This window comes from Odocoileus virginianus, chromosome 1 (assembly GCF_023699985.2).
Source record: "Odocoileus virginianus isolate 20LAN1187 ecotype Illinois chromosome 1, Ovbor_1.2, whole genome shotgun sequence".
In the NCBI taxonomy this organism is placed as follows: Eukaryota; Metazoa; Chordata; class Mammalia; order Artiodactyla; family Cervidae; genus Odocoileus; species Odocoileus virginianus.
Genome location: NC_069674.1, coordinates 41,871,054 through 42,156,844, shown reverse-complemented (window position 1 = coordinate 42,156,844; position 285,791 = coordinate 41,871,054). Strand labels below are relative to the sequence as shown.

At 49.6% G+C, this 285,791-nt stretch overlaps 1 protein-coding gene and 1 non-coding gene across 11 annotated transcripts; one reads left to right on the top strand and one right to left on the bottom strand.

Moving 5' to 3' along the window:
• Positions 1–51,073: 51,073 nt before the first annotated feature.
• Positions 51,074–51,211, bottom strand: LOC139036650 (small Cajal body-specific RNA 20). Its single transcript, XR_011489476.1, has one exon. It is a non-coding gene; the product is annotated as a small Cajal body-specific RNA 20 (non-coding RNA).
• A 1,623-nt stretch (positions 51,212–52,834) lies between these two features.
• Positions 52,835–273,646, top strand: TNS3 (tensin 3). Of its 10 annotated transcripts, none has more exons than XM_070467284.1 (31): positions 52,835–52,933; positions 98,578–98,689; positions 110,260–110,297; positions 129,854–129,892; positions 154,344–154,396; positions 156,322–156,493; positions 158,931–158,981; positions 160,523–160,645; positions 164,097–164,161; positions 166,878–166,961; positions 175,608–175,720; positions 175,815–175,875; positions 176,700–176,775; positions 188,120–188,249; positions 188,591–188,656; positions 189,601–189,705; positions 207,568–208,824; positions 225,279–225,442; positions 226,359–226,491; positions 226,579–226,662; positions 250,655–250,826; positions 252,220–252,821; positions 253,907–253,993; positions 258,280–258,411; positions 261,495–261,590; positions 262,300–262,377; positions 263,136–263,213; positions 266,971–267,139; positions 269,237–269,305; positions 269,406–269,432; positions 270,829–273,646. In XM_070467284.1, exons 6-31 carry the CDS (start codon positions 156,344–156,346, stop codon positions 270,971–270,973), a joined length of 4,317 nt encoding a protein of 1,438 aa, XP_070323385.1. In that variant the 5' UTR covers positions 52,835–52,933; positions 98,578–98,689; positions 110,260–110,297; positions 129,854–129,892; positions 154,344–154,396; positions 156,322–156,343; the 3' UTR covers positions 270,974–273,646. The 10 variants fall into 10 exon arrangements, with proteins under 10 accessions (XP_070323385.1, XP_070323379.1, XP_070323373.1 ...); XM_070467278.1 differs by lacking the exon at positions 52,835–52,933 and adding an exon at positions 53,293–53,393; XM_070467272.1 differs by lacking the exon at positions 52,835–52,933 and adding an exon at positions 90,914–91,213.
• The last annotated feature ends 12,145 nt before the right edge of the window (positions 273,647–285,791 follow it).

The window sequence follows — 285,791 nt, the reverse complement described above, 5'->3', positions numbered from 1 at the left end:
CACAGGCTCAGTTGTTGTGGCACACAGGCTTAGCTACTCTGTGGCATGTGGGATCTTCCCAGATCAGGGTTTGAACCCATGTCCCTGCACTGGCAGGCAGATTCCTAACCACTGGACCACCAGGGAAGTCTGGATATTCTTTAAATGAGAGCCCTGGGATTTGTACTCAGTGAAGATGGATCTAAGACTATTTTGGAAGATCTTAGACTATCTGATAACCTCAACCATGGCGCTTATAACATCTTTTTTTCAGGCCGTGTATTCCCTCCTATGCAATAAAATCAATTCTATATTGAAAATACTCCTGTAAAAAGATCACATTATGCTAAAAATTTTATGTCATTTAAAAATTGCACTAGAAGTTTGTGTAGTCTGCTCCTTGCTGGGTGTCTTATTACACTTCAGAGTAGAAAGCGTAAAGCTTTGGCCCTCGCTCCCTCTTTGTAATCCTGTGCTTTGGGGGGGTTGCCGTGGACAGTGAGGGCTGTGGGCAAAGCACTCCGTCTACAGCTAGACTTCCAGCCTGAGGAGCTCTGCTTTGTTACCATGTGCATAGCCCCCACGCTGAGTGATCACCACTGCTGTGTGTGCACGTATGTGTGAATGTGTACATGTGTGAAAGTGTGTGTGTGTGTTCTATCCCATCAGTTTCTGACTGTTCTCGCTCCCACGCTTGTCCCTCCACAATCCTTTCTTTGCACTGCACACAGATGCTCCATTTTTGAGGCTGATCTTCTGCCACTTCCCCCTGCTACTGTAAAATCCTTGACCATCGCTCAGCTCCTGGCCGTGGGCCAAGAGACCTGACTGACAGGCGGCCCACTGTCAGTGGCCCAGTGGGGATCTCCACTGTCTGCCAACGCCTTTGCCCCATGACAGGCCTCATCCAGGCTGGAATGGTCCACTGCCTCGGTCACTGTGCGGAGGTTGTATTTCTTCTCTGCCTCAGCTCCCTGATCCCTCTCCTTCAGCAAATATACATGTCAGGAGGAGCCCACAGCTTCGAGAGTCTCAGCAAGGCCCCAGGCAGTCTGAATCCCTGCACCCTGGAATGTTTCCCTTCCAGCACTAACAGAGATTCTCATTTCTGCTCTTGACTAGGAGATGTCGCTCTGTGTGGACCTCTGTCTCCCCACTTCTGCAAGGCAGCTCCGGAGGCCACAGCCAGATAGGTCCTGATGTGGGTTGTGCCCCAACCCACCTAGACCAGGCCCCAGATGTGCTGACCACAGGCAGCGGGTCCCTCTTCCCCCAGAGTCTCTTTGCACCTCAGCGGCTCACTCCCCACCTACTCTTCCCCACCCCAGCCCCATCCTGTGGCCACTTCGGAGCCGAGTGACAGTCTCAGTCTTAATGAGAACAATGAAGGTTAATTATCTTCAGAGTCTGACAGGTGCTTCTCAACACTTTTGCATAAAACAGCAAGGCCACCCAATGGCTTATGGGTTGCAGCATTCAGGAATCCTGTGGTGTTGTGTAAACAAATAAGAAAGGGCATATCAAAGGGGCCTTTTACAAAGGCCAGGGGAAGCTGAGGGAGCAGTCTGTGGCCTGTCCCAGTGTGGAGAGACCACCAAAGAGGTGGGGACTGGGATGAGATGGGAAGGCTATTCCCTCTGCCTCCTGCCACTCTCAGAGGCCAAGTGGGGAGATCCTGTTTTCTTCTTTCACTTCCTCAAGTGAACTGTGACACTCTTTTCCACATGATGGGGAAAAAAAAAATGTTTTTGTATGTTTTCTCAGGGATGGAAAAACATTTTTTTTCATATATCTTTAGGGAATATAGAGCCCTAACATCAAATGATGTGATCTGGATGTTTCCAGATGAAACAAATAATTAGTTGATAAGAGGCATAAAATAATAATTGTGGGTTTTGGGATCCTCCTATAAAGAAAGCTGAGCACCGAAGAATTGATGCTTTTGAACTGTGGTGTTGGAGAAGACTCTTGAGAGTCCCTTGGACTGCAAGGAGATCCAACCAGTCGATCCTAAAGGAGATCAGTCCTGAACTGAACTGAACTGACAGTCAGAATGATTGGTACTGGCTTTGCTTTTTAACTTCTTATTTGGAGACAAAGGAACGCACAAAGACTGTAGCGAGGTCCTGTGTACCTACTCCCTGTGCCCCACCCATCTTCCAGAAATGTTCAGTTTAGTCTCTCAGTCGTGTCCGACTCTCTGAGACCCCATGAATCACAGCACACCAGACCTCCCTGTCCATCACCAACTCCCGGAGTTTACTCAAATTCATGTCCATCGAGTTGGTGATACCATCCAGCCATCTCATCCTCTGTCGCCCCATGCTCCTCCTGCCCCCAATCTGTCCCAGCATCAGGGTCTTTTCCAATGAGTCAACTCTTCACATGAGGTGGCCAAAGTATTGGAGTTTCAGCTTCAGCATCAGTCCTTCCAATGAACACCCAGGACTGATCTCCTTTAGGATGGACTGGTTGGATCTCCTTGCAGTCCAAGAGACTCTCAAGAGTCTTCTCCAACACTGCAGTTCAAAAGCATCAATTTTTTGGTGTTCAGCTTTCTTCACAGTCCAACTCTCACATCCATACATGACCACTGGAAAAACCATAGCCTTGACTAGTCGGACCTTTGTTGGCAAAGTCATGTCTGTGTTTTTTAGTATGCTATCTAGGTTGGTCATAACTTTCCTTCCAAGGAGTAAGCGTCTTTTAATTTCATGGCTGCAGTCACCATCTGCAGTGATTTTGGAGCCCCCAAAATAAAGTCTGACACTGTTTCCACTGTTTCCCCATCTATTTCCCATGAGATGATGGGACCAGATGCCATGATCTTAGTTTTCTGAATGTTGAACTTTTAAGCCAACTTTTTCACTCTCCTCTTTCACTTTCATCAAGAGGCTTTTTAGTTCCTCTTCACTTTCTGCATAAGTGTGGTGTTATCTGCGTATCTGAGATTATTGATATTTCTCCCGGCAATCTTGATTCCAGCTTGTGCTTCTTCCAGCCCAGCATTTCTCATGATGTACTCTGCATATAAGTTAAATAAACAAGGTGACAATATACAGCCTTGACGTACTCCTTTCCTATTTGGAACCCGTCTGTTGTTCCATGTCCAGTTCTAACTGTTGCTTCCTGACCTGCATACAGGTTTCTCAAGAGGCAGGTCAGGTGGTCTGGTATTCCCATCTCTTTCAGAATTTTCAACAGTTTATTGTGATCCACACAGTCAAAGGTTTTGGCATAGTCAATAAAACAGAAATAGGTGTTTTTCTGGAACTCTCTTGCTTTTTCAATCAGTGGATGTTGGCAATTTGATCTCTGGTTCCTCTGCCTTTTCTAAAACCAGCTTGAACATCTGCAAGTTCATGGTTCAAAACCAGGAAACTGACCTTGGTTCAATGGGTGTAGTGTTGTGTCATTTAATCACATGTGAGGATGTGTGTAACCACCACCGCAGGCCAGATACGGAATTGTCCCGTTACCACATCTCTAACCCTGGCAACCACGAATTTGTTCCCCAGCTATTCGTGTGAAAGGAAGAAATGGAAGCTCAGTGTGGGCAGAGGCTGCAGGGACCTCTCAGCAGAGAGAATGTACACGCAGAAAACACACACATGGAGAGACAGGCATGGTCGCTGGCCACGAGGGACGTGCAAACCACACGAGAGAGCTCTGAACACCTGTCAGAACAGCATGCACACAAACAACGACCTCAGATGCCGGGTAGGATACAGAGACACTGGATCCCTCTAAACTGCTGCTGGGAAATTGGCGCCACTGCTGTGGGACTGATTTGGTACCAAATTAAATTGTTTCTCTCGCTTTCATTCTATAACACAAATTGTTGTTGTTGTTTAGTTGCTCATTCACGTCCAACTCTTTTGCAACCTCGTGGACTGTAGCCTGCCAGGCTTCTCTGTCCAAGAGATTTCATAGCCGAGAATGCTGAAGTGGGTTGCCATTTCCTTCTCCAGAGGCTCTTCCCAACCCAGGGATCGAACCTGCTTCTCCTGCCTTGACAGGCAGATTCTTTACCACTGAGCCACCTGGGAAGCTTGTAACACAAATAAATCTCTTCAATCCATCCTTATTGAAAGTCTGAGGCAATTCAACCTTGCAGTAAACCAGTGGTCCTTTAGAGCCAGGCATCACCCATCCTTCCATATGTGGTAACAATCTCCCCGTGGACTCTGAGCCCAGCCCCAAGCACCATGGTCTCTGTCACCTTTTCATACCTTTCCTGCTGTTCGGATATGCAGGAGCCCTGAGACTCCTTGCTCATAGACTACAACCAACCCACCCCCGCCTAGAGCGCTGGGTCCCGTGGTCCCTGCAGCAGCGAGTCACCTCTCTTTACCTGCCCTCCTCACTTCACCATCCGCCATTCTCTGTGCCATTGTGAATTTTGGCTGCATATGGAAACCTTTCTCTTCTCTGCTAGATTCTCCCAGACCGGACCCACATACCACTCATCCACATTCCCTGACCTCTGTGTACAGAAGGGGCTCAGTAACTGACATTGGTGAGCGAATCCTTTAATAAGACCGGTGAGGAGAGTTTTCAGAGGAGGGAGCAATGGGTGGAAGCCTGGATTTCTTGCCAACACTGCAAAGGATTTTCCTCCTTACGAAACAATACCAGCTAGTGGAAAACTCAAAAAAATATAATTGAGAAAGTTAAAAAAAATTTAACCCCTATGCAGTCCCATCCTCAGTGCTGACATCGTGGGGCTGTAACTTTCCAGACATCTGTGGCAGCCTGAAATTTGCATGTGGCTAAGAGGAAGTGTCAAACTTAAGCTAAGAATAAAATGAATACCGAGAATGAAAGCAGGAAACTAGAAGCCAGGAGACCAGCTGGGCCCACTGCAGATGGACACCCCGGGGGCCACGGGTTGGGGGATGCAGCAAGGCCCAGCTGCAAACCCTGTCACTGTCACCTGCTCTATCGATCGGCCTCCTGTCAAGCGCACTGGGACCCTCACTCTGCTATTCTAAAAATGGACCCAATCTGTTTCAGGGCGGGGGAAAGATAAGAAAAGAAGCTTTGGGAAGTTTAGAGGCCAAAATATAATGTAAACTAAAGTGTTTACAGATAAGAAAGGAGAAATAGCATCCAAAACGGGGTCACACGATTTCTGGCTAAGGACCAGGTAGTAAATGTTTTTATGCTTCATGGATCATACAGACTAACACCGAACTCTACTGTTAAGGCTCACACACGTCTCTGGACAACACAAACACGAAAGAGTGTGTTCAGTAAAACCACACCTTCAACACAGGCTGTGGAGGCAGGTGTGATGCTGTCACACATCTATGGGAACGACAGACGAAATCATTACAGTAAATGGAGCCCTAAGTTTTCCAGAATATACAGAGATGCACCAACTTTACTGAATTATTTTCATGGCACCTGCTCTCTGTTTCTCCCAGACAAGTTGTTCTGGAAAGTTCCACTTGGGTGAGAGTGTATCACACAGGGCATGGCTCAGAGCTTTTCGGGGAGGGGAACACAACAGGTGCTTAGCACAGGTTGTAGGCCTGGACACATGGGCCCAGGAGAGCCTCAGGAATGGAATGTATTGTTATGAACATGACCTTGAAGGTGATGCAAAGTATGATAGCATTTCTTGTGAGCCCGCATAAGACAGGCTGAGCAACTCATTGTTTAGGGAGGCAGGCATGTTGCAGTTTATAGTCAGGGAACTGATGAATGCACATTTTAGGTGGGAGCAGAGAGGACAGCCCTGCAGTGGCCTCAGCTTCCAAGCTGGCATTAGTTGCACATGGAGTACTGGCCTCAGACCTGGGCTTTGCAGCTTGCACAAAGTTAATATATTCCTTCCCATGTAATTGAAGATGACAGAATAGAATGGGAGACCCATCCTTCCTGGAAGAGGAGAGTTTGGAATCTGTGCTCTTGGCTTTTCAGATACTTCTTTCTCTCTCAGTTTGATTTTTTATCATTTTTTGGATATGGTCAGTCTCCGATGCTGCACTAGGGCTTTCTCCAGTTGCAGCAAGCACAGGCTTCTCATTACGGTGGCTTCGCTTCTTCTCTAGCATAGGCTCTAAGCGCAAGGGTTTCAGTAGTTCCAGCACTCGGGGTCCATGGCATGTGGGGTCTTCCCAGACCAAGGATCATACCAATGTCCCTGGCATTGCAAGGCAAATTCTTAACCACTGGACCACCAGGGAAACTGGAGACTTCTTTCTTTAATCAAGGGCTGCCCCCTTCTCCCTTCTCCCCTACCTGGCTACACCTTGCTGCTCTGGGGACCTTCATAATACAGGGGTCCCACAGGAAGCCTGGAGGAGAAAGCTGAGTGTTCCACACCTGGCTCTAGAGAACTTGGCAATGTGCTGGTTTCAGAGGATAGCATGATGGCCATTCACATAGGAACAGTTTTTTGTTGCCTTGTACACTGTTCAGGACCATTCCTGCCACCTCCTCTGGGAAGAAAGGGCCAACCCGCCACAGCCACCTTCTCCGCCCTCCTCGTCCTTGCCCTGGTGATGTGAAAGGCAAGCGATCAGACTCCTCACTTTCTTCCTACACCATCTTCCCTGTGCTTCTGCCCTTTCAGTGCATCCTTTCCCATGACTGTAAAATCAGGAGGGATGTTAGGGAGACCAAGTGAGTTCAGGATGTGAAGGGACTTTGCTGGTGGTCTAGTGGTTAAGACACTGTGCTTACAGTGCAGAGGGTGTGGATTTGATCCCTGATCAAGGAACTAAGATCCCACATGCTATGTGGTGCAGCCAGGAAAAAAAAATGAAGTTTAGAACAATGCTTGACCCTATTCATTCAGTAAATATTTACTGAGCATCTACTGTGCCCTAGGGACAGAGACCAGACCCAGTCTTCTGCGTTTGGTGGTCAAATGGACCCCGCCAACATTTAGTGGTGGAACAGACCTGCCAGCCTCCCTGGGCTCTGGAAGCACCTAGAGGGGGCACTGGCTTTATCCACTGCTACACCCGCAGGGTCTGCACAGCTCCCGGCACGCGTCAGCTGCTTGGCACCGTGGAGTCAACGAAAGGCCGAAGGCTGTTGCCCTATGGTTTTGGGTCCTTTGGGCAAAGCTCTGGGACTGTAAATTCCCATGTGGGTTGCATGTGGGGAGGCTGTTGCCTGGGGCCAGGATCAGCAGGGAAGGGGAGGGTGCAGGGTGGGTCCCACTGGAGGGTGAGATGGGGCTGAATAGGCAGGGCCCACCCACCAACAGCCCTGAAGCTCATGGGGAGATGGGGCTTGGGGCGCACCCACGCAGAACCCCGTGGAGCTTGTGGTCAGGAGGCAGCAGCGTCTAGGATAGGACAGGCCACACCGAGAGGACCAGTGCTTCCAGTGAAGAGGGTGTGGGTTTGATCCCTGATCAAGGAACTGAGATTCCACTTGCCATGTGGTGCGACCAAAAAAAAGTGGTTTAGGACAATACCTGACCCAGGGACACATTCAATAATAATGTTGGCACTCGGGGATTTCCCTTGTTCTGGTTCTGATTGGATCTGAAGAAGGGAATGGCAGCACTCAGCCTGGATGGCTGTATAAACTCTGTTCAAGTTTGTAAGCTGCATGGGGGTAATAAAAATACCCTCTTTATAGGTTTTTGTTGTTGGTCAGTTATTCAGTCACGTCCGGCTCTTTGCAACTCCATAGCCCGCAGCATGCCAGGCTTCCTTGTCCTTCACTGTCTCCCGGAGTTTGCTCAAACTCATGTCTATTGAGTCAATGATGCCATCCAACTGTCTCATCCTCTGTCACCCTCTTCTCCTGCCCTCAATCTTTCCCAGCATCAGGGTCTTTTCCAATGAGTCAGGTCTTCACATCAGGTGGCCAAAGTATTGGAACTTCAGCTTCAGCATCAGTCCTTCTGGTGAATATTCAAGGTTGATTTCCTTTAGGATTGACTGGTTTGATCTCCTTGCTGTCGAAGGTTTCAGTTGTCTTTTTCTCCCCTGATTTGCCACATCCATGATATTTGGTAATAACACCAATATCATTGTTATTAATTCATTTGTCACCTCTCTCCTCCCTCTGTGGGGTATTTTCTGGGCAAACAGAGCCATCAAGCAGACAACCCTCAGTACACATGGACATTACCCAGTCCAAGCCTCTGTGTGCCCTCAGAGTGAATGGGAGTCAGCTCAGCCTGCCGGGGACAGCAGGAGGCCCTCCAGTGCCGCAAGTCATCTGCTTTCTGAACACCTATTAACCTCTGACATGGATAAATAACTCTTCTTTCCCTTGTGCAAGATATGCCTGATTTCTTCACTTCCTTTGAACAAACTAAATAACATCCCTGAGCCCTCCTCTTTTCATGATGGTGGGAATGTAGTCTTTCCATTCTTGGGGGTCCTACCACCCCTCTGGGCTTTACTAAGGACTCTGAGATTTTTTTTTCAAACTGTTATGAAGAAACAAACACAGAGAAAAGGGCACGAAAAATCCTACTGAATCATCACAAAGCAGACACACCCTTGTAACTACTTCCCAAGCCCAGAAAGGGAACATCAGCAGTGGTCCAGGAGTCCAGGACACCCCCCAGGGTCCACCCTTCCTGTCCCCACAAATAACACTGTCTTGACTTCCAGAGCTGCCTTCCAGGGCCTTCCTCTGTTGACTTAGTCAGCACCCTGCTGCCCTGGATCACCTCCTACCAAGGCAAGAGTGAGGCGGCTGAGGCTAGTGCCTCACAGCCTGCATGGCACCTGCACCCTGAGCCCCCAGGGGAGCACACAGCTTTGGGCTTTGCTTAGGGATCCTGGAGTGGCCCTCTCTGGGGTGTGGCATGTGGTGCCAGGCGACAGCAGCCTGCTGCAGATGTCAAGTGATCTGTATCCTTCTCCCCTCGGCCTTCAAGGGGGTGCATGACTGGGCAGTCCCCCTGCTTCTCCCATAAGCGAAGGTGCCTGGACTCCTCCTGCCCACACATTCCACGAGGGAGGGCTGGGCCTGTGGGAAGCTCGGCAATCCTAGAATTTCACTGATTTCCTATAATTTTCAGTCCCTGCGTCTATTTTAGGGGCCTGTTCTCAGAACATGGAGATGCAAATGTTTTACTGCGTTGCTATGTTAATCTTGAGTGTTGCAGTGACAGGCTTCTGGAGGGGAGGGCAGGGTGGAAAACAGGATTCAGGGCTCTTTGGACTTATTTCACAACCTGTAACTGCCTTAACAACAGTCTTGTGCCTTCATGTTTGTTTTATTTTTTCACCAAAAGAAAAACAAAAATGTACTTTGTAACAGTTTGTGTGTGAAATGAGACAAAAGGAGAAATCACTTCAATAGTCAACGTTAAAAGAACGTCAGCAATAATTTAAAGAATATTCAGCATATGTATCATCTATAGAAATGAACTGTCTCCCTGAATTAGGGAATTTTAACATTTTGATATTTATTTTAATATTTTGATATTTATTAATCCAAATCCAGTGATTTGGTTCCAAAATCTATGGCTATCATTCAGTGCTACTCTAACTCATCCTGTGAGACAAGATAATTTAAATGCAATTCATTTGGAATCACAGGTTTGTCTTAAGTACCGGCTACAAGATTACATGTCAAGCAGGATGGAGGGCTGATTCTCTGTTCCCTCACAAAGCTCCAGGCCTTGTGAATGAAACAGATCACACCCAGTGACCCTCATCTCACGTTCTTCAGGTGAAGTGGGCACCTTGAGGGTGAGTTCAGTAGCTGGAGGTGGTAGAGGAGACACGCCCTTATAAGGGGAAGATTCCCTGAGTCTTCGCACTTGGGGGTGGCTTGGAGTGGGGCATATGGAATGTTCTAGAGTCAGCAGAAGGGCTGCAACAAATAAGAACATTACCAGATAAGAAGCAGGTTGTTTCTGGATGGGGATGGTGGCCTGGAAGGATTCAAGTAATCACCTGTGTGGATGGGGACAGTTTCAGACTATAGGGTACACGCCATGGAGATAGGCCATGGAGCTTAAAGATGTGAAGCTGCAAGCAAGAAATAGGAAATTAGGTAATCAGAGGCAAGAATGAGGAGTTTTCCTCTGACTATGCCTGTTTACTCTTGTTCAATTTTCCCTGGCCTGGAACTGGGTTCGTTTTTAGGTAAACCACAAACCCAACCAGTCCCAAAGGACTTAGGACTCCCATAGCGACCTCTGGAAGCCTCTTAGAATTCATCAAAAATTGTATACAAAAAGGTGATCACATTTGTTGTTTCATTGATAAGTTTTGTCCGATTCTTTTGCAACCTCAAAGACTGTAGCCCACCAGGCTCCTCTGTCCGTAGGATTTCCCAGGCAAGAAGTTTGGAGTGGGTTGCCATTTCCCTTTCCAGGATATCTTCTCAGATCAGAGATTGAACTCTTATTCCAAATCTCATTTTCATCTTCCTTAAGTTTAGTGACAAGGCAAAGAACAGGAAAAACATGTGAAGCTGCCAATTTTAGAAAAAAATAAGACAATCAATATTCGTGTAGCGCTTTAAGTGTTGCTGTTTAGTAGCTAAGCTGTGTCCGACTCTGTGACCACACGGACTGTAGCCCACCGGGTTCCTCTGTTCTTGGGAATTTCCAGGCAAGAATACTGGAGTGGGTTGCCATGTCATCCTCCAGGGGATCTTCCCGGACCAGGGATTGAACCCATGTCTCCTACACTGACAGGCAAATTCTTTACCAATGAGCCACCAGGAAGTCCCAGAGTTTCAAGTAGTCTTTTAAAAATTGCAACCTCACAGTGTCATTTGAAAGTCTTACCTCTTGACTTTATAGTTGAGAGAATTGAGTCTCTGGGATTCTCAATGGATTCCTGAAGGCCACAGAGGTGTGTGGATAGAGCTTGGGAGGGAATCCTGGGGCTCTGGCATCAGATCTCACACTTGGCACCACGCTTTGACTTGTTTGGTCCTCAAACTTTTCCCCTAAGGGACCTCTAATTACTAAGGCGTCAGGGATTGCACTGGGCAAGCAACTGACGTTTGTCTGAAGTATTTTAGATGACTTTGATTTGTTTGACAAAATTCTTGTGAGTAGGGCATTCACTCCATAATTCTTAAGGGATTATTTTGAGGTTTTGAGTTGAAGGGATTATATTATGACCAGAGTCCTCCTGAGAAAACTGTAAACATCTAGACGTGACCTCCTGGAGCCTGCTGTCCTTTGGGATGTTTGGTGGCGGGAGGGAGGCGTCTGGAGATGTGGGAACTGGTAAGGGCTCACAGGCGTCACCCTAGGCCTAGGCACCCGTGGCGTTACAGTGACCTTGGCAGGAATTCCACCTGCTGGTGTGTCATTTGAGTGACCACCAGCAAGCGGCTCTCTCTTGCTCTGTTCCGTGGGGTTAATTCCCTGCCCGGCTCATGTCACAGGGCCTTTTGAGAGGGTTGTGGTGAGACTCACCACAGGGCTTTGTGCGGGTGCCTCTCAAAGGTGGTGTCTCAGTGAGGACTGTGATGGAAGACGGTGAGGCAGCTGGCAGAGGGGCTGGGTGGATATGAGGGTCCCACGCTCCCACCAAGCCTCAGGGAACAGGGCGGCAGTCTGGAAGTGTCACTCCAGGGTTGGCTGGGTCCTGGGCAAGTGGAGTCCTGCCCCCTCGTCACCCACATCACTGAGGAGGGGCCCCTCCCAGGAGTGGGACCCAGGGACAGTGGGCCACAGAAGGAGCTGGGGATGAGCCCAACTGAGCCCTTAGCTCCCGAGGACCCGGGTGGGTCAGGATGGCCTGCACAGAACAAATGCAGTATCCACTGGGTGCCAGCCCCCTCCAGATGTGGTCACCATCACCTTCTTCCCACTGCCACCATGTTCCTGAGAAGGCCACGTTATTGCCCCTCCAAGTTGAGGACACAGCCTGTACTTGCCCCAGGTTCCGAGTGGCGGTGACTGTTGTGGGCCTCAGCTCTGGTATTCTTCTCAGTGTGGACCCACTGATGGTACCTCGAGGCTCCCTCACGGTGTAGGGGGTACAGGGGGCTGGGAGGGGCCCAGGCTGAGCTCCCCACTCTCAGGGGCCTCCACTGACTGAAGGTGATGGGCCTGATCCCCAGTGCTCGGGTTTTCCGATGTCACTTTGCTCTCCACCCCTCCTCAGAGAGGGATTGGAGGCCAGGAGATGAACCTGGTCCCTGTCCACCTTCCCGAGGTCATTCTAGACTCAGACACAGCTCCCTCCTCAATAAAGTGTGACTGGGGACCCTCTCGGGACAAAACCAGTTTAACAAAACCATAGAGAGGGGGGCTGAGGCAGACCGCACAGGGTGGGATGGCTTTAAGTCTGAACGTTGCAGCATGTGGGTCATGCCTATCAATTTTAGGAAGTTGATAAAATCCTCAGTCACCCAAGATGGGAGATGAGTAACTCCAGCCTCAGGGCAATGGCATAGGCACCCCAGACAATCCCATGTTTCTATTTTTCATACTTTAAAAAAAATTTCATTTTATTTTTGGCTGTGCTGGGTCTTTGTTGCTCTGCGAGGGCTTTTCCTAGTTGCAGCTAGAGGGGGCTACTCTCTTGTTGCCCTGGCTTCTCCTGTGGAGCGAGGGCTCTAGAGCCTCGCAAGCTCAGTCGCTGTGGCTCATGGGCTTAGTTGTTCCGTGGCATGGAGGACCCTAGGACTCAGGCCAGGGATAAACCTGTGTTCCCTGACTGGCAGGTGGATCCTCAAGGCTCGAGGTGGCTGCAAACACAAGTAGAACATGATGCCTTCCAGATATCTTGTCACCCAGAGGGAAAGGCAGAATAAGTGCATGAATCCCACTTAAAAAGTGGGATTTTGGGAGTGGGAGAGAGGCTCTAGATGGAGGGGACATAAGTATACTTATGGCCGATTCATGTTGTTATATGGCAGAAATAAATACAACATTGTAAATGTGATTATCTTCCAATTAAAAGTAAATTTTAAAAAATGTTTTGATTGTCTAACATCCTTGATCGGTGAGTTTTCATTTCTCATTGTCATGATGAACCCAAGGATTTTAAAGTAACTGATGTGTCTGATCCATAGAAGTATTTTATTTTTGATACTCAAGTTGTTCCTTCTTTGACCACTGGAAGCCCCTTCAAGTTGGGTTTTTCACCCTTTTGACCTGCCCTTCACAGTCTCTAACAGCTTCCAGTTTTCAGGGAAGATCAGATGTTCCAGACCCAACTCAGGCCAAGAATAAGTTATTGTCTCAGGCATCTTAGTGCCAGTTGATGGGAAATAAGAATTCAAGAACACAGTCTGGGTGTATCCAAGTCACTATGCCAAATCTCCATGGCCACCATTTCCACCAGCAGTTCTAAAGCTTTTAGACCAGGACAGTCACCATGGAAGAACCTCTTGAAATGCACATTACTGGGCCCCCCTCTCAGAAGCTCTAATTCAGAAGATCAGGGTTCAATCTGTGCTCTGAACATGCTCCTCAGTAGTTCTCATGAATTGTTATTTAGAAGTTAGGTGCAGCAGGAAGGACCCGCAGGAACCTTTGCTGGTGAGGTAGTGTGTGGGAGGTTTTCTTTTTGACCTTTCAGAGAAGCAAAAATTCTACAAGATTACCAACAGTCACTGACTTCCCTGGTGGCTCAGAAGGCAAAAGAATCTGCCTGCAATGCGGGAGACCCGGGCTCAATCCTTGGGTTGGGAAGACCCCCTGGAGAAGGGAACAGCTACCCACTCCAGTATTCTTGCCTGGAGAATCCCCATGGCCAGAGGAGCCTAATGGGCTACAGTCCATGGGGTTGCAAAGAGCTGGACACGACTGAATGACAAGCACACCAACAGTCACTACATATAGTATTTTATGCCAATCCTTGAGACAGCATTTCAGAAAATGTTCTCTCTCCTGAGATATTTTCCTTTTTCCAGTTTTCCTGGGGCTGTGAGAGAGGTGAATAATTTATTGCTTTCTTTCAAAATCCACAGTTTGCTTATTATCTCAAGCCATCTGAATGTTTTTATGAATGAGGTGACAATCTTGAGATGTAGACACAGTTTTGAGACAGCTTTCTCAACAAAAACAAGGGGAAAATCTTAGAACGAAAATCCATCTATCTCCTGTGGTTTGGTTTGATGAAAGTCTCACTGAAAAATCAAACCCACACATCCGCCTTGCGTGGAAGGGGGAACACAGAACTGAGGGCCCCCCCAGCATGGCTGAGACTTTCCCATCACTCTGGTCTCCATGGGGCTGCCTGGGAAGTTATGGATTTGTAGTCATTTCTGTTTCCAGTGTTTTGGTTTTTTTTTTTTTTTTTTTGGCTGCTTCAAAATCCAAAAACATATAAGGTCTTCTCCCTTAGTGTGGGATTCTCCAGAAGATGAGAAGAGGGCCAGCCAGGACCCTCTAATTATGAAACCTCAGCAGACTGAAGGGCATTTTAGAGACTGAAATAGGCCAGCTGGTGGGAGACTGTGGTACACGATGTGCCCTCCCTCCCTGGCTAAGGCATGGGACTGCTGCCCACCAGGGAACCTTTCAAGAGCAGCTTCTTTCTCAACAGTGAGAAAAGGACATTTATTCCGGGTTTGGGGGCATGAGATGTGGAAGACAGAATTTTTAGAAACTCAAAAGTATACTCTGATATGAAGACTCTTTCTGGAAATGAAGATAGTTGGGGTCTGCGCTGTGAGCTCTTTCAGAGAAGAAATGGGAAAAGGGTTTTTCTTTTTTGTTACTTTTGCTTGATTTGGCAGGGGGAGGGTGCTGTAAGTGCCTTGCAGAGCTAACAATATAGCACCTGCTCAGTAACTGCTGAAGAAATTAACAAACAAATGCTCCTTCGCTTCATTCATAATTAAACCCTTAGGTGAAGCTGGCCAGGACCCTCTCAGTAACATGATGTGACCTACTCATGGACACTCGCATGACCTGAAGCCCCTTTCTCTAACACTGTGTTTGCTTTTAACAGTGTCTTAACAAAATTCCTTCAGATTGTTGTTGTTCAGTTGCTAAGTCATGTCTGACTCTTCGAGACCCCATGGACTGCAGCACACCAGGCCTCCCTGTCTTTCACTATCACCCGGAGTTTGGTCAAACTCACGTCCATTGAATTGGTGATGCCATCCAAGCATCTCATCCTCTGCCGCCCCCTTCTCCTCTTGCCCTCAATCTTTCCCAGCATGTTTTCCAATGAGTCAGCTCTTTACATCAGATGGCCAAAGTATTGGAGCTTCAGCTTCATCATCAGTCCTTCCAATGAATCTTTAGGACTGATTTCCTCTAGAGAATGAAGACTTTTATTTATTTGTTCGTTTTTGGTTGCAGCCAAAACAAAGGTTGCAGCCTTCATGGCTGTGGTCTTTCTGTAGTTGTGTGAGGGTAGCTGCAGCACGTGGGCTGAGTAGCTGTGGCTCCGGGGTCCCCGAGTGCACAGGCATCAGCAGCCGTGGCACACAGGCTTTGTTGCTCCCTGGCGTGTGGAATCTTCCTGGACCAGGGATGGAACCCGTGTCCCCTGCGTTGGCAGACAGATTCTTATCCACTGTACCAACAGGGCAGTCCTGAAGACTATTTAGATAAGGCACTCCCCATGAAGTGGCAACATCACAGGGTGAAGCCAGAGCTAAGAAAGTGAAGGCCCCGAGCAAGGCCACTGAGTGGGAAGCAGCTGCCGACTCCAGAGAGGTGGGGCCCTGGGCCAGGGAAAGGCGGCGGGAAAGACAACCGCTTTCCTGTTCTCCCTTGTACTGTTATCAACTCCTTTTGGATTTCCCACGAGCTTAGCTGGTCCAGAGGGAGAATCTATTTTAACATTTGCCCAAATCAAAGCCACCATTTGGCCAGCCCTTCCTCAGAGACAGACCGCAGTGCTTTGCTGGCAGCTCCATGCGCTGTGGGTGGTTCCCATCCTGAAGCTGAGTCCACAGGCCTCTGGCCATGCAGAGAAAAGGTGATGTTCGGCTCCATGGGCACTTCGGGACCCACTGTTCCCAGTCTCACCAGCTCGCTTCTCCCTACCAGGAGGTTCATACTCTACTCAGTGTCCAAACAGGCACGGTCCCTACTGGCTGACTCCTAAGGGGACACTACAATTATTGCCCTTTTTGGGAGCACAGGGCCCCCCAATGGGCTCCTTCTGATGCTGACTGGAGTGCCATCATATGACTGAGCCTCCTCAGTCTCCCACAATCCATGGACTTACGGAGGGGCTTCCCTGCCTCTGGGTGGCATTTTCTGCCTTCCTGAGGTTACTGCACAGGGACACGCGTCCTCAGTGGTCACCTCAGATTGGCTGCGTTCAGGGAGCTGAGGAGAACAGGTATAGAATAGGGACTCTGATGTCTGTTATTCAAGACACAGGCTCAGGATCCCTCCTAAGGAGGGGCGTACTCTGGGATTCCAAGGCAGGCCTAAGAGTGTGGAATACAAGGTATTTATTACATTGAGGTGGTCTCCTTTTATTCCTAGTTTATTGAGCACTTTTTTAATCATGAAAAAACTTTGCATGTGTACAATGCAGACGCCTCAGTCATGTCCGACTCTTTGCAACCCTATGGGCTGTAGCCTGCCAGGCTTCTCTGTCCATGGAATTTTCCAGGCAAGAATACTGGAGTGGGTTGCCATCTCCTCCTCCAGGGATCTTCCTGACCCAGGGACTGAAGCTGTGTATCCTTCATTGCAATTGGATTCGTTACCACTGAGTCATGGGGGAATCACCCGAAAAGACTGAGTTTTGGCAAATGCTTATCTAATCAGTTAAGACAGTCATGTTGTGTTTTTAATTCATCCTGTTAATGAGGTTATTACATTGAATGATTTTCATATCCTGAACCATTCTTATATTCCAGGACTAAATCTCAATCATGGTGTATGGTTCTTTTAATATGCTGATGAATTCAATTTGCTACTATTTGGTCGAGAATTTTTGAATCAGTATTCATAGTGGACATTGGTCGGTAGTTTTCATTTCTTGTAGTATGTTTGGCTTTGTTGTCAGGCTAATGTTGGCCTTATATAATGAGTTAGGAAATGTTCCTTCTTCTTCAATTTTTCGGAAGAGTTTGAGAAGAATTTGTGTTAGTTCTTTAAATATTTGGAAGAATTCACCTGTGAAGCCTTCTGGTGCTGAGTCTTTCTTTGTCGGAAGGTTTTTGTTAGTGCTTCAATCTCCTTACTAGTTATATGTCTATTCAGATTTTCTCTGTCTTCATCATTCAGTCTTGGTTGGTTGGTAGATCGTGTGATTCTAGGAATCTGTTTTGTCTAGGCTATCCCATTTGCTGGCAAAGAATTTTTCATAGTATTCTCTTATAATTCTCTTTATTCCTATAAAATTGGACATAATAGCCTCTCTTCTGTTTCTGCTTTTAGTTATTTGAGCTTTCTCTCTCTCACTCTCTTTGTCAATTTAACCAAAAGTTTGTCATTTTATCGATTTAACTAACCCTTGGTTTCACTGATTTTCCACGGGCTTCCCAGGTGGCTCAGTGATAAAGGATCCACCTGCCAAGCAGGAGATGTGGGTTAAATCCCTGGGTCAGGAAGTTGCCCTGGAGAAGGAGATGGCAACCCACTCCGGTATTCTAACCTGGAGAATCCCACGGAGAGAGGAGCCTGAAGGCCTACAGTCCACAAAGTTGCAAAGAGTCGGACATGACTAAAGCGACTTAGCCTGCAAGACTTGTTTAGTGGCAAGAAGGGTGATAGAAAGTTCAATCCAAGCGCTGGAGGTGCAAAAAAATATTAATGCAGTCGACTGTCATAGTATCTGTCACCTCAGCCAGTACAATGATGAATTTCTAAAGAAGTTACAAACAAGGATTTCCCTGGCAGTCCAGTGGTTAAGACTTCATGCTTCAAATTTAGGGCTGAGAGTTCAATCCCTCGCTGGGGAACTAAGATCCCACATTCCTCAGAGTGTGGCCAAAAGTGAGTAAATAATTTTTTTTTAAATAAAGAAGTTATATGCAAATTTTTTCCAACTTAGTTATACTTTAAGTGTCAGAGAATCTCTGTGCCAAAGCAGCTCTCCTGGTGGCGTCTGCCATGCACAGCTGTGGTGTTCAGTGGCCTTGGAGCTTCTCCCAGGCCACTGTGGCCCATCCATGACCACTGATGTCTGGCTCACTCCTACACCCCAGCACCAGATACAGGACATAACACCAGAGATGGGCTCAACAAACACTTAGCCACTGAATGAAACAACTACTCTTCAAGCCTGTGCACCCAGCTTCATGTGTCACACATTATTTTTTGGAGGGCTCTGTTGCTTTCCATCCTGCAGGATCCATAGGAAACTGTCTTTCCCTAACTCACGGCCCCCAGCAGCTTCATGCTGGGTGGCAACAGAGCATGGGGATTCTGGCTTTTCTCCACCCTACACTATTTTCTTTTCCAGTGAGAAGTTGCCAAAGTAAAAAAGGATTCATCTAGTCACAGGGTCCTGATACAGCATCCTGCCCCCCCCAGAGACTGTTCAGGCGACAGTTTGTTCCTGAGCAAACTGAGTGAGTGAGTCAGGGACCTGGAAGCCCAAGTGGTTGAGAGGGGGACCCTATATGAGGCCACCAACTAGGGATAGAAGTACACAGTCAGAACAGGGACACACACAGAGGAAGAAAGGGGCGTTAGCGGAATGTTTATTAGGTTCCTGCTCTGGACCAGACACCATAGGAGTTTTATATATATTGTGGTTTTATTTTTCTGCCAGTCCTTCCAGATACATGCTATAAACCCCTATTAGCCGGGTTCTGTTTTCCAAAGCTGTGCATGGCAGCGCTGGGGCTCAATCCAGCCCTCTCACCAAGACCTGCTCTCTCCTCTTGCTTCAGCAGCCTTGTGTTTTGCCATATCTTGGGGTTCTTCACCATTTGTGGAGATGTATGCTGCTCATTTTTTATTTATTTATGGCCGTGCTGGGTCTTTGCTGCTGCACAGGCTTTTCTCTAGTTGTGACCACTCCCTAGTTGCGGCGTGCAGCCTTCTCATTGCGGTGGCTCCTCTTGTTGCCAAACACATGCTCTAGGACGCGTGGGCTCAGTAGTTGCAAATCCTTGGCTCTAGAGCACAGGCTCAATAGTTGTGGTGCAAGGACTTAGCTGTTCTGTGGCATGTGGGATCTTCCTGGACCAGTGATTCCTGGTCCATGTGGGATCTTCCTGGACATGTGGGATCTTCCTGGACCAGTGATTGAACCCACGTCTCTTGCATTGGCAGGCGGATTCTTTACCACTGGGCCACCAGGGAAGCCCCTATGCTTCCCCTATTTTTATGGAGCCACTGTCTGACAGAGAAAACATTGGTGCCAGCTCACCCCTGGGCTAAAGTGGTGGCAATATAAAAACAATTGGCTTTTTCCAGATATGTGATTCCTCCATGGAGCAAAGACCAGAATGGAGGGATCCATCACCTCCAGCTAGGGTGCCTAGTCCTCCGCTGGGACAAACAGCAAATCACACCAAGGCCCTGGCTCTGATGGCTGAGCTTCCGTCTATCCACACACCCAGGCTCTCTGAGGCCCACCTCAGCTGTTACCTCCACTGCTGTTCCTACTTCTCTCCCAGACCTGTCTCTAGGGTCCAGCCAAATGGAAGTATTTCTTGTTTTCCATGGGAATTTCCCATGGCCTTTGCTTCTCCTGTTTCATCTGCATAAAGTGGCAACAGAGAAAGAGAGACAAAGAGAGCCGTCTTTCCATACCTGCCCACTCTCTCATGGGCAGTCCCTCAGTAGGTGTTCCCTGACGCCAGTGAGAATGACCTCTCCCTCTGGCCACCCACTCTATGACCTCTACCACGTGACCTCTCACCCGTACTGACTTATAAACTGTGCGACAGAATCGCTCCCATAAGTTGAAAGTACATTAAGTCAATTCAAATCACAGCCTTCTACTAAGAGACAGGTTTGCACCTCCTAGACCTGAGTGCTGAACCTTTGTCATCACACACTCCTGGGCCTCCACCATCACACATCCACAAACCTCTGCTATCATGCACTCCCTGGATTGCCAACGTTAACACATTTGCTGAGAAAATGTATACTGAGCTGCAGCAATACTGCAGGTGCTTGGGTGATGAACCAGGAGGAAAAGATAAAATACACCTGGTATTTTGAAGAAGACAAACACCCCAACAACTACAAAAAGGAATAGGAGGTTAGATTCTCAGTACAGAGGGACTGAGTAACCTTGAAAATATAAGCTGCCTGGCCTCCCTGAAAATCAGGGAATGTGAACCAGAAATGACAATGGATGCCATTTCACACTTATCCATTTGACTAGTCCTAAAGGAAATAAACCCTGGATATTCATTGGAAGGACTGATGCTGAAGTTGAAGTTCCAATATTTTGGCTACCTGATGCAAAGAGCTGACTCATTAGAAAAGACCCTGATGTTGGGAAAGATTGAACAGGGGATGACAGAGGATGAGATGGTTGGATGGCATCACTGATTCAATGGATAGGAGTTTGAGCAAACTCAGTGAGATAGTGAAGGACAGGGAAGCCTGGTGTGCTACAGTCCATGGGGTCACAAAGAGTTGGACATGCCTGAGCTACAGAACAACAAAAACAACAATTTGACCAATATTAAAAGGTGTGATGGTCCCGAAAACTGGCCACAAAGTGGAGAAAGGGGCATCCTCACACTGTGGGGGGGTGGCCCACAGTGCAACCCCCAGCAGGAGCTGCCTGCATTATGCTGGAAGTCCCGCTCCTGTGTTTGAGCCACACTCCTGTGCATGGAACCAAGGAGATGCATCCAAGAGTGTTCACTTCCTCTCTGTGAACACCTGGACACCTGGGCCCTGCCTCCACAGGAGGCTGGAGAGACAGAGAACAGTTGATGATGGGGTGAGAATGGGCGGAGGGCACTTTAAGAGGAAAAGGAAAGAAGGGCATGGCCAACATATGGTGGAAGAAAGAGCACGTGCACATAGATGTTCCAAGAGATTGAATTACTAGGATCGGTGGGGGTTTCAGGGTCAGATAAAGAGGATTACTTCAGGAGCACATAGAACCTTGAGCCCCTGCTGAGGCGTTCCAGCCTTCCCTGTAGCCTCCATGTAAAGCCATCGAGGTTTTTAAGGTGAAATACCCAGACCATGGTTTACAGGAAATAGTGCTGGGGTAGTATGGATGGAGGGGGCCCAGAGGGTGGAGATGGGCACCAGTCTCAGATGGAGACAGGGACCCTGAGGCCGGCCATGCAGGTGAGAATGGAGAGCAGAAAGAGACAGGGTTTTGAAAGTACAGTTGGTGCACCTGGACCTCTTCTTGGGGTAAGTGAAGTATTTGCAATGACTGCCTTGGAATCTTTAGAGAAAATCACAAAAGGCGGGGGGAGGGGGGGGGGGGGGGGGGGGGTTATGCCCAGAAAGACAAAATATCAATGCATGAATGTTGATTAGATGCTATTTTAGGGGAAAAAATAAGCAAACTGTAATAGACATTTTAGAGCTATTGGGGAAATGGGAGTATGGCAGAATAGTAGATAATATTAGGGAATTATTTTGGATTTTTTATGTATGATAATGTCATTTTGGCTACTTAAAAGAATGCCTCTATCCTCAGGAGATGTTTGTTGAAATATTTAAGTTATGAGCTGGGTCGTTTAAAGTTTCAAGTGGTTCAGAAAAAAGAAAATGAGAGAGAAAAAAAGAAATATTCACTTACAGAATTTTCTGGATTGAGTACAGGATTTGAAAATATACCAGATTACTTTATTACTTGATTTAAGGCTGTAAACTTTTAAGTTCTGTACTCTTTTAATCAAAATTAGAGAGAAATGTATTAGTTTCAAAGAGAGAAATACGAAAAGAAATGTGGCAAAACATTCTTTTAAGGATTCCTGTGGTTTTTTAGTCCCTAAGTCATGTCCAACTCTTTGCAAGCCCATGGACTGTAGCCTACCAGGGATCAAACCCACACCTCCTGCGTTATAGGTGGATTCTTAACACTGAGCCTCCAGGGAAGCGCATTAAGGACTTTAAGTGCGGGGTATGTGGTGCACGTTTTACTATTTTTTCAAGTTTTCTCTATGTTGGCAGTTTCTCCTTACAAAAACATGGAAGGAAAATGACTGAATATAGTATTCTGTGTATAAGAATATGAAATTAAATAGATTTGGTCATTTATGCTTCTGCACTGGACCTGGGTCTCTAAAATTTGTTTGTTACTAGTTTCCTCCATGAGGAATTTCCAAAGGTCATCTGGAATTTGAGAACTGTAGCAAATGGGACGAAAGTGAGGGAAGAAGGCGGCTGAGTTGGCCGTGTGGGAGCCAGTACGGATCGGAGCCTGTCACCACCTGCTCAGATGCTGGCACAGAACCTGTAGCGTCGACATTTCAATGGCATTCCCACCGCTCCACTTGGCTCTAGTCTTGAAACTTTGGAACCTGAAAGAGTTCATTTTTATATGGGATTTTCTGAGTCTGCCCAGACTGCCTGGGCCCCCAGTCTTCTCCCATAAACAGGCCTGGCCTGGAGGCAATCAGAACTCAGACACAAGCTTTCCTCTTTCTCTAAGTGAAGGGCACGGCCAATGCCAGAGTGACAGGAGAGCTGCATTCCAGGCCGCTGGCTGCCAGCGACTTGAGAAAACACTCCTGCCTGACATTGTCCCGAAAAAAATAATTAAATAAAAATGTCCTGATGTTTAAAGAGCTGAGAGGGATGGTAGCAGGGGGCTGGTTTTTGCTTCAAAATGATTCAGTGTTGCTTTTTTTGGATGTTGTTTTTCAGTGGCTCAGTTGTGTCTGACTCTGCGACCCGGTGAACTGTAGAAAGTCAGACTTCCCTGTCCTTCACTATCTAGCTGAATTTGCTCAAATTCATGTCCATCGAGCCAGTGATGTCATCCAACCATCTCATCCTTTGTTACCCCTCTCTCCTCCTGCCCTCAATCTTTCCCAGTATCAGGGTCTTTTCCAGTGAGTTGGCTCTTTGCATCAGGTGGCCAAAGTATCAGAGCTTCAGCATCAGTCCTTCTGATGAATATTCAAGGTTGATTTCCTTTAGGATTAACTGGTTTGATTCTCGTTGCAGTCCAAGGGACTCTCAAGAGTCTTTTTGGATGAGTGGCTTTCTTAAAATCGAGATTCAGGCCTTTGACACAGAACCCAGGGGATTCTGGCCACATGGGGCTCACTGCCGCCAGCCTGAGATCTGAGCCTCCAGTCCCAAATGGACAGAGCAATGGTCAAAGCATTAGGACCTGGCACAGAGGAAGACCCAGGGAACCTTTGGTGCTGGGTAAAGCCCACAAGGGGACGAATCAATGGCTGTGTGACCTGGCTTGGAGCTCACAAGCTTAGGTCTCCTGAGGCAGTCTGACCCCGAAGACCCGGTCTCCCCTTCAAGTTCTCAATGTGGGCTCCACCCAGCAGGAACTTTTCCATTGCAAAGAAGCCAAGACCCCTGGTTTTTGTGTAAAGCCACCTGAGTTTTAAAGGTTGGCAACAAAATCAGCTAAAAGCAGTGTAACACCACGTGCTTGGGACAAGCAAATCGTGTGCAAGACTGGATGCAGCCAGGGGCACCCATCAGCTCCCTCTTCAGCTGGTGACTGCAGCCCAAATCCCATTTCTGCCACTTGCAGCGTGAGAGAACAGCTCTAATGCTGTCTCCTCAAGTGGCGGCTGCGAGGACAGAGGGGACTCCGGAGAGTGTGGGGCCAGTCCTGATTGCCCCTGCCTCTCCTTCTCTCTCTGTGCCCTGCCATCTTGGCCTTGAGCCTCCACACTCTACTGAGTCTCCCCAAGCCCGAGGCCAAATCTCATCAGATATAATCCAGCCAGGTTCCTGAAAACCACCTTTCACCTTCCACAGAGGTTTTCAGCTCCCTGGTCAAAGGGTTGCCAATGTTTCCCACTGGGTTCTCAAATAGTGGTGTCCTTGAGTTCCACTGGGCCAAAAACACCTCCACCAGCACGCTCCTAAACCTCGCCCTTCCCCTCCATCCACTTTTCACAGACAGGAGAGGCCTAAGGCTTGTCGTCTCCTGTATCCATCAGGTGAGTGGAGAACCCAAGCCTGGGTTTCAGAAGCTCAGAGACAGCACCTTCCTCAGGGGCCACCTGGGGGCTGTGGATGGGCCATGCCCAGTGCACTTGAAGTTCAAGTTCAGAAGTACACACAAGCTGGCCGCCAAAATAGAGCAGGTTCACTGCGGGGATCAAGCAGAGCCCTGGCCTCACTTCTGACCCTGCCACTGGCCAGCTGGTCATCCCTCTCCACCTCCCTCTGGACCGCTCTCGCCTCAAGGCACACACAAACAAGAGGATTGTAAGAGCATTGCTACCCAGGAGTGTGTGGGGACCAAATACTCATTCACAGGAGACAGCTCCATGGAGAGGACCTGAGGTCCACGACTCCAGCATGGACAGTCCCCGAAGGCTGTCAAGGGGTCAGAGAGGGTCTCAGATGGAAAGTCATTCTACTTGCACATGAACTCTCCATAGATGATTAGTTCTTGGAAAACAGGATACCTGTTATGGAATGAATGTTTGGGTCCCTCCAAAATATCCCTGTGTTGCAGCTGTCACTGAAATGTGATGATATTTGGAGGTGGGTAGGTGATTAGGGTTAGATGAGATCATGAGGGTGGGACTCCCATGATGGGATTAGTGTCCTTATAGGAAGAGGAAGAAACCGCAGAGCTCTCTCTCTGCCATTTGTGGACACAGCAAGAAGGTGGCAGTCTGCAAGCCAAGAAGAGAGTGCTCACCAGACCTGATGGGCCTGGCACCCTGATCTCAGACTTCCCACCTCCAGAAGTGTGAGAAATCAACATCTGTTGTTTAAGCTGCCGGGCTGTGGCATCTTGTAACAGAGCCTGAACTGACTAAAACAATACTTAACCCTAAACACCCAAACCCACACGTATTCTGGGCTTGCATGTCTGATTCACCAGGATGAGCTGATGGCACACTTAGCCCAAAGAGAACAATCAGACTTCAGTTTCCTTAAAGAGGCTTCCTGGTCCTCCTGTCATCTAGAAAGCCACCCCTACTAGTCATCCAGGAGACCAGAAGTCTACATGTTGCAAGAGAAACAAAGACAGAACCCTACAGTGGAGACTCTGGCCCCCACCACCAGGGCCTGTGAAAGGGAGGCCTGTGAAAGGGAGGCAGGAAGGACCAGGTCCAGGGGGAGGTGGAGAGGGATGACCAGCTGGCCAGTGGCAGGGTCAGAAGTGAGGCCAGAGCTCTGCTTGATCCCTGCAGTGAACCTGCTCTATTTTGGCAGCCAGCCTGTGTGGACTTCTGAACTTGAACTTCAAGTGCACTGGGCATGGACCATCCACAGCCCCCAGGAAGGTGCTGTCTCTGAACTTCTGAAACCCACAGTCACAACCATCTCAAGCACTGGCAACATTGTCCAAGACCAATTTCTGCACAAGTAGCATCATCTAACCACAGGTAAGAACAATTTCAGGATAAGAAGGCCAGCTCAGCCTCCTGCTACATGGCTGACCCTATGGGGGTGTGTCAGTTAACCTGCTAAGAATCTAGCAAGCAGTCGCTCAGCTGGTGATTGTTCTCTGGTGTCCATATCCTGAGGGCAGTAGTGGATTCCACACAAAGGGGACAAGTTGAAGAATTGCATCCACCTGTCCCACCACTTGTTAAGTGTGAGATTTTGGGGTGGGCCTCTGGATGCAATGTAGAGGGGTGTTATATGTCTCTTTGGCATTGGGGCAGATAATTTCTGGCTTCCTGTTGTTCCTGAGGTGGGTATGTCACCTGGGGAAGGCGGGGGACCAGTGGGCAGGGGCTGGCTATGTCATAGACCTAACTTTGGCGGTCACTGTATTTCCTCTTGTCACTTCAGAGAAACAGTCTATCATTTCTAAGTACTGGTTGATGCTGTTGTCCAGGGGCGTGGGACCCACCCATTGCTTCTCCTATGTATCATATGCTTTGAGGTTTCACTGGCAGCTCAGCTAGTGAGGAATCTGCCTGTGATGCTGGAGACCCCGGTTCGATTCTTGGGTCAGGAAGATCCGCTGGAGAAGGGATCGGCTACCCACTCCAGTATTCTTGGGCTTCCCTGGTGGCTCAGATGGTAAAGAATCCGCCTGCAATGGGGGAGACCTAGCTTTGATCCGTGGGTTGGGAAGATTCCCTTGGAGGAGGGCATGGCAACCCACTCCAGAATTCTTGCCTGGAGAATCCCAATGGACAGAGGAGCCTGGTGGGCTGCAGTCCATGAGATCACAAAGAATCAGACACGACTGAGTGAGTAAGCACGGCACCAGCTTTAGTCTCGGTATCCAGCTTGTCTTGTGCTGACTTTAATGTTTGCTCAAGATGCAGCCTCCTGGTTCATGTGCTCTGTAAATGGCAGAGATGATGGGAAGGGTATGGCTGAAGGTTCAGTTTAAAAACAACTGAGATAAAAAATAACAAAGGATTTCTTTGTAATTGATTCATCAAAACACATGAGCTGTGCATCAGTTGCACATGAGGCGATGGACACACAAACAAATACACAGCACCCCAAGGTGTGGAGGACCCTTGGCCCCACCAACACACTCAGTGATGCCCAGACGTCTAGGAGCATGGACGTGCAGGCTGGCTGGGGGAGGGTTCTGGGAAGAATACAAACAGAGAGCCAGGCTGTGCTGAAGCATGTGCTTTGGAAAAGTCACCTCAGCACAGTGGTAACAGGTCCAAGAAACAGACCGGGAGACCACCCAGGGGTTGTTGTCACTGTGGGAGGTATGTGCCAGTGCCGGGTGGGAGGGGATGAGATGTTCCACTATGTCAGTTAGTGGTACCGCAATACAGATCATGTGCACGCCTACGCCAGCCGTGCTACATGCATCACCTCATTTAATCCTGTGAGTTGGCAAATTGTGCCCCTATTTCACAGATGAGAAAACTGAGGCCCTGAGTTGAAAGTCACAGGTCACAGACCTGGTTAGGAGAAGGAAGGGCTGGTTATATCAGACTGGGACCCAGGCCTATTAAAATGCACAAGCACTGCCTGCCTAAGACAGACCTGGCTCCAGTGAGCCAAAATGCCGAGGGAGACAAGGGAATCAGAAACACTGCCAAGGTCTCTTACCTGCGAGAACCTCCTGTCTGCTTGCCTACTGCCACACTGTAGTTCTAGATATATATATTTATTTCTGAATGCCAATGGATATGTGTGCAAGTACATCCACATATGCATGTAATTTATACATATATAGTAAACATGCCAAGCACACACACTCACACTTGCCCATGCTCAGAGAGTCTGGGATAATGTGCCTGGTACCCTTATGAAATGTGTAAACCGGGGATTTGGGTGCAAGAGAGGGGGCTCCTAATACTCACATTATAGCCTTTCTGTAACATTTGAGGGTTTTTTTTTAGATTTTTAATTGGAGGACAATTGCTTTACAATATTCTATGGGTTTCTGCCATACACCACCATCAATCAGCCATTAGGATACATATATCCCCTCCCTCTGAGCCTCTCTCCCACCCACCCCCATCCCACCTCTCTAGGCCATCACAGAGCACCAGGCTGAGCTCCCTGCATGTAACATTTGAAGTTTTTATTGATCACATGCTCTACTTTTACAACATAATAACAAATACAATTTTAAAAATAAGTCTTCCCACGTGCTCTGGAGCCTGCATGCCACAACCTGAGAGTCTGGTGCAACAAAAGATCCCCCATAATGCAACTAAGACCTAATGAAGCCAAATAAGTAACTAAATAGATATTAAAAAGAAAAAAAATATCTTGGCTCTGAACCACCGTGTGAGCGAGAAGCATTCCTGCAGGACTGTCACGAGCGCCCTGCTCAGCTCGGTCAGGACTAGTTGGGGGGACATGCTGCACCTCTGAGGATCCGATGCTCACTCAGTGAAGTCATGTGTTCTTAGAAAGCTCAGAGTAACTGCTTTGTCTCTGCCCCCAAAGGACTCATAGGTGCTCAGCAAACAAATGTAAGCAGTTGCCATCAAGGAACTTGCTTCACTCTACACTGGATCAGCCTGCTCTAAGCGGGGGACTCTCAAGGGTTTATGATTCCTGCCATGAGTCTGTGTAACTCAGCCTAATGGTTAAAAAAGATGAAACAGCTGCTTTTGATTTTGGAAAATTCCCCACGCCCGACTGTGACCACACGGAGCAGAGCTGTTTTTGAAGTTGAAGTAGTACTGGATCTTTTCAAACAGCCAAGAGTATATTCATGGCAGCTTCGTATTCTTACACAACCGTTCACTTCCTGTCTGTATAGAATGGAGTGCTGAATATTAATCTGCGTGGATCTGTTCAGCACTTCCTGACCTCATTTGTTAAAAAACCAAGACTTAAAAAAAAATGCTTAGAGTTGGAGAGAAAAATCTAAAAGGGTCTGAGTCTAATGAATTCCCAGCACTGAAAAGAGTTAGCATAGCATTCCTTCTGTGTCAATATTTGGCACTCCATACAGTGTTTGGACTGAAAGATTTTTTTAAAAAGAAGAAAGAGAAAGAAAGAGAGACAGAGGGAAAGAGAAGGAAAGGGACAAAGGAAGACAGCGATGAGCTCAGTTTGATGATTAAGATGAACAGTATTTGAGGAGAGCACCTTTCTATCGTGCCCTCACACCCCAATAATTTCTCTGTTCAGCTCTGCATCCTCTTGACTTCCCCTAACTTGTGCAGCCAGTAGGAATAAATTTATCCTTCTCTGGGGCTCCCCTTCAAGTCCTGCTCCCCACCTGGGCTGAGCTATCCAGGACTTAGGCCAGGGCTCTCTCTGCAGTGCCCGTCTGTCCCCCACCACCCAGGTCTTGTGGCTCCACTGTCCCCAGGGTCCCAGCTGTGGGTCTGGTGAAGTCAGTCCTGGATCTGCTGGCCTGGGCAGTAGTGGCTTCAGGAGGGGCATGTGCAGGACTCTGGAGAGTGAAATATGAGTTCAGTCTGCTCGGAGGCGTCTAGGAACATTTCCTCCCTCCTCATGTGTGACCAAGCATGGGGCTGTCTCCTTCCCTCTAGCCTCTGGCCATTGTTGGGTGAGGGGTGAAGGCCAGGGAAACTCTGTGACCAGAAGGGGCCATCCCAGGATGGGCTGGGGACAAAGTGATGTAGGGACCCCAAGTGCACCTGGGGTCCTGTAGAAATCTCCACGCCCTCTACCATCTCTCTTGCCCATGATTCTGGTTGTGAAATTAACAGGTAAACCTGCTGCTCAGTGTAGGTCAGTGGGAGCCTCTAGGGCCAGGCTCCACATCACCCCTGGTGGAACAAGGAAAGTCAGAGGTTATTGGAAGGGAAACTGCAGTTTCGGTATCAAAGTAGACTGGAGTGAGTGCTCCAGGCAAGGGACACATGTGCAGCAGGAAGGCACCAACATGTTGGTCCATTATCAGTGACCAGTGTTGAGGCATGTGTGAGTCTTTAAAGACACTTAGTCTAATTCTTATCATTTGCTTCACTAAGCCCCCTGCAGACTTTGCTGAGATGCTGCATACACGAGGGACACACTACCCCCAAAGGTAACACTGGGGACTTCAGCATCAGAGCACCAACCTGAGTACAGCATGTCCAGCTTTGCAAAGACTTGTACTGACTGCTGCTGACAAGCTCCCTGATGGCAGGAGATGTCTCATCTGCTCACAAAAATTGAGTACACACACTGTGTGCTAGGCTTCAGGGAGGCAAGGTGAACAGCCCTTCCTTCCTTCAGATAGTTTACCACTTGGCAGTGGGAGGGAGCTCATGGAAAACTCCTCCTGAAGGGAGCACAGAGCTCAGCACAATGCTGAGCACAGAGACAGGAGCATCACCGTAACAGGGCCATTTACTGAGGAATCCACGTCCCAGGTACTCAGAGAAACACTAGGCATAAACTATGTCCTTCCGTTATCCCCGGGTAGATCATTGTCCCAAAGACAGCTGCCCACCTGTATTTGTCTCATCACGCATGGTCTTGTCCACGTGACCAGTGCCACCCTCCCTGGAATCTGGGAAGGGATTACAATTGCTCTGACCAAGGAGGGAATACCAACAGGAATTGGAGGGCAGTAAATGCTCAACAACGGGCTCTCTGGAAAAAAAGGTAAAACTCTGATGTGTACCACTTGCCAATTTCTGTGGTGTAAATATTTCCACCATGAATGGAGTCACATGACATTGCTGAACACAGAGTTGGGAAAAAGTGCCCGAGCTTACGCTACATGCTTCCACCATGCAGACAAAACAGGTGAGAGTCACCCCAGAGCATCCATAATAGTGATACATAGTAAAATAATTTGGAAGTGATAGGTTTTGAGAATTTAGCACTTCTATTCTTAATGATTCACTTATAAGTTAATATAACTTGGTTTTTAATGATATGTCCATTTATCAACTTGAAATTTTAACAACTGGCAAAATTCCTGAAAGCTTAACAATCAGCTCTTGTGAACTTGTACTGTCTGGCACGGAGTACACACAGACAGAGAGAATTACAAGAAAATGCTTGTTTTATGCTTCATATTTGTACAGCTAAGTGTCACAGACCAGGCAACTTAAACAAGACATGTTCCCTCACACTTCTGGAGGGGGACAGAAGTCCAAGATCAAATCTGGTTTCTCCCATGGCTTCTCTTTTTGATGTATCGATGGTCATCTTCTTCCTGGGTCCTCACATCATCATCCCTCCTGTGTGTGTCTGGGTCCTGATCTCCTCTTCTTACAAGGACCCCAGTCAGATTGGATTAGGGCCCATTCTACAATCTCATTTTACCTTAGTCACCTCTTTGAAGACCCCTATCTCCAAATACAGCCACATTCGGAGGTCCTGGGTGTTGGGAATCCAACATACAGATTTGCAGGGAACATAACTCAGCCCATAACACTGTCCCAGTCATCTTTCCTTAAAATATTTAATTTATAATTGTAAAAAGTTGACAAGCACATGGCAGCAATAGGAACCAGGAGGAAATCCTAGCACATCTGTCCCCAACTCACTCAGAGATGTGATCACCTATGGACATTGCATGTGTGCTAAGTCACTTCAGTTGTATCTGACTCTCTAAGACCCCATGGACTGTGGCCCACCAGACTCCATCTGTCCATGGAATCCTCCAGGCGAGAATACTGGAGTGGGTTGCTGTCACCCATATGGACACTGCCAGTGGCTCAGGCGTGCCCATATTCAACAAGAAGATGAAAGTCTAGTGGAAAACAAAGCCCTCCAGTTCACTCCTGAGCGTCTCTGTGTGTCTCCTGCTGGCCTCTGGGTTTTCCCGCCACATCCCGCTCCAGACCTGTTTTCACGTTGGTCACTTTGAAAGCTGTAACCCTCTTTTAGATCCCCTGGTCTCCTCAGTGCATCGCCAGTGCCCCTGACCCAGCAAACCTGACCAGCAAAGGTGCCACACCATGCGGTCATCTGGTCTACCCACTCTCTGGCTCCAATGCCATATTACATAGAACATTGAAAAGAACAGACTTGTTCTTCAATATTTGAACCACTAGCTGAACTCTCAAATTTTCCATTCACCACAACATGCAAAAAGGATGATGGCCATGCTCCATCGGTGCACAAAGCATTATGTGAAAGTTGACCTTAACTGCTGCTGCTACCCACACACATATATCAATATGAACGAGAAAGAGGATGACGTTCCTGCAGAAATGACCTTGATTCTTCTGTTTCATTACTTTCTTAGTAAATCACTCTCATCTTCAGCAGTTTATTATTGTGATAAGTAGCACTTCTCAAACTCATAGTGACCATGCTAGAATGTCTGGACCCTGAGCTCCTAATGACACAGATGGAAGCCCTCAGCTGACTGCAAGATCTTACAGGGCCTGACACTGTGCAGAAGTTAGAGACTGAATAACATGAACAAGTTGGAAGGTTCACTCCAGAAAGGAATGTTGGCAAGTAAAATTATTTACTTAGAGGTTGACATCTAGATTGGTCATTGGGACTTTCCACGCTATTTGGAAGAATTTTGGCATCCCAACTATGTGGCAAGAGGCGACCAGGGTAAAAAAGCTGTTTCTTGTCACTTTTGTTTGGAGAAATGAAATCTGCTTTTCTTAAAAACAGTCTTTACATTTAATCAAGCAGGAACTGGAGGAAGTTACACAGGGATAGCAAATATAGAGAAACCCTTCTCTAATCTTTACACCGAGGTCTCAGAAGCTACCAGGGCCCAGTCCTACAAAGATACATCATTTAACAATATTGGAAAAATGTTGTAGTGTTCTTCACGTTATGGGACTTCTCTTGTGGCTTAGCTGGTAAAGAACCCATCTGCAATGAGGGAGACCTGAGTTTGATCCCTGGGTTGGGAAGATCCCCTGGAGAAGGGAAAGGCTACCCACTCCAGTATTCTGGCCTGGAGAATTCCACGGACTGTATAGTCCAAGGGGTCGCAAAGAGTGGGACACGGCTAAGTGACTTTCACTTTCTTCACATTATGAAAGTAATACAAATCCATGGTGGAATATAGAAAAACTAAAAAAAAAAAGTGTAACTTGAGGCTATCAATTTTCAGTGATCCTACCAATCAGAGATAATCCTGGTTATCACTCAACATTTTCTTCTAAGATTTCTTCTAAGCATATTTTCATGTATGTAAGTTTGTCTTTTCCAAGTAAGTTTAAATAGTTTGAGCAAAATCTTCTGCTAAGAAAATTCTTTGAAGTCATTTTTTAACTAGATGTATCTAATTTGAGTAACACTGTACCTACTGGTGCTCCCTGGAGAGTCAGGCTGGCTTGATGCCAGTGCCAGCCAAGTTCAAACCCTTTCTCTCTGTATTTCAGTTTTCCCTCTTTTGAAACAAAGACAGCAATAGCACCTATTCATGGGGCTGTTGAGAGAATAAGACCAGTTAATGCTCCTAAAGCACAGATGGCCCCCTGCCCTAGGTGTGTCCTCAGGTAGCACTTACCTGTTGTTTTATATCTTCTTAATATAAACAATGCTGCTAGGAACATCTTTGCACATAAATCTCAGGTTATGTAGATGACAACCTCCTTGGGTAGAATCTTAGCAGCAGTTTCATCACTGTCCCATAGAGTGTTCGAAGTGGGAAATGGCCTCCTTCCTTTGGAGTCTGCTGCTGCTGCTGCTGCTGCTGCTGCTAAGTCGCTTCAGTCGTGTCCGACTCTGTGCGACCCCATAGACGGCAGCCCACCAGGCTCCCCCGTCCCTGGGAATTTCAAGGCAGGAACACTGGAGTGGGTTGCCATTTCCTTCTCCAATATGTGAAAGTGAAAAGTTAAAGTGAAGTCGCTCAGTCATGTCTGACTCGTAGTGACCCGATGGACTGCAGCCTACCAGGCTCCACCATCCATGGGATTTTCCAGGCAAGAGTGCTGGAGTGGGGTGCCATTGCCTTCTCCGCCTTTGGAGTCTAGTGGTTGTCAAAGGAAGTAGCTTAATTCAGGAGAGCAGGTGCCAGAAGCTAGGTCCCTGTGTGGGTCACTGGGTTCCTCAGTGGGGCCATGGGACCTAGAGTTAGGCAACATGGGGGCAGCACTGAAATTAGTGCTCAATAAACTATTTGTTAAACTAATGAAATTGCAGAGACATCTTCACTTCTTCACTTACCTTCACCTTGAGGGTAAAAGTGGAAATCAAGACCCATTCCAGGGAAAGGCTTTTTATTACAATCACTTTCACTTTTTTCTTTCTTTGAACATTTTGGGTTGCAACTAAGGGGACACAAAATATGTTCCCCCTTTGCTGAAGGTCCCTGGGGTTGTCAGAACAGCCCTCAGAGTTGGACACTCAGAAATTTGGCTCTGAGATTTCAAACAACGTATAACCACTGCCTAGGTGACAAGTGACGTGGCCTCCACCTGGGCCCCAGGGAAGGGGTGGAACTGAGTGGGAAGAGTCCGATGCAGGAGGAGTGGGGCCCAGCTGGCCTGGAGAAGGAAATCAGAGCCATGGATAGCAACTTGCCCCATCCCGTGGCCCAGTTTTCTCACCTACAAGTCACATGCTTGAACCTCAGATGCATGGTTTGCAAACTTTTAAAAAATATTTATTTATTTATTGGCTGTTCTGAGTCCTCCTTGTTGCGTCCAGGCTTTCTGTACTTGTGGCAAGTGGGAACTACTCTCTAGTGTGTGCAGGCTTTTCATCGCAGTGGCTTCTCTTGTTGTAGAGCACAGGCTCTAGAGCACAGGCTCTGTAGCTGTGATGGGTGGGCTTTGTTGCCATATGGCATGTGGAATCTTCCTGGGCCAGGGATTGAACCCGTGTCCCCTGCATTAGCAGGTGAATTGTTAACCACTGGGCAACCAGGGAAGTCCACAAACTTTTTAAAATAAAACCTTTCATTCAGTCAAGCTGATACACACAAGAGCTCCAATGTTGAAAAATCAAATCAGTCACTCCTGTATATAAAACTACATGTTCCAGTTCAAAACACTTACACAAAACTGGTGAAGAGTGGCAGGGCCTGGCTGGACACACACAATGTGGCTAGAAGCCTGAAGCCTCAGGCAGCCCCGCGGCTGACCTCCCCTCCTCTTAGTGACAGAACCCCGGAAGTCCTGGCTCCCAGGTGGCCCGGGGAAGGAATGTGGACTGTATCACACTCAACGGCTTTCCTCTGCAGAATAGAGTGTCTCCACTTAAAACCAACCCTGCAGCCTGCAAAACTCATAAGAAAGTTTTATTTTAATCAATAGATTATCCAACAGCTTGAGTTTCTTAGGAGATGTTTGATTTCCGGACGTGCATGGAGGAATCCTGGGCTTGCACTGTGGCCTCTGTGGCATGTGTGTCTGCTTACCTTGGTCCCTGCCCAGCTCCTTACTGCCCCTGCCCTCTAACCCTTAGCCTTCATCTTTTGTAAGATGAATGCATGCATGCATGCATGCGTGCTCAGCCGCTTCACTCATGTCCGACTCTGTGACACCATGGACTGACTGCAGCCCCTCAGTTTCGTCTGTCCGTGGGACTCTCCCTTGAGAATACTAGAATGGGTTGCCATGCCCTCCTCCAGGGGATCTTCCCAGCCCAGGGATCAAACCCGAGTCTCTTACGTCTCCTGCATTGGCAAGAGTGATCTTTACCACTAGTGCCACCTGGGAAGCCCTTGTAAGGGGTGATGGGCATCTAATTTCAGGTATCTAACTTCTGAGGAATTACTTGCTCTTGATTAGGCCATTGGATGGGTCTGGGATGGTGGGGCAGAGCCTGGAGACTTCACCCTGGACTCTGGAGGGTTTACAAGTAGAAGGAAAACAGAATGGTTGCTGAGTATTTATTTATTTACTTGTTTATTTAGAAATGAAATGAATGCTGGTAGAAAAGACCATGACCCACCAGGCCCTGTGGTTAGCGGCATGGCCAGGAAAGGCCAGAGCTGGGCGCCTAGTTCCCAGTCAATGACTTGCTTCCAGGAAATTACACAACTTGGAGACACAAGTGGGCAGACAGGCTGCCAGTAAACATGGGTGGGGGGGGGGCGGTGTGTGGCGGGTGATGTTATGTTTTCTCATGAAAGTAAGAATGTAATTGGAGTCAACCCTGGGGGGCTCTGGGGTTTCTCAGGGCACAGCCCTGAGGAACCCAGAGTTTCTTTAGTTGCAACCCTGGTGGTGGGGTGGGCCTGGGGTATCTTAGGTGCTGTTTGGCAGCCTCTGGGCAAGCCGGCCTCCCTTCATTGGGTTGGAGCCTGGGGGCAACTGCAAGGCCCCAAGGAAGTCGTGAGTGTAACACACCAATGAGTACAGCCAGGCGTGGGCAGTGGCCGCTTCCCAAGGGCTGGTTTAGGGGACACTCTTCTCCCTTTGTGGCAAGGCAGGTACTTATTTAAGCTCCTAAACCTCTTCTGTGAAAACCAACATACTTTGTTCCGTGTCTGATTGCCTCTCAGATTGTTCAATCTCCTTAGTTGCCGAGGGTTTGCTTCCAGCCCCTGCAGCCACCACCTCCCCCTTCATATCTCCCCACCCCACCCCCACCTCCCATATGAACCAATCAAGCAGAGAGCTGGGGACCACCAAGAGCCCTGATCCCTTGCATATAGATCTGCTAAGGAATCCCACAGTTGAGAATGCTTCCCTGGGATCTGCTGAGAATACGCCCGTCTAAATTCTTGAGCTAGTTTTAAATACACAGGCTTCCCCGGTCCCCAGCAAAAGACAGTCTTTAATAGAAAAGAAATGCTGGTTAATAAGGCTTCAGGAAAATAAAGCTCTTCTCTTGAACACATACACAGGTCTTTCTTAGGGGTAATTGCCAAAAAAATGGGAAACTTTACTTTAAAAAAGAAAAAGTGCATTCTTGGATCCAGTCCTGAAATTCAGAGGTCTGGGCTCAGGAATCCGCCAGTTTAGCCGCCCCTCCCCCCCATATGATTTTGATGATCTGCAGGTTTGGAATCCACACCTCCGCAGGAGGATTTTTGGCCTCTGGGAGGAATGGCCAAGGTGCAAAAGATTCAGGTAGTACAAAATCAAGCCAGCCTTCTCGGGTAGGGAGGTGGAGGGCACAATGATCTTTGCTGTAGTGTTTTCTTCGGCTGCCCTAATCAAGTATCGGTCATATTCCAGATCTAAGCGGGCCCTGGGAAGCCAGGGGAGCAGTTGTGATGGTTACCATCTGCACTGAGTTTTACACTCTTGTAAACAGAGCACAGGATATGCTTAGTGCTCACAATAGCCCCACAGGGTTGGCTCGAATGTCATCTCCATTTTTTAATAGAAGAGGAAACTTAGGCTCAGAGAGGTTAATTAATTCACCAAAACCACACAGTGAATAACTGGTCACTGTAGGATTTCAAAACCAGGCATCCTGCCTGGCTCCCAGTTGCTGTGCTAAGTCACTCAGTCGTGTCTGACTCTCTGCAACTCCATGGACTGTAGCCTGCCCTGCTCTTCTGTCCATGGGATTCTCCAGGCAACAATACTGGAGAAGATTGCCATTTCCTTCTCCAAGGGATCGTCCTGACCCAGAGATTGACCCGGCATCTCTTACACCTCCTGCATTGGCAGGCAGGGTTCTTACCACTAGCACCACCGGTGCCCACAAGGAGCTCTGAATTAAGTGGAGAAGACTGAGGGGCCCATTGAGCATAAAAATGTGTGGTGGCCAGTTAGGGGGTGCATAGGCCCCCAGCGATGCGAGAGATACCCAAGCAGAGGAAGAGCCAGATCAATTGGACTTTATCATTATTGTAGGTATGCCCACTCGTCTGGCATAGGGACCAGCTCAAACTTCAGAACCAACATCAACATGAAACATGCTTGCTGCCTGAGGTCAGAAAAATGTAATGGGTGGCCTGTGACCAGTCCCAGCACTGCCTCTCTTGCGGGTACAGATGGCAGTGGTGTCCTGTATCCAGAGTTCAGCCAGGGGTGAGGCAGGCCCTCACTGTGGGAAATGCAGGCATTCCTGAGATGTTACATGTGTGTTTTTAATAAATAAATCATATATTTCATTCTCAAAGGAATATATGTTTCAAAGAACCTTATGTTGACAAACTCTTTGTAAACTAGTACCATTTTATCACTGACTTCCCTGGTGGCTCAGATAGTAAAGAATCTGCCTGCAATGCAGGAAAACTGAGTTTGACCCTGGGTCAGGAAGATCCCCTGGAGAAGGGAATGGCAACCCACTCCAGCATTGTTGCCTTGAGAATTCCATGAACAGAGGAGCCTTGTGGACTACAGTTCCATGGGGATTGCAGAGAGTCAGGCACCACTGAGCGACTAACACACATACACACCAATTTATCAATAATTCCTGGAACTCGTGTGTGTGTGTGGGTGTGTAGAGAGACAGAAGAAGAGCGAGTGGGAAGAAGCATCCTCTCTGGTCTTGTCTTTCTGCTCTCAGTTCCTAATTGCTACTTGCTCCCACAAGGCTGTGTGGGGTGTATCTGGGGCTGAGGCTGGAATCAGCAGGTGCTGCCCTGAGAACATCACAGCAGAACTTCTCCAGGGCAGGCCAACTGGTCAGGAGCCTGCAGAGAAGTTTCCAGAGTCCCTTTTCTACTCAGGGAACCCAGAGTAGGGTCTTCCTCGTTTTCTCTGATGGTTCTTTTCTAAAATAATTCTATTTATTTTTGGCTGGGCTAAGTCTGCGTTGCTGCGCAGGCTTCTCTCTAGTTGTGGCGAGTTGGGGCTACTCTCTAGTGCAGTGTGCAGGCTTCTCGTTATGGTGGCATCTCTTGTGGCTCAGGTCCTACTTGTTGTTGTTCAGTTGCCCAGTTGTATCCGACCCTTTACGACCCCACAGACTGCAGCATGCCAGGCTTCCCTGTCCTTCACCATCTCCCAGAGCTTGCTCAAACTCATGTCTGTTGAGTCGGTGATGCCATCCAACCATCTCATCCTCTGTTGTCCTCTTCTTCTCCTGCCTTCAATCTTTCCCAGTATCAGGGTCTTTTCAAGTGAGTCAGTTCGTCGCATCAGGTGGCCAAAGTATTGGAGCTTCAGCTTCAGCATCAGTACTTCCAATGAATATCCAGGACTGATTTCCTTTAGGATGAATTGGCTGGATCTCCTTTCAGTCCAAGGGACTCTCAAAAGTCTTCTCTAACACCACAGTTCTAAAAGCATCAATTCTTTGACACTCAGCCTTCTTTATAGTCCAACTCTCATATCCATACACGACTACTGGAAAAACTATAGCTTTGACTAGACAGACCTTTGTTGGTAAAGTAATGTCTCTGCTTTTTAATATGCTGTCTATGTTTGTCATAGCTCTTCTTCCAAGGAGCAAGTGTCTTTTCATTTCATGGCTGAAATCACCACCTGCAGTGATTTTGAAGCCCAAGAAAATAAAGTCTGTCACTGTTTCTATTGTTTCCCCATCTATTTGCCATGAAGTGATGGGACTGGATGCCATGATCTTCATTTTTTCAATGTTGAGTTTTAAGTCAGCTTTTCACTCTCCTCTTTCACCTTCATCAAGAGGCTCCTCACTTCTGCCATAAGGGTGATATCATCTGCATATCTGAGGTTATTGATATTTCTCTATGCAATCTTGATTCCAGCTTGTGCTTCATCCAGTCCAGCATTTCTCATGATGTAGTCTGCATATAAGTTAATTAAGGAGGGTGGCAATATACAGCCTTGACATACTCCTTTCCCTGTTTTGAACCAGTCTGTTGGTCCATGCCTGGTTCTAACTGTTGCTTCTTGACCTGCATACGGTTTCTTAGGAGGCAGGTGAGGTGGTCAGGTGTTCCCATCTCTGTAGGAATTTCCCGGTTCTAGAGCACAGGCTCAGTAGTTGTGGCACATGGGTTAGTTGCTCCGCAGCATGTGGGATTTTCCTAGATCAGGGATCAAATCTGTGTCACCTGCATTGGCAGGAAAATTCTTTACACGACTGAGCCACCAGGGAAGCCCTCTCTGAATGATTCTTGAGGAATAAAATCTGGATAAAGCTAAGGGACAATGTTTACTTTGATTGATGAAGTGTTTTTAGTTCCAGATGCTTATGAAGAAAACCTACTTGGATATAAAATTGAGGGAAGTTTAAAAATCATTATCATGGTGCTTGCACTAATATGGGAATAGGCCCGAGCCCTTGGGAGCCCTGGATGGGCACTTCGGGGACCTGAGTACAGTGCAGGCTTAGAAGCAGGACAGAAAATTTGGGAGTGGGGGTGGGGTGTCTTCCTGCTGAAGTCCATTTCTCAACTGAAAATGGCATGATTGTCCAGAACACTGTGAAACTGTAGTCCAATTTCTAGACACTGTGGTATATTGTACAAAGGACAGAGCATGAGAGGTCAAAAGGGTGTTGTGGGGATGGAAGTCATCTCCGGACGTGCTGAATGGCGAGGTGGTGCAGGCCTAGGGCAGGAGCTGACGCACGTTGGCGACACTGGGTTGTGACACTGGGGATGCTGGGCAGATCCCACAGTAACCAATGGACCTGCTGGCATTTTCTGGAATCAAGAGGTCTGCACAAAGTCTAAAAAGGGCAGGAGGGGCCTTGTCAGGCAGAGTGACAGGTGCCAGCCCGACTTGATTTTCTCTACATGGGAGTCCCGGCCCATCACATGTCTACAAAGTGCTTCAGGGTTCTCAGCGGAAAACTGCTGAGCAAACATAAAATATCTGAGCAACTTCTTCTGCGATTCATAATTGTTTAAAGGCCAAGAAAAAGCAAAACAAAAACCACGGAGTCCCAGGCCGATGGTCTGTCTATTTTGGTATTTATTTCTATCATGCCCTCTGAAAATGGGAACAAGAGAAGGGACTAGCCCTCCCCAGTCCTTCCTCACAGCCCCGCACCCCATGGGACAAGGTGAGGTTATCAGACTAGGTCTCTCAAGGTACCTGGCCCTCAGCCCCACCCCAGTCAACCTCCACATCCCACCCAACCTCCACATCCACCCAGGCCAACAAGCTTTCCGCACAGTCATAGCCTTGAGGCTGTCAGGGGGTGTGATCAGTGTTAAAGCCTGTGTGAGGCCTGCAGGAACACAGTCTCAGCTGTCCTTATGCAGGCTGTATTTCAATTTTAACAGCCCTATTTTACAGATTGGAAAACTAAGGCTTACAGAGGTGTCGATGGTACAGCTCTGTGATCTCAGTCCAATTCCCCTGAAGTTGGAGAAGACTCTTGAGAGTCCCTTTGACTGCAAGGAGATCCAACCAGTCCATCCTAGAGGAGATCAGTCCTGGGTGTCCATTGGAAGGACTGATGCTGAAGCTGAAACTCCAATACTTTGGCCACCTCATGTGAAGAGTTGACTCATTGGAAAAAACCCTGATACTGGGAGGGACTGGGGACAGGAGGAGAAGGGGACGACAGAGGATGAGATGGCTGGATGGCATCACCAACTCAATGGACGTGAGTTTGAATAGACTTCGGGAGTTGGTGATGGACAGGGAGGCCTGGCATGCTGCAATTCACGGGGTTGCAGAGTTGGACACGACTGAGCAACTGAACTGAACTGAACTGAAGCTTACCATCCCCCTGTTTACCCCTCCCTGCTCTGGATCTCGTATCCTCCAGCTGGGTTCTCACTTCTGTCCCTGTGCTGTCCCCTCGAGGCCATGTCCTACAGTGCCTATGCCCAGGCTCCTGATGGCCACCCTTGACCACACCAGGGTCTCTGTTTGGGACCTGCGGTCTCCAGGAGTCCTCACCTTGGTACACTCCTTGTTCTTCTAGGGAGCCATCCCGGTGCACCCCCACCCCTCCCATGCCCCACAAACTCTGGGGAATCTCTGGAAAGGCCTCCCTACATGCCAGAGCCCTTCCTCATGACAACCTTATTTTTGTGAAACTGGGTGGTCTGCATTGTTGGAGGCCTTTGAGCTGAACTCAGTGAGCCTGTCAGGGACAGTTAAAGGGATATCATGGCATGTAGGGCAGAGGCAAGGAGCTCTTCCAGCTGGAAAATTCTGGGATCCTCAGATCACCCAACTTGGCCCATGGTATGTCACCTAACTCAGGCCCTGGCCTCTCACTGGGGTGATCCCAGAAGCCTGGGCTGCCGCAGGATGAGGGCAAAGTTTGCTCAACAAACACACTATGAGTTCACCATGTTCAGCATACAGCACAGCTTTGTCGTGCATGTGAGCTCGGCAAAGTTCTGCTGGCTAGACGTTAAGTGAAGCATCTGACGTCATCTAATGGCCCTGTGCCTGATACATAGTGGGTGTCTAATGACCCTTCATTGAATACATGAATGAACAGATGAATGAATCAGAGAATGATTTCCATGACGTGTTTTAAGCCAACAATTGGGGCCACTATATTTCTCTGGGCTGCAATAACAAAGTACCAGAGATTGGGAACTTTAGTTAAATTTATTAATAGTTTATTTCTTTATAGTCCTGGAGGCTGAAAGTCTAAAATCAAGGCATCTGCAGGGTCAGCTTCCCCTGAGGCCTCTCTCCTTGGCATATCAACAGCCATCTTCTCCCTGTTTCCTCATATGGTCTTTACACTGTATGGTCTTTCCACTGTGCATGTCTATGTCCCAATAATCTTCTTCTCATAAGAAGAGATTAGTCCCCTCTAATGACTTCACTTTACCTTGGTGGTGGTTTAGTCGCTAAGTCGTGTCTAACTCTTTTGACCCCATAGACTGTAGCCTGCAAGGCTCCTCATTTCATGGGATTCTCCAGGCAAGAATACTGGAGTGGGTTGCCATTTCCTTCTCCAGGGGATCTTCCCAACCCAGGAATCCGAACCTGGGTCTCCTACATTGCAGGCAGATTCTTTACTGACTGAGCTATGAGGGAAGCCCCCATTTTACCTTAATCACCCCTTTACAGGCCCCATCTCCACATACAGTCACATTGAGATAAGAGGAGTTAGGACTTTAACACATCAGTTTCGTGGGAGCACAATTCTGCCCATTACAGCCTCTGATTCGTCAGTCACAGGTAGAATGTGGCTGAAGATGCCTGTGATCTGCAGAAAGAGACGCCTCATGGGGCTCCTTGTGGAGCAGCTCCTGCTAGCCGCCCCTCACGTGGCCTTTCCCCTGTGCCCCAAAGCTCTCCTCCACGTGCTCATGTCCATGTCACTGGTGGCTTTGGCAGTGCCTGGGACTCTGTGCAACCTGCAGAGATCCCATTTCCCTTTCATCTTCAGTCTTGGTAGGCTCATTCCTCTGTTCTAACTCCCCTCTGAAGTACCAGGCCTGGGACTGCAGACCAGCTTCCAAATATTAGCTTGAATCTGTGTGCCTGATGCAGAGTGAGAACACACAAACTGAAACATTGGAATTTGGAGCAGAGAAAGGTTTATTGTAGGACCCTACAAGGAGATGCGTGGCTCATGCTCTAAAAAATCCCAAACTCCCCAAGACTTTTGGCTAAGCGTTTTTAAAAGCCAGATGAGAGAGGGTTGTTGAAAGATACATGATCAGCTAGTGCACAACACTCTGATTGGTGATGGTGAGGTACAGGGTGGTGTCACAGGGTTTAACATGATCAAGTCTTAGGCTCCAAGAGGCTTGGGGCTATGAGCTCATGGTCATCAAGTAATTAACATTATCCATTTGGTGGTGGTGGATAGGGGGAGGGTTCACATCAGTAAAACAATTTAGGACATGTTCATCAGATGCTGTTATCTAGGTACTTTAGAGAGAAGCTTCAGCTGAAGATATGGGGAAGGGCTGGTCCTGGGAAGGCAATACAGGGTCTGCTCGGTTACACCAACAAGCTTTGCCTGGCCTTTCCTGGCCACAAACAGGGCAGGAGAGCGCTGTCCTGCCCTGAGGATGTGATCTGTCTCAGGCCCTGCAAGTGGGTCTGACACGGGATATGGGAATATGTCTGTGGGTCTATAGGGATAGTGTCTCCGTGTCCACCATCCGGGCCCCTGCCCTACAATACCTTTATTTTTCTGTTCTTTGGTGGGGAAATATTGCTGTCCATGTGGCTTATTGGACCCTGGGCAGGTTGCTGAGCACTGTGTACCAGGCCAGGAAGTCCAAGCGCAGTCTGGCTCATGGTTGATCAGTCATGGTTGGGGAGCTGACCTCAGCAGGCCTGGAGGGGGGCTGGGCACAAGATCAGTTCTCAGCTGTCCTGGGCTCTGTCGAGGTGGTCCCCAGAGCCTGCTGGGACCTGAGAGCACAGGTGGGCAACCCAGAGATGGACCACAAGCTCCCTTCTTACAGGTTCTGTTGGGGGAAACCCTGGTCTTTTGGAGGCACCTGAAGATGGCACTGTGCCAGAGTCATGACTTACCTTCACATGATTGTGAACTGTGCACTGCTCATCCCATGGTATTTTTTAAAAATGTACTTATTTATTTTATTTTTGGCTGTGCTGGGTTTTCATTGCTGTCCCCAGGCCTTCTCTAGTTGCAGTAAGTGGAGGCTACTCTCTGGTTGCTGTGCATGGGCTTCTCACTGCAGTGGTTTCTCTTGTTGCGGAGCACAGGCTCTAGGGCATGGCGGCTTCAGTAGTTGTGGCACATGGGCTTAGCTGCCCCGTGGCAGGTGGGATCTTCCTGGACCAGGGATTGTCCCCTGCATTGCAAGGCAAATTCTTAACCACTGGACTGCCAGGAAACTCCATTCCACAGTACTTTTGAATTATGTGCCGAACATGAAAAAAAAAAAAAATTGAAGCATAATAGAATTGGATTATTACTGATTTCAGCAATCTAGTAGGGTTTGCCATTTAGATACATACACAGGATAAAGGAAGAGGATGTGAATACATTTGTTTAAAATTAAATTGCTATCATTGTTATAAAACACTGCTTATAACTTCATTGTCTAATTTTGTAACATATAATGAGTAAAATGGATTATTGTATTTTTCTTTTTATGTCCACAGGAGAAAAGTCAGATATTGTTATATTCTAAATTTTAATTAAATATCCATATTATCTTAAGTAATCGTGATATGTAAGTTTTAGCAGTTGACTCAATTATGTCTTTTTTCACAACATGTGTTCTGAACAAAAATTATTATTAATGCTTAAATGTATAGATGTATCTATTCATCCATTTGTTTCTGAGTCATAGATTTAGAAGTAATATTATTACACAAATGCTTTATCCAGGAAATTTCATTTCTCTTTAAATAAATCTAGAATTTCACTAAAAAAAAAATAAAAACTTTTAAGAAGTAGTGAAATAAGAGGATGAAAGGGAAACTGAGGGAACTAGCTTAACACTTCCATGAATTCCAGTTTGGACAAGTAGGCCAGGGAAGCATGTTTCTTTGTAGCCAGAGGTTCATAGGAAATTTGGGGGCACTCTTGGGCTTCCTGGGTGGCACTAGTGGTAAAGAACCCGCCTGCCAATGCAGGAGACATGAGACTCGGATTCAATCCCTGTATCAGAAAGATCCCCTGGAGAAGGAAATGGAAACCCACACCAGTATTCTTGCCTGGAAAAATCCCATGACAGAGGAGCCTGGTGAACTACAGTCTATAGGACTGCAAGAGTTGGACACGATGACTTAGCATGCATGGGTTATTCTAAGACACAGAGGGGCCATCCATTGTGACAGCTTTCCATTAGGATATTTGCAGTCGGGGAAGTACAGTTCTGCTGCCATCTGTAAAGAAGCCATTTTCTTCCTATAGCTTCAGTGGCATTTAAAAAAAAAATAGACATTTTATTTGGGAATTGCTTTAGATTTACAGAAAAGTTGCAAGGACTGTACAGAGTTCCATTTGGTCCCCTCACCCCAGTGTTTCCAGCCCTTAACATCTTACGTCAGCATGCCACATGGTCACAGCTAAAGAACCGGTACTGGGGGCATTATTCTTAACTCGATCAGCAGTTTATCCGGAGGCCACACCTCTGAATGTTCTGTACTATCCTTTCTCTGTGCCAGGATCCTATCCAGAACACCCTGTGACATTTAATCATTGTGTTCCCTCAGGCTTCCTTGCTGTGACAGTTTCTCAAACTTCCTGTTCTTGTTGACCTGGAGAGTTTTGAGGAGGTCAGGTTGAGATGTGTCTGATGCTCACTCACAGTCAGGCAGGGATTCTTGGTTATTGGGAGAAAGACCTTGGGGTGCCATTCTCACCCCATCAGGTCAAGGGCACACACTCTCAATGTGACTCATCACTGGTGACCTTGATCACCTGACTGAGGTCATGTCAGTCAAGTTTCTCCACTGTAGAGTTACTCCTTCACACTTGACTCTTTGGAAGGAAGTGCTAAGCATGACCCACACTCTAGGGGTGGTATCCATTGCATGTGTTGGAGCTATCTACAAAAATTATTTGGAATTCTTCTGTAAGGGAGTTTTGCCTATTCTCCCCATTTATTCATTCAATCAGTAATGGAATCATGGGCATTTAAGTTTACATTTTAAATTACAACCCAAAGCTATAGTGTTTATTTATTTTTTTGCTCAAATTGCTCAGGTTTGGTCACTGGGAACCATTACGAGTTGATCCCTCTGCTGTGTTCCTTTGATGGGTGGCCTTGAACCTTTTGTTCTCTGAGCTCACATTTTGTTCTCTGTTCTGCAGCTCACCTCATAGGGTTCCTACCCCAGTCTTAGAACCAGCCGTGTCCCCCTACATCTGATAGGGATGCAGAGCTGCGAGATGGAGTCCCTGAACACAAGGAACTAGCAGTCAGTCCAACTAAAAGGCAGGAGGGAACGCCAAGGGTCACAGGGGCTCTGCTTCAGTTGCAGGGAATGACTTCCTGGTTAAGGGTCCCCAGCCGACCAGATGTGTAAGGTGAAGACTGGGGGAGGTGGAGGTGCTGATGGTCAAAGATAACAATGAGGAGGGGAGGACAAGTCTACTCACTCCTCCTTGAGGGGACTGTTATCTCCTCTTTGCTCCAGACATCTTGAGAAGAGCATGCACATGGATCTGTGTATTCCGATTCTGTTAAGAGTGAGCTTGGCTGTAGAGACAGAAAACCCCACGATTGGGGCATTGACTTGCACCAGATTTTCATATCACACACATCCTGATCACATCTGCTTAGGACAGTCTATCTTTCCTCTCCGCTGTCATCACATTTGTCCTGATGTTCTTTGCTGTGGGTTTCCTGGGCTGCTACTCTAACTGCCACTCCAGGGAACCAATAGGAAGGAGAGCATAGGACCTCTGCTTTTCCCAGTGAGGCCTGCTTGTCAATGGGGAAGGGAAGGCACCCCCAGTACCCTCAGGATGGAGCCCAGTAGGGTTCGATCAGCAGGCTGCTCCTAGGGCACAAAGAGGATGGGCAGTCCTTCTGTTCTCGATATGGAGAGAGCCCAGAGATCGGTCAGTTCTTCCTGGGGTGGTTCCAGTGCTGGGTACAGCTCTGGGGCAAAGAGCATCCCAAGGGAGTGTAGTTGGCCCTGCAATAGTGACTCAGATCCCTCCCCAGTGAACATTCGTTGACCTGGCCACTGGGAAGCAACACTCAGCCATCAGCCTCCTTTGGGGATATCCGAAGCTGCAAAGGCTGCCCTTGTCTGAGGTTGCCCCTGCTTTGGGAGTGGCTCACAACCAAGCCTGACCCTTGTGGCCCCAGGAAATTCCCAGCACTCCCTGGGGTGGGTCAGGGCACCACTCTTCCACGTCACCCGCCCTCCTGTCACTTCCCAGGGCATGATCCCCAATCCTGATCCCTGATCGTGACCATCTAGGATCCCACTTCCCCGGGACCGGGTGGGGCCAGCAGCACAGAGAGTTAATTTGTGTCCAGACAGTGGGTTCCTGGAGCCCACCTTGCAGAAGCTGGTGTGTCTGTGCGTTTTCAGGGAGAGTACCAAGGTTCCATATACTTGCAAAAGGTTCTGGGGTATAGAAAAGGCAACGCATTGGATTGTGGGTAAGGACTGTGTGTTGAGGGGGAGAAGGAGAGGGAGGAGAGGGTGATGGTCCTGGGGGGTCTAGAGGGACACGGTATCTTGAGGCACATGCTCCCACTATTGTTCTACCCGTTCCTCACAGCACTGTGGAGCCAGGTAACTATATCTTGTAATGTCTCCCACTGCCCCTTTCAGGGTCTCTTTGGATAGTATCAACTTTCAAGACAAAGGAATTAAAAAAAAAAATCCAAGTCATTGCTCATGTATTACCTTTGATCTAAGGACAAGAATGTATCAGACTTTTGCCATGGCCAAGACCATCTTTATGGCAATGACAAGTTTCTGAAAAGTTCTTTCAGAACTCCTGGCCTAGAGGAACCAGAGCAAAGCTGCAGAGGGGTTGGGGGGACATAGGTATCAGTGCTTCCTGGCCGGCCCCCACCTGTGGAGTGCTGGGAAGGGAACTGCCACTCTTGGCATATGCCTGCTTTTCCCTCCTCTAAATTGGTTTGAGACTTCTGTTTTCAGATTTGAGATATTTTTGGATGGGTAAGGATGGGAAAAAATGTGCACTCCCTTTTAGATAATTGCTACATGCCTTGTTTTTGTTTAAATTCTTGGGAATTCAAAAGGTCAGTCTGTGAAGTTCAGAGTCCCTAGACTCAGGAAAGCCTCATGGGGCATGGGCCACCCCTTAGGAGCCTCTGGGCCAGGTGTGGAGTCTGTACTTCAGTGAATCAAGGAGCCATATGCATGGGTTAGCGAAGAATACAAGGGGACACCAGGTCCAGGGTGTCTTCTACCTTCCAAAGACACTGTAGGTGTGAGGACAGATGCTGCATGAATGGGTGTCTAAGTCACCATGGTCCCAGAAACACGGGTGAATCCCAGCTTCTTAGATGTGGAATTATTTTTTCCTAAGCCTTTATTTATTTATTTATTTTAGGCTGTGCTAGGGCTTCATTGCTGTGCACAGGCTTTCTCTAGTTGTGGACAATGGGGGCTAGTTGTGTCTTCACTGCGGTGCACAGGCTTAGGTGCTCCTTGGCATGTGGGATCTTCCCGAACCCATGTCACCTGTGTTGGTAGACAGATTATTAACCACTAGACCACCAGGGAAGCCCTAGCTGTGGAATCTTGGGCAACCTTACCAACCCAGCTCCTACAAGTGGATACTGGATATTGCAATGCCTCATGATACCTCAATACCTCATATTGCAATACCAAATTCATGTGGTCATTCAGCTAGTATGGCCTTGATGTTGTGCTAGATTTTGTGATGCAAAGATGCAAGATAGACTTGTTGGCTCTCATCACCACTGTCACCCTCTGCCCCCCACCCCAGGGATCCTAGTGGGAGAGACATTTAAGCAAAGACACAGCTCAGTACATTTGAGCTAGATGGATGAGCACAGTATTTGCAAAAACAAAATTAGGGTAGCTTGTTGGCTTGATCGTCCTGGATCCTTATCATATTCTGTAGTTGACCCGAGAGTGACCTTGGGCAAGTTACCTATGAGTTTAGCCTATCAGTAAAAGGAGACAGATAGTAATATTACCTGCCTCTTTCCCATTTAGGGGTCAGCTGGCTGTGACCTCCCCACCTCCCCTGAGGCTCTTTCCCTGTACACCTCCTGTTTCATCCTGCTACCTCTTGGGCTGAGGTGTCCTAGAGGGTAGGAAAAATGCCTGCTCTGTTTCCCAGGCCTGGGGCTCAGGGCTCAGGAAGCTTTTGCCTCAGGGAATGAATGCCCTGCTCAGCTGGGAATGAAAGTCCAGTGATTTTGACTTCTTGAGAAATCAGAGCAGTGCAGTTCAATTCAGTTTAGTTGCTCAGTTGTGTCTGACTCTTTGCGACCACATGGACTGCAGCATGCCAGTCTTCCCTGTCCATCACCAACTACCAGAGCTTACTCAAACTCACGTCCATTGAGTCGGTGATGCCATCCAACCATCTCAACCTCTGTTGTCCCCGTTTCCTCCTGACTTCAATCCTTCCCAGCATCAGGGTCTTTTCCAGTGAGTCAGTTCTTTGCATCAGGTGGCCAAAGTATTGAAGCTTCAGTTTCAGCATCGGTCCTTCCAACGAATATTCAGGACTGATTTCTTTTAGGATGGACCAGTTGGATATCCTTGCTGTTCAAGGGACTCTCAAGAGTCTTCTCCAACACCACAGTTCAAAGGCATCAATTCTTTGGCACTCAGCTTTCTTTATAGTCCGACTCTCACATCCATATATGACTACTAGAAAAATCATAGCTTTGACTAGACGGATCTTTGTTGGCAAAGTAATGTCTCTGCTTTTTTACTATGCTGTCTAGGTTGGTCATAACTTTTCTTCCAAGGAGCAAGTGTCTTTTTATTTCATGGCTGCAGTCACCATCTACAGTGATTTTAGAGCCCAAGAAAATAGTCTGTCACTGTTTCCATTGTTGCCCCATCTATTTCCCATGAAGTGATGGGACCGGATGCCATGATCTTAGTTTTCTGAATGTTAAGTTTTAAGCCAACTTTTTTACTTTCCTCTTTCACTTTCATTAAGAGGCTCTTTAGTTCTTCTTCACTTTCTGCCATAAGGGTGGTGACATCTGCATCTCTGAGGTTATTGATATTTCTCCCAGCAATCTTGATTCCAGCTTGTGCTTCATCCAGCCCAGCAATTTTCTTGATGTACTATGTATATGAGTTAAATAAGCAGGGTGACAATATACAGCCTTGATGTACTCCTTTCCCAATTTGGAACCACTCTGTTCCATGTCCAGTTCTAACTGTTGCTTCTTGACCTGCATGCAGATTTCTCAGGAGGCAGGTCAGGTGGTCTGGTATTCCCATCTCTTGAAGAATTTTCAACAGTTTATTGTGATCCACACAGTCAAAGGCTTTGGCATAATCAATAAAGCAGAAGTAGATGTTTTTCTGGAACTCTTGCTTTCTCGATGATCCAACAGATGTTGGCAATTTGATCTCTGGTTCCTCTGCCTTTTCTAAATCCAGCTTGAACATCTGGAAGTTCATAGTTCACATACTGTTGAAGCCTGGCTTGGAGAATTTTGAGCATTACTTTGCTAGCGTGTGAGATGAGTGCAATTGTGTGGTAGTTTGAGCACTCTTTGGCATTATGTTTCTTTGGGATTGGAAAGAAGACTGATCTTCTACAGTCCTGTGGCCACTGCTGAGTTTTCCAAATTTGCTGGCATATTGAGTGCAGCACTTTCACAGCATCATCTTTCAGGATTTGAAATAGCTCAACTGTAATTCCATCACCTCCACTAGCTTTGTTCATAGTGATGCTTCCTAAGGCCCACTTGAGTTCTCATTCCAGGATGTCTGGCTCTAGGTGAGTGATCACACTATTATGATTATCTGAGTCATGAAGATCTTTTTTGTATAGTTCTTCTGTGTATTCTTGCCACCTCTTCTTAATATCTTCTGCTTCTGTTAGGTCCATACCATTTCTGTCCTTTATTGTGCCCATCTTTGCATGAAATGTTCCCTTGGTATCTCTAATTTTCTTGAAGAGATCTCTAGTCTTTCCCATTCTGTTGTTTTTTTTCTATTTCTTTGCATTGATCGCTGAGGAAGGCATTCTTATCTCTCTAGGAATTGGTCAAATCCTTCTGAAGAGATGGTGAATGATGGGAGTAGAATTTGAGCAGACCTGGCCTTGGTCCTCAGGGATAAAACAAGGGGTCTGCTGTGTCTCCTCCCTGGACAGGCTTACTTTGGATCCAGGGCCACAGAATTTTTGATGACTGGCTACTTTATTTATTTTTGGCTGCACTGGGTCTTTTTCTAGTTTTGACGGGTGGTGGCTATCCTCTAGTAGCACTGTGCAGGCATCTCATTGCGGTGACTTCTCTTGTTGTGGAGCATGGGTTCCAAGTGCACAGGCTTCAGTAGCTTTCGGGCTCTAGAGTGCGGGCTCAGTACTTGTGGTGTACAGGCTTAGTTGAGCCATGGTGTATGGTATCTTTTTGGACCAAGGGTCGAGGCTGTGCTTGGCAGGCAGATTATTTTTTTTTTTTTCTACAAATGTCTGGGGTAGGAAAACACAGCTTCCCAGCTCATGGTGGCCCCAACAACAAGGACCCTCAAGGGCTGATTTTGACCTCCAGTCCTGGCTGAGGAGAAAAGGGACCTCCTACAGCTCTATGCTTCCCTGGTGGTTCAGACGATAAAGAATCCGCCTACAACACAGGAGACCTGGGTTCGATCCCTGGGTGGGGAAGGTCTCCTGGAGAAGGAAATGCCTACCCACTCTAGTATTCTTGTCTGGAGAATTCTATGAGCAGAGAAGCCTGGCAGGCTACAGTCCACAGGGTCGCAGAGTCACAACCGAACTACTAACAGTTTCACTTTTACAGCTCTATGGGAGAGAGGCCCTGGCAGGCGGATTCCTAATCACTGGGCCACCAGGGAAGTCCCAGCTGGAGACTTTGAAAGAAGTCCATTCATGGATGATTTTCTCGCTGGTCCTGACTGGTCCTGACAAGCTGTGTTTTTCTGCTCTGTGCATGGGCAGGATGGGCAGAGCTGAACCCAAAAGGCCGGGGTAGATTAAGGTGCTTCATTCCTGAATCACAGACAGTTCCTGGTAATTGCACTCTGAGATATGCCCACTTTTTCAGGTGGGAGTCCAAGAACATTTGGTCGAGTGACAGATACAATCTTAAGTAGCTTCTGCAGAATGTAGAGTGGAGTACCTTCCTAGAAAGTCTTCTTTGTGTCAGGTGCTTTGTGTGTTCACAAGATAAAGTGCTGATGAAACTATTCTTTTGTACAGGGGGAATAGCACTTCTAATTCTGCACATGGGCATATATCTTACAAGGGGTCTTCAAGAGCATTCAGTCCACTCCCCACATTTCACCAATAGGGAAGCTAAGGCTGAGGGAGTAATGAGGGGCCGTCTCTGTCTTGGGGGTGTTGGCATCTATCTGTGTTTCCTCCTCTGGATCCCCTGTCTGCACCCTTCTTCTTGTCCACTCCTGGCCTGATCATTTCTCCCCTTTCATTTTAAGAAGCTGCTGCTGCTGCTGCTAGGTCCCTCAGTCGTGTCAGACTCTGTGTGACCCCATAGACGGCAGCCCACCAGGCTCCTCTGTCCCTGGGATTCTCCAGGTAAGAATACTGGAGTGGGTTGCCATTTCCTTCTCTAATGCACGTATGCATGCCAAGTCGCTTCAGTTGTGTCCGACTCTGTGCGATCCTATGGACAGCAGCTCACCAGGCTCCTCTGTCCACGGGATTCTCTAGGCAAGAATACTGGAGTGGGTTGCCATTTTCTTCTCCTCATTTTAAGAAGAGGTGATTTCTAAAATCTTTCCCCACTCCTTTCCTCCACTGGTCGGACTTTCCAGGGCTTCCAAAGCATCTTGGGTTTCCTCTGTCACTGCCTTTTTGCTTTATGTCTGCATTACTCCCGGTAGCTTACTTCTGTGAGTTACAGGCAGGCAGCGAGATTTTGCTTTCTTACACACAATACTTACAGTGCCGAATGAATGAATGAACGAAAAAAAATGAACTAGCTGTGCAGGAGTCAGGAAATCATTTGCCCATCCGGGACCCACCAGTCCCCTGAACACTTTGAATCTGGGCTGCTCAATGGGTCTAATAATTCCCGGTTCCACCTGGCCAACTTAGGGAGGTCCCAGAGGCGCACGGGGCCCGGGGCGCGCCTGGAACGCGCCGCATTGTTAGGGCGATGAGGCCAGGTGACCGGCCGGCCAGGGCGCGGCGGCGGCGATTGCCCGTGCCGCCTCGAGGGGGCCCTGCGGCGGGCGCGGCCGCGAGCCAGGAGGACGGGCCCGCCCGCGCGCTGCTCGCGCTGCTCGGAGCCCTGCCTGCTGCGGCCATCGCCCCGCGGGACCGACCGCGCCGCCGCTCATCCAGGTACTGGAGCGGGGGGCGCACCGCCAACCTCTTTGTTTCGAGCTGGAGCCAGCGTCCGCTCCAGGGGCTTGGGGCGCGCGGGCAAACGGAGTTCCGCGCGCATGGGGACCTGAGCTAGGGCAAGCGAGGACCGAGAGCTCGGCCGGGATCCGGGGTACCAGGGAGCAGGACTTAGGGACGGAGGCGGGTGAACGCGGCGAGGGCGCGGGCGGCTCGGCCAGGGTCCCGGACGCGGTTTGGGGACTGGGGCGCGGGGACAGCGCTGTGGCGGGCGGATGCAGCCGGGGAGCAGGCCAGCTCGATCGGGGGCCCGCGGGCCAGAGCGGCACTGTTGCGGCGGCGCCCGGGTGAACTTCGCTCTCTAGGACGCGTCCCGACACTCCGCAGCGGAGAGCCGAGCTTGGAGCTCCAATGGGAAGGCTCAAGACCCTTCTCCCGCTCGTTGCAAGCAGGCTTTCCGGTGCGTCTCTCTTTCCCTTTCCCTGTGTTGGGCTGGAAGCGGGGGGTCCCTTGGTGCTTCCTCCCTAACTTCTGAAGGAGCGGGAACCAGGCCGGGGGCGTGCGTGGCAGAGGCCACCTGTGGCACGTGCCTGCTGGCACGCCGGCGCTGTAGCTGACAGGCAGGAAGAGGGAGGGTCTGGGACTCGGTGGGCGCCGTCGGGGTCTGATAAATGAGCCGGGGTCGTTTGCTTGAACTGATTTGAAAATCTGTGTGGCGGGAAGGGGCTGAAGAGCTCCACTCCAATTCTTGAAACAGCGCTGGTTAAAAAATAAAAGCCTATGGGATGTGGGGCCTGCGGAGACCACTATTGATGGAGGTCACTGCCCACTTAGAAGCACCCTCAGACCCCTAGGGTGTCCCTGTCCTTCACACGCTTTGATCTGCTGGCAGTTCCCCCTCCCCCCAATTCTCTCTCTGTAACGTGAACCCATGATCATGGAGGACTCTAAATATACTGAAAATTTGATTGAAAATTATCATTGCATCCATATCACTTAGCCCTTCAGAACTAACCATCTTGGCATTTTGGTATATGTGGTCAGTGGATACTATTTTTTTGAAGTGCTTTAGTTCATTGCCTTTTGAAAGAGATATTTATGTCCTTGTGATTCTTCCCCTCTTTAGGGCCTGGGAGGTTATATTTGCAAATCAATCAACAAGTATTAAGAAAGGCATTTCTGTGCAGAGGCCTGGAGGGGCGAGGGAGTCGTTGCAGCTGGAGGATAGAGGGGGCTTGGCCAGTCTGCAGGGAATGAGGGGAAATTTGTGCACAGGGAGCGGACTGTGGGAACTGGCAGAAGGCCAGACTCCTGACCTCAAAGACAAAGTAATAGTAATCTTCGTAATTTTACAAAGTAATAGTGACCCCAGAGGCAAAGTAACAACATGGTCGTAGTAAATCCTACATGTTTGCTTGTGCTAAATGCTTTGCATACATGCATTGCATTTGCTCAAATAACAACCTTTGGAGGGAGCTGGGATAATTGCTCCATCTTACAGATGTGCAAACTGTGAGGGAAAGAAAGGCTAAATATCTTGCCCAAATTGTTGCTCAATCAACGTGGGGGTGAAGCCCATGGTTTGTCCAGGACGGTGAAATTCCAGGGCCCTGAAGTTGCTGCTGCTTGTCTGTCAAGTGGATGCATGTCCTGACAGCAAATTTCTCAGCCGAGGTGTCACAGTTATCAGCAGCAGCAGCAGATGAATTATTTCTTTACAAACCCTGGAGACGATAGAAAAAGGAGTAGCCTCCGGGAGCACTCCTGCATGCACATTGACTTGGCTTTTTTAAAAAATGTAGCTTTGGCACCTCTTGGTTTTAAATGGAGCTATTTGCAAAGGTGACCCTGGGAGCTAAATGTCACCAGGTCAAAGTCTGTTCCTGGGCTGCAGGAGGTATTACTGATGGGATTAAAAATGGCCTGGGAAGAAGGCACAAGGCAAGAACAGAGAGGGGAAAGACTGAGAGGGGAACGATTTCTGACCTACCATGTGGCAATGGCAGCTTGTACGCAAGCCCCAAGGCCTATTTTACAGATGAGTATGTTTGTTAAAGGGCAGAATGTTTAGGGACCAGATCAGACCCAGTCCTCTGGCTCTCCGTGCCTGCAGTACTCCTTCTCTAGGGTCTGCTGCTGCTGCTGCTAAGTCGCTTCAGTCGTGTCCGACTCTGTGCAACACCATAGACGGCAGCCCACCAGGCTCCCCCGTCCCTGGGAGTCTCCAGGCAAGAACACTGGAGTGGGTTGCCATTTCCTTCTCCAATGCATGAAAGTGAAAAGTGAAAGTGAAGTCGCTCAGTCGAGTCCGACTCTTAGCGACCCCATAGACCGCAGCCTACCAGGCTCCTCCGTCCATGGGATTTTCCAGGCAAGAGTACTGGAGTGGGCTGCCATTGCCTGGCATAAACCACCACCATGCTAGAGGACAACCTTTTGTCTCCCAATCACACCCTGCCCTGACCCCTCCACTCACACCCTCAGACTTATGGAGGCCAGGTACTGGGTGTTCCTGCTAGAGAAACAGCCTCCAACTGGTAGAAAGTTACTTTGTATCCCAGCCACCCAGTACACCCACAGCTCCCCGAATAGAGAGGCTTCCTTACCTGGTTCCGCTTTGTCTTAGAAAGGACTGTTTTGAGGCTGGGTTTGAAGGGTCTGCTGGCAGTGGAAGCTGGAGAGCAGTGGGGTTCCGAAGGTATGCAGACCCCAAACCCTAGGCTCTTTCCTGTGAGACCCGGTAAGTTAGGGGGATCATAAGTGACCTAGGGCTGGCCCTGTTCCCCTGGAATCCTTTGCAGTTGTCTCTATTGATCCATAACAAGAGGTCTGGCCAGTCGGTTTGTTCAATAGGCATTTTGTCAACTCAGAATAGCTACTTGTTCCTGGCTGTTAGCAAATGTTTTTAGAATCTTCATGTCTTCATTATTGTCCAGGTTCTGAGCGCTGCTCTAGCTATGGAAAGAGTTTCTTCTGTTAACCCTCATGGCTAAGCAGAGGCAGGTGTGAGACAGTGTGATGTGACCGGATCTTCCCAGGGATGTCCATGTGGAGCTAATATTCAAACCCTGACTGTCCGACTGCGGGGATGTATTCTCCATGCTGCCTCACTGCTTTTTAAAACACCTAGATGTTAAAAATCAGTCAAAATGCTGCTGAATGTGAGTTATCTTCTCTTAGGCTCAGAAGATGTTTTGGATCTTCTAGTATGTTGAGTCCTTAGACCAGGCAGATTTGCCACTCTGTAGTTGTAAGTGGACTCAGCATGGGAACGCTTGTCTTCTTCATGTCTGTCCTTTTCCCATAAAAGCAGCAAACTAGAATCTCCAGGTTTCTGGAGCTTCCTATTGCACTCTGAATTTCAGGAATGTGTTTGGTGAGCACCCGCCCCCACCCCCCGCCACCTTCATTTTGGCGTGTGTCAGCCAGGTGTCTTGCTAGATCCATGAACTGGGCCCTCCTTCGGGGACACCTCTCTGTCCTGCTCCATGTACACTCAGGGTCCCCACTGTGCGCCTGTCCCTGGTGCAGGGAGGCCGAATGTCTCCCACCTGCTGCCCCAGACCCCCGCTGGGGGCTCCTCTGCCAGGTGAGGATGCCCTCCGCCTGGGGCCACTGTTGGGAGCCTGGGGCCACTGTTGGGAGCCGTCAGAATGCCCTACGTCAGAGTCGTTGAGGGGAAGATAGTCATCAGAATGACCCCTAGACATTTAAAGAGTTTATGTTACTTTTTAAAAAAGGAAGGCAATGCTCTGGAATTAATGTTTGGTCCCAAATGGGCTAAATTACTGAAAAATTTTTGTTTAAGGAAAATTCCCTCTTGTGGAGCACTTCCTGATTGTGCCAAGCGGGAGCTCCCCAGAGACACCAACTCTGGGAGAGAAGGCTTTGCTCCTCCTGTTCTGCCGCCCCCCTCCCCCGCTCCCAGCCTAGTAACCTTGCAAGATTAATGCCTTCTTCTGATGGTGTGGTCACCCATGCTCCTGGGGGTGCTTACTTTCCACGATCAGATAGGTCGTCACCCAATGTTGCAGGAAAATATTTTTATCTTTTTTTTCCGGAATGTACACTGCTACTCAGCGAGTTTAAGTCACCTGCCTGTGTCATGGGGCTGGTTGGAACTCAAGTCTGTCTGGGGACAGAGCCTGTGCCTGGCCCTCACCCACAGAAGGCGAGTGTTCCTGTGGTCACAGGGGCCTGAGCATGTGCAAGGAGGGGTTGGTGTGGTGTTGGGCAGGGTCCCAAAGTGGATCCCAGGGATCTCTGGTTCTCGCCCTGCCTCAAGTGCCTGGCGGAAGCTCCGGAGCTCCCGGGTGCCCAGTGTCCACAGCTGGCCTGGGTTCCAGCCACAGCTGCTTCCTCGGACACAGCCTTCGTCCCTCTTCCTTCCTCCCTGGGCTGTGACTGTGGCATGTGGCCAACTGCCTGCCTTCCTCGTCCTCTTCTCCTTGGGGGAGTTGATCGCACTTAGTACACCTTGTACAGGCCTGGCTCTGTTCTGAGATTGAGGGGACATCTGTGGGAATTCTCATTCCAGACAGTTGGTGCCACTCCTGACCAGCTTGCACCCGTGGGCTGTGGGCTGAGTCTCAGCTCAGGTGGGAAGGGTCTCATCTCTTTTTACTGTGTCCCAGTGGGTGGCAGCATCACAGTGTGACCTGGTACCTCTTGAGTGTAGCTTTTCCAAAACTGGTAATAAACAACAAACCCCAAAGTTTTAAAGACACACTGATGAGATAGGCGCCCCGGTGGAAGACGGCTAAGGCTCTGGAGAGGGGCAGAGGCAAAGGCTTTGCCTGCTCCGCTCTTCTTCCAGGGAGAGGCGGCTGCGGCCCGGGAACCCGGGAGCCGGGCTTTTCACCCCGGAGGATTCAGGCATCCGCTTCCCTCCTGACTCTGGCCCACAGCTGCTCTGTGTTGCGTCTCACTCGTCGTGGAGCCTCCCGGGGCATGGGGGAGCAGCCTTCATCTGGCCATGCATGTCGCCCCAGGGCCAGGCTGGGCCATTAGCTGGGGCGTCTGTGTTCTGTACACATTCCTCCCGGACGACGGGGCTGCGGGAACAAAAGGGCTCCATTGACTCTCCGCTCGTAATCCATCACCTTTCTCAGAGGTTTCCTGAGTGCTCACCCCTCACCACTGGTGATTTTGGACGCACATCAAAGGTACGGTGAAGGCAGCGTGCTGGGAGGAGAGAGCTGGGCTCTGGCAGCCACAGATCTGGGGTAAAAGGCACCCTTTGTCCCGAGGCTGCCCTCTCGGTTCCCCACCTGCAGCCTGGGGACGTCACTGCGCTCCGAGGGGCTCACACCAGCGCTCCTCCTGGCTGCTGTTTTGTTTGACTGCTGGGTCTCCTGTGTGGCCCAGGGCGTCCCTCCTGCTTGCTGGCTCTTGAGCCGTCGCTTACTCTCATTCTGCCGAATTGTCATCCCCCCCCCCCCCCCCCCCCCCGCCCCCACCCCAGGGCTCCTGCTGAAACATCACTTCTGCATTCTTGGAGTCCCTATCTGATCCCTGTCGGGGGCAATCCTTTGTTATAACTGGAGGAGGTGGTGGGGGATGTGGGAGTCTCCTTTAGATCTTGGCCAGGTGTGTTTCCAGTTTGTCTTCTCTGGAAAGATCTGAAGTGGCTGGGGGTGGAGGACAGGGGACACACCTCTGCTTGTGTCCACTGGTGGCTGAGTGAGGCAGGACTGGCTCTCAGCTGGCTAGGTGCATGTTTTCTCTTGTCCTGCCCTAGGAGGGGAGGGGACATTGGTCATCCATGTTGCTCAGGGGTGGGAGGGGGTTCCCAGGTAATGGATGTGCCTTGGTTTCCTAAATTAATTTTTGACTCTTTTTCTACAAAGTAATTTTTGTGTAATATATTTTTTGTAGACTTGGAAAAAATGGAGAAATGTTAAAAATGCAGGAAAATTAGCCTAATAGTGCCACCCATGGAGAAGTGTTTTCACCCTCTTGTATGCTGTGTGCATTCTGTTTTTCAAGTTTACCAACTTGAGATCATACGTATTAGCATCAGTGCGGCAGTGTAAGCACTTCCCCACTTGTGACTAACTCTGCATTCATATAAGTGAATTCATTCATACAGTACAGAACCCAGTATGTACATGATGACCGTTTATTTGTCCTCTGGTTACTTGCAGCCTTGTGTGCATTCTTGCATGGAGAATGGGCAAGATCCTGGCCAGTCATGTTCTTGGAAGGACTTCTAAGGTCAAAGAACATAAACTATTTTTGATTGTGGTAAAATGCACATAACATAACCATTTTCAAGTGTCCATTAGTGGCACTGATATTTTCATATTGTGAAATCATCATATGCAGAACTGTTCTCATTTTGCAAAACCAGCTCCATCCCCAGTAAGCACTAATTCCTCTTTCCTCCTCCCACAACCCATCAGCTTTCCATTTCTATGAATTTTACTGCCCTAGGTGCCTTATGGAAGTGGAATCATACAATATTGGTGTTTTGGGACTGGCTTATTTCACTTTACTTAATGTCCTCAGGTTCCATCCATGTTGTAGGATGTACCAGGATTTCCTTCTGGAATAATATTTCATTGTAAGTAAAGACCACCTTATCCAGTTTCCCTCGGGTAGACACTTGCGTTACTTTCATCTTTTGGCTATTTTGAGTAACTCTTCCCTGAACATGGGTGTGTAGGTATGTGTTTGGGTCCCTGCTCTCACTTCTCTGTGGTGTATACCTAGAAGTGAACACAAGCTTTTGGAAGTCCCTTGAAATATAAGGTCAAATTGCAGTTGAGAAATAGCGCGCTGGCTGAATCCTCTTGGTGCTCACCCGGAGTGCCTGAACTCCTGGTCGGGTTGGCGCCTGCTGGGAAAAACCAGGCCTGCAGGAAGAGGAAGAGAAGACTTTTTACCAAGCTATTTTGACAGATTGTATAAACTCCGTGATTAATGGAATGAGAAAGCAGGAAGAATGTCTTTCATTAAGGAAAAAAAAAAGGAGGCTTTAGGGTTGCTTGGTTTTATTTTTCAATTAAAAGGGTCTGATTTTGTTTCTGGAGAATGGTTTTAATTTGGATAAATGGTTCAGTCTGGGACCCGCATGCCAGAACCTATGATGTATGAGTGCAATTACTCCAGGTTTCCTCAGGAACAACACAGACCTGGGCCTTGCTCTGGCTTAGCCTTGGTGAAATGGCGATGAAGGTGGCTGTGCCTTTGGGAGGCAACTCTTCTGATCAGTACATGGAGCCTGCAGGGCCGGATGCTGGTGGACGCTGGTTAATTTTTACCCTTTAAGAATGTATTCACCATCTCGAGTCAGGAATGCCAACTAGCAGGCCCTACCCCCAGTGCTGGAACATGTTGGACCAGAATTGCTGGCATCGTTTCCAGTGTGGGCATTTGCAGAGTTGGTTGGGCTTCAAAGGAGGTGGTTCATCCTTATATTGTCCCCTATTACAGAGGCTTCCTGGCTCAGGCCGGGTTCAGGCCCTGGGTGCTGGGATTTCTACAGGGTGGTCTGGTGGGGCTTCTTTGGAGGGAGATGATGGGCTGAAGGGTGTATCAGAGTCAGTGAATCCTGGGTGCTTGGGGAAGGATCCATTGGTTGGAGGGTCAGTGAGGGCAGAGGCCTTGGGCAGGAACTGCCTTATGTGTTTCCAGAAGAGGGAAGGGATTGAGGAAGGCAGAAGAATAAGAGGACACCAGCGTTCAGCTCCAGAAACTAGGAACCTTGTGTCAAAGTCTTAGCCTTCCACGCTAATGGGGGTGGCAGGTCTCATGAGTGCTGGCCACCTTGGGGCCATGGGGGCTTGGGCAGCAAGCTCAGTCTGCACACAGGAAATGTGCATGGTCAGAGAACTGTGGAGGCTGAAGATATTTTAGCCCTGCAGATCCTGTGGCCCAGGATGAGGGGCGTGCCAACGTGATTGGGGGGCAGGAGTGAAGGTCGGATAGGGGGACTGTGGGCCTTGATCTGCAGGAGAAGCGAGTGTGCACCCAGCTTTTAGGGGTGTGGGGCTGAGCCTACCCGACCCCAGGGCGCCCACCTGCGTGGCTCCTGAGCCGCCCTGCTGGCTTGTGGAGGGGCGGGGCAGCTGTGCACAGGCCCCTGAGGAAGGTGGTTCTTAGCATAACAAATAGGAAAGTCTTTGGGCTGAGGGCTGGCCAGGCTGATGAAGACTTTGGGTGAGATGGGTGATAGGCAACAAGACAGTGACTTCTTTTGCTCTTTGCTCCTCCCTGCCCCCATTTAAATGCAAAAAAGTCCAAACTATAGGTCATCTGTAAGAGCATAATGCACTTTTATGGAACATGTTTCTTGTTAGAAAAACTATCATGACTTAAATGATGTTTAAACATTTATAAAAGTTCCCCCATTCTCACACTTATAAATATGTGATCATCTTCCTCTTCCTGGCTTGGTTTTTGTTAAGAGTTCGAGGTTTGGGCTTCCCAAGTGGCGCTAGTGGTAAAGAACCCACCTGCTAATGCAGGAGACAGAAGAGACAATGGTTTGATCCCTGGGTGGGGAAGATCCCCTGGAGGAGGATATGGGCAACCCCCTCCAGTATTCTTGCCTGAAGAATCCTGTGGACAGAGGAGCCTGGCAGGCTACAGTTCATGGGGTCACAAGAGTTGGACACAACTGAAGCGACTTAGCCCACAGCGTTAGATGTGTTAGATGTGTATGTATAGACTTCTTATGCTGATGGTTTTCTCAAACCTATATCTATCCTAAGCATTTCCCATATTTCTGCCGTGACTTCACAATTATCACAGTGATGAGCCTTACAGCCTTGCAGAGTGACGGCTGTGCTTGCATGAGCTCCCAGCTGCTGGGCTGGATTCTTGTTAGAGCTGCTGCTTTCAGAAGGTGGAAGAAGCAGCCCTGAGCTCTGGCCTGCTGGGGATCCGCCGGTTGCTGATTTTGTGTGTAGCCCGCAGGGAGGTATGTGCAGGCCTGGCTGGGACACAGCCCCTCTACCTAGACTGCTTGTTGTGCCCCAAAGGGCCAGCTTTTCTCCCCTGCTCCTGGGCCCTGCGGGCAGCAGTGGGTGGACGTGAGTGAGGCCCTTGCCCAGTGAGGTCTTCACAAAGGCACCAGGGTCAGGGCCCGGCACTGTGCCCTGTGATCTGCCATGTGCTGATGGGATTACGTGCATTGGAGCTGCTGTCACACTGACCTTGGCTCTGGGAGGCTTTGTGACCAGGAATCTTGGCCAGTGTCCAGCTAGAACCTGTTGGGGCTGAACTCAGCTCTGCAACTAATAATGTTCTGGTGGGGTCCAGACAGGCTCAGCTCTCAGGTTTCACTGCCAAGATAAGTTGGATTAACGGGCTGGAGCTGACGAAGACTTTTGGCCAACAGTGATCTTGTCTGTTCTCCCTCGACCCCTGCGTTTCCCTCCTTCCTTCCATTTGGCCTCACTGGTTGTTTCTGATGCATTCTGTCTGTTGTCAGGCCCATGCACTTTTAGGATATCAGCTTCTCTGTGTCTTCTGATGCTGCTGGAAATGGCACGGTCTTGCCTATTTACTCTGGGGCCAGGGTAAAAAGGGAGTGGGCTCTGCAGTGAACACTGTGGCCTGGGTCCTGCCTCTCTGTGTGACCCTGGGACAGACACCTTGCTCCTCTGAAGTGCTGCTGAACTCAGGGGGTTGGTATAAAGGACCTCCCGGGTTGTTGGGATAGATGTAATGTCGTGTACACACTGGACTTCCTGGTGGCGCTGGTGCTAAAGAACCCTCCTGCCAATGTAGGAGATGTAAGAGATATAGCTTTGGTCCCTGGGTTGGGAAGATTCTCTGGAGGAGGGCATGGCAACCCACTCCAGTATTCTTGCCTGGAAAATCCCATGGCTGGTGGGCTACAGTACGTAGGGTCGCAAAGAGTCAGACTTGGCTGAAGCAGCTTAGCATGCATGTACATACTAGGTGTCTTGTCATTACTTTTCTTTTCACTTTATCATTCAGCCTTTCTGGGAGCTGAATCCAGAAGGCTTTTCTGCCATGCCAGCCCACCTCCCTGAGATAGAGCTCCTGGGAAGGAGGTGGGTCTATGGGGCCCCCTAGCTCTTCCCACCCAAGTGCATGTCCTCTGGGAGGGAGCCTGACAATCACAGGCTCACACTGCCCTTCTGATGCCCAATTAGCACGTCCTTGGTCTTCTGATGCACTCTGGGGTTGGGTCGTGTATCTGTTGTTTGTATCTCTCCTCACTAAAATCTGAGCTCTTCCAAGGACAGGAACCAAGGCTTCCTCTATCTTCATGTGATAAGGGCTTTGGAAGGAGCTGAGGGAGGGCTGTGTGACCTTGGTCAAGGTCTTTGCCTCTGGAGCCTCCCTACTGTAAGCCTTCACTAGGGGAGGGACAATTCCACAGCTAAGTGGAAACATTTGAGAAGCTGGTTCTTTACAAGAAGAGAGGGAGGTACGTGCATATTTTCCCAGGGTTTCATTAATTTTTTTTTTTTTCAGGGCCACCATTTTCTTCTTTCTGGGAGTTTTGCTTTTCAGTGTATTCCATGAACTTTCAGAGGAGGGCAATTGACACTTATTTTACAGGCTTGAGAATCTAGCCCACTGTTATTTTCTTGGAAAGTAGCCATGTTTTAAGTTCTCATATTATAGAAAGTTGTTGGTCAGTGCCTGCTAGGAATCCATGAGGGATCCCTGACAAGAGTTGGGAATACAAAATTGTTACTTCACTATTTTGGTAGCACAAAAGAATATTCATTTTGGAGAGAGTGTGTTGTGGGGTTCCTTGAAGTCCACACTGTAAAATGGCAAGAATTATTTCCTTTGTCTTTCTCTCAGAATGGATTCCAGTCACTATACAGACCCACTAGCAATGTGTAATCTCTTGTCTGATATTTAAATGAGAGTTTTGTTCTTATAAAAATGTTGAGCATCCATCAGACTCCTGCTGAGCAGAGTCGCCTCTCCCACTTATCTGCTTTCTGCCCAGGCTGCTCAGATCATGTTCATGAATTCTTTCTGTGGGACTGAGTGTCTTTTTAAAAAAATGGCTAGATTTTAGGGAGAAGTTTGGATGTGCTGTATGGTACCCTTGGTGCCTGGAGCACATAACTCACGTTCAGATGATGATGGAAGAGTTGAGAGCAAGAGTGTGGCTTTGTTTGCCAGCCACAAGCTGGGTCTCTTCATCAGTTGATGCATCTGTCCTGCCCCAAATGGCTGGTGGCCGCTTCAGGGCCTTGGCCCTGGCTAAATTCATGGCCCCATGGTACACGACCCCCTGACATCCCCTGCTACCCTCCTCCCACCACAGACATCACCAGCTTCCGTCTCCATGATGCTGTTCTCTTCCCAGCCTGATGAATGAGATGTGGTGTGCCAGCAGTTCATAGATCTCAGGCTGGCTGCTGGGAATAAAGGTACGTACCTGAGGGTGGCAATGGTGGGTGGGCTGACATTAATTATTGACTCTGCGTGAGGCCCTGTCAGAGGGTGACTCCATTGTTTCTTCCTTTGTTCATTCACTGCCTCACTTATTGCTCTCTGGCAGCTAGCGTTTACTAAGTGCTGGCTGTGTCCTGGGATATGGTTAACCCTCGCAAACTCAGCTGGGCTTGCTGTGGCTTGAAGGCTGAGACATCAGCTTGGATGCAGCAGAACAGCGTGGTGCTGGGGGTCCTTAGGACCATGGGATTGGGCTGGTGGAGGTCCTGAGGCCCATGGGATTGGGGGACCCTGAGGACCATGGAGCTGTGGAGGTCCTGGGGACCATGGGATTGGGGGACCCTGAGGACCATGGGGCTGTGGAGGTCCTGAGGCCCATGGGATTGGGGGATCCTGAGGATCATGGGCTGTGGAGGTCCTGGGGACCATGGGATTGGGGGACCCTGAGGACCATGGGGCTGTGGAGGTCCTGGGGACCATGGGATTGGGGGACCCGGAGGCCCATGGGGCTGTGGAGGTCCTGAGGACCATGGGATTGGGGGACCCGGAGGCCCATGGGGCTGTGGAGGTCCTGAGGACCATGGGATTGGGGGACCTGGAGGCCCATGGGGCTGTGGAGGTCCTGAGGCCCATGGAATTGGGGGATCCTGAGGACCATGGAGCTGTGGAGGTCCTGGGGACCATGGAATTGGGGGACCCTGAGGACCATGGGCTGTGGAGGTCCTGGGGACCATGGAATTGGGGGACCCTGAGGATCATGGGATTGGGCTGGTGGAGGTCCTGGGGACCATGGAATTGGGGGACCCTGAGGATCATGGGCTGTGGAGGTCCTGAGGACCATGGGATTGGGGGACCCTGAGGACCATGGGCTGTGGAGGTCCTGGGGACCATGGGATTGGGGGACCCTGAGGCCCGTGGGGCTGTGGAGGTCCTGGGGACCATGGGATTGGAGGACCCCGAGGCCCATGGGGCTGTGGAGGTCCTGAGGACCATGGAATTGGGGGACCCGGAGGCCCGTGGGGCTGTGGAGGTCCTGGGGACCATGGGATTGGGGGACCCCGAGGCCCATGGGGCTGTGGAGATCCTGAGGACCATGGAATTGGGGGACCTGGAGGCCCGTGGGGCTGTGGAGGTCCTGGGGACCATGGGATTGGGGGACCCTGAGGACCATGGGGCTGTGGAGGTCCTGGGGACCATGGGATTGGGGGACCCTGAGGACCATGGGGCTGTGGAGGTCCTGGGGACCATGGGATTGGGGGACCCTGAGGACCATGGGGCTGTGGAGGTCCTGGGGACCATGGGATTGGGGGACCCGGAGGCCCATGGGGCTGTGGAGGTCCTGGGGACCATGGGATTGGGGGACCCTGAGGACCATGGGGCTGTGGAGGTCCTGGGGACCATGGGATTGGGGGACCCTGAGGACCATGGGGCTGTGGAGGTCCTGGGGACCATGGGATTGGGGGACCCGGAGGCCCATGGGGCTGTGGAGGTCCTGGGGACCATGGGATTGGGGGACCCGGAGGCCTATGGGGCTGTGGAGGTCCTGAGGCTCATGGGATTGGGTGGTGTTGAGGACCTCGAGTTCAGAGCTGGGGATCCCTCCATCATAGCTCTCATTGCATCCATCTCTAGTTACTTCTGACCATCTGATTCTGAATTCTCACTGTCATTTTGAGATTGAGGCCACATCTGTCTGAGGCTGTCTCTCTTGGGGCCAACGGGCCCCTTGGCTCTTGTGTGAGAGGCTTTTTTGCCATCATTCAGGACCCTGGAAACTTAGCATCATCTGAATCTGTGCTTAAGGGTGAAAGGAAAAGGAGACAGACTGTTGAAGACATACAGACAAACCCAGTGGATGGTTGTTGAACTTAAAAGACTGCTTTTCATCCAGCCTCTTTTTTGAAAATGGTCACATTGGACAGTTGCATACCCTTCACCTTGATTGGCTGCAGGTTGTTTTTTTTTTTTTTGCCATTTTGTCACATTGCCTGTATCTCTATTTCAGTGATATCTCTCTTTATCTACATAACTTATGTGTCTATCATGAACTTCACCCATAAATACTTTAGCCTGTATTTCTTAAAAACAAGGACCCTTTCCCTCATCCCTCAACTTCAAGACCATGATCACTGTAAGCAATTTAATTTTGATGTTTTTTTTTTCATTTATTTTTATTAGTTGGAGGCTAATTACTTTACAATATTGCAGTGGTTTTTGCCATACATTGACATGAATCAGCCATGGATTTACATGTGTTCCCCATCCCGATCCCGCCTCCCTCTCCATCCCATCTCTCTGGGTCTTCCCAGTGTACCAGCCCTGAGCACTTGTTGACATCAGCTAGTGTCCAGTTCTTACTTAGATTTCCCCATTGGCACCCCAAAGTGCTTTCTTGCTGTCCTTAATCTGTTCTGAATCTCATCATGGCTTATGTGTCACACGGTGTGATTTTGTCTATCTGTGCCCTGAAAGTGGGAGCAGGCCACCTGCTTTCTTTATTTAATATTATTATTATTTTTTCATGGCTTTTTTCCCCCTGAAGACATTATTTAATTTTTTTAAATTTTGAGGTAATTTTCAGGCACTTGTATGAAATAATACGGAGAGATCCTATGTACCTTGACCCAGTTTCCTCTTATGAAAACATCTTGAAAAACTGCAGGACTATGTCACAACCAGGATGTTGTCATTGATAGAGTACAAAACATTCCATCCCTACAAGGATCCTTATATGCCCTTTATAGCCAACCCTGCTTCCCATCCATCTGCACCAAAACTTCATGCCAACAGTCACTAATCTTCAGGTCTGTAGTTTTGACATTTAAAGAATGTTACATAAATGGGATCATACAGTTTGTAGATTTTTGGAATTGGCTTCTTTCAGTCAGCATAATTCTCTGGAGATCCATCCAGGTTGTTGCTCTATCAGTAGTTTATTCTGCTTCATTGCTGAGTGCTGCTCTGCACTGTGGATTGACTAGTTTCTTCACTGGTTAAAGGTCATCTCTGCTGATTTGTGTTTTCAATCCATGAACATGGCATGTCTCTCCAGTTGTTTAGATCTTTGATTTTGTTCACTTAGCTTTGTGTAGATTTTAGCATGTAAGTCCTATATAAGTTTTGTTAGATCTGCACCCAAGTAGTTACTTTTCTTTGAGTGATTGTAAATGGTACTGTATTTTTCATTCTGGCCTCCCTGTGATCATTGCTAGTATGTGAAAGTGAAGTCACTCAGTCATGTCCAACTCTTTGGGACCCCATGGACTGTAGCCCACCAGGCTCCTCCGTCCATGGGATTTTCCAGGCAAGAGTACTGGAGTGGGTTGCCGTTTCCTTCTCCAGGAGATCTTCCCAACCCAAGGATAAAACCTGGATCTCCCACATTGTAGGCAGACGCTTTACTGGCTGAGCCACTAGAGAAGAACAGTACTTAGAAGTACTATCGACTTATATATGTTTATATTGTAGCCTATGATCTTTGTCAACTCACTTACTAGTTCTAGGAGTTTTATAGATTGCCTGAGATTATCTATGTTGACAATCATGTCATCTGAAAATAGGGACAGATTTACTTATTCCCTTGCTTTGAGGTTTCGAAGAGCTGAAGGCAGTTTCCTCATAGGATATGCTAGCTTGGATTTGAGTCTTTTCTTGTCATTACATTCAGGATCACATAGGTGTGAGGTGGCGTACTCTGCTCACCTCATGTCAAGAGGTACAGTGTCTGTAATTGCTCTTGGCCCTCAAAGCTTAATTACCTGGCGAAGGCCCTAGAATTCCTTGGTGTCAGGTATATCTTTTCCTTTGTCCCTTTAAGACTCTTGAGCATCCTGCTTTCTAACTACCACTCAATCAATGGTTCAGCATCCAAGGATAGTCCTTGCCTGAATCAGTTATATATTGAGATCATGAAATGCTAGACTTTTACCATTTAAGTACTTTGCAGACATTATCCTACAAGTAATCAGACTATTAATTACCAATTGTCTTACCTGGATAGAGTAAGAGAATTTTATTTATTGTGTTTATTCTTTAGATAGTTCTGTGAATTTGGCAATAGAAGAATGCTCTTTAGTTTGTTTTTGTGATGGTATTCTCGAGTGCTTTCCAGTGGCATCCTACGTAACCTTTCTGGGGCCAAGTCTGTAGCTATCACTACAGCCACGCAGCAGATGCCTACCCAGGGCTCACTTGCCCAGCTCAGCCCACTGTTTGGGTGGGTTTGCTGACAGTCTGTATTTTCTGACATATGTCTAAGTCAGGGTTTCTTGAAGTGAGGTCTCGGGACCAGCATCAGCATCCCTGGGGACTGTTAGAAATTCCAGGTTTGGGCTTCACCATATTCTGGTCTAGGAGTGACAGTTGCAGGACGTTCAGATGCCCACTCGTCTGAGAACCGCTGGTTAAGTTTATCCATTCTTCTGTATGAAGCACTAGCTCTGGAAACCCAGTGACGTGGTTCAATCAAATATCTTTAAATTCAGTTTGACTTTGCAGTAATCCACACATCTTTTTGTATCAGGCTGTGGCTGGTAATTTTTCCAGTTCCTCTCAGGGGTCTGTGCCAGAGAAGACATGTGTTTATTTAGGGGAGCTCCATCCTTTAGCCAGCGGAGCCCCCAGTTTCTGTTCCTTTGCAAGACTAGGACACCCAGCAGAGTGTAGGATTGGAGACTGAGGTCTGCATTAATCAGCATAAATTTGGGCATGTTTTCAGCATTCATTCATATTTCACTTTGTCCCTGACTGACTGGCTTGCTGCTGTAATGAGTGATAATCTATATTTCTGGAGGCCTTTGTTGCCAGCTCTTCTGGTTGAAGATAGTTTTATTCATCAAACACATGAAGATGGAACTTCTTTTGTGTGCAAGACAATGTGCTCTTCATGCAAAGGGAGATGAGTTGCTTTGAGCTCAGAAGCCGAGTTTAGCTTTGTGCACACATGAAACGATGTAGGAAGTGGATATGTTCATAAGAGCAAAAGGAGGTGCTGTGGGAACTGATGGTGACTAAGAGTGAGGCAACAGAGAGCCTAGGGTTTAAAGCAGATGTTTCAGTCAAGTATATCAGATATCTATAGATACATGTCTATATAGCTCTATCATCATCTATCTAGATAAATATATGAATTTGAGGGGGCTGGTGTGTTTTAAGTTTGCATGGCAGGCTAGAAATTTCCATAGGTTTTGATATTACAGTTTTGAGTTGAAAACAGTCTAGAGCAGAATTCCTCCCTCTATATTTTCCCTTTAGTCTTTTCTCAAGGCTTTCAACTGTTTGGATGAGGCCCCCCCCTAATTATGGAGGAAAATCTGCTTTACTTGATATCTACTGATTTAAATGTGAATCATATCTGAAAAAACCTTTCTAGCAACATGTACATAGACACTTGGTGTCATAATCTAGCTAAAAGGACACAGAAAATTAAGCATTACAGAGGAGAATCTGGACTAGAGACAAGATTCAAGTAGCAACATTACTATGTACTATCTTGGGAATCCTGGACAATTTACTTCCCTTTGAGCCTCTGAGGTCAAGGGCTCTTTAGGCCCAATGGCTGTTTACTGATTTATATAAGTAGAATAACGAGAAGTAATGTGGATACCAGGCTTGGTTAATCAAGCAACTCAACCATGTGACTGCCCATAAACTCTCTTCTCTGCCTTTTTAGTTGTCACTTTCTTTCCCTGGTGGGCCTCCTGTGACTATGAGATGGCAGTCAATTGCCCGTTGCATACTTCTGGAGAGAGAGCATCTCTTCTATGGCCACTCAACAGAAGTCCTTTGGCCACAGAAGCCTTGCCCTGACTGGTTAAGCCTAAGTTGTAGGTTTTTCCTGTGTCAGTGACTGTGATGGAAGAGGGGAAGATTTATGTGGGTTGGTAAATATGTGCCAGAAAAGCCGCCAGTGCTGTCGCTGGTTGGCCTCAGCCCAGGGCTCCCATGAGATAATGCACTCCATGGCACATGTGAGTACTGCACAAAGTGGGCTGTGATTATAACATTCCCTACCTGGAGAAGCAGGGAAGGCCTTCTGTACGTTGGCTTAGAATAGACCTAGGTGGATTCCCCAGGAAAAGGTCCTTATTGAAAGGGACTTACTGGCAGGAGGGGTAGAGTTCTCTGTTGCTGATAAGTCCTGATCTGTTGCTTACTGACCTGTGACCTTCAATTCGCTGCATCTCAGGGTGTTTCTCCTGGAAGACAGGTGATAGGGCCTCTGTAAAGGGTGTGTCTTAGCATAGTGATCAAATAAGTTGATGAAAGTGTATTTTCTTCTCATTACTTATGGAATGCCTCTTGGCTTAGGGGTCATTTTTACATATTTTGTCTCACTTGGTGCAGTTGGCGCGACTGTTGATTTTGGAACCATTGTCATTGGCTAGGGGTTTGAGAGTCCCTGAAGGGTGAGTCCCAGGCAGGGGGTTCCTGGTTTCCCAGCTCTGATGCTGTTGTCCATAATGATGTTTGCACAGGGCAGAGGGCCTGGCCTGGTGGTGCCCAGTGAGTCCTGACTTGGCTTTGAGGTGGGGGCAGGAGCAGGAACTGGGGTGGCCATCACTGTGCCCAGAGCAGGAGTCTTTGGCACTCATCTGGGCTCCTCCACCCCTGCTGGCAGCTTGGTGTGTAATTGGCCACTGATGCATTCATTGTCTCCAGGCACTGATAGAGTTGGCCAGCCTTGACACCTACTTCCCTATGCAAAGTATTAATAAAGTGACAGGCCTTTAACTTATTAATACTGTTCTTACTCATCTTCAGGCAAATCTAAAAGAAGTCTTGTCTCTACACATAGCTAAGAGACTGATGACCTGTTCTGCAGGCAGTTAAGAATCCCACTGAAAAGTCACACCATCTCTAAGGGTGTCCACACAGCAGATCGGAGAGCTTCACCCAGTGACCCACTTCAGCAGCAGGCACCTCACCATGATGAAGGGTGTGAATATTCAAGTGTCTGTCCCACCCACCACTGACCAGATAATTCTAATTCCATTTCTTGGAGTTTGTAAAAATAATTGTAAATGGTGCTGGAGATATTCTTTGCAGAACTTCATTGAAGGAAAGCGGCTCACTGCCATTTCCAAACTGATCACCATCTGGGCCCTGCTCAGTGCATTGTCCCCTGGAGGTGAGGGTGTCTGGAGTGTTTGCCATCACTACTAAAACGGAGAAATGTTCCATCAAAGTGCATTGCATTTGGGCCCCGGTTTTCTGTTGGCCTTGAGCAGCCACTCAGCTTGGCATGGATGACTGTGTCAGTTGTCTACTGTGACACAGACTGCCCCAGACTTGGAAGATTAAGGCAACAAGGTTTATTTTTTCTTGTGGTCTAGGGCAGCATGGGGTTGGCTTGAGGGGATGGGATGGGCTCAGCAGGGGGTCTGGCCACCAGCCTGTCCCTCCTCAGGGCCACGGGTCCTGGGTGTTCCTCAGTAGAGAGCTTTTGGGTTGAAGAGGGCGAAGGCAGAAGCTGTGGGCCAGCCCTGCCTGCGTGCCAGCACTTCCAGCAGCTTCTGTGGGCCACACACGGTGAGATCTATGCTGATCCAAGGTCCCTGTAGGGTGAGAAGTGTGGGGCGGTGTTTCTGAAATGCCGCTAGCCGCTCCCTTTAGTGACTGAGCACATTCTGTTTTACTGTTTGGCCTCTTGCTGATACCAGCAGTGCAGGCACCTCAGGAATCGCCCAGCTCCGTCTGATTCTGAGCCTGTGTGTGGGTGTGCGCTGGGGCCACAGGACCTCTTCCTTCAGAGTTCCCCCTGAAAAGAACCGTCTGAGTGACCGTGAGAGTCCTCCAAGAAGACAGGCTGTCGCCATGTCCTCCGGTGTCAACTCTGGGCTCTTCCTTCCTGCTGCTTCATCCTCCTGAGGCCAGTGGAGGCCGGCTGTGCTGTTGGCCAGTGTCCTGGGTCAAGGTTTGCTTCTGAGAAGACCAGGGGTGAGGTTACATGCTCAGCACCACTTCCAAGAGGGGAGTCTCTGGGGGCACATGTCAGAAAGACTAGTCCGGAGGCCACTTGCTCCCCGGATGCCCTGATTCTGACTGTCAGCTGACACTCCTCTGAGCTGGTGGCCAGCTGCGAGGACAGGTGTGGAGCCTGGAAGATGCTCGGGGGCTGGACAGTGGCCGCCTTCCTCCAGAAGTATGTGTAGCCTGAGGATGTGGAAGAATCGCTGTGTGATCCTGGGGTGGCGGGTTTACTCTTTGGAAGGGTCTGTTTCATCTATGAGCTGGGAGAGGAGGCTGTGAGGTTTGTGAAGATGATTCTTCCCTGGTGGCTCAGACGGTAAAGTGTCTGTCTACGATGCAGGAGACCCGGGTTCAATCCCTGGGTCAAGAAGATCCCCTGGAGAAGGAAATGGCAACCCACTCCAGTACTATTGCCTGGAAAATCCCATGGACTGAGGAGCCTGGTAGACTACAGTCTATGCGGTCACAAAGAGTCACAACTGAGCTACTTCACTTTCAGTTTCAGAAGAAGAGAGAGTATTTCTGGAACTGGCACGGCTCAGCTGAGAGCTGGGCCTCTGGTCTGGTGTCCGCAATCTTGCTGGTGTTTGAGTGGGAGTGTGGTGCTTGCATGCAACTGTCCTAGGTGGGAACCTGCTGGGCAGCCCCTGTAGCCCAGGATGCCCAGACACAGGCCTTTTAACCACAGACGTAAATGTGCTTGTTATGTTCATCTTTGAAAACTCCAAGTCCATGTTCTAAACCCATTGAATTTTAACTTTAGTTCGATGACTTATTGCCTTGCCAGATTTCCAAAATGATTTGAAAAGCAGAAGTATGTATGGGTGAAGACTGGGGGCTTCCCAGGTGGTGCTAATGGTAAAGAACCCACCTGCCAATGAAGGACACATAAGAGACATGGGTTCAATCCCTGGGTTGGGAATATCTCCTGGAGGAGGCATGGCAACCCACTCCAGTATTCTTGCCTGGAGAATCCCATGGACAGAGGAGCCTGGTGGGCTACAGTCCACAGGGTTGCAGAGTCAGACATGACTGAAGCGACTTAGCATGCATGCACGCATATAAAGATGATTAAATAGTCAAAGGGAAATACAGAGAGAAAGAGAGGAAATAGAAATCTGAGAAGCCCATGTAGCCCATGGAACGTCAGCATCCAGTGGATATTTTTAAAAATTCTGTGTATCACAATGATTTAGCTGTGAGCCTCCTGGCAGCCAGCTGGGTAAGGGAAACAGTTGTTTCTAATTGTTTCATTGTATCTATAGGATAAAAATAAATGAATTGGAGAAAAACAGACAACAGAGTCAGAAACAAGTTTTTCCAAATCTGAATCTTGAGGGAATGCCTCTGTAAAGGACCTGCAGAGTCCTCAGTCACATCCTGCAACCAACATAGTAAAGACGTGGAGCACACGTCTCTAAGAGCCTCAGTGCTGGCAAGGGGCAGTGTGACAAACTCAGGTCTGCAGGAGGAACATCCCAAGGAACATAAGCATGCTGCTCCAAGTGTACCACTTAGATACAAAGATAAAACCCTGGAATATTGTCCTTGAACTCTAGGGTCCCGTAGGGCCAAAAGACATTCAGATCTATTCCAGTCCTTTGTGCCTGCCAAGGCTTGTTTGCCCCTGCTGGCTTCCCTTGGGGGCACCATGGGGGCCCTGGGCTTCCCTTGTCTGGATAGAACCTGCGCCAACACTGCTAATTCAGCACACCCTCACAGAGACCATCTGTGCTGCCCCCTTTGCGTTTTGCATCGTCTTCATCTGAAACTGATGAGTGAACAGGTTCTGCTGAGTAAGTGCTCTCAGGAGCCCGGAGCTGCTTGTCCAGTATGTTGATGCTGGCCACGTGCATGAAACGAGGCCGGTGTGACTGGGGAAGGGAATTTCAGATTCCTTGTTAATTCTAAGTCTTTTAACTTTAAAAGCTGTTAGCAGAGTACTGTTATTTTTCCACTGAACACAACTTTATTGTTTTGCTGGGACTATATTTCACTTTAACTCAGAAATTTTAGTGTCTAAACTGATATGTGTTGACAGCATAATATGCGCAGAAGATTTTGAAGACAGTACCAAAAAAAAGGTGAAATATCTTCTGAGTAATGTTCGTGTTGATTGCATGGTGAAAAAAATAACCATTTGGATATATTGGGTTAAGTAAAATATATCATTAAAATTGCTATCATCTGTTTCTTTTCAAAATGTGGCTACCAGAAATTGGAAAACTACATAAAATGTGGCTTGTATGCTATCTCCAGTGGGCAGTGTGGGCTCAAGGATGCCCAGAAGTCCTGGCTTTGATGCCCTCTTGACCTGGGGGCAGACAGGGTGCTGCCTTGTGGATCTGGGGGTCTGTCCGTGCACTGGACTCGGTACAGCCCCCTCCCGCTAGTGAGTGAGAAGGAAGAGGAGGACCAGGTGGTTGAGGCTGGGTCAGCAGCTGTCCTCTCAGGGACAAAGACGTGTTCCCAAGGCAACCTTGGACATAGGTGCCTAGGCCCTGGGGGGACGGTACACATTTGTTGTAGTTACTCAATGTGGATATTATTTAAATTTCTCTGATCCTTACTGTCACTCCCTTGATGGGGAGGTGACATTTCGCAAGATTTTGGGAATGTTGGCTTTGAGAGTCCTTGCTCTTCTGAGTAGTTCCTTTGTGGTGGCGCTAGCAGTAAAGAATCCACCTGCCAGTGCAGGAGATGTAAGAGACATGGGTTCAATCCCTGGGTCAGGAAGAGCCCCTGGAAGGTGGTATGGCAACCCACTCCAGTATTCTTGCCTGGAGAATCCCATGGACAGAAGATCCTGGTGGCCACAGTCCATGGGGTCGCAAAGAGTTGGACACGACTTAAGCGACTTAACACTCATTGCCGGAAATCTGTATTCAGATTTTCTGATTGCTTTAAAATGACTCTTCTAGTAGGTGTGTTAGAATCAGGATCCTAACAAGGCCCCACACTGCACTGGCCTCTCTCAAGCTCTGCCGCTCTCCTCTCTTGTAGAGCACGCCAGGTGGCGAGCGGGAGGGCCTGGCATGGGTGGAAGGGGTGGGTGGACAGAGATAGATTGGGTGGGAGCAGCCTTCAACACCCTGTGATGTGTTAGGGGTCACGCCCTTGACCTTGATGGAGGCCTTGAAGCTGGGAGAACAGGAAGCCTGTCCTCTCTAGCTGGGTGGGTCATGGTGATTACAAAAAGAAGGTCAGTTTCTTGTGCCGCCTCTCAGCTGGGAAGATGTCCCTATGTCCTCTCATCTATCCTGGCCTCTGGGTCTCTGTTCTTGGTGCACGAGCAGCCTAGTCACTTCTCTGCACCGGAAAGTCCTAGGGACTCACCAGTGGTGAATGTCGTAACGCTGCCCCTGGGGGACAGCCATCCTGGGGTACAGTCGTCCTAGGAAATCTCCACCCTCATTATATACATCTGAGCATGCGTGCTCAGTGTTTTGTATTTACTTGGCATATGCCTTGAAGAGTGCAGTAAACAGCCAGCTGGGGAGTGGTTTTGGGCTCTAGGAGGTTTCAGCTGGTTTTCCCGTGCCCTGGTTCATGGACTTGCTCCGGGAGGTCCTGCAGAGCCCCCTCCTTCTCTGCAAGGAGGCTCCGTCTGGTGTCAGAGCTAGATTTTCTCGCTGGGCTTGCACAGGGGGACACACCAAGGGAACCCCCAAGCGGGCACTGAGGGATGGAGATGCGTGTGACCACGAGTGAGGCCAGTGCCTCTGTACGGGTCACACCCCTGTCCTATTCCTGCTGAGTGGGGCTGGGATGATTCTGTCCCAATTTTTCTAGGGAGGAAACACAATTGAATTCTGCAAGCAAGTGAATGCAAAGGTGGGCCCCAGCCCTGTGTCCTTAGAATGAAAACCTGGTGCCCTTTCCTGCCCCACACACCATGTAGCTGTAGCAGGAAGTGTACCTGGTCGGGCTCTGTGAAATCTGTGCCTTTGGACACTTGTGAGGAAGGTGGGGCACCCAGAGTCTGGGAGTTCCTGGTGAGCCTGAAAGGCGGGGCACAGATGGGAGCTTTGCATTTTGCCTGGGGCTAAGAAAAGAAGAGAAAACAGTGTGAGCAGAGGAAACATTCCTGGTGGGGATTACCTGGAGGTGGCCCAGCCCCTTTGATCTCCCGTGCCCTGGACTTGCTGCAACTTGCTACCATCAGGACAACAAATTCTCATTCCCCTTTTATGTTGGGAACCCACACAGGGCTCTGAAATTGGAAGCGCTTCTTTCCTCTTGCTTGCAGGAAGCATTGCCCTGTCTGAAGGGGGAAGACCTGCTGGGGCCTCGTTGATGGGGGTGGGATGGTCCTGAAGCTCAGGACTGATTGACAGAAAGATGGCAGATCTCCTGGAGGCCTGCTTACCACCCACCTCCTACTCTGAGCTCCTGAAATAGGATATTCTTCCAGTTTGTAGACTTTCTCTGGAAAATTCCACGATACATGCTTTTGAACAGTGGGAGCCACCCTTCAGCACATGCTTCATTGCATTTTGGTGGAATAATTCTTTGTTGGGGGGTTTGCCCCAGGAATTGCACAGCATCTCTATTCCCTCCCAGTGAAGGATGGTGACCACCCCGCTTGTGGTGACGATTGAAAGAAAAAGATTCCTTTTATTTCCAAATGCCCTTGACATCTCTCCAATTATTCGTGGCTAGAGAAATCACACAGTACTTGAAAAAAATGAACTAGGATGAAAACAATTTCAGAGTATTCTACAGGTTGTAAGGTATTAAAAAAATTTTTTTTTTTTCAGTTTTTTATACATGTATCAATATGTGTTTTACCAGGATGCTGGTTGAAATGTACTTCTTACTGTGTGTTGCTATCAAAAAGTTTGGAAAAATGTGGTGGACTGACAGAGGCGTTTTGGTCATTATACCTTGTGGATATTCTTTTCTTGTGTTTGAAAAATTAAAAGACAGGTATCTTTGAAGGGTAGGGAGGAGGACTAGGTTAAGAGAACTCATGCTTGGGAAAAAGGTCCTTGTGTGAGCTTGGCACAGGCAGGATTGATACTCGTGATTGAGGTAAAGGGCCCGTTTGTCCAGGGCCCTTCAAGTAAGACGTTTGCATTCTGTGTCTGTACATGGGTGTGAAGACCAGAGAGATGACAAAGTCAACCCTTTTGAATAAGATGCCTAAGAGGTTTCCCAAACACAATGCAGCCCATGGTTGGCTCAAGCGTTGTTCAGATTGGTGGGCGTTCCCAGGAAGGTCAGAGCCTCGGGTCAGGGTGTCCCCCATGGCTTCCCCTCCTGCTCTCGCTCCGTCTCCTGCTCTTGGCAGCCTTCCTGCGCGATTCAGCATGGGCACAGAGCCTGCTCCTTTTCAGGTGGGGGAGTGGGGGTAGCACCCTCCACACCAAGACCCATGAGAGTCGAACCCCGACCAGCGCACTTGTGGAAGGAGCCTCACCACTGGGGTCTGGCATTCATACCAGGCATGCAAGAAGGTGTGGGTGGCTGGCCAAGGGTCTGCACTGCATGCCCACCTCAGAAATCTCATCTCATCCCCTCAGCCTTTGTCTGGGAAGTAGGCTGAAGCTTTATTTCACTCTGCTTAGGAAGTGTGGCTTCGAGGTTCTCCCACCAACGAGAGAAGCTCATAGCAGGGCACAGTTATCGGGTTAAAAAAGAAATTCAAGCAAATGATGAGCAAAGTCATTTTGTCCTCTCAGGCTGCACAGAACATCCCTGTGGTGACCCCTGATGCTCCAGGATGGGCTGTGAGCAGGTGGGGTGAGAAGTGGCTGTGGACAGCCAGGACAGACTCTGGGATCTGGGACCAGGGAATTGAAAACATCCTGGGTCTGCCTCAGGGTAGTCAACTTCTGTTTAATTAAATAAAAGGAATCTTTAAAAGGTCACATTTTGACTTAAAAGTTTCTCCAGAAGCCCCTGCAGTGACCATGTTTAAAGTGGAATGTCTCACTGTCCGGTAGTCAGTGGGGTTTATTTTACAAAAGAAGGTAACAGGGTTCAGGAGGATCCGAATGTGCCCCTCACAAAAAAGCCCCCCACTTGCTTGCCTCCCGCTTTGTGGATGTGCGTGTATGTGCACACAGGCATGCAGGCAGGCATGTACACATGCTGTGTGTCTGCACGTGTGCATCTATGAACACTGCTGTGCACACGTTGCGTGCTCATGCTCACACATGTACACACATATGCACACGTGCATCTATGCAATGAGTGTCTTATGTGTACACATCTGTGCATGTGTATGCATATATACATATCTATATGTATTCATATGCAAAGCATGTGTGTGTAATGCATACATGTGTATAGGTATATGCACATGCCATTGTCGATTTTCCTCTCTCTTTTTTCCTTTTGGCTGCACCCGGCAGCATGTGGGACCTTAGTTTCCTGAATAGGAATCGATCCTGTGTTCCCTTCAGTGGAAGTGCGAAGTCTGGACTGCCAGGGAAGTCCCTGTTGATTTCTGAAATGGAAGCAGAGAGCCTTTTGGCGGAGGTTGTTGTTGCTATTGTTTTCGTTCCTCAGGCAAATCATTTCTGGAGCTCACTCACACGCTGAACTCCAGACTGCTTCCTGGCTTGGCAAGGTTAACATGAATGCTTTGAGCAGTTCTTTTATTTGTCAAGCCCCTGTTATTTTGTGAGAATTCATCTTGCAGCCAAAATAACCTCAGGGGAAAAATAATGAAAAAAAGAAATGAATGAGATGTTTCAGAAGAATGTGCCTGGAATGGGGTGTATGCAAATAAATAAGCTCGCTGCTCCTTTTCAATGTCTATTTAAATGTTTCCTTAAAAAAAAAAGAAAATGATAAAGACACAACCACAACAGATACAACTACAACTCTGTAATGTGGGTATGTGGAGAGGAAGGGAAGAAAACCTGCTTCCCTCTACTTTGCCTGCCCATCCGTCTTTCCGGACGAAGATTCATTGTTGAAGCTCTCTGCACAATGCCTCTTAATGTGCCTTAGCAGAAATATTCTTTGTTATTACATTGTCTCTGCAATGTGAGGACTCATGCCTATGTAATATTTCCGGTTATGGATTTGCTCACTGGCATATTCTTCCTAGGTGCTGGGGTTACTGCATGGCTCTGTCCCTTTATGGATTTTGTTTCCCTCTCGTTGTGACTGACGATGATGACATAGCGCCTTCCTGCTTGGCACCTCTGTCTTCCGACACCTCCTTAATTGGAATTCACAGGGATTGAGTGAGCAGGGCCAGGAACGTGACCATTTTTGTAGTTTTTGATCTATATTGCCACATCACTTTCCAAAGTGCTTCCCTGGATAATGAACTATCTCGTTCAGGATGTCTCCTCATTGGAGTTTTGGGCCAAAGTCTGTACATCCCCTCACTCTGTGGTCTCTCTGCTTACATCAGCACTAAGCAAGACAGAGCCCTGCCACCCGCCATGTCAGAGTGGGTTTGGGCTGCAGAACCTGGGCCTGGCCCCTGCCACCACCTGGTGCCAGCGACCAGCTGCCATTGTCCCTTGCTGGGGGCGCGTTGTCACATTCCTGCCACCTCTCCCTCCCTCCAGTCTCCAGGTCACAGCACAGCCCTCCTGTGCCCACGGCACTCTGGCGAGCTGTTTCTCACAGGTCAAGTCCTTACATTGGCCTGGTCCCCTTCCCACCTCGGAGCCTGTTCTGTCCCCACCCCTGCCCTGGGCATGACCGGCAGGGGCTCCTGTCCACCTGTGGCCCTGGTGGTCCTCGGGCTTCTATGTCCGTGGCCTCTTCTCAGTCCTCTGGGTGTGCATGCATGCATGCCAAGTCTCTTAGTCTGTCTGACTCTTTGCGACCCCGTGGACTGTAGTACACCAGGCCCCTCTGTCCCTGGGCTTCTCCAGGTGAGAATACCCGAGTGGGTTGCCATGCCCTCCTCCAGGGGATCTTCCTGACCCAGGGATCAAACCTCTGTCTCTTGTTATGTCTCCTGCATTGGCAGGCAGGTTCTTTACCACCAGCACTACCTGGGAAGCCCCTCAGTCACCTGTATATAAAGTATCAAATCACCCTTGATGAAGAGGCACCCTGCCGTTACATGTCCCTGGCATGATTTTCTGTCTTTTTCACTTGGCTTAGTTTTTTTCCCGAGCATTTGGCATATGCCATATGCTGTCTCTGTTGCCTGCCTGGCTACCTCCTGGAATGTAGGCCCTGTGAGGACAAAGTCTTTATTTCGTTCATGCTCCGTTGCTGGCATCCAGCACCAGCACATGGACACGTGGTCAGGGTCCTGAGGGGGATGCGCACACGGGGAGGGACCAGGCGGGGCCCAGACTTGGGCCCTAGGCTTGTCTGTCTGCTGGGTGGCAGGGGGCCCTGTTTGCCTGTCAAGAAAGAGGCAGTGGGGACACTGCAAAGAGTCAGCTCCTTTGGGGGCCAGGTGTTCCGAGGAATGCTCCTGGTGTTTACCTGGTGCCCAAGGAGGGTGAGCCCTGGCTGCCCCTCTGCAAAGTGAGTTCACACTCCTGGGCTGGGAGTGAACCTGGAGGAGGATATCAGTTACCCCAGAACCAGTTCTCCTTCTGGGTGGCAAGATGCCCGCAATGTGGGGAAAGACTGGTGGGAACGATCAAAACTTAGATTCTTTTGTGCCTCTCTCAATATATCATGAGTATTTTCATGTCAATGAGTATGGATCTGGTATACTCTTAAAGATTCCTGTGTGTTAGTGCCATCAAATTGTCTCAGGCAATTTTGTTGTTGTTCAGTTGTGTCCGACTCTTTGTGATCCCATGGACTGTAGCATGCCAGGCTTCCCTGTCCATCACCATCTCCCAGAGCTTGCCCAAACCCATGTCCATGAAGTCAGTGATGCCATCCAACCATCTCATCCTCCGTCATCTCCTTCTCCTCCTGCCTTCAATTTTCCCTCACATCAGGGTCTTTTCTAATGAGCTGGCTCTTCATTGGATGTTGGAGCTGCATCCAGTTTCTCCTGCTGTGCACACTTCTGTGAGGAATGGCCTTCCATCTAAATCTTGATCTACCTGTGTGCTCATTGCTTTAGAACATGTTCCTGTGTGGAATCGCACACCCCATGCATGTTTTCCATGAAGAGACGTAGATTTTGTTTGCATGCACCTTGCCGATTGAGACGCTGCATACGCGTGTCTTGTGCTTCGGCTTTGGGACAGGGTCCCTGTGGTCTGGCTGCTACTGTCTTGCTTTGTGTGTTTCACTTTGCAAAGGGCAGTATGCTGAGCTGTCCTGTGGTGCTGCTGGGTGGCAGCCCAGGGTAGCATCCCTGATTCCTTCCAGCAAACAGGTACGGGTCTTCCTGTGATGACGTGTGACATGCTTGGAGAGGCGAGCATGGGACACTGTACGTGCTTAATGGGCTGGGGGCCAGTGGACCTCAGCCATGTCGCCTTGAGAGGGCCCTGCAGGGAGATGTGTTTTGGCATTTGGGATGAAGGGCCTCCAGGTGGAAGGCAGGAGGGGAGAGAGGAGACCAGGTGGGCGCCCTGCCAGAGGGGCCAGATGCAGCAACTGGGCTCTGCGCGGCGGGGAGGTCTGAAGCGGTCAGTGAGGGGCCTGCCAAGGGTTGTGAGGAGCACATTCATTCATTCATTTGTCACTCAGTCTCTGCTTAGTGCTGATTCAGGCATGGGGAACCCCACGCCAGCCAAGCACATGGGGTCCCTGCCCTTTTGGCTGGACAGGCAGTAAACCCATCCACAACGCCACCAGGACAGGAGTTAGGTAGCCGTAAGGACACTGAAGAATAACCAGGCCACATGAAGAGAGTGAGTATGGGCTGAGGTGGGAGGGCTATCTCCATAGGGTGTCATGCAGGGCCTCTCAGAGAGGGTAGCGTTTTGGCAGAGATTTGACGGAAGTGAAGAGTAAGCCCCATGGGTGAGTTGCAGGTGGCAGGAACAGCAGGTGCAAACGTCCTGAGACAGCAGCTTACCGAGCAGGTGGGAAAAGAGCAGAGGAGTTGAACAGGTCCAAGGTGGTCATGGTCTGGCTCAAATGATCTGTGGGCCCAAGGTCAGAAGTTTGGCATTTTCTGGTTAAAGTATGCTTGTGAAAGCTGGGGAGTGTGCTGTGCTTCGTTAAGGCAGGGCCTGTGGATGCAGAGAGCCAGTGAGCTTGCTGATAGGGGGCCAGTTGTGGTGGGGATGGAGACCAGAGAAAGGTCTTTTCGGGGTTCATTTTGAAGGGCTTGCTGGCAGGGTGGCCATATGATACTTGTGAGGAGACAACCCAGAGTTCTGACTTGGGGGGCTGAGGTTAATGATGCTCAGGGGATGGCCCGGTGGAGATGTGGAGCCAGTGATACCCAGGACTCAGCAGGTCAGAAGGGAAGGGCTGGAGGGGACGTGGGGTGTCATCAACGATGATAGGATAGGCTAGAGGGGACAGCTGGGGGGAGTGTGCACACAGAAGAGTCCAGGACACTTAGAGGTGCCCAGGGAACAAGGACTATCTAAGGGAGATGAGAGCAGGACCCAAGAAAGAGAAGGTACCTAGGATGTGGGGGCCTGGGAACTAGGAGAGGGATGTGTGGCACGTGGGTAGCAGGCAGATGAGCTGGCAACTGGGGTGGGTGAGGAGCAGCTGGGTGTGATGAACTAGGTGGGGACTGGTGGGCAGTTTGGGAGGATGGAGAGGAAATTCTGGTTGTCAGTCCCAGGCATGGAACCTGGGCAGTGGACGTGGACTCTAGCCAACCCTTGAAGGAGTTTCCCTGGAAGAGGATTATGAAATGAGCCATGATGGTGGCAGGGGTTGAAGGTCACACAAGGGCCATCTTGTTTTCTTTCTTTAAAAAAAAATTTTTGTTGTTGTTGTTAGTCACTAAGTTGTTCCCGACTCTTTGTGACCCCGTGGACTGCAGCACACCAGACTCCTCAGTCCTTCACTGTCTCCCAGAGTTTGCTGAAATTCATATTCATTGAATTGGTGATGCTATGTAACCATCTCATCCCCTGTCATCCCCTCCTCCTGCCTTCAATCTTTCCCAGCATCAGGATCTTTTCCAATGAGTCGGCTCTTCATATCTGGTGGCCAAAGTATTGGAGCTGCAGCTTCAGCATCAGTCCTTCCAATGAATATTCAGGGTTGATTTCCTTTAAGATTGACTGGTTTCATCCCCCTGCAGTCCAAAGGACTCTCAAAAGTCCACAGTTCCAAAGCATCAATTCTTCAGCACTCAGCCTTCTTTATGGTCCAACTCTTATGTCCATACATGACTACTGGAAAAATCATAGCTTTGACTATACAGTCCTTTGTCAGCACAGTGATGTCTCTGCTTTTTAATAATTTTTTAAAAATAATTTTGTTTTTGACTGTGCTGGGTCTTCGTGCTACGCAGGCATTTCTTTAGTTGTGGCAAGTAGTGGCTACTCTCTGGTTGAGGTGTGCAGGCTCTCATTGCAGTGGCTTCTCTTGTGGAACATGAGCTCTAGGGTGCACGGGCTTCTGTTGTTGTGGGGTGTGGGTTCAGTAGTTGTGACTCCTGGGCTCTGAAGCGCTGGCTCAATGGTTGTGGTGCACGGGCTTAACTGTTCCAAGACACGTGGGATCTTCCTGGACCAGGGATCCATCCTATATCTCCTGCATTTTCAGGCAGATTCTTTACCACTGAACCACCAGGGAAGCCTGCAGGGGGGCTGTCTTTAAAGATGGGTGCCTTGCAGCCTCTGTGTCTGCCGGGGAGTCAGCACAGAAAGAAAAGTTGGTGAGGCTTGACTGCAGGGGAGCGAGAGTCAAGGCTGCTACGAGCACCTGCTGTCATCCAGGTTTACACCCTGCCAGCTGGGCAAAGGGTCAAGACATTGTTATGCGTTTCGTTTGCCAAGGGCAACAGGCTCTGAGTGTTGGTGTGCACGGGGTGGCTAAGCGCTGGTGGGAGCCCACTGTGGAGGGGGGTGGGTGGCAGCACCCCTACAGAGGTTTTCTGGAGGCCAGACTGAGTGCTTCTTGCAGGTGGTGACCTTTGCTTGTGTCCTTGACCTTGGCCATCCCAAACTCATGCACAGTGGGTGTACAGTGGGCTTGGTCAGCTGATTGAACAGTAGATGGTCCCTGAGACCCTGCACTTGTGATAGAGGAGACTGGAGAGCTAGCGAGCAGAGCCCCGCACCTGTGCTTACAGGGGTCCACCCCCACCTACCCCACGTGAGACTGTAGCAAAAGCCTGCCAGTAATGAAAGATCCGAAGCCCCCTTCCTCCAGTGAGTGCTGACAATCTCTGAAAGTCCTGGTCTCCGTCCCGTCTATCAAACCAGATCTTTCTCCCTTAATTCCCACCCAGTCCATCTTTGGTGGTCGTGACCCCGTTGGAGTCAGCTCCCACTCTTCCTGCTGCCACCACCACTAAGGTCCTGGTTGAAACACCCGTCCCCACTCTGCTGGCCTGTTTTGCAGGAGGTCTGCCCCCTCCCATCCCCCACCCTCTGCCCCCTCCTGCCCCTTTGCTAGCAAACCTCTGACTCCCCATTTTCTCCACAGTCAAGTCTGATCTTGAGTCTGGCTCCCAGTGCTCCCCCACCCCAAGCTTTCTCATCACTGGGGCCGCTTTCCTCTTCATGCTTTATCAACTCTCTGTCCCTCCCACACAGTGAACTATGGGGAAAGAATGGAAGGTGGGTGAATGGTGCTGTGAATCATTGTCAATCAGCTAATCAGAAATCAAAGGGCAGCAGACATGAGGCCACAAGTTCCAAGGCCCAACCCAGGTGTGACCATGGGGTGTGGCCTCTAGTGACCACTGCCTTAAAACCTGGCATCTGTCTTTATTGATTTACAGTCATTCATTCCTCCAGTAATGTGTATTTGGCACAGCCTGGGTTCCTGGAGGACACACATAGTTTATTATGCATGGGGGTGGGGCCTGGGGACACACAGAGAAAGCCTGTGATGGGGCAGTGCCCAGGCAGTGTGGCTTCTGTCTGACCTGGACAGACAGTGTCTGCCTCCAGTAGACGCTGATTCCTGCTCTCTGAGCCTGGATGGAGATTTTGCTGTCTTTTTTTCTGAGTTGCAACAAGCATTGTTATTTACAGGAAATGCTCTTTTCAGGTGCTGGAAGCATCTTGGGGCATGACCTGGGTGAAGGAGAGATTACTTCAAGTCAGGAGCATCATCCCAGGCTGGGAAACTTGTTTTTGTTGGAATTTAAATCAGATATTTTAATTATTAAACTCTCTTTGAGAACACATTGATGGGGCTGGGTGCAGTCCCAGCTCCATCGTGGCCTCACTGAGTTTGAGGGTGACCCAGATATGGGGGAGTCACCCCAAAGGCCTACCTTCCCCACAGCAAGATGAGACCCAGTCGTACCTGCCTCACACCTATCCTGGGACTGCAGATACATATTCACAGTGATGATGATAAACAGAAACAATGTCTGCTTTTTAAAAAGACTTCAGAGATAGTTAAAACTTGTTCATATTGAGGGCTTCACTGATAGCTCAGTTGGTAAAGAATCCGCCTGCAATGCAGGAGACCCCAGTTCGATTACTGGGTCAGGAAGATTGGCTGGAGAAGGGATAGGCTAACCACTCCAGTATTCTTGGGTTTTCCCAGTGGCTCAGCTGGTAAAGAAACTGCCTGCAATGTGGGAGACCTGTGTTCGTTCCCTGGAAAAGGGAAAGGCTACCCACTCCAGTATTCTGGACTAAAGAATTCCATGGAATGTATAGTCCATGGGGTTGCAAGGAGTCAGATATGACTGAGTGACTTTTACTTCACTTTATATTGTTGAAAATACCGCATCTTTCTCAGAAACTGTGATTTTTCTCCTCATTGTCTACTTGGATCCTCTCACCTTAGTCCTCCAAACTCTTCTGGCTGTGCAGGGACCCGTCTTAGCAGGAGTCATTGTTCAGTTGATAAATTGTGTCCAATTCTTCTCGACCTCATGGACTGCAGCACACCAGGCTTCCCAGTCCTTCGCTATCTCCCAGAACTTCCTCAGACTCATGTCCATTGATTCAGTGATGCCATCCAACCATCTCATTCTCTGTTGCCCCCTTCTCCCCTTGCCCTCAATCTTTCCCAGCATCAAGGTCTTTTCCAATGAGTTGGCTCTTCACATCAAGGGGCCAAAATATTGGAGCTTCAGCATCAGTCCTTCCAATGAATATTCAGGGTTGATTTCCTTTGGGATTGACTGGTTTGACTTAGCAGGGGAGGAAGAATATTTGGTGGGCATCGCACCAAAGCCCCTCCGCTTTGGGGTGAACTGCACAGGGACTGTTTGAGGTCGGCAGTGAGCTCATTCTTCTCGTTAGCCTACGAAACGGGAGGCCCAGGGTAATGACTACAAACCAGCAGGCACATAGCGAGGAGGAGAGCAGGTCGAGTGCCCCGAGGCGCTGTCTCTTCTGCAGCCTCTGCAGCCCATCTCGGCCCTGCCTCTCGGAGGAGGCAACATTAGACCCTTACAGGCAGAATCCCTACCCAGAGTTCCTGATGTGGTCTAGACAGATTTGGTCAAAGCTAGGGAATATTGGGCATTTTGGTTCACAGAACTATGGAGGAATGAAAAGACTGGGGTTCAATCCAGAGATGAAGCTTGGTGACTCAGAGGGTGCTGTCAGTGTCTCCTTTCCAACCACACCCTCCCCAGAGGGGCCAGTTCCCAGGCGCACAGGAGGGCTGTCTGGATGCTCTGGCAGAAGGGACAGGCCAGATGAGATGCCTCTATCCTCACACCCGACCTGGGGATTTAACCTGGGTTTGGGACCACCCACAGGAGGTCAGCTCTGCTGTGACGGTGGAGCACTGCTCACTAGGTTAAACTTCCCAAAGCCTCCGCTGCTTGCCAACAGCTGGATGCCAGCAGCAAGATGCCAACATCTTGCAGAACTGGGATTTCTGGAGGGGCTAGGGGCTTCCCTGGTGGCTCAGATGATAAAAAATCTGCCTGCAGTGCCGGAGACCTGAGTTCGATCCCTGGGTTGGGATGATCCCTTGGAGAAGGGGATGGCTACCCACTCCAGTATTCTTGCCTGGAGAATCCCATGGACAGAGGAGCCTGGCGGGCTTCAGTCCATGGAGTTGCAGAGTCAGACATGACTGAGTGACTCACACACACACACACACACACACAGTCCAGTATTATCACTATTTTGATGTTTGGGTTGTCCCAGGTCTGGCCAGGACAGCCTCTGCAGGCCCACTCAGCCCCCTGGTCATGCAGCCCCACCATTCTGGAAGCGTTCCCTTACCTTCTGGCATTTGTACCATCCCTGACTCAGATCTGAAATCAGCCATGTCTCCGGGGAGCCCTGATTTCTTTTACTGGGAAACAGGGATGTGGGGGCCACATGTAATCACTACTCTTGGGGGCTGTTTTAGGCGCTCCCTCCCCCACCGCAGACAGAGCTGGGGAGTGTAGAGAGTTTTCATATGTGCCTCTGTGTGTATGGGTGCATGCCTGTGCATGGGTGCGTGAGTGCATGTGCACATTTGCATTGATTTTCATTTCTGTATCTGTGTCTCTGCATTCAAAACATGAGTTACACCAGCATCTGATTCCAGTCCCACAGCATGGCTGTCACTGAAATATTCTCCCTTCCTGTGTTAGTAAACTCCTTCTCCGCCAAGTGGTCCCAGGACACAGTATATTCACGTGGTTCCTCCTCTCTCACTGCCAGAGACTCCCGCTGCCCTCAGGGTTGGGCCCTGGCTTGCTTTGTGGGGCCCCCTTCCTCTCCACACCTGCTCTTAGGACGCGGACTCTGCCTGCCTGCCATCCATGCCCCAAATGCATGCTGTGCTTCCGTTCACGCAAACACCCTGTCTTATAGTCTCTTGGTTCTTTTCCTGACTCAGAAATGTCCATCTCTCTTCTAGGTCTCAGCCCACCTGTCATCTCTTTTCCCTGAAGTCCTATGAGTGGGCTCACTGCCTCCCTCATAATGCCACATACAGACATTTCCACCGTTGGATAAAGGAGAGTCATTTGTCACTGTAGTCCCTGCAATGTCAGGCACACAGGCTGCTCATCAGCATTCTGGGACGGCCTACGGTAGTAGCCTCCATTCAGTTAGATCCCAGACAGGCCAACCTCGCATGTCGTCTTAGGGTTGGACTCACTGCTGAGCTTGTGTCCCCAGGCCAGTCTGGGTTGGTGATATAGCCCTGAGGCCTGGTGGTGGAGCTTTGCCCTCAAAGTCTGGACCCAGGCCTCCTGAAGTCCATCTTGTGCAGGAAGAACCTCCTTTGTTGTTGGGGACTCGGTGCAGCCAGAATTCAGAAGATGTCAGGCCAGCAAGAAACAAGGAGGATTGTCACTTTACCAGGGGCAGGCTAGGCTCGCAGTGCAATAGTGGGGTATCTGGCAAGGCTGGAGTAGCTGGCTTGGTCCCTAGGCCGAGCTGGCCCCAAACCCTCATGCTTCAGCTTGCCTCTGAGGGGTGGTGTGGCAGGCTAGAGGGAAAAGGGGCTGAAGAGGGGGCCAGCAGGCAAAGCGGGGAGTCCTGGCAGGTTTGTGTTTGGGAAGAAGTTCACTTGGGCTCCGGTGTTCTGGACTTCAGTGGATGATCTGTGATCCCTGATTCTCACTAAGTTGTGATAGCTCACTGTGCTATCATCTGTGAGATGTGATTGCATGCATGTATTTATTATTAATAATAAATTGTGGGAATTTTCTGAATGATGTATTTTTAATCTAATCAGAGGAGATTCAGGTGTCCCTATAAAAACACCTGTCACCTATTTTGTCTTCCAACCTGGCAACCATGGGTCTAGGTACAGTGGTGCTCAGGACCATCATTTCCAAGGGCCCCATAGAGTGTGCAGCCCCGTCTGTGAGTTCAAGTTTTATCATGTTGCAAGTTACCTGTTTGCTATGATTGAGGTTCCTCCTGCTGGTTCCATGGGCGAGACTGGTGATAGATCCAGCTGATTCCTGGGAAAATGTTTGTCTTGTGTGCCCTCAGATAACATAAGAGTGTGCTTCTATCTCGGCCTGTAGACACAGCTCTGGGCTCCATCTTGTTCTCGATGATGGGGACTCAAATCTGATACAGATGTGTGTTCTTAGGGATCCTGCGATCACATGGGGGTGAGGGATGTGTATGAAGAAATAGAACTGAGAGGTGTTTACAAAAACTAAAGTTTGACTCCTTTATAGAAAAAGTGAATAATGATGAATGAATCTAGAAAATAAATTAACAAACGAATGAATGAATACAGAGACAGATGAATATACTCTTATTTGAAGGATGAAGGTGAAATGAGAATGAATGGGTGGCTGCCAGGTGAGAAGCCAGAATGATGTGTTTCTGGTTTTTTTTTTTTTGGGTATGTGGTTGAAAGTCAAAGAGCAGCTTTGCTATTCCACCCCCAGAAATGGAAAGATGGGTATTTGGTGCCAGAACCTGAGAGGTTAATGTTGGCCTTTGAATTGATGGCTGGAATTTGCACATGTGTTAACCATAAAGGCCCGGGGTCTAGCCCACCCAGACTGCTCTCCAAAGCTAAGACATTTGGAGTTGCAAGCGGAGTTGAAGATCTGAAGTCAGAGCATTAGACCAACGCAGGGCATTAGTGCTGCTGCACCCTGGGCTGGGCAGGGAGGCAGGGTGAGCCACGAGAGCACATGGCACTGCTATGCACACAGTGAGCCGGCAGGTCTGAGACCATCCGGCTCCCTGGGCCACATGCTCCTCTGCATGCGGCCTCCTCTATGGGACCCCACGGAAGGGAGGAGGTGGCCTCCGCTGAACAAGTCCACTGTCAAGGGACTTCTTTCCAGGAATGTCGCCAGAGCTTCTCATGGTGGAGAGCTAAGAGTCACTGGTCCATGAGCCCTGCCCAAGACGACTCAGTCTTGTGGGGTCTGACAGGCAAAGGGCCATTCCGTCTGTGGATCAGGCCCACCTTCCCCCTCTAGGCTGTGCTTCAGGCTAAGCGACCCTTCCCCTTTCCAGGTGTCTGGCTTCCTCTTCATGTGAGACCCTGTCCTCACCATCCCAGTCACCTTTATCTCCTTAAAAGAAGAGAGGAAACTCGGCTGTGATTTGCTGGGAGCTGGATGGCTCTCTGGATTGTAAGGACAGGGAGGGGTGCTGTGGATCGTGGATCCCAGGCCCCAGGTACGGAAGGCCCACCGGTCATTTCCTTTGAGCTTGCTGGAACCTCTACCTGCTTCTCATCCCACTTTGGCAAGGCTGCTCCTTGTTTTTCTTAGTTGAAGAGGCAAACTGGAAAGAAAACCTTTCTGTGTTAGAGTTTTCCTTCTTTCCACTCCAAAACCACTGTTTGCTAGCAGTATAGGTTACCGGTGATACTGACCATTACAGATGCAAGTTTACTGGACAATATACAAGATTTAAAATCCCGAAAGCCAGAGAGCCTGCGGCTTTTGATTTTAAGTCCCTGGGTCTGCATTCTTGGAGAGGTCTGAAATCCTAGTCAAGCTGTGCTCCAGCCAAAGGCGGGGGTAATCCAGTGGGAGGGCCAAGGGCGTTGGAGGGCGATGGAGGGTTAGCCCCCCACCCCTGTCCTAGGAGGCGTTTCCTCGCCACTTTTCCTGGGTTTGGCTGAGAAACCTTTTTCCTCTTCTCCGGAGCTGCGGTCTGGGGCGGGGGGAAGGGAGCGCTAATTCGTGTCAGATGGAGGGGCGCCGGGGGGCCGTGCGCTCATTCGTCTGGCTTTTGTTCGCGGCATCTGACTCCTGACGGCCGAGTGGACTTGGAATTGGCGACCGCTTCATTTCAGGGCTCCCGGGGTCGAGCTTCTCCTGGGACTCCCAGACACAGGGGCCCAGAAGGCATACCTGCCGCGCATCGCCACCCGGGAGGGGTCCGCGCCTGCCTCGGCTTTCCTCGCCCGGCCCGTCCCTCCGCGGGGACCCGGACGGCCATGCGGCTGCGCGCCCTGACCCCGGGGCCGCCTGGAGGGTGCGCGCGCGGGGCGCGGGCTCGCCGGCACCGGCGCCAGGTGAGTGGGCGTTCTGCGAGGGGGAGGGGCGCAGGGAACCGGACCCCGGCGCGCCGGGAACAGGGAGCTGGGACAGGATGGAAGCCCTGGGAGTGGAAGCACTTTTGGGTTGGTGCGCGCGTGTGCTTGTGTGTGCCCGCGTACCCCGGTCTGCGCGCCGGTGTGCAAGTGTGTATGGGTGCCCTTGCACTCTTGTCTGCGCGTTCACGCTCGCGCTTGTGCCCTGGTCTCTGCGCGTGCCCGTATGTCCACGAGTGCGCGTATGTCCTTGTCTGTGTACGCGTGTCTCGTGTGTGTTCGTGTGTGCCCCTGTTACTTGAGCAGGAAAGAACGAGCGAGGGAAAGTAAAGCTTTGCCTGGTGGGAGGCCGGCGCCCTGGTGAGCCCACGTGAAGTGGGAGACAGCTTTGGTCTTAATTTTCGAATCCAGCTCCCTCTTGAACACACTTCCTTGGACTCCCTTACTGGAATGGAAGCAGAACATTGGCCGTTTCACGGACTCCCTTCTAGCTTGTGTTTCTTTGCAGAGGAAAAGGGTGCTGTAACTCTGTGGGTGTGTGAGGATGCTCCAGCGTTGCTGCAGAAGTGCAAGTTCCCCAGGGCCATGTTACAGCCCTTGGTCCTGGGACTGTCTTCCATGGCGCTTGACTTAAATTGAGCAGATGCACAGGCGGCTCCCTACTAAGTTCAACAGTCCCCTCTCTGAGTCTAATAATTAGGCATTTATTGCATTCGTTTTGCTGGAAACTTATGAAGGTTCTGAGGAGTGAGAAGTTGTCAGAGGTCAGCCACTTCACAGCACTTTGGGTTCTGCTCATTCTGATTTTTAGTTTAACAATCAAACGCTACTCCTGAGAAGCTTGGGGACCGTGCGTGGAAGGCGGAGGACGTCCCTGTGCTCTGGGGTCCTTTGGCTGCTGGTGGGTGGAGGCATCTCTGGGCAGGAACACTCCAGAGGTTTGGGGCCCGCTCTTCTCACGCGGGAAGTTGTAGCGTTTAACTTCAGAGTCAGGTTGCTTGGCGATTTTGCTCAGTGCGTCTCCCCCCTGGAATGCTACTCAAGGTTTCCCAGGTAGGAAAACACACACCGAAATCCTCTCTTCTGAAAGGAAAAGAGGCTTGGATTGTGCTGGTTTAGGCTTTGGGGGTAACTGTTGCCACTGTAACATTAGCCTAGAGAACTGAGCAGAGAGGGACTGTGAGGTTTTGCATTTTCACAGAGCAGAGCCCTGCTGCACGCCTGTGGAACGCTTCCTCGCTCAGTTTTGCAGAGATTTTTCTTTCTAAAAAGAGACCTCACCATCAAGACCAGCACTAATTACCCTGAACCCCTCAGGGAGTCCTTGTAGAACTGGCAGCCTTGCTCTCTACCCTTCCCACTGTCTGCTCCTAACAATTAAATGCAATTTAGATTCCTGAACTGAGCCTGCTAAATGCTTCAGCATTTCGGCCTCCCCTGTCCCCCGTGCACTCATTGGGCCCGCCTCTTTGGGAGAAATGAAAGCACAGTATCAGGTGAAAACAAAGGCAGCCTAATCCCGTCTAGCCTCACTTCACAATGGAGATGTTATGTACAGATGAAGCGTGAGCAGATGTTATTACACTATCTGAAATGAATTCCTCCACCATCCAGCCACTGAAATGGCTTCGGCCTCCACACAGCGCCTCTGCTGTTTCCTTCCTCCAGGTTTCTAACTGTGGCCCAGCCGGCAGGAAAACCACAGGAGCACAGTGCCTCTTTCTCCCTGGTTGTAATAAAGGTATTTGTAAGAATAAAACGTCACAGTATCCCCTCTTGGCTCACAGAATACAGCCAATTCATTCAGTCGACAAGTATTAATTGAGGGTGCCAGGCACTGTGCAGGGCCTTGGAAGACAAATAGATAAGAGCCTGGTGTCCTGCCTGTAGGAAAGTACACAAAAGAGAAGGCTGTAAAGAAATAACTGAAATATAAGGGAGGAAAAGTGTGTGCCAGCTGGGGGATTATGATAGAGGGCTGTGTGTGTCAGCTACTTGAATGTCTACTCCTGTCTGAGCATGAGGCTGGAGTGGAGACTGGGTCTGAGCCCATATTCCTTATCTGTTGGCTACGTGGTCTTGATCTTGCATCCTAGTGTCTCCATTTGTAGAACAGTGTTGGTTATGGTTACAGCCCAGAAAGTCCCTGCCAATGTCATGGACTTCATGATAGTAGCACCTTCATCCCTGTTTTGAAGGCACTGAGTTCAAGAGCCCTACTATCGAAAAGTATATGGTCTCTTGAAAAAGGCAGGAACAAACATGTAAACAAGGATGCAGTGCATTGCCATGCTGTGTTAATCTATACACTATTTAGAAGTGTGTTATTTGAGGTCCAAATACTTAGGGGATTTTACTGAGATCTTTCTGTTTCTGATTCCTAATTTAATCCCATTGTGGTCAGAGAACATATTTAGTACAACTTGAATACTTTAAAATTTTCTTAGACTTGTCTACTAAATATTCCATATACATTTGAAAAGAATGGGTATTCTGCCGCTGTTAGGTCAAATGTTCTGTAATGTCAGTTAGGTCAAGATATTGATAATATTGTTCAAAGCTTATGTATTCTTGCTTATTTTCTGCAGTAATTATCAATTATTTATAAAAATAATATTAATTATTGAGAAAGGCTATATTAGTTTGCTAGGACTGCCATAATGAAATAATACAGACTAGGTGTCTTAAACAACAGAAGTTTATTTTTTTATAGTTCAGGAAGTTGGAAGTCCAAGATCAAGGTATTGACAAGTTTGGATTTTCCTAAGGCCTCCCTCTTGCCTTAGTTTGCGTGGCCACCTTCTCACTGTGTCCTCACATGGACTTTCCTCTGTGTGCCAAGCTTCCCTAGTGTCTCTGTTTCTTCATAGAAGGACACCAGCCCTATTGGATTAGGTCCCTACCCTCATGGCCTCGTTTTACCTTGATTACCTCTTTAAAGGCCCTAACTTCAAACATAGTTACATTGGAGGTTAAAGCTTCAATATATGAATTTTGTGGGGACACAATTCAGTGTGGGGTAATGAAATGTCTGACTATCTGTGTTTGCTTATTTCTCATTGCAATTCTGTCAGTTTTTGTTTCATATATTTTGAGAATTTTGTTATTAAATATGTAACTTTGTCATATTCTCTTGATTTTTACCCTTTTATCATTATGTAGTGCTTTTCTATATCTTGGGGCTTCCCTGGTGGCTCAGATGGATATCATTGGGAATATTCTTTAATCTGGAATCTACTTCGTTATTAATATAGTCATTTCAGCTTTTCTTTGATTGACACTAGCATTTTATATTTTTCTATTCTTTTTAAAAAAATATAATTTGACAATCCCTGCCTTTTAATTTGGAGAAGGCAGTGGCAACCCACTCCAGTACTCTTGCCTGGAAAATCCCATGGATGGAGGAGCCTGGTGGGCTGCAGTCCATGGGGTCACTAAGAGTCGGACACGACTGAGTGACTTCACTTTCACTTTTCACTTTCATGCATTGGAGAAGGAAATGGCAACCCACTCCAGTGTTCTTGCCTGGAGAATCCCAGGGATGACGGAGCTTGGTGGGCTGCCGTCTATGGGGTTGCACAGAGTTGGACACAACTGAAGTGACTTAGCAGCAGCAGCAGCCTTTTAATTAAGATGTTGAAACTATTTACATTAATGTGATTCCTAATATATTGAGGTTTAAATCTATCATCTTGCTGCTTGTTTTCCACTTCTCTTATGTGTTCTTTATTACTGCTTTTTCTCTTTTTTTGCCATTTTAACAGTAATTGAACTTTTAAAATAGTTTTGTTCTATCTTCTTTGTTGTATTTATTACCTACAACTCATTATTTTAGTTGTTGCTTTAGGTTTATGTTATACCTTTTTAGCTTGTCACAGTCTGCCTTCAAGTGATAGTGTACTATTTCATGTATATTATGAGAGCCTTACAGTAATATACTACCATTTCTCCTTTCCTGAGCTTTGAGCTGTTTTATCATAAATTTTACTTCTACTTATGTTAAACCTCACATTGTATCATTATCAGTTTTTATTTAAATAGTTACTTATCTTCTAATGAGTTTTAAGTAAGAAGTAAAAGACCTTACATATTTGTTCATGTAATTAACCATTTCTAGTGGTCTTCATTCTTTTGTGTAAAGCTATATTTCCATCTAATATTATTTTCCTTTTGCTCAGACTATCTTTACCATGTCTTGTAGTGTGTGTCAGTTAGTGATAAATTATTTCTTCTTTTGTATATTCTAGGAAGTTTTCAATTCACTGTCATTTTTGAAGTGTATTTTTGCTGGATTGGTCAGTTTTTTCTTAGTACTTTATATGGTGACCCTGTGTTTTCACTTGCCTTTTTTTGAATGAGAAATCTGCTGTTATTTTAATGCTTACTCCCCTGAGTGTCATTTGTGCTCCCCTGCCTCCCTGGCTGCCTTTAAGATCTCTTTTTTTTAGTTGAAGTGTAGTTGATTTAGAGTGTTGTGTTAGTTTCAGGCGTACAGCAGTGATTCATTTATATATATATATATATATATATATATATGCATTTTTTCTAGGTTTATTTTCCATTATAGGTTGTTATAAGATATTGAATATACTTAACTGTGCTGTACAGTCAATCCTTGTTGCTTATCTGTTTTGTGTGTAATAGTTTGTTAATCCCTACTCCTAGTTTATCCCTCTTTTCCCTCTATACTTCTTTGGTAACCAAAGGTTTGTTTTCTATATTTGTGAGTCTGTTACAGTTTTGTATATAGATTCATTTAAGATTGTTTCTTTTTAACTGAGTTTGAGCAATTTGGTTTTCATGTGCCCTATGTCATTTCTGTCACATTTTTTTGTGTTTGAGATTTTTTTGAGTTTCTTGGATCTGTGGGTTTATAGTTTTCCTCATGTTTTGGAAAAGTTTCAGCCGTTATTTCTTCAAATATCCCTCCACCCAACTATTTTCTTTCAGGGGCTTATAAGCTGCTTAAAGCTGTCCCACAGTTCACCAATACTCTTTTTGTTTATCTATCTATTTATTTACATAGGTTTTCTTTTCTTTCTGTGCTTTATTTTTGTAAGTTTCCATGGAGATGTCTTCAAATTCACTCATCTGTTCTACTGCAGTGTCTAATCTGTCAAGAATTTTATCCAGTGTTTTAATATTTTTCATCTCAAATATTTACATTTGCTTCTGTAAATGTTTTGGATCTTTTCTTACCTACCTTTTTGAGCAAATGAATATAGTTATAATACTCTGTTAATATTGTGTGTGCTTATTCTTGTCAGTTCAGAGTCACTTTCAGTTGACTGATTATTCTCATTATGGGTTATGTTTTTCTGTTGCTTTGCATGCCTGATAATAAAAAAAAATTGTTTATTTGTTTTTATTCAGCTGCACCAGGTCCTAGTTGTGGCGTGTGGGATCCTCAGTTGTGGTGTTGGGATCCTTGCAGCATGTGGGATCTGGTTCTCTGACTAGCGGTCCAACCTGGGCTCCAACTAGGAGCCTGGAGTCATAGCTGCTGAACCACTAGGGAAGTCCCATGCCTGATAATTTTTGATTGGGTACCAGGCATGGTGAATTTTACCTTACTGGGTGTTGGGTATTTTTTTTATTTCTATAGATATTCTTGAACTTTGTTCTGGAATGCAGTTAAATTACTTGGAGAGACAAGGAGCAGTGCTCAGTTTATAATTAATCATTCCTCACTTTTGAGGCAAGATCCTCCTGTTTTCTGTGCAATATTCCCTGAATCTTGAGTTTTGCTGGTCTGGCTGTGGGAAGAAGGACTATTTTCGGCTCTGTGTGAGCACTGTTTCCTCAAATGGTGGTTCTTTTCCAGCCTTGGGTATCTTCCTCAAACAGGTGTGCATACACACGTGCTCTTCAGTACTGTGCTGAATGCTTCCGAGGGCCCTTCTGCAGATCTTAAGAGTTCTTTGCAGCTCTCTCTTCTCCAGTGCTCTGCTTAGCGAACTCTTTCTTGCTGGCTTATTCAGCTTGAATTCTTAACTCCTTTCCTTCAACCCCTGTGGTTTACTGCTTCCCCCTTCCCTCTCTGCATCCTGAAAACTTTCTCCGTGTAGGAATTTAGAGACAGTCGTAGAGTTCACCTCATTTTTTCCTGCCTCTGAGGAACTAGATAGGTTCATTTGCCTTTTCATGAACATCCTATAAAGAGAACCAGTCACTGTGTGCTCATGTCTCACTTCTTTCATTCAGCCTAATAATGCTTTTGATGTTCACCCATGATGTTGCATGTATTAGTAGCTCACTCTTGTGTATACATAAGCAAATATTTGGGTATATGATAGATATATCCATTTTATGAATATACCATGGTTTGTTTGTCCAGGTTCCTTGTGATAGGCATCTGGGTTACTTCCTGTTAGGGGCACTTTGATCATTCTCACACATGTCTTTGCGGATGTATTTTTTAAGTGTCTGTAGTCGTTAAGTGTCTGAGTTTTGAGTGTCTGTAGTTTTAAGTGTCTGAGTTGTAAGATTGGTGTAGATTTAAAAATACATGTAAGAAATTTTTAAGCTGCTTTGCAAAGTAGCTGTACCATTTGTCTCCTTTCTCGGTAGCACTTCATCTTCTCAATGAATTTTAGCTATTCTGGTGTGAGTAATGGTTTCTGTGAGTTCATGTGGATATCAGTTATGTTAGAATGCTCTGTCACATATCAGAAAATGGGAATATGACTGGTGTTTAGTTTCAAAGGCAAATTGAATTTTTATAAGATTCTCAGCTGTAGCTGTGAGCCTTGCTTGACACTACAAACTTGGATTTGGTGGCGAAGTGGTCCATCTCCTTGCAGTGCCTGTGTGTGTAATGGATTCGATGCTGTACCGGGTTTAAGGAGGAACCGCCTGTCCTGTCACCCTGGTCTGATGACAGCGTCTCCTCCAGTATGTGAGTTCAGAGAGGCCAAGGGGCCAGGAAGGCCAGTGAGTTAGTGTCTTCTGCTATAATCATGCTGTCTGCTGATTGTTTCTTCCCGAGAAAAAAAGCATTATGACTCTAGGCACGCACGTGGATTCTTTTGTCGCAGAAGTGGTGGCTGTAAGCCTGCAGTCTGGGAGCTGATACACTATCACATAAGCCCTTCACCCGGGGGATTATGAGCTGGGCGCGTGTGGGCCGTCACCAGGGCTCTGGCACTGAGCATGCAGACGAGGTATCCCGGGCTCCCGGGATCCCAGCCTTGGCAAGGTGCTGTCTTGTTTTGCTGTTTGCCTGGTCAAGTTCCTGTTTCAGCTCTTCACCAACTCGGCTGGATTTATTATCTCTTGAAAGGGAAAAGGAAGAGCAAACGGACTATCAATGGAAGTGCTGACACTTTCTCCCTTTATTTTTTCAGCCAGAAGAAGTAACTGCGAGTCTGCACAGTTTTAAGAACAAGGCCTTTAAAAAAGCCAGAGTCTGTGGGGTTTGCAAACAGATTATTGAAGGTCGAGGGATTTCATGCCGAGGTGAGTCCGCGTTGATCCTTCTCATGCCGATTAAACTGAAGCAAAGCAAACAGACAAAAACCCAAAATGAAACCTTCTTTTGGGAGTTTCCAAAGTTAAATCATGGAATTCCCCATCTTAACCTGAGTTTCCCCTCACCCTCGCTGGACTGGGATGAAACGTATTTACACAGATAGATGCTCATGAGAAATTTTTCCAGAAAGAGCAACGTTAGTCTTGTGGGAGGGGGCCAGCCATGAGTGGCTCATGACTTATTTTCCTTCTGTCTTCTAGTGTCAGTAGCTTGAGTCATCCCCTTTTGTTTTCTGGTCTCTTACCAGAGTTTACAAATGAAAATTTTCTGTTCTTTTGAGTGACGGTTCATTGCGTTCCTGTCCTTTTAGCCTGTTGTCCGGCGTTACGCCAGTCCGTAAACAGTGCCACCAGCTTCAGTATTTGGTGTTTAAACCCCTGGTAATCAATGCAGCTTGCTATTTTTTGTTTTCATGATAGTAAATCTGTATAACAGACTTGTGAGGAGGATTTTTCTTGTTTCCCTTGAACCCTGGAATTGTGGTTCTGTGTCACAGAGCGGAGGCAGGTGGGGTTACCTAGGAGAAGGCTCTGGGCTGCTCTGGGCTTGTTATCACTGATGGGTTTGGGATTTTCTCCATAGAATAGTTCCAGGGTTGCCTCTAGGCTCCCCATCCTCGTGGTGGACTCCCTGGCACATGGTCCCTGAGGGCTGCTTTGGGTACGCACCTGCTTCTCAGAGTGCATGGCGCTCTCACCTTATCCTTGGATGCAGCCTGTCTCACAGGGCCTGATGGTTCCTCTCCACCTAGAAAGGGTGAGCCAGGCCCTGGGGGCTGAGAAGTCACCTGTGGGGTGCACGTGGAACATGGATCCAGCACCAGGCCTCTTGGCACAGGCCCTCTCCCCACATCAGCAGGCCTGCATGGGTGTGCATGTACACACGCACTCACATGCATGCATGCACACACATATGCTCACAGGAGCACACACACACACACACACATGGAAATGCAGAGAAGGGCGTGGCCAAGACAGGGCTGGGCCAGGAGTGCAGGCTGGTGCTCTGAGTCTGTTAGGATCAAAGTCTCTCTGAGTCCCTGATGTGGGTTGCAACATTGTTCTCTGGATGGCTGGTGCAAGGCCTGACTGGGATGGGTGTGAGGTGCTGAGCTCACTTTCTGGCACTTCGCTTTGCAACTGTGATAAAGATTTTTCTCAATGATCCCACCTGGATGTGCCAGGGCGATTCCCACGTGGGTAACACGGGGGACCTTGGCTGGCTGCTGTCCACACGGGCAGGTCATGAGCACAGACCAAGGTGGTTTAGCTCTGTAGGCCCAACGGCTCTGTTTCCCACATACAGTTAATGATGGCCTGGTGGCGACAAACAGATTGGCTCTTTGGAGAGTCAGTTTCCTTCTCATCTCTGTACAGCTGAGGCCTGAGTTGACTAAGGAGCTATCCCAAACATCCTTTTAAAACTCTCAGTACTTCTGCCTTAATCACCTACAAGATACAGTTATTCTCTTCAAAGTAAATGGAAGCAATGAGATATGGCCAGATTGGAGACAGTGGAGCCCAGCAGCCAGGCTTTCCATCAGGCCAGAGCTCCTCAAGGATGCTGGCAGCCCCCAGTACCATCCAGGGCTTGGCACGAGAGCACATTCCAGGCTCATGCTTTCTTCCTTGTCCTGCAGCTTCCCAGGCTTGTAGGGGCCAGGAAGGGGCCCAGAATATTCTTGATTCTTAACGATCTGTCTTACAGCGTTTATAGTTGAGATGTGTGGGATGTCAAGAAGGACTAAGAGGCCTGGCAGAGTGGTGTGGATGGCTTGTGGTTGTGTGTGCAGGTGGTTGTGTGTGCAGGTGGTTGTGTGTGCACGTGGTTGTGTGTGCAGGTGGTTGTGTGTGCAGTAGGTTGTGTGTGCAGTTGGTTGTGTGTGCGGGTGGTTGTGCACCCTCTGGAATTCTATGGGGGAGGCAGTGAGATCTCAGGATCCCACTGGGTGCTGCATTGCCCAAGGGCAACTCGGCCCCAAGGACCCTGTGTGACACAGAAGGTTGGGAGGGCAGAAGGGTGGCAACAGGCTGGCCTTGTGCAGTGCTCACTTGGGATCTGTCTGGCTTATGCTTGTCTGGTCTAAGGACCACTGTGGTTCTGTTTCATCTCACAGTCTCGCCCCATGGAAATCACTTTTTGGACCCACCTAGTTCTTTTTTCCTTGAGAAAATCCTTCACTGGAGACTGTCCCGTAGGTGCCCTCTGCCTCGGGGGGTTCATCTCCATGTGTCGTTCCCCCACAGGAGCACTGCTACTGTGTTCTCGTGTGGGGAGCCCAGCGCTCACACGCTGTCGCCCCACCACTTGGACTGAGATGCTCTGCCTGGTTTGGAGGCAGTAAGGAGGGATCTGGGGCCGGGCACCGGTCCTGGGGCTGCTCTGCGCTCCTGTTCCCCTTCCGTGTGCACACCCCAGCAGACACGCCACAGTCCCCCTTCTCACCTGGCCTCCTTGTTTCGTCTAAGGCCGCGCTCCTCTGTTCTGAGCCCTCCATCTGAGGGGAAGTGTATGGATTCTCCCTGAGAGGCACCGGATCCATCCCTCATGGCCGGGTGGTGAAGCACGTGGCCAGGAGCAGTGGGCTGGCAGAGGCCACCTTGGGGACATGTACAGCTCAGGGAAGCCACATCCTTGGCCAAAGGAATCAGCTGCCTGGCTGTGGGCACTGGAGGCTGTGCTATTGGGAAAAGTAAACAGGAGCAGGTCCCCTGGAGGCCAAGGCCCAGATCCTGGCAGAGAGAGGCCCACTGACATCAGGGATGCCTGCACGCCTGGGGCCCCACGTGGGTGGCAGGACAGGCAATGGGTGGCATGGAAGGAGGCCACGGTGACAGGAGCCCATGGAGGCATCATGCTCTATTTCTGGGTCCAGCATGGGGTATGCTCATAATGTGGTGAATGTCAGCCCTCAGGCGTTGAGAGGCTGGGGACTCACCTGTAGCATTGTTCGTGAGATATCTGCTGACTTCTCTCTAGAAAAAGGTGTTTTAGAACTCCCTCATATGGTGGGGACAGGCTTCCCTGGTGGTGCTAGTGGTAAAGAACCTGCCTGCCAAAGCAGGAGACATAAGAGACACATATTCAATCCCTGGGTCAGGAGTGTCCCCTAGAGGAGGGCATGGCAGTCCACTCCAGTATTCTTTCCTGGAGAATCCCACAGACAGAGGAGCCTGGCGGGGCTACAGTCCATAGTGTCATAAAGAATCAGGTACAACTGAAGCAACTTGGCACTGGCATATGGTGGAATGTAAACACCTGTGAGAATACTCAATAGGTTATCATATTTATGTACCTAGCTGTAATAATTGTGTTGATAAACAGTAGCTACTCTTTTTTCAAAAGGAAAGGACTCTATGTGCCAGGAGTCTTTTAGACATTATCTTCTTAAATTAAATTGATGTGTGCGGGAGATCCAAGGATTGTGATTGTGACAGTCTGCTTCTCAAAAATGCCATCATCAGAGACATAGCCCCTGACACTGTCAAGGGAAAAAAGGCCTATGGCAGTGACCATAGGGATAGAAATGTGAGAGCTGGGTGTTTATATGTGTTGTTGCTGTGTGGCCATCTTCTTCTTAGCTTCTTGTCTGCATCCGAAGGCTGGGCTTTTCCCTCTTCCGCACTGCATCCCTCTGGACGGGCAGGGGCAAGATGTGGGGATGCTGCTGGGTGAGGAGCCTGGCACAGTCACTGGGAGTGTAGGCGGCGCCTGGCAGGGTCAGTGGTTGGCTCCTGCAGAAGAAGTTATGGCCCAGGACAGGCCCCTTTCCTGGCCTTCTATTTGTAACCTTTACACTTTACCTGTTCTGTCGTCAATCTCTAGGATCTCTTCCTTTTGTCAGTAAGCTATATAGATATCATACAAAACTCAATTTAGTAGTTTTCCCTCCTAATAATTTAGATGTATGTTGTATACATTTGCACATTGAGCCAGTGTGTATGTGCTGTCTGTAGACATTACATGTCTTCTCTCAGTGATCATGCAGAAGTTGTGTGAGGTCTTACTGGAGGGGCCCTTCCTTTGACTTGTTTCTGGAGCAGTAGGGAAGCATGGACCCTGGAGACAGGCTGCTCGGATTCCTGCCCTGCCTCTCCGTGATTGAGTTTTGTTTTAGAGTCATTGAGAGGAACAGATTAAATGCACGAGGAACACAGAGAACCCTGATTGGCTCAAGGAAGTGTCTGGTAGTGTTAGGTGTTATTCCTGTTGGTTATGGTGTCACATTGCTGATGGTGGTGATGATGGAGAAGGGTTAGGTGTGTATCCTGTGACTTTGGCTAATATTTTTACTGTTCTTTTTCTAGGCTTGTTCTTGACCTGAAAGTCACTTATTTTCACATTTTAGCCTATTTGCCACAGTTTATTTTTATGTGGCCAACTTAGAAGAAAAACTTCATTTTTAAGAAGCTGTTGTTTGTACATAGAGGCTCTTTAACCTCTATTTCTCAAACTGTAACTACAGGCAAAGCCACACGGATGGCTGATGAGCGATGGGGTTAAGTGTCTGGTTGCGGTTTGCCTTCAGCTGCTCAGAAACCCACTGAAGTGGTTCCTGCTCTGCCCTCCCCACCTGCTGGGGCTTTGAACAGGTAGCCTGTTCTCACTGCTCCGCTGAGGTCTCTTGGGTGGGTTAAGTGGCCCAGCTTCCACTGACAGTCCTTCTACAAACCCATACTTGAGGGCACTGGCGTGGTTGATCATGATGTTCTAGTCCTGAGTGGGTGAGTCTTTTCCTGGGTGTTGAAAGTTGTAAGTTCTGCAGAACTTGGCCCTGTGGAGGAGATGAATTCAGAGAGAATGCAGTGTCAGATCAGACAGAAGTGATGGCATTGGGAGAGATGGTTTGCCTGAATTTAATAATGGAATAGGAGAGAACCGACTGGCATGGAAAAAAAAGAAATGCTGCAAAAGAGACAACTGTAGGGAGGAACCTGAAGGAAATGAAGGTTGGGAAAGAGAGCCAAAAAGAGGACAGAGGGAAAATGGGATGGAGGGGGGATTTGTAAGGAATGTTTGATAATAACTTTTCCCCTTTGGTTAACTGAACACATATTAACTGCCTGCTGGAATAAAAATATGAGAAAGCTGTGACGTGTTTGTGAGGAGCTCAGAGTATGAGGGCGGGGGGGGAGTCCTGTCAGTGGGGAGCTCCGAGTCTGAGCGGGGAGTCCTGTTGGTGGGAAGCTTACAGTCTGGGGAGGAGGGTAGTTCTGTCCCTGTGTGTGAGACTATCACAGTCTGCAGTATTCTAGGGGATTACAGACAAAGCTTAGGGCTGGGTAGGCTGATCAGCAAGTCAGCACTTGCTTTGTGCCAGGTGCTGAATTAGAACCCCAGGACTTGGTGGCGGTCAGGACCATCAAGGTAAGGAAAAGAAGCAGGTGACCAAGCAGTGAATGTGGCGTTGGGCCATCTGCTGTGGGCATCTGGCCCCCCGTCTCATGTAGCTGGTGACTGTGGGTGTGGATAAACTGGGGCAGAGGTTGAGGGCAGGTTGGGGTGAGCTTGACGGCGGAGGCAGAGAAACAGAGGTGACACCCAGGGTTCGTCTTTCTCTGGGTAAATAGGTGTAAAGTGTTGTATGACAAGCCTAAAACAGTGGCCTGGATTTCCAAGGCTCCTGGAGACTTCGGGAGGGTAGCAGTTCCAAGACAACAAGGAACAATGTGGGGCCTTTCAGAGCCAGACGCTCTGGACAGTTGCCGCTGCTGCTAAGAGTGGATTCCTGCCCGGAACTTTGGAAACCCGTCTGATCAGGGAATGCAATGCAGGTCCCAGGCTTGTGGAGGTGAGGATTCGTGTGTCATTAATTCCCAGAAACTTGTGAGACACACACTGGCCACATACCCCTTCCCGAGTGGAGAAAGACCCCTAATGGGAACTGCTGAGGGAGCCTTAGGGAGCTGACCATGGACCTTGGCCTTGAACTTAACTCAGTCTTTCACTTGATGCTTCTCTGCTTTGCATTTTTGCAAGTCAGTGGAAAAGTGGTGTCTTGCTCTATTATGTTTTTTACATTCCTCTGGTTATCACTGAGGCTGAGCATCTAAAAAGATACTGAAAAGATGGTCTGTAATGTATTATTTATTAGTTTTTGGCTGTACTGGATTTTCATTCCTGTGTGTGGACTTTCTCTAGTTGTGGTGAGCAGGGGCTACTCTCTAGTTGCAGTGCATGGGCTTCTCATTTTGGTGGCTTCTCTTGTTGCAGAGCATGGGCTTTAGAGCACAGGGGCTTCAGTAGCTGGAGCACGTGGGTTCAGTAGTTGTGACGCATGGGGCCTGGAACACAAGCTCAGTGGTTGTGGCACACAGGCTTAATTGCCCCACAGCCTGTGAGATCTTAGTTCATGGACCAGGGATCAAACCTGCATCCTTTGCATTGACAGACGGATTCTTTTAGATATTTATTCTTGCCTACACTGGGTCTTTGTTGCTTTGCACAGGCTTTCTCCATGGACCAGGGATCAAACCTGCATCCTTTGCATTGACAGACGGATTCTTTTAGATATTTATTCTTGCCTACACTGGGTCTTTGTTGCTTTGCACAGGCTTTCTCTAGTTGTGGCAGGTGGGGGCTCCTCTTTGCTGTGGTGCCCAGGCTTCTCTTGTTGTGTAGAACGGGCTCTAGGTGTGTGGGCTTCAGTAGTTGTGGCATGCGGGCTCAGTAGTTGAGGCTCATGGGCCTTAGAGCATAAGCTCAGTAGTTGCTTAGTTGCTCCCTGGCATGTGGAATCTTCCCAGGCCAGGGATTGAACCCATGTCCACTGCATTGGCAGCTGGATTCCTATCCACTGCGTCACCAGAGAGATCCCTGTAATGTTTTACTTAGTAAACTGGCCTTTCAAATCCTTGGTGCATTTGAAAAATGAGATGATTTTTTTCTTCCTGATTTCCAAGAAGTCATAGTATAGATATTATAATATTAATGTTTCTATAGTTAAATTAGGTAGAATTTATGCCAATTTTTGATGGATTTTGACCTACAGAAATGTTAGTTCCTTACCATTCCAACTTACCTGTTGCAAACATAGTGAGCAGTTGCTTGACTAATTTTGCTCATGGAGTAGTTGTCATGTGAAAGGTTTAAGGTTTGGCTAGTTCAAATTTACCCATTATTTCATTTCATTTCTGTTTTTGTTTCTATTTAAGAATGCTTTCCCTTCTCTGGGGTCTTAACGATATTCTACAATACTTTATTCTAATATTCATTTCTGCTTTTCCAATTCTGTTCCAATTTCATGGTTGATTCATCTGGAATTCATGCTATTTAGGTTATTTTTCGTGAGTGAGCTGGTTTTCCCAGCATGATTTGTTGTGTGGCTCATCCTTTTGTAACTGAATATGACAGTTTCTCCCCTATACTGAATTCCCACGTGTGGACCTGTCCATTGCCCATGTCTAATTTTACAGAGTTTGTACTGTACATACATAACCAGCCTGCCAGTGCAGGAGACATAAGAAACCTAGGTTCAGTCTCTGGGTTGGGAAGATCCCCTGGAGTAGGAAATGGCAACCCACTCCAGTATTCTTGCCTTGGAAAATTCCATGGACAGAGGAACCTGACGGGCTACAGTCCCTGGGGTTGCACAGAGTCATACATGACTGAACACATACGAGCAACATTATAAGCATTGTCATATGTTAGCTTTTTAGAAGTCATGATTTCCCAGTAGCCATTCTATATGTCATTTGTGGATAAATACTTTTTTCTTCCTTATTGCTTCAGTAACTTCTTTTTCCATGGCAGAAAGGGGTCTTTGATATCGCTTTGTTTCATTCCTCATTACATACAATAAGAAGAATGGCATTATTTTATGCACGTAAATTGAGTGCATGTTATGTGTGGCTTAGTTGGCTGGATCCCCCTAGCTGCTTCTGCATTCAGTCTATTTCAGCATGGTGTCAGTTAAGGTTCTTCAGCAAAACAGAACCAATAGGATGTATATAGAGAAAGAAGTTTATTGCAAAGAATTGGTCCACATGGTTTGGAGGCTAACTCTTACCTGTAGTTGGCAAGCTGTGATCCAGAAGAACCAGTGTATAGTTCCTGTCTGAGTTCTAACCCAGAAGCAAGAGACGACCGATGTGTCAGCTTGGAGACAGTTGGGAAGGGAGAACCAATTCTTTCTTACTTCACCATTTATTCTATTCAGGCCCTCAGTGAATTGGATGAAGCCCGCCACACTGGAGAGGACAATCTGCTTCACTCAGTGTACAGTTTCAAATATTTTTCTTGTTCAGAAACACCCTCCCAGACACACCCAGGATACTGTTTAACCAAATATCTGGGCATCTTGTGGCTCAGTGAACTTGATACATAAAATTAACTATCCCAAATATGTTGTTTCGGTTGCAGTCTTTGAAGAAAATTCAGCTGTATACAGATACGTATTTGGAAAGAAAAGCATATTCTTTTTTGATACTACACCAAAACTCAAATGATAGTTTCTTAGTTTCCAAAGAAGACATAAAAGTGGCCAACAAATGCATGCAGAGGTGCTCAGCATCACTGATCCTGTTGTCGTTGTTCAGTTGCTCAGTAATGTCTGACTCTTTGAGACCTCATGGACTGCAGCATGCCAGGCTTCCCTGCTATTCACTATCTCCTGGCGTTTGCTCAAACTCATGTCCATTGAGTCAATGATGCCATCCAACCATCTCACCCTCTGTCACCCCCTTCTCTTGAGGGAAATGCAAGTCAAAACCACAATGAGATATGACCTCACACCTGTCAGAATGGCTGTCATCAAAAACACAAGGGAAAACATGCTTTGGTTAGGGTAGAGTAAAAGGAGAACTTGTACACGGTTGGTGTACACGGTTGGTTAGAATATAAATTGGTTCAGCTATTGTGGAAAACAGTATGTAATTTCCTCAAAAAGTGAAAAATAGAACTATCATATGATCCAGCAGTTCCACTTTTGGGTATATAGCCAAAGGAAACAAAATCAGTGTCTTCAATAGATGTCATGTTGGTTGCAATATTACTTACAGTAGCCAAGACATGGAAACAAGCTAGGTGTCCATCAATGGATGACTGAATAAAGAAGATGTGGTAAAACATTATTCAGGTGGAAAAAAGAAGGAAATCCTGCCATTCACCATCATGAATCAGCAGTGTGCTAAGTCAAACAGAGAAAGATAAATATTGTACGGTATCACTTATATGTGGAAACTGAAATCTGAATCTGAGGGACCTCTGTGGTGCTTGGCTTTTGGGTGGAAAGTTCATAACACTTGGGTCACCTGCTTACACCCCAGGAACAGTGGGCCCACCTCTCAGGACCCTTGCCTTAGCAGTCTGGTGCTTTATGCAGTTCAGTCTGACTAGTTCACCTTTGTGAATGTGAGGATTTGCCCTGTAATGGCCTGAGGCTCTTGTCATAGCCCAGTGGGCCATCCACTGGGTGTGAATATGTCACACCACTGTCACGGTTCCACACACCAGAGTTACTTTTTGGGTTGAATCGGTTTGTTGATCTGCTGCGTAACCAGTTACTCCCAAAGTTAGTGACTTACTGTGGCAGTAGCTTCTGTTCTCACTACTTCTGTGGATCAGGAATTTGGGAGTCGCGTGGCCGGGCAGTGCTGGCTCAGCATCTCTTAGGGGGCTGCATCATCTGAAGGCTCTCCTGGGGCTGGAGGACCTGCTTCCCAGCTGGCTGCTGGCCTCACTTCCTTCCCATGGGCCTCCTCCCCAGGGCTGCCTCAGTGCCTCACACGTGGGCAGGGCTCCTCTCAGAGCGGTGGTCCAGGAGCCCAGAGCAGAGGCCACTCGCCACACCCTCCACCCTCCTTCCTCGCCACACGACCCGCTCTGTCACTGTGTGAGGGGACCGCACGGGGACACGGGCTCCTCCCTGAGGCCGTCTCGGGGGCCGACTGCCACGGGAGGTTGTGCAGTGTCCCGGCTGCTGAGTGGTCCGGCTGCCCCGTTCAGTGTGTGCGGACGGAGCTTCCTCTGGGGCCGGGGACGTCTTCACTGCATTTCCGCTAATTTTCATCTTCCCTAAAGGCCAGAGGGCCCCTCAACTGCCTTTGTCTCTATCTCTGTTCTTCCTGCTGGCCTCTGGCCTCTGGCTGTCCTTCTGTCTGAGATTTTAATCTGGTGTGAAAACCCCTTTATTCCAACAGCTAGCCTATCTTTATTAGAAAATCACTCATCACCTTTGCTGGGTGGACCCATTAGAAGATGTAGAATAAATATTTGTCTTTGTGAATAATTTCACAAACCTTGGATGCATAGAAGGAGCTCAAAAGCTAGATCTTGCGAAGATAATACCCCTGGCTGTTTCCTGCTGGAGTTCTAGGGATCCCCAGCCACAGGCTCTTTTTCTTTACTAGTTTGCTTCACCCTCATTCAGTCCCACGTAGGCTGTGAGTTAGGGCTCTCAGAAAACACAGGAAATGAAAAGTTTGGGCTTTGAAGTGCTGACTGCAATTTGGGACCTATTTTCTGACCTGAGGCCTTGTTCTTCCAGGACCCCACACTTCTATACATTGATTCTGTGCTTTGCAGTTTCAAAGCAGGGTCCCTTGAATGATGGCATTTTGGCATCACCATAATCCTGGAAGAAAAAGAGGCCTGGTTCCGCCTAGGGCAGCCCAGCCAGGCTGGGCCAGAAAGCCTCCAGGTCCTGTGCCCCCAAGCCTAGGTCCCTGTCGCCCATCCTACAGTCACCTCATGGGTTTATCAGATAGATGCCTGCTTGGAGCCCACAGGGACGCCTGCATTGCGCTTATTTGGTCCAGTTGCTTCATTCCTCACTGTCTCCCTGGCCTTCTGTCTCTGCATGGGAGCATCGGCAGACAGGCCCCAGTGCCCTGAGCCGCTTTGGTGGGGGGAGGCTTTCATGTCCTGTAGGCACAGCTGCAGCCCACAGAGGGCGGGCCTGTGAAATCCGCATTGGTTCCGGCTCTCTCTGTATTGTTGGGGCCTCCGAACCAGCACATGCCTCTCTCAGTCCTCACAATGGCCTGGGTTGAAGGATCCCCCGCAGGAATTTAGATGTGGATTTGTTCTGACAGTCAGTTCTTAGGTTGTCCGGAAGTGGAAGAAGCGTGGAACGCAAATGTCCAATTTCTCACTAATTTAAAGGCGCCAGTCCTGAGTCTTCTGGGGCATTTTCAAGTTTCTCTCCTTTCTTCAGGGAGAAGCTATAATTTCCAGGCAAACACTGATACTTTCTACCACTCAGCTTCGCTGGCTTTCTCCTCCCAAGGTGCTGATCTGGTGGCCTGAACCCCTGGAAGAGCCAGGGTGTTTGTAACTCCTCTGCAGAGTTCCCTGTGCCCTCTGCCACTGCTGACACTGCAGAGATGGCTGGGTTCCTGGACACCATGTCCACCCACCCCCTCGCTCTGTTGAACTGTTTTGTGTCCTAAGCAAAAAGCAACCTCCTTCTGTGTGGACTTTCTCAAGGGTTTAGAGATGGAAATGTAGAAAGTATGGAGAGACTGCTCAACACACCTTCTTTTTCCTTCTCTTGCAGCCTGCAAGTATTCCTGTCACAAGAAATGTGAAGCCAAGGTCAGTGTTACATCGCTCTCCCGTGGGGCTTCTGGAGCCGAATTGGCCCGTGTTGAATGATGTGTATAGGAGGAGACTGCATTGGATCATGGCCACAGAAACAAAACTCTTTAAGAAATGGCTGCTAGATGCTTTTTGATAGGGTGTATAGTTTTCATCTCAAGAATAAACTGAGAAGCTATGAAATCCATATTTTTAATTATAGAAAAATAACATAAGAATTTGGTTTCAGAAAAGAATTTGGTAATTTTGTCCTGGCCATGTCACAACCCTTTCTCCACATCACATGATCCCTTTTTTCTAATCACATCGACGTGCTGTAGTGGGGCGGGGGGCAGGTAGGTCTGGGGCACATGGCTGGCCTTGGGGATTTTTCTGGTTTCATTTTTGAATGTAGTTCATAGATGGGATTTGGAGGGCTTCCCAGGTGGTGCTAGTGGTAAAGAACCTGCCTGCCAATGCAGGAGACGTAAGAGATGTGGCTTTGATTCCTGGGTTGGGGAGATCCCTGGAGGAGGAAAGGACAACCCACTCCAGTATTCTTGCCTGGAGAGTCCCATGGACAGAGGAGTTTGGTAGGCTGCAATCCATGGGGGTTGCAAAGAGTTGGATGCAACTACTGAAGCAACTTAGCATGCACATACATGCATGGGTTGGGATTTTCAGGCAGTCACGGAAGTATGGGGACCCTGAATCAGGGAAGTTGTCCTGCATTTGTGCATTCCCTGGGAGGTTTAAATTGCTGGGTGGCCTCACGAAGCACTTGAGGTCTGGTGTGCTGGGTTGGGTGCAGGGTTTCGATTAGTGGGGAATGAGGAGGCCTGGAAATGACATATGGAAGCTGCAGGCACCCTAGATAAGGCCCCGAAGGCCCCGGTTTTCTCCATGGGTCCCGGTGTCTGCATCTCTCGCACATTCCAGGTGTGATGTTACCTTGAGTGGGGCCAGGGCCCACGCATCACCTCTCCATTTTGGGACCCTCTCAGATTCCCTGCAGGTCGCCCTGTGGCTGGAGGTCCAGGGAAGATGGGGTTTAGAGAGTCTTGGGATTTTGTCACTGCTCTGGACCTCATGGGTCAACCTTTCCTGGTCCTTGGGCTCTTGAGTGGAAGGAATGTGTGCTGGAGGCTGGCTTTGTGGAGCTGTGGGCTGGCTTCACGTGTGTGTTCTCCATGTGAGGATCCTGGTTTCCTCTACTCCCCTCACCATACACACAGGCACGCACATGTAGTCACACACAGTCCACACTCGCCCATGCCCCATGCATGCACACACTTCACACACATGCTTGCAGTTTACTCACACAGGCATGTGCACACACATAAAGCTAGAAAAGTTACAAGTGGCTCTAGCCCTGCTTTTTTAAGAAAGAGATTAAATGAACGAACTTTCTTATTAAACTTTTCTTATGGAGCATTCGGGACTCATGGGGAAGTGGCAAGGCTAGGATAGAGTGCAGTACTGCTCTGTTATTCAGCCCCCAAGCTGGCCAGCCACCCCCCCAACCCCGCCCGAATCCCATTTTCTTCCGAGATGTCACATGATATGTGCTTTAGTTGGTTCAAGATCAGGTCCCGTGGTGGGGCTTTGGGGCACTTCCGCTGTCACTTCTGGTCTTGCTGTGGAGAAGGCTTCCCCTTTCTGTCCAAGGTCAGGCGTTCTTGCTCACTCTTACCATTGGGCGTGACTGATTTCTAACCTTGGTTATTTTAGGTCTGCTTTGCCATAGATATGCTCTTCTCTCCATCATGCTATGTACTTTCAACCCAACGAACTGTGTCAGAGCAGAGATTCCTGTAAGCTGTGGAGGTGTGGATGATGCCACCCTGGGGGTACATTTCAGATTTCCAAGAGGGTTTTCTCCCATCTACTTGGTGGGGTTTGGACGGAACCCCAGCCACTGAGAGTCCCAGAGCCTTGTACTTTGGAGCTTGTTCCCCAGAGCCTCAGTTTCTTCATGTGTAAAATGAGCTTTGGGAGTTGGTAATGGACAGGGAATCCTGGGGTGCAACAATTCTGTGGAGTTGCAAAGAATTGGACACGACTGAGTGACTGAACTGAACTGAAAATGGGTGAATAATACATCTACAATCCACTTGAATCAGTTTGCTTTTATCTATTAATTAGGGTAGTCATTTAAATTTTAAGGAAGTGGAATGAGTTATATATAATCCACATCACCACATGGGGCAGACAGAGGAGAGAGCCATGCCCAGAACCCTATTTGTCCTGTGTCATTGTGCATGTGTGCACACGTGCACACGCCAGCACGTGTGTGATTGTACATCATGTATGCGTGCCTTTGTGTACTTTCTCATGTGACACTGTGGCTGGCCACTCTTGACCCCCCGCTGCAGACCGAGCCCCGCTGCCCTTGGCACCGATTCTCACAGGAGACCTGGTGCCAGCCACTTAGGGGATTGAATTCTTTGGTTCAAAGAATATTCCAAGAGCCTTAACTATCACTGATTATGGCATTTCTAGCCACAGTTATTGGCAGTTTGCTCGGGATAGTTAAGCTTTTATTCTTATTAGATCATGGTGGAGGGGGAAATGTATCTGTATTCATTTTTTTTTTTTTTTCTTTTTGGATAGCACAGCTTTGAATGGCAGGAGAGAATGCCACCGGCAATAACAAAGACTCTTCTTATTCCAGAACTATAATGCCGGTGCTGCTGAGCAGATCATAAATTCTCAGCCGCCCCTGAAGATAAGCACGGGGTAGGGTGGAGGGTGGGCAGTTCGGTCTCCCAGGAGCTGAGCCACGGCTCCCCCACACGGCTGGGTCCTTGATCACTGCACGTCTGTGCCTAACTGTGCATGTCCAGATTTCTTTGAGACTGAGAAAACTTAGCTGAAGCTCTGGTTGAAAACACAGGCTTTGATCTAATGACTGACTTGGGGGTGGTGTGGTCGGTGGGTCCCCTGTGTGCTGGGAACATTGGAGGAGAGGAAACTGCACGCATGTCATTGTGTGGTGTGTTGCTATGTGGTGAGTCCTGCTGGCATCATCACTGGCCCTGCTGTTGTCCATCAGAGGCTCCCAGCTGGGCCCAGGATGTCTCCTGGGTAGAGCTGGAGATATGGAAGGAGAGAGCCACCCTGCAAAAAAGGGACTGAACCGTGAACTGGGTGCTCAGGCAGGGGAATGGAGCCTTGAGCTAGGACCAGGGTCTCTTTCTTCTTCGCTGTTGGGCAGTATGTCCCCTCAGGCGAGGCCCTGCAGTCCAAGGGCACATGGAGGCAGAGGCCTGGGCTTTTATCCTTCTTGTCTGCTGGAGCAAGTCCAGTTCCCTGGAGCCTCAGTTTCTTCATGTGTAAAATGGGTGAATGATACATCTACAACCCACTTGAATCAGCTTGCTTTTAGCTATTAATTATGGTAATTATTTAAATTTTAAGGAAGCGGAATGAGTTATGTATAATTACTGGGAAGTTTGGAATTCCAAATATCTTGCTCTCTGGGAGGCTGTGCTTGTTCATGGGTGCCGCGTGAGCTGTTTGGGCATTGCATCTTGTTTTTTTTCCTGGCCTCTGGCTGACTCATTGGTAAGAGAAAAAAGGAAGTAGAAAAGAAATAAAGCTGTTTCAGGAAGGCAGACCATGGTGAGGAGACACTTGGGGGATGGTGTCACTAGTGGGGCACCCCCTAGATGTGGTAGAGATGGGGTTCCTTGAGCTTTGGTGAGTGGGTGTGAACACTATACCTCCACTAGGTTTTTGCAAATGTAAGGCCCCATGTAGGGGCTGAGCTGTGAGTTGGCAGAAAGGAAAGAGTGAGAATTTTTTCATAAAAGTCCTGGTTGGTTGAGCACAGGGCCTGTGAGGGTCTGTGTGTTCATCACCCCAGGTCCTCACATACACAGGCAGCTTAACAGTCTCATCTGAAACATGATGGGTGATTGTAATCCAACAGGATGGTTTTGGGTGACATGAGATCAGTAACCAAGTACCTAAACAGTAACTGGCTCCTAATGGGTGCTCAGAAGGAATGAAAACCAGCTACAGTGTTGAGGGAGTGTCAGTTACGTGCTGAGCTGTGGCTTTTCTAACTTTGATTGTCACAGCCTCCCTCGGAGGTCACTGTGTCCTCGTCCCAGCCTTACAGGTGACCCTGAGACTTGAAAGAGTCACACTGCCCACCGGGGAACAGGACCTGAGAGCCATGTCCTACCTGCAAACCCTGACGTGGCCTCTCATTGAATGTTTACGCTTTCCTTCCCTCCTCCTCCCACTCCTTGTACTAAGGAAAGAGGTAGTTAATTTTTAAACTGCCCAATTCAACAAACATTTCCTGATTTGCTGTCAGTCAGGCCCCGGGCTGGGTGCCTAGATGTAGCTTGCTGACCTCAGGTCCATTTCGACCTGCCGCCCGTCCGGGACCCACCAGAGGGCGGGGCCAGTCCAGGTAGAGGATTTCACGTATCCACTTTCAGTAGACAGGTGGGTGCCTGTGTTTTGATATTTGACTTTTGATATTTTAAAAATTGATAGTAAAGTAATAAAATCAAGTGGTAAGTAGGAAGAATTTATATACCCCTCTTACCGTCAACATCCACACAGCCAGGTATGGTGCACTTATTGCAATGAATGTGCCAATATCGATGCATTATTTATTAACTGAAGTCCATAGTTTATGTTAGGGTTCACTCTCGGTGTTGTTCTGTGGACTTGAACAAACATATAATGACATGTTTCCATCGTTACAGTATCATTAGAGTAGTTTCATTGCCCTAAACATCCTCTATATTCCACCTGCTCATGGAGGAGGCAATGGCACCCCACTCCAGTACTCTTGCCTGGAGAACCCCATGGATGGAGGAGCCTGGTGGGCTGCAGACCATGGGGTTGCTAAGAGTTGGACACGACTCAGTGACTTCACTTTCACTTTTCACTTTCATGCATTGAAGAAGGAAATTGCAACCCACTCCAGTACTCTTGCCTGGAGAACCCCATGGACGGAGGAGTCTGGTGGGCTGCCATATATGGGGTCACACAGAGTTGGACACGACTGAAGCGACTTAGCAGTAGCAGCAGCCACCTGCTCATCCCTCCTTCCCCATAACCCCAGGAAACTGCTGATCTTTTACAGCCTCCATCGTTTTACCTTTTCCAGAACATTATATATTTGGAAGTGTACAGTATATATGGCCTTCCCAGGTGGCGCTAGTGGTAAAGAATCCGCCTGCCACTGTAGAAGAATGCAAGAGATGCAGGTTCAGTCTCTGGGTCAGGAAGATCCCCTGGAGGAGGAAATGGCAACCCACTCCAGTATTCTTGCCTGGAAGATTCTGTGAACTGAGGAACCTGGTGGGCTGCAGTCCATGGGGCCACAGAGAGTCAGACATGACTGGGCAACTAAGCAGCAGCATATAGCATATAGTCTTTCAGACTATTAGTAGAAAAGTCTCTTGACACATTTCATATTGCTAAAGGCGTGTTCATGGCTGCGGCTGTTGTCCCACTGGAAACTGTTACTCTAAGGCCAGAGTCTGGGGCACAGCCCCATGTGTGAATTCCTGCCGGCTGGTTCTGGATCTGCTCTTCAGCAGCTGTGCTGCTCCTGCTTGTCCCTTCAAGTCGTGTCCGACTCTTTGTGACTCCGTGGACTGTAGCCTGCTAGGCTCCTCTGTCCATGGGATTCCCCAGGCAAGAATACTGGAGTGGGTTGCCGTGCCCGTCCTCCAGGGGATCTTCCTGAGCCAAGGATCGAACCTGGGTCTCCTGCATTGCAGGCAGATTCTTTATCACTGAGCCACTATGGACGCCCATGCAGCTGTGCTAGGAGAGTGCTATTTCACATAGCATGGCAGTTTCCTCTGTATGAAAAATTCATGTTTTTAAACCCCAAACAATCTGATTGTGGGGTCGTGGCGCTCTCCTCCAAGGTGTAGAAAGTGGCCAGCAGGATGGAATCACTGTAATCTGGTGAAGCTCATCCCATGAACAACACTGCTATTGGTGGTTCTGGTGCCACCTTTTATTTTCACTTCTCTGTGTGTGGGCCTTACCAGACCCTGCTGGGCCCTGGACAGACTGGCAGACATTACATGCGAGAAAACAGGCTGTTGAAGCTGGTGGTGGCATGTGGCCAGGTCATACGATCATGTGGCTGTGTAGTTGACTATCTCATTCCTTCACGACTGATTTGTTCGCTTGTGCAGCCTAAGTTTAAGCTATAAAGCTATATTTATATAGAATTAACTAGTCCTTCACCAGAAAAGCCCAAAAGGAAATTATAATCTTATTTTGAAATAGATTTATTTTAAATAAATCATGTAATATACAAACATGCCCTTCTGCTTTCTCTAAACCATCACTTTTCATTCCACATGGCATAGTGACTAAGAACGCGGCCTCCACACACACCTAATGTGAACTTGTACTCCCCGGCTGCACATTCAGCCTTTTGGCTAGTTACCTAATGTACTGGGGTCCTCTGGGGGTGGGGAGGGCAGCAGGAGGAAGCCTGGGCTGCTGTGGGTCCTAATGCACTTTGTTATTTAGACTAGGACATTGGGGGCACCCTGGAAGCCTACTTTTGAACCACATCCTTCTCACTCCAGTCTGGGAGCCAAAGCCTTGGGTAGGGGGTCCTCTGGGGTCAGTTGTCACAGATTCTTGGTTGGCAACCTCATCTGTGAGGGGAGGGGCACCTGAGCCGAGGCATTGCTCAGGTTTCCCAGAATACCTTTTGAAATCCTGGGAGCACGTGTGTTTGTGACTTCATTAGTGGCTTGGCTCCATGCTTTAGGGGAGGACTTGATGTTTGGTGAATCCCAAGGTGGATCCTGGCACTGGGACTCTGTGCTGGTCGCCCCTGCCTGCAGTCATGCCTCTTCCCCAGGACCTGACTCAGACCAGAAAGCAGTTGCAACAGGGTTTAGTTTAGTCAGTTTTGTTTTAATTGATAACATAATGACTGGAATATGTGTAAAGTGTCTCAAGGTGATTTTTGAAGAGTCGCAGTCGTTTAAATGTGTATATTTGGGAAGGTTCGTTCAAAAACAGCCCTTCCCTCACCATCATCTTCAGCCAGTACAACTTATAGTCCTTTATAGAGAGACCACTTGGGTGAGGGCCTCGTGACAAATTAGCAATTGCCCTGTGTCCCCCACATCTGTAGGATTTGGGGGAATGGGAGGAATGATAGCAGTAATGTTTTGAAATTTTTTTTTTTTTTTTAGCAAATTGATCCCAATTAACTTTTGGAACTGCAAAGGGGAACTTAGTTACACAATAGACGACCAAATGCAGTCAAGCAAGCTTGCTTGCTGAGGCCGGAGACGGGAGAGGACAGGTGCTTTGCCTGGGGAGCATCAGGATGCGGGTGCAGCTGGGCCCTGCTGACAGAGCAAGGGTACCCAGGACTACTGGGGTCCTTAGTTCAAAGCGGACGTCACCCTTTGTGAGGAGGGTAACCATGGAGTGTGTGCTCGTCCTGGGCCAGACAGCAGGGCGGGAGTCCCGCTGTGGACTGTGTCTTGTGCAGCCTGGGGCATGTCGTGGAGGATGAGCTGTCCTGGGGCCAGGCTGCTGTGGGCTCCTGTCACTCAAATGTAAAGAAGAACAAGGAAAAGCGCTCACTGAATATTTCCCTCCTTTCTGGGTGTGACCAAATTCACTGGTTCATGAGTTTCTGTAATAGATGATCATGTATTGATATTTCCCTGTAACCTGCACTCCTTTTGGGAGAAGTAGAAAATGGACATTTCCACATGTAGCTGTCAGAAACATCTCCTAAAGCCATGAGACCTACAGGGGAAGGGGCCTTTGGACCTGGGGCTGGGTTCTGATGGCCCCGTGGCAGCTCTGTGAGTGTGGGTGTCTCCTCCTACAAAAGGAGTAAGGCAGTGTGCCCTAGATGCCCAGGGGTCCTCTGTGCATCAGTAGATGGTCCTCACGGTGCCCTCCTTCCATGCCCATGCTTTCTGTTCTGAGTCCTAGCATGTGGTCTATGAAGAGGGAGGTTCCTGGGACTTCCCTGGTGGTTTTGGGGGTGAGCCCATCCAGTAGAGCAGGTTCAAGCCAGCTCTTGTTCTCCGAGATCCTCTCTCTGCTGCTTTTCTGTCTGTTGTGTCCTAAGCACTAGGTTCAGGCTGGGAGAGGTGACAAAACCCTGCATGACTTCATTGTCCCCTATCCCCTGTGGGCGGGTCTCAGGGATCTCTGCGGGTCCCATGCTCAGGGTGCTGGCTTTGGACCTATTTCCCCCATATCTGGACACCCTGTGCCTTGTGGCAGCTCCCCCCGCCACCCGCACTGCAAGCCACCTTCTAGCACGTGTGTCTATGGACTTCATCGTGAGGGTGAGGGCCTCCGAGAACAGAGGGCCAGCACTGAGGTTACAACCCAAAATGTGGCTCACCCAGCCCTGGTGATGACCAGAGTGTGTCTGCCGGTGTTTCATGGGGGTCTGCGTTGGCATCTTCAGGCCTCTTGTCCAGAATTGCTTACAGTCGTACAGAGGGAAGGGCATTTCTAATAAAGTTGCTGGTTTTACTTTTGTGTAGCTACTTCTAGAGGATAGGTGTCATATTTTAAAAACCCATTTCTCCTTATTTAGCAGCAGGATAGAAATAATCAACTAAGCATTTGAGTCCCCGCCTTCACATTTTAATCTGTAAAATTAAACTCCAGTTGCACTCTGTGCTTTGTTTCTTCTCTAGGAAAGCTATTTATTTTGAGCCAGGATTCAGGAAGTGCCTGCCTCCCGTCTTCCTTCAAGCACAGAAATAGCTCCTGGGATGCCCTCTGGTCACCTCTGGGTACAGCTAGCACAGTTCATTCTTGTGTGTTTCTAGGTGTTTTGACTCTGCCCTTCTCATGTGTCCTGTGTATCTCTGCACCTTTCAACTCTTTAGTCCCCCAGGAACTTCCAGAACCAGCCGGCCTCCCTTCTGTCGTAGCAGAGCTGGGCACTGGGCTCTGGGCTGTCGGCCTCCCCTGCCCCTGCTTAGACGATCGTTAGAATAAACTCATAAGAGCTTCTTTTTGGAGGATGGGAGGTAGACTGTTTGAGTGGCTTCCACAGGCTATGAAGTCAGAAATTCTGTCCTTGTAGAGGTTTTCTTCTTTACCTTTAGTGTTTTTTTTGGGGAGTTGCCCAGCTGTAGGAGGCCCTCTGGAAGCTTAGTGGTGCCCAGCAAGGGTGGAAGCCTGTTCTGGCAGAGGAGGCTGCTGGAAGGAATTCGTGGGCATTTGGGGGAAGAACTGGCAGATAGGATTGATGTCCTGGCCAGATGGGGACAGTTCTTAGGCTTTCCTTTTGGGATTCTGGGTGGAGAGTGACACCATTAGCAGGATTTTGCAAATGTGGATGGAGGTTTAGCTTCATTGGGGTGAACTCCTGTGGGTTTAGTGGGACATGTATATGTGGACATTCAGAGTGAGCTAGCTGGCCCTGTGCAGCCTAATGCTAATTTTTTAAGTTTTTCTTCTGAGATTTGATGATGTTATGATCTATTAAAATTTGTCATTTTTTTTCTCCCTTTTCTTGTCAGTCCTTCCCTGGATCAAAGGACAGTTGGCAAAAACCAGGTTATTTATCGTACTATTCTTAGATTCTTCTGACAAAATATTTTTTGAGAAATTTCCTTGGTATTCCCCCTTTGTGGCACATACCATTTCCGTCCTTAAAAACTGTTGCTTCTGTAGGTGCCTTTTCTTCCTTTCCTCTTTGTGACAAGAAGGAGAGTGTTAAAAAGTCACGGGAGTGGTATCATACCATTTCTAAGCTCTTCTAAAAAAAGCAAGAGCACACACAGTATTTGTCCTGAATTTTTGGTGCAGCCTGACTCTCTCCTGCTCCACCAAGCTTGTCCAACGAAGTGTTGTTATTTAGGCTGTTCTGGTTGAGATGTTTAAGCCTGAGGGAGGGGTCCTTTTTCCTGTGTTACTGTCTGCAAAGACCTCCCAGCCTTGCAGGTGTCCTTGTAGAATGAGAGAGAAGGAAAGAGCTTGGTGCCTGCTGCAAGGGAGAGGGGAGGGGAGGGAGGGGCTATGTGGGGGAAGAAGGGAGGGAGAGGGGCTTGCTGTGGGGGAAAGGGGAGGGGCTTTCTGGCAGAGAGGGGAGGGGCTTTCTGGCAGAGAGGGGAGGGACTAAGTGGGGGAAGGGGAGGGGCTTGCTGGGGAAGGGGAAGGGCTTGCTGGGGGAGAGGGAGAGGCTTAGTGGGAAGAGAGGGAAGGGGAAGTCTTGATGGGAGGAAGGGCTTGGTTAGGAAGTAAGAACCTCTATCTTATCTGTGGGTCTCCTGAAGAAGGAGCCTGTAGTCCAGCCTTAAAGTAGGGGCATGACTGGGTAGGAAGGGAAAGGTGGGCTTTCTCAGCAGAGGAACCAGCTGAAGGGGCTCAGAGAGGAGAGATGATCCTGGGCCCCTGTGGATGGAGAGGGGAGGTGAGGGGGGAGTGGAGCTGCAGCGCAGAGTCCGACACTGTGCTGGATCTCTGCGCTCCAGGCAGGACAGGGCACTGTGTACGGCCTGCCCACCTTGGGCCAGCAGGCACCATGCGGTGGGGCTGCTTCTTTCTTGGGGTGCCTGTGTGATGGGAAGCACCCCTGCCTTTCTGGGGGTGACAGGAGCAGTCCCCTAGAAGCATGCATGCAGCTGTCCTGTGTGGGCATGTGGGCCGAGCCACACAGGAGCAAGGCAAGGCAGGCTGTATGGAGGTGCCGTTTCTGCCCTCCTGTTGGGCATCCTTGGGAATGTCACCACAGGTGCTTGGGTCCCATCCCACGTCCCCATGCGCCTTCTCATCAGTCAGGATCTTCACCTTTATTTTGAGCAGGAACAAAGCAAAACATTTTGCTTAATGTGGTCCTTTACTTGCTAAGACCACCAGTTGCGCTGTATTCTCAGCATTAACTGCCAGACGTGCCATCTAAACATATCCTTCCCAGAAGCACGTGGAGTTCTGGGGAGCCGCGTGTGTCCGTGTGGTCACGGGCCATGCTGTGGGACAGCACCTCCCAGATTTCCTTGCCCCTCCCAGGCCCGTCTTGGTGAACAGGGGGTCAGGGAGATGCCCTCCTGTTCCTCCACCTTGAATGTGATGACAGAGGCAGTCTTGCTGCTGCAGCTGCATCCTCAGGAAATGCCGTCTGACCACTGCTGTGGGATGTCTGTGTCGGGAGAGACAGAAGAATCCTCCCAGCCCGACAGGATGGTCCTCTTGGAGGGATGGGAGTTTCCATCACAATCTGATAGTGTGTATCTTGACAGCCTTTCCTGATATCTCTAAGTTCACATCTCTCCTGTAAGGTGATAGTATCCATTTCACAGTTGAGGGAAGACTGGGTTCAGACAGCAGGGGGCCACCTGAATCCCTCAGGCCAGTTGGGAGAAAGCAGGGGCATTCTAGTAACTGAATGTCAGTCTCTGAAGCAGAGTCCTAAGCTTTTTCTGTTCTTCCATAACTGACTCTGTGGCACATGAAACTAAGATATATATATTTTAAAATAAACTTTTGCTTAACACTGAAGCATGCAATCAGAAAGGTCACTGATCATAAATGTCCAGCTTGATGTGTTTTGATGGTGGGTGCATCTGTGTGGTCACATCACAGGTGGGGATTTGGTGGGTGTTCGGTGCTTTGCAGTCCTTCTGTGCCACTGGGGCCCTCCACTTGCTTGCACGCAGCCTGAGTTTGCTGGCCTTTGTACCTGAAGCAGTGGACTCCCAGAGTACACACTCTCTCCCGCATCTTCCTCATCCTACCGCTGACATCTGAGCCCCTCCTCTGTCACCGTGTTGTGCACCCAGTGCTTTTTAAAGTGCCTTGCCTGTTGGGACACAGTGAAAGGCGGGGGGTGTTCTGCCATGCGTGGGCTTCTTGCAAGAATTTATTTGAAAAATAAAAATAGTTTTTAGAAGACTTATCTACGGGAAACTATAGTGAAATGATCCCAGTGATTTTCCTTCTCTCTCTTCCACCACCCCCACCTGCATCCAGGGGCTGTGGGGGGACAGGCGGGACCAATAAGGCTTAATTGCATTTGTAGGGCGATGTGTTCTCATGCGGATTAGACAGGCTAAATTGGGCTTTAATTCTCAGTGGGAGAACAGTTTCCTGAGGAATGTGAACCTAATTAGGGATTCCAGTGTCACGCCTGATAAAGTTAAGGAAAAGTGCTTGAAGCACTTGTGCTTGAAGGAGGCAAATAAGTTAATAAAGCCTTGAAGATTGGCATTTGGGAGCCATCCCTTTGCATGGAGTCTGTAATTCTTTGGAGGTTTGTGTTGGACCCCTCACTGGAGTTCCCCCCCACCAGAGGAGCATTTTTACAGACCACCTGCCCAAATCTGCCTGGATAATGCTGTGAGAATGGCCTTCATTCCCCATTGGCCCTCTCAGGCCTTTGATGGTGGGTGCTATGGACTGAATGTGGCCCCATCCACAGATGCATAGGTAGTTACCTCAACCCCCAGGACTTTAGAATGTGAGTGGACTTGGAAATAGGGTCTTTTAAGAGGTTATGTTGTTGTCCTTCAGTCCCTCAGTCCTGTCCAACTCTTGGCAACCCCATGGACTGGAGTACACCACGCTTCCCTGTCCTTTACTATCTCCTGGAGTTTGCTCAGACTCATATCCATTAAGTTGATCATGCCATCCAACCATGCCATCTCATCCTCTGTTGCTTCTCATGCCCTCAATCTTTCCCAGCATTAGGGTCTTTTCCAGTGAGTCAGCTCTTCACATCAGGTGGCCAAAGTATTGGAGCTTCAGCTTCAGCATCAGTTCTTCCAATGAATATTCATGGTTGATTTCCTTTAGGATTGACTGGTTTGCTCTTCTTGCAGTCCAAGGGACTCTCAAGAGTCTTCTCCAGCACCACAGTTCAAAAGCATCAATTCTTTAATGCTCTGCCTTCTTTATGGTCCAGCTGTCACATCCGTACATGACTGCTAGAAAAACCACAGCTTTGACTAGATGGATGTTGGTCAGCAAAGTGATTGTCTCTGCTTTTTAATATGCTGTCTGGGTTTAAAGAGGTGGTGAAGGTATAATGGGATTCTATGGGTGGCCCTGACCCTATACACCTGGTGTCCTTACCACAGGAAATCACATAGAGGGAAGACAAGGTGAGGAGCGAAAGTAGCTTCTGCATGCCAGTGAGAGAGGGCTCAGGAGAAATCGGCCCTGCTGGCACGTCAGTCTCTGACCCCCAGTCTCTGGGACTGTGATGACACATTTCAGTCGTGTGAACCGTCCAGGCTGTGGTATTAGTTATGGCGTCCCGAGCCCACTAAGACAGCAGACATGCTCCCTCTCAGACTGTGAGCTCTAGGGGAGGGCAGCTTTCCTCTCCTCATCATTCTACCCCCTAGTTATAATAAATGGTAGTAATGGAAATAAAGATAATTGGACTTTTGTCTTTTCTCAGTCATCTGTAATGGTCACAGAAAACATCTTGCTACTTTATCAATCAGTAACATGAAATGAAAGAAGTAGAAGCTGTGCAGTCATACAAGATAAAGACGTTTCTGCTCCTCCTCCCACCAGACTGCTGCCCTGTGCAGAGACAAGGGAGGTGTCACCCCCACCCCATTACTGGTGATCTGCCATTACTGTAAAATCTCCTTGGCCGGTATATCCACCGTTACTGTAAAGCCCCCTCAGCCAGTGCATCCATATCCGTTTCTCCAGCTCCTGGTCTGGAGTGCGAAGGGGAGAAGGTGCCCTGTGGCACCTTAACAGACTGACGTGGAAAAGAAATTGCTTCAATCTTGATCTCATTGTGATTTTCCTTTGCAAAGATAAAACAGAGGTAAACTTTACTACAGATTTTGCACAGCCTGTGTTAGAATTCAAATAACTGTGCTAAAGCAATTTTATTTAACGATGCAATGTGTGCCTCGAGCGAGGCCTTTGTACTTGGTGTAGCTCAGCAGACTGCCTTCGCTCTTGCCTGCGAGCCCGTTGGTTCACCCTGTTCGTTCGTGTTGCACTTTTGTGATGGCGAACGGGTCTGTCTCTGCACAAGTGTTTTCAGTTTCTGAATGCATTTTGATCATTGCTGGCTACTGCTGTTGAACCGATCCTTCTTTCCAAGATCCTGGTGTGGGTCAGATCTGCTCAGGCTGGCTTGATGCCAACCTGGAGGGATTCACCTCTGGGCAGAATTATCTGGGAAACAAGTGGAAATAAATGGCAGGTGGAGAGACCAGGCTGGAGACTTTGGTCGTGGCCTCTGAAAACATGGTATGTGCCACACGCTCTAGGGCACATGTGTCTGTGGGCTTCTGGGGAGCTCGTTCACGGGACTCAGCACAGTTGGGATTCTCAATGGTCCTGGAGGTTAAACTCTCCTCCATGCACACAGTGATGTGCAGAGCATCAGTGATGCTTTTGGGGAAGCTGGTGAGAAAAATGTCAACTCTTTCTGTGGCTTTGTCCAAAGTAAAATTTAAGAAGAAACAGTGACAACAGAGCTGAACTCGTCATTTCGTGGTACCCCTGAGGAGGAAAACATGCAAGAAGGAAATCTCTGTGAGGCACATGGAGACTTGAAGTGTGGTCTCCCTCCAGGTTTCATCTCCAGATGTGAGCAGAGGTGCCCGTGGGCTGTCAGAGGCGGCCTTATGCCCCAGGATAAAGTGCCTTGCCGCAGACCTGGGCTCGGCCCTGGGGCGTCCACTAAGTACCATGGTTCTTCGAGGTAGTGAAGTGCTGGGCTGGGCTTTTGTACTCTGTACACACATGCACACTCACACACTCAGATAGACACACAGTCACATAGGGACACACACACAGCTCTCACCCACATTCTCATCCGTACATGCTCATTCACAGACACTCATGTGTTCTCACACACTCACTTCTTTACACCCTCGCGCTCACACACTCCCCACATTCGTACACACCTCCTCTACCCGCCCCCACCCTCGTGTACTCACCTGCACTCCCACTTCCTGCTGCACAGTCACTCTGGGTGCAAGGGCCCCTCGTCCCACCTCTGTCCTGCTCCCCTGCCCACCCGCTGGCTTTGGGACAGGGTGCTGATACCAGCAGGCAGCCGGCGCCACGTCGCCAGGTGTGCCGGCTGCAGCCCTGTTTGTTTGTGGTTGCCCTTGGTAACGGTGACTCGGCCCCACACAGAGCCGCGACAGGCCATAAAGTCCGGTCTCTGGGGCCTCTCTGGGGCTTCCTTAGTCACTAGTGGGCGCTGGCTCAGCCTCCCGCCCTGTCCCTCCCACGTCATGTGTCACCTGCACTCCCAGGCTCCTTCTGGTGAGAAAGGGGAGACGTTTCTGTTAGGAGAGGAATGTGGAGTTTGGCCCCGTGGCCACCAAACTAGAAGATTGTGCCCGTGTGGCCCAGCTTCTTCGGGACTCAGCGCTCTGGGTACCGACAGGACGCTCGCCAGCTACCCGGGTCGTGCAGGCTGGTGAGGGCCGGGGAGGAGGACCTGCAGGTGCCCTGGGCCTGCTGTGATTGAGCCACCCGCATTCCCGAGAGGTTGCCCGGCTGGAGGTGACGCAACCCCATGTTCGTCCGCTGCCGCTGGTTCAGGCCACCTCACACAGCAGGCAAGGGGCTCAGTGAGGGGAGCGCTGCCCAGTCCCTCTGAACATGGCAGCCATGCACTCCGGGAGCTGTGGGCCTGCTCAGTTTTCAGCTCCATCTGTGAGATGGAACTGGCCCTGCAGAGGCCAGATGCTAAGGCAGCACCGTCTCCTTCATGCTGAGGATGGCCAAGGCCACCTGCAAATGACCGAGCACCGTGGCATTTCCTGTTGTCAGATGAAAATAGCAGAAGACCCAGACGGCACAGTGAGGCCTGTGATCAGAGGAGACGGGGAGAGAAAGCAGGTGAGCCTGTCCCACTGTCCCTGACCCGACCCGAACCCAGGATGGCCGCCCTCGGCACGGTTACCTGGTGTCTTCCTCCTGAGGGGGGAGGCAGGCAGAGCCTGCAGCCGTGGGGGCTCCAGTGCTGAATGTGGCTCCTCCAGAGAAGCCCTGGTTTCTGTCTCTGGTCAGGCTGCAGGCTGCTCGTGTCCCTGGTGCGGAGCAGGGCGTTCCACGTGAGAACATGCTGTGTCCTCACCGTTGATTGCTTCATGGTTCTGCTGGACTGTGGTCAGCTGCCTCCCTCTTTCTTATTCTAAGGAAATGTATGAGATTGCTATGTTGTTCCCATCCTGGGATTTGGTTTGAGCCACATTGAAGGGACATTTGTCAGTGTGTCCACTGGAGGAAGGTTTTACTACAGTAGGTGTTTTGTAGTTCTTGATGTCAACATTAGTTTTCTCTGTATGGAAAGGTTGCCTTCCTCCCAGACCATCCTCTTTTATCTGAATTGGTACTTCTTGTGCATTTTTGTTTGCAAATTCATTCTAATTCGAGGTTCTTCTGCAGACACGTGCTGTCTGCATTTCACAGCAGTGTGTTAAAACAGACAGTAGGGCTGGTAATTGATTCCCTGGACCAAAGGCTCTTTTCTGGCGGGAATGCAGAGCTGTTGCCTGACATTTGCGCCCCTGAACTGAGGCGCTTGCGCCCCTGAAGTGGGGAGCCCCATGCCCTAGCTCACTTTCTAATGAAGAATATAGTTGATGCAGTTTGTGGTAGTTGGTGTTTCCTCCCTGAGTACTTGTCTTTTTTAACTGTTGTTTTCTGTGAAGGACAGTGAGTGCCTGACAAGAGAAGGTAGTTAGTATAAATAAGATGGGGCTGTTGATTGCATAGCTCCTAAGCGATGTCAGCCTTCAGTGGGGCTTATTATGATGGCCCCGGGAGGTGGGATGTGGGGAGCCCCACTGCATGGAGCCCTCTTTCGTTTCCTGGAAGACACCCTGGGGCCAGGCCTGGCGGTGGGTGTCATTGCATTTCATGTGGCTGTAGGGGATGTGGGAGATGCAGGACATGCTTGATTTCTGGATGGTCCTCCTAGTGATTGCTCTTTTTAAAACTTGAACTTCTGATGTTACATAGGGCTTTTGCTTTTGGTCTCTTAACCAACACATCTTCTAGGTAATTACTGGACTTTATTTTTCAGGCCAGTATCAGACTTACAGAAAAATTAGACAAGTAGTATAGAGAGTTAACCTGTGCCCACTTTTCCCCCTAATTCCCCCATGATTAATACCTTGCATTAGTGCGGTATACTTGTTATATTTGATGAGACAATACTGATACATTATTAACCCCAGTGGCTTCCCTGGTGGCTCAGATGGTAAAGGCTCTATCTGCAATGTGGGAGACATGGATTTGATCCCTGGGTCAGAAAGATTCCCTGGAGAACGGAATGGCAACTCACTCCAGTATTCTTGCTTTGATAATTCCATGGACAGTGGAGCCTGGCGGGCTACAGTTTATGGGGTCATGAAGAGTCAGACAATGACTGAGCGACTAACACTGTCACTATTAACCACAGTTTATAATTTATATGGTGTTATACATTCTAGGATTTGAACAAATGTATAATAACATGTGTGGCTTCCCAGGTGGTGCTAGTGATAAAAAAAAAACCCGCCTGCCAGTGCAGGAGATGTAAGAGACGTATGTGGGTTTGATCCCTGGGTTTGGAAGATCTCCTGGATGAGGGCATGGCAACCCACTTCAGTATGCCTGCCTGGAGAATCCCGTGGACAGAGGATCCTGGCAGGCTACAGTCCATGGGGTTGCAAAGAGTTGGACATGACTGAAGCAACTTAGCACGCATGCCACGTAATGATTTATATTCACCACTGCAGTAGCACAAAGAACAGTTTTCCTGCCCTAAAGCTCCACCTTCTCATCTGTCCCCTAGTCCCTGGCATCCACTGATCTTTTTACTGTCCCTATAGTTTGCTTTTTCCAGAATGTCTCAAAGTTGGAATCATATGGTATGCAGCCTTTTCAGATTGGCTTCTTTCATTTAGTAAATAAGTATTTAAGGTTCTTGCATATCTTTTCATGGCTTGACAGCTCATTTCATCAGCTGAATTGGTATTCCACTGCATGAAATATGGGTAGTGATTTGTCAAAGGCAGGAGCTCTGATTGCTTGCACACTTCTCACCAGTGTGCGAAGCATTTAGTGAAGTACCAGGGCACGAGCCTGCACCAAGTGAGAATTGTACACAGGATAAAATTAATCACCGTGTTCCATGACCACGCTGCTCCTTGTCTGACCGCCAGCACATCCATCCTATAAGCATTTGTGCATGTGTTTCCAAACATTGTTCCTGCTTCCCTGGAATTCTCAGTGTAGAGTGAAGCAACCCTCAGCTCAGTGCTTCTGTACTATGAGAGAGGCTGCTAAGTGTATGGGGAGGGGGGCTGCCAGGTTGAGAGGAAGAAGATGGGGTGCCAGGAGAGAGGGCCCCTGTCCCAGACGAGAGCATGAGTCAGAACCCTGGTGGAGTAATGATGTGTCCCAGACAAATGAATGACTGTGTATCATGTTCCTTGAGGAACTTTGTAAGATAAGCAAGAGAACTATAAATAGTTGCCATGGCAAGAACCAAGGGTGCACTGCTGCCTACTCCAGCCCACAAGGACAATTAGTCAGATCCCTGGAATTTCTGCTGCCGTTACACATTTTTAGAAAACTCTGAGGATTGAGCCACAAGGGGTCTGGGGGGAAGAAAGCCAGGAGGAGCTGAGTCCTGCTTGCAGGTGCTAGAATCTTGGCCGTTCAGAACTGCAGGAAGCAAGTCTGATTTCCTCACTTGCTGCAGCCCTTTCTGCTCAGGGAGGGCTCCCTGTTCCTGAGAGGAGAAGCTGCCCTGTGTCAGCCCCTGTTCTGAGCACCACAAGCTCTTACTGCCTCCAGTTCTCTGATGAGGAAACCAAAGCCCAGAGTGGCTGGAGCCCAAGGTCCCATGGCCAGGAAGCGGTGGAGCCTAAGACCTCACCCCCACAAGGCAGACTTGAGAGCTGGGGTATTATCCCACTGGGTCTGTCATCCTGGGCACCCATAACTGTGTTTCTTCTTTTGCAACTGTGGCCTCATCACATTGGTCTATGTGTCTTTCTTAATGTGCTCACATCTGCAGGGGCCTGGGTGGAATCAGAGGGACTCCTTTCCCACTGTCTCACTAACTCCAGCCTAGAGTGAAATGTCCACATTTAGACTCTGATTTTAGTTCCATTTGTGGAAATAGTTCTAGAAAAGGCTTTCAGTTTTATAGAGAATGCAGGCCCTGAGTGTTTGTGAGATGCTGGGGCAGCTGGAAGACCCCCAGGCAGACTTCCCTCTCCTCTATGTCCTGGCCCTGTTCCCTATGCTCCCGGGTGAGAAGGGCTTTGCCCTAGGTCAGAAGTTCCTGGCCTGGGAGTCCCCTAGGCCTTCCAAATTAAGCATGAAGTTCCTATATTTATGAGCGGTGGGCATTTCTGTTGAGGAGAGGTCCATGGTTTTAATGACGTTCTCTGAAAGGGATTAGGACTTTATGAAAGTGAACAAAAATCTGGACTCTGTAAACTCTAGGTCTTTGTTGTCTTGAGATCCTGAAACTGACCGTGAATGTGGTCAGAGGTGTTTCAGGCTTGGGAGCCTCACCTGATTGTGATGCCGAGTTTCTTCTTGAGAGAACCCACCGTTTATTGTGTTTCTTCTCCCTTTAGGTGGTGAGTCCCCACTGTGTGCAAGTCCACCTGGAACAGGTAAGTCATTGGCATTTCCTAGAGACTTCCTGCTGTGCCCTCTTTGTAGATCCTCTTCCTCTGTTTGAGCTGTGGCTTTTGTTCACAGAGCTCTGTGGGGACCCTGGACCACCTTGCACTAGCTGTTTGCATACTTCCCTAAAGATGGGTGAAGCATGCACTCCTTTGTAAGAATGACCTTTCCGATCAGTTAGTTACTGCAGGAATTCATCTCCCAGAGCCCTGAGTTTCCCCTGCTGTAACACAGAGATGCTGCTTGTGCATTTTCTTAGTGATAACAATGTGGGCAGAGCACTTGTGTCTGGGGCGTGTGTGTAGAGAGCACCGTGTGTTGGGCTTTGGAACAACAGGAAGCTCTGACCATCTTTCTATCAGATTGGAGGTAAACACAATGATAACACTTTCACTTTGGCAAATCTTTATCCTTGTCTGCTTTCTAAATGGAAATGTTCTTTGAATGTCATTGTGCCTCTGGGTGTTTTCTTTGCCGCCTCCCACCTCCTTACTGCCCCCCACCGGCTTCCTTGTGAGCCTGGGGTGGGGGAGGTCAGCCTTTTGTTAGTAACTTTGTAGCGGCTTGTAGGATGCCTGGCTCAGTGCACTCCAGGACAACAGGAGGCCGACAACCCTCTTCTCATTGCAAATTGGAAGTGGCTCGCTTTCCCAGCCTCACCTGTGAGGAGAGGAAACAGGTGTGCCCTGGTGCCTCCTCCGGGATAATGTTAATATTAGGTGTGTTCTCTGTGCTTTCCAGTCTGGATGTGGTACCATGCCCTCAATCCCGGCTTTGCCATATACAGATTCCAAAATCCTGCTGTGGGTTTTGCCCACCTTCCTTCTTCTGGGCCTCTGTTGCTGAGAGCCCAGTGGCTTCTAGACCCAGAGCTGGTTTTTCCCTGGAGCAGCAGTAGACACCCTCCAAAGGCCTCAGCCCTGTGTTCTGCATGTGACTTTCTCTCCTAAATCGCAGAAGTGCTGTGTCCCCCAGGCTGCTGGAGAAATAAATAAATGGTAGCCTGGCCTGTGCTGCTCCATCTGCCTGTGCTGGGCAGGGTGGTGTAAATGCACCAGCTTTGTCCGGTGGAGATTTAGTGAAGGGCTTTCAGGTACACTGTGTCACTTCTCAGGGCAGAAAGCCCAAAAGCAACTTCTTCTCTCCTGGCCCCGCATCAGTCAAGAACCTTCTAGCACCATGACTTGGCAATTTGGATTGGCAAGGGTGGACCTCCAGATTACAGCAACAGCCCCCATGTCACCTTGGGAACCAGAGGGCTGTGTGGGTCCTCACCAGGCCACTGAGGCCGTGGTTCTATTTCTCCCTTTGTTATAGTGATTGAGTACCTGCTCTGTCTTAGACATGTTTGCCCAGAGGTCACCTTGGCTCATCCACCTGAGACACGAAGAACCTGAGAAAAGTTAAGTAGCATTCCCAAGCCACAGATATTGAGAGGCCTTCACCTCTGATCTTGGCTTCTTTTGCTGGCACTTGACATTGAGAAGTGAGACAGGTTCATTGGCATAAACAGTCATAGTTTAAAATCAAGGATATATCGCATTTTAAAATCCAGGATAACTGTTCAGGGAAAGACTCATTATTTGTCAGTGGAGCTCAAGAGGAAATCAGTGGTAATTTAGTGCTGCTGGGGTTCAGACCCAGCTTGGTATTTCATTCTCAGAACATCTCTATTTGATGGACGTTGTGGGTGAGTACCTTCCCCAAGGTGGCATTGCTCACCTGTGGGAAAATGGTCAGAGATGTGGATCTCAGGTGCCCAATGGCCAGGCCATCTCACCTCTCTTCCCAGTGCTGCTTGAACTTATACAGGGTCCCCCCCATCCCCCCAGCTGCATCCTTTTGGGTTATCAGTGGTCGTGGGGACTCATCAGCCTTTCAGGTTTGGGAGACGGAGCTGTGTCCTTATTCACCTGAAGCTGTGATGATGGTGAGCTCTAGGGTGTGAATGCCCTTCCCACCCATCTATGCGCAGCCCTCTGACCACCTTTGTGCCTGGGACCCTTCACCTGGCGATCACCTGCTATGCACATGTCACGTGAGAGCAGGGAGTCCTCCTGGGCAGTGGAGGAATAACTATATCTCAGCTCTCTTTAACTCTGAGCCACCAGGCCTGCCTGAGTTTCTGGGGCCACAGCAGCCTGGGGCATGTTTCTTTGAACACACTTGGGCATAATTCACTGTCCTAACCAGAGAGGAGAGGTCGGTGATGGGCCGAACCAGCAGGATGCGACAACCTCCCATGACTGCTGCCGGGGACCCTGCACTTGATGAAGTTATGCTGTGTGAGAGTGTTTGCCGGACAAGGCACCTTTGTGACTGCCTGGGGTGTTTGGGACAAGGGATTCAGGGACCCTGCATGTGTTTGTTGCACTCTGAACCCTTGGCTGTTTGCGTTGATGCTCATTTTTCTAGTTTTTCTTTTTTTTTCTGGTAGCAGATCTTTAGTTTATTGTGATGGTTTAAAAGGTGGATGTGAAGTTTGGCTAAAAATGGCAGGCAGTGGGGCTGAGCAAAAGATCTGGGAGGCAAGCCTCCATTTGTAAATGTTAACTTAGTTGATGAAACCATGCAGACAGGTTCCAAGTTTCTTGGAAGCCAGTGTAAAAAGGAAACCACGTTATCGGCATGCGCCTTATCAGCAAGGAGGGGGAAAGGCAAATCAGTGGAGAAAGTGCCATGTGGAAAATTGTGCAGGATGTTGACTGCGTGGGGGACAGGTGCTGAACCACAGCTGCCCAGAAAAATGCTCCCGCCTTGTCCCAGATTGAGATGAATTACTGTTTTAGAGGAATATCAGATACGAGCTTTGAAGTGCATCTTATCAAATCCTTAGGCACTGTTGTGGCTGTGGCCGTGGGCATGGCGTTTAGAAATGGAAAAGGATAACGACTACTTCACTGTCTGTTTGGGTCACACTTGTGGACTTCCGTGGCATGTGTTCTGCTGGGTTGTACAGTGGATGCGTCACTGTTTCTCTAGGTGACCATGATCATTAGTGATGGGAGAGGTAGCCAGGCTCTTCAAAACTGAATCACTTGTGTGCTCTAGCGGTTTCTGTAGATCTACATGCATGTTCATAGGCACATTCAGCACAGAGTACAGCAGTGATTACAAGCGTGGGCTGGAGTCGGCTCAGGGTCCCCCCCCAGGCTGTGACAATACAGAGCTGCGTGACCTTGAACTGAGCCCTCTTACTTCTGGGCTCTGCTCTCCTCTTCTGTAAAGTGGGGATGCTACCACCTTCCTCGTGGGTCATTGTAAGGATGATGGGATGAAGTAATGTGTGAAGATGCTTAGCACTGGCCCTGGTGTAAGGAAAGTACACAGTGCATGGGGAAAATCCTTATTTGTTGTTCAGTGAAGTCAGGAGGGCGATAAAGGTCTCAGTTCCCGCCGCCTTTGCTGTTTGTGTTTTGGTTTTGATCCTTGTTCTCTTGCCATCTGCCGGGGAGAACCAGTTTGATCGGTTTCCGAGTGTTCCCTCTGCTGCAGGAGGGTGAAGGCACCTTGACAGGCTCTTCTGAGACCTTGATTCTTGTCATCTCTCATTTAGAGACTTAGAGGAACTCAGAAAGCCCATGGAAAAGAGCCTGTTGTCAGGATGCAGGTGGCGTGAGAGCCTCCAGATGGTGGCAGGCGGATTGATTACAGGATCTTTTCACGACACAGGCCTCACGGAGCTCTGAACTTGGCCTGACAGCTTTTTACTGACGTGCGAGGCAGTGGTGTTTGTTTTTCCATGTTATCTTTGCCCTTCCAGTGCTGCTCAAGGGGGTGGATTCATATCAGTGCACCAACGGAAACTCATTCCTGGGTGCAGGTGTAGTTTTCGCGGGGCCCCTGTGAGTCCACATGTGTGAACCACCCACACAACCACACCCACGAGAAGCTCCCATGGGCCTCTGTCCAGGCTGGAGAGGCCCCGGAGAAGCCAGTCCTGCAGAAGCCCCTCACTGCTTGGTGTCTGAGAAGTTCTCTTCGGAGCAGCTGCCGTCCTTGAAAGAGGCCATGTCCCCGCCTTCCGGGGCCACGTGCGGGCGGCGGTCAGGGCAGTGTCAGGCCCCGTGGAGGACGCAGGTGCAGGCCTTCACCTGGCGGCTGGCATGCACACAGCCCATTGTTTTGCTTGGCCATTGTGGTTTCTCCCACTGGAGGAGAGGTTGTATAAGAATAGCTTCTGAAATTTGAGCCAGCTGTTTACTGAACTCCGGCGGCTTTATTTCTCCTTGTTTAATTAAAGTGAAGACAATGGGTGGTTTCTGCCAAAGGTGACATTAGGAGTCACATTACACTGTCTCAGGCTACAGTTTCCAACCTGCCTTCTGACAGCTACACCTTTGTATTTGTGTGTATGTGTGTGCATGCTTAGTCGCTCAGTCGTGTCCGACTCTTTGCAACATGGACTGTAGCCCACCAGGCTCCTCTGCCCATGGGATTCTCCAGGCAAGAATACTGGAGTGGGTTGCCATTTCCTCCTCCAGGAGATTTTCCTGTCCCAGGGTTTGAACCCGGGTCTCCCACATCTCCTGCATTGGCAGGCTGATTCTTTACCATCTGAGCCATCAGGGAGCACCTTGTTCAATAAAGTTGGCTTAAACTCACAAAGTCAGAGGAAGTGGTCATGAAATGACATTGACATGAGGGCTCCGTGACTGTTGAGGACACGTGCCCGTGAGTATGTGCTGTCACCATCACAGTTCCCACCATTCACCTGAGACAGGGTCTCTCAAAAGTATTGAATTATTTCAGTAAGGTTGCCTGCCAAATTGGATAATTAGGAGTTTGAGATAGAAGGAAAAAAATATACTCTGATGATATTCCCTTTATTTTACTGCAAAATTAGGTGACAACAACAGATTACAGGCTTTCTATTGGTACTGATTTGTGAAGAAGTGTTACTGAAGTTCATGGAACCTTGTGCCTCCTGCTGACTCCCATCCACAGCAGGTTGTCTGTAGGAATTTCTTGTCCTCATCTATAAGTGCAGGTATTTGATTAAATGCTGCTTATTCCTGCTCATAGGTTGTTTTTACTTGTATAGTGAACTTCAGAAGCACAGACATGGGTCTGCATACCACAGCAGGGTCTTAGCTGAGTGATAGATGCTATTTTCTGAAAGTCGAAAACACCTGTACATGTGTGCCTACACACATGTAGGGATGCACAGCTGCCCCTTCAGAGACTGTCTGTCTCATTAGAACATATTTGCCCAGAATTGGTAGCTCAGTGAGTAAAGAATCTGCCTGCAGTGCAGGAGACCTGGGTTGGGAAGATCACGTGGAGAAGGAAATGGCAACCCACTCCAGTGTTCTTGCCTGGAAAATCCTGTGGACAGAGGAGCCTGGTGGGCTACAGTCCATGGGATCGCAAGAGTCACACACAACTCAGCAACTAAACCACCACCATGATGAGATTAATTTGTTTCAGGCCAAAAGACACTTGCTAACTTCCTTGTTCTTTAATCCCTCTGACCTTAGAAATAGAGAAAAGTCTCAAGAATCATGTCAAATCAAAGGCCAAGTCTTCCATTTGGTCAGTGGAATGAAACTTAATATCTATGTTTTTGGTAAAAAGCCAGGTGAGACTCAAGTGAAAATATACATGATGCCCTATTCCCAGAGTTCAACCTTGAAACTAAGTCATCTGATTGCTCTGCACCGGGTAGCCTGTCTATACAGGAATGAGTCATTTGAGGAGCCCCGTGGAAGACCCTTGAAAGGATATATGGAGACTAAAAGGCCCAGTTAGGATGCGAGAAGCGTGGCAAGCACACCTAGATTCAGGGGCTGGGACATGCCCAAGGTCACATAACTAGAAACGGGGCCAGTGGTGAGGCCGGAGCTTGTGGCGCTATCTCCACTGGAAAGGCAGGGTACTCTAGCCCTGAGGTGCTGCTGAGGGTTTGGTTTGTGTTTGCTCTCGGGGAGCCCAGGTCCTATTTCCCCAGTTGCTTCATCCCAGTGGCTGGACACGCTGGCTGCTTCTGCCTATTCTCAACAAGCATGGATGGACAGGAGTGCCCGGGGATTTACAGCTTGGGGGAGCAGTGGGAAGCATTGAGAAAATGCTGGAGTTGAGATGCAGTCTGAGGGCTCCCTGTTCCTGAGATTCATGTGCCCTGGGGACCCAGATGTTCGCTAGCCCCTCCAGGGGAGCTCAGAGCAGGCCAGGCTCCTGGACTGGGTTGATGACTTTGTTACTTCATTTCTCAGTTGCTGGTTTGTTGTATCTTTTTCTCACTTCAGAGTCCTTTTTGAAGGCTGGGGAGCTGGACTGGCATGAAGTCAGTGTGAGTCCACACTAGAATGGGAAGACCTCTTCCGTTCCTTTCGGGAATCTGCAGGACCCAGGCCAGACTGGTCAGGGCCAGCCGGTTCCCGTTATGGAAGGGCCCCTGACCTTTGCCCGGCCCCTGCCTGCAGCTGCCCTCAGCACCTCCCCTAAATGCTGCCCTGAGCTATCCCCGCACCTGGGCATGGGTTCCTGTAGATCTCCAGGGAAGAGGCACCTGCCTCCAACCTTTTCTAACCCCAGGCCAGACTTTGGTCTACCCTAACTTCTATTTCACCATTGCCTCCCACACCTGAAATAACACCCAGGCTTTGGCTTTTTTTCACCTTTTGGGGTAGAATTGCCAGGATTTCTGGGGAGGTGGCCTGGTGAAGAGGCCCTGATGGCATTTGCAGTTCTTTAGTGGGAACTCTGGGTCAGCCATGTGGAGGCTTGCCTCAAGTCTCAGTTCAGGGACCTTTGAGAAAGAGGGACAACCCTCCACAAATTAAGGGAAAGCCACCCCTTTTGGAGCTGGGGTTTGAGAGCTGGTGGCTCCCTGCTGTTGCCAGGCCTGCCTGTGGGTGTGAGGAGAAGGCTGCAGGAAACACATTAACCCATGGCAGCATGGAGCCCGGCTAATGATTAAATCCCACGCCGGCCGCCCGCAGTCACACCAGCAGTTGCTCGGCTGTGTCTGCTCCCGTCCCCGTCGGATGTCAGTGTCCTCCGCACGTCCACCCAGGTGTGGCACATGCAGCCCGGTGTCCCTGTCCCCCCGCGTCCTGGGTCCCCGTGCTCTGGGGTGACGGCGGTGCCCGGTGTCCCTGTCCCCCCGCGTCCTGGGTCCCCGTGCTCTGGGGTGACGGCGGTGCCTGGTGTCCCTGTCCCCCCGCATCCTGGGTCCCCGTGCTCTGGGGTGACGGCGGTGCCTGGTGTCCATGTCCCCCCGCGTCCTGGGTCCCCGTGCTCTGGGGTGATGGCGGTTCCCAGTGTCCCTGTCCCCCCGCGTCCTGGGTCCCCGTGCTCTGGGGTGACGGTGGTGCCCAGTGTCCCTGTCCCCCCGCGTCCTGGGTCCCCGTGCTCTGGGGTGACGGCGGTGCCCAGTGTCCCTTTCCCCCCACGTCCTGGGTCCCCGTGCTCTGGGGTGACGGCGGTGCCCGGTGTCCCTGTCCCCCCGCGTCCTGGGTCCCCGTGCTCTGGGGTGATGGCGGTGCCCGGTGTCCCTGGGTCCCCGTGCTCTGGGGTGACGGCGGTGCCTGGTGTCCCTGTCCCCCTGCGTCCTGGGTCCCCGTGCTCTGGGGTGATGGCGGTGCCCGGTGTCCCTGGGTCCCCGTGCTCTGGGGTGACTGCAGTGCCCGGTGTCCCTGGGTCCCCGTGCTCTGGGGTGACGCAGTCAGGTCACCAGGGCTAACAGCGTCCAGAGTGACAGCTCCTCTTCCAGGGCCGGGCCTTCGGAAATGTTTTCAAGGAATGACGGCTGTCCCCAGGTCCAAAGGCTGGAAGTCTGCAGTGGATAAGAAAACTCAGGTTGAGTGTCATTTATTTTCTTTTATGGCCCTGAGTCCATAGCAGTCACTGGATTTTAAGTGTGGGAGGGACACCTGAAGACAGTGATTCTATGTGATTGGTGGTGGAAATAGCAGTGACTACTCAAAGGGAAAACCAACTGCTTATTTTTTCAATGCCTTGAATTGGGATGGAGGAGAAGCGTCATATTACCATAGCACTTGAATCACCTGAGTGTGTTTTTCCCTGTGAAGAGAGTATTCCTTTAAAAAAGCACAACAGTGAACTCCCCCATATAGAAGTCTCCGCCGGGGAGCAGTGGCCGAGGGGTGGAATGACCCTGGCTGTCAGTTTAGGATCCCAGGTTGGGGAGTCAGATTCTTCCCCAAATTCTACATGCCCTCGGGCCCTCCACCTGGCCCTCTCCTGGGAGCCAGGGAGCGTGGGGATCCAGGGGCCTACCTCCAGAACTGGGTCTGGAGAGCAGGTATGGAGCCCAGGACTGGGACCTCTAAGTGTTGCCTGGCTTGGAGTTGTCACAGCTTTCAGCTTTGTGACTTTGAGACTTTTGCTGGGGTGCTAGGGAACCAACTTGTGAAATTTGGTAAAGAAAAGCAATCAAGCATTTAAGCTTCTTCTCATGTTTGATCTATACCTCAGAGTTAAATATAGATGAAGGGAGAAAGTCTTATTTGGTGAGGAATTCCGGCTGACAGATGTTGAGAAAGGGATAGAGTTAGAATAGCCATGTTTCAGACCACTAATAAGGGCGAAGCAGCTGGCTCTAGGACGTGACCTTCTGTAACTGCCTTGATCACAAAGGGAAGCTGGCGGGGTCATGTGGGCCTCACGTGAAGGACGTTGGAACATTGATTACATATTTGCCCCTACCAGAAATCAAGCCAGAATCAAATTAAGCCAGACCCACCCACAACTTACAGGAAATACAGAGCCAGAGAGATCTGAAAAATAATTCCAGAGAGGTCAGCAAAACCCAGAAGGGGGAAATTCGACTGGGTGAGAAGAACCCCAGTTGTTTTCAAATACACTGCAGGAAGAGGAGGAGGAGGAACTGTGGTAAAGGAACTGAGGAGACTGGTTAAATAAACACGGTGAGACTTGATGTGGATCCAGTTAAAGTGTCCGACTGTAAAAAACCAAAACCAAAACAATACTTGTAAGACAGGGACGTTGGAACATTGATCACATGTTTGTGTACAAATATGATGATGTATTTGGTTTATATTAAGGAATGATTGCTAATGATACTGGTATTTTGTTGTTGTATTTTTTTTTTTAAGTCTCTAGTCTAAAGATACCGAAATAACTTATTAGATGAAATGGTATAATGTCTGGGGTTGGCTTTACAGTGGTTCAGTGAGGGGCTGTGGGGGTGGGTGTGTGGATGCAGTTCATTTGGGGGTTATTGGAAGCTGGGGCACCTGAAGCTCTGCACTCGTGTCTCCCGCTCCCAGGGTTATTATGCAGGATGCAGGTAGTGTAGGCACAGAGCTCAAGGTGAACAGGTGACTGAGGCCCAGTGGCCAGTAACTGTTTTTCATTATACGTGTCACCCACCATGTTTTGAGATACACTGCCAGCTCCCCACCCTGCATAGTCATTTCCCATATGTGAGGGCTCACGGCTTGCCCGCCAGTGTCCAGCGTGGCCTCGCGACCTGTTGGCCTCTGGAAGAACACCGTGTCTGCTTGATGAAATGCTTCATGGAAAGCCTGCTGTATTCATCAGCACAGGACACAGAGGTGATTGATACATTGTTTTCTAAAATGACAATGTTTGCTTCATAAAGCTTTTTGAAAACGTTCTACCTAAAAGTGAGTGTCAAACTAGCCAAGGGCATTCTTATTCTTCTCTTTGAGAAATTTATACAGCTTCCTTTCCAAAGGAGTTGATGTCAATTGAGTTAAACTCAATGTAACAAACGACTTTGGAAAATTAAGAGTTAAAATGGACTTGGAGGTTTATGAGGAAATGAGCTCCCTGTCCTTGGGAATATTCAAGTAAAAGCTGACGGCATTGCCGCAGTGGTCATTCCAAATGTGACTGGGAGATTGGGGTTTCATGTTGAGTGAAAGTGACAGTGAGGGACGCTTTAATAAAATCATCTTAGCATGTGGTAACAAGGTTTTAGTACAAACCAAGCAATGCACAAATAGTTTAGTCAGTGGTTCTCAAAGTGTGATTTCAGCCCAGCAGCAGCAGCAGCATAAATCTGGAAACTTAGAAGCACACATTCTCTGACCCCACCCCTGACCCCAGATCTCTTTTCCTAAGCCTTCTGGGTGGTTGTGCTGCCAGCTGAAATTTGGGCACCTGATCTAGAAGGAGATGTCTTCCAGGGGAGGGCCCACTCTGAGCAAGGCTGGCAGGTTGTGGGAGCTGAGCATGGGGATGACTGAGGACTCTGCAGCCTGGGGTTGGGGGAGGGTGCTGGGCTGCCTCATTGAGATCCCTTCCTCCTGGAAACAGTCTCTCACCTCCTGATGCCCTTCCTCTCTCCCAACGTTGTGTAGACAACATTGTGGTCCTTTTATCTGTGTTCTAGAACACAGAGCCAGCTTCTTCAGAGTCTCTGTCTAAAAAATGCTCCAAGCAGCTCAGTGTGTGGCATCCTAAATCCTCAGGTGAGAACAGAGCTCTGGCAGAGACAGTGATGTGTCTTTAGAAGGAAGCGTGGCAGCATTCAGCCTGCCATCCAAGGAGGCAAGAGAACTCCAGAGCTTAGCTTCCAAAGGAGCGTAAAGCATCCTCGGGATAAAGAAATGACATCCTGTAAACGTACAAATGTGACTGGGTTAGACTGTGATTAGGATTCTTTTCATGATATTATTGGGACAAATTTATTATGTGGGGACATTAGAATTGGGAAGTTTTCCAGGTATTTCTTAGGTGAATCAAAGATTGAATCATCTACAAATAAAACAGGTTCAGTTGCAGTCACTCCTCTTTATTTGTGGATCATATATTTGCAAACTTGCCTATTTATGAAAACTTGTTTGTAATCCCCAAATCAACACTCACTGTGATTTTGTGGCCATCTAGGGACATGTGCAGAAGGGCAGAAAATTTGAGCTGCATGTGGGCACTCACCAGCTGTGTTCCTCAAGGTGCCTCTTGTTTTAGTCTTCAGACGAAGAGTAAACAGGGGTTCTTCTCGAGGTGTATTTATATTTAGTGCCACATTTTGGGAATTTTTTTGCTTCTTGTTTGTGATTTCTGTTTACAATGGCATCCAGCTATAGTCCTGAAGTGCTGTCTGGTACTTCGAGGCACCAGAAACCTGGCCAGTGTCATGGTGACTTTTTAAGAACATGACAACCTTGAATGAACTATAGTTGATCAGGTATTGATTAGGGGTCCTCAGACCTTTTCCCCTGACTTGCCCATCAGGAGGAACTTGCAACTGCCTCCCCCTGAACCTGTGGTGAGCAGTTCATGTACAAACCGGAGAGGTGGGCAGGAGGAAAGCCAAGCTGGAAGAAATCCATGTGGAGGACTGAGTGGTCCGGGCTCTGGGGCAGGATGGGCCTGCGGATAGGACACTGCCCCCGCTGGACACCCCAGGGTAGACCCACCTCTCCACTGCTGAAGCCCTGTCTCTGCAGAGAGCATTCGCCTACCCAGGCTGAGTGACCCTACTCCAGGGCTTATAACACAGGTCCTCACCTTCTAGAGACATGTCCGGTCTCTTCTGGAGCTGCTAGGCACTCCTGGGCTGCTCCTTCTTGCATTGTTCATATCCCTGGCTGGGGCTGAGAATGCTCCTGTTGGGAATTTGATGGTGTCTTTGAGACCTGAATCCCCAGGCTCGGGGTGTTCTCCATCACCATGGAGTAAGGAGTAAACAGCTTGTCCTTGGGGTACCACATGTGGCCCTGTCTACTTCCCCACCAGGACTCACTGCCCCTCCCCATCATGTTCCTCTCTTGTGATATGCAGGAGTTGGGCTTGGACCTTCTCTCCATCAGGGCCCTCTGATGATGAAGAGTCTTTGAGCTGATACTGCCAGGAGCCATGGGGACATGTGCCTCTTGACTTCTCCAATCCTCGGGAAGCCTAGAGGCTGCCACCCTTGACCCACTGCACAGAGGTGAGAGCTGATGCTTCAGTTCAGTTCAGTCACTCAGTCTTGTCCGACTCTCTGAGACACCGTGGACTGCAGCACACCAGGCCTCCCTGTCCATCACCAACTCCCGGCGTTTACTCAAACTCATGTCCATTGAGTCGATGATGCCATCCAACCATGTCATCCTCTGTTGTCCCCTTCTTTTCCCGCCTTCAGTCTTTCCCAACATCAGGGTATTTTCAAATGAGTCAGTTCTTCGAATCAGGTGGCCAAAATACTGTAGTTTCAGCTTCAGCCTCAGTCCTTCCAATGAATATTCAGGACTGATTTCCTGTAGGATGGACTAGTTGAATCTCCTTGCAGTCCAAGGGACTCTCAAGAGTCTTCTCCAACACCACAGTTCAAAAGCATCAATTCTTTGGTGCTCAGTTTCTTTGTAGTCTAACTCTCACATCCATACATAACTACTGGAAAAGCCATAGCTTTGACTAGACATTACTTTGTTGGCGAAGTAATGTCTCTGCTTTTTAATATGCTGTCTAGGTTGGTTATAGCTTTTCTTCCAAGGAGCAAGTGTCTTTTAATTTCATGGCTGCAGTCACCATCTGCAGTGATTTTGGAGCTTAAAAGAGTTAAAAAAAAAAAAGAGTTCAAAATTCTGCTGACATGACAGGTAAGGGGACATGTGGCCCGTTTACCCCTCACCCCATGGTCCCTCTCAGGAACCCCCTGCTGTCTTGTGAGGACTGAGCTGACCTAAGACAGACACTCCAGCTCCCCAGCTCGGGGTCTCCATTGTGTCTGGCCTGGAAGGAGACCCCACATGATTTCCTCCAGAGCAGGCCGCTCCCAGGGCCATCCTGCCAGGGACAGGGCTGTAACAGTCTCCCAGAGCCCTGCCTGTGATATTTTGTGAGAAGAAATGAAATATTCTTGTTATGAAATAATTGATTAAAAAAAAAAGAAAGCCTACCTGTTTAGATGTAATTATAAAATGGGCCTATGTGAGTCTTCCTCTTAATTTAAGGGACGTACCAGACTATTTCATAAAATGAAATCTGCTGGGCAGCCTCTGGTGTGGACAGCTGTAGGGGAGGGTCTGACAGTGGGGGATGGGGCTGGGGCTCTGGTTCTGGACGGCTCGTGCTCCGGCACTGCCTGCTTTTCCTCTTATGACTTTGGGTGTCAAGGGAGTGAGTTGAATGCAGCCTCAGACAGGCTGGGTCACCTGTAAAGCCACAGTGTCCCCACAACTGACGTGTCCAACACAACAATGTGTGTCAATACCTCTCTTATCCTTTTGGCCTCCTGGAAACTTGGCACCCAAGGAACATGACATTTCAGGCGCTAATGGAGCCATCAGGCGCCTGCTTCTTTCTGGTCCTGCCATGCTCTTTGGCTTTGATTTTGTGTTTGTTTCTTGGTTTCATCTAATTCAAAAGGACAGAAGGCAGGCAGACGGGTGGGTGGGCAGATACCTGCTAGGTTCTGGGACACCTGCCTTCCTGAGAATCCCAGTAGGTTTCCTGGGAGAATTTAGGAGGACGGGGGTGGGGGGGGGTAGGGCAGCTCTGGCTCTGCCCTTTCTGATCCCCACCCCACTTTAGCGCCAACAGGATGTAACCCCTGCCCTGTGCGGTCCTTCCTGACCCCTCTCTGGTTCCTGCAGGGTCCTGGCAGGAGGCCCTCAGCTGGAGCCCGTGTACGTGCTGCCACCGAGCCCTCGGCTCCACTGTGGGACTGGCCCCCCTGGCTCCTGTGCTCCCAGCCTCCCCGCTCCTGCTGAACCACTCGTGGGCCACATCAGGCCAGGGGCAGGGAAGGAGCACGATGGGAGGAGGGAACTGCTGTGGAAGGAGAAGCTGGCCATGCTCCCCGGTGCAGTGAGTTCCTCCCCAGAGGGATCTGCAGGGCCTCCACTTGCCCTTGGCACTGAGCCTGTCCCTGGCGCCTCGTCTGTGTTTGCTCCTGTCCTCACTCTGCTTTAATGGGGCTGTGAAAGTTACAGGGAGCATTGAGCCCTGACTCTGGCTCCCATGCTCTGCTTCCTGGGGGTGGCCGCTGCCTGCCCTGCAGACCTCTGCCCACTAGCCCCTCTGGGACATCAGGCTTGATTGTGAAAGTGCTGTTTCCGCTGCCTGTCCTGGGCCTCCCTCCCTCCCTTCATCAGCCTCCGAGTTCCACATGGTTCAGACCAGCCTACGCATCTCAGAAATCTGAGTATTTGGTGACAAATAAGCATAGACACAGTCTCAGGACATGACTTAGCGACCAAACAACAACAAATCTTCGCGTGAACAAAACCTTGCTTCTCATAGTTGAGCTTGGGGGCAGAATGACGTTACCTTAGCTCAGTTGGTGAAGAATCCGCCTGCAATGCAGGAGGCCCTGGTTCAAATCCCTGGGTTGGGAAGATCCCCTGGAGAAGGGAAAGGCTTGCCCACTCCAATATTCTGGCCTGGAGAACTCCGTAAACTGTATATAGTCCATGGGGTCACAAAGAATCAGACATGACTGAATGACTTTCACACACTTTTAGTTTCCTAACTTCAGAGGGGTGTGTATTTTTCTAGTAATTCATGGTAATTGTTGCTCACTTGTAGGAGCGTTAAGAAAAAAATTCTCAAGGTGGACAATCCTGATAATGAATCTGTTTCTGGTCTTCTTATTCTGGAAGGGAACAATGTCTTGCTGGCTGTCTGACATTGGGAACGTTTCTTTGCCCAAGTCTTATTTCTTTGAATGGAGCTGTGGTCTTAGCAGGTTATTGCGTTTAGTGTGGGCTTGTGGGGAAGTTTCACTTCCATGGGCCAGTCCCTCCCTGGCACCCAAACACAAGGATTGAACGCAAAGCTGAGATTTATTTAGCTTTTATTATCTGCTAGATGCCATTCTTAGCTCTGCATGTTTCCTTATTTAATCCTCCCAATACCCCCACTTTCCAGGTGAGAAAACTGAGTCACGGAGAAGTAATTTCCAAAGGTCAGACAGCTGGGGTCTCACCCAGGCATTAAGGTTCCAAAGCAGGTACACTTCACCCCTGCACCCTACCAGCCAGGCAGTGAGTAGGTGAATGAATGAGAGAACACATGAAGGCCTTCGTGTTTGAACTGGATGTGGCTAGTTGTTACCTTTTAAAAGATTTTCATTTATTTTTTTTGTTTTTGTGGTTACGCTATGTGCCTTGCAGAATCTTAGTTCCCCAACCAGGGATCAAACGTGCCCCCTGCAGTGGAATCATGGAGTCTTAACCACTGGACCACCACGCAAGTCTCTCAAAAAGTTTTAAGATGTATTTTAACTGTTTTCCTGGAGAAACAAACAGAACGTGCAGAGCTGTTTCAGTTGGTCTCCTTAAGAGAACCCCCTCCCCGGTCCCCAGCTGGGTGATGACATTTGTGCACTGCCACAGGCTCTGTGCTTCCTTGTGAATCTGGCTCTGGTTATGCAACGTTCCTTTTGTTCCTTTTTACGGGACCTTTTCACAGCGCCAGTTTCAGGCTGGTCAGCATGGCTGGGAGCAGCACACAGGTCCGGCGACTCTGGGAAGCTGGGGGCCGTGCAGTGTCCTCGGGCCCTGCCAAGTTCCTGGTATGGCAGCTGCGAAAGGTCTTTCTCTGCTCTTTACCCAAAAGGTGGAGGGGGCGAGGGGAGGTGGGAAACGGGTGCAGCCCAGGGATCCCAGTGCCACCCTTCACCGCGAGGGCTGGGGGCGCCAGGGGAGGGAGGCCTCTGCTTCGGGTTCCTCACTTTGCGGGGGGTGGGGGGAATCTCATTAGATACTTCCACAGGGTGATCTGGGGGGTTCCGTGGGTGAGAACATGTGTTACTGAAGCCTGTACCTGGGCCGGTGCAGCATGTGAGTCCCACCCAGCCAGTGAGCAGAACCCACCATTTATGGTCTGTGGGGACAGGCTGTCCTTCACCGTCACTGGGTTGTCTGAATTGATGCTTCACTACCTGGCTGTTTGATGGACAATTTCTTCCTAATAGCCAGCCACCCCCCTATTTCATTGATTCCATATGGTACAAACTTGTGAAGGTGTAGAGATTTGCTATTCTTCAGCTGCTATTCTTTTAGCTGATGAGTCTGTTTAAGCCACTTAAATAATAAATAAATACACCCCATTTAGTTTTATTATCCTGAAAATAAAGCTAACTAGGTATTCATTACTGAAATGTAAAACAGTATCCTCCTGCCTCTTAAAATGGCCAGGTCAGCCCTCTGTTGCTTTGAAATGACTGCTGGGCTTATTCCTTCCCTCATCCTGCAGACCCCAGTGCTTTGCTGCCTGCCGTACTGATGTGGGTACATCATCATCCCGCCAACATAGGCTTGGTTCTCCCCTGTGCCAGGCCCGCAGTGTGTGTGTGTGTGTGTGTGTGTGTGTGTGTGTGCACGTGTGACAGAAACAGGTGCTGTTGCATCTTCACAGGGAAGCATCCGTGGCTGTGCACTCCCCACCAAGTGGTTCTTTTTTTTACATTATTTTTTTATTTGGCTGCGCCGGGTCTTAGTTGCAGCATGTGGAATCTAGTTCCCTGAGCAGGGATTGAACCCAGGCCTCCTGCATTGGGAACTCAGAGGGTTAGTCACTGAACCACGAGGGAAGTCCCCCGAGTGGTGCTCGTTGAGGCACTTCTGTTCTCGTTTTCCCGTCACCTCATCTCATGGTTTCCCAGAAAACACATATGTTGCTGTAAATGTTAATGCATTTGCTCTCTGCTGGGCCCTGTTCTGGGTGTGTGACTGGCCTTTGCTGCTTTAACCCCACAGCCACCTTGCAGAGAGGTTGCTGTATTTATCAGCCTGTTTTCTGGGTAAGGAGCATGAAGCGCAGAGACGGCAAAGTGCCTGCTCAAGGCCACACAGCGGAGCATTTGGAGTACTGTTACCTGTTCTTAGAGAGTGGAGCCTGGTAATGCAGGGACTCCTTGTGTGGCTAACCCTGGCTTTGTGTCAGTTGGCTGGCCCTGTGTGGCCCTGTAGTCACAGCTTCCTGGGGCAGGAAGGGACTCCTGCAGAAGCCTGGAGGATGGCCACGGCGAGGAGTACGGGCATGGGTCTGTCCCTGGTCCCACTACTTACTCCTGTGTGGCGGGTCTTGCTTTGCCTTTTCCTCCACTTTCTTGCCCTGGGGATTGGAGGGTGACAGAGCGCATAGCCTATAGTCGCCGTCTCCACCCCTCCTTGCAGTCCAAATCCGATCCCTCTTGTAAGCCTTTCGGTGGTCCCCTCGGCTCCACTGAGGCCCTCAGGGATGTGGCGTCTGTGCTGTGTCACTCCTGTGTCGGGTTTGTTAAGCACCATTTTTTGTAGAAGCCTATAGGAAGCCAGTGATCTGCCTCTCACATTGGCAGATTATCATTGGCACTCATTACTGGCGATGCAGGGTCTTTTGGTTTGGACGTGGTTGCTGGCTGTGACAGCTGCTCCCTCGTCCAAAGCCTTTGATGGCACTTTTTGCATCCAGAGTGAGGCCTTCAGGGTGTTTGTTTCTTGTGATACATCGACTACACCTTTTCCTCGAAAAAGTATAAGATACTTGGTGTCCTGTCAAGATAACAGAGCTTTGAGTCTTGATTCGAGATGCTGCAGGGATATTTGACAGAACCAAGTAAACCTCAGGTCAGCTGGGAGCCCAGGGTGCTGGAACCCTGTCCGCCCTGGGGAGTGAGTGACTCTTAGGAGATGTTGCCCAGTGGATGAGGATCCCACCTCCCCGTCTCCTCCAGACACCCCCCACGTCTGTGAGCACAGGGGCCCCCGGGCACTGTGGAGACCTGTGTTTATCCGGCCCAGATGGGGCTGGCAGGGTGTGTGCCCAGGGAGCACCAGCACTCCCACTTTGAACTTGTGCTTTGACCTTTGTGCACTGAGCTTCCAGCTGCCTTTTCACCCCAGTGGTCCCCGTCAGGACCCCAGGGCACCCTGTTCTCTCCCTCTGTTGTTTGGAAGTATGTGGCTGGCCTACATCTTCTCCCAAATGGTGGCTGGCCTGTCTGAACCCCATCCTTTCCTTCTTAGAGAGGCGCAGTTATCAGGGGCAAAGCAGTTCCCTCCCAGAGATGCTTGGGCCAGAGTCACCAAGTGTTGTGGACTGAGCCTCTGCTGGTCTTGGCCAGCTGCGCACCCATCTCTGTCCTCTGTTAATAAAAGAAGTTTGCATCGGCATGCAGATGTCGTTTTGGTTACTATACTTAGTTGAAAGATGGGCACCTGACAGCAAAACTGCTGTTGTCTGTTTCAAATATAAAAATAATCCCGTTTGGAAAATAAATGAGTTTTAATTATTTGAAAAATATGTTGAACAAGAGAGCCCCCAGGCAAGTCATCTGATTCTTTATCGGGTGGACGGCTCGCTAGCCTCTGCCTTCTTTATCGGGTGGACGGCTCGCTAGTCTCTGCCTCGGAACAATGGACTTGGGGATTTCAGGGCTGGGCCGGGCCTTCTGAGCACTAGATCCAAAAGCTGTCATTTTATCAGAAGAGACTGATGCCCAGGGAGGCCACCGGCTTCATCGGAGTCCCGGGACCACATATTGGTCCAAGCAGATGAACTCTGGGCCTCAAGCAGCACCTTTAAGGAGAAGCAGCCCAGGCCTTGTGGGTTACCTTTCACAGGTTAACCTTTACCCATGGATCCCACCTGCGTCTCTTTCCTTCTTCCTTCTTTTTCTTGGTACCTTTAGAAGTTGCAAGCTGTGATTAGCACGTGCCAAAGGGGACACAGGTGAAGGAGGCTGGGCGGGGTGGAGGCGGGTGCTGCACTGCCCTGGAGACAGGGAGACTGGGAGGAACTGGGAGGTGGCCGAGTGGCTTTCACCCAGGACACTGGCACTGGGCCACAGAGGGCGGTGGTGGCCTGCAGGTGTCAGCCTCCAAAGGCTCTCCAGGAAGGCAGGCGGGCAGCCCTCTACTTGCAAAATAACAAGAGAAAAGGAGTTTGCAGCACACATCTAGGGGCCTGGGGTCTACAAGTAGAGAGGTTTCCTTAGCCTTCTCCAAGGTCAGGACGCAGGATTACTTATGAGCAAGGAACTATCTTTTTAAGAGACTTCAGCAAGGAGTTCTCAGCCATTTTTTTTATTGTAATATAATTGCTTTATAATGTTTTAATTTCTGCTGTATAACATTGTGAATCAGCCATATGTATACACATATCCCCTCTGTCTGGAGCCTCCCTCCCTTCCCCCCGTCCCACCCCTTTAGGTCATCAGAGAGCACTGATCTGAGCTCCCTGTGTTATACAGTGGCTTCCCACTAGCTAGTTATATTACACACGTTAGTGGATGTATGGGCTTCCTAAGTGGCGCTAGTGGTAAAGAACCTGCCTACCAATGCAGGAGACGTAAGAGACATGGATTTGATCCTTGGGTCAGGAAGATCCCCTGGAGGAGGGCATGGCAACCCACTCCAATAATCTTGCCTGGAGAATCCCATGGCCAGAGGAGCCTGGCGGGCTACAGCCAGGAGTGGAGTTGCAGAGTCAGACACGAGTGAGTGACTCCGCAAAGCACAGTGTATGTATGTCAGTGCCACTCTCCCAACTCGCCCCACCCTCTCTTCCCCGCCGTGTCATAAGTCTGTTGTCTACGTCTGTGTCTCTCTTCCCACCCTGCAAATAGTTCCATCAGTGCCATTTTTCTAGTTTCCATATATATATATATGTGCGTTAAAATAAATCAGACATTCTTAAGGCATGAACTGTACTGTGGTGATAGATGAGGGCTTTAGCTCTTTAGCCCCAAGAGTAGATAAATTCTTTGCTTCCAAGTAAAGACGCATAGAGATGTCACGTGTCACCTTCCTGACAAGTGCGGTGTTTGGACAAGTCGGGCTGCTTCCAGTCGGCGTGAGGCGTGAGCTCCCTGAGCAGCCACGGGGCTTCTCTCCCGTGTATCCGGGTCCCATCCCTGCTCATCATCTGCTTGGTTCCAAACACAGCCCCAGAATGAGGTTCTCCCCTGCTGCAGGATTTTGTGCCCATCAGATCTCAGAACCTGGCTTAGAAGTGGTGACTCACTCATGATTCCTTTTGTCTTCCTAGGCTTAGGGCTAGACCCACTCCCCCGGGAAAAGCTCCTCTAGCTTCACTGGTTTCAGTCTGACCCAAGGACAGGCTGGGCAGGATGGGCTGTGGACCATCGAGGGCCGGGGGATGGGAAGAGTCCATAGTTTTGGTGTCAGAAGTTGCTGCTGCCTCTTAACTGTGTGATTCCATACACCTAAGAGTCCTGAATGCCGTTTCCCCAGCTGTGAAGTGAGGACAGTCATGTCTTACTGGGCTTCCTGCTGAGAACCAGGTGGCTGGCCATGAACGGGTCTGCTTCCTGACCTTGGTCACCTGTCGCCTCTTACAGGATGGTGCTGGTGGAATGTTGCTGTTTTCTCTAGGGGGGCAGGGGGTGCTGCATGGTCTGTGGACACAGGCCCTGTCACCCCAGGCACAGCTGGCTGCTGAGGGGTGCAGGAAGGCAGGAGGCTTTTTCTGCAGCCTCTTGGAGGCTTTCTCTGCAGCCTCTTGGAGGCTCTGGACTGGCCAGAGGGCCTGCCTTCTTCTTCCTAGAGAATCCCCTCCACACTCTTGCCCTTCTGCACCTGTTCTGGCTGCACTGGTTCCCTCGCTGGTCTCCAAGATGTTTGCAGTCCCACTGCAGGGTCTTGGCACTGGCCACGCCCCCCCAGTCCTATCCCCTCACGTGACTTCCTTCGGCCCACCTCCCACAGCCCCTCCACACTAGGCTGTGGCTGCACCTGCCTCCCTGCGTGCTCCTCCCCTGGGGGTTGTCAGGAGCCTTGCTGGCAGGCTGGGGCAGAGTCAGTATGTGGGGGTTCCAGCTGCTGTCATCCACTTAGGTGATGGGGGGCTGCTGGAAGGCATAGAGGGCCAGCCTTCAAGGAGTTCGCTCTCTTATTTACAAACTTACACTTATGGTTGGTTTCAGATTGTCTTGAGTCACTGTGTGTTACTTCAGTCTAACTTGGTCTAACAGCTCAGGCTGCAGGTGAAACCGAAATACTGTGAGGGTAGGCTGAGGCCTAGCTTTCTGATTGTATTGCTTGTATGTAGGTATGTATTTGTTTACCTATTTTTCATGTGTTTATGTGTGTGTCTACGTATCCTCTGTTTATCTATCAGCTCTCCAACCTATTTATCATCTCTCTCTTGTACCATCTAGCTGTGCATTTATCGTCTAACACGTCTGTCATGTGAAGGGCGGTGGCGTTCAGGACTTGCTATGGGCGAGGGCTGGCTCGGACCCTCTGTGGAGCCACGAGGCTTTGAGGCTGCTGCAGGGAGTGTGGGTGCTGCCCCTCCAGGCCCACCCTCCCTGCCCTCCTGGGGCTTGAGGCCCAGAAGCTGCTCAGTTTGGTGGCTTCTGGAACAGGAGGTATCTCTTGCTCATGTGCTGATTTGGGGAATTACAGGGCAAAACTAAGTTGATTCTCTTGAACCTTGAAGCCACACCACAGGAGATTGTGGAATGATGGGGGCTTTTGGAGAAGGCTTTGTAGCCCCCTTGAAACTCAGCGCCCGTGTGTCAGGAATGACGAGGGAATTCCCCACAGCGTTCAGGAGTGACCCTCACAGGCCTAGCTGTGAGGCAGGGTTGGCCTGGGGGTGGGCAGCTGGGCCTGGTCGTGTCAGTGCTCAGACATCAGCAGGCGGGGCTGGGCTGCAGGACCCCCATGGCGTCCCCTCCCTTCAGAGTGGTGTTGTCTGCTCTCCTGCTTTGCTTTGTCACATAGGTTTGCACAACCTGCTTACCAGGGTTTGCAACATCCTAGTGAAAATGCAGAGACGTTTGCAAATATCAGGAGACATAATCAGTCCCTTGTGCTGGTTGATTGGGAGCGGTGGTCTCCAGACAGGTTTACATACTCACCTCCAGGGCTGGGACCTACGTATGTTTAATTGTAATGGAGTGTGAATGCACTACTGTTCATTTATTTATAAATCATGTCCCACATTGCAGAGATATTGTGTGCCTTCCTTATACACATTCACAGTATAAAGCAAAATGGAAAGCGCATGAACTGAAGGAACAGTAGACAGTGCTGTGTGCCTTCGACCGAGGACAGTGGTTCTCAGATGTGGGGATGTTTGGAGTCAGGTTAGCTTAAAACCAGCTCTTCTGGAACCTTGATGATCTGCCAAGACTAGTAGCTGAGTCCTAAGGGGGATGAAGTCCTTGGGATGAAGGCCAGGCTGGATGGCCCTGTGCACAGTGTTCAGGGCCTGTGACCTGGCCGTGGTGAGGGTGGGGTCACTTTCAGGCCCCTGCAGCTGTCATGCAGTAACTCTAGGTAGGCCAAGAATGTTCCGTTCCAAGATGCTTAGTGGCTCCCTCACTGTCTTCCCTCCAGGACTGTCTGGGTTCTGTCACTGGCGGGAAGACCTGAATGCCACACCAGGAGCTGGCACCTCATCTGAGCTGACCCTGGTGTTGGCGCTTTCTCCAGTTACAGAAGTAAACTGTGTTCTCGGTAGAAAAGGAAAAAGTGCACATGGAAGAAAAAACAAGAAAAAATACGTAGTGGGACATTCCAGAAACACACTGCTGCCCAGGCAGCCTGCACACTGATAGACGTTTCCAGGTGTGTGTGTGTAGGTGTGAGTGTGTGTGTGTGAGTCACACACTCTGGCCCAGGGAGCGATCACGTGGCTGTCGTGACTGTTTGTGCTATTGTTGTCACACATCACGGCGTCTCTCCAGGCCCACAGGTCTGTCACCATCTGTGAGCCCCATGATTTATCTAATGTAACGAAGTCGCAGGGTTGAGCTCTTAGGCTGTGTATTTTTCCCTGTTACACACATCATAATGCAGTGAGCACCCTGGTCCCTAGAGACTTATGGACTTTCCCAGTAATTTCCTGAGTCATTCCTCACATTGCTGTTGTGTTTCAGACCTTTTAAGAGCTTTTTGTATCTATGGACAAGATGTTTTCTAAAATGATGAATTAGTTTACATTGTATTTACATTTTAGCAATACTTAAAAAAAATATATTTTAGATTTTAATCTTTGCTTTCTAATGGACCTCCCCCCAAATCTCATTGTTTGGCGTCCATATGGCCTGAGCCATCAGAAGTCTGGGATGCTGGGAAGATGGGCAGGACCGGTGTGGAGCCTAAAACAGTACAGACATGGGGTGTGAGGCCTGTCGCCCACTGGGAGGTGGTCTCGGAGGCTGGGGACACTGGAACAGTGGAGGGCAAGTTCTGGTACCTGGCACCCATGGGGACCATCTCAGTGGGTCCCAAGACACCTCTGCGAGAGGAGGAGATGAACTAGAGGCATGTGTCCTGGCCAGGAAAGACCAGCCACTGCGTGTGGACACCCAGAGCCCACTCTCACATCTGAGCATGGAGGAGAGTGCCTTCCAGGTTCTGCTTTTGTCTGGGGCCCAGGTCGCGACCTCTGCAGTTTGGGGTTGGCTTGGCCACATGATGTGTAACTTCAGGAGGTCATCTCTCTCACTGATCCCTGAGATAAACTTGGTATTCACTCTTCATCCCTTCGCTTCACACTGGGGGAGCCACTGTGAGCCAGGTGCCCAGGTGGGACCCCAGGTGATGGGGGATGTCAGGTCCTGTCTGAGAAGGGTTCCCCAGGGCCAGGGTGGGCAGGAGCAGAAGAGGGTGCCGGGGTCTGTCCACCTTGGCCAGCTCTAGCCTGCTGCATGGTCACCCCTGTGTCACCTACTCAAAGCGTGTCCTGGGCTGGTCCACACAGCGGTGTCCGTGAGATGCAGCAGGCGGGGAGGAGCTCACAGAAGGCAGGAGAGAAGAGCCTCCTGAGAGGAAGGCGCTCGGGGGAGCCGAGACAGGGACATCTGGATTCTCCTCCCCCTCTGCCGTTTTCCATGAGACCTTACACCTCTCTGCGGCTTGGTTTCCCCCCTTCTGAAATGGGGAGGTAATTTCTCTCACAAAGTTACTGGATTCATCTCCTGAAATAGTGGATATAGAGGAGCCTGGTGGGCTACAGTCCACAGGATCACAAAGAGGTGGACACGACTGAAGTGACTTTAGTTCGCACACACGCCTTGGAGTTTAACACACACACTCACACACACACACACACACAAGGGTTGTGTAGACTGTAAAGTAATTATAACCTGAAATTTTTTTCCCTGTCAGATAAGCTTTTCAAAAATAGAGTGGTAAAAATAGAAAATTCTCTCAAAATCAGCAACAGGTTCTTTTGAGCAGATATAACAATAATGATGTAATAGTGGTCAACATTGACTGAGGGCTTCCTGTATACCGGGACAGATAGGCCATGACCAAGGACTGCTTACCTTGCCCTGACCAGGGGTCATGGGAACCCGCCCTGCTGTTGATTAGTGGAATTGTGTCACTTGGGATCTGAGGTCTTAGGGCTGAGATGTCCTGATAAGCTGGCGACCCTCCCAGGTGATAAGATGAACCAAGAGTGAAGGGTCTGACAGTGTTTATGATCATGTGAATCAGCTGCCATCCTTCCTTCCTGGTGGGGCTTGCAATGTGTGGGATGGCAGCACAGGAGATTTGAGAATGATCCTTGTCTTGTCCTTTGCAGGCTCCAGGGGCATCATCAACACCTGCTTCTCTGTGCTGTGACAAACCGTTTAGGTGAGTGTCCATCACTGAAGCTACTTCTGAGCCTTTGGCCTTGGGTCAGCTCTCGCAGAGGAAGCCCGGGCATGGTGTTATTTTATTCTGTAGTAATCTTAATGTCTTTTTCAATTTTAAATAGAAATGCTCAAAGCTGAGAAATATCATATATGTGTCTCTTTCTGGAATGTAATGTCCCAGCATTAGAAACCTTGGTTGTGGAAACGTCCAATCAGTAATTATGTTGCTGTGATTTGATTGTGAAATGTAGCATTGGGGAGAGTTCTAGAATTGACTTCAGCACGTGAAAAACTCATTATTTTTTAATAGGTCAGTGTTGCTCAGTCTTGTTCAACTCTTTGCGAATCCACGGACTGTAGCCTATCAGGCTCCTTTGTCCATGAAATTCTTCAGCAAGAATACTGGAGTGGGTTGCCGATCCCTTCTTTAGGGGATCTTCCCGACCCAGGGAGCGAACCTGAGTATCCTGCATTATAGGCAGATTCTTTACTGTCTGAGCCTCCAGGGAAGTTCCCGTGTCAAAAGATGTGATTTGATTTTTTAAAGTAAACAGAATTATTTTACATTCATACCTGCATAAAGTAGAGAAAAATATCTTGGTGATTGTTGGTGTTTGAATAAGCCAATTTAAAAAAATACATTTATGATACTGGATATTTGAAGATATTATTTATTTTGGGCATCATAATGGTGTTGTAGATATTTCTAAACATATCTTTTTCTTTTAGAAATAAATGCAAAATTACTTATAGAAATGACATATAATATCTTGGGCAATCACAGTGGGGAAGGGGATAGCGGGGAGTATGGGTGGGAAAAGCTTGGCTGTGTGTCCATTTTGAAATTGGATGATGAATACTTAGAAGTTTGTTTAAACTATTTAGTATACTTTTGAATCTTTTTCAGAATTAGGAGAGAGACTCATGTAATAGGAGTAGTACACAAACAATAGCTATGAGCCCCTAAAGCTGGTGGTGGGGGATTTGATAGATTAAAACTACACTCCCGTGACTGTCCTGCACCGCTCCATAGATTCACCAGTCTTTGAGGTTGACCCCATCACCTCTCACCTGGATTTTTCACTTTCTATTCCTGACAGCACCTGCAGCCCTAGAAGGCTCTTCCTGGGAGGGGCTCTGGGGCCTGTGGTCCCCATTGCACAGTCCTAGTGATGAGGAAGCAGAGCCTGGATGCTGCGTGCTGGACGCATTATCCTGGGCTCACCAGGCTGCAGGCTCTCCCCACCCAGTGGCCCTCACTAAGTCCTCCCCTCTGCTGGCTTCATTGCATGGCGTTTTTATCCTCTTCCAGACCCCATCCTCCTGATACCTGATGCCTGCCCTCCAGGTTAACCCAGGTGCAGTCTCAGCAGAGCCAGCACACAGCTCTTCTCATATAGACGCCAGCCCTTGCCTCCCAGCTGCTGGAATTCCCTCCCAGCTCCTCCTCTCTGCAGGACAGGCCAGCCTCCTCCCTGGACAGCAGGCCTCCACATCTCCCCCAGGATGGGGCCTGCAGATGTGACTAGGCACTTGTTGATGTCTCCCAGCCTTGGCCTCTTGCTCTGCCATCCATCTGTCTCATGGGCTTCCTCCTTGCTGCCTACACCTGACTTGACACTCAGAGTAAGGAATGCCCCTCCTTCCAAGATCTGGGCTCTCTGAACTCATGCCTGCCCACGGAGGCCCTCTCTCTGCTGGCTTTCCATCAGGCCTGCCCCCTACCAGGAGCCTTGGTGTATTCCCCGCTTGTAGCTAGTAGTGCCCCGGTCATAACCGTTAAGGAAGTTTAGCTTTGTGCCCTCCTGTGATGAGAATCAGTAAATTCCCAGAAGCCTGTCATCAGGTCCGGATGTGAACAGTGAGCGCATGTCCCTCCTGGCGCTTGGCCCCTTTCCTGACAGCCGCCCGTGTGTCTCCCAGGCCTGCAGGGCTGAGCCCCGCCATGGAGGACGGCCGCGAGCTGGATCTCACCTACATCACTGAGCGTATCATCGCCGTGTCCTTCCCCGCGGGCTGCTCCGAGGAGTCTTACCTGCACAGCCTGCAGGAGGTGACGCGCATGCTACGCTCCAAGCACGGGGACAACTACTTGGTGAGTAGGGGACACTGAGCATGAGGGAGGCGGGGGACCCTGAGTGTGGGGACCGTGAGGTGGAGGGAACTTGAGCCTGGGAGTGGGGGACACTGAGCATGAGGGAGGCGCGGGACCCTGAGGGTGGGGACCGTGAGGGTGGCCAGGGGACGCCGGCGGGGGTGGGGGCCTGGGGGCGCTGAGTTTGCTGAAACTTGATAAGCGAAGGTGCCCGTGTGTGGGGACTGAGGAGCCTGCGGGTGGGAGTACAGGCCGGTTCCTCTGCAGTTGGCTTCACAGGCGGTGGCGCGGGGAGGGGGCCCGCCACAGGGAGGCTGAGGGAGGCTGTCCTGCCACATAGCCCGCTGTGCAGTGGAGCGTCTGGGCTCCTCGTGGAAGCGCAGCCACCCCATGTGCACCCCGAGGACCGCCAGCTTCCTTCCCTGCTGCTGGGGTTAGCACCCCTGCCTCTGAAGTGAATCCGGGACTGGAGGGTAGGCATCCAGAACTATCTTCCACCCCAATTCCCTTTCAAACAGACATGAGGTTGTTGAACGGAGCACAGGTCTGAGGAAGGTGCTGTGTGGTGCTTAGTCACTCAGTCATGTCTGACTCTTTGCAACCCCATGGACTGTAGCCGCCAGGTTCCTCTGTCCCTGGGCATTCTCTAGGCAGGAATACTGGAGTGGGTTGCCATGCCCTCCTCCAGGGGCTTTTCCCAACCCAGGAATCAAACCGGGGTGTCCCGCGTTGCAGGTGGATTCTTTACCAGCTGAGCTACCAGAGAAGTCCACTGTTTTTAGCCCGAACAGGGATCGAACCCGTGACCTTGGCGTTATTAGCACGTCACTCTAATCAACTGAGCTAACCGGCCAGTTGAGGAGGATGAGGAGGACCAGTCTTCCTGAGCGTCCTCTTTCTCCACCTACCCTTTCTTGTTCCCGAGGCCCCGGTCCGGCAGGTGGCTCTGTGGCTCTGTCTTCCACTATTTGAGTTAGATGACAGCTCCTCCTCCCTTCTCCAGACCTGCTGCTAGAAGCCCTCTTTATCTCCATAAGGCAGCTAATCTTTACCCTAAACTGACAAGGCAGTTATTGTCATCCTTATCGGTCTCTTCAGATGTCTAAACGGCTGGGCGGGTAGCCTGGAGGCAGATAGAGGGAGGTGACTGCCCAGCGGCTTCCAGCAGCCCCTGCCCAGCCAGTGGCTTTCCCGCTGTCCTCGGCAAGGCCTGATGACGGGCAGGGAAGGTGGGGTCCAGCCCATGAGATCCGGGGTCCCACCTGGTCCTTGATCACAGCTGCAGGAATGGTCTCCTCCTGACACCCAGCCCAGGGAATGGGATGCCTCCTCCCTCCTGCCCCGCTCGCTGCTCACCGAGGGTGAGGGCCTGGGACCTGAGGCCTGGGGTCAGGGGGCTGGGGGCTGGGGGCTGGGGGCTGGGGCAGTTCCACTCATAGTGGTGGTGCCTTGTCAGAGCCTGAGTCCACCTTGCAAAATGGTGAGGCTGTGGGTCCTCACCTCATGCGAGGATATGGACCTTTCTGAAAAGTGGGAGGAAAGATGTGTGTGTCTTCCATGGAGCCTGAGTTGAGAACCCTGGGGTGGACGCAGTTCTTCCCCACTGCACATCTGAACTGTGTGCTCTGACAAGCGCATGTGGAGGCCGATCGCTGCCCCCGCCTGCCGCCAACACATACACACAGCTGTCTGGTCGGGCCACAGGTGTTGGCTCTCTGAGGCAGGTTTTAATGGAGCCCGTGGTCCAGGGTGCAGCTAGTTCTGGGGTAGAGGAGCCATGGACCCCACCCCTGGAGCACGCTTCCTCTCGGGTCTCTTTAGCATCTGTCTCTGAAGAGAGAAGCGTGTGGAGCCCCTTCTGCTCCTATGCTGTTCTTAGTTTTTCCTTTGCTTGAGGTGTGATCAGGTTCCACAGACAGCCCTGTTTCTCTGTGAGCCTGGGGCTCTGGGCTGGGGCTTCCTGAGACCAGGCCCCCTGCAGGCCCAGGGCCCTCCACCCTGTACCTTGTTCTTCTGAGGAACCAAGGCCAGTCCTGTAGGACGTGTTTGCTGTCCTCAGAAGTGTTAGTTGCTCGGTCGTGTCCGACTCTGTATGACCTCATGGACTGTAGCCCACCAGGCTTCTCTGTCCATGGGAGTCTCTAGGCAAGAACACTGGAGTGGGTTGCCATTCCCTCTTCCAGGGAATCTTCCTGATCCAGGGATCCCACCTGAGTCTCCTGCATTATAGGCAGATGCTTTACCATCTGAGCTGCTAAGGGGTGACTGTCCTTATTATCTGTTTTGTTTTTCATTCCATGACGATTACATATCTATACATTTCAGTCTTTTTCATAATCTGCCAAATCTCAAAGGCAAAGAGCCTGTGAGAATGCAGTTGTTCCCTTTGGTCTGAGGACAATGATTAGTCTAATAGCTTCTTATTTCCCCTTTGTAGGTGTTAAACCTCTCGGAAAAGAGATATGACCTTACGAAGCTTAACCCAAAGGTAGGACCTTAGCCCTTTGTATATTCTGAGTTTTGTTAAATATCTGTGATGCTTATCCTGCTCATGCCAAAAGGGTATATAGCAAGTCTCTGTGGAATATGACTTAATGAGGGCTACTAGGAACTGTTCACATTCATGGTTTATTTTTTTCTTAAAATTTTTTTAGTTTGAAGTAGTTATAACATCACAGAGTCACAGGAAATTGTAAAAATAATACAGGGCAATCCCATACACCCCTGACCCAGCTGTCCCCAGTAGTACTGTCTTGCATGACTTGTAGTAAAATATTGATGGCAGGAAGTTGACGTTGGTACAACCCACAGACTGCATGCAACTTCCACTGGGTTTACATGTAGCAGGTGTGTGTGTGTGCGCCCGCGTGCGCGAGGTTCTCTGCCATCTCATTCTATGTAGATTTACGTCACCGCTACCACAATCAAATCCAGACATTTTTACCTCCTTCCTGCCCCGTCTCTACAGCACTCTCTCCCCTTCCATATATTATTCTTTTTAATAACAAAGATTTAGGGGGACATTTTTAAGACTGTTTAAGTGTAAGTTGTGGTATATATGATATACATATATACACACATACTATATTTCATATGTTGGAGTATTTTGAAGCCATTAGGATAAGAAAATAGTATGGTAAATTTCCTGTTTTATTGCTCATTAACAAGGGCAGAATATGTATGATAGTATTTCAGCTACATAGAAAAAGAATAAGGGATTCATCAGAATGATGAATCAGCTGATCACTGATACAGCTGATCACTCTGCATGGCTGAATGGGTGTGTGCCTTTGCCTGCTTCAGCATTTTTCTGAATTTTTCCATCAATGCATAATTTCTATTGCTTTTATAATAAGACGGAGCTCTGCCTCCCCTCCCTTCTTAAAAAAGGAAAGGAAAGCAAAAATAACAGCCCTGCATGGCCCGCAGGCTTAGAGGTGGGGGTGTGTGTCAAGTGGCTCGGAGTGTGTGTTTTGGGGCACAGACTTTCTTTGTTCCTGAATTGTAACCAAGGTTTGAAGGCCTCCTCCCTCCCTCCTGGGCACATTCCTCTCTTTTGAGGAGTGTCACGTGTGATAGGCATCTCCCTCCCCATAGTTATCTGCCCCTTGTGTGGGGGAATGGCTCACCGCATTTTCCCAAACTGCTATTCGAGTCTGAAGAGAGGAATTTTGGCAGCAGCTCATGCCAAGAACTCCTGTTTCAGATCTTGCCAGGCCTGGGCCTCTCCCCATGAGCCATGCACCATTAGCAGCTCCTGAAAGCCCTTTCTAGAATTGTCATTCCAGCTGCACAAAAGTAGATAAGACCAGGGAGTTGATGTCTCGTGGGGAAAATATAATCCTTCATATTTTTCTTTCCAGTAAAGGAGCCGCGGTTCCCACTAAGTTTTAGAAAAGGAACACACAACGTTGTTCTGTATTATAAAATGAAATATTTTGCCAAATTAAAAAAAAGAAAAGATCTTGAGATGGCTTCATAGGGCTTCTTAGAGATGGACACCAGGAAGCCTCCTCTCTTTCCCCATAGATTCTGGACGTGGGCTGGCCGGAGCTGCACGCACCACCCCTGGATAAGGTGTGCACGATCTGCAAGGCGCAGGAGGCCTGGCTGAACAGCGACCCCCAACACGTGGTCGTCATTCACTGCAGGGTGAGCACCCATCCGGGGGCCCAGGGGGACTATCTCTTCACTCTGATTGCCTGCTTCTTTAGGGGTTTGTGATTAGGTTTTCATACGTATCCTGAGGGGAGGGAAATAGTTATCCAGTCTCCTGGAGTCTGGCTTCAGAATGTATAGGATTGAGGTTCCTAAATGCACAGTTGTACACGGTGATGCTAAGATGGGGGCCCCTGGGAGGTAATCCTTTCATTTTCATGCGTTTTTTGTTTTTCACGGAAAGCTCCTGTTTAAAAAACAAAGGGCACTGTTAAGGCATACAGCATTGGACTCTGTGCCACCTGAGTGATGCCAGTTGATTGGCATGAGACTGTGGGCAGGATGCTACTGCAGGAGTCATATGGTCCTTTCCGAGCAGGCCAGCCTGGTGGGGTGGATGTGACATGTCCACGCTCGCAGGGTGGCCGCGGGGATGTCAGCGCCTTGTCCTGGCTTCCTGACCTGCTAGGCACCCTTCTCCGACCTCCTGGAACTGCCTCTCCTCTTACTTCTCCGGTTTCTCAACTGCCTTGGCTTGTTCGTAGCCTCTTCCTGCACTACTCTGGATTCCTCAAATCTGATTCGTTTTCCCAGACACCTTGAGCTCACCCAGCATGTGGCAGGAATGCTCTGAGAGGAGTGGGGGGGCGAGGGGTGGGGCTCTGTCCCAGAAGAAGGGGCTGCCCCCTGCTCCGTACACTTTACCCCATCAGGACCTCTCAAAAATATAGACATTTCCTCCTTGAAATGTTTCTTCCTTCAGACTTTTCATACTCAAAAGCTGCACAAAAGCCCTTTGCATTATGGACCTTAGTGTAAAAGAACCTTCCTTTTGAGTTATCAGACTTTCCAGGTGAGTTTCCTGCAAGGGTACTGAATGAGGAGGGCAGACAGAGGCTGACGGTGTTCAGAGCTCCCATACGGTGAATTCGATGGTCACTTGGCTGAGCGGAAGAGCCTCTGGGAGCACACACAGTGTTTGCCGCTCTCTGCTTCTGTTGCTTATTCTTACGTCAGATTTGCTTACATTCTCCCACAAACAGCCAGGGAGCCCCATTAGTTCTCAAATAAATTAAGTTAACCAGAACTTTCATTCAAGGATTATGTTATGTTAAGGTGCTTCTCTCCATATTTGTATTTGGGTGCAAGCTTAAAACAAAGAAAGAGACTCTTTTTTTTTTTCTTTTTTAACAATTCTGGTCACTTAAAATGAGCTCTATATTTTTCACTGGGTGTGGCCTATTGCTTTTTACATGTGAGGATACTGCTGATGGGCCTCTGTTGCCCAAGATCCCTTCACAGGCCTGTGAAGCAGTGATTTCTAAACCACCCAGAGCACTGCAGTGCTCAGCACTGGGGAGAAATGCCCACCTGGGGCACCCCGACTTGCTGCCAGCTGTGTCTCCCGAGGATTCTGGCTCCTAGACCTTGAGGTGCACCCCCTTCACCGTCATTCCATTTCAGCAGTTCACTTTTTTAATGAACTGAATTATAAAACTGTTTATAATGTCTGGGCCACAAGTGATGAACTTACCACGTAGAGTTCCCTAAAACATCCTTTTCCTAAACTACGCTTGCCTTTTGGGAGAAGTCTTGGTAGTGAGATTAACTAGGAACATGTTGAAACTTCTTGGAAACCATTTGCTCATCTCTTGCCCTATTCTGGTGGCCTGTGAACCCTTCCGGAGATGATCCAGGAAACACGCCATGAGAGAGAAGCCCTCTTAATTTGAATTTACAGATGTTGACTTCAAGAGAAATTCACCGTGGTTGTTGTGGGGCTGAGACTGCTGACTTTCCCCTAAACCTGCCAGCCCTGCAGAATGGGCTCTTCCTGCCCATGAGTGCCAGGAATGGCATCCTGGCCTGGGGAAGGCAGACAAGGACCAGACTGTGTGACCCCCATCTCCCCGCTGGATGCCCAGGGTGGTGTCTGTGTGTCCTCGTCCTCACCCTACCCACGCTAGTTTTGAGTAGAAATAGCCTGTGGTTCTTCTGGACAGTTTCACCCCGTCCATATTGTTTCATCTTAAGTTGCTGGTGGAGGATACTCAGTGGGACTTTTGTCATCAGTGATTTCTCTTAAGAACAGATGAAAGCTGTTCGGGTCCTAAAGAATGTGGCTTGTGCTTAAAGACTTCCTGTCCATAATGAGCAGCATTAGAGACGGTGGCAGTGAAGTCCTCCATGTGCCTGACTTGGCGGAGGTGTTGTTCCCTGCTGGTGAATTTATATAAGAAACATACTCATAACTGCATGGTTATAACTGCAGGTGCCAGGGTTCAGGACCAATGGTGTGTCTGCACTGAGTTTCTGAGGCATGCACTCAATGTTCACGAGACAGAGAGGAGAACCCTTCTAGGGGATAGTCACACACCAGAATTTTGACCTGAATTTCCTTTATCGTTCCTTTTTAAGAATAGATGAAGGATCTGCATGTTGGTGACGCAGCCGTTGTGGCCCACGTGATTCTAGATCATGGGTTGTTGACTTTTCTTGAGAGAACCTAAACAGGGCTCTCCAGGCTTTGGGGCCCCACAGACTACTCCCACCTGCCACTGAAATCACCCCAGATGCACCGAAACTAGCAGGCGTAGCTGTATCCCAGTCACATTTATTTGTGGACACTGACATTTGAACTTGATATGATTTTCAAGTGTCATTGAAATACTCTTCTTTTGATTTTTCTTCAACTGTTTAGAAATGATAAGACAGCTCTTAACTCCAAGGGACACAGATGATGGGAAGTGGCTGGTGGGTTGTGGTTTGTTGATCACTGTCCTGGGTCATGACAGTGTGTTTCAGAAGGTAGCAGTCCACGGTTCTGGTTGAGGTGGTCCCATTACAGAGCTGCAGTGCTTTCAGAACCTTCTGTCGGTGATGTTGGTCTGAGGTCCTGCTGGGCTGCCTTGTCTGGGCAGTGCGTGTCTGTGGTTATGGACTGAGTGATGCATTTTCCATAAAGCTGCTTCGGAGGGGCGTCCTCTGTGACGGCGCAGGGCTGGGTGGGTGGTGCCCAGGATGCTGTGATGCGGCAGCACCCTGAGATTGGCTGTCCTGGTCTTCTGGACTTCTGGGCTCTGTATGTAGCCCTCAAAGCCCTCAGCTTGTAAGTGGGGCATGCGGGTCTCTCTCACCAGGGTGATTAAGTCACACTAATGGCTTCCACCCAACAGTTTTTTTCTGGCCTCACTGGGAAATGAGGAACGGACTGGCCACCTCTGTGCAGACCTGACCTCGGGCGTGTCCTCAGATGGCCGGTCAGCACCTGCTCCTGCTGTTAGTACCCTACGTGTGTGTTCTCTGCTGAGCTGGGTGCTGCCGTCCCTCAGAACAGGGACCAGAGGAGGGTGATGCTGGCTTCCCTGTCAAAGCAGGCTCTTTGCCATCCTGTGAAGGAAGCAGGGCTCTCCTGTTCTAATGACCTCTCCTCCATCTCCTGCAGGGTGGAAAGGGACGCATCGGCGTGGTCATATCGTCTTACATGCACTTCACCAATGTCTCGGCCAGGTAGGAGGGAAGTGTCCTCACTGCCGTGGGTGTTGGGATGCTCTGAGGCTGGGTGGGCAGGAGGCGGACCCCTCGGAGCTGACTTGGAGACCAAGGCTCGTGTCCCTGGTGCCTAGCTGCGGGTGCGGGTGTGCACTCAGTGAGCAGCTATGTATGATTCACACAGGAACTTCAGGGAGGCGTCACCGATAAAGCGAGTGCACTGTCAATCTGTGACAAGGCTGGTGGGGACAGACATCACCATTAGTAAAACCAAAGCAGTGCTTCTCACTGGACACCTCACATTCTGCACATATCCATGGCGACGGCCACGGCCGCTGTGGTTTACATGCACTGGGTCTCTGGGAAACACTTTGCATATTTCGTTTTTCTTGCTCAGTCCTCCCAAGTAATCCAGGAGGGAGTAGTCATCGCTCCCGTTTCACAGATGAGGAAACTGAGACTTGGCGGACTTAAGACTGCTCAGGATCTCATGACTTATGAGCAGGAAGCCAGATCTGGTCCGGTTCTCAGGAGGTGCTGCCATGGGCATGGGGTTGCTGCCCGCAGGAGGTGGGTCCCGTCCACTGGGGACGACAGGCACTGTGAGGCCCGTGAGTGAGGCCCGAGCTGCATGCCAGCCCTCCTGGCGCTGGGTACACTGGTAAACCCAGAGGCACCCCGAGCACACGTCTCCACTCACACTGAGATCCAGTTCAGAAACGTCGTTCTTTCTGGGTGTTGCATCTGCGTTGGCCCTCTCTGTTCAATGGCCACTTTGTGAAGTATGAACTACTCCGTTCTGAGGAAATATAGGCCTATTCATATTAGTCGATAAACCCTTTCCTTTCTAGCATTAAGGAATGAAATTTGACTTTCCAAATGTTTTCTGTGGAAACAAATTGGAGAGCTCATGCCTGCCAGGCAGGAAACCCAACCCTCCAGTGAAAGTCAGATCCTTTCTTGGTGATAATAAGCACTTGTGTGTGTGTGCCAGACAAATTGAGATTCCCGCTCACGTCACATCCCTCTGGTCAGAGAGCAGATTTCACCTGGCAGACTCTGGACAGAGGCCACCTCGCATTTGTGCCCACAACAGCACAGCTTTGTCTGGAACCAGAGTTTCATGTGCCATGGACAGTCCTGGCATTTTTGGAAAGCGTGGAGACTGGGATTTTTTTCACTATAAGCTTATCACTGATACTCTCTCTAAATGCCCCACTTTTTTCTGAATAACTAAAGTGTGTCTCAGCTGCACGTGTTAGGTAATTCACAGGAAAGGATCTAAACTTTGGGGTCCTCACCTGGGAAGCAGGGCTGATGGCTGTTCCTCACAGGGTTTTGTTGACAATTCCATGTGTTGTTGCATGAAAGGCACTGCAGCATCAGTGCTGGTATGGGCTGATGTTAATCCTGCTGGTACTAGTGGATAAGATCGTATTAAGTGCTCTTCGCTAGAGTGAAGTGACACTACCAAAACTTTTGCAACACGGTTTTCTGAATTAACACTTTCCTAATTGGCGGCTGCATAGTTTGCTACTTGATGACTAGAATATTATGTGTTTAAGCATTTACCACTATTGCCTATCCAGGTTGTTTGCAGTTTTTCTTTAGAGTTTCAGTTGCTTCTTTCTAATGATTTTGTACACTGAAGTATGCCCTGATAACAAATTCTCATCATTGCATCTTTGATCATTTCTACTATTTCTATTTTCCCCTTAGATAGTATTCCCACAAATAGTGTAATCATAGGGATTTTTGAAGGCTTTTGTCACATACTGTGTCCAGATCAAAACAGACACTTCCAAGTCACAAAGTGAAGTAAGAAAAACATTCTGGTACCAGCACTAGGAAGATAAGAGTTCGTAAACATAGAGTCAGTGCTAATATTATGAACACTGGTACCGATATTAATGAGCTTCCCTGGTGCTCAGATGGTAAAGCATCTGCCTGCAATGCAGGAGACCCAGGTTTGATCCCTGGGTTAGGAAGAGCCCCTGGAGAAGGGAATGGCTACCCACTCCAGTATTCCTCCCTGGAGAATCCCATGGACAGAGGACCCTCGTGGGCTGCAGTCCATGGGTCGCAAAGAATTGAACATGACTGAGTCACTAAGCAGTGATATTAACGCTGAACATAAACAGTGGCCAAAATGCATTGTCATCATTTAATAAAACAAGGGAATTCCAGAAAAAGGAACACTTAAAAATGTCTAGGTGAATATGTAATTATACTTTTCACTCTAAAAAACACGTGCACCTGATATGTTAAACATGCTGTGCTTAAGTGACCCTTGCTTTTGTGCAGCCCCACCAACCAGTCCGTTATTTAGACAAAGTTGTTATCTTCGATGGTTGTCTAGGTAGTTAGGACACCAGGCCTGGGCCCACCTGTGAGCGATGGCAGGTGGGTGGTTATCCTGTCAGGATAGTATCCTGTGATTATTCTGTGTTGTACATGCAGCTCAGAAAGTGCCACATGCTAGGATCAGGTGCTGCTATTTCAGCGGGGGACTTCAGGCCTGGCTTCCACTTGGCCCGGAACATCTTCTTGGAGGAGATGAGGCCTGAGAAGATGTGCTAAAGTGGGTGTGCCCGAGGAGGGGATGTAGCAAAATGGAGCTCTTAGTGGGTGCCAGCTACTCAGAACAACCTCAGGGCCTGTCCCTTGTTACTCCCCACCTCCCCACCCCTCCATGGCCATGGAGTTAAATCTCTCTCTGTCTCTGCTTCCCCAGTGCTGACCAGGCCCTTGACAGATTTGCAATGAAGAAGTTTTATGATGATAAACTTGCAGCTTTAATGCAGCCATCCCAGAAACGGTATGTATCTGTCCCACAGCCAGAGGGAAAGGTGGAACGATATCTTACATTTAAAAATGTAGGGACGGAAGATACACCCCCTCTGACCAGCCATGATTAGGAGGCGGGGATTGTTGGTGTCCAGTGGTGAGTGATGAGCCACCCTGCGTGGGGATGCAGGGAGCCCCTCGCCCTGGCTGACTCCGGTGTGATCTCAGGGCTCCCTCCCCACACGCTTGGCCGTCAAGTCTCCTGCACTCCCAGCTGTTGCTGGTGCTGGTTGGATCTGGTTTCTTTTTCCTGACTAGGGGTCTGTGAACTGTGTCTGTAAGGGGCTGGATGGTGGATGTGCTGGGCTTTGCAGGCCAAGTGGTCTCTGGCACAGCCCCTGTAAACAGAGGGGCTGTGGGTGGTTAGGAAGCCAGTGAAAGCAGCTTATCACCAAAAAAGCTGTCGACACGTTCAGGTTCCTAGTTGGCCAGTTTCAGAGGCCCAGGAGTCCTTCTCCTTGGTCTCGGGCCCATGTCACCTTGTCTTCTGCTCGGCATGGCCCCTGGCATATGCTGCGGCGGGACCCTGGGGAGCAGACACTCTGGCTGCCGGCCCCCGGGTGAATCCATGCTGTCACCAGGCCCAGGTGGAGAAGAACTGGAGGAGGGTCAGGTGCATGGCCTGAGAGGGGCCTCAGCCACGTCTTCCAGACCTACTTCCTCTGTGGATGGGGACATGGAGCCAAGAACACTGTGTTTTTACTTCAAAGCAAATGGCAGGGCATTTGCTCAAGAGCTGCCAAGGCCATCACCAAGACGGTTTTCCTGCCCCCCGCATCTCTTCCCACCAGGGCCAGAGGCCTGGGCCTGTGGACTTGGGAGGACTGAAAGCTTCATTGCCATCCAGGGGGCAGGGGCACAGGGGGTTTTTGTCCAGAGCCGACTTGAGGTATTTCCACCTGGGAAAGGGGTTTCAGGGGTCACCAGAGGCACTACCTGCTTTGTTCTGGGTGTTCCCATGGCAGGTCTGTTTATGCTCAGACCAGAGTGTGTTGTGGATGTGGGATGGTGGGATGGAGCCTGGCTGTGCCCTGCTCTGAGCAAAGGCCCCACAGGGCGTGTGAGTTGCCTTGGAAAAGCCAACATTTTGTTAGTATTAACAGTTAAACAGCCCCTTGATCTATTTTGAACCATTAAGTGTTGTTTCTTGGTTGAGCAGTTTCCAGAATGGTTACATTCATGTGAGCCTCTGTGTGAGATGTGAGGGAAAACAGGGGGTGACCCACCTCAAAACTCAGCACACACCAGGGAAGGATATTTGCCCTATTTTCTTCTTTTTATTCTTATTACTTACTGCAGCTTTTTAAAAAAAATGTTTATTTTGTATTGGAGTATAGCTAATTTGGGCTTCCCTGGCAGCTCGGCTGGTAGAGAATCGGCCTGCAATGAGGGAGACCCCAGTTCAGTTTCCTGGGTTGGGAAGATCCCTTGGAGGAGAGCATGGCAACCCACTCTAGTATGCTTGCTTAGAGAATCTCCATGGACAGAGAAGCCTGGTGGTCTACAGTTCATGGAGTCACAAAGAGTCGGACACAACTGAATGCCTAAGCACAGCACAGCATAGCTAATTTAACAGTGTTACAATAGTTTCAGGTCGACAGCAAAGGGACTCATCGATACATATGCATGTGTCTATTCTCCCCCAAATTCCCCTCCCATCCAGGCTGCCACATAGCATTGAGCAGAGTTCCCTGTGCTGTACCATAGGTCCTTGTGGGTTATCCATTTTCAATAAGCAATGTGTACCTGTCCATCCCAAACTCCCTAACTATCCCTTCCCCTATCCTCCCTACCCCTCCACACCCCGGCAACCTGTAAGTTCATTCTCTAAGTCTGTGCATCTGTTTCTGTTTTGTAAATAAGTTCATTTGTATCAAGCCTTTTCAGATTCCACATATTAATATAAGGGATATCATGCGATGTTTCTGCTGTAGCTTTTTAATACCATTGAAGGAGTGTGGAAAAAGGGAAGTATCTTCTCACTTTAACTTGCCCATGGTTCTCCCGCATGATTGCACAGCAAAAGCTGTAGTATTGACATTGATGGGGGTGGTGTGGGTTAAACCTAGCATTTCGAGGCTGATCTTCCTGCTCCCTCAGAATAGGGGATCTTATCCTGACAGCACCTGCCTCAGAAGATGCTCGCCGCCTTGTAAAGGAGCAGGTTAATGACTGAGTGAAAGAATAAGTACATCTGGAAGATTATTTGAGACCCGGAGGACATGCAATGACCACTCATATGGGGACAGATTCAGTGATGGTGGGACCATCACTGTGGTTCCAACGCCCGAGGGGGAGCTCTGCAGGCTATTTTAGGACTGAGCTCAAGAAACCTTTTCAAAAGCAATCTCGGGATGAGAATGGATTAATTAATTAGAGTACAGACTTATGGACACAGGGGGAGGGGGAGGGAGAGGGTGAAATGTATGGAGAGAGTAACATGGAAACTTACAATACCATGTGTAAAATAAATAGCCAATGGGAACTTGCTCTATGACTTAGGGAACTCAGACAGGGGCTTTGTGACAATCTAGAAGGGTGGGATGGGGAGGGAGATGGGAGGGAGGTTCGGAAGGGAGGGGACACGTGTGCACCTATGGCTGATTCTTGTTGATGTTTGACAGAAAACAAAATTCTGTAAAACAATTATCCTTCAATTAAAAATAAATTAAGAAAATAGTGGGTTTATGAGCTGGAGAGGCTGGAGGCCCATTTGATGGGTGGCAGATTCTCGGTCACTTTGTGCCTCACTCCTAAAAACCATGGAGCAGTTGACCTGTGGCAGCCCGGCCAGCAGTGGCTGTTGGAGGTTGCTTGCTTCCAGCAGAATTCCTCAGGCAAGAGCAGTTATCTCTCCTTGCACCTTTCACGTTGAGCAAGCCTCAGGAGCAGCTTGAGGTCACCCCCAGGTGACCTTCTGTGGGGATGATGAACCTTCTGCTTCAGAGAGGCACCTGTGACCTTGGAGGCCCTTTCACTTTGACAAGTAATTAAAGAAAACCCTCCTACAGCCTTAGTTATCAACAGCATCATGGAAGTGATGACTTAAATGATGAAATTTTCTGACCTCCTTTTCTTCTCCCCTTTTCCTTTCCTTCTGTGAAGGAGTTAGGAGTGAGTGCCATGAGTTTGGGTTTGTTTAGGGGGAAGAATGACAGGTGACTCTCTCTTTCTCTGGGACAGCAAGTCTCTCCTGAGAGTTAGGGGAAAACAGATACCCCGGAGGTCCTGGGTGAGGGTCGTTCCCATGTCCCATGAGGTAGAGGAAGAGAAGCCAGAAGTCTGAGCCTGCAGAAAGCAAGATTGGATTCCTAGGTGTTTCTAATAGCTGGAAAAGTTCCCCAACATTCCAGCATTCTTTGATACTTAAGTCCCTTGGGCAGCCAAGAGATTAAACCAGTCCATCCTAGAGGAAATCAGTCCTGAATATTCATTGGAAGGACTGATGCTGAAGCTGAAACTCCAATACTTTGGCCCCCCGATGCGAAGAGCTGACTCATTGGAAAAGACCCTGATGCTGGGAAAGATTGAGGGCAAGAGAAGCGGGCAACAGAGGATGAGATGGTTGGATGGCATCATTGACTCAGTGGACATGTGTTTGAACAAACTCTGGGAGGTGGAGGACAGGGAAGCTTGGCGTGCTGCAGTCCATGGGGTTGCAAAGAGTCAGACACGACTTAGGAATGAACAACAACCACAAAAACTCCACAGTCCTCTTTTTTCCAGGTCACACTCAGGTGGCCTAGAGCGGAGCTTCTCAGCCGCTCATCTAAGAGACTGACGAGTATGAAAGAGTTCTGGGAGAGCAGGATGAGGCCACCCTGAAGAAAAACTCATGAAAAATTCATTTTACTATACAGAGGTTTTCTTTACCCCTCCCACACCACACACACTTGGTGGTGGTGCACAGAGAGGAGATTTGCTTGATTTATGGCGTCAAGTGTCCCATCACACACAACCAAGAGTGCCTCCCTGGACTGAGGCCACGGTCACTGTGGGATCTGGAGTTTCAGGTTTGCCAATAAGGGTTGCCTGGAGGAAGGCCCCCGAGAAGGGCAAGGAAGCTGTGCCGTCCCCCTTGGCCATGTTCACCTGTCTGGGTTCCGGGTGGTGGGCTGGGGTGATAGGCGAGGCCCCTGGGCTTACATCAGCTCATTTATGTCAGCCATCAGCCACTGCTGGGGGGAGCAGGCAAGGGTGCTGTCTCCACGCTGTCTATACACTTTACAAAAATAAATGTACAAATGACCCTTGTCACCTGTCCCTCTCTTAGGAGGTGGATAGTGACATGAGTTGGTGTCAGGTTTTCTTCAAAGGCCGTTCTGATGGCAGTTAGGCTGCTAACAAACGTTATGCTAACTTTTGCAATATCACAAAATCTAGAACTTGTACTCAGAAGTTATAGTTGTACTGTATGCTATGAACAAGTAACCAAAAATGACTTCAGCTCCTCAAAGTTAGGCAGTAAAATTGCTGAAAAGTAGCACTAACTAATAGAAAATACCCTGAAATAGAAAATAATTTTGTATTTTTTCCTTATTAAGAAAGCATGTGAAGGAAGGAGTAAGTTGCATTGTACAATATTGTTGTCTTTGATTTACCTATGAATCCATATAAAGCAGATTTTTATAAAGGGCAGATGAGAACTGTAGACCAAGAGCTTGATTGCAGTGGTTCCACAATGAACTGGTCAGAAGCGCAGGAGTCCGGGATCACCTTCCTCCCCTCCGTCTCTAACCCCATGTGAGTGTGAGCCCTGGTCTTCCCGCTCCTACTTCTCTGGGGATGTTGACACTGCTCCTCAAAGAAGCACCTTTTCACGCTCCGTCTGGCCACTGGGCGGCAGTGCTGGCCAGGCTGTGTCAGTGCAAGGGGAGGACCCTCCATGTTTGCATCAGAAAGTGAAGCGGGGACTACCCTGGGGGCGCAGAGGATGAAAGTTCACCTGCCAATGCAGGGAAACCGGTTTAATCCCTGGTCTGGGAAGATCCCACATGCTGCGGGGCAGCTGAGCCCATGTGCCACCGTTAGAGACCCCGTGGGTCGCACCTGCTGAGCCTGTGTGGTATTAAAGCCCCTGAGCCTAGAGCCTGTGCTCTGCAACAGGAGAGACCACCACACTGAGAAGCCCACGCACTGCAATGAAGAGTAGCCCCTGCTCACCGCAACTAGAGAAAGCCTGCGCGTAGCAACGAGCTTCCAGCACAACCAAGAAAAAAAAGTGAAACAGAAACTGATCGCCCCCTGCCTTCCATGATGCCTGGTCTGTGCTCTGGTGGATCCCTGAGATGTCCAGACTGGAGGGCCATCTTGCCTGGAGTGGTCAGTGCAGGCTGAGCAAACGGCCAGGTACCCATGGAGTAAACACACCGGCTGGGCCGCTGACAAGGCCAAGGCAGCGGGTTGTGGGTGTGACCAGGGCTGCCCAGCATTGGAGGAGGGGAGACTGCTGTCCAGAGCGGGCAGGGATTCCCAACCCCAGTTCAATATCCCTTTTCATAGGCTTACAAGCAGGGGGCCGGAGAACCCAGAAATCTGCAGTGCATGGCATTTAGGTGGTTAGATACTGGTGCACAGGTCACCTGAACATTCCCGTGTCTGCCCACAGTGGAATCGAGGCATCTGTTGTTCAGGTAGAAGATAAAACGAGAAGGCCTGTGGAGCCATCTGGTGGTCAGAACCCTGCAGCCATGGCCTGGCTTTGTGGCCTCAGGACCCCTAGGGCTTCCATCTGGTCTCTGTGGCTTGGGTGAGGGAGGTTTTGTCCTCTTTGGAAAGGGAAGAGCGATTTGCCACCAGGAAAATGTGAACACCATCAAGGGCGCCTAAGTTGAAGCTAGCTTTTTTTTTTCTAAGTAGCGTTTTTAAACTATTTTTAAAATTTAGTGGATATTTCCTCTTGTTTAGTTTGCTTTGTATGCAAATTCAGCTGCTTGAGATAGTGGACTGCATCCGAGTTGCTAGTGTAAATTAGATATTTTAAAAAATTTAGATGTACTTGACAAATGACATTGTGTAAATTTAAGGTGTATGAGATGTTTTTTAAAATTTATTTTGAAATTTGTTTTTAATTGGAGGGTAATTGCTTTACAATATTATGTTGGTTTCTGCCATCTATCAACATGAATCAGCCATAGGTATGCACATGCCCCCTCCCTCTTGAACCTCCCTCCTGCTTCCCACCCCATCCCACCCTTCTAAGTAGTAGTAAGTAGCCTGGTAGTCTGTGACAACCTATTCATTTTATTTTTTGACTGCGTGGAGTCTTTATTGCTTTGTGCAAGCTTTCTCTGGTTGCAGCAAATGGGAACTACTCTTTGTTGCAGTGCAAGGGCTTGAATAGTTTTGCCACACAGGCTTAGTTGCCCTGTGGCATATGGACTCTTCTGGGACCAGGATCGAACCCATGTCCTCTGCATTGCAGGTGGATTCTTAACCACTGCTCCACCAGGGAAGTCCTAAGTTGTATGACATGATAGTTTGATGCATTCATATATTGTAGTATGATTGCTATTGTAGCCATAATTAGCGTCTCTGTCATATTACATAATTATACTCTATTTTTAGTGGTTGGAATAATTAAGTTCTATCTCTTAGCAAGTTTGATAATTATAACACAGTGTTTTTATTTACTGTGCTTATGCTGGTGTTCTGTCGCTTTAGTTGTGTCCAACTCTTTTGTGACTCTATGGACTGTGGCTCACTAGGCTCCTCTGTCCATGGGATTCTCCAAGCCAAGAATATTGGAGTGAGTTGCCATGCCTTCCTCCAGGGAACCCTGTGTCTCTTGCATCTCCTGCATTGCAGGTGGATTCCTTATGGCTAAGCACTGGGAAAGCCCATACTTACCATACTGTGCATTTTATTTCTAGAGCATATTTACTGCTCATTATAAGTTTGTACCCTTTAAAAATTCTGTCCTGTCCCCAAAGCCCTAACCCCTGGTAACCACCATTTTACTCTGTTTTTGTATGTGTGGCTTTTTTAGATTCCATATGTGAGTGATATTATACCACAGGGAGATATTACCTCATACTTGTTAGAAAAGGTAGTGGTCAAAAGACAAGCAAAAACAAGTGTTTACAAGAATATGGAGAAAAGGGAGCTTTGTGCACTGTTGGTGAGAATATAAACTGGTGCAGCCACTATTGAAACGAGTGTGGAGGTTCCTCAAAAAATTAAAAATAGAACTACCATATGATTCAGCAATTCCACTTCTTGGTATATTTCTGAAGGAAATGAAGACAAGCTCTGGAAGAGATCTCTGCAGTCCCGTGTTTCTTATTCACAATAGCCAAGATGTGGAAACAATTTAGATATCCTTCAATGGGTGAATGAATAAAGAGTATGTGGTAAAAAGGTATGATGGAGTGTTACTCAGCCACAAAATATGATGAAATTCTGCCATCTGCAACAACATGGATGGACCTTGAGGTCGTTATTCTCAGTGATACATGTCACAGAAAACCAGAATTTTTTTAACCTAAGTGGGCGGAGCCTGAGTAGCGTTCGGTCCTAGGGTGTTTGTGTGGGGGATGTCCCTGCTCTGTGGGGAGTGGGGAGCTGGCTGCAGGCTATGGAGGATATTGTGCTGGCCACACGGCCTGGTGATTCAGTGACTGCTTCCTTCCTGCTCCTGCATGGCTCTGTGAAGGCGTTAGAGATGTACAGAGACGTTGGATGTCGCGGAGTTTGTGTTTGCTCAGGAATCACGCACAATGGCTAGAGAGAGGGGCTGAGGCCAGGCAGCATCTGCGAGGTTGGTGGGTCTGTGGCCTCTTGGGTAGGTGTACCCTATCACCTTGTGCCTTGGGAGAAACCAGTGAGGAAGCACTTCTCGGGTGGACCCTTCTCTCTAGACTGTCAAGCACCCTCGCAGGGTGCGGGTGTCAGCATGGCACACGAGGCTGTGAGTGGTATTGAGGGAGAAGAAGTCTCCCAGATCACCGCGGACATGCTCATCCCACCACTGAGATGGGCGGTGAGGAGGAAGGGCGCAGAGGAGATGGAAGACAGGAGGGCGGGGTGGCTCAGGCGGCGGGGGCGCCTCACAGTGAAATGGGCATCCACAGGCTTCCTGTGGGCTCACCGTGTGGACTCCAGCCTTCTGTAGGTTTCCTAGTGTGAGCGGAGAGAGTGGTGGGTGGGACTGAGAGTTAGACTGAGTTGCCTTGATGTAGTTTGGTTCAGAGAGCATGCTCATGTGACTGCAGATCTCTTGCTTTCCCACTCTGGGTGGGGGACTGTGACAGTCCTGGGGGCCTAGCCCTGCCCGGCTCCGGGTTCCGTGGACAGAGGTGATGCCACCTGCACTTGGGGTGCAGAGCAGGAGACGTCATGTGTGGGGGCTCACGCCCAGGAAGCACCCTTGCTTGCGCTTCCAGATCACTGGCCACATCAGTGTGCGAGGCCCAGAGACTCTCGGTGGGGTTGTGGGCTTAGCCGTACTCTGCAGGGCATGGGCCAAGCCCTGGCGTGCAGACACCGCTCCTTGCTGTGAGCGGTTAGGATGGGTCCTCCCGAAACTCCCTGAAAAGCAGGTGCATTTCCTCCTTTCCCTCCAACCCCACCTATGCTCTGAGCTGTCGTGGGAGCTCTAAGCTGCTGCCCTTTGCAGGTATGTGCAGTTTCTCAGTGGGCTCCTGTCAGGAACGGTGAAGATGAATGCTTCGCCCCTGTTCCTGCATTTCGTCATCCTGCACGGAACCCCCAACTTTGACTCCGGTGGAGGTGAGTGGCTCCCGCAGGGTGGGGTCTGGAGACGTGCTGCCCGGCACTGGCCCCCAGTTCCGTGTGTTTATAGCTGACTCTGTCTATGTTCCAGTGTGCCGGCCCTTCCTGAAGCTCTACCAGGCCATGCAGCCCGTGTACACGTCGGGGATCTAGTAAGTGCCGCTGCTCTCTGGGGACTCTGAGAGAGCCAGGGAAGGGCCTGCTCCAGGCTGCTTCTCCCTTGGGAAGTGTGGGAGGGGTGAAGCCTGGGGAGCCCAGAGGAGGGGACAGAAGGGGAGCCATGGGTGGGTGCCCCATCACCCTGCCTGGCAGGTGTCTGCTGCTGTTACCCAGCTGGCTGTGCGCAGACGCATGGCCAAAGGGACCCGGGGGCAGGAGAGGGTCCCACACTGTGTGGAAGTAATCATATCGGAGTCTGCGATAGGGCCATGGTGTTTTGCCTGTCTCTCCCCTTGGCAGTTTAGATAAAGGGCAGACAGATGTTTCCAGAATATGTACTAATTCTAGACTTATTTGATTTGCTTTTTTGGGAGTTTGGTTTAGCATTTTATACACATTAACAGAAAATGAATAAAGGTTAAAAATGTGTTGTCATCACTCAAAACAAACTGTTATCATATGTCTGGACCTGTTGGACCCTGTCATCGGTGACACTTGGGCTGTGTCACCCTCAGCTAACCACAGAGGCTGTGCCGGCAGAACCCCATTACTCCATGCTGCGTGCCCCTCCATGCCCGGGCCTGGGGTGGGCCTGCAACCACTGGCACTGACGTTGCTCTCAGGACCCTGCCTGGCCCCATTGCTTTTTTATACTTTTTGGACTCATTTTCATAGGAAAGAGTTTGAGGAATTGGGATTCCTGGGCCAACCAGGATATTTTGACTAATTCCAACTATGGGGTTCCTTTTCTCAGAAGGTATTCTTTCCATTAAATCATGAAATTGTGTAATGATGTACCTTCTCCTTTATTCCAAAGCAATGTTGGCCCAGAAAACCAAAGCAGGATCTACATTGCCATCGAGCCGGCCCAGCTCCTGAAAGGGGACATCATGGTGAGTGTCATGGCCTTGCCCCTGCTCTCCCAAGAATCACTGGGAAGGGACAGACAAGCTCATCTTAAAGCAATAACGTCAGACCCTGCCCCCCGAAGACCTGTAGGAAGAATGGAAAGTAGCCTTTACCTTAAGGAAATCAGTTGATTTTCTGAGTAAACCTGTTTTAATAAAACAACAAAACAAATTGTTGGAGCCATTTGCGTTGTGCACCCTTGAAATTAAAGTCCTAACTCAACCACTGCTCTTCCTAGGATTCCAGGTCCCCGAGCATAATGTGCAGTCTTAAAATGACTACGCCTTCCAGGGGCAGGCGCAGACATAAAATATTCATTGTTAGTGTCTAAGTGGGAGATACAGCTAGCGTCTTGCAGCTTGGCTTATGAGTGAAACAGTGATTTCTCCAGGTAGTTTTGATTCTTGCGTCTGCTGCTTCTTGGGGGAGACTAAGCTCTTCCACCTTTGCCTTTTATCTATCTTGAATATTAAAAAATGCATACATCTAAAATAATTTAAGAGAAAATTGTCTGAAATAATGAACAACTTTGAGGCATGTGTGTACTTCCCACATGCATAGACTAGCTCTCCTGTAATCTACTTTAGGCCTAGGAGGATACCCTGTTACAAGAAGATAAGATATTTCACAAGTTGACTTTTTATTTAAGTGACTCAACCAAGAGTTCATAGGGTTCTCATTGTGCATGTGTGTGTGTTTGTGTGTGTGTGTGTGATCAGTCTCTCAGTTGTGTCCGACTCTTTGTGACCCCCTGGACTCCAGCCTGTCAGGCTCCTCTCTCCATGGAACTTCCAGGCAAGAATACTGGAGTGGGTTGCCATGCCCTCCTCCAGGGGATCTTCCTGACCCAGGAGATCAGTCTCTGTGTCTCCTGCATTGGCAGGTGACTTCTTTAACACTGCACTGCCTGGGAAGCCCGTAGGATTCTCATTAGTTTTCCCATGCCTGGTTGTGGGGCTCCCCCTCCCAGAAAGAGCCCCTGATGTGGGCTGCTGGCTGCAGGTCTTCCTGAGGCAGATAGTCCAGAAGCCAGTGGGGGATTCCCTGCATCTGCCCCTTCTCTCTACCCTTTCTCCCACCTCCTTCCTTCCTCCGTCTTTCTGTCTTCCTCCTTCTGTCCCTCTCACTGTCTCTTGCCTCCCTCCTTCCTTTTGCACCATCAGTTTATTTGTCCAGCGATTCTTTTTTGAGTATTCTGAGCATTCTGAGTTGGGCCCTAGCACAGGAAGGAAGGGCAGGACAGAGGGACATCTTTGCCCTGGAGGAGCCTGGTTGGGTGAATGGATATCAGGAGTGGGATCCAGTAGCACTGCAGAGTGGGTCCTGATGACTGAGGCTGGCCAGCCTGGAGGTTCAGGTGGAAGTGCCCTCGGAGATAGGTGTGAGGCCCTGGCTTGGGGGTGCAGTAGTCCCCAGGCCTTGAGGATACCCTTGTGGAAGTTAGTTGTCTTGGGAGGTGGAAGCCAGATTGTGCTCTTTTGTGTGGCCTGAAAATGCACTGAATCACCTCTTAAGGGTAAGCCTTCTAGGACTCTTGACTTAGAGGAGTAGCAAGGATGGGATGAGAACGTGTCTGGTCTCCAGCGGAAGGAAGGAAGCCCTGCAACTCTGTATGAGCAACAGCAGATCGATATGGCCCAAGGGCATCAAGCAGAGGATGGGCTTTGTGTCCCATGCCTGGGCTCCCACCAGATCTACAGCTTAATGGGGCTGGGTGGCCTCAGACAGGTCCTTATCCAAGCTTGCCCCCCCCTTCTGCTGCCTGAGGCGTGTAACATGGGGATGAGATTGAACTGGAGCAGCTGGCAGGGTGTGAAGGCTACATAGTATCATCGAGGGCCCGCTGGTGGGGCCACCACCTGCACTCCGGAAGACCCCCTCCTCCAGCAGATCTCACCCCCCTGAGTCTCCCTGCTGTCCTAGGGCAGTAAGGGCACTGCAGCCACCCCGCCACCCTGGAGCAAGGTGTCTGAGAAAACATCATGTGCTGGAATGCAGTCTGAGCAGGCTGGCAGGGTCTTTCTTAGGGGACCTGGGTGGGAGGTTGTGGTTTGGCCCTTGCTAACTGGGAGGCAGGTCTGGGAATGGGCAGGGCGGGAGAGGGGAGCAGGTGGGTGAAGGAGGTGGTGGCAGACGTGCTTGGACGTGGTTCCTGTGAGCTGGCGCGGGTATGGTGCCAGGAGCCATCCCTGGGCACGCGGCGCGCTTGTTGAAGCCACAGCAGGAAGGCTCCCACCTGTGAGTTTGGGACGCTGTCTCCTGCATTGTCTTCTGATGAAAGATGGTGCCTGGGGCACACACACGGCCACATGAAAGGTGCCTGTCGTGCGTGAGCTTGGCCCCTGGCTCTTTTCAGGCACACTGGTAAGTGGCTTCCATCCAGTGGCTGCGGGGACTTGCCGCCTTGCCCTTCCCTGTGCCTTTCCTACCTCTTTGCAAGAAGTCCGAAAGTGTGATAATTAGGTCCTTCTCTTCTTGTTTCATTTCCAGTACATGCTGATGAGTCTGCTCAGTGCCCACTGGGGCCTTCTGAAGCTGCAGGTGAAGGTGTTGGGCCAGCGAGGGTCTGGGGACCACCTGCCTGAGACCTCTGGACCCAAACAAGGCCGGGGTGGGGATGTAGGGTGGACATCGGTGTGGCCGGGCGTGGTCAGTTTAGAGCCGTCAGACTGGAGCCTTCCTCTTACAGTGCTGGGAGCTCATGGCCTGCATGCAGGGTTTTCAAGGGGAGGGGAACCCCCCCCCAAGTCACGGGAGAACAGAGATGGGTGCAGCACAGGCCCCATCGGAGTCGGAGGAATGGCAAGAAGCCTGGCGTGGCCCTCAGAGCGCGTGGGCTGCACCCTGCTCAGAGGAGCTGGGGAGGAAGAACTGGCGCCTCTCCACTGGGTCAGACGCCTCACTCCCTGTGAGCACCCTGCCTCTGCCTCCCGCTTTCTAGTCTGGGTTTTAGGGAAGGACAGGTCACGCTCAGCGGCCCCTGCCTTCTGCTCTCCTCCGTCCCCCACCCCCCAATGGCCATCTCCCTGGTGTTCGCCATCATGTGGGTGCTTGCTCTTCATGGGGCCTCCTCTTCCCTCAGCTCCGCCTGTAGCCCCTCCTGTCCGGGTGGTCCTCGGCTCCTGACAGGTCTGCTGTCCTCTGGGCAGCCCCGTTTCCCAAGTACTGCTCCTTCTGGCAGGAGCAGCTGCTCCGAGGAGTCCAGGCTGCCTCTTACTTGCTTCTGTCTGGGTCCAGACCCCCTGGAATCCGTTCTGTGCTTCCTAGGACCATCCCCCCCGTTCCCCAGACCCCGAATGGGAGCTTCCTCTTGGCATCTGCATGCCCCACATCTCCTCAGTCATGCAGCTCCTTTACCCTGATATGCCCTAAATCCCAGGACTGCTTGTGTCCCCGAGCCCTGTGCCTCACCGCGTGACCCCATCTGAGCACTGTGTTCTACTGCCTGGGCCCAGCATCCTCCCCACAGTGGGAAGAGAGGGTCCAGGCTCCTGTATGTGGCCTGGGAGCCCCTTGGTTTACTGCTCCCTCAGTCACTTAGCCCCAGAGATGCTGGATTATCTGTCTCGTTCTGCACACGGCCCCATGGCGCTTTGCTGCGGGTCTTGCTGGTGCCGCGCATCCATGTCATCCACACTGGACACATGGCACACCTCCCTTAGGCCACGTTTGATGATCTCTCGTAGGTGGATGCCGAGCCCTTGAGGTGGGTGGTTGACTTGTCCCAGCCTCTCCAAAGCCAGTTGTTGTGCTTCTCAGGGGTGGCAGCTCACCCTTGCTGTGAGCCCAGGGTGCCATTGTCCCCACCTTATTGCCTGGAGCCCGCCCCAAAGGTGCAAGTCCTTGGGCAAGTTCACACTGTAACATGCCCTGAAGGCTGCTGCTTGTGTGAGGGGACAGCCTGGCTGGATGAATGATGCTGCAGGAAGCTGAGAGGTCTGGCATTCAGGTGTTCTGTTGCCTGGGAGTCTATTGAGGGGAATGTTTCCTGCCCTGAAGGTAGCCTTTCCTTGAATTTTTGTTTCCATCAGCAATGGGGGCAAATAGGATCTCCCAGATCTCATCACAGGAAATGCTTAACTTGATAAAACCAGCCCCTTCCTGCACCTCTGTCCATTTTAACATGGAGTATTTTTGGATTGAATTATTATTTGATTTATACTTCCTGTGTTTACAGTTCATTTTTGTACACTCTGCACTTATTTTTTTGCAGCATTATCAGACGGGGGAAGGGTGATACGGGTTACAGCTGGAAGTGGGTAATTTTCCATCCCACGGGGTAATTTTTCCTTGCTTCATGTGTAGAAATGATTACCCAGGAGGTTTAGTTGTTGATCTCTGTGAAGCCTTAAAGTGGCTCTAGCCTCTTGTATTAGTTTCCTAGGGTTGTCATGACAAAGTGCCACAGACTGGGGGCTTAAACATCAGACATGAATTCCCTCACAGTGCTGGAGGCTGAAAGGCAGAGATTGAGGTGTTGGCAGTGCTGATTTCTCCGGGGGTCTTTCTCCTTGGTGTGCAGATGGCTCTTTTCTGCCTAGGTGCTCACGTCATCTTCCCTCTGCATGTGTCTGGGTCCTGGCTTCTTCTTTAAAGGACCCCAGTCAGATTGAATTAGGGCTCACCTGTATAACCTCACTACCCTCACCACCTTTAAGACTTCAGCAAATGAATCTTGAGGTCACAGAATTCAGCCCATAATATGTCTCCATTGAGTAAACCCAGTCTAGAATAAATCGTCTAGTCAAAGGTCCATCTAGTCAGAGCTATGGTTTTTCCAGTAGTCACGTATGGATGTTGGAGTATAAAGAAAGCTGAACGCTGAAGAATTGATGCTTTTGAACTGTGTTGGAGAAGACGCTTGAGAGTCCCTTGGATTGCAAGGAGATCCAGCCAGTCAGTCCTGAATGTTTATTGGAAGGACTGATGCTGAAGATGAAATTCCAGTGCTTTGGCCACCTGATGGGAAGAACTGACTCATTTGAAAAAACCCTGATGTCAGGAAAGATTGAAGGTGGGAGGAGAAGAGGATGACAGAGGATGAGATGATTGGATGGCATCACTGACTCGATGGACTTGAGTTTGAGCAAGCTCCAGGAGTTGGTGATGGACAGGGAAGCCTGGCGTGCTGCAGTCTATGGGGTCGCATAGAGTCAGACATCACTGAGTGACTGAACTGAACTGAACAACTGAATAAGGTTAATAGTGGAGTCAGGTACCAAGGGTTATGCAGCACCCTGGGCTATGACTTGTCACCAGTGCTCATTCATCCCCTCTTTCATGCCCCATAGCGTATGTCCTGAACCAGGTAATGTGGTGGTTGTGAATGTTGAGTGAGATGTGCTGGTGATCTCTCTCGTGCCAGCATTTGTTGTGTTCACACATGCGTAGAGGCGGGAGTTGAAGGCTCACAGGTGGGAGAGGTGATTTCCATGTGTCTGAGGAAGAGAGACTCTCAAGGGGTGCTGACAGCACTGGCCAGCCTGGAGGATCAACCCCAGGCATCCCCACACTCAGAACGTAGTCTCTGGGGGACATACTGTATGTGTGATCTGTACACGCTGCTCCTCCAAATCCTAGGACTGTTGGTTCAACCTGAACGTGACCTCAGGGCTTAGCACAGGGAAGTAGACGGTGGCAGAAGATTCCCTGGTGTTGGCTGAGCGTCTGGGGAGCGGGGAGCTGTCTCCCCTCCTACTGTGCAGGTCAGCTCTGGTTTCCCGAGGCTCTGAGGCAGGAGAAGTACCCAGTCTCAGCCTAACTGTGGGAGACCTGCTTATTTCAGTTTGTCCTGTCTTTCAATTGTAGTCAGTTATCGCTTGATGTGCACCACTGCGCACTCATGGGCCTGCCTTCAGTGGAGAAAGGAGGACATGGAGAATATGTCAGGGCCTTTCTGTGTTAAAGTTCAAGTATGTAGGCATTTTCATTTCTCATCAAGAATTTGGCAACCGTCATGAGTTGGACCGAATCCTGCATTGCAGAGAATGCTTTTATGGGTTTCCCACCCACAGTCGCAGAGGGTTCGGCCGGGCTGTCTGGCATCTGCAGAGCCTGCCTCTGCTCCAGAAGGTGGAAAGTGAGTTCCCAGGGAAGGTGTCCGAAGGTGACACCTTGGTCACCATCCTTTGAGACAGCATGCTGTCTTTTGCTTTTTTTCCCCTCCTTGATTTTGGTAAATGTCAGCCCTGTGCATAAATAAACCTGCCTCTTTCCTCATGCGGGATTGATTCTCTGTTGAGACAGGCTAGCAAAGGTTATAGGGGTCAAGTTTACAAGAGGTAAGGCCTTGTGATCTCTTTGGGTTGGGAACACTGTGGGGGAAAGTGGAGTGGGCTCCACCTGTCATTCCTTCGACTTGGGGGCTGTTGAGGGGACCGTTACTGCTGAGGCCAGGGTGACACCTACCCATCGTCTAGCTTCACCTGAACACGGCTGGCCTGTCCCCACACACCCTCCCATTGCACACCTGATCTGCCCATATTTGCAATGTGCTTGTACTGAGGTTCAGATGCAGTCTCCTAAAGGGCAGAGCCTCAGGTATTCAGTAAACACATTTCTGTCAAGTGGGAGGGCAGAGTGTTTGTGAGCACAGCCGTGTCGTTATGTAACCTCGCTTAGGAATTCGCGTGGGCTGCAGCCCTGTCAAGCCTGGCCGTGGTCCAGGGCCCCAGTGGGCTTGTAAACACTTTCCCATCCACATGCCCCGTCTTGCTGCCCCTGCTTGTGCAAACCCCATGGCCACTTGGGTTTCATCCTCTTGGTTGTGGGGCTCTGTTGCCTGGCTCCAGCGACCTGACTCCTAAACAGAGGGGACCCTTCTCAAGGAGCTGTCGCAAACAAACAACACCTTAGTTTATTGTTTCTTGCTAAGGGCACTTAAGTAAGAAGAGAGAAAATGAATGCATCCTCAGCCCCTCTGGATCTGCTCCTGTTGGGCGTCGTTACGGGATGTCTGTCGTCTTATATCGCCCTGTGACTTGCTGTGCGTGCATCTGCTGGGAGTCTCCGAGACCTGGGTCGGGCCGAATCCATTCTGTATGTCAGCCCAGTGGATCTGTGTATGCGTGCTCAGTTGTTGGAGTTGTCTGACTCTTTGTGACCCTATGGATTGTAGCCTGGCAGGCTCCTCTGTCCTTGGGATTCTCCAGGAAAGAATACTGGAGTGGATTGACGTGCCCTCCTCCAGAGGATCTTCCTCACCCAGGGACTGAACCTGTGTCTCCTATGTCTCCTCCATTGCAGGCAGATTCTTTACTGCTGAGCCACCGGGAAGCCCTCAGTAGATCTCCTTGTATTGTTTATTCACAGCTATACTGCTGCCCTCCTAAAGGTTTAGGGAGTAAGTTATAGTCTTGCCACCCTCTGAAATCATTTTCACCTCCAAGTGATATCATGGTTAGTGTTGGCCCTGGATGATGTAGGTCCTGTGACTTAGGAAGGCAGCCACTAGGCTTGGCTAAACCTTTAAGGGTGTGTGGTTGTGGCTCCTATTTGAGGACATGTGTTTCTTGATGCCTGTGTAGACAGCCACCAGGCCCACAGCAAAGTGGAGTGAAATTGTTTCTAGTGCAGATATTCTAAAATCTGAGGGCAGGGGATTGATGTGTTCTTAGAAACTCGTTGGGGAGACATGGGTAAATAAAAGTGCTAATGCTGAAGGGATGAAAGGGGTATTACAACCTTCATCACTCTAATCTTTATAAATGCTACCGATACTTTGTACCTTAAAAGGAGCATTTGGGGCACTTCTATTAAGCAAAATGCTGCTGATTCTTTCCATGGAGTGTTAAGAGCGTGATTCTGGTCTCTTGTCACCGACACTACTAACATTTATTGACTCGGATGATGAACCATTACTGACTCTGCAGGGGGTGCCAGAGTTGGGGTTCCCCTGGGTGGAGGTGGGTCCATCTCCTCTGGTCAGAGCTGTAGGTCCCCATGCGAGGGAGACGCCTGTGGTTTTCTGTGCCTTCAAGAGATAGCTGGTGTCATTCCTGAGCTGGCCAGGAGGACTGGAGCGGGTGGCAAGTACAACCGCGAACAGTGGGAAGAGAATATGGTGAAACAGCGGGCAGGACTGTGGGGAGGGCTCAGGTCTTGGCCAGTGCCGCTTGTCAGGCGTCCCCAGAAGCCCCTCAGGCAGGGCGCGTGTGTGCAGGAGGCGGATGCTCTGTGGCAGTGGTGTACCCTGCTCTTCCTTCCACCCTGAGCCCTTGTCCTGTGAAAAATTAATCTTTAGACACTGGAGTCGCGCGGGGCCTAGGAAGGTATCTGTGCCCCAGGATGACTGAGAGCTGGCAGCCAGGGGGCGGGGAGGGGAGGGGGAACCCATCTGACGTTCCTCCCCTGCTCCAGGGCACCTGGTGACCTCTGCCTCTCCTCTCCTGGTGCCTGGAGTGGGCTGGGATTCACGTCTGATGAGTCACCCTCTGTGCGTGTGTGCGTGTGTGTGTGCGCGTGTGTGTGTGTGTAGCTGCTGTGATGAGCGATGGTGAGACCAGAGGAGGGGAGACCGTGGAGCGCCTTGGGTTCTGGGAAAGGTGGGGGCAGGCCTGGGGGCTTCTGCTTGGGATGAACTGTGTACATCAGGACCTGGCTGCAGGATGAACCCTTTAACTCAGAGCAGGAGAAAGGTTCCCCCAGAGGGAGCTGTGCTTGAGGGGCATCCTCCCCCGCCCTTAGGTGCTTCTTGATCCAGAACCTGTGATGCACTGTGTCCACCAGGGGCTCTGCCTGCGCACAGAACCTGGTGCCAAACTGGGGGAGGGGAGCTACTGGCTCTCTGAGGTGTGACCCTGTGGGCTGGCCTGGGGCCACCTCCCTCAGGGGCGGTCAGCTTCTGGAGGGAGGCCTTGTTGTTATTTTACAGCCTTGGTTCCCCTCAGTATTGATAAAGGCTTCAGAGTCAGACTGGCATGTGCCTGAAACTCTCTTACCTTTTCTCCAAGTCTTCTCCCCCTTTCCCTCACTTCCCGGGTAGCAGTGGAGAAAGGCCGACAGAGAGGGTGGGTCCATCGTCCAGCAGAGATAGGTGCGTGGGGTCACGTCGTCTCCGTGGGGGTCCTGCTGCAGCATGTGTGGGTGGGGGCCTTGGATCAGCGGTCAGTATGGTGTGGGGCCTCTGCTTGAGCGGTCACTGTGCGGCAGGGGCCTTAGGGGGGGTGAGGATGCAAGCAGTGCCTCGAGAAGGAAGGCTGGGGCACAGCCTTTGGTTGGGCCCTGCTGAGGAGCCAGAGGCCCTGGATGAAGTGAGAGAGGACTTGCGACTGGAGATCCATTTGCTGTTGGAGAGTAAATGGAAGTTGTCAAATTCCTAAAGAGTTCTCATGGGCTAGTTCCAGATGCCAGCCCTGGACAGGGGCCTGGAGGCCAGGCCTAAGTCTGGATTCCCACCAGCCACGTGTGCACAGGCTGCCTGGCGCCTCCCGCATAGTGAATGTGGGGCTTGTGTTTGTCAATATGAATTGCTCCCCTGACAGTCTGTGTACATTTCTTCATTTATTTATCAGACTGTTTCCTTGTAGATAGCACAGAGGTAAACGACTTTGGGGTTTGCCCTAAGGGGCAAACCAAGGGGCTCCTTGGGTCTTTATGTTTTCTCTCTAGTGATGGTTCTCTGGTTACTGAAGGCCTGGTCCCATCACTTTGTGGCAAACAGATGGGGAAACAGTGGAAACAGTGACAGCCTTTATTTTCTTGGACTTCAAAATCACTGCAGACGGTGACTGCAGCCATGAAATTAAAAGACACTTGCTCTTTGGAAGAAAAACAATGGCAAACCTAGACAGCATATTAAAAAGCAGAGACATCACTTTGCCAACAAAAATTTGGATAGTCAAAGCTTTGGTTTTTCCAGTAGTGATGTATAGATGTGAAAGTTGAACCATAAAGAAGACCGAGCACTGAAGAATTGATGCCTTTGAACTGTAGTGCTGGAGAACACTCTTGAACGTCCCTTGGACAGCAAGGAGATCTAACCAGACAATCCAAAAGGAAATCAATCTTGAATATTCATTAGAAGGACTGATGCTGAAGCTGAAGGTCCAATACTTTGGCCACCTGATGCGAAGAGTCCACTCACTAGAAAAGACTATGATGCTGGAAAAGATTGAAGGCAAGAGGAGAAGGGGAGGACAGAGGATGAGATGGTTGGATGCCATCATTGATTCAATGGACATGAGTTTGAGCACATTCCAGGAGATAGTGAAGGAGAGGGAAGCCTGGCATGCTGCAGTCCATGGGGTTTCAAAGAGTTAGACATGAGTGAGTGACTGAACATACACACAGAACAGTCACCTGCAGCATCTCCCGCATTGTTGGTCTGGACCATACTTGCTGGGAGTGCTTCTCATTGACCTGGCACAGGATACCTGAAGCCCATCTCTTTCCGACCTGACTCTTGTGAGCATGGCTGCCTGTGAGGTCCCTGCATGCCCAGCCTCCCTTCCTCCTGGGCATGTGCAGTGCAGGGCATGGGCTCCTCCACTCTGGGTGTGTGAGGGCAGAATCCAGCCTGCTTCTGGGCTTGAACCCCTGGGGACCCTGGAGAGGAGCCTCTGCTCTACTTAGGAGGGAGGACGGGTCCCCTCTCCTGCAGTACACCAGTCTCCGTGGACTTCCTGCCCTCCTCGTGGGCAGCCCTACCCCCAGACCCCCAGGCAGGGTGACCCCATGGAAAGGTGAGAAATGGTGCCAGGGCCCCTCCTCCACCTACCCTTCCCTGCCAAGTGCCCAGAGGGGTGCTTTTACCCTGCGTATTGGCACCATCACCCCAGAGGCCTGAGCTGCTCCCAGAGACCTAGGGCCTTGGAGCCACAGCCTGAATCCAAGTCACGTCCCTGGTGATTCTGGACACTGGTCTCAAACTGTCATTCCGGACGTCTTGACAGCCCAGCTATGGTATTTACATTCCAAGGCCTTTTCCCTTCCCTTTCCTTCTCCCTTCTTGCCATCTTTCTCTCTCTCTCAATTATAGCACACAACATAAATATTGAGCAGAGTATGGAAAGTAATGACCGCCTGCTCCTTTCACGAGAGCAGAAAGGCTTTAAGGTAAAATGTGGAGTGTTTCGATGAAATTAGGAAAAAGAGGCTGTGCAATTTCATTCTTCAGATGTCTTCCAAAGTGGAGGTATGGTCTGTTGGAGGCTAGGGACCACGGGATTCCTGTGCTGTTGGAACTGCACCTGTGTCCTACCCGAGGACCAAAGCAGTGATGTTTGCAGGCGGTCTCCCAGGTTGGGACCTGCTGGCGGCCTGTGCACCCCCGCAGGAGCCATCCTCAAAGGTGAGGCTCCCCAGAAAACACAACCCCTTTTACCCCAGGTGAAGTGCTACCACAAGAAGTACCGCTCGGCCACCCGCGACGTCATTTTCCGCCTGCAGTTTCACACCGGCGCTGTTCAAGGCTACAGACTTGTGTTTGCGAAGGAGGATTTGGACAACGCCAGCAAAGGTGAGGTCCCTCCCGGGGTCCAGACTGAATGTGGGGAGAATGGGCCCTCGGTGGGTGGCCCCCGGGAGCCTTGTGTGTTCCTTTCATTGTTCTCCACTACTGCCCCCCACCCCCACACCATAAACCAGCCTATTGACAAAATTATTACCAGTCTCACTAGAGACTGATGGTAGTTCCAACAAAGAAAAAAATTCTAGAGAAACAGTAAAAGTACTAACATCTTCTTTGTCATTGGTGTGCTGTTGGAGATTTGGGAGTGGTGTTGCCCTGGTAGGAATATAAGGACAAAATTCATTTATTGTCTTGTCTCCAAATTTGTTGAAATAGGATTTCTTTTTTAGATGACCGTTTTCCTGATAATGGGAAGATTGAGTTAGTCTTCTCAGCCACTCCTGAGAAGATTCAAGGTGGGTAGAACACAGAATTCTGGCAGGGGGGTGGAGAGGGCAGCAAGATGCTGACCTGGTTGGATGGTGTGTATGCTGGAGTCTCTGTAGAACCTCCCACCTTTGTACATAATTGGAAATATTTATAATACATTAAAAATAGAATATTAGACAGTGGGAAGGTGTTAACTTAGAGACAGTAGGGCCCAAGTAGGTCAAAAAGACCCCAGAGATGATGTGACTTGCCTAAAGAAGGGCCCAGAACTTCAGGATTGGGACCATGACTTGATGCCCTATTTATTTCTCCCCTCAAGAAACAACCACATATTTTTAAAGAGGACTAGAAATATAGTAGAAAGACTGCAAATATTTGTGTGCACAATAGACTCCTTTCTTCTAAAAATACATTGGAAGAGAAAGCAGTCTCTTTACTGTGAAGACAAATGGCTCATTTCCATCACCGAGATTATATTTGTGAAAGTTTTAATTCAGTTTTTAATAGCTGTGGAAAAGAAGCACCCTATTTCTGTGCCCAGTGCCATAGATTGAGGCATGAAAAGTTAAATGCAGGGCTGTGGGGTAAGAATCCTCGTAGAAGCCTCAGAAAGGCAAGAGCCCAAACCCACCCCTCCCGTCCACCAGCCCTGAGGCTGCTCCTCAGGGTTCTCCTGGGTCCTTGACCTGCAGAGCCATCCAGGTGACCCCCTTGTGCAGAAATGCATCCAGAGCACAGAGTCTCCCACCTGGTAGACAGAGGACCAGTGTTCACCTCTTCTTCCTGCCAAGTGGTTTGCACTGTTTTTCAGTTCCAGCTCAGATTGCTGGCAGGCTTGTGGGAGAGGGTGTGGATCTGGACGCTGGGCTGGCACTCAGATGCAGAGGCTGCTCTCTGCATTGCTGGCAGGTACTGGCTTGACTGGGACTAACACCCTTTGTCCACCCCTGTCCCTTCCACCACCCTGCAGGATGTGAACATTTGCAGAATGACCACAGGGTGATTGTGGACTTCAACACAGCAGACCCGCTAATCCGCTGGGACTCATACGAGAACCTGACTGCAGATGGTGAAGGTGAGTCTTGTTACCCGGCTATCAGTTCCTGGAGAATAAAACCCAGAACAAGCAGCTTGTTCACCTTTAGATTGAAAATCTCCTTGCAGCCTGCTTGGAGACTGTCAAGCATCCACCCCATTGTGAGTCTGAGGGCACTTGTGAGAATCAGGCTTGGTGAATTGGGCTGAGCTTTGACAAAGCTGCACAGTGATGGTCAGTTAGTGAACTTGTCAGCTAGAAGCTTCCTCACCTGAAGCTGTATGTCTGTCTCTCCCTTCCCTTCCCTATTGTGCAAGGGGAATGCCTGGTGTCTGAGCACTGGCAGCCTTCCTACTATTGGGGAGCCCCATGGGCAATAGGTTTGTGGGTTCTATTTCTGTTTGCTCATTGCACTGGTGTCCAGGTTGTATGGCTGCGTCATTTAGTCTCTGTTTTGTGAGTCTGTCTCTCCCAAACATATTCTCTGTTTGCCACGGGATCTGCAGTTTGAGTCACAAGTATCATGAAAGAGAAAAGGAATGAAGGGTGGCACCTGCCAGGTTTATAGAAAGAAGCCTCTGGAGGTCAGTTTCAAAGAGAAGGGATCAGACTTCTTCCAGGCGCTTGAGAACACTGGCCTTTCATCTTTTTCAGGCACCAAATTGTGAACAGACCTGATTTGGGAGAGACAGTCAAAACAATTTTGTCCAATTAGTTCCATCCAGACATTAAGTAGCCAGAAGCAAGTGTTGTGGCGGTGACTGCACGTGTGCCCATCTCTGTGCATCGCTGGGATTGCAGGGACTGGCCGGGGATGTCTGTGGTTCACTCAGGGCGGGCATGAGGCTCCTCAGCTTGTCCACCTGGAGAGTCTGGGGTCATGTCAGTATTTCTGTGATACAGACCATGCTGCTGTCTAGAGGTGAAGCCCTCATTACTCCTGTGCTTCAGGCACGGTTTCTAAGTGCTGTATGTGTCAAGCCTTTACACACGAAGCGCCATTCCCATGCCCAGTTCATCCACCACACTGCATTCTATCGGAGGAGGCTCCCAGTTGCTTTTGATGTTTTTTTAAGACCTTGCAAATCTACTTTTTTTTCCCCCAAAATTGAGGTATAGTTGATCTACAATATTGACAAGTTACAGATATACAATATCGTGATTCACAATTTTTAAAGATTATACTCCATTTAGAGTTATGATAGAATATTGGCCATATTCCTATGCTGTGCAATATATCCTCATGGCACATTTATTTTATACATAATAGTTTGTACCTCTTAATTTCCTACCCCTGTCTGGCCCCTGGTCTGTTGCACTTGCTCCCGGTGGAGCTCACGGGGGTTCTGAGTTCTCACTGTTGTAGGCGCTGCGTGGATGGCCCCTTGCTGCCAAGGCCCTGCAGACCCTTACACAGCCACCTTCCACAAAACATGCAGTTTCCCTCATGTGGAATCATTACCCTTCCTGAGGTTCCCTCCATCTCCCCAACTCTCCAGGCTCCTCTGTGGGGCTGACCTGCATTGGTGAACTCATTGCTCCTTCCCAGAGCCCTTAGCTCTCACTTGGAGCCTCAGTCCCTGGCTTGGGTTCCTGGAGGAGGGCACCACTGACCCCCCCACTCCTGCGAAGGTGGGGGGCATAGGCTGGCAGGAAGCAGTCTCAGCCATGCTTCCCTAGGGCAAAACTCTCCAGGGTGAAGGAAGGTTTGGCAGCCTATGGTTTTGGCTAGAAAATGATGTCTTTTGGCCCTCCCTTCTCTGTGCACTTCCATTTCTAGTCCCTACTGGTTAAAACACACACACACACTGACCTAAACTGTATTTGTCTCTGCTGTCCTGGAGTGGACCCTCCTCAGTGACCTTCAGTCAGGACCCGGACCCCCTGTTATGTCTGAGCAAAGTGTTGTGCCTCCTCCACCAGCCGTGAGCTCGTTCACATGTGGACACTTGATTCCAGATGTCCTGTCTTCATCACGGAGACTCAGTTCTCTGCTCCCAGCTCTGGGGCCTGGAGGGGATCTGGGGCTCCCACTGCCTCATCAGTATTTCATGGGACTCTCACTGTCTCAAGGAGAGAAATGGACGGTGGGGGCGGACAGTGGGGCAGCCTACCAGAGCCTCTCACGTGCTGTTTTATTTGATCTACATAAGACCCTGTGACCCATTTTAGAGATAAAGGGGGCAGTACCCAAGAGAAATCAAAAGCTGGACTTTGGTGAGGGGTCCTGGTAGCCTTCTGGGGCTGTGCACTGTTGGTGGTCACACGTGAAGCTGGGTGAGTTGTGTGTTCGAGATCATGCAGGATGGAGACTGTGGAAGTGGGACACAAGTCTGGGCCCGGTTTGACCCCAGCGTTATTTGGTGCAAACCTCATCCTTCCAGCTGAAGACCTGCTGGTCCCTGGACCAGAGTGAGGCCTGCAGCACAGCCCTTGGTTGGGCGTGAAGCCTTGCTGTGCCCCTCCTTTCCTCTGTTCCTGGCTTTAACCAACGAGTGTGTTTCTGGCCACAGGTAAAGCTCTTGGATCCAGGGTTGCATAGACAGCGGCCGCTGTCTCCCAGGTTAGGGCTCTGATACTTCAGGTCATTGGCCTCCCAGGCAACCACAGTTGCCCAGAGCTCCATGGGAGCGGGCTGCTGAAAGGGGGCCTCTGCTTTCTTATCACTTTCACAATAAGACCCACTCCTGTTACTGTCCCGTGCAGGACGCTCTACTGAGCTTCCGGCAGTCGGGCTGCTGGTGAGGACAAGTTGGGTCCGGAAGAACTGGCCACAGGTGTGTGCAGTTACAAGTTCTGGATCAAGCTGTGATACTTAGGTGTTGCCATTTGGTGGCGCTAGTGGTTAAGAACCCGCCTGCCAATGCAGGAGACACAAGAGATGCAAATTTGAACTTTGGGTCAGGAAGATCCCCTGGAGGAGGACATGGCAACCCACTCCGATATTCTTGCCTGGAGAATTCCATGGAAAGAGGAGACTGGTGGGCTACAGTCCACAGAGTCACAAAGAGTCAGACACAAATGAAGTGACTTAGCACACATGCACACTTTGAAAATGTATTTTCAAACTGTTGTCAGGTGTTGAGATTTGGAAAAACAAAGCACACTTTGGTGACTTACGCAGAAGAGGGTCCACTGGAATCTGGCAGATCAGACCTTAGGTCTTGGCTCTGCTCTCTGTCCAAGGTCAGGCTCCTCCCTGGCAGAATGGGAATGCTGCTGGCTGAGCTTCCAGAACGTAGCTGCTGCATCATCAGTGTCTGACCACTGTAGCCACTCACTGAATGCTTCCACTCTCTGTACCCAGACTGAGAAGAATTGCTTTAGATCCTGCATCCTGCAAAACTTTCCTTCACATTGCTTGCTTTGACTGTTCAGAGTAACTGCTTTAATACAGCCCAGCTATGAAATGCCGATGGCATCTTGCTCAGATCTCAGGAAGCACCATCCTGTGCTCTCTTGATTTTCAGCCTCCAGCTCTCTGGCCTTGCAGGTCCCCTTCCAGGTGTGAACCCGTGACCTGGAGTTAATCCTCTCTTGGTAAGGGATTTCGGGCAGTGATTGGGATGGAGAGCAATGGCTTCATCTAATCTGAAATACAGGAGTCTCACCTTTTGTGCTAGGAGCCATAAAGTCCTTTGGGTGTTAACTTTTTGAAGTGGATTGGATCCTATCAGAAGAGTGAGTGCAGTGTTGGAGGCTGTTAATGAGTCATAACTGGCCCTGAGCTGCCGTTTCAGAGGTATCAGAGATATTGACTTGAAATTCATGTCATCTGGACGAGTTTGCATGAATTAGCGCATGTCAGCCTCCCAGTGAAAGGTTGCAGCTGCAAGCCGTGACCTGCTTACAGTTTATTTCCTCTACTTGGGGACCTCTAGCCTTCCTACCTGAGAGGGTGGAGAAGGGAATGGCAATCCACTCACTCCAGTATTCTTGCCTGGAGAATTCCATGGACAGAGGAGCCTAGTGAGCCATAGTCCATTGGGTCACAAAGAGTCAGACATGACTGAATGACTAATACACACACACAGCCTGCCAATGATGGCTGGAGGCCTTAAGTAGCATTATCCCAGGAGAGCCAGTGAACAGAAGCATTGAGAGTTGGCTTGATTTCACTGGGGTCCTTGGCTCCAAACCTGCCCACATCCCTCAAGCTGTGGGACCCACCCTGGGAGTGAGCATGTCCTGTGCTCTGGGGTAGAGGTATGAAAGGCAGGTGGCTGTGGACGTGCCCTCAGCTTCAGCCAAGGGCGTGTTTATCCAGCTCTCACTTTCCTCCTGTCCTTTATGACCAGTGTCGGCAGCGCTCCTGCCCTTTGATGCTGCACCTGCTTTAGCAGCAGCTCCCTGGGAGGCCTGCCCGTGCCCTGCATCCCGGCTCTAGAGTGCATGTCTCTGGACTCGGTCACTGGCATTTCTGCCTTGGGGACCGGCCCCTGAGTTCTGACTGCCAGTGGGTTCTCCGAGAAATGAAACTAGGAGTGGGCCTGACCTCCTGGTCTCCCTAAGACCCCAAGTCACACAACTTCTACAAACCCCAGCCCTCTGTCTCCCAGCCCCAGGTGACCACCCATCTTCCTTCTCTATGAATTTCCCTTGTATGGACATTTCATTCAAGTGGACTCCTGCAGTGTGTGGCTTTTCATGACAGGCATCTTTCACTCTGCATGATGATTTGAGGGTTCGTTCAGTTTTGATACATCACTCCTTTTTTTATGGCCAAATAATGTTCCAGAGTGTGACTAAACCTCAGTGTGCTGATCATTCATCAGCAGGTGAGCATTTGGGTTTTTTCCATCTTTTGCCTCTTGTGGTTAATGCTGCAGTGAACCTTCTTGTACACATTTTGGCCTTAGGCTGTTCTTTTATTGCCCATCTTTTTTACTACTTTGTGAAATTTCCACTTCTTTTAGTCCTAGTTGGTTTTCCTTTTCTGGTTATTTCTTCTGTCTTGATGGGTTTCACATTGGAATCACAATGAACCTTCTGCAGGTCTCCTGTCCCACTTTGCCAACTACTCCCAGGAATATTCAGGAAACCCATCAAGTCTTTCCTGTGTTAGCTATGTAACCTCATGCACAAAATTCCATCTCGGTACAGTGGAAAGTTTTGAAGCCTGTCAAAACAGTGAGCTGCAGAACTGCCTTTTGGCCTCACATCAGCAGAGCCTCACAAGACCACGTTGTTTCAGGAGAAGTTGACAGGAACAGCCTGAGTGGCCTCTGTGTGGTTGAAACCGACAGGTAGGAGCAGAGGGAATATGACAGTGTTTTGGGTCCAGTATTAGAGGCCGGTAACAACATGACTGCCGAGACCTGAGGCCCTTGCTGATGCCACTTGCTGTGCGTTCATGAAGGCTGTCGCGGCGCCTTTGTGAAGCCACTGCCAACGTGAGGAAGACCCACCTTGCACCCCACACAGTGGGAAAATGAGCCTCATGAAAGGCCAGCCTCCTTTTGACACACAACTAGTCATGCTGGCTCTTTGTGTTAGAAATGGAGAAAAGAGACCACTGGCCAGTGTACAGATCGGTTTTCCTCTTTGTTGGTACCTTATTCTGTTGTGTTTTCATGCAGTTGTCAGCTTTGGGGTGCAAAGGTCTGATTTTAAGACTCTGTCCTGTAGGAGACTGGGATCCCCTCTGGGCATGGCCTTGGCTATAACGTGGCAGGGCCCGTTGGTCTCAGTCCTCAAACCAGATCTTTCAGATTTCTGTTTCTAATTTGTTTTCTTTTGATGTGAATTCTTTGAAGAAAAACATGTGATCAGTCAGTTGCTTCCTGGGCTCCCCTGGTAGCTCAGCTGGTGAAGAATCTGCCTGTAATGCAGGAGACCCCAGTGTAATTCCTGGATCAGGAAGATCTGCTGGAGAAGGGATAGACTACCCACTCGAGTATTCTTCGGCTCCCCTGATGGCTCAGCTGGTAAAGAATCTGCCTGTATTACGGGAGACCTAGGTTCGGTCCCTGGGTTGGGAAGATCCCCTGGAGAAGGGACCAGCTACGCACTCCAGTATTCTGGCCTGGAGAATTCCATGGGCTGTATAGTCCATGGGGTCGCAAAGACTTGGACATGACTGAGCGACTTTCACTTTCTTTCAACTTAGTTCCATTCTTGATTGCAGTGACAGTGTTATTTGCAGAGTGGGCACAGTCCTGTCAGGTCCCTCCATAGGAATGGGGGTTGGTCAGGACCCTTACTGAGCCCCAAACTGAGCAGACCTTCTTGCACAAGAAGCGCTTTTTGTCCCACAGTAAAACAGATGTTTTCTCCTGAGCACAGACGTACCCTGTGCCTTGATGGTCGTTTGGGGGTTTGTTGGAGAAATCAGTGTCTGTGACGTGCTGACTATATTCCATCTCAGGCTGATTGGGTGGTGACATTTGTGAGAGTTCCAGTTGTGTTGTGGAAACCTGAAGGCGTCCAGACAGCTTTGCTTGTTTGCTCTGGTGTGTTACGTTCATTTAAGGCTCAGAGCGTGTGACTGTGCTTTGACCAACAAGCAGTCAAAGCTGAGGGGTAAACTGTTGGCTGAAGCCCACCTCAATTGCATGCGAAGAGGCCTGAGGTGCAGAGGTGCTGCTGGGCAGAATGTGGAAGTCTGGGTGTGCAAGTAAACTCTGAAAGATGGGCCATGTGCAGTTAACGCTGACTGTGAACTTGGCCCTGTCGAGCTTGAGAGACACAGCCCCAGGACTTGGAGGCTGCAAGGTGGAGACTTCACAGCTGAGGAACACAGATGATGGTGAAACTGGTTTGTAAACCGAAGCAGGTGGGTGCTGGCTCCACCCGTCCGTTTGTCAGCGGAGAAGTCTTGGGAGTGAACACAGGTCTCGCTGGGTGGCTCTCCAGTAGAGCCTTTCCCCGCCTCCTCGGCCGCCAGGGTTCAAATTTCATTAAACCTGATTGCTGGAAACCCCACCCACATGTTTACATTACACTGGCCTTTTTTGGTGGAACCGAAGTCCCTTTCTTAACTAACAAGGTCTTCTACCTTCTGTACTGCCTGGAGAGCAAGGCTGGGTCCCTGGCAGGGGAGACACGCCCCCACCCCGGGATGCTATGTTCTGGGGCTGAAGGCTTCCTTCAGGCGTCCAATGGTTGTGGGCTAAAGAAGCTACAGGGCTGTTTGGAAGCAAGGTAAAGGGGGGGAGGCGGTGTGAGCAAGGTAAGCAGGGAGGGTGTGTGTGTGTGTGTGTGTGTGTAAGCAAGGTAAGCAGGGAGGGAGGGTGTGTGTGTGAGCAAGGTAAGCAGGGAGGGTGTGTGTGTGTGTGTGTTTGTGTGTAGGGAGGGTGTGTGTGTGTGTAAGCAAGGTAAGCAGGGAGGGAGGGTGTGTGTGTGTGTGTGTGTAAGCAAGGTAAGCAGGGAGGGAGGGTGTGTGTGTGTGTGTGTGTGTAGGGAGGGTGTGTTTGTGTGTGTGTGTGTGTGTGTGTGTGTGTGGAAGCAAGGTAAGCAGGGAGGGTGTGTGTGTGTGTGTAAGCAAGGTAAGCAGGGAGGGAGGGTGTGTGTGTGTGTGTGTGTGTGTGTGTGTGTGTAAGCAAGGTAAGCAGGGAGGGTGTGTGTGTGTGTGTGTGTGTAAGCAAGGTAAGCAGGGAGGGTGTGTGTGTGTGTGTGTGTAAGCAAGGTAAGCAGGGAGGGTGTGTGTGTGTGTGTGTGTAAGCAAGGTAAGCAGGGAGGGTGTGTGTGTGTGTGTGTGTAAGCAAGGTAAGCAGGGAGGGTGTGTGTGTGGGTGTGTGTAGGGAGGGTGTGTGTGGGTGTGTGTGTAGCGAGGGTGTGTGTGTGTGTGTGTGTAAGCAAGGTAAGCAGGGAGGGTGTGTGTGTGTGTGTGTGTGTGTGTGTGTGTGTGTGTGTGTGTGGCTTCTGCTAGGGGAGAGGGCAGGGGAGAGGGTGTCCGGTGGTAAGTGATGAGCAGAACAGCAGCTTTAACCTGGCAAGAAGGAAGGCCAGGCAGAAGACTGTTTATTTGCAAGTGAGAGGAGTCTTAGCTGCTTCTGCCTTTGGAGGGTCAGCGATGGTTTGAGGTGAGGTTTATGTGCAGGAGCTCATGGTCCGCTCCGTGGCTGGCTGGCTCAGGTGACTTCTGAGTGGGCCACAGGGCCTCCTGTTTCTTTGGCCAGCTGGGGCTCAGGTGTGTTACCACAGTGACGAGTGCCTGGGAGGGAATCAGGTGCCATGATAAGTGCCCTTGATGGGACGATCCAAGCTGGGGTGTTGGTTGGACAGGAGAGGGGGCCGCTATGGGAGTGTCCCGCCGGCGTTGTTTGTGCCGCTGTCTGGGGCATGGTCACCGTGGCTGGGACACGCCTGCCACAGCCCCACGGTGAAGCCTGGCCTCTGTTATCGCTGCATTCCGGGCCTCACCCAGAGGACTGCCAGGAGCGCTTGGAATCTGTGTGGCTCCAGTGTCCCAGACATGGGCCCTGCTGTTGGCACGTTCCTTTCCATGAGCCATGTGCCTCTCTGGCTGGAACACCCTGCTCCGCCTGCTCTCACTATTTTTTTCCAAGAATTTATAGCCTGCCTCGGTTTTAGAAAACATTTACACAGAACCCGACTTGGCTCCCAAGGGAACGATTTCCATCCGCTCCCCTTGGCAGGCCAGGTGCCTCCTTCCTACTTTAGGTGCCTCCCCGTCTGGCATTCAGGGGGACAGTATCGGGTTTCGGGGTTTGGGCAGGAGTTTGCTCTCAAGGTGTGAGATAGCATGTCCGGAGAAGCTCTGTGCTACATGGAGTTATTTCTGGAACTTGGCCTGAGGAGAGCTCGGGCCAGGCTTTCACAACCCTGGGGTTCTGAGCTGTTCATAGCATTGTCGGTCTTTTTGTTTAGAAGAGAAGGGCACATTTCGTCTCACCTGGGACAGCCCAGTTACCCATCTGTGCTGTTGGGGACTAAAGGTCAAATTCTCAGAGCTCCCAGTGTGGCCATCCTTTCTTAGCTCTCGATTTTTTTGGAATAGGAGCTAGTTCAATATACATGCAAGGGAGCCTTTAATTAGCCCAGAGGCGGAACCCCACTGCAGTAAAATAAAAGCGTGCTGTGTTTCCTCAGAGGTTATAAATTCTGCAGTTATAAATGTCCCAAGTGGAAAAAGAGAGATCTCAGCGTGAGTGACTCAGTGAGATGACAGGGACCCTCCTATGAGGCCGAGCCTGGGTGTTTCTCCTGATCCTGAAAGTCCTGCGACCCCCACAGGCCCCCGAGAGAGGAGGTGTCCCTGGGACACTCCCAGAGCCTCCGACAGCTCCCTTCCTAGCCAGAGGACGTGGAGGGTCACTGACCCCGCTCATCCCGGCCTCCTGCTCTGGGCCCACGCCTCAGACACTGGAGTCCCGGTGCCCCCTCTGCCTGCACGCCACACAGCAGGCCCTGTGATGCTCGCCTGCTTCTGCATGTCTTGTGCTGGGCCAATGCTCCAGGGCCCGTCCTCAGAATTTAAAGCTGGGCAGTTTATCCCTGGTTCCCACACTGGCCACTCAGAGCTGATGCAGCAGGTTTGGGAGAGATGGTGTCTAACCACTGGGTGAGGGGCCTGAGAGGTACAGAGGTGAGGAAGGGCCCTGGGTATGCATTGAAAGATCCGTCAAAGTGTTGCTCATCCTGCTGCTGGGCCCTGCGGAATGGGATGAGGCCCCCACAACTGCCGGATTCAGCTGAAGCGAGTTTGTGATGAATCCACCAAGACAATGCAGAGCCCCTGGCGTCACTCAGCTAGCTTTCTGCTAACTGCTTTTGTCCTTGTGGTCATTAGTCCCGGAGGAGGCTGAGGAGCAGAGCGGATTAGGTGGCTCGAGCAGTGTTGTACATCTGGTGAGAGCTGGAGGTGGGCTGCTTAGGCAGCTGGAGGGCCCTACTGTGCCCCGCATGAGATGACTTATAGAATCTTCAGATGGTATTTTTAAAATTCTATGTTTTACTTTAGATCTCTATTGAAAAGCAATTCTTCAACGTAATTCCGAAGTGTGAGGTCAGTTAGGATAAGTTAAGAATACTCCTTTATGGGACCCCATGAGACACTCTTATTCCCCGGGCTCTAGGCTGGAGGACAGATGTGGGGACTTGCAGAGACAGTGTCCCTCAGTGCCTACCTATGCTCTTCCTTTTGTGTTGGTCTCACTGAATCACCAGGATGATCCTGGACAAACCTCATCAAGCACCCCATTGCCAGCCAACTTCTCCAATAAGGGTAGTGGAGCTCAGAGAGGTTGAGTAAGTCACCCAGGGTCACACAGCTGTGCGCGGGATTTTTAATTAGGATTCACACCCAGGTGGATTATGCCAGAACGTCTAGAGGGGGACTGAGGATGTGCACATAAATCACTCCAGTGAAAAAGTTAAAACAAGCTGTGTGTCACAAGGCAGGGGGTGGGGGTGGGGCACAAAGGGACCCTGACAGCTACACTGAAGACAAGAGAACTCTCCACGATCTCACTGAGTCTAGGAAAAGGAAGGAAGATCCTGGAAGAGAGGGAGAAGGTGGAGGAATTCAAGGAGTCGGGGGTGGAGAGGTAGTGAGTAGAGATGAGGAGGGGAGCAGGGGGAGGAGGAGGAAGGTGGACCCAGCAGGGGCCCATTGCACTGTGAGCCTCATTTCTGTTTTGAATTCATGATCTTTTAAATCATTGAGGTATAATTTACATACAGTAAAGTTCACTCTCTTTACTGCCCAGTTCTAGGAGTTTCACTTCCCGCCCTAAAACTCCCATCACAGCCACAATAAGAACATTTCTGTCACCCCACTTATCCCTGATGGCCCTTTGCAGCAACCTGCCCTCCCTGAGCCCATTTCCCGATCTCTCCCCAGGATGTCAGTTGAAGTCTTTGGAGTCTGGTTGCTCTCTCAGTACCTTGGATGTGGATGCAGACAATGGCATCATTTCTTTCTTTCTTCTCAGACACTTTTCCAGGGATGACTGTGGTTGTAAGACTTCCATGAGGACATATAAGTTCTGGTATTGGGACTTTTTGATAGAGTGAGTTGGTTTAGCTGAGTGGCCTCAAGTAGAGAGTCGTTTAGAGCGAGCTGGAGATGGTTTATGTGGGGCTGCCGCAGGAAGTAGAAGTGACTGACAGTGGTCAGCAGGCTGTGCCCAGAGACACAGCCTGTCTCCTGGTGAGTCAGGGTGGGTGGGGAGCCTTTCCTTTATCAGGGCTCCCAAGTGGCTGTGGGTGCGGTGGGTGCGGTGGGCGTGGTGGGTGCGGTGGACACAGTGGGAGGGAACTGAGTGGTCCAACCGGGAACAGTTCCTTAATTTTAAGGACAGAAATGCACAGCCTGCCATGAGCTCCCGCCACTGCAGCCTAGGAAACAGACATAACACTGCCATCATCAACCCAGCGGCCTCAGAACATAGGCTCCTGTCCCGACAACGAACCATTTCAGGAGTTAGGGAGGAAAGCAGGGTGATTAAGTAGTTTCTAAGGAGTGTGTGTGTGTGAGAGAGAGAGAGGGAGAGAGGGAATTGAAAAGAAAATATTTAGGCAAATTCCTTTCCAAAATTAAATTGTTAATTTCACATTAAAGTGGTTGGTCAGGTTTAGAATTCCAGTGTTTTTAAAAAAACAGAAAGCATGGATTTGGGAGTGAAACAGAGGTAGATTTGCATTCCAGATGATTCCAGTAACCTTTTATTATATTAAATATTAGCATAACTTCTCTGAGCTTCTGTTTTCTCATCTTATAGAGGGTTCTTTACCATTCGGGCTGTCTGGAAAGCCCGTCCTGGCACATAGGAGATTCTTAAAAAGAGCCTCTGTCTTTAGAATGTCAGCCCTATTGCAGGAGAGGGCTGTTTCCTGTGTTCTGCCCTCCTCTGATGAGAAAAATAGCGATTCTCTGTAACCTCCCCTGGATGTAGCCACACCTGAGAGCAGCGGCTCCTGGGAACATCCCTTCCTGCAGTCTTGCTCTCTCTTTCTGTCTCTGCTGACCCATCTGATGCCATGAGATGTGCCTGACGCCCTCCATCTCTTGTTCCTGTCCATATTCGCCAGGCTGGTTCGTCGCAGCACATCATCGGGACTTTGCTGAGTATTCCATTTCAGTCTCCAGTAACAACTAACTAGCAGCTATGGTCAGTGCTTAGTAAACTCTCAATGGACATTTCCTGGAGAGGAGTTTTCTGTTTTTCTCCAGTGAATACTTGCAGGGAAGATACTGTTAGCGCTTTTGAAATGAAAAGTTACTTTTTAAATCAAACCTTTCACAAAAGTAAAACATAAGATTCATAGATTCAGTATTTGAAAGAAAGAAAGATTTCAGCGAGCTTAGTGTATGTGTCAGGTTTTCTCTTCTGTTTCAAATCGATTTTTTTGTTGGAAGCAGGGCTAGGGGATGGTTGAACTTAGTACAGAGCAGTTCTACACCGTTTTGGGGGCCGAGTGGTTGGTACTTGAATGGAGGTGAAGCTGAGATGTTGCCTTCCCTTTGGCCAATTCTTCACATACCTGTCAGCACAGGTGGGCATTGGTTAATTTGTGTTCAGTCAGGATGGGGAGGAATGTTTTCATTTTTCTTCCTGTCTTCATTTTCTTTGCTTTTGAAATATTTTGGGGGTGTCTCTGTCCCTCCTTGTGAGATAGCCCCCACTCAAAAGTCAAGTGGGAGTGGGCAGGGAATCGTCACAGGGTAGCTGGGATGGAGTGGCAAGTCTGTCCAGCAGCTCTGCCCTTTACTGAGGCAGAGAATGTCCTCTGGCTCTTTTTTCCTTCTGGTTTTTTATTTTTTTTCCAGATGAGAACCTCCCTGGTGTGTCTTTCAGTGGGAGCAATCGGAGCTGTAGTTATGTTTGATTTTTAACCAGGCCCTGGCTGCAGGGGAAACATTACCAGATAACTCACAGGCCACCTTTTGGAAGGGGCTCTGGGTTCTGTTCAATGGGGTGGGGGCAGCGGGAAGGGACGGGGCACCGTGAATGGTTGATCTGCACTGGGACAGGTAGAGGCTCTTTCTTGTCCTGCATCTGCAGCAGAAACGATGGGGGTCCTGGGTGGCTCATATCCCAGTCTGGTGATTGGGGTCTCCATTTGCAGAATGAGGATTAAGTTCCTTCAAAATCCCCATGAGCTGGAAGCACAAAATTATAACATGTCATTTAAATATACGAAAGGATGCAAGGGGCAGATGAAGTGAATGACTCCACCTTCCACCCTTCACCCACCCAGTGGCTCTGATAGCACTCTGCTCTGTGATGGAGCAGAGCTTCACAGCCCTAAGCCTCCTTCACCTGAGGGGCCCCACCCTCCCTTCCGCTGGGGGCTGGCGTTGGTGGCAGTGGTGGGACCCCAGCTCCAGCCCTCCCAAGCATCACCAGAAGAAAGTTTGGCTTCATCAGTTCTCTGAAAATTACTTGTTGCATCACTTTTCCAAATCTCATTAAAAGGGGTACTTTGCCATCAGTTATGTCAGAATGTCCTTGAAAACTGACCAAAGTTTTGGGGGCTTCACAGCACAGGTTAGGGCTTGTGTCTCATTTTCCGTGGAGGGTTTGGCAGTCAGTCATGAAATGACTTCCTCCCCCAAACCCCCCAGATAACTTTTGTCCCTGATGATTCTGTTTTCATTGCTCTCACCCTGCAGTTTTCACATGGGGTCTCAGAAAACAAAATTCCAGCCCAGTGTAGGCAAAGTCACTCTTCTCCAGGTGTGGTTTAGAGGGGCCGTACATAGGTGGGGACACCCTGCCCGCCCTGAAGCTGTGGGTACTAACCGACTCGGAAAAGTCCACCTCACAGGTGGCAGGAGGATGAAGGAGACGGGGGATGGCAATGATTCAGTGTCACTGTTATGCACCTACTATATGTCAGGACCCTCATCACACCCCCAGTTCCTGCGGCTGCACAGATAGTGTTCAGATGTCCCTCGGGCCTCTGCCTATCCATAGGTACATCGAGTCATGTTTAGGTTCACAACTCTTGTTTTCTTTGACATTTTGAAACCCTCACATTGACTTCAGCACCTTCCCAGTCTTATTGGGTGGCATTTGAAGGCCTGCTAAGTGGGTCTGTGCAGTCTACTTGGAGAGGTTGTTTTGGTGTCTGGGGAGTGGAGACCCTGGGGCTGCAGCTGGTCAAGGGCTGTGGGCACTTCTGCCGTCAGACCCTTGTTTGTTTGTTTGGCTGTCATTAGTTTTCTTTTTTTTCCTACTAAGATAGCAGAGCATCTTTCCAAAATAGTTCCCCAGGTTTTGTCATGTAAGAAGCAGCCAGAACATTCAGTCTCTCAGTACTCGGGGCCCACTGGGGGTTCCCTAATGCTGGGGATACAGGTATCCCCAGATACAAAAAACAGATCCCTTCCCTGCAGGAGCCCATGTTCTTGTGGGGGAGACATTGGTAAGTCTGCAGTGTATCTGGCTGTAGGTGTGTGCCGCAGACAAACACCCAGTAGGGACAGAAAGGAGAATCCACTCTGAGGAGGAGAGAGCAAGCCAAGATAGCACTGCAGGTGGAGAACGGCATGAGCAAAGGTCCTGGGGCAGGTGTGTGCCTGCTGTGGTCTGAGTGGTGAACAGGAGAGAAGTGAAACAGCACAGTCAGGGGATGCCAGGCCTTGTCCACCATGGAAGGAGCTTTTAAAAATTGTGGCTACTCATATTAGGAGCCTAGGCTTCCCTGGTGACTCAGTGGTAAGTAATCTGCCTGCCAATGCGGGAGACACAGGAGATATGGGTTTGATCCCTGGATTGGGAAGATCTCCTGGAGGAGGGTGTGGCAGCCTACTCCAGTATGCCTGGAGAATCCCATGGACAGAAGAGCCTGGCAGACTACAGTCCATGGAGTCACAAGGAATTGGACACAACTGAAGCAACAGCACACATGAATTCACTCATTAGGAGCCTTGGGCCTGTGTGTTTTACACATGTTCTCTACTTCTTATACGTGCCTTGAAAGATAAGACTGGTTATTCCCTTTTATAAATAAGGGGCTTGGACAGTCTAAATGTCCTGACCAGGAATGCACAGAGTAAACGCTGAGCGGGAATCCAACCTGCAGATTCAGGGAAACTCAGCCTGAGTCCTTCTGTGGAGAATGCAGGGCAGGGGCAGTGGGTGCCAGAGGCCCTTCTCCCTCCTTGCCTCCCACACCCTAGGATCACAAAGCATGGTACAGCAGGGAGGCCCCTGGACAGCCCCCCAGGGGCCCGGTGCTGCCTTTGGGAAGATTCAAGCTCCTACAGAGTGATTTAGAAGTTTTGGTGGGTCTGACTTTGAGGGCTCACTGATTTGGTTTGTAAAGTTTTCCTATAGATATAAAAGGTATTGGACATTTTCCAACATAAAAAGTAACCTGCATGCATGGTAGGAAGTTTAGAAAGGAGTCTGTGGTGGGGTTTGGCTCCATCCCTCACTGCACACCCTGAGAAGCTCTGAGGGTCCATGAGACGAAGGCCTAAATGTTCCGTGCCTGGCCTCACACGGAGCCGGTGTTTTGTCAGCGGCACTCGGGTTGTTTTTAATGTGTTTATTATTATTTTAAGATTTCTAATACTAATAAAAACAGTAAGATTGGGATTACTTGTAACTCTGCAGCCAAGGGAATATCTTGTCCTGTTCCGCTTCCTGCAGGCTGTTGTGGACTGTTCTCCATGTGGGGCTGGCCACGGGGCTCTACTTAAAATAATTAACAGGCACTTTGGGGCAGTGCCTGAATGTAAATCAGAAGAATTTTTGTACGGCTTGTTCTTGGCTTCCTTTTTCCTTTAATTCATTGTGCCAGTCCATTTTCATTCAGATTGAGGGAGGAGGACTGGAGTCATGGACGCATGGACATCTGTTTCTAGACATTGCCAACTCCCTGCCGGCTGTGAGGTTCCTGGGCCTGGCGCTGTCCACCCCTCCGCTCTGGGGGGATTGAGATTCTCTTGGAGCAGAGTGTCTTCTGCTGCTCACTCAGCAAAGCAAAAGGGGAATACCTGATTCCCCAGGTTTTGCCGTCATTTTCTTGGCCACAGCTGGTGAAGAAATGAGATGAAAGATGCTCATCTGTGTACTGTGACTTTCAGTGTCTGTGTTTCATGTAGGGCACAGGCACCCCCTCACTGTGCACGGTTGGGGCAGAGGACTTGAACTGGTGTCTGTCTTGGGCTCCAGCTCCCACTTCACCCACGGGCTGTTCTGCATGAGCCCAGAACATCCTAAACACAGTGACCTAGTGACTCACACATGGGTCGATTTTTCACTTTCACAGTTGGAAGGGTGACGTTTGCACGTGTCCCCTAACTTGGGGCACTCATTCGGAGGTCCTCATGTGCTTAGCTGGGTTCAGTAGTTCCTCCTCCTGGCACCTTCGGGTCACTTGCTGATGCTCTGCAAAGCATCATGACCGGGTGCCACCTGTCTGTGGACCAGCCACGTGCAGCAGGGGTGCCCAGGCTACGGAGCCAGAGAACCTGGGTTTTGGTCCCACCTGGGCTTCCCAGCAGCTCCCCGACCTGGGAAAGTTACTCATGCTCTTTCAGCCTCAATTCTTCCTCTTTACAAAGGGAATACGCTAGAAAGTCAGAGAAAATACACTGAGTGCATACCCTGTGACTGGTGCTCTGTGACCACCAGCTGTCGTTGACACCATTCCCTAACGACCCTACGGCTGCATCTAGTTCCTGCCTCTTACTTAGACGCTCACGTCCAGTTGTCTGTCTTGCAGACTTGGTTTATTTACTGTATTTTGTGTATCATTGCTCCCCCCAGCCTTCCCACCAGGCGGTACGTTAAAAGGAGGGTCCCGAGGTTCACACCAGCCTGTATCCCTGTGTCCCGTGTCCCCCTTCAACTTCTCGCTCTGCTTCTTCCTCTTGTGCACAGTTGAGATAAGAAGGAAGCTGGAGTCTCATGTTCTCTGAGCGTAGCAGCCCAAGATGCCCCACAGGTCTCTGTTCTGGAGTGTCACCCCTGTGTTTTTTTAAAAAGCTGAAACCTGCTGATGGTGGAGTGCATCAGGGCTAGAGCTGGGTCCCTCAGAGCGGCTCCAGGCCCAGTCGCCACTGAAATGCAGTGGCTCCCAGAGCCACAGACACGGCTCAAGCCCTCTGCAGCTCCATTATTGTGGTCTGCCTGCAGTTTCACAGTTGGGAAAGCAGGGAGGCAGAGCAGGATGCAGTGGGAGGTGCTGACCGCGAGCTCTCTTGTGCTCTTGAGTGCCCTCCCTTTGTTGTGAGCCAGCGAGTGATTGTAATTAATAATAGTGGCAGAGGGTTCCACTATTCCCATCTGCATTGGAGGCCTAATTTTGTTTTCCTTGGCCGTCCCGGTGCATGGAGATCAGTGCCTACCCCTCTGTGTTTTGAGGTCCTGCTGCGCCTTCGTGGGCACCTTCTTGGCCCAAAGATGCTGCACTTCCAGGAAGGCAGGCCAGAGACCAGTTCCTGTGCTTTCTCTTTTTGTTGAGCTACATATTGAGATTCTAGTGGATCTCAGAAGGTTGACAACAGCAGGCACCTAAGTCAGATGTTCTGTTTACTAAAGATTTGTTACCCAGGCCCCTGGAAGATGCCTTGTAGGTGCTGACAGAAGCTCTCCCCTGTCTTATGCACAGTCCACTCTCGAGTCTTGGAGACTTGTGAGTGGAGCTGTGCTCACCATTCATACTACAGATGAAATGAACAGTGAGCCCTCAAGACAAGATGACTGAGTGTGAAGGAGCCCAGAGATTCTCTAAATGACCCTTCTCTGTGCATAAAAAGGTAGGGCCTGAAGATGTTTGATTATTCAGATTTCTTTGTGGGCATTTGCTACGCAGGAGTACATGTAGAATTTTTGGATTCTAGAAGAACCTTTGGCCCTGACCATCCTAAGTTATGAATTTGTTTATTTGTTTAGACAAAATATAGATGTGTTCCGAGAGCCCAAAGCCCCCTTTCATCTTTGACTTACAGTCTGTCTCTCGTTTCCTCCCCACCAGTGCTGCACACGCAGGGCCCTGTGGACGGCAGTCTTTACGCCAAGGTGAGAAAGAAGAGCGCTTCAGATCCCAGTGTCCCAGCTGGGTCTCCCACCGTCCCGGCCGCCAGCAGCCCAGACCACAGCGACCACACCCTGTCTGTCAGCAGTGACTCGGGCCACTCCACAGCCTCGGTGAGGACCGACAGGACCGAGGAGCACCTGACTCCAGGACCCAAGAGGGGCCTGAGCCCCCAGGAGAAGGCCGAGCTGGATCAGTTGCTCAGTGGCTTTGGCCTCGAGGATTCTGGAAGCCCCCTCAAGGATATGAGTGATGCTCGCAGCAAGTACAGCGGGACCCGCCATGTTGTACCGGCCCAGGTCCACGTGAACGGAGACACCACCCCCAAGGACCGAGAGACGGACATCCTGGATGACGAGATGCCCAGCCACGACCTGCACAGTGTGGACAGCATCGGGACCCTGTCCTCCTCAGAGGGCCACCAGTCAACCCACCTGAGCCCCTTCACCTGCCACCAGAGCAGCCAGAACTCCCTCCTGTCTGATGGATTCGGCAGCACCGCTGGCGAAGATCAGCATGGCGCTCTGGCCCCAGATCTGGGGCTCGCCGCGGAGCCCCTGTTCGAGCGAGAGCGGGCTTTCGGGAGCCGCGAGCACAAGCAGCCGCAGCCTGTGCTTAGGAAGCCCTCCGTGCCCACCCAGACACAGGCCTACGGGCCGAGCAGCTACTCCACGCAGACCTGGGTGCGCCAGCAGCAGATGGTGGCCGCTCACCAGTACAGCTTTGCCCCTGATGGGGAGGCCAGGCTCAGCGGCCGTGGTGCAACCGACAGTTCCAGCCTGCTGCAGACACAGCCTAGGGTCCCGCTCACCCCCACTCGGGGGGCCAGCAGCAGAGTGGCCGTCCAGAGGGGCATAGGCCCTGGGCCACATCCTCCCGATATACAGAGACCCCCTCCCGGCAAAGCAGCCTTCAAACCCAGGATTCCAGATGTCAAAGTCGTGAATGGTACTGGCCCGGAGCTGGGCGCAGACCCGTCCCCAGGCTCACCCACCCTGGACATCGACCAATCCATTGAACAGCTCAACAGGCTGATCTTGGAGCTGGACCCCACGTTTGAGCCCATCCCCACCCACATGAACATGTCGGGCAGCCAGGCCAATGGCCCCATGCCCCCAGAAGGCATGGGAGGCGGGCTGCGGGCAAGTGGCCGCCTGCAGGACACAGAAGGCCCTGGCAGGGCCCCAGTGAGGCAAGGTGAGCTGGAGTTTCATGGTATGCACGCTTGTCTGTGTTTTGCAGAATAAGGTTTTATGGAGGAGCTCCGGGCTCATCACAGAGTCTGAAAGAGGGGAATGAGGACAGCTGGGGCCTTGGGCACAGTCTTGTGAGGATAGGCAAGTGACCACACCGTTTAGGTGTGGACGGTGGCCACGAGCTGGCCACCCAGGGAGTGGGGAGGCTGTTCATGGGGCAGCAAGCTTGAGCTAGAGAGAGGGCCATGGGGTGGGTGGAGGTGGGGAGCGGGAGGAGTGATGGAGGGGTAGGTTCTGGGGAGTCGGGGCCCAGAGGCTTGGTAAGGATCCCAGCCACCACGGCAGGCTGCAGGGCCCAGCGGCAGCCCCAGCACAGCAGGGACGCGGGCCCTGAGGGCGAACCTGTGTGCACCCTGCAGCCTTCAGGGCTCTGCTGCGCAGGAGGCGGGCACTGTGCAGGCTCTTAGAACGTGGTTTGTGCAGGGCCAGGGCTCCCTGCCCAGCTGCGAGACCTGGGAAGGCTGGCGGTGGCTGTAGTGGACAGAGGTGACCTCTGGGTGTATGGCCGAGTGGATGTGGGAGCAAGCGTTGGGTTCTAGCCTGTGATAGGCTTTCCATGTTGGAGAGGCACAGGCTGTGGGGCCTGGGAGGATGCCCCGCAGGCAGTGGGCACTGGGACAGAGTGGGTTAAGGAATACTATGTGAGGCCATTGAGGGAGTGTGTGTATAGAAACTTCCACACAGAGGAGACAGGGCCAAGTCTAGAAGCTTCCACACAGAGGAGACGGGCCAAATCACTTGTCCAAACCTGGGTGCTGCTGAGGTCTGGTGAGGTTTAGGGAGGGATGGAGCTACAAGGACCCAGGGGTTACCTTGGGGTCGAGAGTGTGGTGACCAGTGAGACCAGGCCTCCCTGTGTTTGCATGTAGGTGTGCATCCACATCTTTGATGTCAGCTGGTTCCCTAAGGATCCTGCCTCTAAAAGTGAAGATGGGAGGTGGGATGAAGGAAGGATTCTGTAGCTTCCTCTTAGTCCTGAGTCTGACCCCAAGGGCTGAGCCAGGGTCACTGATAGGGCAGGAGTGCTGCTCTTGCCACTGGGATTGTTCTGGGCCCTTTCATCTCAGGCCCCTTAGCTGCAAGAACAGATCCCGTCTAACAGTGCGTTTCCAGAGGTGTCAGTACGTGGCCTGCCTAAGGTCTCATAGGTGGTTCGCAGGACTCGGCCCTGTGGCTGCACACAGAAGCCCTGCCTGCTTTGCAGTCAGACAGGGTAGATTTCAGACCCAGCCAGGTCCCAGATGGCTTGGGGAACCTGAGCTTTGCAGACCTTGGTCCTGTCTAGCTGTGCGCTGGCTGACTGTGTGACTTTGGGTTAAGGGTGTAGTTTCTGAATTTCACTTCGCTCCATCTGCTAAACCCCGTCACATACCCGGCTGGCGGAAAGGTGCAGGCAGTGCTGGTCTGCAAGCCCCTGAGGGGTGCCTGGATCATAAGTATGATGATGCTGTGACATCCTGGCTTCCCTGGTGGCTCGATGCTAAAGAATCCGCCTGCAATGCAGGAGATGAGGGTTCGATCCCTGGGTTGGCGAGAACCCACTCCAGTCTTCTTGCTTGGAGAATCCTATGGACAGAGGAGCCTGGTGGGCTACAGTCCATGGGATCGCAAAGCGTGGGACATGACTGAAGCAACTGAGCTCGCACGCACGCTGTGACATTCATTTCCTTTCCCTGAGTACTTGGGCCCTTGGATATCAGAAGCTTGGGAGTTGGGAAAAACAGAGAGGGCCTTCTGGGAGTAGGTTATCAGACTTGAATATGTAGCTGTCGGACAACAGTAGTAATTGTAGCAACAAAACAGATGGAAGGATTTGGATATGTGAACTCATTTAGTCAGATACATTCAGGAGATTCTGAGTTTAAAAAAACTTTCAGTGGGAACAAAGCTATTTGCATCCTGTCTCTTACCTCACCAAACCTACTTAAAAAGGAATTTCTTGGAAAAATTAAAACCAGAAAATTTTTTTTTTTTTTTCCTTTCTTGAATTAAAACCTCCTTTGAGATTTGGAAGAGGTTGGGGGCGGCCGAGTGTACAGAAGAGGGAAGGATTCTAAGCTCAGGTTACCGTCTGACAGCTTCGTTTAGTTCATTTGTTTTCCAGTGGATGGAACATAGCCCTCAGTGACTCTTCTGTCTTTTTAACAGTAGAACATAGAGCCTGGGGTTTTAGAAAGTCCCTTCATCTCCTCCATCCTTTAGTTAGCTATACTTAAATTACTTGATAAACTCATCACTGTAATTACTGGAATTTTAATTTTGATTTTAGATCTTTTCTATTTCCTGGTCTTATAAAGTAATGACATTTTTAAAATGAAGGGACTTGAATACTTCAACAGACCTGTAAAATTTCAGCGAATGTTAGGTTATTAATTATGCAAATTCAGTTAAGAGTGTTTATTAATCCATTCATGTTTGTTAGGAATCTTGGGTATTCATCAGTTTTCTTGTATACTTGTAAAACTATGGTGATGTCAGGGGATGAGGTATAAATAAACATGGACACTAATCTTCAGAGACCTTCCTGAAATTTGGGCATGAGCTTCTGGTAGGACCCCTGAGCAGCGATGAATACCCACCAGCTGGGCAGCTTGCAGCTCGCAGCATGAGGACTGGCCTTCTAACTTGGAGTTCAGGTTTCAGTTTCAGAGCGAGCTCCTGTTTGAGGACAGTGCCAAGCCGGGAAATGCAGAGCCTTGGAGACTCACACCACATTGATGAAAAGGATCTGGACGGTGTAGAGGGTTCTTGGAACAGTCTGCAGGCGGATTTCTGGCTCTCATTCTGGGACGTCTTGTCTTGCTAGAAATCCTATCTAAAGAATATGCATGTCTCTAGCTTTCAGCCATTTGAATTGAGATGGAGAGAGAACTTTCTTCTCTCCCTGGCTGGTGTAGAGGACACTGGAACCCATTTGATTTTAATATCAAAATGTCATCTGAGTATTTACATCTTTCAATTGCAAAAAAGCTAGACCAGCCAGTGATAAGAAAAAATCACTAGATGGCAAGGAGAGTCAGCTAATCAACTGATGCTGAGTTTTGGAACCTTTCAGAAGGTTTGGGGATGCTGGATCCCTGTGCTTTGAAGATGTTCTGATCCCCATCGCACACTTCCATCCTCTGGATGGGGGAGTCCAGGGCTGCCAAGCTGAGCTGGTCCACATGTGGTTCTTGGCTCTACCACGCTGAGTAGGAAGGGAACATTGAGTCTGGAAGGCTCCGTGATATTTGCAGGACAATGGCTTTTACCCCACAGATGCATTGTCCCATGTCTGTGTGCCTGAGGCTCAGCCCTATTGATGTGGGTCAGTATCTGACCAGAGCAGCCCCAAGTCTTGCACACAAATGGGAAATAGGCTGGAAAGTTCTATGAAGCTGTATTTCCTACATGAGACCCTCCTTGGCCTGCCTTGCATCTTGCCCCCAGATGCTGACTGCTGCACAGTGTGTTTTAATTCTGGCTGTAGAAAAAGGTTTGTCACAGAGACTTTAGCATCCTGAGGTCAGTGAAATCCTTCACTCTTTGCAGAGTGTGTCCTGATTATGAGAAAGACCACAAGTTACCTGGTGGTAGGGAGTTGGGGGTGGTATTACCTGGAGCTCCTCCTGGGGCTTGCTGCGTGTCCTGCACAGCTCACATTGCACCAGCTCTTCAGGCAGCAAGCAGCATGTCTACCAGGGCTCTGGTTATTTCTGAGATGACAATTATATGCGATGGCCAAGTATTTTCTGAGAAAGTCTACCTGCAATCAGCATAATAATAATAATGGTGAGGATGGTGGTGGTGGTAGGGTTAATGATGATAGTGATGGTGATGGTGATGATAGTGATGGAGGTGAGGGTGACGATGGTGATGGTGGGCGGTTGGTGATGGTGATGATAGTGATGGTGGTGAGGGTGACAATGGTGATGGTGGTGAGGGTGATGGTGGGTGGTGGTGATGGTGATGGTAATGATAGTGATGGAGGTGAGGGTGACGATGGTGATGGTGGTGAGGGTGATGATGGTGATGGTGGTGGTGATGGTGATGGTATGATAGTGATGGTGGTGAGGGTGGTGATGGTAAGGTGATAGTGAGCACTGCCACTCAGCACGTCCCCTGTTCTGCATCATCACCCTGACGTTCATTCCCAATGAATAAACAGGCTTCCCTAGAAGCTCAGCTGGTAAAGAACCCGCTTGCAATGCAGGAGACCCCAGTTTGATTCCTGGGTCAGGAAGATCACCTGGAGAAGGGTTAGGCTACCCACTCCAGTATTCTGGCCTGGAGAATTCCACAGACAGAGGAGTCTGGCAGGCTTCATGGGGTCACAGAGTTGGACACGACTGAGCGACTTTCATATTCATAGTGTATAAACAGCCTCCATCTGTCTCACTCTGCATCCTATGGCTGAGACCTAATTCCACTAAACTCAAATTCTGCTCCCAGTTCAAAAACCCCTGGAGGGCCGTGCCAGTGACTTCTTTTGTTTCCTGGCATGTAGTAATGTTTGTAAATAGAGCAGATGTGGTGCTGGTGGAAGTGTAGGTAACCCTCTAAGAACTCATGTGTCTTCGCTGAATTGGCTTGGAGAACTTAGCGAGATTCATCATGGACCATGTAGGAAGTCATTCCTGGCCCATGAGACAAGAGAAAGGCCCTACAGTGGTGGAATCTCAGAAAGCCTTGGGCGGCCTTGTAAAATGGGGTGAAGTGTGGAGGCGTTTCATTCCGTTCAGATGCTCAGCGCCTCTGTGGTTCCCCTGCTCTGAGCGGACACCAGACTGTGCTTCAGCCACAGCCGTCTGGGCGCTGCTGGGGCCTCGTGTTGCCCCACCCCCGAGGTCGCCCAGCTGCATTGCATCCCTGCTCAAAGGTGGGTTTCTTAGATCACATCCTTTAAGTGAGGGGAGATTTCAACTGATAATACCAAGTAACAAAAGGAATGACTCAATATGTGAAGTCTATGATTCCATGGATGGCAGGCGGCCAGCTGTCTTTGCTCATACCTATGGGCTCCTTGTTTCCTATTGTCAAGATACTTTATTCATGGCACATCAGCCCCCCCGCCACCCACAATTGTCGGCTTCTGGCCGGCCCCGTGTTCAGTTCGCAAATGGCACTAGGACATTGCGCCAGCGCCCCTCTTGTGCTTCTGTGGACACAGTCGTCCCTGCAGGAGTGCCCGTCCACGTCAGAGGTCTGATTTATGCTGAAGGAGAGTCACAGTAACAAGTATCAACTTCCAGTCCTTGATAGTGGAAAGCCCATCAATTTAAATCACACGTTAAACCCCAGCCAAAGGGAACCAGTATGAGAACCCGAGGTCCTCAGCCGTGGGTCTGCACCATGAGTGCGGGACCTCCAGAGCGTGGGTGGGAGCCGCGGCGGCAGGAGCCCACGGGGTGTGACAGGAGATCCAGGGGCATCGGGGAGTAGAGAGCAAGGCCTTTCTGGGGGAGAGGTGGGTGGGGGCTGTGCAGACACTGGGGAGAGGCCGGGCCCAGGTGTGCAGGTGTTCATGGATCGGGTATCCAGGTGCAGAGAAGGAGAAGAGGGAAGAAGGGGTGAGTGTGGACACAGAACACATCCTGAGACAGAATGCCTGCCTTCAGGATTTCCTCTGTTCCCGGAGGCCGCAGACCCTGAGTCGGGGAAAAGTTTCCTGGGCTGACCCCAGCGTCACCTGGGGCAGCAGGACCCACGCAGGCCTACCGTGGACCCCAGCCAGCTGCTTCGAGGCTTCCAAGGAAGCCGGGCTTCTCAGAACCAAGAAGGCTCCTCCAGGATAGCCTGCTTTCAAGGCACTCCTGGTTCCTCTGGTTGAATGAGGTGGAAGATGACGTCTCGTCACAGAGAGGAAGCCTGAGGTCATAGAGGGCGGGTGACTCAGACTCAGAGTTGGCCCATGGGCCCTTCCTGTGTTAGTTCTTAGGCATTTCCGGGAAGAGGGTACCGGATCAGGGTCAGAACCTGCTGCAGACTGTGTGATCTGGGGATGTTGAGCAGAGAGTGAGGGCTCAGGGCTTTTCTCTCCACCCTTAGGCCTTTTCTCATCACCTTCCAAGACAGGATGACCATTTGCTGGTCAGGGGTGGTCCTGTGTCCAGGGGGCAGGATCTGGCATCCCTGCAGAAGCCGGCTGCAGTTCTCTGTCCTTTTGCGGAGAGGAGTTGGTAGGGCCCACCTTGGCAGCTGCAGGCAATCTCAGTAATAAGAGGGTGAAGGATGAGTTCCGCTGGTTTTCTCTGGGGAACACAAAGTGAGGGACTAGCTCACTGAAACTAGGTTTTGGTTCTCTTTGGGTGGGTTTAGATGGTGGGTGCTATGCTCACAAGTCTAATGCAATCTGGATTTGGGTTCACTCATGTTGTCTGAAGAGCTCTAGCAGAGTAGAGCTTAAGGAAATGTGTCTATGTTTCCAAACCTCTTCAGCATCTTCAGCTGAGTCACTTTTATTCAGTATTGCAAGATGAGAAAGTCAAACAGATCTGTTGCAAACAGTCTGAATATGCTTAGCATTGAACTGTTCATTTAAAAATGGTCAAAGTGGTAAATGTAGTGTTATGTGTTTTCAACACAAAAAAAGGTGAATACATTTTAAAGGCTAGAGTAATTTCTTAATTGACCTGCTCTGTGTATGCATATTTACGTCCCATGGAGTCTGTCAAAGTCATGGCTCCTACGTGGGTGTCTGCCTGACTTTGTCTCCTCCTCCACTTCCCTCTCTTCCTTCTCCCTTCCATGCACAAGGTCCTGATCATGCAAGTCTGGAAGCAGCTTGTGGAGTTTCTGGCTGCCTGCTCTGATCATAGTCCCTGGAACCAGTTAATCTAACTCCACCTTCAAGCCTGCCCTCTCATTGCACGCTGAAACCCCCTGTCCACTAGAGCTGTTCCCACTGAGCAAGGTGGCAAGCGTCCTTGGGTTGGCGAAGGCTTACAGGCTACCATCGGTGTCCTCATGACAGCTCTGGATGTTGTTTTCAACCTGCGCTGGAGCGTATGTTTTCAGGCTGTGTGTCATGCTGACCAGTCTCAGTACAGCTGCAGGACGCCCTGGCCCGCAGGACACACAGGAGCAGGGAGCCGCCGGGCACGGTGCTCCCCTAAGGGAGCCTGAGGAGGCCTGGAGCTCCATTCAGTGGCCTCCACCTGTCAGGGACTCTCTGGGTTGTCATAGGTCAGTCTAGGGTCACATTCTCTCTGAAATGCTTTCCCAACCACTGTCTCTTACCCACATGTCCAGGCTCACTGCCCATCTCCATGGACAACTGTGACTGTCCCCTTGCTCTTCTATCATCGCCCCCCACCCCCCACCCCACACCAGTCATGAGCTCCTGGAAAGCAGAAGGAACCAAGAATTATGGTTGTGGGGAGGAACTTCCTCCTACCCAAGCCTATCAGGGAGGGAGCCAGGGTAAAGGAAATTGTGGAGCGATGGCCAATGATCCCAGGCTGAGGGCTTCTGACGATGTTCCCGGGAAGGACTCTTGCTCTCTATTTGTTGCCACAGGTGAAACTGCACTTTCTCCACCTGTGAGGTCCTGTCACTGGAGGTGAGCGGTAGGCGGGGTATTCAGGTGCCATCAGCAGTCGAATAGGAGGGTCCTGCCTGGGGTTACGGAGAAGGCAATGGCACCCCGCTGCAGTACTCTTGCCTGGAAAATCCCATGGACGGAGGAGCCTGGTGGGCTGCAGTCCATGGGGTCACTAAGAGTCAGACACGACTGAGCGACTTCACTTTCACTTTTCACTTTCCTGCATTGGAGAAGGAAATGGCAACCCACTCCAGTATTCTTGCCTGGAGAATCCCAGGGACAGGGGAGCCTGATGGGCTGCCGTCTACGGGGTCGCACAGAGTCGGACACGACTGAAGCGACTTAGCAGCAGCAGCAGCAGCAGCAGCAACAGCCTGCGGTTAGGACAAGCCATGCCCTTTCAAGCTGATGCTTTAGGACCATGAAGAGCGGTAGACAGACAGATGCTCACAAGCGCACATTTGGTGATGGAGTTGGCCTGCCACGTTGCAGGGAGCTCTGCACACTTCTAATTTGGGAAAGATTTTAGAGTGAGAAATGCATGGTCACTGCTGGAAGCTGTCGTTGCAACTACTTTCTTTCGTTGCATAAAAAGCATGTTATAAATTTGAGCTGATTAATCAGTTCCTTTTGCTCCAGTGACCCTCACTCACCAGCAGGCGGATTTGGGTGCCCCAGGCGGTCACCCTGACAGGCGTCTCCCCGTGTTCCTGAGAGGCCGGGAGGTATGGCTTCTTCTACCTGCTCTGCACCACTTGGGCCGGCCTGCACAGTGGTTCGCAACCCCTCAGGCCCCACCGTTCTGTGTTTAGAACACCTGTTATCTGATGCCAACTTTACTACCCTGAGACCAAAGTCACAGCTTATGTAAACTACTTAAACACAATTAAAAAAAATGTATATAACACCCTAACACTCATGTTAAAGGATAAATTTTTTAAAAAGCAATTTAATTTAGTGTTCATCTCAAGGTGAAAACCCTCAGGCAGGCCTGGGAAACAAAAATAACCCACTCAGATCTCTTTTATTGGAGAAAAATGCATCTATTGTAAAATTTACCATTTAACTGTTTAAAATGTATAATTAAATGGCATTAAGTACCTTCACAACGTCGTATAACCATCCCTTCTATCTAGCTCCAGAGCACTTCTGAAATTTCAAAAGGCAATCTGTACTCAATGGCAGTCACCCCCATTCTTCTCTCTCCCAGCCCCTGGGAGCCCCAGTTTGTTTTCTGTCTCTGGAGATTCTCCTCCTCTAGGCATTTCACATAAATGGGATCATAGGATATGTGTCACCTTTGCAGTCAGGCCGCTTCATTCAGCATAAGGTTTTGCAGGCTCATTCATGTTGCAGCTTAAGGCTGAGTGATATTCAGCTGCATGGACAGCCCATACTGTGCTTATCCAGTCATCTGTGGATGGTGACCTTTTGGTGACTGAATCAAGCTGCTGTAAATGTTCATGTACAAGTATTCATTTGAACTCCTGGCTTCCCTGGTGGCTCAGATGGTAAAGAATCAGCCTACAATTCAGGAGACCCAGGTTCAATTCCTGGGTCAGGAAGATCCCCTGGAGAAGGAATGGCAACCCACTCCAGTATTCTTGCCGGGAAAATTCCATGGACAGTGGAGGCTGGTAGGCTACAGTCCTTGGGATTGCAAAGAGCTGGACATGACTGAGCAACTGACACTATTCATTCTTTGAGGGTAATACCCAGGAGTGGAACTGCTGGCCTGTGTGGCAGTTCTTTGGTTAACTTGCCAAGAAGCCGCCCCCTCAGATGTTTGAAAGTGTGCTTTGGTGACCCCCTGGCCTTACCTCTGGTATGGGTGGCTTGTTTTCAGAAGCTCTGCCTTATGTGTGGTAGAAATCAGCTGGTCAGTACAGGTATGACTGAGGCTCACATATGCCTTCACTGGGGAGAAGTGTTAACTTATGTCATCCTTGGGTAGATAGCGCCAAGACCCCCTCTTGTTCAGAATAAAGAGGTTTATAACAGCTCCAGCCGAGACAGGCCTGGGAGTCACAGCTCTCTCGGGTTCTGTGTGCAAGTCTTGTGTGTTATTTCCTCTCACGGCCCATCGGCCTTTCGGGCCTAGGGCCACATCTGCCTGCATCACCTTCCACTGAAGGTGGCCCCGAAAGTGGACAGTCCTAGGGACCATCCTGAGGTGCACTGTGGAAACATCACAGTTGCTGAAAGATGAAGTATGTGAGGAGAGGCCAGTAAGAGCAAGTGATGGTAGTGGGTGGAAGGAGAAGGTAAGAATAAAATAAATTCAAATAATCAAAAAGGAACCCAAACTCGGCACCAGCCTGTGCTGTTGGTGTCTTTAGGGCCCAGAGTCATGCAGGGGGCCAGTAGTGGTCTTGCCTTTGGTTGCTGTGTGACTTTTTACACCTGTGCTGTAAATTACAGGCCTCCTCTGGGTAAAACATGAGCATATTGCTGAAATTTCTTATAGTAGAAGGGAATGCTTCTTAGCTATTTGGACACAATCAGTTTCCCTTTTAAATATGTCATTTTAGAGGAAATGCTACCACCGAACCAAGCGCTTTGCTGTTCCCCAGTGGAAAGGATTTTCACTTTTGTAATCCAAATGGTAGGTGTCCTTTCCTCAGCCTCTTGGTGTGCTCTGGCTGGAGTCCGCTGGTCGCATTCCTATACGTGCTCCTGAGGCTCTGAGCACTGTTGGGTCAGAGAGAAATCCCAGGGGGTGAGGCTGCTCCCTGAGCTCTTCAACATTATTCTGCACTCAGGCTAGGAATTTCTAAAAGGCATCACCCAGCCTTTTAAGAATATACCCTGCAGGTGAATCAATTCCTGTTTCAGCTTAAGGGGGGAAAAGCTCTTTACGTCATTGTTAAATCATTCTGGGAACATTTAAGCTGGGAGGAGTATTTGGGTTTCTCGTCACTTTCCCTTTGCCACTCTCTCTTTAGAGGATGCACATGTTTATTTGAATGAGCTGAAATCAGGAGGCCTCAAACTTAACTCAGGAGCCAAATAATCCAGACGAATCCTTGGTGATTGTTTTTGCTCCTAGGAAGGCGAGGGAGTTTCCAGAACCCACCGTGCAAGCCTTGATGACGCAGGCTTCATTCTTATATGATCGTATAAAGATAAATAGATTAAGGGTGCTTTACCTCGAGGTGCCCCAGATAGAAGATGAAGGTCATGTTCTAGGAGGTCATGAGTTTTCATTCGCTCATCAGAGCCGGCATTTGCCACCTAGTTGCACAGCACACTCACCTGGGAACTGGACAAAATGCAGGTGATGAAAGTGCCCATGCAGCGTCCACCTCCGGAAGGTTTGGTTGGATTGGCCTGGGTTGTGGCTCGGGGGTCAGAATTATCTTAGATGTTCCCCACTTGTGAAACTCCAGTGTGAATCCAAGGTTAAGATGGGCCCTGGATCTCGAGCTTGTTTGTGTGTTGGAAACATGAGAGTTTAAAAAAAGTGCTGACACCTGCACCTCACTCCTGAACCTTGTGACTTCACAGGTAAGGGGTGAGTCCCTAGAGTCAGGATTTTTAATGTGATTTTAATGTTCAGTCACATTTGAGAATCACTGTTTCATATTCATGTTTCCTCTTGGGCCTGTGGCCTAACCTCCCGGAGGCTGTTCCACTGTTCGGCGACGCAAGGGAAATGCTACCTGCTGTAGAGCTTCGAGTATGGATGGCTGTTCTGTGCCAGGGTACCAGGCGGTGCCTCCCAGTGCTCGCCCCAGTGCAGGTCCAAGCTTTATTTGAGCAGGTAGAGTGGGTCACATCAAGAACCTCACCTCACTGGTTCTCAAGTTCATTTTTAAATAGGATCAGATAGTTTCCCAGATAAATCTGAATCTGCCCTAGCACAGTGCAAGGAAAATCTGTGTGTTTGAGTTATCTATGACCACATGATTTCAGTCTATTGCATAACTGGGAGTTATCTTTATTTAGGTGAAGAGTAGCCAAGGGGCTCCTGGCTTCTAAAAATACAGTTTTCTGGTGAGTGATCTGAGAATCTCACCTCTTGAACCTCCGTTGGCTCAGTGGTAAATTGGCAACCATGGTGCCACCTTCCTAGTTAGGCTGTATTCAGTCCCAGGTGCTAAGTGCTTGGTGGGCACCCCACTGCTTGGCCCCAAATCCCCACTTCTCCAGGGCTCAGTGGGTATGTCCGGGTGCCCCCATATGAGGACTAGCTCTCCTGTTCTGTCTTTAGCACCCCCGAATTTTCCTGCACTCACTCCATGCCACTGTCTTATGGTGGCCAGTGTTAAAGCTGCACTGCCCTGATCCCGGCAGGGCTCCATCCCTGTGAGTGGCCTGAATGACCGAATGGCCAAGCCTTGGTTGTCTTTCACACTCAGAGAGCTCCTACATCCCGTAGTGACGCTGAACCCTACTTGGACTGAGGCGACAGATGCACTCAGGCTCAGCATGTGTTATTTCTCTGTCCATGATCCCAGCTCCACCCATGAATAAGGTGAATCATTGAAGCACTGAGACTCTCAGGCCTTTGAGAGTAGCCCTGAGGGGGGCACCTGAGACCACCCGCCTCCTTTCCTGCCTGGGTAGGTGGATCTTGAGGCCTGGTGTGCATCATGTCCTGTATCAGGAGGAGAGGAGAAGGGTCTGAAGACATCTGACTGCCCAGCGTAGGCACTGGCTGGAGTGGGCTGCCTTTGGTTGTCTGGCCACTGCAGACCATGTCCCAGTGTTGCATGTTGGTGGGAAAGTGAATCCTGAGGACGAGACTTGCAGCGTTTTGTTCAGGAAGAACTGCTCCCCACCAGATGCCCCACGGAGACCCGTGGCTGAGAATGTGAGTGGGGCTTGTACGGGGACTTGCGGGTCACTGGGATTGTTGAAATGGAAATCCTAGGTTTCCATGGTTTCTGTGCTGATTCCTACCACTTCTGTGACTTGGAGGGCAGTGGGGTCCTGTGGCCTTTTCTGCCTGCTGCACCAGGGCCGAGCGGGGCGGGGGGCGGCACCGGATGCCCTTTACCTGAGGAAGGCCGCAGGAGGGGGCAGTTTGCTGAGCCTTCTGCAGGGACCTGACCATCGTGGGCATAGGGCTCGGTTCAGCAATCCTGTCCTTCCCGCACTGTCTCCTTCCTCTTTTTTCGGATTTCACTTCTCTGAGGGCATGCTCAGTTGCTCAGTTGTGTCCAGCTCTTTGCGACCCCATGGACTATAGCTCACCAGGCTCCTCTGTCCGTGGAATTTTCCAGGCAAGAATACTGGAGTGGGTTGCCATTTCCTTCTCCAAGGGACCTTCCTGACCCAGGGACTGAACCCATGTCTCCTGAATTGTCAGACAGCTTCTTTGGACTTCTCTACTGAAGAGGAAAAATTTGGTCATAGCCAGATTTATGAGTGGTTTCTTTACTACAGTTCTGAGTATGGGTTTGAAGCATTTTTTATTTAACTGACTAAATGAAATGGAATCAAGGCACTCCCTGGAGAGGGTGGGCAGCCTGCCTCCAACCGCTGTTGGATGACTCAAAGGGTGTGATCCCAAGAGGCACTCCTATCTGAACCTCGAGGACACCCTAGTCCTGCTGTCTGTAAATTAGGGTAACTTGTACAGCTCCTCTGAGCATATTGGTACAGAAAGCCACCTCCCACGGGATTGTCTCTGTATCTAATGGGAGGGTCCAGCGGATTTGTCAGAATGATGTTTGTTAATCAGACACCAGGCACGTTTGTGTTTGTGAATCTTCACGTAGAAACTAAACACAGGCAGAGACCTCAGGGACGTTGAAGGTTGGGCTCCAGACCATTGTCATAAAGCAATTATCGCCTCAATAAAGTGACTCAGATATGTTTTTGGTTTCCAAGTGCATATAAAAGTTATATTTATACTATTCAATTCAGCTCAGTCGCTCAGTCGTGTCTGACTCTTTGTGACCCCATGGACTGCAGCATACCAGGCTTCCCTGTTGATCATCAACTCTCAGCTTTTTCAAACTCACATTCATTGAGTTGGTGATGCCATCCAACCATCTCATCCTCTGTTGTCCCTTCTCCTCTCTCCTTCAGTCTTTCCCAGCATCAGGATCTTTTCTAGTGAGTCAGTTCTTTGCATCAGGTAGCCAAAGTATTGGAGTTTCAGCTTCAGCATCAGTCCTCTCAATGAATATTCTGGACTGATTTCCTATGGGATGGACTGGTTGGATCTCTTTGCAGTCCAAGGGACTCTCAAGAGTCTCCTCCGAAACCACAGTTCAAAAGCATCAATGCTTTGACGCTCAGCTTTTTTTATGGTCCAACTCTCACATCCATACATGACTATTTGAAAAACCATAGCTTTGGCTAGGTGGACCTTTGTTGGCAAAATAATGTCTCTGCTTTTTAATATGCTGTCTAGGTTGGTCATAACTTTCCTTCCAAAGAGCAAGCATCTTTGTAGTCTGTTAAGTATACAAGAGTGTTATGTCTTTAAAAAACAAACAAACAAACAGTGTTCATACCTTAATTTAAAAATAAAAAATGAAAAAGTAATCACAATAGTAATATCAAAGAGCACTGAGTACAAATTACCATCACAAATATAATAATGAAAAAGTTTCAAGTATTGTGAGAATTATCAAAATGTGACACAGAGATACAGAGTGAACCAGTGCTGTGGGAAATGATGCAGTAAACGTGCTGGATTCAGAATTGACACAAACCTTCCATTTGTTAAAAAAAAAAAAAGTGTCAAGTGCAGTAAAATTCTGGAGCGTACTGTGTGTGGAAGGGCAGGTCTCAACCCAAAACTCCGTTTTCCTTGTCTGCAAAAAGATGCAGTACACTGCCTTAATTTGGTGATTACGGGATTTTCTCTGTGAGCCCGCGTGCCTGGGCTTGGCTGTTGTGGGGAGCCTGGGTGGTGGTTTGTCACTGCCCCAGCAGAGGTAGGCACACGTGAGCACATCCCAGTGCCACGGCAGCGTCGTGCCCCCCCCCCCACTTCCTTCTTTCTCCAGGGGTGTCACAGTGGGATGGAAATGGTGCTGGGGTCCCTCTTGTCTGCACTGCAGTCTGAGAGGAGGGCATGATCTGTCATCTGGGGACGCCTGGCCTCTGATGATTCTGGTGCCTATATCTTTGCCCCTTGAGGAATGGCAGACACACCCTGCCGGGAGAGCGATGCCTCTGTACAGGGCTTCCCAGGAGGCACTAGTGGTAAAGAATGTGCCTGCAATGCAGGAAACATAAAAGACACAGGTTCTATTCCTGGGTTGGAACATCCTCTGGAGGAGGGCATGGCAACCCACTCCAGGTTATTCTCGCCTGAGAATCCAATGGAAAGAGGAGCCTGGTGCACTATAGGCCATGGGGTTGTAGAAAGTCAGACATGACTGAAGTGACAGCACGCACACGTGTCATTGATAGAAAGAAACGCTGCCATCGTAATAGCCTGCAGCAAGTCTCCCAAACCACCAAAGCTGAGGTTCCCCAGACCCTCTGCCGCATCCCCCATAAAGTGAGTCTTCATTGGTTGGGGCACGGCTGAAGGATCTGTGATGCTTCTTGTGCTGAACAGTGGGGCAGTGGATGTTGACTGTTGGTGCTTGAATTAAGCTTTCCCCTGCCCAGAATTCCTCACTGTTAAGAGTCAAGCGATCATGCTCAGGAGCCTCACTCAACCCTGCACCTCTACAGGTGGTGTGGCCTTCAGGGCACTCTGGCCCCGACTGGGGGTGGGCACGCACACGGGGCTTGCACACACCACTGGCATGTGCTCAGCCATCGTAGGTCACACCCAGCCCGGTCCTATCCCAGAGCCCCGGGCACCGTCCACGACCTGGTCCTCCCCAGAAGCTGCTTCCGAAAGGAGTAGGCAGGCTGTCAGAGCTGCTGGTTGCCTGGGCTGCTTCCTCGCCTGCCCTGTGACTCTGAGGATGCCCCCTGGGTTTCATGTCCACACATAGCAGGCCCTGTGGCTCCCCTGAGCAACCAGTGTGAACCTTTGATGAAACACAAAGTATTTTTTGGCACTTTGAAGTAAAAAGTTGTATTGGTTACAATTCTGGTATCACTATACTTGTACACTGGAATTGAGCAGGTAGATGATTCATGGTGGTAACAAAGAATGGACAAAAATTTTTTCTTAAAGATGCAGCACAACATATAATGAAGGTAACCTTTTGTGTAGACAAGTGAATATGTAAACCTGTTTGTGACTCAAGAAAAGATTTCTGTGTCTGGTCTGAGTGGCTGTTACTTCCTCAGACTAGAGCAAGGTGCAAGCACTCCGACCCCAAAGTTGACCACCAGTGCCTTGAGAAGAGATGGATTACTAGGGCAGAGGCCTCAGACCAAGTCCCTGCAGCTATTAGGCAGCCTGGGTTCTTTCAGTCTTGTTCTCCTTGCTCACTCCGTGATGAGGAAGAAGCCTCGATCCTGGGTCCCAGCCTTTCTTTGTTCCATATGCTTCCTGAGCACCTGTGGTCGGCTGGGCAGTGTTCTTGACCTTGGGGAACCAGCCAGGCACGACTCCCTGCTGGCGCTGACGTGAGAGAAACAGATGGGACATGGACAGTGGTCATTTCACCCAGTAAGAGGATGGGCTTCGAAAGGGTCATGCTGGGTCAAAGAAGTCACACACCCAAGGATGTGGAGTGTGCGATTCCATGTACATGAAGTGTCCAAAGTAGGCAAATCCATAGACATAGAAAGTAGATGAGTGGTTGCCAGGGGTTGGAGGTCGGGGATGGGGAGTGAATGCTTAATGGGTATGGAGTATGACTTGGGTGATGAAGATGTTCTGGAACTAGAAAAATTCAAAATACAGAGTGCCTCTGAGAAGTTTTAAAGTTGGTTTTAATTGAAGGTCAGTGTTCTCCATGATGAAAGCGCCTGCAGCCCACTTGTCTCTCTCCTAACAGGGGATGAGCCACTCGGGGGAAGATTCCGGAAGCTGAGCCTTGAGCAGTATGATAACGAAGCTGGGGAGCAGCCCACCTTCTCCAAATGCAGCTGGGGAAAGACCACCAGTTCAGAACAGACTCCAGGCCTGGCGCCTTTTCTCTCCCCAGACAACGCCAAAGAGGTATACACACTGCTGCCCAGAGCCTGGCCTGAGCCCTGTCCCAAGTTGCCAGTTCAATTCCCCACCCAGCTTCGTCCCCATCTCACAAACATGGTTCCTCCCTGAAGGCAGGCCTGCCGACTGGGTGGGACCCCCCTCTTCCGAGAGAGCTGTTGCCAGCATGCACTTGGTCATCTGGGTCTCTGTGTTCTGATCTGTAGAATGGGGATTGAGGGGTGGGCCAAGTATGCGATGAGTCTGGAGGGTAGAGGTCTCAGAGCTCCGTGGGTGGACAACAGCGGCAAAGGGCAAACAGAAGTCATCTTAAAGGAGCCCGAGTCCCTGACCCAAAGCCTCCTGGGGTCCCTGGGAGGGAGGAGGAAGAAATATGGTCACTGTGGATATGTGTCCTTTGGGGAGATCTACAGAGTGTTTTTGACGAGCCATACTTAAGGCTTTTAATCAGAATTGAAGTAAGACAGCTCGGCAACCTCCCAACGATGAACCTTTTGAAATTAGGGTTTTGTTTATTCTCAAAAGTGGAGAAGTTGGAACCCAGAATAGACCAGAAAGGAAAGATGCTGAGAACCAGTGTTAATATCTGGGATATATCCTTCCAGCCTCTTTTCTATGCCTGTGTGTTTAATTCATTGGGTATTTTACATATCTGTAAACACATTACAGGTGACAAGTCTTTTATCCTGCTTTTTTCATTTAACACTCATTTCCCTCTGCTATATAAACTCTCTGCCATCTCTCCTTACGAGCTGTGTAATGTTGACCACAAAACACTTCCTTCTGCCTTGACTGTTACTGAAGCTTCTTCCAGTTGTCCACGGCTGCCTCCTGTCTCCAGTCTTAGAAGAGGGCTGGCTCAGTGAGAGCCAGGAGCCCTAGCTGTCTGGAGGTGGCCTTCACCTGACTTCCACTTTGCCAATTTCAGGCAGTGATCACCACGTATCCCCCAGACCTGGATGTAATCGATGGCAGGATCTTCTCTCCAACCAACAGTGGCAGTGAGTCCATCTCTCCCACCCCTGCATTTCCTGTGTCTCCAGAAACGCCATATGGTAAGAAAAAAGCAGAGCTCCCTGTGTGCAATCCCACCCCTTCAGAGCAGAGAGGGGGACAGCTCCTCACTCTGCCTTCTTTTCCAGGGATAACAAGCCCACGTTTCTCTCCGTTCAGCCCATCCGCGCCACAGACGGGCAGCCCCAGCGCTCTATATAAAGGAGCTCATGGTAAGACACCCACCTCCTTTCCTCTGCTGTGGACGTCCACTCATGCAGAAATATTTCTACATGTGTCACACCTAAGAAATGTGGTTCTGGCTGGGGAAGATGCAGGGACACAGCCTGCAGCTTGCTGGGGGTAGGAGTGGCGTTGACTATTTCCTTCTGTTCACTCAGCACTTTCAAGTGTTGACGGGTAGGGTCGTGGTGTTCTCAGCAGCCGAACATCAATACTTTTCACCTTCTTGTAGCATTACGTGGAGTTGAAAGAAGAAACGGAAACACCCGACCCACCCTTTTCAGAGAAAGTCAGGGCTACTTTAGGAGAGCAGTGAGCTCCCCACTCTGAAAGACAGGGCTGCCCTCGCCCCTTGCCTGCTGCAAGGCATCCCGTCTTTTATGTTCACAGAGCCCTGTCCTGACTCCTTACGTCCTCAGCCACCACCCTGAATCTCCCCAGTTGAGTGGCCACTTCGGATTTTTCTGCTGCACCCTGCCCCCACGTCTCCCAGCACTTCACATACTTGTGGGGTCTAGTTAGCCTGTGCACCGGCCCTGGGAAGGGAGCGTTAACATAGTGGTGGTGGGTTACTCAGCACTCCTTCCTGGTATGGACATTGCCCAGCTCCCTTGAGACTCCAGGACGGCCTTGCCCTGGGCAGGTGGAGGGGGGATGGAGCCCAAGCTGAACTTACATTTTAGAATCGCTCATCTCTGTAATTGGGGATTCCTGCTGTTCTGCCCTGGGGAAGGTGAGTGAGGGTTCCCTTTGCTGCTCATCAGATGCGCTTTGGTGGGAGGGGGAAGCAGACTTTGTGTTTAAATACCGTCTTTTATGCAGAGGAAGTTGTAGTGATGACAGCTAGCTCCATTTTCCCTCTTTCTCCAGAGAAAACAAGATCTGTGTATCATTTAATAGGAGGGCCATTTTTCTTCCAAAGTTTCCTTTAAGGTTTTAGGTTGCTTGCATGTCTTGGCTATTATAAACAGTGCTGCAATGAACATTAGGGTGCGTGTATCTTTTTGGATCATGTTTTTCTCTGGATATATGCTCTGGAGGGGGGTTGCACGGTCGCATGGTAGAGGAGCTGTTTAATCTTTTTTTTTTTTTTTCTGAATGAATTTTGATCATTTTAATAAATATATATCCAGAAAACCTCACTTTATTATAGCACATTCATATACAAGCATCTATCATCTAAGTTTTCAGCATCAAATGTTTATCAAATATTGAAAATAAAGGACAAAACATCACTAGACTATTCAGCCATAACACAAGAACGGGTTTTAAAAATTCCTTCTGAGTCATCCATATTTTCATATTGGCAATCCTTGAGGACGTTTGCCCAGGAAGAGCTCAGAGACATACACACAGCACTGACTGGGGGTCCCATGTGCTTGGCAGTGTGTGGGGGGTATGGCTGACCCCTGAGCCACAGTGATGGTGGTGGTGGCTCCCATGTAGGGACTGTATTCAACCCTCTTCTTTACAGCAGGGTTTCTTTTTCAGTCTTATTGTGATGTGTGATGGGGAAGAGCCCTGGACAGAGTGGTGGCATTCTGCCAGTTCTTATTGGTTGTTTACCCGGTGAGGAGATCTGAGGGTTTGAAGGATGAGTAGGATTAAATAGGAGTTAACTAGGTGAATGGAGAAATAGCAGGCACAGGCCCTGTGGCAGAGGGCCCTTCAGACCAGGAGAGGATAGAGACCAGGGGTCTGCAGGGCCCTGGAGGTATGAGCAGAGGCTCAGCCACAGCTGTTCTCTGTAGCTATGGAAGGTAGTGGTATGGCATCTGCAAGCAGTGCTAGGTCATTACCAAGGCCTGAGACAGGGAGGCAACTGCTCAGGCTTCTGTTTTCATATATTGATCCGTCTGCTGTATGTAGAACAGCAGTTGGAGTGGGCAGTGGGGTGGAGCAGCTCTGACAAAAATGCTTTCAGAAAGGATGGGGAAAAGTGTGTTGGATTTGTGGGAGATTCACAGGTCAGGTAATCAACTGACTCTATCAGAATGGATTTGAGCTTTGATGACTATTTTTGATTTTGTTGCTATTAAGATGTCAGTTATGTTCTGGCTTCTTTTAGTTAGTATGCAGCTAGTGTAGCACTAACCACGTAAAATTCCTCTGTGTGTGTTATTCCATCAGCCTGAACTTGGTACCAGGTTAGTCAGTATAAGGGCTTCCCAGGTGGTGCAATGATAAAGAATCTACCTGAAATGCAGGAGACCTGTGTTCAATCCCTGGGTTGGGAAGACTCCCTAGAGAAAGGAATGGCTACCCACTCCAACATTCTTGCCTGGAGAATTCCATGGACAGAGGAGCCTGGCAGGCTGCAGTCCATGGGGTCGCAAAGAATTGGACATGACTGGGCGACCAGCGCTAGTCTGCATAAACCCAAATGTGTCAGTTTATTTCCCAGCCAGCAGACAAGTGTCAGGGAGAAACAGCAGGACACCAATTAAAGGTGGTAGAGACACATTTTATTTGGTACTATTGGAGCAGGGTAAGGAGCTGAGCTCAACTTCTAATGCAGCAGAGACAGCCCAAGAGCTGTGCCAGGGTCAGGGGATGAAAAGTTACCAAGAGGAACATCGAGGAGAGGGAGATTATTGCCAAACTGGCCTAGCAGGACCCTGCTGAAGACAGGCTTGAGCATCAAGGGTGGGGATGAGGAGCTTCATCAGCGAGCAAGCAGAGGAGATGACTCAGCAGAATCCTTGCCAAGACTGGGCCCTCCAAGGACAGACATCAGAAGCCAAGGTTGAGGTGTTGTAGAGAAGCTCCAGGACCCTATCTCGGGTTTGGTCAGGAAGGGAGAGTTTGGTCATGGGAGAGGCCTGTGGTATCCCCTCTCACCTGGCATCTCTGCCCTCTGCTCGGGGTAGCACACATTCTGTCCTGTGCCCCTCCAGGTCCTGTGGCACTTAGTTTAAGCCCCTAGACTCCAGTGCCAGGGGTCTCAAGAGCCTCCTGACTCATCCCAGGTCACATGCACCTCATTCCCACCCCTCACCTCTGCAGTGAACAAGTAAACAGAAAGCATGCTGAAGTTTCTTGGTGATAGATGGTGGGTCAGAACCCACCCCCTGTTATGTTCCTGTTGCCCGTGCCTGTGTCAAGACAACTCCTCTTTTAAGTTACAGTACTCACTCCAGGAAAGTGAGGGATATTTAAATGTTTACTCAAATAATGAATACTTAAATATGAATTCAAATATTATTGAATTATCCTAAGCAGTGTGCTGTAACTCAGAGGAGATGATAGCTTCAAGGACTGGGGCCAGGCAGCGGGAGATGGCTGGGCCACTGTGGGCATTGGGAGGACAGCTGGCGCCAGGGGCTGGACCACGTCACAAGGGTCTGACGCTACCGTGAGCTCTGTGAGTAGACCAACAGGTCCTACCCACCTAGGACCCTCAAGCAGGAGCCTGGAGTGGCTCCCCTTGGGACTGTCTCCAGTGCATCCCTGACACAGCCTATGTTATTCCCTAGGAGACATACATCTCTGGGAATGCTCTCTTAGAAATCCCAGGTATGAGTCTGTGATATTGTGATTTATAATAAGAAATATATGTTTAGTTTTATTACTGCCACCAAACTCCTAAAGCTTTTGGAATTTCTTAAGTGATGAGAACATAAATGTGATTTTTGTCTTGTTAATGAGATGACTTTTGGAAAAGACGGGGGCCATATTGCCAAGGGAACTGACCTTGTGATTAGAGAGTTGGAACTCTTGGTTTCCCCCTCCCCCCAACCTCCAAGGAGGGGAGAGGGCTGGAAGTTGAACCAGTTGCCAGTGGCCAATGATTTAATCAACCCTGCCTATTTAATGAAGTCTGTAGAAAAATACCAAAGGACAGAGTTCAAGGAGCTCCTCAGTTGGTGATTGCCTGGAGATTTGGGGAGAATGAGGTGCTTCGAGACAGCATGGCAGCTCCATGCCTTTTCCTCTCTCTCTAGTCTGGCTGTTCGTAGTTATGTCCTCTTATGATAAACTGATGAGTGAAGTGTTTCTCTTGAGTTCTGTGAGCCACTGTAACAAATTATTGCAACCTGAGAAAGGAGTTGTGAGAACCTCTGATCCTTGGCTGGCTGGTCTGAAGGGAGGACAGTCTTGTGGGACTGAGCCCTTAGCCTGTGGAGTCTGATGCTGTCTGCATGGATGATCAGAGTCGAGTTGAATTGTAGGACCCCAGGCTGGTTTCAGAGCATTGCTTGTTGGTGTAGGGAACCACCCCGGGCATTGGAGTTGGGTGCAGAACATTTTAGAGCCCCAGAAGGAAATGTGTTTCTTGAAAGCAAAAATATTAGTAAGAGATTAGGTAAAGAGGTAATTTACTATCAACCCTTATGAAGGCAAAAGAGAGAATTATGAAGTGCAAGATGTAAATTACTGTTATTCCTATCTGAAAGGCTAAGTAGTCTTGATGACATTTTTGAAATAAATGGGAAAAAAAATGAAGAAAGGCCTCAATGAAAGTGTATGATTCTGATATAGCTCAGCTTCCAACTTTGAATAATAATAGGTTTTTTTTTTTAATCGAGATAAAATTCACATAAGTGAACCATTTGTAGTGGACAGTTCAGTGGCATTTTGTGCATTCACAATGCAGAGGACCATCATCTTTAGTTACAGAACATTATCTTCACCTGATGGTTTTACAAGTGGGATTTAGGGAACATTTGGGGAGCTTTCAATGAACATGATTAACAGCATTAGTTTACTGAAAGGGAAGGCCTTTATACATTTTGCAACTTATAGTTCGCATACCCATGTTTCTGAGAGGAGGGCTGGTGTTTTTAGGGCCCTGCCTGGGGCTGTGGGTGGTGATGTGAACGTGGATTAGGGGCTTTGACCCAGGACTGCTCTGAGCTGCAGGAAGGAGGCCCTGGCCTGCAGGGTATGGGGTTTGCTGTTGAAATCTCTTGGAGTTGGTGTCAAAGGGCAAAAATGGGTGACATTTGCTGCAGGGCGGAAGAAAAGGAGTATCCAGGAATGTCTTGAGAGAGATTAGTTTGAGGCAATGCTTTATTTTTGTTTTAAAAAAAAAGTTGTCATTCTTCAAAGCTTGACAAACTGTAAAATACTTTTCCCAGACCTCCCCTTTCTTCCTGTACCCAGCTCTGTTTTGTTTAGAAATTTTATGAACTTTTAATGAGAATGTTTATAATAGGAATAAAAACATGTGCTGAATGTGAACATGTGTGACATTTATGCAAGTCCCTGATTACTTTGAATTTTGCAGAACCTAAAAACTGATATGTGTGTGTGTGTGTATATATATATATGTATATATAACATGTTTACATTGAGGTACATATGTGTATGTAGCTATATATAGGAAGGCCCACATCTGTATACACATGTGGTATACTTTGCATTCTGTGCAAAAGGACGCTTGCTGGTCATTGTGGCCCAGTGTGACTGCCAGGGTTAGTCACTGTTGTTCCCCCCACTGCCATCCCAGATTTAGAAAATGAAAAAAGGAAACTTGACTGCTTCAAAATATATTTAAAAATAAACAGCAGTGTTAGGCGGCTGGAGGTCAGCCTGCAGCAATGGCCTGTGAATGTGTGGTCAGCAGTCTGCAGAGATGAGAACACTCATTCGCTTGAGTGGAATGAAGCTCAAAACATACAAGATGCTGGCATCCTGTGCTGACACCTCATCCACCAAACAGGCCGGCTTGGAAGGGTCCCCACGTGAACTGACGATTTCCCGATTGTGATGAATGCCATCTTTTGTTTGCTTCTTTGCGTTTAGAGGAGTCTTTGTTTCTCTAAATTTATTTTATCAGCTCATGTCATCCTCCATCTGGTGGACTGCTCTTGAATCTCAGCCTATTAAACTTATTCTGATGTGCCGCCAGTGGGTTTTTGCTGCTCTCTTAATGCTGAGCCCCACAGGCCAGTGGTCTGGGAGCAGGCCCTGGGGTTGGTGACAGACACATGTGGGTCCTCAGTCACCACTCTACAGTTCTTGTACTGGTTACAAACCTCTTAGACAGTTTTTAAACTGAAGCAAAAATAATAATAGCAGTATTGTGTGTGATATTGGGCTTCCTAGGTGGCTCTAGAGGGGAAGAACCTGCCTGCCCATGCAGGAGTTGTCAGAGACACGGGTTTGATTCCTGGGTGGGGAAGATCCCCTGGAGAAGGAAATCACAACCCATTCCAGTATTCTTGCCTGGAGAATCCCATGGACAGAGGAGCCTGGCAGGTTATGGTCCATAGGGTTGCAAAGAGTCTGAAATGACTTATCATGCACACACACACAGACACACACACATGCATGACATTGGACAAGTACCCCAAACTTGTCTTACAATATGGTTTTTAAGTTCCAAATGCACTTGGTCATGAATGCATTTCCAAAGCCCCATCATCTATCACAATTTTGCTCTGCCCCAGGGAGACAGACATGGGTCGGTCTCAGCCCTGGAGTGAACTGCAGGCTGCTGACCCTCTGCCACGGCCTGCAGTGGGTGTGAGGTATGGAATCCCTCTACAGACATGGGCACCACTTTGACCTGTGTGTTGTTTTCTCTTCACCTCTCTGAACGGGGACAGGATACCTCTGAGAACTGGGAATGACTTGAAAGAAAATGCACGTGGAGCCCTGGCCTGTAACAGCTGAGATGTTTTCTTACTAAAAGCATGCGCCCGCATGCCCCTGGCAGTTTTTCCTTTCTTATAGAGGTGCTCCCTGCCCTGCAGGGATCGCAGATTCCTAGCATGGTGTGACGTGGGGGTGGCTGTCCTGGTGAAACCTCCTCATTCTGCTGGATACACTTGGGGAGATTTTGGGTTATGAGACCTGAGAAGGGTGAAGATTTAATTCTGGCATCTGCCTTTCACCCTTGGTTACTGGGTGTGGTCCAGCCGGCTTGGTGCTTTTGGAACCTGGTGCCCCCAATTTAGTGCCTCATTGACAGACAGGGACACTGGACAAACCACCCTGATGAAGTAAAGAAGCTTTGTGTGTGGTTGAAATCCTTTCATGTGTTAGTATGTTTGCATATATGTATTGCATAGCACACATATGCACCGTGGATGTATATATTCACATATTTACGGTTATGCCCAGACCAAGGAATTTGTTGCTTTTTGAGCACTTATTACATGCTGTGCACTTGTATATGTGCCTGTATAGAGAAAGAGCAAGTCTAAAAAACACAAAAGTCAGGGGAAATGAGAATTCCCTAGTCTGAAAAAAAGGAAAACCTTTTCTATGCTTCGGGGCCTGGCACGTTCTTGATGGACATCTTGGGGTGAATGTCACATGCCCTCAGGTCTCAGTGGGTCACACACTGGGACAGAGGGACCTAGTGATGTTGGAGTTAGATTTCCTGGAGGAGCATGAGGTTGGACTGCTGTGAAGTCAGTGTGTAACTGAGGTCCTGGGGCTGACTTTTTGTGTTTGTCTTTAATTCCTTCTCTGCACAAGCAGACCATTGAATTGGATCCTAGAACGCCCAGAGCAGTGCCTTCCCAGGTGCTGGCGGGCAGGTAATCCCTGGGGAAGCAGCAGGAGGGTGTCAGAGTGGCCCTGAAGACTCCGGTCTGATGTGCCATCATTTGGAGTCTTTCTGAGATCCCTGCTAGTTCTTTCTCACTAGGGCAGAGCCCGTGCTGAAGACCTGCGGGTCCTTGAAAGTCTCCCCTCCGTGGTCTCCGCTCTCCCCTTCTGGTTACATGGGAGAAGCCCGTGCTGGTCTTAATGGCCCTCTTCCTCTGAAGCAGCTTCTTTGTAAGGCTTCTGAACTCCTTCACCATGTCATATAGTGTTTTAAGGGAGATCCAGGGTGCCCCATTGTTGGGTGGAGCAGAGGCCCTGGATTCCGTTAATTTAATGCTGGGCAGGGCAGAGCTGAGAGCTGACAGCACAGCCCCGCAAGGACCTGTCGGGCCGGTGGGCATGCCAGGGGCTGGCGGGCGCCTGGAAGAGACCGACCAGATGGTGCCTTCAGATGGCACATGCCCTGCTGGAGGCGTAAGACGGGGCTGCCGAGGGGGACCCTCCCCTGTGCCCTTTCAGGTGCCTCGGCCACCAGATTGGCACCCTGCCTCCCCTCGGTTCTCTGCCCTCTCTTGCATCCCGGACAGCTGAGCCTTTCCGAGTCTTCCTCTCTCCCTGCCCTCCCGCCTGGCTCATCTCATGGCAGCTCAGGCCTCGCCCTCTGGCCTCACAGTTGCTGACGCCGTCCCCACAGCGACGTTTCACAGTTCCAGTCACCTCTCCTGATGTGGCTGTGACTGTGCAGTATGTCGGAGGGACAGCCAGCCTCGCCTCGTCAGGTGAAGGAGATCCCCGCTGTCCCCGGAACAGCCCGCCTGGCTCTCACCTCCCCTCATCAGGGTGCAGGGGGTCCCCGCTGTCCCCGGAACAGCCCGCCTGGCTCTCACCTCCCCTCATCAGGGTGCAGGGGGTCCCCGCTGTACCCGGAACAGCCCGCCTGGTTCTCACCTCCCCTCATCAGGGTGAAGGGGGTCCCCGCTGTCCCCGGAACAGCCCGCCTGGCTCTCACCTCCCCTCATCAGGGTGCAGGGGGTCCCCGCTGTCCCCGGAACAGCCCGCCTGGCTCTCACCTCCCCTCATCAGGGTGAAGGGGATCCCCGCTGTCCCCGGAACAGCTCGCCTGGCTCTCACCTCCCCTCATCAGGGTGAAGGAGGTCCCCGCTGTCCTGGAACAGCCTGCCCAGCTCTCATCTTCCCTGGAATGTGCTTCCCAGTGGGGTGAGCAGGGTGGGGGGCCAGCCTGCAGGAAACAGGAGCCTGGATTAGGGTTATGTCCTTCTCCCTCTGTAGCTTCCAAAGTATTGTCTGCCTGTGCGTCACTCCTCAGGACATCCCGGACATAGAGAGGGTTCTGGTCATGTGTTATGTGTGGTTTTCTAACAAGTTAGTAAATAATTGAGTGAGTAGGGGAGAGGCACCTTTTACTTAAAGGGAGCCAGGCATGCAGTTTGCTGCTAGGAGTGTGGAGGGAGGCGGCGAGAGCTGGCAGCACAGTGGCTGGTCTGACCTGTGCAGGGGAGGATTGGTATTGCCAACAGTGGACAATCTGTGTGTGGACTTGCTCCGTGATTTCACTGGGGGTAAGTGGGGACCCTGCAGGTGTGAGCACCCATGGGTACCCCACCTCACACTGAGCCAGATCCTAGGTGCTGGGTGGGGACAGCACAGTTGGAGAGCCTGTGTTTTCTGAGTGTGACTTTGCATCAGAGTCGCTGCCACTTGCAGCATAGCCACATCACCTTAGTCCCCGTTGCCCCAGCTGAGCAGAAGAGAGAAAGGAAAAGGACAGACAGGTCTCTGGAAGGTTATCAAGTGTCCTCGATCCCCACCTGAGTTGTTCCGGTCGCAGATGCAGCAGCACAGACGCAGCATCCTTCCCCTCCACCCAGCCCATGGACCACCCCAGACTTACCAGGCCCACAGGGTCAGCCGGCCCCAAGGGAAGGACCCACCCTGGGGAGTGCCATTGCATCACTGCCCTTCCTGGGCCTGACTGCCGGACGGCCGCCTTCCTCTCTGTCCAGGGAGCTGTGGGCCACGGGAAAGGCCCTTCCATCCGCTGGCTGGGCCTGCCCTGGGCTGTGCTCAGGCATTTCCTACAGATCCTGTGCAGGAGCTGCTGCCCTGCAGGCACGTAAACAAGCCAGAGGAAGTGCCCTGCTCAGACCTCGGGGCGGAGGGTCCTTGGGATCTTCTTGACCTGTAACTTAGGGAGGTAACCCAAGGGTCACAGGTGTGCCTGTCTCTCCTGATAAGAGGCATGTGCCTGTCAACTTTCACTAGGATGATGAGTGGGTCAGAGGGTCACGCCGGGGCTGGGCAGGTATGACTCAGCCCAGGATGGTTGGAGCGTGTTCTGGAAGCCTGCTTGCCTGTGCAGGCGCCACGTCCCATTGTGATGTGCTGAAGGCAGTGCCAGTGCCAGCCCACCAGCACGAAAGGGACTTCCCAGGAGTGATATGGGACCTTCTGTCTCAGGGACGACTTTAGGGTAAGTGGTATCAGCACTAGGCTTTAACAGATGAGTTGGATCATGCCAGATCTGAAAGGCAGGAGAGGCGAGGCGTGAGTGGCCACTCCCCTCTGTGCTTGGTGGATATAAACCTGGTCAGGCAGGTATCTGCTGCCTGGAGCTTCAGTCTCAAAGGCCACACATGGGACAGAGCCTCTCTATTGTGCTATATGGACTTGTTACTGTCAGATCTCAGGCCATGAGATATGGAGCGTGAACTTACCTGACTGAGGGGGATAATGTCCCAAGTCTTATACAGGGTGGGGGTCACTTGAAATGGGCTTTGAGGAGTATATAGGAGTTCACCAGATTACTGGGTAGTGGGGCTGGCCTTTCAGCCAGAGGAAAGAACATGAGCAGAGAAGAGGGAAGAAAAGGATGGAATGTGTTTAGGTCCACCAACAGCCTATTGGTGGACTAAGCTACCAGCCAGGTGAAACAGGTTAAGTGGTTGGAAACGAGACTCTGCAGACTGGGTGTGGTAGGGTGTGGGAGTGACTGTGGCCCGGAAGAAAACAAGAGGAAGGTCCCCCAGGCTACCCTGGGCAGGGGATGGAGTGAAGGGCTTAGGGCTGGTGACGGGTGGATGAGAGGCAATGCCCCCACCTAGGGGGAAGGGACAGGGGTGTGGAACCTGGCTGGCGGGTGGGGTGCAAAGATGACCAGGGACTCCAGTGGTTTCCAGAAGCTTCTCCTTTGTGAGCGTTGGATCCCAGGGAAGCCAGTCTGCCTTTGGGGGAGGTGGCTCTGGAGGCTCAGTCGTGGACAGCAAGCTGCCCTTGGGGGTGCGGTTTGGGGTGTCTTGTCTCCCCGGGGTCACCAGCCACACATGCATTAGCTGCTTGTCCCTTGAATGGCACTGACTCTGGGGCTGCAGCTAAGCTGTGGAGGGTTTCAGCGGGGAGTTTGCAAGAGATTAAAAAAAAGGGGAAAGAAATGAAAAGGAAGCAAACCGCGCAGTGCGAGGCGGGGCCACTGCCGTCCGAGGCACTGAATGGGCAGGCCGCCCGACAGAGCCAGCGGCCGCCCAGCAAGCCGGGATTCTTTCCTCGGACGCGCTTTCCCTGCCGCCCTCTGAATGGGCCTCCTCAGAGGTGGCCGCCCCGCGTCCCGCCCCGACTCCCCCGGGACGCCAGAACCCAGAGTCGCCCTGCCCCGGTGGGTGGGGGACTCTGCTGGGGACAGTCCTGGGAGCGCCTTCGCCTGGCCCCCCGACCTCCCTGGCTGGCCGTGGACTGACCGGCGCCCCGAGGTGCCCAGGTAAGTGCCGGCTCAGTCCCTGCTCTCTGCAGCCTCTGGCCACGTCTCCGCTGATGCTGAAACCTGAGCTCTGGGCAGTGGGGGAGGGGAGGCATGGGAGTGGGAGGAGGTGGTATGCCAAGTCCCAGGGCCAGGAAGCAGGGAAGACAGGACTGGGGAGGAGGGTGACTCTTCCCTGTCACTTGAGGACAGCCCTCCCTCCGGTCCGAAGGCTATGGGACAAAATGCCCCAGCCCCAGAGCCTGGAAGGCTCCTCCTTCTAGAAGAAAGCCTTGCTTTGTCTTTGCGAGACTCACTGGGGCAGAGGAAAGCCTGGTTTACAGATGTGCGGCTTTCCGGAGCAGCCGGGGCTGCTTCCCAGCACAGCACATTCTTTTGCTGCAGCTGAGCAAGCCGGCCTGCCCAGTCCCAGGGCTGTCCTCCCCCCCCAGAGCCCCTGAGGGGTCCCGGGCTGCCCCAAGGGCGGAGGGCCCGCAGGCTGCACCCAGGTGCTCCGGCTTCTTAGAAGGAGCAGTGCTTTTACGGAACGCAGACAGCCCGCCTGAGGAGCAAAATCGGGCTTTCACAATGAGTTTTACTGTTGTCTTGCCCACTGTTGGAGCAGAGGGAAGATTTTAGAGTCCAAGACTGTAAAACAAGACACGGTCACTGAAATAACCTGTTTGCAGCATTAGCAGAGCTTCTGGAGGGTAGAGTGTCTGGGTCCTTGCCTGCGTGGGTCCTTGCCTGTGTCTTAGCTCTGGAACCTCCGAGGTGAGCCGGGCAGCACCGTGGACCCAGGCTCTGAGGGCAGCATAGGCCCAGGACGTACTTGGATCAAGGGGCCACCCAGGGGCATCTGTGCCCGAGGACCCCTTAGTATTCCGTGTCCTGCTGACCCTGGGCTGACAGAGTGCTGTGTGCGTATATTAGCTGGAAGGATGGGGGTGATCAAGAGGAGAGAGAGGAACACTACCTCTAAGAAAGGCAAGCCCAGGTCAGTGAGTGGTCCTCCTTCTCACTCTTGCCAGCCTGAAAGTCTTGTGTGTTCTCTCTTTGAGGACTGGGAGGATTTCCCGCAATTGAATGGATGATAATGTTCAAATAGAGACATTTAAACAGAAAATGACAGAGACGTCGTTTTAATACAGTACATACACGATAGTAGGTTTCCATGAATTCCATATGTATGGCAGTATATCAGAACTTATCTGGTTAGGATGGAAATACTTCTCTTAACTCCAAAGGTCAGTTTAAGAGCATTTTGGTCCATTTATATCCAGAGAGTGAGGTCTTTCTCTCCTGTTGGTGACGGTGGTTGGTGGGATCGGGGAGCCAGCCTCGGGTGGGGCCTCCTATGGACATTCTTTCTAAGTGGGAGTCAAAGTCCTAGGGCTGCAGGCGACTCCCAGAGACCTTGAGCCTCCCCACATGAGGGGAACTCGCATAGCAGACTCTCTGAGACAGTGTATTGCTGTATTTGGAGGAAAGAGGCGGATACTACAGGGTAGGGTTATTCTGTTACGTTGAGGCTGCTGACTGAGATCTCCCTTGTGGGGTGCAAAGGAGTCTTGTGGAAAGAGCATAGCTTCCCAGTCATAGAGATGAGGTGACTGCCTTTGAAAAGTTCCTTAACCTCATCATTCAGCATCTCTTTCCTCATTCATAAGGCTAATAAGTCTGCTCATAGAAACCCTTTTCTGAGGATAAATCGGCTATATATGGCTTAGCACAGTGCCTGGCATGTAGTAATAGGCACCCAGCAAAACAGCAGCTATTATTCTGATTTCTGAAAAGTTGCTGTGTGTGAAATCATCAGAATTTTAAATCATCTTTGTGAGAAGTCGTGAACATTCAGATTTGCACCTGTAGCCACCACAGCATTGCTCTGAAAGCATAACGTGGGACTTGGGTTTGATGATCTGCGTAAGTTCTAGGCAAGCAGTTTACACATTACAAACTGTTAATTGATAGTCCTGACTGTTGCCTACTTTGTCTTTTCTCTCTCCTACCTATTAGTTTCCCCTTCCTATATTTTAAGAAAGCAATAAAATAACATCCAAAGGCATAACACTGCTTAGGTCAGGAGGGTTGGAATCAGGTGGGTTGGGTGGTGATAGTGGTTTTGTGTGTGTGACTGAAAGGTGTTGTTAAGTGCCCTGGAAGCTGGTCTGCAGCTGTCAGTGGTGTGTTCAGAGTTGGTTCTGAGTCCCAGTCACTCTACAGAAGGGTCCCCTTGACAGTCTTTACTCCAGGCATTCTCTTGTGACTTAAAGGTAACAGAATCATAGTTTACAGAGGAGCTGGGGTCCAGAAGACCCCCTTTCACAGACCGTGCTCCTGTTTCCTCCTTCAGTGCCACCACCCACTTTATCCTGCATGTTTAAGGACACTGGACAGAGAATTCAGGGAACCAGTTCAACTTCCAGTTTGTCCACTAAATACCAGGAATCTTTTGGCCTGAGAAAGCGTCCTCTGATATCTGATAGTGCTTACTAGCTTCAGAGCGGGCACGTAGTGGAAAAGGTGGGCGGGGACCAGCCACTCCAGGTAAATAAATGAAATCCAGGTAGGATTTTATAAACTCAGAATGAGAAACAACAGAATGAGTTGGAGGGACTTTGGTTAGGATATGATTAGGAAATGGCAACCCACTCCAGTGTTCTTGCCTGGAGAATCCCAGGGATGGGGGAGCCTGATGGGCTGCCGTCTATGGGGTCGCACAGAGTCGGACATGACTGAAGTGACTTAGCAGCAGGATTCAACTGGGTGGAGGACCCAGGCACGCATGGGGCTGCTAGCTTTCCTGGGTGACTTGAGTGCACATAGAGAAGCTTCTAGAATGCCATGGGACTCCTGAACAGCTCTGAGAAGGTGCCAGAGCAGTCTCCCCTAGGATGAAATTTGATCCCAGATGGTATGGGTCTCAGGGTCCCTGCCTGATGTGTCTGTGGGTGGGAACAGGGCTGATGTCACCCAGCTATCCCCCTGCCTCAGAGCAGACCCTCTGAGGCGCTCTCATAGTTTTCTGATTGTCCTGTAGATTCCACTGCGTGTTCACTTTCTAGTTCTTGGTGTGATGAGTGGGTTTTAGGATTTCTCCTGCACTTTCTTGATATTATGTTGTGAGCTATCAGTTCTGTCTCATCTGGTCTTCTTGTTTGAGTCAGTGCTCCTACCCAAGAGCAGTTGCAAGGCTGCGTGGGTGTTCAGATGCACTTTCCAAAGACCTTGCTCACTCGGGGGAGGAGCTAGTGTGGCTCTCCTGCTCTGCCCTAACGTGAGGCTGGGTTGGGGAGCAGGCTGGCTCACCCTGCACCCAGCTGACTCCGCCTTGGTGGAGAAGTCCGGGGCTACCTCCTCCTGTGAGGTGGGGTTGATATGGAAGATCAGCCTTCCACTGGGCCTTGCTAAACCCGTGGTGGGGGTGGGGTCCTCTGGGTGTTGGGTAGGAATAGGGCCGGCCGATGTTGCGGAAAAGATTTTCTATTAGTCCACTCGTTTTCCTTTGGTCAGTTTTGGTTCTTTGGTTAGATGAGCAGGATTTTCTGGAGCTGTTTTTGCTGACACTTCTGTGATCTACCTGAGGCTATAAGGAAGTCAGGAAACTCAGCCTGGATGGTGTCCATCCTCACCTCCCCTCTACCCCCCCCCCCCCCCCCCACCCCAAAGTGTTCAGGTCCTTCTTTCCATCTGTCAGAGTTCCCTATATGAGTGGTTGTGTGATGTCCAGGACTGTAGTTGTAAATACAAGGGCCAGAGACAAGTGGGGCTACTGCGTCTTGGCCAGAACCACAAGTTCCCAACATTGTTATTTTCAGCACTGCTAATTCAGTGAACACTCACTGCACAAACACCTCCCATGTGCTGGGTACCCGTGAACACCAAGGTGGAGCAGGCACAAGACCCATGGCAGGGACTTCACTGGCTGCTTGCAGAAGGGATGCACAGGAACCTGAAATATCCAACGAAAGGACAAGAGATACATAACAAAATTAGTGAGGAAGAGGGATTTAGCAGAAGGCCTTCCAACAATCAAATCCTTGTGTAGAATGTGAAGCCGTTAGCTTGAGACAGAGTCCTGTTTCCTAGAGCAGATGGGGTTGAGGTAGCACGTGGACAGAGTTTTATAATAAAAAGATAAAAACAGAAGAACACCTGTTGCCACCTCACTGCTGAGAGGGAAGAAGGGGAGGCTCAATCCCAAGGCCATAGCCCCAGAAATCTCCTGAGCAGGAAGTGGGAGTGGCTCCAAGGTCATCTGGTGGGGGGACCAAGACCCCTGGTGATCACCTCCCCAGAACACGCCCCAGCCCTTTGAAAGAGGCACCATCAACTCCTGTTCCTGCAGAATCAGGGGCAGCATGGACCCGATTTCACCAGGCCATGGAGACCCCCTGGCCCCTGTGTACCCACTCCTCAGTGCTGCCACCTCTGGGAGACACCCTTGTCCTTGTGGGGAGACACCGGGCCCACCCTGGGGATGAGAGATGAGCTCGTGCATGTAACCCAAGGTAAATGGATTGTCAGATCGCCATCCTTTTCTCTGTACCACAGAAAGAGGAAACTGTGTGTTCCTGGAGTAAGTGAGAGCAGGCCCTGGGCCTCAGCTTCCTGGGTCTGCCCAGGACTTCATACCCCTGAGGTTTGTTTTGAGGGCCAAGGAAGCCTGTTAGGTACCACAAAGGTAATGATTATTGATAGTGTGTTGATAATTTATGAAGAAAACTTGCTTTTTCTGCTCACATGGTGAAAATCCGCAGCACCTGGCACTGCAGCGAGCCACCTATGTTCACTCAGGACTTCTGCCCGGGCTAGTGCGACCTAATGAGGGTTCATGGTGCTGTGCTCGGTCTGTCATCAGGGTGATTTAGAACGACCAGGTGAGATACGGCTGCCTGATCCAGAGTCCCGGTTTTAGACCCTGAGCAGTGATAATCTCTGGAAAACAGGAGACTTCAGGCTTCTGAAATTTGGGGAGACATTGGCCGCCGAGGGCCTCAGTTACTATGTGGGCATGGGGCTTAACCAATGTGGGGCTCCAGGTCCTGCAGGGGTGCTGAGAGGTAAAGTTCCTATGAGGATATCTTAGAATTGTGTCCTTAAATACTACACAGTAAATAGGGCTTGCCGGTCACAACCAGACACTCTCTGACTCTACAGGAGGGTCTTAAGCCCTGGCCCTCTGTTGGAATATGATTGTGAATCTCCATGGTGCAGTGCTGATGAGAGGATGCTCTCAGTGCCGATGAAGGCACCTCAGGGCTCCTATGTCAGTAGTCTTCACCAGGCTGATGGCTCTTTCCGGAGAAAGTCCAGGGCAAAGTTTAGTATGAATGGTGATGGTTTAGTCGCTAAGTTGTGTCCGACTCTTGCAACCTTATGAACTGTAGCTCACCAGGCTCCTCTGTCCATGAGATTTCCTAAGCAAGAATCCTGGAGTGGGTTGCCATTTCCTTCTCCGGTGGATCTTTCCAACCCAGGGATCGAACCTGGGTCTCCTGTGTTGGAGGCGGTCTCCTGCATTGCAGGTGGATTCTTTTACTGAGTCACCAGGGAAGACCTTAGTGTGAATGCCACACCTTGTTTCCACAGGAGAGCCAGAGCCCCTGGGGCTTCTGCCTGAAGGAAGGAAGCAGTTTTTCTGAGACTCTAAGACTTCTAACCCAACAGGGAGTCATGGGTGCAGCATCTTCACCAACATAGATGGGGCCTCATCGCTGCCTTCCGCTGACAGCTTACCTGTTCCTGGGTAAATCTAGTGGCTTGTTAGGGTGACTCCCCTCTCTGTCATCCTCACCACCCGCTTCCTCTGCAAGTGAGTTACACAGATTCTCCCTCTGCTTGGAAAACACTTTCTCTGGATTTTTTTTTTTTTTGGCTCAGCTCAAGGAAAGCCTCCCTGTTTCAATGCCTCTTTTCTTCTCTCTGGCGCCATCTCTCCCCATAGCCTGACAGCTGCTGTAAACATTCTTGTCTACCTGGATTCCTGCTGGATTGGAAGTAGCTTTTCTTTTTTTAAATAGAATCTTATTTATTTAATTTCAAATTTTTGATTGTGCTGGATCTTTGCTGTTGCTCACTGGCTTTCTCTAGTTGTGGCTAGTGGGGGCTACTCTATAGTTCTGGCATGTGGGCTTCCTCGTTGGAGGCTTCTCTTGTTGGGGAGCATGGACTCCAGGGTTTGTGGGCTCAGTGGTTGTAGTTACCCCACAGCATGTGGGATTTTCCCGGACCAGGGTTAAACCTGTGTTCCTTGCATTGGCAAGTAAATTCTTAAACCACTGGAAGTAGCTGTGAGGCAAGGATCTTGTATCACTGAGGCTGCTTTCTGTTGCAAGTATCCAATCCTAATTCAAATGTGAGTAAAGGAACAAGAAGGGAGGACGTATGATTATTCACAGGAGCCAAAAGGTGGGAGCAATCCAAGTGTCCCTCCATGGGCAAACGATAAACATATCATGATTCATCCATACAATGGAATGTTATTCAGCCTTGAAAAGAAAGGAAATTCTTACACATGCTACCACATGGATGCACGTTTAAGACACAGCCAGACACAAAAGTACACATACTGTGTGATTCCACTTAGGTGAAGTACTTATAGAAGTCAGACTTATAGAGACAGAAAGTACAAAGGCAGGTGCCAGGATAGCAGGAGGAGGGGATGCAGAGGTAGTGCTTAATGGGGATAGAGTTTCAGTTTAGCAAGATGACAAGAGTTCTGGAGATGGATAGTGGTGACGGTGGCGCAACATGTGAATTGCACCTAACGCCTGTAAACTGCTTACTTAAAAGTGGTAAACCATGTTGTGTCTATTTCACCTCAATATGTTTTTTTTTAATGAAAATATACAAGTGAGTCACAGAGAGCAGTTCTGGCCTCAGGTTTGGTGTCACGAAGCCTCATTCCTCATTTCTCAGTTCTTGTGGAGACTCCCTCATCCTCGCGCTCTGGGAGTGGAGGTCTCTGGTATCCCCAGGACCTCCAGCCCCAGTGCTGTTAAAGTCTAGCAGGAAGGAGGGAGTTTGTTTTCCTGAGAGCTTACTCCAAAGCCCATTTTTGAAAGATGCTCATTCTTTGCAGGTTGCTAAGAGTCCTAGTTAGTCACTGGAGAAACTGGCCTCACTTAGTGCATCATCAGAGTAGAAACTGCTCGGAAAGACTCATTGTGAAGAAAAAACAGTTTCCAACGTTGCCACATTAGAATTCCCTGCACAGCACCAATGAAATAGGGGCAAATGTGTTTTCTTTCCAGCATGTTTGACTCAAAACCTCTGAATAGAAACAAGACGTCTTCAAAGAATAAGAAGAAACAAGATCCCGATTGTAATGAGCTGTTTTATCTGCATTTTCTGATTCTTCTGTGTTATTGAGTAGAAGAAAAACTGTGGGAATAATTCCAGTTTGGATGAGATCTTCATGGAAGGCTCTCCCATCTGTTAACAGACAGGGGCCCTGACTGCAGTGGTGGTTGGGGCACTTCAGCTCTGTTGGAAGCATGAGAATGTTGATGCTTCTAGAAGAAAGACATTTCATTCTTGGGAGAGCACTCCTAGTACTTACTGGAAATGGTGACCTCAACCCATAGAACACATTCATATGATGTGATTATGACATAAAGACTTACAAAAGAAAAAAAACTCAAGATCTAGAAAGTGCGTGTTTATCCATGTGGGGGCTGTTGATCACTTCCTTCTGTGTTTGTAGAGTATTTATGAGGCTAGAGATATAAGACTTTGATTTTTGACAAAAAAAGATAAACCTTCTATGCAGCATTGTGTTTTCAGTCTTCTGGGGCTTTTCTCTGATTGTCATTATATCTGGCTGTCTGCTCATCTTCCCCTTGCTCTCAAGAAGACTGGTTAAATGGTCTGTTGTTCATCGACAAATAGAAAAGAAAAACTACAAGATAAGGGCTCCCTTTAAAAGTTATGACTATTGAACTTCCCATACAGTCTTGCATTTAAAAATAATAGTTTAAGTTTGGAGCTGGACAACAGAAAAAGGACTGTTTTACCTATGAAATGTTTTCTGTAAACCTTATGGTAACCATAAAGCAAAAATCAAGAGCTGAGACTTGAAACATGAAAAAGGGCATGTATGCTTAGTTGTGGCCTAGTCTTTGTGACCGCATAGACTGTACCCCACCAGGCTCCTCTATCCATAGAATTCTCCAGGCAAGAATACTGGAGCGGGTTACCATTTCCTCCTCCAAGGGATCTTCCCAACCCAGGGACTGAACCCACGTCTTGTGTCTCCTGCATTGGTAGGCAGGTTCTTTACCACTAGCGCCACCTGGGACTGACTAAGTAAATCACCACAGATGGAAACCACCAATTTACAGAGGGAAACGGAAGCAGAAGGAAAAGAGACAATGGAGAAGTAAATCTAGAGCTAAAGAGACCCGAGGAATCATCCTCCTTGATCCTAATTGATGGGATTCTGTGGATGAAGAACCTGAGGTCCCACAGGTTGAGAGTGTATTCAGTGGCCCATGACTCGTGGCAGAACCCAGACTAGAACTTGGGGGATCTCTGCTCTCCTTCCCTAGCAGCCCTGGTTTCAAACCCGGAAGTAGAGTGAAAGAAAAGAAAGATTTGTTAATGTTTCATTTTGCAGAATTCTCAAATGTTAGGGAAGGGAACCTCCTGATTAACTACATCATCCCAGGAAGAAGGGACAGGGGGATGGAGATAGATAGATTATAGATATGAAAGACAGGTATTAAAGTTCATATGAAAAATTTAATGACAATTTGTCCTTATTAAGAGTAAGTAATATATGCGTGAATAATTTTTTATACATTTTATGATTTTTTTTTTAATGTAACTGGGAAGACAGGAAATGTTGATTTTCTTTCCTGTAATGTCACATGCATTAGTAGCGGTGCCTGCATCCAAGAGAACAGTTGTACGGGGATGAACCTTGCCGTTTGGGCCCCTCCTTTACCTTTGATGCCTGGCCATTTCCTCCTGTGAAGGCCTCAGCCTCTGCGTCAGGTGGCACCAGGCTCTGGAGGACAGTGAGCTAAGAGCAATACAGGTTCCCTTTCTTCTTGTTAACTTACACCATGTGATGTAAATAGCGGTGACCAGAGAGCAAATGTTCCCCAGCTTCCCACAGAACCTCCTGCAGTGGCCCGCATGAGAGCATAAAAATAGACCTTTTGGGAAAGAGCCTGTGACCCTCTGTCACTCTGTTCTGGATAAAGGAAGTGCAGGAAGGGGAAGCCGAGGGGAGAGGACACCGGACATCCCGGGAGCCCAGAGGGAGAGGCAGGCGCCCTCCTCTCTGCCCTCAGCCCAGCACCATCTGCTCAGAGAAAACCAGGAAGTGAGGGGGGTGATTTCCAAACACTGGAGGCATTATGTGGGCTCCTCTGGGTGTCAGCAGGGAAAAGAAGATGCGGGAATGTGGTGAGGAGGACCAGACCTGGGCTTTGCCAGGAGGATACCTAAAAGAGCCCAGATCCACTTGGGCACCAGGGCTCCGGCGTGCAGGGGGTGTCCGGCAGTGTCCGTGGAGGCCCTAGTTCCCCCGCAACTGTGGACACAGCCTAATGGTAACTGTGGCCCTGGAAGTCTCACTGTCCCGGAGCCCCTTATGTGGTTGGTTTAGGACAAATGGACATGCTGTCTGTGGTGTCCAGGGTGGAGAAAAGGCAGCCAGGACCAACGCCTGCAGAACTGCTTTCATCTCTAAATTCTCATCTGCTCCCATGGATGTCACTGCACCCCTGAACCTCCTTCTGGGTCCATAGCTGAGAAGACAGAGCCCTGACCCCGAGTCCCCAGTAGGCAGCAGGGCCCATGGACGGTTCTCCTTTCAGAAATTTCACATATTGTTCAACTGTGAATGGCAAAGGTGCAAGCTGAACAAAAACCAGTCAGGATACATCCTTCCTGCTCTCGGGGCATGCACACTTTGAGAAATGAGGCAGATTCTTGCAGAAGGGTCTGCAGGCTTCACTCACGCGACTGGTGAAGCCAGTACTTGAACTCAGATTTCAGGGTCCTTCTCCAGCCATGTGGGACCCCTCTTCTTATATCTCTAGATTCCCAGTGGGGCTAGGGGGCAGTGCCCCACTGCTTGGAGAATGAAGGGTGTGCCCTTACCTCCCGGGAGGCCCCACTCGTAGTACCCTTTGCATCTCTGAGCACACGGAGGGACCAGGAAGCTGGGATTTCCACTCCGAAGTGCTGGGTCACCCCCTTAGGGGTTAAATCCTGTTGCCCTGGCAGGGGCTGATCTGAGCAGAAGGCACCAAACCCAGCCACGTGCCCCAGAGCTGGCTCTAGCTGCGTTAGGAACAAAGCCACTTTCATGGGAAGCACTGTGCTTGTTGTTTTCTGGAACAGGCAGCGTGATAACAGCACAAAGTGGGATCTCATTTTCCTTTGGCTTCTTCTCCTTTGCTGGGACTCCTGTGCACCACATGAGGGTGGTGTAGGATTCCTGAGGTAGCTGGGATTCCTATGGCCCCTGGACTTGCTGACACGCATGCCCTGTGACTTCATGGGGACCACCGAGAGCAACCTCGGTAGCAGAGGAACTGACCCTGTGCAGAGGAATATCTGAAACACCATGCATGCATCTTTTTTTTCTGTCCCACTTCAATCAGAAATATTGAAGGGTGGGCTTTGGAGACCATCCTCTTGGTTAATTCACTCAGCAAACATTTATTTTAGAACATTTGCTGTAGGATGTTGTGCTGGCATGAGGGGCAGTTAAACAGCATAAGTAGGATGACTGCATCTGCTCTAGGAATTTATAGGTGAGTCGTAGCAGGAGACACACTAGCCTTGTGTATGACACTGACATTAGCACACCCAGCTCTGAGTGATCATGGAGCGTTTGCAGCTGGGTGCGGGCAGCGTCCATCCAGGGGCTTACAGTGTATTTTGTACCAATAGAACAGTAGCAGTCGACTTTTCTGTAATCAAAAGTTTACTAAAGGTTTAAAAGAATTAACACAGAATTTGGATACCACCCTCCTCCCCAAATGGGACAAGTGCTCTGTTTAAGTTTGTCATTGATTTTCGAAAGTGTTACTATTAAGTGATTAAGTGTAGTTGTCTTTTTACTTATCCTGCTTAGATTTCATGATTTAAAAAAAAAAAAAACGTATGGCTTTAGATTTCTTTAGTCTGTTTTGGGAAATTCCCAGTAAATATATTTTCCAGTATTGATTCTGTCTCACTGAATTTCTCCACCCCTTCTTAAACTCCAATTATACGTGTTAGAATTTTTCATCATGTCTCACATGTCTTTCTCCTCTTTTCCATCCTTTTCCTCTCATGGCTTTGGGCTGGATATTTTCTTCTGGACCAGTCATCATTTCTGCTGTCTCTAGTCTGCTGTTACAATCATTGACGTAAGACTTAATTGTATTAATTGTGTTTTTAAGTTTTAGGTTTTCTGTTCGATTATTCTTAAGGGACTCCAGGTCTCTGGTGAAATTCTCTCTTGTCTTTTATTTTCTGAAACATTTTCAGTTTGGTGCTGAATTGCTTAGTCAGTCAGTCGTGTCAGACTCTTAGTGACCCCATGGACTGTAGCCCACCAGGCTCCTCTGTCCATGGGATTCTCTAGGCAAGAATACTCGAGTGGGTTGCCATTTCCTCCTCCAGGGGATCTTCCCAACACAGGGATCAAACCTGCGTCTCTGGCATCTCTTTCATTGGCAAGTGAATTCTTTACCACTAAGCCACTGCAGCTTCCCTTTTAAAATCTGTGCCTTTTAACTCCAGTGTTTGTATTAACCTGTGGGTGTGTTTTCCTTTTTTTTTTTTCATTTTTTGTTTTGTTTTTTATGTTTTTGTTTTGTTACCTGGAATGCCTGATCAGTTTTTTAAATAAATATTTTATATTGTGTCCAAAAATTATAGACAAATTGATAGATGGATAGATAGCTGTTAGATGGTTGGATAAATGGATGGATGAGTGGATGGATGGATAGATAGGTGGATGGACTATGATGGATAGAGCTCAGTAACATGAGTAATGTGAAATTTTTTCAGCTTTATTATTTTCTGATCAATCCTCCCTTGTTTTAAGGCAGAAAGCAAAATAACTTGTATTTCTCATAGTGTTATTTTATTATTTATTGACTATGGTAGATTTGTCTAGTTCTCAAAAATTAGTTTTTAAAAGTATTTTGCATATTTTTAAAAATATGCAGAAATAGTAGTGATGCTAGACTGTAAGCAGGGTGGACATCTGGTCAGTGGAACATGTGAAGTTGCCTGGGGTTTGTAGGGTGTCAGGCAGGGTTTCCTGGTGTTCGGTTTCTCATCCTCCCTTGACAAGAGTCAGGCCAGGTGGTCTTTGCACCTCCTGGGGTTGAAGACATTGCAGGCAGGGCTGTGCTCGCGGAGGAAAGTGTTAGCCAAAAGCACACGACTCATCAGTTGCCCACCCACCCCACAGCTGCTGGTTTGCACTTTCTTTGGTTTGCATGGAGACCTTGCCATTTCTAGAGTGAGAAATGGTTTATCTCATTGGGGCGGTAAGTGTATCAGAGTAAACTGGTCCTCAGCTTACTCACTGACGATACTCATGAGTATGTGTTGACAGCCGCAGGGACCAGCCAGCTATTTCCCCTTTGGAAATGTACTGGGAAAGAGGAGCCTACACTTGGTGGAGTCAGGTCACCTCCTTCTGCAGCAGAAAGCGTCGCAAGTGGCACTGCTGCTTACAGTCTGCTCATGTTTCCTTGCTCCAGAACCCCGAGGCTGCCCTGAGATTCTCAGTCATTCTGTGGGGATGTCAGAGAGCCCTGCTGGACCCAAACCCACGATGCTCCGGGCCGACATGCCCACGGCGCCCTCCTTCCAGCGGGCATTCACATCCTCCTGCACCATTTCTGGCAACAGCCCCAGCCAGCGGAGAGGGAGGTAAGGTGGTCATTGAACCAAACACAGGCTGCTCTTACAGACCCCAGCCTGAACACCACAGAGGGAAGGGGCAGGGGTCTCGTCCTCCACACGACACTGGGCCGCCTTGTGCACTGACAGCCACCGGTCTTCAAAAATGCAGTCAAAGTAAAAACTCCTGTGTCCACCTTCACTTTTAGAGGTGGGGTGCTCAAGGAACACACTGCTGTTAGAGTCTGGGCCCAGCAGCCAGTTAAGGACTGTGAAGGCATTGTCTGAGCTGAGGCTGGAAAACGGGGTACAGTGGTCAAGCTAGGAGGGAGCCTGCCCAGGGCTGCAGGCTGGGGGTGGGGAGGGCAGGCAGGATGCACTGCTCTCAGGGGAAAAAAGGAATTTGTGCTAGTGTTTGGGAAAGCCTGGGGTGTAGAGGGTCATGGACAAAGAGAAATGTCCTATTTCTGCTTCACAAAGGACTGCCCTAGTGCAAATTCACATGCTCAGGGTAGGAAGCATTTCTTAGTCTTTTACTTGTGGGCACATTGCTCTGCAGTTATCACCCTGAATCCCACCTCATTTCTTTACAAAGAAAGGGGCACATTGCATATCAGGACTTAACATTACACACACAGCAAATACGTGTTTGCTAGTGAGATATACGTGTTACTTGTCTTTCTATATTTCTAAATATAGTTTCCAATATTCTTTTTATAATGAAGTTGATTCATTTTTAATTGAAGGATAATTGCTTTACAATATTGTGTTGGTGTCTGCCAAACATCAGCATGAATCAGCCGTAGATATACCTGTGCCCCCTCCTTTCTGAACCTCCTCCAGGATTCTTACTGTTGGAATTTCCCATTTCTGACATGGTAATCTCTTGTGTTCTTACTGGTATCCTTAATCAGTCAGTGGTCCTGCAAGCACTTACTGAAAATTGACTGTGTGCGGACCGATGTTGGGCCTGGGGAAGAAGAAAGCCAGGGGAAGGGGTTTAAGCAGGTACCTGGTTGGTGCCTGTGTGTTGGGACCAGAGGAAGGACACTACTAATCCCTGTCGCATGGACACGGGCAGGGAGGGCTTCAAAGTCAGGACGCAGTGGAGCTGCGGCTTGAACTGAAGAGAAGAGGGGACTTTGCAAGTCAGAGTGGAAAGGAAGAGGCACACAGGCTATAGAGGCAGGGAGGACTGAGCATCTGGGGTGAATGGTCAGGTGGAAGGCTGGAGAAGCAGGGCCTGAGTTCTGACATTTGGGGAGCCCCACGCTGCTGCAAGGGGAACCTCAGTACCCTGCCTCTCGTCCCCGTCATGTGGGAACCAATGCTAATTCCTGGGCTAATTAGACTAATTTCCCTAATTAACCAATGCTAATTCTCCCTGGATATGTCATTGTCTTGCCGTTTGTGTTTTGAACAGCCCTTCCTCAGCTGAGCACCAGTGGGTGGAGAACAGCCCCAAGTCCACGCTGACCCTCCTGGGGGGCAGCCGGCCTGGCAAGGATGGCCCCGTGCGGCCCCACTTCCCGCCTACCGACCTCCAGACATCCTTCCACGGCCCCGAGCTGTCCCTGGCGGAGCCTCCGGAAGCTCTGGGTCCCCCGAGCAGCCAGGCCTTCCTGAGCTTCAGCACTGCCCCAATGACGGGAGGTGGGCTCCCCGCTGGGGAGGACGCCGGGGCCTTGCTGGCCAATTCCCACGGAGCAGCCCAGGCCCCCGGCAACCCACTGACAGCAGCTGAGGCTGCCGACAACAGCTTCCTGTCCCACAGCTTTCTCACGGTGGCGCCTGGACACAGCGGCCACCACAGCCCGGTCCTGCAGGGCCCGGGACTGGCTCTGCCCGGGCAGCCACCCCTTCCCGAGAAGAAGCGGACCTCAGAGGGAGATCGGTCTTTTGGCTCCGTCTCGCCATCCTCCAGCGGCTTCTCCAGTCCTCACAGCGGGAGTACCATGAGCATCCCTTTTCCAAACATCATCCCGGACTTTTCCAAGGCCGCCGAGGGGGCAGCACCTTTCCCAGGTACGTGCGTCTCCATGGGTAGGGCCCATCCTTGTGCTCAAGCCTGCGCTTGGGCAGGGAAGCACCTGGGGTTACGGCTCGGCCTGCCCAGTGAGCACCAGTGCTGTTACTGGGCTGAGTGCCTTGACAGAAGAATCCATAGCCTTCAAGGGGGCTTTTCCATCTCACTGTAATAAAGTTACTTACTGTATCCAATTCTGTGACCCCATGGACTGTAGCCTGCCAGGCTCCTCTGTCCATGGAATTCTCCAGGCAAAAATACAGGCATAGGTTGCCATGCCTTCCTCCGGCGGATCTTCCTAATTCCGGGACCAAACCCACATGTCCCACATTGCAGGCGGATTCTTTACCAACTGAGCCACCAGGGAATCCTAGCCTAGCCCAAAGGAAAATAACAATCTAGAGCTGCCTCTTAATTCACCTGGGCTTGCCAGGTGACCCTAGTGGTAAAGAACCCTTTTCCCAGTGCCGGCGACTCAATCCCTGAGGCGGAAAGATTCCTTGGAGGAGGAAATGACAGCCTGCTCCAGTATTCTTGCCTGGAGAATCCCATGGACAGAGGAACTTGGTGGGCTATTGTCTATAAAGTTGCAGAGTCAGACATGACTGAGCATGCACACACTTCTGCATTTATTCATATTCGATTTCATTCAGCAGCAGAAAATGCTGGTTGTATAGAACCACGGTGGTTCTATCTTTTTCCCTTCCACTTGGAGTCAGTGCTCTGTAATAGTAATTAAAAAATTAAACAAATGCATTTGAAATTTAATTGTCTAGTGTTTCAAATGTAGAAGAAAGAGTTAGACACTGATAGGAGTGAGGGACCCCAGCCTTGCTCTGCGTGCTTCCTGTCTTTCTAACTACGTGTGGGTGAAATGGGGAGCCTGATCATGGAGGCGTCCTGCTGTCTTCGTGTTTTCTGTTATCAAACAGCCACTCCCTGCTCCGTGTCAGGCTTCTCCCCTGCAGTTAAATAGAGCGCTCTCACCTGGGGTGGGACTTTGAACTTCTAGGTCCCCTTAAGGTGAGAGGTTGCAATTAAAAAATGCCCTTCACAGTTACTGTTTTTAAATTTTGTTTTGCAGATAATCCAGGTGATAAGCACGTGTCTGTGAACTTTGTTCAGGACACATCCAAGTTCTGGTACAAGGCGGACATCTCCAGAGAGCAAGGTACGTGGGCCAGATGAGGACCCTGTGCCTAGGGTAGGAGTGTCGGGGAGGCATCACCTGGGGATGGATGAGTTAGAGCAAGGCCTGCACTTCATTACCCACCTCGGGGGAAAGGCCACGACCTTTAAGTTTTTATTGTAAAACATCATTCCTAAGGAGGGAGCCAGCCAGCAAGGGCACCAGCCATGATCATTCCAGTGTTGGGGTGTAATTTCTGGTGGCTTCCACCAGCCAAGGTCTAGCCGGTGTTGCCCGTGATGGCCACAGATTGTGATGAGATGTCATGGGTCCCAGCCTCAAGGGGAAGTCAAGGGGAAGAAGTGTCTTTCCTATTAATGGGCACACCTGCCTGTGTCACATCAGAAGGACAGACTGCCGGCAGCCTTAGCCCAGTTCTCACACACACAGCACAGTGACTCTGGGTGTGCAGTTCAGTCTTAAGACAGCTGGCAAATATGAGAAATGGTTAATACTGTTGAGCAGCTAAGTTGCATGTCACTTTTTACTAGAACATGAATGTAAGAGATGTCCCAGAAGGAAGCTGGCATGCCGTTGGTGGTGGGCCCTCTGGGACAGGCCCTTAGGCGAACAGCACTCCTTCAGCAGAAATTCCTGGGGTCCCTGCGAGGTGCTGTCATCCTCCCTGGAGGTGATGCCTGTGGACTCATCACTCCCAGGCCTGTCTCGGAGAGGATGATGTGGAACTGGCTGGGGGGCTGGCAGACGCTGGTCAGGATGCCCAGGAAGGCGGTTCCCCAGGGTGGCTGGGGGTGCTGGACTGAGAAAGGGGATGGCGGGTCTTCCAGTGGCCAGGCGTGCTAAACACATGGTGAACCGCTGCTCTGTGCTGGGATCTCAACTTGGGGAAGAAAGTGAGAACTGCTCTCCTGGGGAATTCTTCAGAAATGCCTGGATGTGAATAGTTAAATGGCTGGAAAACAGCGCCGTCCAACTTTTTCATAGAAATTCTTATACTCAATTAGGCAGATAATAAAAATGGTAAGAATGTGCCTTTCTTCCCATGAGCTCAATGGACCCATTGTCATGTCGTGTGGGGGGAGCCCTCTTGGCCCGGAGCGGCTTCTGAGTCCCTGAATTGGCCTTTGTGTTGTGGGCGCTCACCACGTCTCAGGCTCTGGTGTGGCCAGATGCCGTTCCTGTCCCCTCCCTGCTCTGGTTGCAAGAGTCCCCTTAGCTCTAGTGCCCAGTGCCTCATCCAGCCCACAGACCCTGAGAGGTGCTCATTGAGGACCTTGTTCTAGAGTATTCTAAACAGACCACCCTACTCCAGCGGCTCAGCCTTTCAGACCCGGGTGAAGGCTGGGCTGGACTGTCTCCTTCTCTGAATGAAGAGGCAGGCTTGGCTGGAGTGTGCCCGGCGGGTCCTGCAAGACAGGGATGGCACAGCCTGCCTCATAGCGTGTGGGGGAGAGACTCTGGGTGGAGGGAGCCTCCCTTGCTGGCATCTGCTAGGCAGTAGGAGTCCTTGTTGTCATTTGCCTAATCTTGCTGTGCTTATTCGCTCATTTATGTCCGACTCTTTGCGACCCCATGGACTGTAGCCCGCCAGGCTCCTCTGTCCATGGGATTCTCCAGGCAAGAATACTGGAGTGGGTTGCCATGCCCTCCTCTAGGGGATCTTCCCAACCCAGAGATCCAACCCAGGTCTCCCGCACTGCAGGGGGATTCTTTACCATCTGAGCCACCTTAGCCACGCATTTAAAAATATTTCTTTGGGGTGGACCCCATCTCAAAATAGCTAATATGTGCATGGGGCATTGATTTTTCCAATTGAACTCCAAAAGCGGAACCTCTTCTATTTTCTGGATATTTTGTGCGGACAGCACCTACACAGACGAATGCTCTGGTGGGTGTGCCAACTTCACCAAATGGAAGAAAGCCTCTTGTGGGTTTTGTTGTAACTGCTGGGATGTGCTGTTTTCTGGAAAAACTGTGATGAAATTTCAGGGAGATGCAGCAGGGGGAGGAAACTTATAGCCTGTTTTGGGGCACAGCTGTTCACATATTACTATGGAAAGGTTAGTTCCTTAGGAGTTTTTTTAAAGGTGAACATAAAAACCTCAGGAGAAAAGGGGCTCTAAAGTAAAGTAGAAAAAAAATTTTAAATTTATTTATTTTGGGCTGCACTGGGTCTTCGTTGCTTTATGTAGGCTTTCTCTAGTTACAGCGAGCCAGGGCTACTTTTCATTGCAGCGGTGCGTGGGCTGCTCATTGTGGTGGCTTCTCTTGTTGCGGAGCACAGACTCTGGGTGCTCGGGCTTCAGTACTTGCAGCACTTGGGCTGAGTAGTTGTGGTTCACGGGCTTAGTTGCTCCGAGCACGGCATGTGGAAACTTCCCAGACCAGGGGTCGAACCCGTGTCCCCTGCGTTGGCAGGCAGATTCGTATCCACTGTGCCAGAAGGGAAAGCCTAAAGTAGAAATTAAGTGTGACGTACCAGCTGCGCTCTCTGGTCTCTGCTCCAGCATCCTTGAAAGCTCCGGCTGCAGGGAGAGAGGTGATACGGATGCGGCTGCTGCCCCTGCAGCCACGCGGCAGACCTGGCCTTGCCCCTGGAGGTACACTAGCTCATTCACACAACTCAGCAAAGGTTCATTTCTGTTTCAGAAACAATGAGTCCAGCATGGCCCTCAGGCTCTCTTGTGCCCAGGTGGCCTGGTGATGGGTGGAGAAGGGGAGGCCTAAGAGGGGAGAATGGGCCAGAGAGGAGCCAGCCTTCCCTCCGCCACCCAGAAGTCTGCTGCCCACGAGGCTGGGGCACTTCTTTGTACCACAGTGAAGTAAAATCATGACTTACAAAGAAAAGGCTCTGGTGAGGTTATCACAATTGAAAAAGATAACTTCTGTAAGTGATCTTTCTCCTATTTTAAAAAAATAACATGTTCAGCCCCCATAATCAGAAAACATGCTATGAGACAAGACCTGCTGCATGGGCCTGGGTCCCTGGTGTCTGCTCCCCATCCGTCTTGGGGTGCCAGAGCAGCAGGTAGGCTGTGGCTCCACGTGTCAGACTTGCACCCCTGGGGTCACACCAGGCCCCCTCCCCTTAGAGAGCATGTGCTTTTCTCTGCTTCTTCCCCACCATGTGCATAAGCTCGTGCTTAGGGCCTGTCCTGCCAGGGGCTGGAGCAGTGCATGGAAGAAGGTGTAGAAGAAACTGGCTGTTTTGTCTGCAACCAAGCAAATGCCATGTTGTAGGGATGGGGCTGGAGTCAGGGTACACAGAGGGCCTGGAACAGGGGGCTCTCTGGGGTTATTTCCTGTTGCTGGCTGTGCTTCCAGCCACTCCCGGGTTAATGTCCGGTCCACTCTACTCCAGACAGGGCCTTGGGCTCTACAGAAAGGTGGCATTCCCATGGCTATCATTGTGTAGTGCTTTGTACTTTAAATCCCTAGTTTTCTTGTCATAAAATATATAAAAGAAATCTTGAGAGGTGTTCTGGTTACTGGAGAAAATTCTCACTGGTGTCTGGGCCTCATCAACTTTAGGATACTGTGACGCTAACCCATCCCTCTTTTTTCCTGTATCCTGAGCCCAGGACCTGGGAGGCTGGACTTTGAACTGCAAAGGGAGGGATATTAGAGCTCCCTGTGTTCCAGCCTCACTGGGGCAGATGGCAGGGGCAGCGCCAGGTGCATTTCATGGCCCTCACTGGCCACATCAAACAGGGGTTCACAGCCTCATCCAGACTGGAAACAACTGGCCACAATCACCACCCCTGCCTCAGAGCTGCGGGACGGAGGGCCACCTACGGCCACCCCCTGGGCCAAGTCTTGGGACTTATTAAATATTCAGTAACTTTGGGGGCACATCCACAGTCTTCAGAAAGTATGATTGGAAATTTCTTTCCTCCTATGGAAAGTTGAAAGCGCACGTTCCAAAATCTCTAAGAACAGTGCCACGCAGGGAGCCGTAGGACAGGGCCACGGCGGGGACCAAGGGGCAGCCCTGCCTGACCCCCTGCTCCTCGCGCTGTGTGTGGAGGCCTGGGCTGGCGGGAACCAGGGGGCCTCGGCTTCCTGGGCTGTCAGGTGGGGTCGTCGCTTGGGCTTCAAAGATGCTGCGGGGTTAACAGGAGTTGAGTGTGGAGGCAGCACCTTTGTGATCTGAAGGATGGGCCACCCTGTGCCCCTGTGTCTTTGACAGTCAGGCCCCCACGGGACTTCGGGTCACTGCAGGCTCCCTTACCCTTGTCATGGCCATAAGTGGGGTCAGGCCGTGGCGTCCCCTGCAGACACTCACGTCCCTCCGCTCCCCTCCGCAGCCATCGCCATGCTGAAGGACAAGGAGCCCGGGTCCTTCATCGTCAGGGACAGCCACTCCTTCCGAGGCGCCTACGGCCTGGCCATGAAGGTGGCCACACCGCCGCCCTCTGTGCTGCAGATGAACAAGAAAGGTGGGTCCTGCTCGGCTCAGCGGGCCCTCGCCTGCCAGTTTCCTTTGTCCCCATGAGGTGGTGGATGACCTGCAACAGCACTCATAGGTTTTCTTCTTAGTATTTATTTTTTTCAGGTGTATTTTAGTAAGTACTGTCCTAACTCAAGAAGAAAGGTTAATTTTTTTAAATTTCCTTTTTTTTTTTTAACTTGTTTTGATGGGTGATCCATCCCATTGTTCAGATAACAGAACAATAAAGCAAGGCCTCTGATCAAGAGTCTTTGTTTCCATTTTCAGCCCTGTCTGCCTCAGTCCCCTCTTGCCTCCTGTGGGTAAACATCTGTTATAAATTCCTGTGTCTTCTATCTATCTATTCAGTGCACACGAATAGGCATTTTTCCTTTTCTCTTACATAGAAGGTGGCATACAGTATACACGGTTCTTGTTCCTACACCCTGTAGAGTATTTTGATGGATTGAAGATGAGGCCAGTGCAAGCCTGAAGTCTTTAGACTCTCCCTTCCCAGGGGAAAGGACAAAGACTTCCTCCATCTCTTGTCCAACATTGCACTGGTGGCAAATTCTAGCTGAATAATGTGTAGTGCAGGCAGGGCTTCTTCTGACCTTTGAAATGTTTTCAGTCGGGAACATAACCAGGTACAAAAGAGTTTGCAATGCCTACATGCATAGGTAAACATTATTATGAAGCCGACATGCATGTATCCAACCACAGGTGACAACCTTGTGGGGAAGCCCCTATGTGCCCTTTTCTGTGTTTCATAATCCATCACCACCATGGCTTTTTGGTTTCCAAGGATACTGGATTTAACTAGTTAAGGCCCTTCCAGTGACCCCGTGTCCTTCTGACATACCCACGTTAGCCCGTGAGTGCTCCAGTTTTCTGAAAGCAAGCGTGTTTTAGGCCTACCTTGTACTTCCCCTCCTCCAGCCATTTCTCTAAAGATCCTTGGTTCTTTATATTGGGGAAGAGTATCTAGAAACCAAAATCTGATCTCTAGGTTTGATCTTTGGTATCAGAGTATCACTCCTTCTCCCTAGGACCTGAGCTAGGGAATGTGAAAAGTGAAAGTGTTGGTCACTCAGTTGTGTCCGACTCTGCAGCCCTGTGGACTGCAGCCCACCAGGCTCCTCTTTCCATGGGATTCTCCAGGCAAGAATACTGGAGTGGGTTGCCATTTCCTCCTCCAGGGGATCTTCCCAACCCAGGATAGAACTCATGTTTCTTACATCTCCTACATTAGCAGGCAGGTTCTTCATCCAACTAACGCCACCTGGGAAACCTGTCGAAAAAAATTCCTGAGCTCATGCTGATAACCACCCTTTCAAATAAAATATCAACAGGTCTTTTCTCACTGCTCCCTCAAGGACAAGCTTGGTTCCCAACAAAGCAATAGACTTTCTCCCTTCCTCTGTCCCCTAATATATGGCTTCTGGTTTATTCTTTTTTTTTTTTAGTCTCATCCTACCCTCTGTACCTTTTTTTTTTTTAACTAACTATGCCACAAACTCTAAGGAACGGGAAAAGATTCTTTTCCCATAAATGGAGATTGTGGGCTGGAATGTCAGCAGGTCACATGACTCTTCCTGGGGCACCTGGGCTTACCTGGGTGAGGGAAGGGTGGACCAGAATGAGTGCAGATTCTGCCCCCTTGGTGTTCAGGTGGAGCTTTCAAAGCTAGGTCAAACTTTTTGTTCCTGCATGTGTTGTCTTTTTTGGAAATACAGATGGTGGTGTATAATTCTTAACTTCCAGGCATGCATCCTGCCTCTAAGGTCAATATTGACTCGGTCTTCAGGTGAAGGCGACAAAATGGAGGATTTTAGAATAGCAGATTTCTGGACATGCAGCGTTGCTGGTGTCCTCTTGGTGAAATTTTATCTGGCTGCCAAGTCTTCAATCAGCCCTTGGATCTGGCATTTGGATTTCACAATATAAGGACAGATCTGAGAGGAGAGTTGACTAAACCAGGAGAAAGCCCAGCAAGTCACCAGCCACCCCTGGTACCCCCGAGACAGAACAGCGACAGACGTGTGGCGGGGGCTGTTCTCCAAACCCCTACACAGCTGGTTTCCCACTGAGTCACTTCTCACCACCGGCATCCAGACCACACTCCGGGTCTCCCTTCAGTTTAGAAGCCATGGATCATTTTCCTCCCACAGCTGAATGGCAAAATGTTCCTTTCCCCATTTTTATTCAGTACTGCCTTTTATGGAATCTGATCATTTCCTTTCCTACCAGCTATACTGCCCCTGCGCAATGCTGACACTGATGTTGATACTTGTCACTGTTGTTTATAATAAGCATTATCAGGGAAGCTGCTGTGGGCCAGGTGTGGGGCCCAAATCTGCCTCTAGCAGATCCAGCCATCAGAAATGTTAGAAGTTACAGCAGACACATTCCTATGGAAACCCGTTCCCATGGAGACACATTCCCAGGGAGGGTGCTGAAGGAGGTAGGACAGAGACACAGCACAGCGTGAGGGTCTGTGGGATTCATTAGCACAGAGCAGTGACTTCTTTCTCTTCTGTTATTTGTACTTTTCCACAACCAGACAGTTTGCCGTTCTGTGGTTTTTCAGGATGCACTTTCTTTTTGGGCTTGTGGGCTGGCATGAACACAGTGTAGTAGCAGTATGATTAGAAGGCTTGCTTTCAGGAGGGGCTTGGGTACCTGACTCCTGGCTAAATCTTACCCAGAACTCTGGCACCCTTCCAGCTCTTTCCAGTGATTCATTCTTGGACATCATGCTGTGTCTGGGTCCTAAGCTCTCTTAGGAGGTGAAGGAGCTGGAGGTCCGTGTTCTGAGTTCTTAGCTGCTCATTCCCATAACTGGGAATTCCGCAGAATGTTTGAAGCTCTTTCCCAAGGATTCCTCCACCTCCAGTCATGGTCACTGGAGGGAGTTCTAGCTGCCCATCCAGGCAGTGCTCAGCCACTGTCCTGTAATCCAGCTTCTATTTCTGGAGTGGTTATTGGCAGCCTACCTGTTGCAGGGGCCAGATTCTCCTTCGTGCTCTCTCATCCTTCCATGCTCTCATTTTAAAAAATACTCTTCTCTTTCTTTTAAATCTCTCCCCACAGCTGGAGATTTGGCCAATGAACTTGTTCGGCATTTTTTGATTGAGTGCACTCCAAAAGGAGTGCGGTTGAAAGGGTGCTCCAATGAACCATATTTCGGTAAGTGGCTGAGCGCCTGACATGGTGTCTGAACCCATGAGCTCCCTCTGCTTGGTCCATCACTCTGCTGGGGCTTCACTCAGAGCATCTACTTTTCATCCCCGTTTTTAGATCCATCAATTATCACTTATAAAATAAACTGGATATGAATTGTTCTTAAAAGCATTCTTAAATCTAGGCAAATAAAATGCACCATGCTAGAACTGGAAATGCAGGTTCCATCAGGTATGGTCCATGCAAGCAAACAGGGAAGTATGGACAAAGTTTCCGGGAGTCCACCGGGCACAAGGAAAGCACAGATTCCCGGTGAGAAGAGATATTTTTTGACCCTGTAGGCATGTCCAAAAGATGGCATGCACTCACAAGCAGAGCTTGAGCAAACCAAAGCATCATCTTACAGAGATAATTCAGTGGTGCCAGTGGGAACTGTCTCAGAATCGGCAGACTGTGTGACTTGTTCTTTATAAATTGGCAATGGCATATCTTTGGTGAGAATCATCTGTAGTTCCCGTTACCTGCCCCTTCGCCGTCTGCTGAACTTGCTACTCCACTGAAGCTTTGCACAAATTCCCACAGTTATGGAGTATGCAGTTTGCTGAAAATATAAGGTGTCATCCTTTACAGCAGCCTCCTTTCAGTAGATGAGTTGGCTGAGCAATGCAGTATTTAGGGCTGTGTTCACTCCTGTCTGTTCTTCATCCATTCACAGGGAGCCTGACGGCTTTGGTGTGTCAGCATTCCATTACGCCCTTGGCTTTGCCCTGCAAACTGCTCATTCCGGATAGAGGTACGCTGCCAGGGCCCCTGGGCTGCTCTGGCTCTCTGTGTGGGGTCATGCACAGGGTGTTGGAATCCATAGAGATTCAGTGAGAAAAATCAGACCAAAACTTCCTTTCCATCACATGTCTGTGGGTAAACCCTGAATAGGTCAGGTCAGGTAAGAAGAGGTGACCCACTGCCCCTCAGCCTCCACTCATATCTTTATATCTTGGCTTTGTGAAAAGCTCCTATGGAGCAAAGATTCTGTAGCTCAGAAGTATAAAATGCTTGGACTCAGAGACCTGCAAGGTCATTTACATTTCATTTTTATAATTCTACAAAATCAGAAAAATGTTGATATTGTTGACTTTAGGTGCTAGATGAACTATTCTCTTTACCTCTGTGTTTGTTTCAAACTATCCATGAGAAAAGAATTTTTAAAAATAGCACCCATAGCATATGATCAGGCCTATCCCTGCTTTCCTAGGCCATCTCAAGTTCACATAATTGCATTATGTTCCATAAAGATGATTAATTTAAAATAGAGGCAGATGTGACTTACCTTTCAAAATGTAATTGTTCGTATAAATTAATTCTTAGATGAGAAGGGTAGTTTTCTCGCCTGTGCCATCCCAGATTTTGCTTGAAATGTGATGATGGCTTCTCTGGGTGCAGCTCTTTTCACCAGGAGGAAGGCCCAGCTCTGCATAGCCTGTCTGTCACCCTCTGGGATGCAGTCATGAGCATCCACATTGTCATACATTTTCTTGCTCCTTCTTCCTGCAGATCCGTTGGAGGAAATAGCCGAAAATCCTCAGCAAACGGCAGCCAACTCTGCGGCCGAGCTGCTGAAGCAAGGGGCAGGTCAGTCCTCGATGTGTTTTCCTCTCCTGCTGGCTCCTGGGCAGAGATGGGATTCTTTTCTTGCCTGCAGTCTGGGTTCCTTTCCTTGGTGTGTCAGGGGAGGCTTCCTTCTGTAGAAGCCACTACAGGGCTGGGCTGGGAGCAGCGGGGCAAGTGTCCTGGCAGCCGGGCCAGGACTCCACAGGTGGAACAAGACCAAATTCAGTGGTATAAAAGTCACAGCCTGTGTTTCATTCGGGGAAATGGTCAGACAGACTGTGGATAATGTGCCCCTCCAGCGGATATATAGTAAAGTGATCAATGAGCCCACAGTTTGACCCAGGCTGACACCAACCCCCAGACAGTGAGCTACTGGGGGTACTGTTTTCTTATTAATAGATTTTATTTTTTAGCACAGTTTTGGGTTCACAGCAAAATTGAGAGGGTGCTGCAGAGGTTTCTCACATACCCCCTTCCCCCACACATAGGCACAGCCTCTCTCAATTAACAACATCCTCCGTCAGGTGGGACATTTGTTAGAGTTGATGAACCTACACCGACCCATCTCAGTCACCTGGAGATGACATAGTTTACATTACTGTTCACTCCTGGTGTACATTCCATGCATGCGTGCTAAGTCGCTTCATTTGTGTCCTACTCCTTGAGACCCCATGGACTCTAGCCTGCCAGGCTCCTCTGTCAGTGGAGATTTCCCAGGTAAGAATACTGGAGTGGGTTGTCATGCCCTCCTCCAGGGGTTCTTTGGGACCCAGGGATCGAACCTGAGTCTCTCATGTCTGCATTGGCAGGCAGGTTCTTTACCACGAGCGCCACCTGGGAAGCCCATGGTTTTGGACAAATGTTTAATGACATGTACCCACCATTGTAGTATCATACAGAATAGTTACACTGCCCTAAACATCCTCTGTGCTCCACCTGCTCATCCCTCCTCCCAAATCCTGGCAAACCAATCCTTTTATTGTCTTTGGTTTCACTTTTCCAGAATTTCATATGATTAGAATCATACAGTATGTGGAGCCTTTTCAGATTGGATTCTTTCACTTAGTATTATGCATTTAAGAGTCCTCCATGTCTTTTTAGGGCCTTAGAGCTGTTTCCTTTTAGTGCTGAATAATATTCCATTGTCTGGATATCACGCTTTATCCATTCACCCACTGAAGGACATCTTGAATGCTTATATGTTTTGGTAATTGTGAATAAAATTGCTATAAACATCCACATGCAGGTTTTCATGTGGACGTAATTGTCAACTCCTTTGGATAAGTATCAAGGAGCACAGTTGCTGGATCAGATGGTAAGAGTATGTTTATTTTGTGAGAAACCACCAAACTGTCTTCCCAAGTGGCTGCACCATTTTGCATTCCCACAGCAATGCATGAGACTCCCTCCTGTTCCACACCCTCCCAGCAGTTGATGTTGTCAGTGTCCTGGATTTTGGTCATTCAAAATAGGTGGTTAGTGGTTTCTCATTGTCATTTAAATTTGCATCTTCCCAATGACATGGCGTGGAGCAGCTTTCATGTACTTGTCTGCCATCTTCATATCTTCTTTGGTAAGGTGTCTGTTAAGGTTGTTTGTCCATTTTTCGATAGGGTTGTTTGTTTTCTTACTGTTAAATTTTAAGAGTTCTTTGTATATTTTGGTAACAGTTCTTTGTGAGATTTGTGTTTTTGCAAATACTTTGTCCTAGGAGGCCGCTTGTCTTCTCATCCTCTTGACAGTGTCTCTCAGAGCAAAAGTTTTTAATTTTAATGAAGCCCAGTTTATCATTACTTCTTTTCATGGATCATGTCTTTTGTATCTAGAAACTTATCACCAAAGTAATCTCAATTTTCTCCTGTCTTATAAGAGTTTTATAGTTTACATTTTACATTTACGTCTGTTCTATTTTGAGTTAATTTTTGTGGTGGGTTTAAGGTCTGTGTTTGGATTGATTGTTTTTGCATGTGGATGTCCAGTTGTTCCAGCACCATTTGTGGAAAAAGACTGTCTTTGCTACATTGTATCTCCTTTGTTCCTTTGTCAAGATCAACTGACTATATTTATATGGGTCTATTTCTGGACCCTCTATTCTGTTCTGTTCATCTGTTTATCTTATTGTTTCACCAATACCACACTGTCTTGATTACTGGCATTTTATAGTAAGTCTTAAAGTCAGGTATTAATAGTATCAGTCCTCTCATTTGGTTCTTCTCCTTCAACATTGTATTGACTTCCCTGGGTCTTTTGTTCTCTGTATAAACTTTAGAGTAGGTTTGTTCATACCCACAGAGTAAGTTGCTGTAATTTAGATGGGGATTTCATTGCCTCTACAGACCATGTTGGGAAGAACTGACATCTTAATTATATATTGAGTTTTCCTATTCATGAATGTGGAATATTTAGATTAGTTCTTTGCTTTTATTAGTGGGAGTTTTGTAGTTTTCCTCATATAGATCTTGTACCTACAATATTTTATTAGACTTATACCTATTTCATTTTGGGGGTGCTAATATAAATTGGGATTGTGTTTTTAACTCCAAATTCCTCTTGTTCTTAGGGAAGTGATTAACTTGTATATTTACCTTATATCCTGCAGCCTTGATGTAATTGCTTATTAGTTTCAGGCCAGGCCATTTTTGCAGCATTAGACGCAGTCCTAGTGATCCCAGCTTAAGAGGGCTGTGGACAAGCCACAGGGTTCTTGTGGGTGTGCCCTGCATCTTGACACCAGGGACACTGTACTTTATTTCTATTCTTCTTAACCCACCTTCGTGGTTATGTGGCAGCGCACCTACCAATAGGTGTGACTGCTGCCCAGTCTCAGAAGTTGGGGTGGAGGCGGAGCCAGTTCCTGGCCAGGCCTCCAGGGAGACTCTCCCAAAGGAAGACAGCCTGGGTGAGGACACAGCCCGGTTAATCGCTTAATCGTTCCAGTCACAGGAAAGCACTTTCGCTTCTGTTTAGTGAATATCTAGAGGCCTTTTAGAGACAGAGTGAAGATATCCCTACTCACTCTCAGAGCTGCATCTGGCAGAGTGGGGAATGAAAGCAGCTCCGTTCCTGGGAGGGACACATCCCTGGGGAGTAGCCAGGCGAGATCTCGGCTCCTACACAACTGAACTTGAGGCAGAGTCTGAATGTCCCATGGTCACAACAACCCATTAACTTATGCAGGGAGCTATGCTCAGAAGGCCTTCAGGCTGTTTACAAAGCCTCATTCACAATCGGCTATTTGCCTCTCCAAGGGGTGATGGTAATGGACAAGCCCTCAGCCCCCCGCAGTGTGGGGATGGGACAGGCTGTCCCAGCTCTTTGCCTGCAGACTGTATTCTGAGTCACTGCAAGTCATTCGTTCTCAGCAGCTCTTTCTGGATGCCTTTGCTTTTAGAACTCCATGCAGGGTGGATATTTAGGGTCCAGACGGCATGCTCCCCTCTCGGGATGTTTCCTTAACTGCAGGTGTGGTTGGGCTCTTTTCCTATCTGGCCCACACTGAGGCTGAGGAGGTGCCTCCAGTCCCCCCATCCCCCCAGGGATGCCAGGTATAAATAATGTAGCAGAGGTGGAAACGCATCCTGACCAGTGGGCGAAGTCTCCTTGCCCCAGTGCTGGTGTGTGTGTCTCTGAGTCACTCACTCTCCACGCCTTTGGAATTAGAAATAAAGGGCGCTTGCCTCAGATACACTTGGCCACGAATTTATGCACGTCATTCATAAGCCCCAGGGCCCTTGTGTCTGGCAAACGCATTAACGCTGCTTCCCCCTGTGTCTTCCAGCCTGCAATGTGTGGTACCTGAACTCCGTGGAGATGGAGTCCCTCACGGGCCACCAAGCCATCCAGAAGGCCCTGAGCATGACCCTAGTCCAGGAGCCGCCTCCCTTGTCCACAGTCGTGCACTTCAAGGTGTCAGCCCAGGGCATCACCCTGACGGACAACCAGAGGAAGTGAGTGTGCCCAGCGGCCGGTCTGCTGGGTGGGTGCGCAAGGCTTCTGGCCTCACCTGGGGTTAGACCTCCTACCAGCTCTGCCCAGGCCCCTGGACATGTGGTGGTCATCCCAGCAGAGCTCTGCGGTCCAGGAACAAATCAATGACCCGGTCAGTCTGTGCTTTATCCTGATGTTCAGTATGTCCTCAGAGACACATATAAACTATTAACATTTGGCCCACATGCTGATTTTTTAAGGAATCAGTAAAATTTTTTAAAAAGACACAGAGATCTTTGAGTATCTCTTTGATACACACAGAGTGTGTATGTAATCTGCAAATGCAAAGATCTTATAAGTCATTTCTGCAGAAACACTCAGTGACTATGATAGACTCTCCTCATCTTTGCTTTAGTGTCATTACTTCTAACAGTTGGTTATCCTGTTTCAGGTAAGAGTGTGACCTTGATAGATACTATTTCAGTAGTTAATGTTAATATATATTATGTAATAGATATAATATAAAAAAATAATTTATGTTAATAATTATTAACTGTTATATAGATACTGTACAGTACTCTATCTTAGTTAGCAACATTTGAAATCTAGGCAGATGCTGTTTCAGTTTCTAGGGACTTCCCTCCAAGCTGTCACTGAATAGGTTCCAGATACGCAGAGATTCATAGAGAAGGGGGCACTTGTCGAGCTCCAGCCGGAGCACAGAGCAGGGTTAGGTGCCTGGACAGAGCAGTGGCAGACATGCTCCTTCCACGAGCAGAGCCTTTGACCTCAAGATCAAAGGCATTTCAGAGGCAGTTTTTTATTTGCTATGGAAACAGCCTGCTGTGGTTAATGAGGGAGCCCAATCAGCTGCCCTAAAAGCAGAGTGGTGGCAGGAGCTTCGAGGGGTAGGCCGCCACCAGTCCCCACGCCGGCTGGAAAGGCAGCGCCCATCCCAGTGCCCGAGGAGCTCTTTCCAGCATGACCGCTGCTTCAGAGCTAGTCCTGGGCTTGGGAGGGGCTCTGAACCACTGCTCTCAGGATGAAATAGGTGGGGAGTGTGGGGTGTGAGTTCTGCCACTCAAATTGGGGTCCTCGCTCCCCTTTTGATCCAAGTGGTCCGCATAGCAGGTCCCGCATGCCTTACAGTCGGTTCCCTCACTTTTCAAGCTGCACCGAGGTAAGTGTCTTGGAATGTTTGTGACTCGAATGAAATAGACACAAACTGCCAGCCTGGCTCAGCCGAAGCGTGGACACAGGGTCGGGCGGGACAGCACGGCTCCTTCCTTTGCAGACTCTATTTTCTTCTGCTACCGGTGTTCTCTTTGTGAACCTCTAGTTTCCCCGGGTGCTTACAAAACCCTGGGGATGGGCTGGGCCCACAGCACTCAGGATCTTTCTTTTTGCCAGAGACAGAGCATGCCTATACAGCTGATGCTGGATAAAGGGGGCTGTGTCCTCAGCATCCCCCATGGAAAGGTGCCTGGCTCTGCCCACGCCTTTCCCTCATGCTGGCCTCTGGGGACACCACCTTCCTCAGGAGGAGGGGGCACTTGTCCAGCCGGAGTGGGGCACACAGGGCTGGCCGTGAAGCAAAGGACGAGTGACCGGGGCTGGGAGCAGTACAGAGGGGTCCTCTGATGGTTCCCCCCAGCAGCTGTACTGGCCTGGCATTAGCAGCACCTCCCAGTGGATTTAATGTGCATAGTTTACAGCAGGCCGATAGATCCCTCATGGGGATGACTAGGCTCCTCTCGCAGGAGAATGGTGGGCTATACTGAAGCCCTTTTCACAGGCAGTCATCTAAGGCTCTAGACAGTTGGTGGTTTCCTGGGATGAAGGCAAGAAGGCCAGGCCTCACTCAGTTTGATGCAGTTTCTCCATTTTGCTCCTCACGGTGCTTGCCTTCACCCCAAGACTTGCTCCTTCCCAAACACCAAGCTTCATATGTCTGCTGATTTCTAACAAATGTACACTCTACTCTTCTCTCCAGATGACCAGTAAAAGCATAAAATAGGCTTCTGTCCCCCCAAACGTGCTCATGGGGGGCCCTCCTAGGGCAGCACTGTCACTGCAAGACCCCAGTGATGGGCTCATGCTCCCCTGTGTCTCTGCAGGCTCTTCTTCAGGAGACACTACCCCGTGAGCAGCGTGATCTTCTGTGCGCTGGATCCACAGGACAGAAAGTAAGATGCCCGTATCCCTACTAAGCGATGCACATGCTTCCTTGGCTTTTTAAGTTAATAAAGAAATTAACGTGACTCTTCTCTTTCTCTGATTTACAAGGTGGGTCACAGACGGCCCTTGCTCGAGGTACGTTGCCAGCCTGCCTTTATCCTCTCTCAGTTGACACTCACTCCACTCCAGATCTCCAAAGAGGAAGATGACAAATAATGCTTATGGGTTTGAATTTGGCTTTAAACAAAAATGCGAGTGTTCTTTTTATGCAGAAAGGGCCTGCCGAGGGTTAACTTTTCTGTTTGCTCTTCTCTGAATGAGCAACACTTCCATTTGACCCATAAAATAGGGTATAAATAGCATGAAGCAGATTGCATGGCGTTTCTGGCAGTGGAGGAGGGGGTTGGTTGGTGTGTTAAGAGGGAGGGCCGCGTGGGTGCAGTAGGCGTCAGTGCTTCCCAGATGAGAGGGAGCACGGCTGTCCCCCAGCCCTGCTGCCCGTGTAACCTCAGATCCTCCAGAGCTGTCTACACCCCCACAGGTGGGCATCTCCATGTCACCTAAATTTGATGACCCCAAATGTCTCACCACAGGAGCCCTTGCCTGGGATTCCGATTTTGTGTTTGTAACTTTGTCTCAGCATCTGATAAAGTGCTAGGAGGCCTCCCCAGGCCCCCAGAAGGGGCAGTACCTCCGGGCCACCCCAACTCTGGCTCTTAGGACCAATTGCACTCCCCACACGTGGGCTGTGCTGCCCTGGAGGGTCGCTTGAGAGCCATCGGCCTGTCCCTCCTGTGGGGTGGAACCTACTCAGGTCAGATAAAAACATCCTTCATTTCTCTGAGAAAGAGAAGAAGGACCTTAGATAAGGGATAATCCAGGGATTTGGGTTTGGATAATGGTAGTTATTGTGTTGTTTGGGCCTCACAAAAGCTTATTCAGAAAAAATAGATTGTGCTGTTCTTTTAGACAGTTTCCTCTCCTGCACATATGTGGCCCGGGCAGGGAGCCCCTGGTGTGTTTTTAGAAGCCCTGTCCTCCAGCCCCAGTGGCTGGGAGTGTGGGCATCTAGGCAGAGCCCCCCCAACCCCAGGAACTGAGACTGGGGTGCTGGCATCCGCAAGTGTGTGTGCCTGTCTGCGCCCGTCTGCTCTGATGGTGTGAGGAGAGAACAGGCAGCTCCTGTGGTGGAGCAGAGGTCCTCCCCAGAGACTCGGGACTGGTGCCCAGGAGCTGACGGGTCTGGAGGGTTCCAGCCAGGCTGGACCCAAGTCTTCAGTTCAGATCCCAGTCTCATGGCCGGCCCTCCCCAGCCCTGCCCCTCAGCTTCCTCCCCTGCGAAGTCTGGGCACAGCATCCTCCCTGCTGCCATGGAGGGGGTGTGCAGGCAGGTGTCTGGCAGGGGATATGGTCCCGAGATTTTGGAGAGGTGGTAGTTAGAGGCGATAATGGTGAGGGAAGAAGCGGAGGCATGCACCCTGTGGGAGGGGTGGGCCTCGGCCGGCATGCTGACCCACCTTTCCTGTTGCAGAGTCTTTGGATTTGTGGCCCGGAAGCAGGGCAGCGCCACGGACAACGTGTGCCACCTGTTTGCAGAGCATGACCCCGAGCAGCCGGCCAGTGCCATCGTCAACTTCGTGTCAAAGGTCATGATCGGCTCCCCTAAGAAGATCTGAGCCCTCACAGCCCAGAGACTCCAGAGGGGCCGACGTGACCTTGGTAGTCCAGCACCAGGAGGGGAAGGGGCTCCTTCGACTTTTCAAACATGAGAACAAACAACCTTGCCGCCTGTAGCCTCTGTTGAGGGGCACAGCTCATGGATGCATTTCTGTAGCCCAGTGCTTTCTGGGCAGAGGAAGTTGGACATCAGGTGCACCCATCCAGTCCCTGCTTGGGAAAGAACCATTCAAGGAGACGTGGGGACCCCTGTTCCTCTCACTCTGGTGTTTATGGGAAGGAGGGGAGTCCAACCCGCTCCCCGTGACCCTGAGTGCCTCATCACTGCCATGTCAGAGCATTCCTGACCAGTGGACATGCCAGGGCCTCTGTCCTCCCACAATGGAGATATTGATTAACCTGAGAAGGGGATGCATGTTGGTTGAAGGTTCGTGCAGGTCAGGCCCTCCTGGAGCACTATGGCATCATGGGCGAGGGGACGATGTGATGGGCGGTGAGGACAAGAAAGGTCACATTGGTCACGGTGAGGCCAGAGTCCAAGCGTGGGGACAGCTCCCCATCTCCGCTCACATACCAGGTCTGAATGGTGCACTGGGCCATGAGAGGGGAAAGTGAGAAGATAGGAGGAAAGCCTCATTTCCATATAATTTATATTTTACTTTTGCCACGTTATTTATGATAACAGTTTGCCACTGTTATGCTGTACTGGTGTCTACATGCTGCCGTCTGCCAAGGTCAGGGTTATAAGACAAGTGTCTACCCCCGGTCAGATGCACCAGGAGTGCAGTGTGGACTCTTGGCCATGCTCTCAGCCGTCATTGCCCGAGGGCGCCTGCCAAAACTGGCTTTGCCTCAAGCAGCCTTCCAAATGCTTGACCATCCATATTTGGTTTCCACAAGCAGCCTTTCGAATGCTTGACCATCCACATGTGGTTTCCTGGCTGCAGATACAGCCTTTCTGGGGAGGAAGGTCTTGAGGGGTGGGACACGATTAGTTTGAGACTCAGGCCTGCTCTGCATCGCTGTCCTCGGCCGTCGGGGCCTGGGAAAGATCACCGCCCTAGAACCGTTCACCTGCAGGAGTGCTTATCTGTCTCCACCCTACCTGTTGTCTCCCATTGGGATCCATGTGTTCTGGCACCTGAGCAAGGGGAGGTGTTCTAACACTCTTTCCCAGCTCTTCCGCATCATCTTAGGCACCAAATCAGGCATGCTGTTTATGCCGATGTGCATGTTGCTAAGCGGAGGTCTGTCCACCTGAATCTGTCAGTGGTCAGAGGTTTGGGAGAAGCCAGTGGTCCTGCAGGCTCCCCAGAGCAAGAGACAGAGCTGCACAACATCGTCATAAAGCCCCCGTCTCCTTCCCCATCGCCCCAGACGTTCATGCTGCAGCTCTCCATCCCCAGAGAACTGTCCATCTCCTCTGCTTCCCAAATCAAGCACCAGCTCTTCAAACACCAGGAATCACCGCAGCAGTCATCACGCTAGTGTTTGGAAATGTGCTCTGTGGATTCTTTGTTTCTAAAGTGGGGCAGAGACAGTCAGTGACAGGAGAGGTGGGATCCACCGAATCCAGTGGGCACTGTTTGTGTGTGTGAGTGTGTATGTGTGAAAGCAGGTGGGTGAGTCCACTGTTTAGCTCCTATTGATGCACCAACACAAGTGCCTCATTTTTGTGCCAAATGTCTGCCTTGGTCCTTGTGGACCCTTTTCTCTGACGCGTGGTGGCGTGGCCAAGGAGAACGTGCCGGTGTCTCCCAGAGGCCTGATGCCTTGGTTGCTGGGGTGGGAGCGTCTAGCATTTCAGTTTTTCATTTACAGCAGAACTCAGTGAAGAGGAGCAGAGTTTTGTACTGGCCCCCAAAGGGGCCTCCTCCTGAGATGCTGGTCCACAAGTTTGATGCAGAGGCTGCAAGCCAGGTCCTTTATCCTTCTGACAGAGGAAGAAAGGGCTCATGAGGGGTTCCGGACTTAGTAGCATCAACTTCCCCAATCACAGAGGGACGTTCTCCTGCCCCTGGCTGTCCTCGTCCAGATCACGCAAGCCATGACATTTGATTTTTAAACTTCTACTCTCAGTGGTCAAGGAAGTTTCCTCCCAGCAACCGGCTCCCTCTGGAGTAAGGAATGAAAGGAATCTAGTTTCCTGGTTTCTGAGGAGCTGGTACAACAGTGTGTTACATATGCATAAAATGGAACAAGACAAGTCCATGAACTTTGTGCTCAGACCTTGGGCAGCCCCACCACCAACACTGGCTCTGGGCAGACAGGGAGGGAACATCCCCAGGCATCTGGGGTGCCCATGGGCACAGGGGTACTGTCCTGGATTGTGCACAAGGACTGCACCCCACTAGCATCATAGCCTCATAGCCAGAGCCTGTTAACCTGCTCATTAACCTATGCTGTATTCCTCCAGTGTTAACCTGTAAACGTATTAAGTCACATCGCATTTAAGGGTCTCCATGTGTATTCTCGGCATCAGAGACCTCATTGTCTCCTTCTCTGCCTTACCTAGTAGTGGATATTTTTACTTATATTGTAAAGAATATATCCAGTATGTAAATGAATGTTCTATAAATCCTTTGTATAGTCATTTTTTCTGCTCTTTAAATATCACCTCTATTCAGAGTATAATAAAAGTATAAACTTGATAAGCCTCACTGAGGCAAGCATTTGTGGTGTTAGATGGAAGTACCCCACAGGGTGTATGCAAGTGTGGATGGGTGTGTGTTCATGTCTGAATATGCCTGTGTGTGTGTGTATCTGTGAGTTTGAAGGGGATTGTGTATGAATGAGTGGATTCACTTACAAACATATTGTATATTTTTCCTTCAGGAATATAGTTTGATTTCTGCCCAGAGACTTGGAAATTTTATTCAGAGATTTTAAGAATTTAATAATGACGTGGTATTGATCATAGGTGCTGCTACGTTTTTGATGTTGATATAAAGCCCCTAATCCAGTAGCTGTAGGAGGAAGCTCCTAGTGTAGATCAGCCTCTAATGGGACTTCCCATGTGTTTAACTAGAGAGGGTGCTGAACCTGAATATAAAAAGTCCAGTTGTGTCCGACTCTTTGTGACCCCATTGACTGTAGCCTGCCAGGCTCCTCTGTCCATGGAATTCTCCAGACCAGAATACTGGAGTGGGTAGCTGTTCCCTTCTCCAAGGAATCTTCCCAACCCCGGGATCAAACCCAGGTCTCCCACGTTGCAGGCGGATTCTTTACTATATAAAGAATAGTATATTCTTCCCACCAGAGAAGCCCCCAAAGTCCAGTGGGTTCACTTATTTTTTTTCAATAGATGCTGGTGACAGCCCCAGCACAGCCCTATAGGCTCTCGTGGGCTTGTGGGGCTCATCCCCCAACTAGGTGGAGCCCTACTGTGCTGGCTTTCCGCCCTCTAGGGTAGGTTCTTTCCTCAGCTGGAGCAGAAGAAGCCATGGGGATTAAGCCACTTGGATGGTGGCTTCAGTTCCACCGGCTATGCCAGAGCCTGCAACAAGAAAGGAAGATGAAGCTGGGTATGACCAGTGCGTGTGAGATTTGGATCCTGGCTGTGATGCACACTGGGGCCAAGGCATGTCCAGGCTCAGGACTGTGGCGACCATCCACGTGACTTAACCCCCAGGGCTTCTGCTCCAGCTCAGGAAAGAAACAGAACCTGGGCCCATTTTGGTTATGGACTGATAAGGAGCTGGCCCCCTCTGCAAACCTCAAAGTTCCCTCACAGCTGGGTACACCTGTGCAGTCTTCTGCTTTCTGCTCTGCTGACATGTCCAGGGGGCTGCGCTGTGAAGCGGGACCTGCCCTGGCCCCAGGGTTGGTGCTGAGAGTGGAAGGGAGAGCAGGTGGCGGTGGCTTGAATCTTATCCAACAGAAGGTTCTCACTAGGCCCTGGACCCTTGACCAGTGTCACAGCAGGGAGTAAAAGCGGAGGGGCTCTGGTTCTACCCATCTTACAGGTGCACTTTCAAGGACACGGTCTGGATTTGTCACCACAGCCCTAGACTACAGAGAGAACTGTCAGAGACCCAATGCCCCCAGGCCTCACTTGACAGCTCTTGCCTAACAGGGGGCGGCGTGGCGGGGTGGGGGGTCTTCACCACTCCCTGTTCATCACTCAGCCATATAGTAGTGACCGCCCCTTTGCCCCACCCACTTGGGTCCTGGACTTATCAGTCCCCTTGCCCCGCCCACTTGGATCCTGGACCTATCAGTGACAGGCCCCCTTTGCCCCACCCACTTGGATCCTGGGCCTATCAGTGACAGACCCCCTTTGCCCCGCCCAATTGGATTCTGGACCTATCAGTGACAGACCCCCTTTGCCCCGCCCAATTGGATCCTGGACCTATCAGTGACAGGCCCCTTTGCCCCGGCCACTTGGATCCTGGACCTATCAGTGACAGACCCCCTTTGCCCCGCCCAATTGGATCCTGGACCTATCAGTGACAGACCCCCTTTGCCCCGCCCAATGCCCCGCCCAATTGGATCCTGGACCTATCAGTGACAGACCCCCTTTGCCCCGCCCAATTGGATTCTGGACCTATCGGTGACAGACCCTCTTTGCCCTGCCCACTTAAGTCCTGGATCTATCAGTGACAGATCCCCCCTTGCCCTGTCCACTTGGGTCTTGGACCTATCAGTGACAGAGCCCCCCTTTCCCCCACCGACTTGGGTCCTGGACCTATCCGTGACAGACCCCCCTTTGCCCCGCCCACTTAGGTCCTGGACCTATCAGTGACAGACCCCCACTTTGCCCCGCCCACTTGGGTCCTGGACCTATCAGTGACTGTCCCCCTCTCGCCCTGCCCACTCATGTCCTGGATCCCTTAGTTATGGCCCCTCACCAGCCTCTTGGGGGCCATCAGTTCTGACCCTTCATGGTCCTGGTTTTTTGTCTCCTAGAGGTTTGTGTGTGGTCTCCAAGGTGGTGGGATGAACTGCCCCCCCACCGTGGCCCAGAGGTCACGTTTCACAAAGCAGGGGCACTGGAGCCCGGCTCAAGACTGAACTGGAGCTTCCAGGTGGACCTGGGGTACAGGGAAGGGACATTGCACCACCTGGGAATGGGCTGTGTCTGGTCACATTTGAGCTGCAGCGTTGTTGAATTTGCAACAAGAAAAATGGTCCAAGAACAAATGACGTTGAAGTTCCTGAGGAATCAGACCACAGCCCAATCACAGTCCAAGCCTGGACTGGGGCAACAGTAGGGGTTTGGTGGGCTCCCCAAAAGCCTGTCACCTGTGGGGGTCCTAGCAAAAGGGATTCTGCCACAACTGACCTGGTTGCCAAAGCCTTTAGTCCTTGGGGACCTGAGACTTCCTTCCCCATCCCAGAGACAGATACCGGGGTGGTGGGGGCATAGGCAGGGGTCCTGCCCCCTCCTGGAAGCACTCTGTGTCTCCCACAGACAAGGGATCGCCCACAGTAAATGCCAGGCCAGGGAAGGCTCTCTGAGCCTCGGGCCTGCCAACCCTCCACCCCTCAGGCAACCCTACAGGGGCCAGTGAGAGCCTAAGTGCAGTTCAGTTCAGTTCATTTCAGTTGCTCAGTCGTGTCCGACTCTTTCTGGCCCCATGAATCGCAGCACGCCAAGCCTCCCTGTCCATCACCAACTCCCAGAGTTTACTCAAACTCATGTCCATTGAGTTGGTGATGTCATCCAGCCATCTCATCCTCTGTCGTCCTCTTCTCCTCCTGCCCCCAATCCCTCCCAGTATCAGGGTCTTTTCCAATGGGTCAACTCTTCGCATGAGGTGTCCAAATTATTGGAGTTTCAGCTTCAGCGTCAGTCCTTCCAATGAACACCCAGCACTGATCTTCCTTAGGATGGACTGGTTGGATCTCCTGCAGTCCAAGGGACTCTCAAGAGTCTTCTCCAACACCACAGTTCAAAAGCATCGATTTTTTGGTGCTCAGCTTTTGTCACAGTCCAACTCTCACATCCATACATGACCACTGGAAAAAGTGGTAGCCTTGACTAGACGGACCTTTGTTGGCAAAGTAATGTCTCTGCTTTTTAATATGCTATCTAGGTTGGTCATAACTTTCCTTCCAAGAAGTAAGCGTCTTTTAATTTCATGGCTGCAATCACCATCTGCAGTGATTTTGGAGCCCCAAAAATAAAGTCTGACACTGTTTCCACTGTTTCCCCATCTATTTCCCATGAAGTGATGGGACCAGATGCCATGATCTTAGTTTTCTGAATGTTGAGCTTTAAGCCAACTTTTTCACTCTCCTCTTTCACTTTCATCAAGAGGCTTTTTTAGTTCCTCTTCACTTTCTGCCATAAGGGTAGTGTCATCTGCATATCTGAGGTTATTGATATTTCTCCCGGCAATCTTGATTCCAGCTTGTGCTTCATCCAGCCCAGTGTTTCTCATGATGTACTCTGCATAGGAGTTAAACAAGCAGGGTGACAACATACAGCCTTAAAGTACTCCTTTTCTTATTTGGAACCAATCTGTTGTTCCATGTCCAGTTCTAACTGTTGCTTCCTGACCTGCATATAGGTTTCTCAAGAGGCAGGTCAGGTGGTCTGGTATGCCCATCTCTTTCAAAATTTTCCACAGTTTATTATGATCTACACAGTCAAAGGCTTTGATACAGTCAATAAAGCAGAAATAGATGTTTTTCTGGAACTGTCTTGCTTTTTTGATGATCCGGCGGATGTTGGCAATTTGGTCTCTGGTTCCTCTGCCTTTTCTAAAACCAACTTGAACTTCTGGAAGTTCACAGTTCACATATTGCTGAAGCCTGGCTTGGAGAATTTTTAGCATTACTTTACTAGCACGTGAGATAAGTGCAATTGTGTGGTGGTTTGAGCATTCTTTGGGATTGCCTTTCTCTGGGATTGGAATGAAAACTGACATTTTCCAGTCCTGGGGCTACTGCTGAGTTTTCCAAATTTGCTGGCATATTGAGTGCAGCACTTCCACAGCATCATCTTTCAGGAGTTGAAATAGCTCAACTGGAATTCCATCACCTCCACTAGCTTTGTTCATAGTGATGCTTTCTAAGGTCCACTTGACTTCACATTCCAGGATGTCTGGCTCTAGGTGAGTGATCACACCATCGTGATTATCTGGGTCGTGAAGATCTTTTTTTGTACAGTTCTTCTGTGTATTCTTGCCACCTCTTCTTAATATCTTCTGCTTCTGTTAGGTCCATACCATTTCTGTCCTTTATCGAACCCATCTTTGCATGAAATGTTCCCTTGGTGTCTCTAATTTTATTGAAGAGATCTCTAGTCTTTCCCATTCTATTGTTTTCCTCTATTTCTTTGCATTGATCGCTGAGGAAGACTTTCTTATCTCTCCTTGCTATTCTTTGGAACTCTGCATTCAAATGGGAATATCTTTCCCTTTCTCCTTTGCTTTTCACTTCTTTTCACAGCTATTTGTAAGGCCTTTTTGCATTTTGCCTTTTTGCATTTCTTTTCCATGGGGATGGTCTTCATCACTGTCTCCTGTACAATGTCACAAACCTCTGTCCATAGTTCATCAGGCAGTCTATCAGATCTAGTCCCTTAAATCTATTTCTCACTTCCACTGCATAGTCATAAGGGATTTGATTTAGGTCATACCTGAATGGTCTAGTGGTTTTCCCTACTTTCTTCAATTTCAGTCTGAATTTGGCAATAAGAAGTTCATGATCTGAGCCACAGTCAGCTCCCGGTCTTGTTTTTGCTGACTGTATAGAACATCTCCATCTTTGGCTGCAAAGAATATGATCAGTCTGATTTCGGTGTTGACCATCTGGTGATGTCCATGTGTAGAGTCTTCTCTTGTGTTGTTGGAAGAGGGTGTTTGCTATGACCAGTGTGTTGTCTTGGCAAAACTCTATTAGCCTTTGCCCTGCTCCATTCTGTACTCCAAGGCCAAATTTTCCTGTTACTCCAGGTGTTTCTTGACTTCCTACTTTTCCACTCCAGTCCCCTATAATGAAAAGGACCTCTCTTTTGGGAGTGTTAGTTCTAAAAGGTCTTGTAGGTCTTCATAGAACCGTTCAACTTCAGCTTTTTCTGCATTACTGGCTGGGGCATAGGCTTGAATTACCGTGATATTGAATGGTTTCCCTTGGAAACGAACAGAGATCATTCTGTCATTTTTGAGATTGCATCCAAGTACTGCATTTTGGACTCACTATTCACCAAAAGCCTGAATAGTCAATGGGAGTGCTGCCCCTGCGCAGGTCCATGCCTGCTGACACATGAGACTTAGTCCGGATCCAGGGTCTTCTAACATAACAGCCAGAATAGCCAGAATACAATAGAAAATTACCTTTTGTACCAGGAACCAAGAAATTTACAGCCTGAATGAGAAAACACAATTGACTGAGGCCAGCATCCAAATGAATCAGGTTTTGGGATTACAGTATCTGGCCAGGATTTAAAGCAACCGCTGCAACAATGCTTCAACAAGCAAGTCAAAATTCTATTCAAACAAATGGAGAAACAGAAACAGAGCCACAGCAAAGAACTAGAAGTCATGAAAAAAGCCAAACAGATTACGTTACAAAAATGTATAAAGCAAATTACAAATCCACTGGAAGCTCAGAAGCTGAGTGAGGATGATGGAGGAGTGAATCTGGGAACTTGAGGACTGAGCAATGGTGAGCTCAATCTGATTGGCAGAGACTTGAATATGTGAGGGGACCTAAGGGGCAACTGTTTGTTATCGCTGAGTCTTAGATGGTGAGGGGAAGGAGAATGGGGCTAAGGAGAATTTGAAGAAATGACCCAAACTCTCCAAATCCAGCAAAAAACACGGACGTGTAGATTCAAGAAGCTACGTGAACCCCAAGCAGGAGTCCAAAACAGCAACAACAAAAATCCATGCAAGACTTTTCATCATGAACTTTATGACAACTGAAGACAAAGAAAAAATCTTGAAAGCAGCCAGACAGAAGTGATGTCGGATTGTGTATACCGAATGACAATGGTGGATTTCTCATTTTAAACCACAGACGCCAGAAGGAAGTGACACATTTTTCAAGGCCGAAAGAAAAGAAATACCAGCTGTGAATTCTATGTTCAGTGAAACTACCTTCAGGAATAAAGGGAAAATAGACTTTCTCAGGTGAAGGAACTAAAAGAATTAGTATTTAGCAGGGCTCTTCTTAACAATTTGGCTAAAGGAAGTTCTTTGAACAGAAGTACAAATGATGAAAGAAACTTGGAGCATCAGTAAAGAAAACAGAACAATGGAAAGAATGGCAGACCCTGCTTTTCCTCACAAGTATTATAAATAAAAAATGACTGATGATTGAAACGAAAATTATTCCACCCTCCAATACTCAAGACAGTGATATTTCAAAGTGAGGAAGGTAAAGGGACCTCAATGTAGGTGACATTTCCACACATCAGACTAAGTGGTGAAATGCTGATACCAGCAGATAATGACAAATCACATACACAGATATGTAGTAATATGGTACATTAAATTATTGATTAAATTAGTAATTTAACAATCAGCATAGAAACTATGCAAAAATATATACTTCATAACACTAAACACATCAAAATGAAATCTTAAATGAAAACTAATAGGAAGGCAAGAAAACAGAAACAAGGAAACAAAAACAAAACAAAATAATAGTATATCAGAATTTAGTCCTATATCAAAATTTAGTCCTTTGATGTAAATGTTTGAAGAAAAACAGATTGCAGAATGAAAACGCCATTTACAAGACATTTCAAATTCAGTGACATAGGTAAGTTGAAATTACAAGAATGTAAAAATATATATCTTGCCAACACTAATTTAAAAAATACATGAAACATTGTACTAATACCTGAGAAAATATACTTTAGGATAAAGAATATTACTAGAGACAAGGATGGACATTATACAATCGTAAAAGGAGTAGTCCACCGGAAAGACATGAGGATCCTAAATGGACACTCATCAGAAGCTCAGTACATGAGGCCAAAACTGGTTGAGCTGAAAGGAAACAGACAAACCCACAGTACAGGTGGGAACTCAACACGTGCTTCTCCGTATCTGATAGAACTATTACACTAGAACTGTTTATTACATGATAGAATAGTATGGACAGAAAGTCAAAAGGATATGGAAAGCCTGCACAACATAAGCAACCACAGGATCTAACTGACAAATCCTGAACCCCACTCAGCAGCAATATACACATTTTTTCAAGCACCTGTGGACCTTTCACCAAATAGACCATAAATTGAACCCTAAAGCAGAGGATAGTCTTGATCCCTGTCTTCTGTACAATGTCACGAGCCTCCGTCCATAGTTCATCAGGCACTCTATTAGATCTAGTCCCTTAAATCTATTTCTCACTTCCACTGTATAGTCATAAGGGATTTGATTTAGGTCATACCTGAATGGTCTAGTGGTTTTCCCTACTTTCTTCAATTTCAGTCTGAATTTGGCAATAAGGAGTTCATGATCTGAGCCATAGTCAGCTCCTGGTCTTGTTTTTGCTGACTGTATAGAGCTTCTCCATCTTTGGCTGCAAAGAATATAATCAGTCTGATTTCGGTGTTGACCATCTGGTGATGTCCATGTGTAGAGTCTTCTCTTGTGTTGTTGGAAGAGATCCAACCAGTCCATCCTAAAGGAGATCAGTCCTGGGTGTTCACTGGAAGGACTGATGATGAAGCTGAAACTCCAATACTTTGGCCACCTCATGTGAAGAGTTGACTCATTGGAAAAGACCTTGATGCTGGGAGGCATTGGGGGTAGGAGGAGAAGTGGACAACAGAGGATGAGATGGCTGGATGGCATCACTGACTCGATGGACATGAGTTTGAGTAAACTCCGGGAGTTGGTGATGGACAGGGAGGCCTGGTGATCATGGGGTCGCAAAGAGTCGGACACGACTGAGCGACTGAACTGAACTAAAAGCAGAGGGAATCCTGGGAAAGGGTGTAGGTCCTCTCTGGACCTTTAGGGTTCCTAAGACCATCTCAAGTTGCCTAGATCCTGGAGAGTTGGTTAGGAAAATAAAACAGACATTGGTTGAGCACCTACTGTTTGCTAGGTGCAGTGCAAACCCTTGCCAGTTGGCTTGGTTTATGGGTTCAAGCTCCCCGCTGCGGAAAAGGCAAGGAATCCACACAGCACAAACCTGAGTGGGCCTGGTGGGAGCATGCTACCTGCCGTCTGGGCCTGGGTGTGGGCCCCATACAGATCCCCTCAGTGTCACAGGTTGAGTCTGCCAGCAACCTCGGCCAGGAACCACTGAAACTGGCTTCTGGTTACACGACAGCTCCCAAATGGGGCACAGACAAGTTAAGTGATCTTAGCTGCTACAGATGAACAGCTGCAGACAACTGCCAGCAGGGGTCTGGGCCCATTTACTGAGAATGAAGCTCAGGGTCAGAAAAATGTATTGACCACAGTCTGGACACAGGCCTGGTTGTCTTTTTTTTTTAAACTCTAATTTCTTTCTGTGTCAGAGCCCCAGCCAGGCAGCATGGGAGGCTGCAAGAAAGAACCCAGTCAGCGATTCCACAGCCTGTGTCCTCCCTGTGGCCCTGAGAAGACATCCCTGCACACTCTCCCCAGTGAGCAATCTCCCGTGAACTGGTTCCCTCCTTCTGCACTTTGCCTTCCGTTTGAACTGGAAGAATCTAGCTGAAGCCATACCTGATCTCCCAGGATGTGCTGAATCTGGCGGTGGCTGAGAACAGCGCGGGCACCACCGCCCCCTAGTGGCATCAGAGCTTACTACAGCAGTGTGTGAGTGTGTGAAGTCGCTCAGTCCTGTCAACTCTTCGCGACCCCACGGGCTGTAGCCCACCAGGCTCCTCCGTCCATGGGATTTTCCAGGCAAGAGTACTGGAGTGGGTTGCCATTTCCTTCTCCAGGTACTATAGCAGGCACAACTACAAAGACCAGTGCGGTGTCTGTTAGCTGCTAACCTATAGATGGAGAGCATGTGAAATGAAAAAACAGATTGAGTTGTCTTAATGTGAGGAGTTTGGATGCTGAAGCCTAGTTGTCTGGCTTCAATTTTTGGCTCTCCTGCCTATACACTCTGTGATTTTGACAGGCTACTTGACCAGACCAACTTTTCTCCTTTGTCAGATGGGAACAGTAGTAGTGCTTATGTGATACTGATGTCCTGAGAATTAAACGAGTGAACAGGTTAGAACACCACCTGTAGGGAAGTGGCATGTAATCATACCTATAATTATCTTTAAAAAATATTATTACAGTCTTTAATCCTTGACAGACCAATTGATGGTATCTGCAGATTAAAGTTGAGACCCACTGTACAAAAAGTGAGGAATTTCCCTGGTGGCTCAGAGGGTAAAGAATCTGCCCACAATGCAGGAGATCTGGGTTTGATCCCTAGGTGGGGAAGATCCCCTGGAGAGGGAATGGCAACCCACTCCAGTGTTCTTGCCTGGAGAATCCCACGGACAGAGAAACCTGGCGGGCTCTAGACCATGGGGTTGCAAAGAGTCAGACACAACTGAACGACTAACATTTTCACTTTCATCCTTCATAGCGGTGACTCCCTAGTATAAGAGTGGGAAAACTTCCAAATAAAGGTACTGCACTGGCTTAAAATTAGTTGGTCAGGATTGGCCTCAAACTGCTGGGGTTGAGAAGGTTTGCATCTGTGAGTGACTAAGGCAGTGGTCTGGTGGTCTCCCTGTCTTAGCATAAATAGGAGCCGGCCCAGCAAAGCTTCCACAGGAAGGAGAGGGCATACCTCACTCCCTCCCCTCCTACACCTCCCTGCCCCACCAGCCAACCTTTCTGCTTCCCCCATACCCTGCCTCTGTGTCCCAGTCATCCTTGTTATCTGATCACGGGTATAAAGAGATACCAGGAATGAAAACAAAAGAAACCTCCTTTATGAGGTGTTGAAAATGTTCTAAAATTGATTGTGTTGACAGTGAATTGTAGGGAAGATATGAAAAACCATTTACACTTTGAATGGATGAAGGGTGTAATGTGTGCACTGTATTTCAACAGAGCTGTTATAGAGCTAAAAGTGGAAAGAATCTAGAAGACTAGAGACAAATGTGAGAGTCCTGGGTGGTATGGACAGCAACCCAACATCTCTGCGTGGAGAGAGCAAGGGAAATTGGCCTGACAGCATGGGAACCTCTGTGGCCCTGCCACACCCCCCAAAGCATCTGCCTCCCAGGCTTGCTAACCAAGCAGAACTGTGCTTCCTCTTACAAACATGCTCCAACTGGGAAATACAGAACGCCTGCAGAGGATGAACCTATGACCACAGTGGTGGCCTCCTCCTCTGTGACGTGGGAGCCCTGGGGTGGCCTGTGCAGGGAAGTGAACCGGGGAACCCCTGGGGTGGGGAAAGGGAAGCTAAGAGACAAGAAGGGAATCTGGAGAGAGGCAAGCCTCCCACAATGCAGTAGGGGGCTCTCAGTCGGGTGACCTGTTCTTCAAAAGACCTGGGTTGAGTTTTCAAACTTCACCTTTGATTAAAAAACCCAACACCAGCAGGTGGAACTTCCCAGTGGCACATAGGTGGGCACTACCGCTTCAAATGGGGCTTCCCAGGTGGCGCAGTGGTTAAAAAAAAAAAAAAAAAGAATCCATCTGCCAGTGCAGGAGACTTGAGATGTGGGTTCAATCCCTGGATTGGGAAGATCCCCTGGAGGAGGAAATAGCAACATCCCTCCAGTATTCTTGCTTGGAGAATTCCATGGACAGAGGAGCTTGGTGGACTACGGTCCATAGAATTGCAAAGAGTTGGACACGAGTGAGCACGCATGCACTTTACTGCCTCAAGTCAGGCAAGGAGGAACCTGATGTGTTTTCAGCCATCCTTCTGTCACTGGAAAACTAGGGGTGGGAGAGCTCAAGCACAATGAAGAGGAGACTGGGAAAATTTGGCAGAGGCTCAGGCTTGACCAGATGGGCAGGCCTCAGGCCTGGGCTGCAGGCTCTACTGCGGGGGGACACCTGTAGCTGGGAGAGAACCTTCAGCCTCGCACCTACCTCAGCAACCACCCAGCAGGATGGACAGGTCTGAGCCAGGAGAAGTGGTAGGTGGTCAGGATTTATTGGGGCCAAGGAGGGAGGAACTGATTTCCAAAAGGGAGAACTTTTGCCCAGGTCCAGGGAAGTGCAGGGTAGTGGGGGCATCCAGGCTGTGAAGACCCTGCAGAAGGACATGGGGAGCTCAGAGTCCAGCTATGAGCACTTTCTGCTCTCTTCGCTCTTCTCTCCCAAGACCCCACCTGAGGCTCCAGCAACAAATCCCGAGGGGAGGTGAACGACTCTCAGCCTGGAAAAATGAATTCTCATGAGGCCCTGCATGTCTTCAACACCAATTGGCTTTTGCCATAAGCAAGAGTGGTATTTTATGTATAAACACGAGCAGAGTAGTTCCTGGGCCTGCCTGAGATGTCAACTAGCACCCGTTCCCCCTGAGCAGACATGAAGGAAAAAGAAAGACAAAAGGAGGCCACTGTGCCATGACTCCATGAGTCCTGCCTTCTCCACTTCGGTTTTACCTTGGAGGGCGGGTGACGGGCAGGAATATGTGTCTATCCCAGCAGGTGTGCTGCACATACAGAGCTTAGGACCTGCCAGAAGCTGAGGAGAAGTGTTTTGGAGGGGAGGACTTTCCTCCTCTGTAAGATGAAAATACCAAGAAAGTTACCTCTCTGGATGGTGGAGCCAACCAAATAACAGCTGTGGAGGCACAGCTGCAGATCACATCGCATTTAAGAACAGAGAGAAAAGAAGCCAAGGAGATACCAGTGAAAGTATTTTAATACCAGTTTAGAAAGAAATGTGACTGTGCTTGGTAGAGCATGGACACATATTTTGGAGGCGTTCACTGACGAGT

Excerpts from the sequence above, each read along its gene's own strand:
- TNS3 (XM_070467256.1), top strand. The coding sequence starts at position 125,871 with ATGGCAGCCATGCACTCCGGGAGCTGTGGGCCTGCTCAGTTTTCAGCT. Across the intron at positions 164,162-166,877 it reads TTCACCAATGTCTCGGCCAG|TGCTGACCAGGCCCTTGACA; the intron begins GTAGGAGGGAAG and ends CTGCTTCCCCAG. Across the intron at positions 262,378-263,135 it reads ACTGCTCATTCCGGATAGAG|ATCCGTTGGAGGAAATAGCC; the intron begins GTACGCTGCCAG and ends TTCTTCCTGCAG.